General features: G+C 36.4%; 1 protein-coding gene across 2 annotated transcripts; it reads left to right on the top strand.

Annotated features, from left to right (window-relative positions):
- The first annotated feature begins 54,749 nt into the window (after window positions 1-54,749).
- Window positions 54,750-200,745, top strand: DPH6 (diphthamine biosynthesis 6). Of its 2 annotated transcripts, none has more exons than XM_084895428.1 (9): window positions 54,750-54,844; window positions 59,709-59,803; window positions 67,724-67,917; window positions 139,109-139,182; window positions 141,938-142,056; window positions 177,130-177,191; window positions 191,971-192,065; window positions 195,986-196,073; window positions 197,443-200,745. In XM_084895428.1, the coding sequence occupies exons 1-9, from the start codon at window positions 54,822-54,824 to the stop codon at window positions 197,494-197,496; spliced, it is 804 nt and encodes a 267-aa protein (XP_084751554.1). In that variant the 5' UTR covers window positions 54,750-54,821; the 3' UTR covers window positions 197,497-200,745. The 2 variants fall into 2 exon arrangements, with proteins under 2 accessions (XP_084751554.1, XP_084751555.1); XM_084895429.1 differs by having other exon boundaries at window positions 54,833-55,046.
- The last annotated feature ends 87,613 nt before the right edge of the window (window positions 200,746-288,358 follow it).

A 288,358-nucleotide genomic window follows, 5' to 3' on the forward strand; every position in this document is an offset into this window, starting at 1 on the left:
AAACTGAGAATTTCATTATACCACAGCGATGGCCTCCATATAGGTGACCTTTGCCTATTTTTCTCATATATAAAATATGTATTTTCTAAAAGAAAGAAGGAAATTAGACCCAGAAAAGACAAGGTTAAGGGATTGATTAATATTGTCCTGTAAGTGCATAAGTGCTCTCTATGCAGTGATCTGGGCACAGCTGCAGAAAAAAATTAAGAACTGAATAAAATAGGAGAAATAAGGCTAAAGATAAAAACTAATTTGTGATATTCAGCTTCCAAATAAGTTTTTAGAATCTTCTCAATGTTGATTAGGATAGGTCAGCACACTTAGGAGGTAAAATGATCCTAACCAGAGAGGAAACTTTAGGGAACTTAAATTCTCTCCTAGGGGATTAGACCACTCTGAGAAGCTGACAATAGGGACATCAAAGTCCACTTTCCAAGAAGTGCCCATTTATGAGCTGTGTGTCAAGAAAATCCCTACACAAACCAATGCATATACTTTTGTCCCCTAGCTTAGTTGTACTATGTTAATGTAATAGAGAAACCCCAATGCTATCATTTCCTCTTTGTCAGTCTACCTATAAGCAAAGAGTGGTGAGTAAGAAGGAAGGTGAGGAAATATTTTTAAACTGTTTGAATTTATGTGTTTCAGAAACAAGACTCCTCTAGGTCCTAAGAGTAGTGTTCCATGTCTGTCTATTCTATGTCTGAATAGTGGGTTTCAGACATAGGGTAAAATCTAGATAATCGTCATCTCCAGAAACCAGTGTAATAGCAAGAATGAAATACTAGCTGAAGGTTTGTTTATATTGTATATTATGATTTCCCCCAACGGAATGTTGGAAATCAGGATGCATGCATCTGAAAAACTATAACAAATCAGATTTTTAAAAAGGACTATTTTATTTTTCAACATTAATTCATGCTCATTTCAGAAAATATAGTTAAACACACAAAAAGAAAATAAAAATGATTCATAGTTCTACCACCCAGAGGTAATTACAATGAATAGTAGGGTATCAACCATCTATTCACTAGCACATATATACATCAAAATGAAAGCAAGCAGTACATATTTTGGGATCTTGAGAAGGACATTCTTTTGTTACTATTTGAATGTATCTGCTATTCCAGCTATTATGTAAGATGAGATTCAGCAAGCCTTAATTAAACATGTGGTCCCAAAGAAATATTCCCAGCCAAAAAAGAGTTCACTTCTACCAAATGTTTCTGGTGAGCACTTGGTAATCTGATTTACCTAATTGCAACAACCACAATGGAATTGTGCCTCCTCTGGTTTGCCACCTTGTATTCACGGGGACACCATTTTTAATGGAAATGTCTTACTTTTGCTTTATCCCCAATTCTCTTGATTAGAAACCACAATTTCCCATTTAGTTGCAAAACCGATAGTATCAGCAGAGATCAAGAAATTAAAATTAACAGGCCTTACAGAAATTATTCAGATCCTTTTACTACTTTTTCATACGTTTTGTCCCTAAACTGTAGCAATAATAACATTCTTGTATTTTTTAAAAAAATACTATACAAACAGGAACTATTATTGTTGCTCATTCTTGCTGTCCTTTTTCCATGACCACAGGGAGCCAAATTGCTAATTATTGGATTTGTCATTGGAAATGTTGCCAACGTGGAATTGGAAGGAGAAAACAATCAAGCTTCCTAAGTAGAAGATGGAGCACAAATCCTGAAATTAGCTCTAATAATTAAGGCATCTTGTAAAGGGCTCAATGACAGGATAAACTCATCTGTCCCTAGCACAGGACACATATCAATTACTGTGGGCATGTGGAGACTGGTGCACAACAAAGGGAATAGAAATACCCTTGCTGATAGTCCACACAAAGCATCCCTCTGGTCAAAGACAGCCTCTCCGAGTTTTATGTATAAGCCAAGTGGTTTTGAATAAGTTTAAATGCCCATAGGGGGTTAATTGAAGACTGATTTAACTTTTTTTTCTGAATTAATGCTTTTAAAATCTGCTTTTATAATTTCTGCTTATCAAGGATTGCCCTTCTGGTATAAAAACAGAGCCAAGACTCAGTTATCAAATACTATGAAGGGTTCTGTTAATTAGATAGTTTATCTGTGATGAGTTGTTGACATTGAGTTGATGTGTGTTAAATAATTTTAAAATATTCTGTGGGGCACTAACGTGGTGGCTCAAAGCATTGTTCTTCCATGTTTTCTCAGATCCTGCTTTGAGTCCAACTGGAAGCTCTTCGTAAAAATTAATCTGATGGTTGTAACACACTTGTTAAATATAGAATTATTCATCTCTCAAATTGTGCATATAAGTGGGTAAATCTTCTGGCACTCTTTATTAGGCTGCTCTAGACCATTCTAACGAATTCAGCCTCCTTCACATGCTGGTTAGTCTTTAGCTGCTTAGTATAGATTGCCAGGAAATTCATCATAGCTGTTATTAAACACAATTCTCAGGATTTGCTCTTTTTATAGTATTTCTTTTAAAAGGTTTTTTTGGTGACTTTTCCTCTGGCTTCTCTTTCTAGCTCCAAATCGGCAACCAAGGAGAAATCTCAGAAACTGAAATGTTTTCCCCCATGTAGGTAAATTAAAGCTCTAGCTACTAAGGGTGTTTCTTTCTGTCTGTCAATTTTCTTTTTCTAGTTATAGTCTGTGACAGCAGAGGCCAAGAAAAGTCCACAGGGAATGGCTTGGAGTCTTAGAACAAGCTGGTATCTTTGTATTTTCTAGACGAAAAAATATTGGACACCAGTCTTTAACATCAGGAAAGCTACTAATTAATTGACCCATAAATGTTAAAAGCACAAATCATTCTTTATTATCCCTGGTGTTTTATCTTAATCTCACTTTTAAATATTGATTTTATTTACAACTTGTTTCTTTTGATTTTTGCTATTTTCTTTCCTAACTTAGTCTATAAGACACATGGTATACTATAACAACTGTATCTCAAGGAATTCAGAGTCCTAAGTTTTTCTATTTTAAAATTTTAATTAGCAGCCATAATGTGTTTGATCAGAATATAGATGACTTGGAAAAGGAGATGGCTCTTCCAAGGTAGTGAAGTCTCTACAAGTCACTAAACTCAGGAACCTGGAGTTCACATCCCAGTGTGGCCTCAGACAAATTGATTCCCCAGGCCTTGGTTTTTATGTTTATAAAATAAGGAACTTATAATCCACCAGTATGCTTTCCACTTCTAATAATCTATTTTTTTTTATATAATCAGAGAAACTTACTGTTGTAAAAGAATTAAAAAAATGGATTTTAAGTGAGGAAATACTTGGCAAGCAGTCATTCTAAATTGGTTTTGTTCTGTTTCTTCAAAGGAGGTTTCAAAGAAAATTATCAACAAAGAAAGGGTAACATTGGGTATCGGGTAAAAGAAAGGACACTGGATAGGAAAAAATGGGGACCCTGTTCTCAGGACAGTTGTGCTAATAACAACTTATTGAGTTACCTAATTGACACTTCTGAGACTAAAGATTCAACTCAAAATTGAAGAAGATTTTATAATCTCTTAGTTCCTCCCAGTACAAAAAAAATCTATGTGTCTATAAAATGGTCCAAAAGCTATGAAGGGTACCTGGAAATGTTCTAACAATTATTGACACTGAGCTCTGCTCTCTTCTTCTGGCTGGAGAATATCATTCAAAAACATGCTGTTCTTTCCCTTGGCCATCACAGTTCAGTGGTTAGAGCATCAGCCCTCAGACCAAAGGGTCACAGGTTCTATTCCCCATCAAGGGCATGTACCTCGGCCAGGCCTCAGTCAGGGTAAGTGTGGGGGCAACCAATCTACTCTCTCACATCAATATTTCTCTCCTCCCTCAGTTTCCCTCCTTTCCACTCTATCTAAAAATAAATGGAAAAAATATCCTCGGTGAGCATAACAACAACAACATGCTGCCCCAGACCATCAACACAGAAGCAAAACTTTCCCTTCAGGCCCCTAAACAAATACTACAACTAAGGGTAACTTCCTGAATCTGCAGCATCTTAGTTATCATGATGACAATCTCCCTCAAGGATTATAAAGGAAGTTGTTCAATGTATTTCTGTTATTCTACTTCCTGATTTCTCCTGTCCACTTTCTTACCTAGAATATAGCTGAACCTAAAGGACTGGCCAGAATTTAAAATGCAAAGATAGCTATAAGAAGAAGACTAGCAGGGAAGAAGAGAGGACACTTCCAGACAGGCAAGAAAGGGCAGTAAAAATCTAGGTCATGTTCAGAGACCAGTTGACTACCCTATTTGTAGTCATAGGATAGGGGAAAGTAGTCAGGGGAAAAACACTATCGGTCCCCCTGTAGTTTGAAAAAGCAAGCTCTGCTCTCTCTTCCTAAAGGGCACATTTCCTCTTGGTGGTAAACAGTAAGGAGCACATTCTTTGCAACAGGTCTGAAATGCAGATCTTTGAAATGATTCCCACAGTCAATATCTAAATTTAAAGTTATTTCTATGCCTTTCCTACCCATATTCCTTTTTTCATCTTGAGTACAAACAAACAAAATAAAAACAACCACTTAATTATGAAAAGCTCTTGATGCAGTGAAGAAACAAGGGGTTTGTCTGCCTCCACAGGTCCTTTGCTGGGTATAAAATTTGTAAACATTGGCAAGCAGCATGATCCTCCTTATTGGAGCTTTGTTAGTTTCAAAACCCAAAACAGCTACAAGTTACCAGAGTGATTATTCTCCTTTCTATTATTTCACAATGTAAATAGGCCATGGTAATTTAACTTACTTCATATATGTAAGACACGCTGGAGGACATAGACACCTTAGGTAACATAAAACATTGTGAAGGGAATATAAAGTATGCAGGTTTATGAGATGCAAGGGTAGAAATTTGGCTCCTGCTTAGAACATATTTCATCAGCGTACATGGAACACATCAAGTTGAATGTTGCCAGAGAAGGTCTTTAACCTTAAGCTGCTCTTTCTCCCTTACAGCCCTTACACCAACCTCTGACACTTGACCCTGCATCTCATGATCTTCATCATCATTACAGCCATTGTTACTACATAGCTATGAAAAATATATGTATAGACTGACTTGCACCTTGAATTTATATGAACAGCATTATAACCTTTATGGCAGACAGACTTTAGCTGGCCCTCAGTGCTCCCTGCCTTCTGGTATTCTCATCTTTGTGTAATCTCCCCTAGAGTGCGAACTTCCTTCTGACCAATGGGATATGGCAAAAGTGATGGGATATGCATGATTATATTATGTGATTACATACTAGAAAAGCACCCAATCTGCTGGCATCTCTCTGTTATTGGCTTTAAAGAAATAAGCTGTCATGAATTCTACAGCTGATAGGAAATTAATCCACCAGCAACCAAGGGATCATGAAAATAGATCCTTCCCCATATGACCCTCCAGTGAGAACCCAGCCCTATACACCTGATTACAGCCTCATAGAATCTGAACAGAAGGCCCTGATAAACCATGTTCAGACTCTCACCCCATAGAAACTGAGGGAGATAATATGTGTTGCTTAAAACTACTAAGTTTGTGGTGATTTATTATGTAGTAATCAAAAAAATAATATAACCTCCTAGAAGTACATTGTTTAAGACAGAAAAGGAAAAATATACAGTTATATCAACTACAAAAATATGAATTAAATAAGAATGGCTGTGGACTTTTTTACTTTCTCTGCAGGGAAAAAGAAATAGCATAAAACTTGTTTTATTACCAATTAGAAAGGGAAGGCACAGAAATTTCTATGAATTCTCAATGTTAGGGAGCCAAATTAGAGGACTGTCACATCATGACATCCAACCAGGTAATTTAAGTAGTGTTAGGAAAGTTCCCATGTCCCTAATTCTCCTCAACCCAATAACAGAACTATGCCCTTCAGCATTTTAGCCTAAGACTTTTGGGTTCTAGGCATATGTATATGTTCCTTGTAAGAAAGACATTTTAAATTATCATCAATCATTTTCATATATTGAGAATAAAATTGTATATGGGAAAGAGCATGAGAAACCTATAGCTCAAGCTTGCTCTGTCTTCTGGAGCATGAAATGGATATCTGAAGCATGAAATGGAGATTTGTTCTAACTTAAATGAACCCCTCTCTATGAGGTAATCCTCATTAGAGACCTCATCTATAATTCTGGACTGGAAGGCACGTATCTATAAAAAACAAGAATGAGAAATCTTGTAGGATGTTCTAGTCTTCTCTCTGCCCTGCCTACTCTTCTGAGTGTTTATATTCTGGAAAGTAGTTGGAAACTTTTATACTGGTTAATATCCTGATTCATGGGAGTCTGATTTGGCTCTCTGATCCTTAGAGTTAGCTCAGTCTTCATGGTGGAGGTGGAATTTGAAATGAGTTTTGAGAATTGTTTAAGATGTTAAAAGGCAGAAATGAGGCAGCTTATATTCCAAGCAGATTAAAAACAGATACAGGGATAAAAAAAATAAAAAAGAAAGGTGAAAAGGTAGAAATATAAAAGGTAAAATATTCAGACCATAATACACAGCCTAGTTTGGCTAAAACATGTAATATGTCAAAGGGAACAATTATGGACAATAGAAAGGTTAAAAAGTAAGTTGAGAGTTTTTAATTTTGGCATGAGTATTTTGTACTTAATTCTTTGGGATATGAGGAGTAATGAGAGGGTCTATATAAAGAGAACTATAGAATCACAGCAGAACCTTAGAGATTATTCCAGCAACTCTGTGCATGTTGTTTTGGAGCTGAAAGGAAGTATCCAAATTGAATCGTGAAATGACTCAGCTCAGTGATTATCAGACAAAGGTCCATGAACTTGGGTGGATCTACTGGGGCTCTTTTTGAGGCTTTTGTTATTGTCATTTGCCTGTTGCATTCTTTTTATTTAAAAGTAGCATATATTAAATTTGATGATAAACTTTAAATACAACTCAGGATCAGCTACATGACCACATTTTAACTGAATATTGCCACAAATGTCAGTGCTTATGTTTTCCTTCTGAGTATCATGTTGGCACTACATGTAATTACAATTTAAATGGTCATGGACTAATAAGAAAAATATAATGAGGACTTCAAATGTAAGTTAGTAATCACTCCAAGGGAAAGGCAAAAGTTTTTTTTTCCACTCATTTTAATTTAAAAAAAAAAAACTTATGGGAGAACTATGTTATCACAAAGTACCTGATAGTATACATTGAACTCCAAGACTTTGAATGGATGTTCCCCTTTGCCTCTCCAGACTACTCTCTGTGCCCTTTTCCACTCTGTTCTATGCCCATAACCTTCATCCAGGGGCTTCCTTGCCCTCTGGCTTTTCTGATTGAGTTCAGCAATTGGGAGCTGATAGCAGGAGGTTGAAGAGGGAGAAGAGTAAGGTCGGTCATTTATTATGATGGCTTCACCTCAGCTGGGTTTCTACAAGTTGACTGCATCCCTCTAACAAAAACCTTTATTGTTCAGTAACTGCAGCCACACGATCAAGGCTCCATTACTCCTTCATTGGCCTCCACAGTGTCATGGCTAATAATGGCTCTTTACTATTGCTATATTCAAACCTCTTTAGTTTCTTCGAAGCCTGTCTACATATATGCATATTTGCATATATGGAATAGGCAAAAGTAGGCTTCCAGTTATACAAATAAATGCAATAATCAATAAATAATGATACAGTAATAAATACTGTTTTTCAAGTATTCACAATTGGAAATCTATTTTTGCCCAACCCTGAATTTTGTGTATTAAACCCTCTTCAAATACTTCTGATTATAAATGCCTTTTATTTTCTAGCTTGATCCATCTGACACAGTGAATTTCAATGGCCATGGCTCTGTTTATATTTTATGCATCAATTTGGTTCCAGCAAAGTAACATCATCTGTCACATTAAAATAAATGTGTTACTCTGATTTGTATTGGCTTTATAGTTTCATTTGTAGTAACTTTATTAATTTGTTTTTGTTTATAGTTATTTCTGAGCTCTAATGATAAGAAGTATATACTTGCTTTATGTTTTCACATATTTTAGTAAGTTAATAAATAATAATAATCATGTCAATCAACATTAAGGATGTTCTTAAACTCTTTTCTCCTTCAAAAGAAGGCCATGTGCCATTCAAATTTGAGTATCATTAACCTAGCTTGTTTCTTCCAACTCAGCTTCCAAAACACCTCTGAAAAGCATCATAAAAATTGCCAGAGTGTGAAATAGACAATTGATAGTGAATGCATAGTGAAAGCTAAGAACGTCATAAAATTCATTATGACTACAGAAACCATGGCTAAAAGCAATTGTACATTCTCCCACCTCAACAGGGTCTGAGAAGGCCTACATGAACAATTATGCCAATTTTAAACTCTAGGTTGAAGAATTATGCTCCAAAAATCTTCTTAATTAAGCTTGTGAAGTAAGTTCATGATTTTACATACTCCTCTACTCCAAACATAGAGTATGAAAGGGAAAAAGATGCAAGGCCATATCTAAATATAATTCTGTGGACCGGAAATATATATCCCTGTGGACCAGAATTCATAGTGGTAAGTGAGATTGAAGGGCCTGCCTTGCTGGGCATTAGACTGAGAAGCAGACTGGTAGCAGGCAGCTCAGCGTCAGAAGACTCAAGTGCTCCAGATGAAGAACCAGAGTCAGCAGGGCAGTGGTTAGGGGTGATCAGGCTGGCAGGCAGAAGAGGTTAGGGGCAATCAGGAAGGCAGGCAGGTGAGCAGTTTGAAGCCAGCAGTCCTGGATTGTGAGAGGATTTATGCCTGACCCCAGTTGGACACCCTCCGAGGGGTCCCAGATTGGAGAGGGTGCAGGATGTGCTGAGGGACACCCCCAACCCCATGCACAAATTTCATGCACTGGGCCTCTAGTATGTGCTATAAAATGTGTGAGGATAAAAACCAAGAAGATTTTGGTAAAGAAAAATAACTTGGTAATAGAAAAGTAACAATAACTAATAATATATTTAAAAGGCAAAAATAAAATTGTTAAATGCCATTACAAATGTGAGAGAACAAGTGTTTAAAAGTAGTTGTAGGATGCTAAGATCTTTGTCTTGGTTGCCTTGTATTGCTTGGTATTTCAATAGAAAATATTAGAAGAGGGAAAAGGCTCAGGGGTGATATATTCATGCCTATCTCCAAATAGGTAGCTGTGGTTGATTTTGATAAAATACAATTTTTCATGTGTTGGCATATTATCTACCTCCCATTAATTTTAAAGGTTGAAAAAAACAAAGGTCTGATCTGGTTTCCAATATTAGATCTTTTAAAATGTTTCCTATTAGTCCAGGTGAGTTATTGTATCTTAACTATTCACAGAAGTGCCAAAACCGGTTTGGCTCAGTGGATAGAGCGTCAGTCTGCGGACTGAAAGGTCCCAGGTTTGATTCCCGTCAAGGGCATGTACATTGGTTGCAGGTTCCCAGGTTCTTTTTCTCTGGCTGAACAGTTGGTTTTGCTGAGAAAAAAAAAAAAAAAAAAAAAAAAGAGTGAAAACTTCAAGGGAATCTATCTAATATGGAGAGAATATGCTAATTGACTGCCATGACCTCAAAGATGGTGGCGCCAAGTCCCATCAGCCCCGCTGGGGTGGCAGGTGCATGGCAGAGCCAGGCCTGCCTCCGGGCAGGTCAGACCACTCTGCGTGCCTGCCTCTGGGGTCCCCCAATTCCCTCAGCCCCCAAGCTGCCCAAGGCAGGCCCCAAGGTATAGACAAGCCTCAGATGGCAGCTGCCTAGCTGTCCAGGGCTACCCTAGGCTCAGGTGACCAGGGCTGGCCGAGGCTTGTGCTGCCAGCAGTGGCAGCAGCAGAGGTGTGATGAGGTATCACCTTCCCCTGATCGCCTGTTCACCTCTTGCCCCTGAGGGCTCCTAGACTGTGAAAGAGGGCAGGCTGGGCTGAGGGATCCTCCCCCCGCTTCCAGTGCATGAATTTTTGTGCACTGGGCCTCTAGTTTATATATATAAAAGCCTACGCAACTGTTACGATGACCAGAATGACCAGAATGAGTGGTTGCTATGACACGCACTGACTACCAGGGGGCAGACACTCAACCCAAGAGCTGCCCCGTAGTGGTCAGTGCACTCCCACAGCCAACCTCCCTGGGTTGGCCAACCTCTCGTGGTCCCTCACCCCAGCTGGCAGGCCCTGATTGCCCGATAGGGACCTGGCCCTAAGCTGGGATGGAAAACTGGGGGACAGGTGGCAGCAGATGCAACCCCTTTCCCAGGGGAGGGCCGAGGGCTGGCTTCCTCCTTGGGGCTTGCAGACAACCTCCCAACCCCCCACCCCCGCCTGGCTGACAGGCCCCCATCAGCCCTGATCGCTGGCCAGTCCTAGGGACTCCACCCATGCATGAATTTTGTGCACTGGGCCTCTAGTTAATGCATAATTGGTGTTTGGTCATGGAATAAAGCATGTAATTAATTCAGGTATATATCATTATTATAAGCAGCAAATAAGTCTGTTATTTAGTAATAGTGATTACAAGACAGAGACAAGCAGAATTTTATTGCAGAAATAGTATTCATTATATACAAGTTGTTATAACAAGAGCATTGCTTTATAGAGAAGCTCACTAATGAAATAAGCTTTGTTATACAGAACACCTTGTATAATGTACTTGGATACAGTGACTATTTTTACTTTTTTTTTTATCATATCTTAAACCTAACTCATATGAAATGGTCAGTTTCTTATAGCTCTCATCTGTGTCACAAGAAAAATGCAGAAAGTAATAAATTATTAAGAACATTAAAGGAACAGAGAATTCATGCAGTGACAATGTAAAACATATGGAAAATGTGGTTTCAAAAACCACAACTCACAAAAGTTTGAAAATTTTGGACTGATTTCTTGACGTAGAAAAAAATTACAAACTGGATTTTTTAGAACCTATATAATTAATCATTGTTCTCTGATACATAGATGTGGCTTCCATTAGTTCTCACTATTTAAATTCAATACTTTCTGAAAACCAACATTCCTAACCAAGAAGGAAATGGGAAAATATCCTATTTTATTTACCATGAATTAACTCTAATCATTTAGGCAAAATAGAGCTACTTGTAGCCTTTGGCCTCCTGACTCCCAGTAAAAGAAGCACGAGGGAGAATATCAGTGTTTGTCCCTAATCAATAACCTACTAATTTGTTATTTATTTCCCCAAGGTATAAGGTGAACAAAAGAATACAAGTGAGACTGAAACTGGGAGAGGAGCCATGTCTGAGTACCAGAAGGCTATCAAAGTTGGAATAAGATATCACAAGTTTGCAGGAAGGAAAAGTCAGGAATCTAAATATTGTGCCAAGTACAAGGTACAACACAAATAAGCAGAACAATACAAGGAGAGATAGGTCATCTAGTTTAGGGTGTTGTCTTCCATGTTCTTTATCTTCCAGATATAAAAAATTGATCACAGGGTACAAAAAGAAAAGAAATATACAATTTTACACACATATAAAGTTAGAAAACAAGACTGTAGCTAAATGAATGGTGATAACATACTAGTATATTATGTATTTGTTCACATGCCCCATGTGAAGCTTAAGTTGAATTATGCTGTTAGGCTATTGTTTCTTGAGAGATAGGCATCATGTAGAATAGACCAAAATTACAGTCAACAGACTACTTAGCTCTTGTATTTCCAGAGTTAATTTATGATTATAGCTACTATAGATTTGTCTACAACATAATCTTTTTTATATTTTACTGAGTCTATTATATTCAATTATATGTTATTTTAAAGATAGTCTAGTAAAACTGAGCAAATATTTCAAAATAAAAGAAAATCATCATTAGCAGCTTTCACTGCAGAATGTAAGAATAATGGAGAAGCATGCTGATAATACAGAACAATTTCACCTCTGAGACAGAGATTTTCTGTATGTGATCAAAAGCAAAACAAGCTTACTGAAATTAATATAGGCCATTTTTTCCCAACTCTGCCTTAAGCTATTTCAACCTCAAGCTTCCCATTTTCAAAGTCATTGGGTCTTAAGGGACATGTATTTTAGACTACTATGTCAATTGATCAAATTTAAAATATCCACAATATACATCTTAAGCAAAATCTATACCAAAAAATGGATAGTGTTTGTTGGACCTAGATAAATAACCCCACTAAAATAATATTTTGGGTTAAATTAAAAAATTTAAAAGCATCCCAAACATTTAGGTTTAGATGAAAATTTTCTAACTTGTAAAAGTTCATTAATAAACAATAAAAGAATCCCTCTCCCTCCTCCCACATCAACTCTAATTGTTATATCCAATTTTTAGCAATGAAAAATTGACTGATATGAAGTCTTCTAATTCAAGGAATGACTCAAAATACTAGTTATTTATTGTTAGGCCATACTTGGGCATTTTACTGACAAGATAGAGGTTTTGTGACCTCGGACCCTTTAATTGATTATGAGTTCATAAGTACTCATAAAATGGATATGAAAAAGAAACACAAGCCGAAACCGGTTTGGCTCAGTGGTGGAGCGTCGGTCTGCGGACTGAAAGGTCCCGGGTTCGATTCCCGTCAAGGGCATGTACCTTGGTTGCGAGCACATCCCCAGTGGGGGGTGTGCAAGAGGCAGCTGGTCGATGTTTCTCTCTCATCGACGTTTCTAGCTCTCTGTCTCTATACCTTCCTCTCTGTAGAGAATCAATAAAATACATTTTTAAAAAAAAAAAAGAAAGAAAGAAAGAAAGAAAGAAAGAAAGAAAGAAAGAAAGAAAGAAAGAAAGAAAGAAAGAAAGAAAGAAAGAAAAAGAAACACAAAATTCCTGATTATCATGGGAGTGAGTGCTAACTCAGGTAAAATGTAGTGTGTGTAACGTTTGCTTTGGAACTCCTATCCCCCCATTGGTTCTATCACTCCTGTTCTCTTCCCCTCAACCTCCCTTCTCTGCCCATATTAGTCACAATTTCAACCCAGGGAGAAGAAGATGTGCACAACATAAGTATTTTTTGGGGGGGAAAAGGATTTCCAACACAAAGGACTTAATAGTAGTAGCTCTAAAAATAAAACATCTATGTAACCTTAAAGGTGCTTTCTAAAACATTTTGAATTGTCCTGATTTTTTTCAAAAAACAAATGTCAACAACACCAAATCTATTTAGTATCTTGTTTATTTCTGTTTCTATAAATTAATTACACTTAAAATATCAATTAACAATAATTCTGTTTTTAAAAGGCGTTAGATGCTGAGAGTCAGAACTGGCATCTAAATATTCCACATTCTAAGTTCAAAGAAATGCCAGTATACTCATGCTCTGCTTACCAACATTTCAGTCAATGGCTCACCTCATACATGAGGGTGGTTCCATCTATCTATATAATAGAGGAATATGCAAATTAGTTGGGACAACATAACATCATGACCAAACAGCAGGGACCTGAGGCTGCATGGCATCTGGTCAGGGTGAGAAACCTCAGACAGCACCCCCTCCCAGCATAGCTTGACAGGGACCTCAGGCCGCCCACCTGCTTGGTGGCGCTTGATGGGGACTCAGGCCGTGCCACCACCTGGTGGGGCTTGATGGGGGACCTCAGACTGTGCCCCCCACCCAGCACTATGCTGGGGAACCAGAGGCTGCACCCCCACACACCCTGAGGGGCTTGACAGGGGTGGGACCAACCAAGTCTGGATCTCATCTAATGGGGATAGGGCCAGCCAGGTCTGGGTGGCCTGCATTTTCAAAGTGCGAGTGGGAGGTGGGTGGGGACTTGATTCTAGATCCCAAGGCACATCACAGACTCTGACAGGAGGAAGATTTTCATATAAATTTTATTAGTTTTCTTTCATCTCTGACACTTCTATTATAGAGGAAGGGCAAATAGCAATATTATAATATTTCCTCTAATTTCCCTTTTAATGTGCACGAATTTCATGCACCAGGCCACTAGTATATATTAGAAAAGTCCTGCAGCTGTAATGACTAACACTTGGATAGGGAAACCACAGGGAACCAGGTGGGTGGCCGCAGTGGCCAAAGTGAAGCAGCCCAGGTTCCGAGTGGCTGGTGGCAGTGTCTGAAGCAAAGCAGCCCCAGTTTTGGGTGCCAGAGGGAAGCTGGTGCCAGCAGCTGGGGGAAGGAAGGCCTACTCTTGTGCAAATCTTTGTGCATTGGGCCTCTAGAAAGATTATAATAGAGTTGAATTTTCTGTAAGAAATGGAGAGATATCTGATTCAGAAGAAAAGTTGGTTTTCTCTGACAGGAACAATATCTTTGGTGTATTGCCTGAAGACATATTTCTTAGAGCATATTCTTGTTGTTAAGTGAGGCATGACTGTAATTGGAGACAGCATCTTTCCTCTAGGCTTATAAGAGACATTATTTCAACATAAACACAAAGACCACCACCAACCCGATCAATATAAGAGAAAGACTGGGTATGACAAATAGGGGGGGGGGGTGTCATTTTTTTTTTTTTTTTGAGAGTGCAAAGCTTATAAAGCTGAAAATTTAGGCTGCTGCTTTACAAGAAGAAGAGCAACAACAACTGAGATGGCATACTTCTCGCCAAAATAGAGGAAAGCTCTGGAATTATGATCAATGACTATCTAAACAGCCTGGTCTCCCACTAATTTGGCAACTGCTGATAATTTATTTAAAAGTTTCCAGGCTATTACACCAGCAGAATGTCTGATGCTGAGTATAGATAAAGGACTAGAGGAAGATGTTATGAGAGAGGTCAGGGAAAGCCTGCATTCCATTGTTGACCATGATCCTTAATTTTCTACCTAGGTCTTGAGTAGGATGGCTGGGCTTGAGCTGTCTTGCTGGTATCAACCCATCCCGCAAAAGACTATCTACTAAGAGTTCCCCAGCAGTAAAATGCTGTAAGGTGGGTGGCTTGTGGAAAGGTTGAAGCTAGAAGGAACAGATTAAAGCCAACCTGGATCTTGGGAAGCAGGGTGCATTCCAGGGCCTACATGAAACCAAAGGAGGATAATTGGCAGTCAACATCAGGAGGAGGATAGCCACGTTGGAGGGAAACATGTAAGAAAAGAAGCCATGACCATCAGAGTACATATTCCTGCTTTACTCTGCATGTCTTGGACTCCTCCCGAAGTGAACATGTTCTTTTTTTACTGGTCTTTACTGTCTCCCACATAAGTTGTCTCTTCATAACCTTTGTCCATTGTTCTATCTGGGATCTTAAAAGATTCTATGTTTTTAAATGAGGTTTTTATAGGTCAAAAATATCAACTCTGCTCCTCTTTAAAGCTAGTTAAATCTCTCTAATTCTAATTCCCCCTCACAGCTCCACGGGCATGCGCACAGACACCAATGTCCCCCAACACTAAGGAGGGTCCTCTTGTATTGAATTGCCTTTGCCTTCTAAATTATTCAAGAGCTCATGCTGTTTTGGAAGAGAGGTCCATCATCGAGTATACAATTTCCACGCAAGTAATTATATTCTGCTAATTGGGGCTATTTTTATGGCATTCCTGAGGGACAGGTTTGTCTGAGATTGAGAGGGTTATTGTGGACTGTCAGGAACAATGGGCTCCATTTGTGAGCATAGACCTTTTTCTCTAACATTTCTTATCCCTTTATAATTCTTTAAAATAATTTATGTATTCTACACATCCACATCCCCCACTCCTGTCTGGGAGCAAAGTTGGGGGATGTTATATAGTCCAGAAGCAAGAAAGGTCTTATACAGCCTTATAAGAAGGCCTGAATGGGAGATAGTAGGATGAGTGGGTATTCTAGAACAAGTAACAGTAGAAACAGTGCCCCTTCAGATATATCTTGTCCAGATATGCTTAGAGCCCAGGTTCTAATTCTCTTAAGGCAGGATCTTCAAGCAATGTGAGTAAAGGGGGAGGGGGTGCATTTCAGTGAAACCTAAGAAGGAGAGTTTCTGCTCATATTATTGAGGTATAAGGGTCCCTCAGAGCCCTTGTAAAACCAAGGAAGTTGTTCTGGGGTCTGTAGCTCTACTCTTTGAGCCTGGTTCTCATGCAGAAACAAAATTGCTTCAGTGAGAAGTCACTGAATATTTCCCATAAGCCTTCTTCTTTGCCAAGAATGTTAAGCCTGCAGGCAGAGAAGGAAAATTATAGGAGCAAGTGAGGTGGTAAGCAGTAAGTACACGATAAAGCTGTGTAGTTTCTGAGTGAAGACAAATTGTCTGAAGACTATAAAAACGTTCTCAGTGCACATACAACGTTTCATGAACACCTACAACAACAGTCTCCATTGTTTTATTCATGAACAATCTATTCCATCCTCCTTTTCTGGCTTTTTTTTTAAGTTTACAAAGGGTCAGTTTACATTATACCTTTCGGCCAAACGTCTCTACATTATGTTAGTGAAAGGTTTGTTCTGATGAAAAAATACTGAACATAAGGAAAGGGCCAGAACATTATTAAAGATTTGAGTGCTTCCAACTCCTATTATTAAATTGTTTATATTTTTGTCAACAAAGAACCATGGAATTAGATGAATCACAGAGGTCAGCTGCTAAACGAATCATCATTTCATTGGCACATTGTCAAGTATTAAAGATAGGATTATTCTTACTTTTATACCATTCTTGGTAAATAAAAACAAGGTCCCACACTTAGATAAGACAAAAATCCACATGAGTGATTACATAACTCAAGTTAAGATTACCCTATTCAAAAATCTCCCCCTTGGGCACCATTTCAGTGATTTCTAAAATAAGAGATTGATTTGGGGCAATTATCCCATTAACTTCAAATAGCCTTCATATGGAACATAAAACAATACTGTCAACCGTTCACATTTTGCTACAAACATCTTTATGACACTCCTTCTCAGAGAGCTGTTTAGAGAAAGTGGTTTTGAAAAGAGAAATAAGAAAGAAGTAGCCAGAAAAGAGAAGACCCAAGTTCAGGGCATTACAAAGGCAATAATGTGGTAGGGTTGGAGTTTTTTTGTTTTGTTTTGTTTTTCCCTAAGCCACTAGCGCAGGATGAAAATGCAGGATACAAATCCTGCATTTGTGGCTTAGGAAAAAAAATCCATCCGTGGGTAAAATCAGAGGAGACCTGTTCAGATTCTATGTGCTGACAAGTGAACTAATTTCTCACTTCACCTCTGGGGCAGAGATGACTGGTTGCCTTCCCAACATCCTTTCTCACTTCCCTTTGTCATTAAGATCAACTTCTTAGAGATATGGCAAACTGTCCAACTAAAAACACTTGTCTTCCCACATTCTACGACCCCTTAAATCATGTCACATAGCCCTTCTCTCTGGAATGTACACAGAAAGGTGTCACTTTTCTGATGCAGTCACCACCCATTCCTAACTACCTCCTCGCTCCTTTATCATTCTTTTATCTAGTAAAATATTGGCTTAAGATATGTCAGCAATCAACCTTTTTTGCAATCATGAGATGCCAGGTTTGAGGCCAAATGTCTGCAAATTATATCTGGCAGAGAGAATGGAGGTACCTAGTGGTATTTTTGAGCTGCCACACCTACGCAATACTACCTATTCCCAGAGTTCTTGCTGCAGGAGAAAGAATGCTGTCAGGTAGGGCCACTAGCAGTTTTCTGTTATGTGCAGCCAAAAACATCCCCAACAGCCCCCCTTTGACCTGTTCTGACCATACACAGCATCAGATTAGATAGCAGCATATCCTTCGTTAAAACTTGCCTCAAGATTTCTCCTCTGGATTTCTGAGCATACACACAGAGAAATAACCTCCACTGTGATAAACAGATCACCTTTCCAGAACTGTGTTCTATTTCTGACATGTCACAAAGCATTAATTTATTTTCCCCATTCAACAGATATGTATTGAATGCCTACTATAGTCTGGACACTAGTGATCCATGTTGAACAAAATATTATATATCAAATCTGTCTGTTATTAGAGCTTAAGTCTAGTTTTTATTAAAAAAAAATATATATATATATATATATATATATTGTTCTCTCAGAAACATATTCATTGATTGAAGTGGCATTGACTGAATATTTAAATTTTCAACTGGTTAGCCTAGTATCATATAGAACTCAAAATATCCATTCTACATAGGTTCAAAAATATAGTTTCTGAAGTGGAAAATATCACTAAAATTATACTGAAGTTTAAAACTGAAATTTAAAAGCAGGGAATCCAGCCCTAGCCAGGTTGACTCAGTGGCTAGGCTAGAGGTTTGGCCTGTGAACTGAAGTGTCCCCCACCTTTGATTTCCAGCCAGGGCTCATGCCCAGGTTGCAGGCTTAATCCCCATTAGGAAGCATGGAGGAGGCAGCCAATCAACAATTCTCTCTCATCATTGATGTTTCTATCTTTCTCTCCCTCTCCCTTCCTCTCTGAAATAAACACACACACACACACACACAAACACACACACACACACACACGCTGGGACCCAGCGCACAAAATCACGTGAGACCCAGGACCCAGAGTCCTGTGGCTTGGCAGGACCCATAAAGAGTCCCATGGCCACCACCGCCACTGTGACAGGAGGCATGACCCAGAAACCCACCCACGCCTCCAGTCAAGTTCCCACTTATCCCCAAGCACCTTGCAGCGCACGCAGCCCCACCCACCCCACACAAGTAGCATCTTGCTGATGGTCATTATGGCATGATGGAATGACGACCACAGGCTTTTACACACACACACACACACACACACACACACACACACACTAGAGGCAGGGTGCATTCATGCACAGTGGGGTCCCTCAGCCTGATGGTAATCAAGGCCTATTGAGGGACTGGCTTGCCAGAGGCAAGGACCATGGAAGGTTGGCCCACCGGCTCCCCAATCAAGGCCTATTGGGGAGCTTGCCAGCAGGGTGGAGGGACTGCAGGAGTTTGGGCAGCTGGTCAGGGGGAGGGGCTACAGGTGGTTGGCTGGCTGCTCTTCCTCCACCCTCCATCAGGGACAATGGGGGGGCTGGTTGGCCAGGGGCAGGGGCTGTGGGAGGTTGGCTGGCTGCAAGAGGTTGGCTGTGGGGATGCACTGAGTACCTGCCACCTGGTGGTTAGTGCGTGTCATAGCAACTGGTCGGCTGGTCTGTCCATTTGTTTAGGAAGTTTAGTTGTAAAGGTTGCTTAGGCTTATATATATATATGTCTTATTAAAAAAATAAAAATAAAAGGAGGAAATCCACAAAGGTCTGCAAAATCTTTTTTTTTAAATCTTGTCTGAGTAAAGGGTTTTAATATTTTACTTTTCATTTGCTTTATTTCTTATATTTTTCTGAATAACATAGTGGGGGTGGGCAGAAGACAGGCCTTCCTGATGACCAATAAAGTGTCAGTATTGTAAGGAGTGTTTGGAGAAGCAGCAAACCTACAAAGATTTAACCAGCCAGGCTTCTCAGCTTCCTGACAGCTTATACCTATTCCAAATAGTCAGTCACATACTTTTTAAAACCAGCCATTACACATTTCATAGGTGGGGTTTGAGGAGCCTCTGATGTTTAGGGACCAGCACTTTTTGTGCATTTAGGTAGACCCTGATTCTTACTTTGCTTTTTTCCCATGGACGCAGAATTCTCAGACTGGTCCCAAGTGCTCCATGGGCTCCATAATGCATGAGCCTCTTATGGAGAGAGCTGATTTGGGAAGAAGCAGAACATACAAATCCCTGTATAAATTATGAGGAACTAGAGTGGAACCAGACATACAATAAGTCATTCATGAGTACAACTGACAATGCTCAAAGCTGGATGCACTGTATTTTCCACTAGCTTGACTCCTGCTATGATTCAGATCTAATAGGATACACATGCTATTTGTTTGTCTTTGTATTGGCAATATGCTTATATTGAATTGTATGGCTTCCATACACATGCTAAGGACTGAGTGTATTAATTTTTTTGTTTGGTAACACCAGCTTGTCCTATTTGAATGCAAAGTGTCAATGATGTCAGAATTGTGTTTGAACACAAAATATTAATATGGGCACTTACGTTTGAATACAGGCTTACGGATTCTTTTATACTATTCTATTAAACATGTGTATACCCATATGCCTATCCTATCTAATAAAAAGGAAATATACTAATTGACCCTCATGCCATTGCAAAGATGGTGGTGCCTACAGCCAATAAGGAGAGAATATGCTAATTGAATGCCATGCCCTCAAAGATGGTGGCACCCACAGCCACAAGATGGTGGTACCAAGTCCCTTTAGCCCCACCAGGCACTCTATGCACCTGCTTCTGGAGTCCCCCAGTCCCTTCAGTTCCCAGCTGCCTAGGGCCAGCCCAAGTTGCAGGCAAGCCTCAGATGGTGGCTGCCAGCCACTCAAGGCTGGCCCAAGGCTCCAGGTAACCAGGGCTGGCCGAAGCTTACGCTGCCATCAGTGGAAGCAGCAGAGGTGTGATGGGGGCATAACCTCCCCCCTTAAGGGCTCCCAAACTGAGAGGGGGCAGAGTGGGCTGAGGGACTCCCACTCCAGTGCATGAATGTTCATGTACCAGGCCTCTAGTACATAAATATATAATTTGTTCTTAGAGTGTACCCTTCAAATTCTGCACATTAATGTAGTCTATATGTTTTTCTATTTTCCAAGAAGGACACATTGCTTACAAGAAAAATCAATTTAGTGGTGAACTACGTGTTCATTCTCTATAACTTCTCTAAAAGTCTAGAAGAAAAAAAAAAAAGAAAAAAAAAAAACATCCTGCATGACATGGTCAGGAAACCACACCTGAATAATCATCCCTGACCTGTGTTCTTGAGGTATAGCATAAAGTCATACGTATCCTACTGTTCTAGTTTTGAACCAATTCTAAAAAAAAAAAGAAAAATCATTTTTTTAAATTTTGTTGACATGAGTAAAACAATGTTTTGTCCTTTAAAGGATTTTACAGGAAGTTTAAAAGCAGGAGAGGTGTTAAGGCTATGAGTGCCTCTTTTCTTCACCCTTCATACATCAGGTACCTGGACACCCACTGTTACTGGCAAGGTATCTTTAAAAAGTACAGGACTAGGAAGAGGGGGAAAGAATTTAGAAATAATTTTCAAAGCAAAAAAGTTAAGAAAAATATTTTTCAAGTCAATTCAGCTGGTAGTAGATTAAATATATGGTCTTATTGTCTTAAAAGAGAAAAATACTAAGTTTTGCTTTATGGCATTCAAGTCTTTTGCCAAAATGTACCTGGCTGTACTTATGACCTTTTCTTCCAATACTACCAAACAAACACACACACACACACACACACACACACACACACAGTCAAACTAAACCTGAAGATAGGTACATACATTCATAGTGCAAATTAATCACTTTAATATAGATTATCTTGTCACAAATGATGCATACAAATGGGAAAGAGGTAAAATCCCTTTCTGTCTTCTCTAACAAATAAAGAGAATCACAACATGAGCAATTAATAATTTCAACTCAGAAGAGATCAAAGGATGGGACACTCTCGTGAGCCATGGAATATCAAACCCTAATTGGAGGTGGGGAGTATGTTCTTTCTCTAGGAAATAGACATTTTTTTAATATATTTTTATTGGTTTCAGAAAGGAAGAGAGAGGGAGAGAGGGATCGAAACATCAATGATGAAAGAGAATCATTGATTGGCATGCCCCCCACTGGGAACAAGCCTGAAGCCCAGACATGTGCCCTTGACCAGAATCGAACCCAGGACCCTCCAGTCTGCAGGCCGTCACTCTATCCACTGAACCAAACTGGTTAGGGCAGAAATAGACATTTCTATGATATTATAATTGTCATTGATGAGTCTGTCCACATTACTTCAACAATGCCTGTCATTGATTGACATGAAGTTGTTTGTCAAGTTCCTTCTTGTGAATCTATGTTCAAAATAAATAGAATATCTAGAACTATTGATAAGGCCTGACACAACTTGAACAAATGAACTTTTTAAATATATGTTCTTGATTCTGAGCAAATGAGCATGACGAGCTCCCAGAGTCAGTTCCTCAGTTTCCTTAGATTCTCTTTACTTAATGTCAACACGCCTGAACAACAGGTGTGATGTAACTCACTATAACATTCAAGGTGAAATATGCAAGTAAACAACATTTTTAAGACAAATTCCATAAAGAGAATAATAAAAGATAATGCAATCCTATGTAATAAAAGGCTAATATGCAAATCAACAGAATGACCAAAGGCTGGTCGCTATGACACACACTGACCACCAGAGGGAAGATGCTCGTCTCAGGAGCTGTCCCCTGGTGGTCAGTGCACTCCCACAGGGGGAACACTGGTCAGCCAGAAGCCGGGCTCATGGCTGGCGAGTACAACACTAAGGATGTCCAACTGCCGGTTTAGGCCCATCAGTCAGAAATCCCCCGAGGCTCCCAGATTGCTAGAGGGTGCATGCTGGGCTGAGGGACCCCCATAGTGCACGAATTTCACACACCTGGCCTCTAGTTTAAAAATAATAGACCTTGCCCATTTGATTCAGTGGATAGAGCTTCAGCCAGTGGACTGAAGGGCACATGCCTGGGTTGCTGGCTGAATCCTCATTAGGGAGTGTATAGGATGCAGCCAAGCAATGATTCTCTCTCATCACTGATGTTTCAACCTCCCTCTCCCTGACCCTCTCTGAAATCAATAAAAATAAAAAATAAAAAAAAATAATAGCAACAATAACAGGGTTGTTTTTTTTTACATTTGACAGATAATTTATATATTAATAATTTCATGACTGAGTTTTCAGACAATATCTCCATTTATTATACATGTTTGTTTATTAATTTACAATAGAACTGGCTTCAAAAGTTAGTTCAAAGATGGTCAAAACCAAGCCTTTACTATGGATTTTAAGTGTACTACCCTGCATGGACTTTAAACTTTTATAGAGTTATTTCCCTCAGTTTTTTAAATATTCTTTTTAAAATTTCATCTCATGAAAACCCTCCAAATGTGACTGTATTTTTTTGCTGGGAGTGTGGCAAGTCAAACAGCAGCTCTGACATTAAAACTGTTGCTTGTGTTTTATCTTCGTTATCAGTTACCCCAAGCAGGCCTCAGAGCTACTTGCCTGGAGCTAGGTCAGGGCAGAAGCCTCTAAGCCAGCCCACTGAGAGTGCCGCCAGCCAGATTCAGACCTTCCTTCTCCAGCAGTATGTGGGCTTCCTCTGTCCATTTCCACACTTGTAAATATTTCCGTCAGTAGGATCCCACAGGGGCAGAGAAAAAAAGTCTGACTCTTACCCTTTCCTTCTCACATCTTTTCTTCCTCCAAGTAGGGAGGAGGGGAGAGCTTTTTTGTAGGCTTTGATGCTGAGAAAGGCAAGTGAGGCTTTAAAAACTTGGTACTTTTCAACAGATAATCCTTTTAGAAAGTTCAGCCTCAACCCTGTTAGTGATAACGGCAATGCGAATGATAAAAATAAAAACTATTTATTAGCTGGTACTATAGGTCAGTGATTTCTAGACTTTCAAATTTTATGAACCCGAAAATTAAACACAATAAAAAAGTTGACAAATTGATATAGATTTGCTAACTTTTCATTTTCCCCATGCAAGGTAATTTGAATAAACAATTACTATCTTTTATCACCTTCATATCAATTTGATACTGAAATAATAGGAAGAATCCCTGAATAGGATATAGTTTCTTACTGAATTGGGTAAATTTGGCTTAATAAAATGCTCACTACTTTTTGTTTTTACCAGCTCAATAATATTACCAGTAAGCACCAACTGATATATATCAAAGATATAAGAATATACCCAATGAGTGGAGAGATGCTGTCTTTTCAGTTAGTGGTGAGTTTTCTATTATTCTTTCTGTATTCAATACTATACCAGTATCTCAGGGCCTAGAAAGAATTTGATTAGAATCATTCACCAGGATCTTGCTTCTCAGAAATAGAAACCATTAAAATTTCAGTGACCCTCCAAATCCACTTGTTCAAGGCCTACATTTTGTGCATAAGAAAACCAAGGCCCAGTGGGACCCAATTTTTAAATATCTCATAACTTTCCTCAACTTACCGGTGTCAGCTTCCATCTGTCTATAGCCATATGGCCACCTTTCAAATTTATAGTCAACATCGGGGTGTCTAATAAAGGTCAGATATATTTACATGTTATTTCAGTTATGCTTGTGGTTTGATTAACCTTTTGTTGTTAACAAGCTAGATGTTACATTACACAGATAAGGAAACTAAGATTAATATATAACTAGCCAATGCTCACATTGCTGAGAAGTTGTGGAGTGGCCATTTAGTGAGAGCTTCTGTAAATTTAAGTTATTTTTATGCTTTACCATAAAAATAGCAGGAAGTCATTGAGTAGATCCAGGGGCCCAGTACCCTGATTAATGCTACAGCAGTTGTCAGGTGGGTTGAGGCTCTTAGGAATGTCATGGGAAGGAAAGGGGTCCCTTGAGCTTCAGCTGCTCTCTTCTATTTATTAAAATAGAGTGAAATAACTATTTTCATAAGAGAAAGCCAGTATGGTACATGTCTAGGAATACAGACAGGACAAGTCAGATGGAGATGTCACCATACCCCAGAACCCTGGCTCAGAACGTCTTGATTCCAGGCCATAATGATAACTCCCACAATCAAATTTTGTGTCATTTCCTATCCTTGGTTAATTCTTTTGGTACTACTTCATGATGTTTACTGTATTGAAGGAAATTATTATTTATTTTGTCACTCCTTACATTTGCATATGCTTAGATGACATATCTCATTCTCCTCACCCTAGTGCCAGCCTGTGTTTAAGTCTCATTTCCTCTTGAGGATAAAGATCGAGAACTATATTTTGTATAACACATTTCTTTAGAGGCTCAGAAATTAGGTAGTATTAATTGCTCTTGTTTTGCTTGAAAGTGCCAGGATTAGGCAAATTGTACAATAGATAATGTTTGTCTCTAGCTGTATTTTCTTCCCTCTTTCAACTTTTTTCTTTGTTAACCCTTTTCTATGCCTAAACAGCCCCAAAGGAACTAGGCTCTTGCTACTATTAAATAGATAAATTTTATAGTCCTTGCTAGAAAATGAGACTTCCCTCAGATTAAAACTCAAATTTCTTCTTCAACCTGACTTCAGCTGTAAGTCACCTGTCACAGAAGTTGAGCTGATGAACTCATTAGCACAAGATTATGACTAGAAGCTGTTGATTCATTAATCTGTTAATGGAAGCATCTATATAATAAAAGCCTAAGCAACTATTACAGCGGAACAACTGGAACAACCTGTTACTATGATGCACACTGACCACCAGGGGGCAGACACTCAACACAAGAGCTGTCCTCTGGTGGTCTGTGTGCCCCTACAGGAGGAGCACTGCTCAGCCAGAAGCCAGGCTCAAGGCTGGCGAGCACAGCAGCAGTGGAGGGAGCCTCTCCCACCTCTATAGCAGTGCTAAGGAGCAGAGAGCCCAGTGGTAAGGAGCCAGCAAGTGGGTAGTAAGAGCAAGGGGTCCCAGACTGCGAGAGGATGTCTGACTGCTGGTCTGCTAATTAACAAGAGAAAACCAGCCAGCAGTCAAACATCCCCCCAAAGGGTCCCAGATTGCAAGAGGGTGCAGGCCAGGCTGAGAGACCCACTCCACCCCAGTGCATAATTTTGTGCACCAGGCCTCTAGTTAGGTTATAACTGGGTATATTTGGAAAAACAAGACTTGAATATATTCATTCAACTTTTAATAACCTCTTGAGTACACATAGAAGTTCTCAACTTTTTTACCATTATGTAAAGCTTTTATAATTCATTATACTCCCAGGCCACCATGTTTGAAATACTCTGTATATCAAACAAAATTTATTTTAAGCAATACTTGGTTTCTTATTTTATTGTACATACACGTCTATATCTATTAATCAAAATTTCCAGTTTATCATGAAGTAACCAGTATGTACTTTTACTAAACTGGTGTATTTCCAGCCAAAAAAAAAATTTATCTTTTTAAACAGACTGTGCAGCCTTATCACTGTAGATGGATAATTTCCTTTGACATTTTGAAATATTGACTGAAAACAGAGTAAGCCCAGGTTTGGAATCAGTGGTCAAACACTCACTATTCACTGAGCTCAGTGCTTAGTGCTCAAAATATGAAACTAAGTAAATCATCGGCTCGGGTTGTCTTTTCTTATATGGATAACCTTGCCTTTTGAATATACAGCACCTGCCTGGGTTTCTCACCTCCCCAAAGTTTATCTTTCTATTGCCCTTTCTATAGCTCTTCCTCTCTCCTTTTCTGGCAGTAGTCACATGCCCCTGTTCCCCCACCCTTAGGGAGGGTGAGATAGGAGTGGTTTTCCTCTTGTTGATTAGCAGACTCAGCACCTGACCCTGTGGGCTTGGGTATAGGAGCCAGGGAATCCCCTAGGGCTGTGGTAAGCAACTTCGGCTCCAGTGTCACATATGGCTCTTTGGCCTCTTGAGTATGGCTCTTCCCCAAAATACCACGGCCTGGGAGAGTCTATTTTGAAGAAGTGGCATTAGAAGAAGTTTAAAAAAATGTGGCTCTCAAAAGAAATTTCAGTCATTGTACTGTTGATATTTGGCTCAGTTAACTAATGAGTATGCCGTCCACTGCCCTTGGGGTTGCTAGTGAAGGGAAAGGTAGTTCCCTCAGCTGTCTGGTATCAGGGTCACAGCAGTGAAAGAAACCTCAGCATTACAACAGCATTTTTGTGATAGCCAGGAGCCCACTGCCCTTCCCTCTCCCCCTCAGCCGTACTCCCATTCCACCCTCATATTGTTTCTGAATTCTGTTCTGACCAAATCATGATGATGAGTATTTGGGGTGGTTGGGTAAGGAGAGAAGAGGGAAGGAATAGAACCAACTTTTCTGTATTTCATATTGTGTTTTCTTCAACATGTAACCAACCTGTATCTTGTCAGTATAGTCAGGTTACAGCTGTTATCGTCTCCTTTCCTAAGCACTGAGCATAATTCAGGTACTTTCCACCTAGAAGGCGGCCTAGCAGCTGCTCTAGGGAGAACAAGAAGGAAGCAGAGTGTTGTGTTAAGGTCATATCCCTGTGACTACACTGGGCCCACCTGGATAACGCATGACACTCTTGCCCAACCTGAGTGACCCCTTTACTACTTACAAAGAACACTTCACTTCTGAAACTTTTGGTCACCACATGTGTGGAGGTTTCCCTTTACATCAACCAATTCTCTGCGACACTAACTGGGTGTCACATAATTAAACTCAATGTTGACACTATCTACCTGGAGATAGGGTCACATACCTCATAAGTTAGGGGCTCAGATTCACAAGACTGCCCCTTTTACACCACTCCTCTTGTCCCCTCCCCACAACACACACTTCAGAAGCCTGTCACAAGTCCAGGTTATCATGTGTGCTTCTGACCAACCAGCTGTAGATGGGAGGTTCCAAGAAACCAATCCTTGGGCTTGACTAATTTGCTAGATCCAATTACAGAACTCAGGAAAACACTTCCTTAAATTTACAGCTTATTAAAATATGAAAAAAGGTACAGATGAACACAAAGAGATACATAGAGTGAAGTCTGGGGAGGGTCCTGAGTGCAGGAGCTCCTGTTCCTGCTGAGTTGGGGTCCACCACCTTCCCTATGTCAATGTGTTTACCAACCTAGAAGGTTTCCATACCCCAGACTATTGGGATTTTTTTCAGGCATCTTCAAGAAGCATGATTAATTATTAACTCCACTTCCAGCTCCTCTTCCCTCCCTGCAAGATGAGGGGTAAAGCTGAAAATTCCTCATCATGGCTTGGTTTTTCTGTTGACCAGCCCCCAACCAGGAGCCATCCAGGAGCCCACCCAAGGGCACCTCTTTAGAATTAAAGGTGCTTTCAGTGCTCTTATCATTTAAGAAATTACAGAGGTTTTAAAAGCTTTACCCGGGGACCAGGGCAGAGACTAATACATATATTTATAGTATCCCTCACAGGGTTAAAAATCAAGGTCTCAGCGGGGACTAGGGGGAAATCCATTCACTTACCTTTCTCAGCTTGTGGAGACTATATGCATTTCTTGGCGCCTGGTTCCTTTCAAAGCCAGTAATAGACAGTCAAGTCCACCTCACATTGTATCTCTCTAACACCGATTCTTCTGCAGACCTTCTTCATATTTTAAGGATCCCTGTGGTTACATTGGGCTCACTTGGATAAACCATGATACTCTTGCCCCAGATCAAGGTCAGCTGATTAGCAACCATAATTCCATTTGCAACCTTAATTCCCCTTTGCCTTGTAACCTAACCTATTTCAGAGGTTTCAGGGACTAGGATATGGTAATTTTTGGAGGGCCACTATTCTGCCCACCACAAGAGTATACTGATTACATTCTGCTTTAGCTCTTCATGCTTATAGAACTCAAACAGAAGAAATCCAAATTTTATATCTTCATATATAGTAATTAATTAGCACCATTTAGGGATTACTTCTCAAGTCCAGTTAGAAATCGCACTCACTTTTCAGCAGCTGCTAACCATTTGGGAACTTGATTTACCTTTCTGTGTAACCATCTCCACTTTGAGAATCATAATATATACCTCATATTGTTGCAAGAATTAAATGAGTTAATTCATAGAAAAAATTTAGGATGACACATAATGAGCTGTCCATAAATTAGTTATTATTATTTGGTAGCTTTATGATCTATCAAATCTGTTAAATTTACATGTATTTTTATATAGTCACCAGTCGTTATCAATTCATCCATTTTTTCAGTCCATCCATTGATATACCAATAGTTATTGAACAAGTATTTGAGAATGAACAGCATTTACACATATTAGGAATAACTAAAATACCTTATAATTGTATAGCAATTCATTTTTACATATTTATCTTATCTAAACCCATTTAGAAGAAATGGTCTCTGCCCTTTGGAACTTAAAGTCTCTTTGAGAAACCAACAGTTTGCATCTCAAAGTCTCTTTGAGAAACAACATTGAGAATGGACACTCAGGCCTGACACTCATTAAGGGTGGGCCCATGGAGAGGGGAGTAACACACCAGGGAATGGCCCACCATTTCAGCCAAGATGGGGTTCTTCTTTCATACAGGGCTGTGAAGACTAGACTCAGCAAGTGAACAAGGGCCCAATAGTCTAAGAGAAAAAGTAGCCAGAGGAGAAAACCATCTACGTAAGGTGTAGCTGTAATACTTCCATGAGTTCCTCCATCAAAGAGTTAAATCCACTATGCAAATTTCCAGATTTATGCTCTTTCAAATACGGAGTGGTGGAAAAACACAAAACAAAATTATTTCCTCAAAATTTCTCAGGTTGTAAATGAGTACATGTTATAGGCCAAGCGCGGTGCCTCTTTCCCCAGAGTTGGTATTTTAATATACCCACTTGCTGCCCCATATGTTAATCATTAGTTTTATAGTGGCTTCATACCTTAGAGGATATGGTGAGGGGGGTATAGGTAGTATTCCCCAAGACAGAGAAAAGATCAAAATGAACTAGGTGGAATGAGGTACCCTAAAAAGAAAGAGGAAGTGAGGGCACAAGGCGTGTTCCATTTCTTCCCCTAATCTCTTGAATCTGGTAGCCCTTTGGGAGCTTGACACATAAGTGGATTTCTGGGAAGAAAAGGCCACCATTTGCTCACTTTACCCTGGGGCCTCCCAGCTGCCACCTGTCAGCTGAACAGAGGTGCATCAGAGGACTGTAGTCAAAAGGCAGCAGGATGGCCAATTGCCATGAATTTCTGCAGCAAGTCTGGCATCTTGGCATCTTGCTGCTCTGCCCCTCCCCCGGGTTAATTGCTTGAGAACCTCTGCCTTGGAAGCTGCTTAGTCTACCAGCTTCAGCTGCTGCCCTCCTTTCCCTGCGCACTCTGTGCCTTACCTCTTCACACCTGGAAAGGAAGGGCAGTTTCTCAGAGACCTGGCCCTGCTTGTGGGACCACCCATGCTCTAATGTAAATGTTTCTCTCCCCCTTTATGCAGCCCCACGGGTAAAGGCAGAATTTCCATGTCCCCCTTAGACTAGATTGCTAGGCAACACTCAGCCATGTGAATTTGTCACTTCTGTTTGGCGCAAATTTCAATTTCACCTCCAACTGTAACAACACTGCTTGATATATTTTAGATGCCACTGTAGGTTGGATGGCATCCCAGGAAAGATGTGAAATGCTACTGCCAGGAATGAATGATTGGCACTGGGTAAAGCAATTCTCTGAACTCAGCCTTGGCATACCATTAATTGTTAAGTCTGTGCTGCTACTCCCAACCTCTTGTCAGAATCATGTCTATTGTAAGCCTCTGCGACAAGACTCCAAATGGTAGAACTCTCTCCCTAAGAATCATGTTGATAATGAAGTAGTGGATTTCTCAGCTCACAACATTTTACTTCTTCCTACTTCCATTTATTGGCAGCACTTTCATGTTCAAAGAAAAATAGTTCCTCATTTGAATATTACTGAGCTAAGTGTGGCTGTGCCAATTCCTGTTCTGGCCTTAAATAAGAGATTTACCTTCCCTTTGGTTTCCTCATCACTATTTGCCTTCATTAATACTACTAGTAGTAGCAATTAAATGTTGCTATGAGGAAATAAGTTATTTAAAAAAAGATCAGATTAATGCTAGATACCCTCTGCTGACAATAAACATATAATATTCAACACGTAAAATTTACATACTGACAATAAGTAAGAAAACACACCATGATAATTTTTGAATAAGCACATACCATCACTGGCAAAATATGATGTTATAAGCCCCAAAGCTTCCATCTAATGAAGTCTATTCAATGTGTGTGTATATATATATATATATATATATATATATATATATATATATATATAATATTTGTCCTTAAAGACATTCAATTGCCTAGCCACCTACATTGAATGTCCTTAAATACTACACAATAGCTCAATCAACTCTAAAGATGCTATACGTAGTCTGGAGCATTTTCCTTTCTGTGCTCTGTGGTAAATAATGGTGAAAATAGTAAATCTGCTTTGATTCCCCTTCAGCTCCTCCATCCAGGAACTTTTCAGTCAATTGATTATATTTACTCTCAAATCCAAACATCTTCAGAAAGCTTGAAAATATTTTCCTGGAATGAGTCTAATTAAATAGAAGGTGTCAGTCAGCTCTGAGTAAGAACAGTGTTTCAGACTTTACGTGCCTCCCCTGGTTCATTGGAAACAAAAGAAGTTTCTGTCACAGTGTGACTGAACCATGAAGTGTGCATGTTCTTTTAAGAAAGGCCAAGGGTGCAGTTCTATTTTCTTAGCTCTGCTTTCATATTTATGTGTCTCATTTCCAGCTCATTGCTGATGCCTCAGTTGCGCTATCCATCACCACTTTTATCCTCCTTGTTCCTCAAAAAGAACATAAAATCCTTTTTTATGTGGTGGTAATATTATTGCAAATAAAAGCAAATACCAAAATCTTTATTAGTCTGCCAAAATAATAAACTATTTAATAAAAGCATGCTGTAAAAATAAGGTCATTTGCATCACTCAAGTTACTTGCAGGAAATATAGAAAATTATTGGTCAAAAAAGTACAAACTGACAGCAGTTATTTCTGTTGTTCATTTGATGTACCATGCAATAGGGTTAAAATTTTTTGATATTTTGCATATTTTCTGGGTTTAAATGCTTTTAATATTGTTCAGAACTGGTTGCATGTTATAAAATAAAGAAAGGTCTAATTTTCACAAAATACTAATTTCCACTTTGTAAAAAAGATTTTTGGTGAGGAAAAAGGACTATCTACACGGGTCTCTTTTTTATATTTATTTCAAAAATGTGAAAGTTGACCTACTAATAACCTTGATATTCTAAGATTTATTGCCTAAATGTTTACCATTTTAATATCCCGTATTAATTTTATTTGCTTTGGATTTGTGTCCATGCTTCGGTAGTGTAATGTCTCTCCTCTTTGTATTCACCTTTTGTCATTTCTGCATGAACACCAGTATAAAATGTTTTATTTGAGGTTAGTTTAACAGTGGAAGATAACAATGAATGTATTATTTCTAAATAAATGTCTAATGTTTGATCTTTTAGCCTACTGTAATATAAACCCACCTAATCTTTTCCCCTTGCAATTTCCATTCTTAGAGGGCAGATTTGCAAATATATTATTGATATGTTTGTGACATAGCAAAATCAGTAGCATGGTGAGGATTAAGATATCATTTGTTTGATGGTCCTTATATTACCAAGAACAAGCTGTGTACCAGTTCTTCCACTGTTGACAATTAAGCAAATATTAGAAATCTTTCCAAAATTACATATTAAGAATATACATTACATGTTCCACAATGACATTTAAAATGAAAAAAAGCTCTTCAAACTCCAGTTATTACTACAATACTTTTACTTTACAAAGCCTTTTGCCTACAGTTGTTTGCTTTGAGCCACAAATTAACTATTGCCAGTTTTATTAGCCTCAGGTTAACCTAAGAAAATGAGTTGCAATTTCTATTCTATGTAATTAACCTGAGGGGTAATTCAACTATGAAAATTTGAACATATGAAAGAATACCTTTAGCAGTAAATAAAGGCAATTAAATTCAGACCTGAATTGTGACACACCCCCAAAATAAATTCATATGTTGAAGCCCTAGTGCCCTAGTACCTCAATACATAACTGTATTTGGAAATAAGACCTTTATGCAATCATTGAGGTTATATAAGGTCATATAATTCACTCTGACTGGTGTCCTTCTAAGAGGAGAAAATTGGAGATATGAAGAGAAACCAGAGGTGCACACCAACTAGGGACAGCATATGAAGAAGTAACAAGAGGGGAAATGTCTGCAAACCAAGGAAAGAGACCTTGAGGGAACTAACTCAACCAGCACCTTGATGGACCTCTAGCCTCCAGAAATATAAGAAAACTAAAGTCTGTTTCTTAAGTCATCCAGTCTGTAATATTTTCTTATGGCAGCTCTAGCAAACTAATACACTATGCATTATAATAGGAATGTTTTAAAAATCTACTTGTGACACCAATTCAAATATGATATTAATTTTGGCCAACTCTACCACCCAATGCATAAAAAATACACAATCCAACTGACTGTTAGCAACTTAGTTTCCCTGTAGGACAAGAATCCAACCTGACCAGTAAATTCTGCATTGTTATACAGATATAGTCTGAAATTTTTGCTTCATATTTGAAATTCTGTATTTCATGAGCTCTTAACTTAGCATCCACAGACCACAGAAGCCTCTTGATATTTATTATAGACCACATTTTGTGAGCTTTGCATATATTCATTGTAATGGGGAGAAGTGTACTATCACAAAAGTTAAGAACCACTTAAATCTTGGGATAATGTTTCTATTTGACCAATTAGTTGGCAATACATATTGTTGTTCCCTGATAGAAATAAAATCTAATGGTATGTATTTTATTATTTTGTATTTATTTGTTTTCTGAAATACATTTTTACTAGTTTTAGAGATAGAGGAAGGAGGGGAAAAAGGGAGGGAGAAAGAAACATGGATGAGAGAAACTTCCCGTACTGGGGATGAAGCCTGAAACTCAGGCATATACTTTGAAACAGAACTGGTGAGCTCTCAGAGCCTTACCAGCCAGGTCGAATACTAGGTATTTTAATGAATAGATTAAATAGACAATAGGATAATAATAAATGAATGAGCTAGCTAGCCCATAGTGAGGTGTTTGACTAGTGAAGAAAGTCATAAGACTTGAAAATTTTGTCAGAGGACCAGAGAAGTCTTTTTTTTTCCTGGTAACCAAATATTTTCTAAAACAGTTTACTGGCTTGTAGCTTCCACACTCATAGGATCAAATAAATTCTGAAGAATTTGAAATATGGTAAGTTCTAAGGAAAATATCTGCACATTTAGTAAATTCTGTTCTATGCAGAGAAGACCCTGAGATTCAATGTCTAACCTGGGCCAAGTGCTGTGTCTAAATGTGGGCTAGTTCCTAGAAGGTCACAGTTCTTTCTTGACATCACCAGATTAAAAAGTTCTCCTAAACAAAGCTAACATCTCCCAAGTAATGGTTGTTGAATTTGTTGACTGTGGGTTTATATAAATTCTTCTTGCCACTATCCTTCTGTGTAAACCAGAGAATCATACTTTTCCATATCCATTTCCCTCCCTAATACATGCTGAATAACTACAAGTAATTAATTAATTGAAGAAAAGATGGCACAATATTTTATTAGTTTATTGGCACTACTGTAAAAATTACCCCAAACTTAGTGGCTTAAAACAACACAAATGTGTTATTTTATCATTTTAGAGAGCAGATGTCCAAAATCACTGTCATCTGACCAAAATCAAGGTGTCAGGAGGGAGGCACTCCCTCCAGGGCTCTAGGGGGCACCTGTTTCCTTGCCCTGACCCCTTCCAGAGGAGCATTCCTTGCTTTCCTTAGCTCATGGCTCCTTCCCTCCTCTTCAGTGTCAGCAAAGTATCATCTTGCTCTAGTCATCACATGTCTCCTGTACCTCTCATCCTCTCTCTTATAAGGACCCTTGTGATTATAAAGCTCACCCAATAATTCAGGAAAATCTCATTATCTCAAGATGCTTGATCTAATCACATCTGCAGAGATCCTTTTGGCATTTAAAGTAATATTCACAGGCCGGGGGTGAGGACCTACCAGGATATTTTGGGGGGCTAGAAGTCAGCCAAGTACAGGCATCCATATATAAATTTTATTTATTGAGATATACTAGAGAATTAAAGATCATATTTAGGTATTTTAAGCTAACTTCCATATTTTATGAAGGGTGTGGTAATAATATTTATCGAGTGCTTCCTTTGTGCCAGGCACAGCTCTAGATATTTTACAGGTTAATAGCAACAAAACAAATGATCAGATGGGTTGTGGCTTTTTTTATTCCTATTTTAAGGATGGGGAAACTGAGGCATGTAAAGTGAGATTACCAAACATCATGCCCAAGGTCACAACTACTTCTTTAAATTATCCATATTATTTGCATTTATAAACAAGCTTCTTAAAATGTCCTCTCCTATTGCCCATGCAGTTATTCAAGTACATTGCATAGTACTTTATAGACTTACAGCTACAAATGTGTCCTTTGTATCGAAGTTTTTTTCAGATGAACTTTCATTTCCTTGCTTTGGTATTCTACTTGGAATAACGTCTAAACAATAAACCTGCTAATCTCTTATTCTTCTACCAGTACTGATAATCCTAATTTTATTTCCTGAGCACCTCTCTTTCCTCCAAAGGTCACATAGTTTAGGATAAGGTTACGTAGTAAAAGAAAACAATTTCTCTCACAAAAGAGGCATGTGATAATAGCAGGCCTTGGCAGGTCTTGGCTCAGCCTCCATTTCTCTTTTTTGAAAGTCTTCTCTGGATGTGTTTCTCATAACTTTATACCCTTGTTTTCAATGGCCCCTTACGGGCTTACACATGGAAATATGTTTCTCTTATCCTTATAAGTCACCCATGTTCTTATTTTTCTTTGTTGCAGGGGAGGGGAGATTAACAACAACAAAAAACAAACAAAAAAACAACAACAACAACAATAAAACACACACAAAAAAAGATCACTTAAGATCTTTACACCCATTCCTTAACCTTTGAAGCTTTCTTTAAATCTCAGCTATATGATTCTATGTGGGGACAAAGAAGAGTCTTCTTTTTTTTTTTTTAACTTCTTTCTGGATTTTCAAAGATGACATATTAAATAGTAGAAAGTTGAGAATTTGGAGACACTGAAAGTTGCTTGGCCCTAAACTCATTGAAAACAATTATTGAGCTGTTTTGTTTAGGCTTTGAGTTACAAGATTTGCTATGTTATTGGATTATTTCCCTTGTAACATTGTCAGATTATATAACTTCCTGGTCTCTTCAACTTAATTAAGTGGAGTAACCCTGATGGTGAGAGTTTCATACACTACACCATGGAGGAGGGAGATTGGTTTTCAGCAGACTCTGGCCTTTTAACACCTCTTAGCCCATGACATAACTAGTGATGTCTCTCTATCCCGAACAAAGACATAAATATACCATGGTAATATTATACATAAAGAAGTGGCATCTTAATGAAATGGTGTCTAATTGGCTGCAGTGATTGGTCAAGCTGTGTTGAAATGAAACCTATAGGAAAAGGTTGATTTAATTTTTCTAACCATGAACAGTACTGAGAGCAGATGATACTGAGAAAATGCCCTATACAGTCAAGAGCCATGAAGTTAGAAGCTAATTAATACAGTGGTGGGAATGCATGAGCTAATTAAAAAGCTAAGACAGAGATCATACTTGTAGCTTTATATCAGTCTCAACACTTATTTTAGTAGATCTAGAGAAAATCTGAAGGCATTGTTCTTTTGACTAAGTTTAGGGTGAACTGTAAAAGTTTGTATTTTTTTTTATTGAAGAAGAAACATCTGAAATAAAATAGGAAGTAGGTTCCTCAAATGACTTAGCAGTTTTCAGTAGCATCAACTGTTGGAGTGAAAGCAAAGATTTCTAATCTTAGAACTTGGCAGGTGAGTAACAGATTTTTCAATATGGTATTTTGATTTTTGAGAAATAGATGGATTTGTGACTTTTTCCTTTTGCCTGCTCCATATTCAGCATGTATTTTATTACTCAGTTGGGAGGTTGATCACAAATATTTTTCATTAAAAAAATTCTTGGTTCTCTGTTAACTGAACAGTTTCCTACACCTTTGCCTTTTGGGGGGACCTGAAAATAGTTCAAATCTGGGAAAGTGAATATATTCCTGAATATGCTGATAGTATGATAGATGTAGGCTTGGGTATGTGTGTGTTTGAATGGAAGAGAGGGCCTAATTAAAAAGTTGAGGTTTTTAGTGTTAGAATTTCTTTTTGAATATCATTGTTTTCTGTCACTTTATTAATTTCTTTCTCAACTTTTTTATTTTACTAATTTCAAATGTTGGCAAGAAGGTGCAGAGTTGTTTGAGATATTTTTACACCCTGCAGCACACCATCTTAGGTTTCTTTAAGTGCCACGAATGTTGTATTAATGAGGGCTGTTGTCAACACTATGCCAATAAAACCGCCAATTAAGACAAGAAAAGGTACTCCTAGAGATTTTTTAAACATAAATTTGCTAGGTAATTGGGTTATATAAAAAAAAACAAACCCAACATTTAAAAGAGTAAATTCCCTGCTAATAAAATGCTTTTGAGTCAACTGCATTCTACCTATAAATTTTGCTCTTCCTTGTAGTCTCTCTACCAGCCTTGCAAATAACCCCTTATTCACTTGTCCACTGCAAGTAACCATGTGGGTCTCAGGAGTAATAAAGACCATGAGTGTGATGTTCACGTAGATGTCTCCTGAGGTGAGGGCAGGTGGGTAAAACATAGAGGAAACCAAATTTTGAAAATTATTTTCAAGGCTGATATAACACACTTTACAGATGAAAACAGAAGGTCTTTAGCATTTGCATTATATGATAGGGAACACTAAAGCCATTTTTTTTTTTTTTTTTTTTTTTTTTTTTTTTTTTTTGCTATGGTGGCAAAAAGAGACAAGCCAGCCTCTCAGAGAATATGGTACTTTTCCCTGACAAAGTAAATTGTGAAAATGCCAGATTGACATACCATTCTATCTTACAAAATGAAATCATCTAGCATAGTAAATCCTTTTAGTTGTCTTTCTTCAGTAGGTCATTCCTCACTTGTTGTACATTAATATTTCACACACAGTATGGTTTGTTGTAAAGTATTGTAAGTCTAAAATTTTTAAATACTTTCAAACAGCTAAATTGTCCTTGGTTATTAACATAAGTTTAAAAATTATCAGTGCATTATTTTCATGACCCACATGTTTAAAATCATCATAATTATTTAGGAATGATATAAAAATAACCATACCCTTTGGTTATGGTTAATTAACATTAAGCCAATTCAGTATGTATTTTGCTCCCATAAACTTGGTAATACTCTGAAAAACTCCCCTTACAATACTGGTAGCTCGATGTAAGCTTTTTTTTTTTTTTTTTTTTTTTTTTTTTTTTTTTTTTTCCCTTCTCTATTAGAAGAAAAAAATAACAATAAGAGGCCTAATATCTCTGTGTTAGTAAGAATTTTCATACAATTTAAAATATTTTACCTTCCCTTTCTTTCATATTACTCAAACTAAGTTCACCCATCCACTTAATCATTCAATACTGAGTAAATGCCTACTGGATTAGGCACTAGGACAAATATAAATGTACTAGAGGCCCGATGCATGAAATTAGTGCAAGAGTAGGCCTTCCTTCTCCCAGCTGCTGGCACCAGCTTCCCTCTGGCACCCCGTGCCCAGGCTTCCCTCACAGCCGCAGCTTTGTCCCGAAGGACATCTGGAAGGATGGATGTCCTGTCTAATTAGCATATTACGCTTTCATTATTATATTCGTAGATGTAATCTCTTCTCTTGAGTGTATCATTTAAAGTGATAGCAGGGAAGCAAAATAATTTAATCAAAGGAGCATGTATAGACGTGTGTGCAGAATTGAAAAATCCAAAAGGGATGTTGAGGTAGCCAGAGACCAGCAACTGTGGGAAGACTAAACTATTCCTAGTCCTGAAAGGGGCAGGTGAGGAAATTGTGTTACTAGTACTTGTCCAGAGCTACAGCTAGGGAAGCAGGGCCATGAGGCAGAAGAGTTTGGCCATGCCATAAACCCAGCAGGAAGGCAGAAAGAACGCAGAGAAAGAAATACTCCAAATAGTCTTTTTTATTCTCCTGTGCGGGCCTCCCATTGGCCGAACCCAACAGAATGCCAAAAAGCCAAAAGTCTGAGTGATGCAATCCAACTGGATCCACATTGGGGCAGAATAGGACAGAGATTAAATTGGGGGTCTGAGAAGCAGCCTCTAAGGTGGCTCTCAATGAGCCCTCTCTCCTGGTATTCATTCGCTTGTGTAATATCCTCCTTTTGAAGGTGGGATGGACATAGTCACACACTTCTGATGAACAGAATATGATAGCAGTGTTGGAATGTAATTTCCGTGGCATGGCTTCATTCTGGCTTCCATCTGGGGTTTCCACATTGAGTACTCTCTCTTGCCCTCACACTTGCCCACTCTGTGGGAAGCCATCTGCCATGTTATGAACTGCCCTATGATTCCCCTGGCAGGAAAAAGAGAAGAGTCTCTAGCCTAGCAAGAACCCATGGGGAAGTGAATCCTGCCAATATTCATGTGAATGAGCTTGGAAGTAGATCCTTCACTAATAAAACCTTTGGGTGAGGAAAATGAGGAGCCCCAGATAGCCAAAGGACTGTCTCAGCTTCTAATTGAATGGAGCAATTACTGTTTCCTGGAGGGAAAAATTTGTCCTACCTTGAGAATTAGAACTCTAAAACTTCTATACCCTTAAGTGAAATACAAGATATAATAATGAGAGTAGTAACTCCCACCTGAATGTCTATATTCTGGCCATAGGGAAATGGCACTATATTACCTACTGCTAGTTTAAGGCATAGTACATTCAATAGCATAGCGACAGGAATTCACCAGCTATTGTATCAGCCTCAGATGATAAAAATGTATGTGGTTGTTTTTTTAAAAAATATATTTAGAAGCTGTAGAATAGCCACAGGATGGGTCTATTGACTTATTGTAGCTGCTGTCAGAATTAAATCAAGACTTTACTCATCACCTGAACTTCACAAGTCCCTATCTGACCACTGACCGTGGTAGTGTTTTGCATCCTAAGGACTAGCATTATCTGAGTCAGTGTCTAATAACTTCCAGTACTAGGGATTTCCCTTCCCCAGTAAAAATCATCCTGGTGATTGACCACAGGTTCATGGAGAAGAGCCACGGAGGCCATTTGTGGCCATATTGCAGGGCACATTCCTCCTCAAAGGGCTCTGGCCTGCTCCTTAATTAAAGGGTTTTAGGTCTGTGAATGGGCTTATATCTGGAAACTGGGTATGAGGCTAAGAATTCTCATTACAACTTAAGTCAGTTTTTATTTTGTATAAATTAAGAAACATCCTAGGAGGCTTCCCATCTATTTAATTCCCAGTGAAGTTATGATTATTTAGTCACTGGCACATATCCATGCTGGTCACAACACTTTGATTACCACCCTGAAAATATGTCTTATTAGGATAATTGTGCTCACCTTTTCTCTGATACTTGACTCTAATACTCTGTGATCTTTTATAATGTGTTCTATTCAAGTCAGAGAGTTCATTTTCATGGCAAGATCTCCCATGACTTCATCAGCTATTAGGAACAGCCACCACAGAAGTTCTAAAGAATGCTGCTATTCCCCTCACCAATGCATTTTAGTAGGTTCTGATGAAGAAGGTGTCCTCCAGGACGATCTTGAGTAAGGAAGGTAAAAGAATGATGGAGCAAATTGCACATTTAAATCTGTTTTAACATTGTCATTTCTCTATGCCATCAAGCTTCTACATTTCTACATTATATCAAGAAAATTATGAAGTCACAATCTCATTGACCACAGCCAACTATTGAATCTAGGCTTCTAGTAATCAACCATTAGACTCATCTCAACTGATCTAAGTAAAATACTAACTCTCAAATCCAAGTAGAGGTATATATGTACATATATCTAATCCTACCTAATAAAAGAGTAATATGCAAATTAACCATCATTCTGCCACCAGCCACGCCCACCAGCCAATCAGAGTGTGTATGCAAATAAACCCAACCAAGATGGCTACAGCCACAGAGAGCAGGAGGGAGGCTTGGGTTTCCCCAGCAATGGAGGAAACCAAGCTTTCTGCTTGCCCTTGCCGGCCTAAGCCTCCACTCAAGGCTACAAAGTTTCAATTGTAGAAGGTAAATAAATTCCAGATAACAGAGCCTCCACTTGGGTTGCCAGGGGGTGTGGCTGGCCTGAAAATCACCACAGGCCCCTCACTCAGGCTGCCCCATGCCCCAAGGGAACCCCCACCCTGATCCAGGACACTCTTCAGGGCAAACCAGCTGGCCCCCACCTGTGTACCAGGCCTCTATCCTATCTAATAAAAGAGTAATATGCAGATTGACCATCACTCCTACACACAATAGCTGCTCCTATTGGTCAAAGATGGCTGCCCTCATGTGGACACAAGATGGCCACCACAAGATGGCCAGCAGAGGAGGGCAGGTGCGAGGCACCAGGCCTGCAAGGGAGAGCAGTTGAGAAGGACCAGGCCTATAAGCAAGGGCAGTGGAGGTGATCAACCTTGCAGGGGAGGGCAGTTAGGGGTGACCAGGCCGGCAGAGGAGGGAAGTTGGGGGCAAACAGGCTGGCAGGGGAGCAATTAGACATCAATCAGGGAGTGGTTAGGGGGTGATCAGGCTGGCAGGTAGAAGCAGCTAGGGGCAATTAGGAAGGCAGGCAGGCAAGCAGTTGGGAGCCAGCAGGATTGTGAGAGGGATCAGGCCTAAACTGGCAATCAGACATCCCATGATGGGTTCCAGATTGGAGAGTGTTCAGGCTGGGCTGAGGAGGGACACATATATACCTGCGTGTGTGTGTGTGTGTGTGTGTGTGTGTGTGTGTGTGTGTGTGTGTATTAAGGCTATATATATATATATATATATATATATATATATATATATATACATACACTTACTTTTGCCTTTATATATATATAAAGGCAAAAGTAAGTATACAGTTGTAAGTACACAAAACAGTTTACTCTGCCGAAACCGGTTTGGCTCAGTGGATGGAGCATCAGCCTGTGGACTGAAAGGTCCCAGGTTTGATTCTGGTCAAGGGCATATGCCTTGGTTGCAGGCACATCCCTGGTGTGGAGTGTGCAGGAGGTGGCTGATCGATGTTTCTCTCTGATCGATGTTTCTAACTCTCTATCTCTCTTCCTTCCTTTCTGTAAAAAATCAATAAAAAGCCCTTTTATCCTTGTATTACTTATTAATTATTGTATTGTTTTCTATATAAACAATTGTAAACCTACCTTTGCCCCACTGTGTGTGTGTGTGTGTATGTGTGTGTGTGTGTGTGTGTGTGTGTAATATACAGAGGTTCCCAAACTTTAACATGCACCAGAATTACCTGGTGGATTTGTTAAAACAGATTTTCAGGCCCCTGTCCTAGAACTTCTCACTCATAACAGGAAGGGTCTTGGGAATTTGCATTTCTAACAGATTCTCTGGTGATGTTGATACTGGCTGATTCAATGACCACACTTTGAGAAGCACTAGTTTAATTCAATCTTACAGTTCATTTGCCTTGACCCAGTCTCTTTAGAATTCAATCTAATTCATGCATGCCAGATTTTTGCTTTTACAAATTAGCAAGAGGATTTCCTTCCAGAGCAGACCTTCCAATTTTCTCTCAGTGTGTTGCTGATACATAATTCTCATTATGGCCCTGGGGTGTGATGAATGGGGCAGGTATATCTTGAGAACAGATACCACCTTGAGAGACAACTGTCCCAAGTGAAATTATTGAACAGTTTCTCTGCAAGGAAGACGTCCTTAGACAATGGGAGAGAACTGCTTCATCTCTTAAGAGAGATTCAAGATGATTTGGAGATTCTAAGTGCTCATTCTCATTTATGCCTGCCCAAATGTCCCCATCCCAAATCTTAGTGTTCACTTTTTCCCAACAAGTGCCTCTATGTTAGCATAAAAAAATATATGAATTCAAAATGTGGACTATAGGTTAGAAAAATCTTGCTTAAACTTCCACAAAACTTCCTTGATATTCCCTTCATGCTTTGGTGTAAAAGTTCAAGCACTAAACTTATCACTTTCCATTTATAAGCTTTACATTGTAGAGCTAGTCAACCCATCCCACAATCTTTTAATCATCACTGTCACCATAGTGATCAAATGCCACAGCCACATGTGATCTAGTGCCTTGCCCAGCTGATACTCCACCCAATATCAATATCAGTTATAATCTAAGTAATTGTGTTGTAACTGCATGTCACGAATTACAATTTATGACTCATTTTCTTCACTTAATTATCTTCTCGATAAACTTGTTCAAATTGAGTAACCTCATTTTTACATACCAATGTAAAAATCTCTCTCACAATCCCTCCCCCAAATACTTTACATCTTGGTGTTCTTCATATGAGTTCAAAATGTAGTTCAGAAGTATTTGATATAGACAGCTAAAAGTCTCCTATAACAATATTCAGTGACAATACAACTTTGAAATAAAATAATTTTCTAAGAAAATAAATGCAGCTGGAATTTACTTTGCATTTAGTGCCTGTTATTCTTTCTTCCGCCCAATGAATAAATACCTTTAAGCAATTCCTATGCACAAACAAACAAACTATATGAATTCAAAATGTGGACCATAGAAATACAGTACAGCAATAAGGTGGGTAGGTTCTTCTGTTTTCCCTCCCAAGACCCATGCTTCATCCTTCTCTGCCTTTTTCTGTGCCTCAAGATACTAATCCCTGTGAAATGCATGGACAGGCTTACTTATTCTCTTTCTGTGAGATTCAGCCAGTGGGAGGCATTGGTAGGGAATGGCAGGGCAGATGGAGGAGATAAGGCCATTTCTTCCTCTGTGATTTCCCTTTCTTGGTCCACTATTGTGATAGTGTCTGTATCCCTCTAGTACTATGCTCCTATTGAGTGATTTATCTTCAATTGCTCTAGCCTTTAAAAAGGTACAATGACACCATTTTCTTCCTTTTGCTTTCAGAATTAGAGGTACTATTATCTTCCTGATGCTGCTAGTTTTTGCTTAATTTTGCCCACAACCCTAAATTTTTTTCATTCAACTTCTTTCAAATCCCAGATTCCTGCCATTAGCTTGTCTGGTACAATAGTATAGGACATTCTTTGCCTTCATGAAACTGACAATACAGACATTTAATATATTATGACTGGAAAGCACAAAGTGCTATGGGACCAAATAGAGGAGTATCTTGCCTAGCCTGAGATATCCAGAAAGGTTTGTCTTGTGAAATCATTTAACTAAGACTAGAGAGGCAAGTGCATGTGTATTTATGTTTTGGCAAACAGAGCCCTTTGTTTTTGTATCAGAGGTCTGTGAACTAAAACTGAGAATCTTGAAAATTGACTCTACAGAAAACATTTTTCTGGATTTATATTTGTTAGAATAAGGTAAATTTTGCTTAATTCAATTTCACAGTTCATTTTCTTTTACCTAAAACCCTTAGAAGCCTTCCTACAAATGCTTGCCATGTCACTGTCCATGCAAATTGGGGAAATTATCTCCTCCCTGAGATAGTCCAGAGGCCTCTAAATTCCAGTGACCTTTAAAATCTCAGTGGTTCGCACTAACAAAGGCTTATCTCTCAGCTGGGGGTTCTGTTTTAGGTCATATGATGGTAGAGTTATGGTTGAATGATTGCCAGTCTCTTGGCAGAGGGGGAAGAGAACCTGTGAGCCATGTGCTGGCTCTTAAAGGTTCTTCTTCAAAGTGTCTTCTGTTATCACTGTTCATTTCATTGGCCAAAACAAATAACATGATCAGAAGGCAGAGAAGGATGATCTCTCAGCAAGGGAATCATCCATAGGGAGAGAAAAGAGAAAATTTGGCCCAGTTGGTGTGGTTCAGTAGTTGAGCTCAACCCATGAACCAGGAGGTCACCATCAGGTTTCTAGTCAGTGCACATGTCCAGTTTGCAGGCTCTTTCCTCAGTAGAGGATGTGCAGTAGGCAGCTGATCAATTATCTCCTCTCATCATTGATGTTTATATCTCTCTCTCCCAATCACTTCCTCTCTAAAATCAATTAAAATATTTTTAAAAATTGGTGAATAGTAACAAAAGCTACTACATCTACCAGATCAGATCTTGCCAATACATAAAAATCATGTAGTCTTGAAAAGTCTTGGGAAGCAAATCTTTTTCATGAGATACAAATTTAATGTTGAGTTTTTAACTAGGTCTAACTGATAAGACCAAATGTTCCTTTCCATCCACATATTAGTATTCTGCACTTACAGTATTAAAATATTTCAACTGAATGACAATTATTCTGCATTTCAAAAGAGAGCAAAATTAAAGGACATATAAATTAAATTTAATTTTGCCTGAGAGGGAAAAGGAGTCAGTGGTGAAGAAGAAAGAAAATCCTATAAACAAATCTGGTAGGTTAATTTATTTGTGCTTTATTAACATATCTCCACCTTTTATTTTTTGAAAATATTTGAGGGGATTTAAAAGAACAATCCTTTCTAATTATTTTCAGTATCAATATCTTGAAATATCAAGTCAAATTAATATCCACTACAATTTTCAAAAGAATTACTTATCTGTAAAAAGTGTTCACTTTTCCAAGTCAGAATATAAAATTACATGCACTAAAAATAAAAATGTTAAAATTTTGTGTATATATAGGTACTAACAAAAATTAAATGTGGGAAAATTAAAATCAATGTTTGTAAGGAAATACAGAAGATTGTTCTTTTGGTAAATTCTGAAACAATTATGGGGTGAATAATATTAAGCATTTATTGTCTACTAGAGGCCGGGTGCATGGATTCAATGCACCAGTGGGGTCCCTCAGCTTGGGATAGGGCTGAAACTAGCTCTTTGACATCCCCTAAGAGTCCTAGATTGCAAGAGGATGGTTCTTGAGTGACGCACCCTAGAATCATTCTCCCTCCTCTCTGGTTCCGTGTGAATCACCTGAGAACCACAGCTGCCAAGTCACCACAGCTCAGAAGCTCCTGTGTTGAGTGTCTGTCCCCTGATGGTCATTGTACATCACAGCTACCAGTCAGACGGTCAAATGGTCAGTCACTTAGGCTTTTATATATAGAGATTATTTATCAAATATATCAAATACCCCCCATTATTATTACTAAAAATAGTAAATTTTGCTTGCTTAAAAACCTTGCTATTTCATTTCTGTCATGTTTTTTATTGTGGATAAATTAAATCATATCAAATATATGTTCTCCCTAATCATACCTTAATGGTTTTCAAACATCAGTGATTCTCTTTGTATTTGTACATGCTCAGACACATAGATGAGCAATGAAAAACATTAGAATTATGTATTCACATAATCCAAGATACAGAATTGCTAATCACAGTTACATTTTCATCTATTGGGTTCTACAAAAAGAGCAAAGTCAATGTATAGAAGTCTTATTGGTAAAATGAAAGCTCAAATTTAAAATAAACATAATTAAAAATGTTATTCAGCGCTGACCAGTTTGGTTCAGTGGATAGAATGTCAGCCTACGGACTCAGGGATCCCAGGTTTGATTCCAGTTAAGAGCATCAGTTGTGGGCACATACCCAATAGGGAGTGTGCAGGAGGCAACTTATAGATGTTTCTAACTCTCTATTCCTCTCCTTCCTCTCTGTAAAAAATCAATAAAATATATATTTTAAAATGTTATTCAATCTAAATTCTAATATATTATTATAATTTCAATGAGAAAATTTTCCAGCTTTAAATTCTCTTTTTGTAGGCTAGTTTTTCCAGTTCATCTAGCAAGTTGCTCTACTTCAGAGAAATATATTTTCCATTTAAATAAACTAGTTTACTTAAATATTGCTATTGCTATTGAGTCAGCATTTCAAATTTAGTTTGTTGGACTTTTGCATTCATCTAATTACTCAGAAACACACAGCTAGTCATAAAAGGTTATTCATATGCTTTTACCAGAGCCATTGGATAATACTGGTATTTTGAATGATTACAGGCTATGCATGGTTCATGAGGAAAAAGAAATGACAGATGGGAATACCATTTATGATGTGCCCAATATTTTCAACGCTGTAGTAGGCTACTTTTAAATGATTATTTAGAATCTAGGGCATTTATGTATATGAACAACATTTTTTAGGGGGGGAATAGATGTAACATTAAGGCTGTTGTCATCAGTTTTTAAGCTCATTTTACAGAGAAGTTCTCAATGAAGAGAATTGGTGGTTAAACATGCATTCTCTACATTTCTTGAGAAATGTTCTTTTCCAATTAGATTCTTAAAGACTTTTTTCTTCTATAATGGATTATTATTATAGCACTAGAAATTCAGAATGTATATGTACCATTACACTTCAAAATTGCAAACAGTTTTATGATTCTGGAATTTATAATCTGGCTTGAAAATCAAAACACCTGGGTTCTTGTCCCAGGTTCTGTCACCAACATACTGTATCCAAGCACTAATTAGCTGGTATATCTGTGTTTCTGTTCTTTTGGTTGTAAATTAAAAAGGAAATATTTTCTTCAACCTATTTCACAGGGATTTTATTAGAATACTGGAGGCCCAGTGCATGAAATTCGTGCACGGGTAGGGTCCCTAGGCCTGGCTGGTGATCAGGGCCTTCTGGCTGCCAACTGGGGCCTCCCTTCCTCAGGCTGCCAGCCACCGGCTGGGGCCTTCCTTCATTCTGCGCCACCCCGTGGTGGTCAGCGCATATCATAGCAAGCAGTTGAACTTCCAGTCAGCAGAACTTTTGAGGGGACAATTGGCATAATAGCCTTTTATTATATAGGATATGAAACAGAACTTGTTAAAGTACCCGGAGCTTGTCAAAAGAAAGATGATCTATAAATACATTTAATAATTATGCAACACTATACATCTCACCAGACCAGAAATATCTTCTTAAATAAGTATAATGAATAAATTTATTAAGAAAAAAAAAAAACTGGGAATAAACTTTTTGAAGAAGAATATTAAATATATCGATTTACCAGTTTAAAAACCTCTAAAGTTCTATGGTGTAATTTTATAAACAAAACATTTGGCAATAGAGATGGAATTGAGTGCAAATATTGGTCTTACTTCCAATGCATTGAATAGGTAACAATAAACTTCAAAAAGGAATATCAACAACGGTTTCCAACTTGCTGAGACAGCTTGAGAGTAGAATTTAAAAGACTTGCTTACTAATTGGGGAAAGAAAAGGGAGAGGGGAAGTTAAAAATTACATTGGAGCCCTGACTGATTTGACTCAGTGGATAGAGTGTTGGGCCGTGGACTAAAAGGTCCCGGGTTTGATTCTGGTCTAGGGCATGTATCTTGGTTGCAGGCTCAATTCCCAGTAGGGGGCGTGCAGGAGGCAGCTGATCGATGTTTCTCATCAATGTTTCTCTCTATCACTCTCCCTTCTTCTCTGTAAAAAGTCAATAAAAATATTTTTTAAAAGAGTTATATTGGAGACTAAATAGTGGATCATATCCCCAAAAAACAATAAGTTGTGAGTTGGAGTAATGGGAGTAGGAGTGTGGCATATCAAGATACTAACCTTAGTATTCAATGTGTTGGAGATGCAGATGCCCAGCATTCTTTAAAGTAATTACATAACTATTACAATATGTTTTGCAGAGGTTTCACCTAGTCATGTGTACTAGAATTTGAAGACTCTGGTGTTCTTGATAGAAATCTTTAAAAATATCTTTATTCTTTAATATACAGTAGTTAAAAAGAGCAAGATAAATCTATATGCACTGATATAGAATAATGTCGTAGATGTACTTGAAAAAACAAAGTACACAGCAGTGAATATAGTATGTTCCCCTTGGTGAAAAATAAAAGTGATATATGCTTATGTATTCATAAACTCATTCTGGAAAGATATGGAAAAATTGGTAATTTGTTGTCTCACAGGAAGAGATCTGGGGGACTGGAAATCTGAGAAGAGAGAAAGAATAATTTTATGCTGGGTCTGAAATTTACATTTTGTGACATGTAAATAGTCACTCCAGCTTTTTTTTGAATAGTGTTCATGTAGTTTATTTTTTATCCATATCTTTTACTTCTAACCTGTCTGTGCATTCATATTTAAAGTGAATTTCTTGTAGACAGGGTATAGCTAAATCTCTCTTGACTGTTCCTTCAATGTACATTTTAGGCGTTTAGACAACAGCATTTAATATGTTATTAATATATTTTTATTTAAATCTATCATTTTGATATTTGTATTCTGTCTCATCTTTTCTTCTTCCTTTTCCCTTTTTTTCTGCCTTCTTTTGGACTAAATGAACATTCCTATATTATTCCATATAAACTCCATTTTGGCTTATTAGCTATAAATCTTTGATCCATAAATTTTAGCATTTGTTTCAGGGTTTACATATTGCAGATACTGTGACAAGTGCATTTATATATTTTTTCAATCTCTACCTCATAATGTAAGTATAAATATTCCTGTTTACAAGTGAAGGAAAAATATCTTCCTGAAATTACAAATAAATGTCTCAGAACCAGAATTCAAACCCATGTTTACTTCACATACTTTGTAATATTAGGAAAATAATGGAATAGCTTTTCAACCTTTAATATAGCCAGAAGTCCATAAAAGGACATTTAGCTACCTTTTGAATTTGTTGTTCTCCATGATGGAGTACAGAAAAAGCCTACCTAAAAGAGACAGAATGAATCTCAAACATACAATTTTTAACAATGATTTCATACAATTAATATGACACAACAATTTGTGTCTTTCAGAAAAAAGGTTTGATCCGTGCTGAAGCATAGACAAAGGAGATTCAGGAGATAAATGATGGCAATGTCCTTTCAGATATATATTGGGAATAGGATATTTTAGTCAAAATAATCACCTAGCCATTTCAGTGGCAGACATGGTATAGAGGTTAAGAGCATCAGAAACTTAGAACTAGACTGCCTGGGTTTGAATCCTGACTCTGCCACTTTTTAGTTCTAGGACTTTGGAAGATGCTATGGATTGAATGTTTGTGTCACTTGAAATTCATAATTTGAAGCTCTATTCTATAATATGATGTTATTTGGAGTTGGAACCATGGAGAAGTAATCAGGTCAGGAGGTTGTACCCTTGTGAATGAGACTAGTGCTTTTATAAGAAGAAACTCTCCCTGCCATGTGAGGATATAGCAAGAAGGTGTCTACCTGCAAGCCAGGAAGAGAACTCTCACTAGAAAATGATGATGCTGGCATTGTGATCTTTGACATCCCAGCCTCCAGAACTGTAAAAAAAAAAAAAAAAAAAAAAAAGTTTTTTGTTTACACCACCCCAGACTATTGCATTTTGTTAAAGCAGCTCAAACTAAGACATTAAGATTATTTGACTTCCTTGTGCTCTGTGCCTTCATCTACAAATTGGAATAACAATATATCCTACTTCACATGTTTGCAGCAATGTTTAAAAAAGACACTATACCTAAAACCTTTCAAGAAAAGCAATAATAAGTGTTGGAGAGACAAGTACAACCACTATGGAAAGCAGTCTGGTGATTCCTCAAAAAATTAAGAAAAGAGCTACCATACAACCCACAAATCCCTCTCCTGGGTATGCCCCAAAAATTCGAAATCATGTATTCCCAAAGATATATGCACCCCTATGTTCACTGCAGCATTAGTCACAGTGGCCAAGTCATGGAAACAACCAAAGTGTCCTGCGATAGAGGACTGGATAAAGATGCTGTACATACACAATGGAATACTACTCGGCCATGAGAAAGGATGAAATAAGGCCATTTGCAACAACATGGATGGACCTTGAGAACATTATGCTAAGTGAAATAAATCAGCCAGGAAAAAGCTAAGAACCATGATTTCACTCATGTGTGGGATATAAAACTGAAACTCATGGACACAAACAGCAGTGTGGTGGTTGCCAGAGGGAAAGGGGTGGGACTAGAAGGGGGTCCTAATATATGATGACAGTAGAAGATTTGACTTTGGATGATGGGCACATGGTGCAATATACAGATCTTATAACATAGAAACCCACACCTAAAACCTATATTATTATGTTGACCAATGTCGTCCCGATAAATTTAATTAAAAAATAAAATATTACCTTTGCCTGAATGGATTAAAAAAATTCAAAAGTGCCTGCCCTATATGAACTGCAATTATTATTACTATAGATGCATCAGACACTCATACTATAATGTCCTTACATTTATGCTCCAGATAATTATTTCATTCCTTTTTTCCTAAATCCTCACCAGGCAACCCTCTGATGGTTTCCTGTATGCCATGGCATCAGGGATGTGCCCTGACTTAAGATTTAAATTCTTTCAATATCTGCCAATGTTTTATTTGGTTATCCGAGTCTTTATCAATCAGTACCTCATTGAAATGTGCTGCCAAGGGAGTGGAATCAGTGACAGCCTGCAGTTTTTTTATTACCAACAGCAGAGTTTGGCTATGGAGAGTTCCCTTTAAGTAAACTGGCAAGGGATTGATATATTTTTGAGGCTGATTTTCTAGTCACCTATTTTGTTGGCTCTACAAACTAATACATAGTCATTTATATGTAAGTTTGAAACTTTAGGATGTGATCTCATAAAGGCCTTTGAAAGATGAATCTTGGGCAACCATTTTGCAATCCTATCAGAGGAATTACTTTATAAACTCTACTTGTTGACAGTGATTGAGCTGCAGTTACCTCTACACTATCCATGCAGAACACTATGCATGCAGGGGTCTTGCTAAGCCATGTTTTCTTGAAAATTACTCATAGGCAAATGGACATTACTAAATAAAAATCCGTTTTCCCCATTAACATTAGTCTTCTTAAAAACACCTTGCCAGGAGTCAATATTAGTATGTTACTATGATTATATATATATATATATATATATATATATATATATATATATAATATTTTATTGATATAAGAGAGGAAAAGAGAGAGAGAGATAGAAACATCAATGATGAGAGAGAATCATTGATTGATTGGCTGCCTCCTGCATACCCCACACTGGGAATTGAGACCCCACCCCTGGCATGTGCCCTGACCTGGAATAGAATTGTGACCTTCTGATCAATGCTCAACTGCTGAGTCATGCTGGCTGGGCAGGATTAGTATATTTGTTTGAAAGTAAATTAAACTATTTCCTTAAAAAATACTGTTGTTTATAACTTAGACTTTCATAAATACAGATAGACTTTCCTTCAAATACTATTAGTTTGAATGAACTCTTTATTCATGGGCCTATTTCTTTATACATTACATACTTCTTAGCTTCAAAATATGCTGTCAGGTATTGTAAAGTTTTATTAAATATATTTGTCTTATCTTCCCAAGTAGACTTCAAACTCTTTAAATACTTGACTCACTTGGTAAATATCCATAATTGCATTTTAAAATTGCATCATTTTAGATGCTGAAACTGATATGCAAACTGTCAGTCTCTGCTCTAGTCACCCCATACCAAAAGTATTGAAATTAATAAGAACATTAGAATACTAGAGGCCCAGTGCACATTGTGCAGTAGTATAAGGTGACCAGATGTCCTGCTTTTGGCGGGACAGTCCCAATTTTTAACAATTTAAAAATCAGGACTTTTTTAAAACACCATGGGGCATGGGACAAATTGTTAAAAATCGGGATTGTCCTGCCAAAAGAGGGACGTCTGGTCACCTTACACTAGTAGGGTCCCTAGTCCCTTCCCCCAGCTGGGCCCTGGTTATCCTGGTTGAGGGGCCAATTTGCATACTATGCTTTTATTATATAGGACTAGAGGCCCAGTGCATGAAATTCATGAAAGGGGGGGGGGGGAGGGGAGGGATGTCTCTCAGTTCAGCCTGCATCCTCTCCAATCTGGGACCCCTCTCATAATCCAAGACTGCTGGCTCCCAACTGTTCACCTGCCTGCCTTCCTGACTTCCCCTAACCGCTTCTGCCTGCCAGTCTGATTACCCCCTAATCATTCCTCTGCCAGCCTGATTGATGCTTAACTGCTCCTCTCCCAGACTGATTGCCCTCCCCTGCAGGCCTAGACCCCCCCAACTTCTCTCCCCTGCAGGCCTGAGTCCCCCCCCCCTCCCCCCAACTGCATTTCCCGGCAGGCCTTGTCACCCCCAACTGCCCTCCCTTGCAGGCATGGTCACCCCTAACTGCCCTCCTCTGCTAGCCATATTGTGGCAGCCATCTTGTGTCCACATGGGGGCAGCTATCTTGTGTGTGGGAGTGACAGTCAATTTATATATTATTCTTTTATTGGATAGGATAGAGGCCTGGTGCACGGGTGGGGGCCAGCTGGTTTGCTTTGAAGGGTGTCCTGGATCAGGGTGGGGATTCCCTTGGGGTGTGAGGCAGCCGGGGTGAGGGGCCTGTGGTGCATTGCAGGCCAACCACCACCCTCCCACCCCCTCCCCAGTGACCCAAGCAGAGGCCCTGGTATCTGGGATTTATTTATCTTCTATAATTGAAACTTTGTAGTCCTGAGCAGAGGCCAGGTTGGGTGGGAAGCCTGACTTCTTCCATCACCAGAGAAACCCAAGACTCCTACTTGCTCTGTGGCCACAGTCACTTTTGTTGAGATTTATTCATCTTCTATAATTTAAACTTTGTAGCCTTCAGCAGAGGCCTGGGCTGGGCAGGGTATGCAGGAAGCTTGACTTCTTCCATTGCTGGGGAAACCCCAAGCCTACTGTTCACTCCTTGGCCACAGCCATCTTGGTTGATTTAATTTGCATACTCGATCCTGATTGGCTGGTAGGCATGGCTTATGGGTGTAGTGGAGGTACAGTCAATTCGTATATTATTCTTTTATTAGATAGGATAATAAAATGGAATGCTTACTATATACTAGGCTCAATTCTAAGTTCTTTACATATATTAATTTATTTAATTCATGGCATTTGTATCAAACTTTATGGCTTTCTTTTTCTCAGGTCCCTTATCTAATCCATCTAATTTTATTGGCTCTAATTTCATAATAGAGCTGAAATCCTCCCACCAAATTCACTAGTATCTTTCTAGTTCCAGGTCTCATTTCTGACCTGGATTATTGGAATAGCCTCTTATTGTTATACTCTCAAGACAGCACAGTATAATCCTTTTAGTTTTAACCCTGAAAAAAACTGAGCGTAAAGTTTCTTTCTTCCTCACAGTATTTAGGGTCTGGGCTCCCGTTTTTTTCTTCTGTGTAGAGCACATCCCATTTTACACAGATAACTCTCCTCCTTTTAGTTGATTCAACTCTTACCTTATTAAGTCCCACCTTGATGCTTTATTTAATTCTGCAACTTGCCCTTCCTTCTCCTTCCTGATCCCTCATAATCTCTCTTTTTTTAAAAATATATTTTATTGATTTTTTTTTTTTACAGAGAGGAAGAGAGGAGAGAAAGTTGGAAACATCAATGAAAGAGAAACATCCATCAGCTGCCTCCTGCACGCCCCCCACTGAGAACATGCCCACAACCAAGGCACATGCCCTTGACCGGAATCGAACCCAGGACCATCCAGTCCTCCGGCTGATGCTCTATCCACTGAGCCAAACTGGTTTTGATAATAATCTCTATCTTTTTTTTTTTTTTAAGAGCTCTAACCATTTTGTTTTAAACACACTATATAATTTTCAGCTGTATATTGTCTGCTCTCCATCTCCATATAAACTCCATGAGGGAAGTGAGCCTTGTGTTATTCACGAATGTGTCCCAAGAAACTAAAACAGTGGCTGGTACCTGAAGAGCAATACAAAAGTACTTGGTGAATGAACTTAGAATTGAACCTAGCATTTTCTTTCTGCAAGGCCACTGTGCTTTGGTGATGAGCCTTAATTGGCTTCTCACCTAGTTTTTACATTACTGAAATGTCAAAACCACAGGGAGCCTGGAGGTCTCTGGGCTAGTTATAGATTTACGTTTGGAGGACAGAGGAAATATAAACAAAAACCTGAAGGGTGCAGTTGTTTCTTGGGGTGGCTGAGGAAGCAAAGGCAAACTTGCTCTCCCTTTGCACATCCAGAAGTGCTTCAACTTACAGCATGTGACATTGAACAAATCCAGAGGCAAGGTGCTTGGACCCTGCTACCAGACTTTGCCCTTTTCCTGGCAACTTCAGTGCCCTCACTTAGGTGGTCAGGCCGTGCCTAAACCCACGTTTCCTGGATCTGCGCGATGTCCCTCCCCCAGGGACAAGGTGCCAATATGGGCCTATGCTCCCTGGTGAGGCAACCCGCGGCAGCTGCAGGGACAGGCGGACAGGCGGACAGGCGGACAGGCAGACAGGCAGCGGAGTGAACACCGTGGTGAGGCCCCGCCGCGCTTCCACGCGGGCGCGGCTGAGATGACGTCACGGCCCCGCCCGCCGCACGCACGCGCACTGCGACCAGCATGAGGGTCGCGGCTCTGATCAGGTAACGTGGCGCTGGTGCCACCTTCTTCCTCCCCGTGCAGCCCGCAGTCCCTTTTTGTGGATGGGCGTGAAGTGCTGCCGCCCGACGCCGTGAAAGAGGCTGTCGGTGGGGGAGCGCGCGGTGGTTCAGATGGCCCCTCCGGCCACAGGAAGAGGCGGAGCCTTCGGGCTGGCGCCCCGCCCGGCGGGTCCCGCGGTCTCGGGTTCGCGCCCCTCCTCTCCGCCTTTTTCAGCCTCCTTGTTTATGTCCCTCAAACTTGGATTTATCTTGGGAATATAGGATTTACCTATAGAAACTACTGATGCTTAGATCTCATGGCCAGAGCGCTGGTTTAATTAGCCGGACATGGCCCAGGGTCGGATTCCTAAAAGTTGTAATGGATGGGAAGTTGGAGAGCCACAGCTTGGCTCTCCTTGTAGGCACCTCGGCCCCTTTCTTCCGGCTTTCTTCATCCTCTTCTGTATTAATCTTCAGGCTTTAAATCCCGTCTTCTGGGTCCAGCTATCCACCCGAGGCTGTGTGTCTCTCAGACCCTTCCTATATACACCCACCTTCCCTCACCTGTCCTCTAGGCGTGTCTGGATTGCTTCTGACGTGGATGTATTTTACCTTGGCGCTCAAGGACAGAGATGGAATTGTACTTTTTTTTTTTTTTTTTTTTTTTTTGAGTAATGTTAACAGTATTACAGTTATCCCCCATTTCCTTCCCTTTGCCCCCTCCACCCAGTCCCGCCCCAGTCCAGGACTTCACGCGATTGTCTGTGTCCATGGGTTATGCATATATTCATAATAAGTTCTTTTCCATTCCCCCATACCCTAGATCTGGTTGCTGTTGCTTCAGATACACATTGGTTGCTTTTAGAATAACCTTATGGTAATACTTCATATTCCGAAAGGAGTTTGAGATTTATGGTAACCCATAATATTTAGACCTACAACCACCGAAGACAGGCCAGTTAAAATCGTTCCATACTCAATCTGAAAATGTAAGCAAAGGGGAACACAATAACAACATTAAAAGGGGGGATTTAGTCTACTTGAATTTTGTTTGATGAGATTTGGATCTCTATAGAATGTCTGATCTCCATTGCAACCATGCATTTTCTTTGTAAACCCATTGGAAATGTCATATTATTGTTCAATGCCCTAGGTAGTTGCTACTGACTTTTTAAGGTCTTGGCATTGAAGCATCCATCTTGTATGAAAACTGCTATTTGAAATTTTAACCCTGCTATTTGGCTTTTGTGGATTTAGCCTTCCCAGACAAGATCATCAGTGCTGGCACCAGGCCAGGCCTCTGGTTGAGGTCTCAAGGCCCAGCACACACTGGCTCTTTAAGAACTTGCAAAAGGGGCTGAAATACTCCATATTTGGGAGATAAAGAAGGTAAAATCATATAAATAGGGAGAATTCCTGCATGTTGGGGCCCAGAATTTGAGATACATTTCCCTCTGGACTCACATAATAAATGTAACTCCATCTCTCTAAGCATTGCTTTGTTCTTCTTCAGTTTTCTGTAACAGCATAACACTAACTCCTTTTGGAATACTCCAGTTTCTTTTATTTCATTACCATTTTTAGGAGACTAGTGTCAAGAAGTATTGTTATTCAATGTATTTATTTTATAAAGTGAATGATTAAGCTTTGACCATTGTGGTCTTCATTTGATATAGATAAGAATAAAAAGTAGTCCAGGAAATGAGTAATTTACATTTATATGCACTTGGCCAGAAATTTAACCATTAAAGATTCACCAACTAAAGACTGAAATCTGGGAGGAAGGAGAAAACATTGGTATAATCCATTACACTAAATATTAGGTAATGTGCATACATTACTTTTATAATAAAACAATTACAAAATGCATTGTTGGAAAATTCTTGATAAACTGTAAGATCTGTATAAATGTTAGGAGACATACTGTAGGGTATGAATACTAACAACATAAATATAAGTATGAATACATATATAGTATCCATATAATATACATTTATGTGCATATACTAGAATGCTTGATTTTTGTATGGAGTTAATTAAATACAATCAATCTACTCTATTTTCAATGTATCCTGTGTGTGTGTGTGTGGTGTGTGTGTGTGTGCACTAAAATGAGAGTGAAAGATATGTATGTGTTTTAGAGAGTTAAGTGAAATCAAGATCCTTACAGACCTTTAGACAGGGGAGGGGAACCTTTTCTCTGCCAAGGGCCACTTAGATGTTTATAACAATTCATGGGCCATACAAAATTATCAACTTAAAAATTAACGTGCTATATCTTGTCAAACATTTAATGAACTCACCTCTAATGCCTTGGCAGGGCCAGACCAAATGCTTCACAGGCCTTATATGACCCTCAGGCCCTAGAGCAGGACATTTCCCACTCCTGCCTTGGACCATAATCCATAATGTATTACATCATTTTCCTAATATACAAAAGATAGAATCATTGAATTTTACAATTGAGTGACACTTTAAGGATCAGCTAGGTCATTCTCTAATTTTATAATAAAGTATATGAACACAAGCACATTGAGTACTGTAGCTTAGTATCCAAAAATTGGAAACTAAAATTCTGATCTTTTCTGTGCAACTTCTTACATAACGTATTCTAATGTATTTTGTGACTTTCCAGGGGATAAGATGATCTGTATTTCCCAAACTTATTTGACCTTGAAAACCATTGTCCTTAGAGTACTTGTTGGATAGTACTGTTCCATAGAACACAATTTAGGAAATACTATTTTTTGATACATTTTTATTGATTTTACATAGAGAGGTGACAGGGAGAGAGAAACATCAATCAGCTGCCTTTTACACACCCCCTAGTGGAGATTGAACCTGCAACCCAGGCACGTGTCCTGACCAGGAATTGAACCTCTTGGTGCATGGGGCAGTTCTCAATCCTCTGGGCCACACCAGCTGGTCAGGAAATACTATTTTAAAACCATATTTGAAAGCTTAGCATTTTAAAATAAATTATAAAGCTAAGTTCTGATTGCAGATGTATATCTTTTAATCTTTAATATTGTAAGGAATTAGAATTGTGGAAATAAAACTTTCTACACTAGAGATCCAGTGCATGAAATTTGTGCATGGCTAGGGTCCCTAGGCCTGGCCAGCGATCAGGGCCGATCAAGCCTTTTGGCTGCCATCCGGGGTCTCCCTTCCCTGGCTGCTGGCCAGGGCCTTCCTTTGTTCCATGCTGCACCCTGGTGGTCACTGCATGTCATAGCAAGAGATTGGTCTCTCGGTTGAACTGAGGGGACAATTTACATAGTAGGCTTTTACATATATAGTCTGAAGAACTATATCATTTTGTCCTATGGAAATAGAGCAGTGAAGTACAGTAGGGGAAGTTGTGGAATACGGATTTATGGGAATATCAGAATCTGAGGAAAGGGAGTGTGATGTATAACTTCGTTTTGTCCCTTACAATCTCTCCCCTTGAGAAGTTCTGGAATTATAGTTGTTACTGATCAGAATATGGTAGAGGCAGACAAATGCCGGGAACTAAAAAGGTAAAAAGTCCAGCTTGTAGAATAAAAAGTCTCTTAGTTTTTTGGGGGCTATGGATAGGTCTAAACATTGCCTGGGGGTACATTTGCAGATCTTAAGCAAAAATTGGAAAGAAGGGAAACAGGAGGAGCAAGAAAAGGGAAGAGAGGAAAAAGCCTGTATAGTGAGAAGCAGTACAGTATGAAACCCAAATGCATAGAGTTTGCCATTCAACCTAGTTACAGAGAAAGTACCACTTCTCTTGACTAAGTGATTTGCCTCTACCTTAGGTAAATTTGGTACCAGATTTAGCTCTTTTTAATCTGTTGATAAGATTTGTGCTCAAGCCTTATTCTGCCATCATATAGTGATGGCTGAAAGTTGAAGTACTGCCTGTCTGTCGTAGCAGTTGTTGAGTGTTGACCTACAAACCAGAAGCTTACACTTCGATTCCCAGTCAAGACACATACCCGGGTGGCGGGCTTGATCCCCAGTGGGGAGGCTTGCAGTAGGCAGTCTATCAATGATTCTCTCTAATCATTGATGTTTCTATCTCTCCCTCTCCTTTTCTCTCTGAAATCAATAAAAGATAATATTAAAAAAAAAAAAAGGTTGAAGTACTGACAATACTGATGTTTAACTTTATTGGTGTAATTTGGCATTTCGCTTTCTATCTCTACAGAATTTGAACCCACATAGTATGTCATACTTTCTCATTGGAATGGATCTCAGATTTTTAAAAAACATATTAAGAGAGAAAGAGAGAGAAACATAGGTGATCAAAGAAAATCCTTGATCAGATGCCTCCTGAATGCTCCACTGGGAATCAAGTCCGCGATCTGGGCATGTGCCCTGACCAGGAATCAAAGTATGACCTCCTGGTTCACAGGTCAACACTCAGCCACTGAGCCATGCCAGCCAGGTGGATCTCAGTTTTTAATTTGATCCTTTAATTGGTGATGGAGGCCAGTTGTTCGATTTCTTACAGTGGAACAGGTGTTTTTCTACTTTTTCATAGAGAATTTCATCTAACATATATGTAATAAGTATTTAGCTAGAATGTAAACTTATTTAAATATATTTTTTATTGATTTCAGAGAGGAATGGAGATGGAGTTGTCATATCTTGTTAAAAATGGTCTTTGTTATAGTGGCATATAATTTCATAAGCTCTTGTGAATATCTACTTTAGATATTCAGATTCGTTCACTCAATTTGCTTATGGTACAGAAATTACATGTGGTGTTTTGCATTCTACATTAAGGTAGGCTCCCAAATTTTGAACAGCGAAATAAATGTGTTCTATTTGATACCTAATGATTCTATGTTGAATAATGATCAGTAACCTTATATATCTCTTTATGTTTTAGTGGTGGGAAGGACAGCTGTTACAATATGATGCAGTGCATTGCTGCTGGGCATCAGATTGTTGCTTTAGCAAACCTAAGACCACCTGAAAACCAAGGTCAGTGTATACTTTTATTGAAAATTTTCTAAGTGACTGAAACTCCAACTTTATTATAGTCTGTTGTATATAGTCTACAAAAACATAAAAGGAATTAGGATATCTTTAGCACCTTTTAGATGCTAAGTTCAATGCTCAGTGTTTTCAACTACTTATTCTTTAATCCTCATAACAACTCCTAGAGAGTCTTATTTAACAGAATAATGAGGCTCAGTTTTATAACTTTGTCCAAGGTAAAATAGCTAGACAAACTTGAAGAACTGAGCCTTGAACCCTCTTACTTCACACTGTCTTTCTACCACAACACATTTCCAAGTGTTGCAGGTACTATACAGGTAAATAAGATAGAGCCACTAGGAGCTTGGGAAATAAGACATGTATTGATAGATGATAATGTATGAATTTTATTATAAAAAATTTAGTTTAGCTATCTTAGATGTAAGCTAAATATGTGAGACTTGATAGACGTATAAAGTTATACATTTTCACTTTTTGTCTGTGGTAACAGGACATCCATAAATAATCTGCAGACCTTATTTTAGCTACTTTTTTCAGATTACTCAACAATGACTTTTTCCCAATTATAACTTTTCCTCCTCTGTGCCCATGTGTGCCTGAATTTCCTCTTTTAATGCACCAGTTATATTGGATTAAGGGTGTACCCTAATGACCTCATCTTAACTAATTACATTGCAAGGACACTATATCCAAATATGGTCACTATTTTGAGGTAATGGATGTTAGAACTTCAAAATAAGAATTTGGGAGGGATATAGTCAACCCTTAATAATATATCTTTTGTTAACTGGGATATAATTGATGTATTACATTGTAGTAGTTTAAGGTGAACAGCATAATGATCTGGCATATGTACATATTGTGAAGTGATTACCACAAGTTTAGTTTACGTCCATCACCACATGGTTATAATTATTTTTCCCAATTAGACCTTTAAAAAAACGAAAATATTCACTGATTTTTATACTCTTGTGTTATACCCATATAATTATAAATATTAACTGCTAAAGTACCATAGAGAGAGATTAACACTTGTCTAAGTTTGTTAATAATTTTTCTCATACTTCTAGTAAAATATTTTTATCATTCACTTTACTTATATTCTTTCAAGACTCTATGCTTGTGCTCTACTGTTATTTTAGGATGAATTAAATGAGTGAGTAGTATATATGAAATCACTAATCATTATTTCTGGCATGAAATAGACATCCAGTAAATGTAGTTAAATCTGAAGCTAGCTCCAAATCATTCAATCAGTTCTTCCTTCTTTCCTTCCTTCATTTCTCCCTTCCATCCTTCCTTCTTCAAAATTGTCAGTTTATTCAATTTTTAGTTTTAGATCGTTTTACTATTTCTGTTTATTTTGTCTTTGCTTTTTATCCCCAAATAGATGGCTTGTAAGCTTCTTCAGAGTAAAGGTCATATCTTCTGTTTTCCTTTCATAGTTCCTTAGCACTAGGGACAACTCTGTGCATCTGGTAGGCATTCACTCAGTTTATTGGTGGACAGATGAATAATGAACTAACTAGGATTAGCCGTAGAATAGCCAGCAGTTATTTGTCAGATGTTCTTTCCTCCTGTGATTAAGACCCAATTAAAGCTGAAAGTGAAGTGGGAAGAGGGAGATTAAAGATATTTTACAGGAAGAAATAGAACAAGTTCTGAAGAAGGTTGGAGTAAACATATACTCTAGGATTTTGTACTGGGGGTTTGATGCTGGATAATAACAGCTTTTTAGAAGTGAGCTGTTTTGAAAACCTCCTATTTCTGTATTTTAAATAATAAGACAACTTTTGACTGAGAATGAGTGGGAGCTGTATAGTAACTTCTGTATTATAAAGAAGAAGCAGAATCTATTTTTAAGGCTGTTCTGTTACCAAAGGAAAGAGACTTCTTTATCATTGGTTAGTTAGGCATGTGGGTTTTTTAAAACTTTCTATCTTGAGAGGTCTTCATATTTATTTATTTACTTATTTATTTATTTTAAAATATATTTTATTGATTTTGTACAGAGAGGAAGGGAGAGAGATAGAGAGTTAGAAACATCGATGAGAGAGAGTCATCGATCAGCCGTCTCTTGCACACCCCCCACTGGGGATTTGCCCATAACCAAGGTACATGCCCTTGACTGGAATCAAACCTAGGACCTTTCAGTCCCCAAGCTGACGTTCTATCCATTGAGCCAAACCAGTTTCGGTGAGAGGCCTTCGTATTTAAAAAGCATATATTTATATAACATATAATACATACTTGACATAATCTATCTAAGTAAAAACCTAAGCAACCATTACGAGTGGTCGACCAAATGACTGGTTGACTGGTTGCTATGACACATGCTCCCACAGCCAACCTCCCGCAGTAAGCCAACCTCTTGCAGCTGGCCAACCTCCTGCAGTCCCTCTCCCTGGTTGGCTGGAAAGGTCAGTGCACTCCCACAGCCAACCTCCTGCTACTGGCCAACCTCCCATGGGCCCTCCTCCAGCTGGCTGGCCCCAATCGGCCCCTATTGGGACTGGGCAAAATGGTGAGGGACCCCATCCATGCACGAATTTGTATACTGGGCCTCTAGTCTCTATCAATAAAAGGGTAATATGCTAATTAGACCGGACATCCTTCCTGACAAAGCCACAGTGGCAAGGGCCAAGGCAGAAGCAGTTAGGGGCGACCAGGCTAGCAGGGGGGCAGTGAGGGGGCAATCAGGCTGGCAGGCAGAGGCAGTTAGGGGCAACCATGCCAGCAGGCAAAGGTGGTTAGGGGCGGTCTGGCAGGCAGGGGAGCAGTTCAGGGCATCAGGCCAGCAGGCAGAAGTGGTTAGGGGTGATCAGGCAGGCAGGCGAGCAGTTAGGAGCCAGCAATCCCAGATTGTGAAAGGGACTTCCAACTGCCAGTTTAGGCCTGATCCTGCAGTCAGACAGTCTGACATTCCCTGAGGGCTCCCATACTGCAAGAGGGTGCAGGCTGGGGTGCGGGACCCTCACCCCCTGAGTGCATGAATTTTGTGTACCATGTCTCTTGTTACTATATAATTTTCCATGTTTTAGTGGTACACTGGCAAGGTGGGTAAGATTACAAGCAAAGTACATCCTTATAGTTCACAGTGGAATGAAGACATTCGTTTATGATATTGTTAGTGAGAAAAAATTCATTAGTAAATAGAATATTATGAAGTAAAAACTCATTATTAGTAAATTGGAATATTATGAAGTAAAAGTTGGAGACAGCTGAAACTATAGTAATTGTAGTGGAGGAGAATAGATGACTGTGGGTTGGGAGATGGAGAGGGTTTAGCTAATCTTTACTTAAAGTTAGCAGGAAGTTGGTGATTATTGAATTATTCATTGATTGACTTCTTTTCCGCCCAAACATGTTGCAAAGGAACCTTAATGAAGAATGACTGGTGGAGATGACTCCAATGTAAAGTTGGTTAGAGTGAATTCATAGTACTGGGTTTTAATAGGCTGTCTGGAAAGAAATTTATCCTCACCAGTGAAAGAATTTGAAGTTGTCATAGAATTCATAAAACCATCTCTTTAAATTTGTAGTAGGAACTTCTGTGGCATGTTAATTGAGGTGCTTTAGGCAACAGCGGAGCCTTTTGGTTTTATTTGATTTTATACCATTGTTACTATGTAGCTTGCATTAATAAAAGTTACAGTGTGGTTAGGACTGAATGGAGCCTTAAAGGAAAATAGTCTTCTAGGTTTTTGGTCATTGTGCTAACATTTTAGTCATTGTGCTAACATTCGGAAGTTTCTTGCTAAGTAACTCAAAGTTCTTTAAATATATTAATTTTACTGTATCAGTATTTTTTTAAACTAATACATTTAAAGTAAGTTTGAGATGAAGGTAGGTTGAAGATTTTTTAGGTAACTTTGACTGTATCTCTTATTCCTAATGTGACTGGGAGTAGACAGATTTATAATAATGTAAGTGTGGGTCCCAGTCTAATGTGTGGGCTCAGAAGATTGGATAGCCAAAATGTGATAGCAGATGGTTGATGGTTTTGATTACTGAAGGGGCCATTCCTTACAATATAATTTTCATGCCTTTTGATGGTATACTTTCACATTCAGTGGAAAGCCTGTACCTGCGTGACATATATGCATACACACACACATGTACACACACAAACATGTATGCTGAACAAATTGTTTTGTAATTTTTTTTAACTTAACATCTTCTATGTCATTAAGTATTATTTTACCATAGCATTTTCTAGATATCCTCTTTGGAATACAAGTACCATATGAACCATATGAAATCTAAGTGTTCTATGAATAGATACATTTGAAAAAGAGGAAAGTTCATAGTTTGTCTCTTCAGTGGAGCAACTTGAACACAGTAGCCTAGGAAGAATTGCAGCAAAGATGCTTATTTAACAGAGTTTAGCTTCATTTAAAAAAATTTATTTGACTAGGGAATCCTTTTTTCATCAATACCTATTAATTTCTATGATACTTCTGTTCTGCAGAATATACCTTAGAGAAAGCTCTTCAGATTCAGTTAATGGCTGCATAGTATTTCATGGATATAGTATAGTTTTTAATCCTATATGATATATAGCTAATATGCTAATTAGACCAAACAGCAGAAGACCTCTGACGAAATTGGGGCTGCAAGGGCCAGCTGAGGCCGTGAGGGGCTGTGAGGGCCAAGCCCATTGCATGAATTTTGTGCATCGGGCCTCTAGTTTATTATAAATAACTAGAGGCCCAGTGAACAGATTCGCAATTCAGGACTCCTAGGGGGATATCGGAGAGCAGGTTTTGACCCAATCCCTGTGGGCCAGGCAGAGGGGACCCTACCAGTGCACTAATCTGTGCACTGGGCTGGTTTTGGCCTGATCCTCTCAGGCCAGGTCGAAGGAGTCCACTGCACCGGGCTTCCAGTATGCCTATAAGATCTTTGGTTAATCTCTTCCTGCCCTCCTCCCCCCTTCCCTCTGAGATTCATCAGCCTGTTCCGTGTTTTCATGCTGTGGTTTCCGTTCCTACATTGAACATATGCCCCCTGGTGGTCAGTGCCTGTCATAGCTACCAGCCAGTTGGCTGGTCACTTAGGCTTTTATATATATAGACTAGTGGCCCGGTGCACAAAATTTGTGCACGGGGTTGGGGGTTTTCCTCAGCCTGGCCTGTACCCTCTCCAATCTGGGACACCTTGGGGGATGTCAGACAGGGATCAGGCCTAAACAGTCAGACATTACCCTCACAATCCAGGACCGATGGCTCCTAACTGCTTACCTGCCTGCCTGCCTGATCACCCCTAACCACTCTGCCTGCTGGACTTCTTGCCCCCAACTGTCCCCTTGCCAGCCTGATCACCCCCAACTGCCCCCCATGCCGGCCTGCTTGCCTCCAACTGCCTCCCCACACTCCTCCCCCGTCAAGCTTGCCTCCAAATGCCCTCCTCTCCTGGCTTGATCACCCCTAACTGCCTCTGCCTTGGCCCCACCACCATGGCTTTGTCTAGAAGGATGTCCGGAAGGCCTCCTGGTCTAATTAGCATATTGCTCTTTTATTAGTATAGATGCTGTGATACATATCTTTGTAAATAATCTTTGTGTATATTCATAATTCTTCTTTTTCTGAAAAGTAAAATTATGAGATCACAGTCTATTGAAATATATTTTTTTAAGTTTGTTTGCATCACCAAAGATTTTGATGTGACTCAGCTGTTTTAAATATTTTACCCATATACCCTAGTAGATGTTTACCCTAGTAGATTTTTGTGAAATCTTGTTACAACTTGTGATTGTTAACTTAATTAGCTTAAGTTATGTTTCTATACACCTTTGTAACTGCTTTAAAAATATTGAACTTATATACTAGTATATTTACATTGGAGGCCTGATGCACGGATTCATGCACCGGTGGGGCCCCTCACCTGGCCTGCGGGGATCGGGCCAAAACCGACTCTTCGACATCTTCCGAGGGGTCCTGAATTGCAAGAGGGCACAGGCCAGGCCAAGGGACCCTATTGGTGCATGATTAGGGCCGGAGAGGGACTGCAGGAGGTTCCAGGACGTATCTTGCCCAGTCCTGATCAGCTGGATCCCAGCAGCAAGCTAACCTACCGGTGGGAGCCTCTGCCCCTGGGTGGTCAGAGCATATCATAGTGACTGGTCAAACAGTCTAACGAACGGTCGGACACTTAACATATTAGGCTTTTTTTATATAAGACTAGAGGCCTAATGCACAAAATTTGTTCAGAGTAGGCCTTCCTTTCCCCAGCTGCTGGCTCCAGCTTCCCTCTGGCACCCAAGACCTGGACTTCCCCCCAGCTGCTGGCAGGTACCTAGGACTTGGACTTCCCTCGCAGCCCCGGTTTTGACTGGAATGTCTTCCGAAAGGATGTCCAGTCTAATTAGCATATTACGCTGTTATTATTATAGATGGTTTGTTGAGGCACTGCATATAAAACATAACAAGAGCATCTAAGTTTTTCTCTATTTGTTGCTTATTAACTAAGTAGATATTTAATTAAGAAAGGTTTTCTGGTATAACTCAATGACTTTGTGAATAACCTTGAATTAATTTAAAAAACATTTATGTAGCCAAAACTGGTTTGGCTCAGTGGATAGAGCATCAGCCTGTGAACTGAAGGGTCCCAGGTTTGATTCTGGTCAAAGGCATGTACCTTGGTTGCTGGCACATCCCCGGTGGGGGGTATGCAGGAGGCAGCTGGTCGATGTTTCTCTCTCATAGACGTTTCTGACTCTCTATCCCTCTCCCTTCCTCTCTGTAAAAAATCAATAAACTATGTTAAAAAAATATTTATGTAATAAAAATTTAAATTAAATAAAATTTATTGGATAGATTTCTTTTTAAACATTCAATGTGATACTGTTATAATCTAACCTACTTATTAATAACAGTAAAGGAGCAAAGGGAAGGCCAAATATTACATCATTTTTGCAGTGTTGCCAGGAACCTGCAGTTTAACACTCCCCAGGAAACCACCAGTCTGTTCCCCTCAGATCCCTCGGGGAAGGGCCTGGACACGGGGGGAACAGACTTACTCCCTGTAAAGTCTGGGTGAAATAGGGAAGGTACTGGTCTGTCAATCACACCTGGGAACAGGTCATTGGGTAGAACAGGCATGGCCACTACAAGTGCTGGAAGGTGTGAGGTATTTAATCGCCTAAACAAACAAGTTCACTCTCTTACACTCTTGGCTCCTTGCTCTCTTGTTGCAGGGGATGTGCATGGTCCACAGCTATGTGCACCCCACACAGTGGACTAATGGATTGCAACTAGTGTGTTGCTGTACCAGACCCAATTCCAACATGGAATGGAAGCTCTGGATACTGGCTTTGCTTATAGATCTATTGAATTGCCAGCTGTACATTTTCTAGGACCAGATTAAAGGAAGTGTGACTTTTGAATCCCAGGGATATAATTTCATGGAAATAAACCTTTTACCATATCTCTTCCTCCCAGGGGGGCTTCTGGAAATGCTTATCCCATCAGTACCCCACGAATACTATTCCCATTAGCAACAGAGAAAGACCACACTTATTTTCTGTTAATAGAATTACATAGTTTTAAAAATTTATATATAACTAGATGCCTGATGCACAAAATGCATGCAAGAGTAGGCCTTTGCAGTCACCTGGACTGTGGCCCCGCCCCCCACCCACTGCTTGTTCCAGAAGGTCATTCCACCCTCCAGTCTAATTAGCATATTGGCTATTTGTTATATAGGATTGCATTGTTAATTGGATGCAACTAAGGAAAAATGTGCAACTTATTTTATTTCACTTCAGAATACAGATAGATATAGTATAGTAAACTTTCAAGTTATGTGTTAACTGTTCTCTAAGCAGTAAAACTAGATAGACTTTCAAATCCACTTTTTTTTTCCCATCCTCTTTTATTGATTATTTCTCCTTTGTTACAGTGGGGTCAGATGAACTGGATAGCTACATGTATCAGACAGTGGGCCATCATGCCATTGACTTGTATGCAGAAGCCATGGGTCTTCCCCTCTATCGCAGAACCATAAGAGGAAGGAGTGTGGATACAGGACAAGTGTACACCAAATGTGAAGGTGATGAGGTTGAAGATCTCTATGAGCTTTTGAAACTTGTTAAGGTATGCAGAGTGGCCAATTACATTTACTGAATTTAATATATAATTTTCAAAATTACATTTATTGACTTATTTAGTAATAAATAATTTGTAACTGCTAGTAGCTGAACTGTTCTATGGAATGTGTTTTTTTTCCTTTTTCTTTTTGAGTAGAAAAGAAAATTGTTACTATGCCTTTCTATTAATAATATTAAAAAAAATTTTTAGTATAGTTTGAAACCCAGGATTGTCAGATGATATTTAGCTAAGTTTTTTTTCCTTAGGATTTTGAAAATGATGACCTTTCAATCACTTTTTTTTTTTTTTTTGTAACAAATACTTTTATAAATACGTACTGTGTGCTTGACATATAGTTCTAGAAACTGGGGAATGGGGCATTGCACGAATCAGATAAAATCCTCTTCTGCTGGAGCTTACTTTCCTCTAGAAGGAGACAGACAATAAACAGACAAACAAATGAACAATATGTTTGGTGGCGAAGGGTGCTATGAAGAAGAATAAAAGAGTCAGGGTGATGAGAGTGACAGCAGGGAGTGGCCAAGCAAGGTCTTTCTGATAGGGTGAAATTTAACTAGACCCACAGAAAGTGAGAAACTGAGCCTAGTTTAAACCTAGTAGAAGAGGTATGAATTAAATAATTAAGTCCCTATATATAAGAGTTTGGCAGCTGTTGCATATTCATTATTAATTTCTCTAGACAGAACATTTAGGAGGGAAAGTGGGGGTGGGAGGTTATTTATCTAGAAGACAATGGAGATTATCTTTTCATTCTCATCACTAGTCAAGTATTTGAATTCAGTTCTGTAGACTTCTTAAATATGAATTCTCTCCGGTCAACAAGAGTCAATTCATATACAAACATATCGAATGAAACGGGGAATTAAAACCAGTATTTCCTGGATGACTTAGCTATTTTACTTAGGAAAGGAAGAAAGATTTCTGTCTCTTCTTCTACAAAAGGATATTGCATTTCATTTTCTTAATCTTCAGAGTTCAGCTTTTAGAAGTTAGTCATGAACCCATGTCATGTAAATTTGCTAGTCCCAAATAACTACTTCAGTCTAAACTTTTAATTTGATACCGATCAAAGCTTAATATCAATTAAGGATTTTGATTAAAAATAAATATATAATGTATTTAAATTCCTTTAAAGTTTGCTTGACTAAAGTATTTATTTTGTATATCACATCATTTTCATTTATTCTTTAAAAAAGAAACTGATAAGAGAAACTCTTAGAATAATTTCATAATTTACTGTTTAGTTCTAGATAGCCTAAATAAATACTTTTCAAAGGAAATCACAGGGACCCGGTTTCTTCCTTTAGGGAAGATACATGCTAATGAACACTATTTTGATTATCAAACAAGAAGGAAAGCATAAGAGTTCCACTTTTAAGTCTTCTCTCCATAAGGGCAACTAGGATCTTGACAGTATGAGATATTGAGTGCAAATTTTGCATTTTCAAAATTTCTTTCTCAGCATATAAAGAAATTGAATATTAAGTTACAGCATAAGCCAGAATTACAAATTGGTGGGGCTCACACAAGAAGTAATTGGATTGCTTAAAAATCACTGATATCTGATAACTTTGGAGAAGCTCAGTGATAATAACAGCCTTCTAAGAAAGGGAAAGATAATAAATTACTAATCAATTTAATTAAAAATGGTCAGATTAGTAATAATTAAGGAGAAATTTATCTTTCTATCCATGCTGTCTTTGGAGAAATGGATGCTTTCCCATTATCTTTTATAACCATCAGTTATGACATATATTAATGCTAATGTTAGATCTTGACAACTTCTGCTTTGAAAGTTTGTACATGATAATTATAACTATAGTTGAAAGAGATGTTATCAAGTTGTCTGGGACCAAATAGTTTCTTCTTTTTCTGTGTAGAAATATTAATTTTACTTTGGGATAGTTTAAGGACATCGATATCAGAAATATATTGTTTTATATAAGAGATTGTATAACCAGACTTTAATAGTCATATCCATTTATGAGCCACTGGTACAAAGATTCTAGTAGAGGTCTTACATATTCTAATGAATAATTAAATAATTATGGAAAAAATGAATCTAGAAGACTTGTAATTTGTCAAGTTAGTCTTCACTTGTAAGAAAAATATGGAACTGCAATGGAGCATTAAAAGCATTTAGATTCCCTTTAATTTTAAACATGTATTTATAACAAATTGTAATTTTGTGATTTTCACATGTAAGTCCTTTTTGTTTTTGTAGTTCTTTTTCCTCCGAAATATTAGAGCTAATTGAAAAGAAGTAGGAAAGATTTGACTAATTTACAGAGTTAACATTTTCTTAAGTTTTGTAGAAGTCATGAAAACTATTAGAATTATAATAATCCTTTATATATCATGCCTCAGATGATTATGACATATATATATATACATATAAATACACGCGCACACACACACTCTAGAGGCCCAATGCATGAACTTCGTGCAAGAGTAGTTCTTGCCGAAACCGGTTTGACTCAGTGGATAGAGGGTTAGCCTGCGGACTCAAAGGTCCCAGGTTCGATTCCGGTCAAGGGCATGTACCTTGGTTGCGGGCACATCCCTAGTAGGGCGTGTGCAAGAGGCAGCTGATCGATGATTCTCTCTCATCGATGTTTCTAACTCTCTATCCCTCTCTCTCTTCCTCTCTGTAAAAAGTCAATAATATATATATGATATATAGTGAAGACTAACTTGACAAATTACAAGTCTAATATATATATAGTAGTTCTTCCTTCCCCTGGCTGCCAGCACTGGCTTCCCTCTGGCATCTGGGACCCAAGCTTCCCTCTTAGGCCTATCTTCTAACGGAAGGACAACCAGTCTAATTAGCATATTATGCTTTTATTATAGATATTCCAAGCTGATTTTCACATAGCTAATCTTTTATTCTTTAGAATTTCTTTAATATTAAAATGTCACTTTAGTTCTCATCTGGAGTAATTTGGCATTTATAATTTTCTGAAAATGTAGTATTTTTAAAATTCTGTGTAAATGTTTGAGTTACATAAGCAATGTAGTTACTGAAAGATATCTATAAACATATCTCTTATAGAAATATATTATTTCTTTCTCCACTGGTCCAGAGTCACTACTTACTGGATCTTCTATCTTTCTCTTGATTTATTCTCTTACTTAAATGGAGTCCATCTTTAAGAAATTTCCTTAGAGAAGGTACTTTCAAATTTCAAATCCTTACATTTTGAAAATGTTCCTTTTCTGTCCTCACGTTTGATTGATACATTGGTTGAATTTAAAATTTTAGATTGAAAGTCATTCTTCTGCAAATCACGGAAAGCATTGCTTCATGGTACTCTACCATTTTGCTGATGAGAAGTTTGATGCTGATGTGATTTTTGTTCCTTTTTTGGTGACTTGTTTGTTTTTTTCTCTGTTAACCTTTATGATTGTGTCAGCTTGGTGTACTGACATGTCACAAAAACGTATTGGGCATTGAAGGTTGCTTCCCCTGCATCTCTTCCGCATCTTCCTATTGAGTAGCAGCATATCCCTGTCCTTTCCCCCTTAATGTTAGTTCAGGAACGGCATTAATCTAAGTGAAAGCCAGACACATATTGCATTCTCCGAGGCGTAGTTCTATTCCTGGTTGTCAGGGCACATGCCCAGTTGCGGGATCAATCCAGTGTGGGGCATGCAGGAGGCAGCTGATCAGTGATTCTCATCATTGATGTTTTCCTATCTCTCCCTTCCTTTTTGAAATTAATACGCACACACACACACAAACACACACACACACTCTAGAGGCCCAGTGCACAATTGAAATTGTATGAGGAGGTACCCCACAGGGTGCCAGGACCTGGGCCTGACCCCCTTGGTGCTGCATTGTGTTGGCCTGGGTGGGGACGGGCGCTCCTGTGTGCTGTGTCTCCACTCTGGTCTACCCCCAGTCCCAGCCTCCCCACGGCCAGCCGCTGGGACTGGGGGCAGCACACAGTCCCCTCCCGCCCATCTGCATGTGTGGCTCCTCTTGAGGGGTCATGATACAGCCTCCTCCTGAGTGGTCATTACGCCAGGCTAAATAGCATATTCCCTGTGTATGTGTGTGTGTGTGTGTGTGTGTGTGTGTGTGTGTGTGTATATATATATATATATATATACATATATATATATATATATATATATTTTTTTTTTTTTTTTAAGAAAAAAAAAGTCATCCTTGCAATCTTACAAAAGCTTCTGGGTTCAAGTTATACTGAACTACCTCTATTTCTAGGAGATTGTTCTTCACATCTGAGTTTCTGCCTATGCTTTTCTGTATCCTTATCTTTTTGTTTTTCTAAAGAACCCCATCTTCTTTTATACCCTTCTATGAAACCAGCTTTAATTTAGGATCTCTTGTCTCTTCCATGGCAGCTTGTCTATACCTTGCTGTGCTTCTCAGGACATCGCTAGGATTGTTTATATGGCTATCTCTTGCTGGATTGTGAGACCCTCATAGATATGCTCAGTATTCTTCATTTTAAATCTCTATTGTCAAGCAGGATTCCTGGCGTATGGCTGGCTTTTAAAGCATTGTTGAACAGATTGTTTTAAAATTTATCAATTTTTTAAATGTAATAATTTATCTAATGAAGAGGAGCCATAACATTGTTACAACATAAGATATAAAATTATTCATAATTTCATTTTATTTTTGTTTTTTCATTTAGAAGCTTAAATGGAATGGGCATTATAGTGAAACGTTTCAAAATAAGGTATCCAGTTAGATTTGGCAGTGTAACCACTTAGTGTACCAAGAAAATTTTCTAGCTGCAGAATCCTATATAATAAAAAGGTAATATGCAAGTTAACCATCACACCCTCACACAGGATGGCCACCCCCATATGGTCACAAGATGTCCACCACAAGGTGACCGGCAGGGGGAGGGCAGTTGGGGCGATCAGGCCAGCAGGGGAGGGCAGTTAGGGGCTAGCAGGCCAGCAAGGAGGGAGTTGGGGACAACCTGACTGGAAGGGGAGGAGAGTTGGAGGCAACTGGGCCTGCAGGAGAGGGAGGGCAGTTGGGGGAGACCAGGCCTGCAGTCGGAGGCAGTTAGCGCTGACTGGATCAGCAGGGGAGGGCAGTTGGGGGCGAATGGGCCAGCAGGGAAGGACAGATGGGAGTGACCTGGTCGGCAAGAGAGGGCAGTTGGGGGCGATTGGGTCAGCAGGGGAGGGCAATTGAGGGCCATCATGCTAGCAGGGGGCAGTTAGGTGTGGATCAGGCTGGCAGGGGAGTGATTAAGGGGTCATGAGGCAGGCAGGCAGGCAGAAGCAGTTAGGGACAATCAGGCAGGCAGGCAAGCGAGCAGTTGGGAGCCAACAGTTCCAGATTGTGAGATTGATGTCCAACTGCCTGTTTAGGCCCGATCTCTGTTGGACATCCTCTGAGGGGTCCCAGATTGGAGAGGGTCAGGCTGAGCTGAGGGACAACCTCCCTCTCCTTCCCCCCTCCCTACCCCAGTGCACGGCTTTTGTGTACTGGGCCTCTAGTATTTTATAAAAGTGCTGATCAGATACTTTTCAAATCATTTTTGGTATTGGCATGTTAGAAAACCTACTTATTATGTTGGAAATTACTTTGTTGATATTTTTTCACTTTGGATCTTGGGGGAGGGGAGAAAACTCTTAAGTCATTGGGTGGCTTCAGGCATATCCAAAAGATTTGGAGTGGGAGGAACATATAAGATAGCCTTAATATTTGCAGAAAGTACCCAGATATAGTGCGAAATAAACAGGTACATAGCCCGGCACAGATTGCTCCTGGCTCTTCAGAATTGCACAGCTTGCCTCAAGCCCTGTCTGTTCCCAAGATTTTGGACATTAGACCTGGTCCCTTGGCACAAGAAATGCTTTGCTGGTATTGATTCTGGGAGCTCTAAACAGAAGAGTTGGAATTAGTGCAGACCAGCATCATTTTGACTCCCCAGTGTAGTTTTATTAAGGCTGTGCCATGCCTGGTCCTTGCAGAAGATAAAGCCAGGCATGCATGAGAAAATACACAAGGAAGATATTTCTGTAGGTAAAAATGTTGTCATTTATTACAATTTTCAAACTTATCATAGGTTTAGAATCTTAATATATAGATTCCCCGCCCCCCTCCCCCTTCCCTAAAGTGTAGAAAATGTGATTCCCTCATTCTAGCAAAATTGTCATTCTGTTTCCTCAACCTTGAATTTTTTCCACTTGGTATCAATGAATGTGAGTGTATATTACACATACACATATACACTCTTTCTTTTTATCTTTTGCTTGATTCAGTGCGCCTATAAATTAAACAACTGACTTATGTTTACGTCCTTGTATTCCTTTCTTCTACAAAATATGGATTTCTTTCCATTTTATCATCTACTCTATATATTTTAAAGTGTTCTCTGTATGTTTAACTTGTCTTTCAAATGACTTTCTTTATGCTTTTTAGTCTTTGGTGCCTGTGTCCTATTAAGTTTTTTGTTTCTTTCCCTGACTATGCTACCATGTATTTTTAAAGAAATTTTTTGTAGAATAAAATAGAAAATATCATAATACATTGTATGTAGTAAGGTTAATTATGTTGTGAAACATGTATATCCATATGTTATGTGTATGCTAGGCTGTTACATATATTTCTTACTGGTAAAATAAATTTGAAAGGATTTTGCAAAAGGAATTATATAGAATTGTATGCTTGAAGGGAACTTCAAAATCATTAGGTTGAACAATGATAGTGCAAAAGTCTCCTTTGTCAGATATTGGGTATAATAGCTTAGTTTGATTTCTGGGTTCTCTGTTCTGTTCCATTGATCTATATGTCTGTTCTTTGCCAGGCTGTTTTGATTACAGTAGTTTTGTAGTATAGATTGATATCCAGTATTGTGATCCCTCCAACTTTGTTCTTTCACAGTTTACTGTGACTATTCGGGGTCTTTTTTGGTTCCATATACATTTCTGGAGTATTCTAGATCTGTGAAATATGCCATTAGTATTTTAATAGGGATTATATTGAATCTATAGATTGCTTTAGACAGTATGGACATTTTAATGATGTTAATTCTACCAATCCATGAACATGTTATATTCTTCCACTTATTTATATCTTCTTCAGTCTTTTTTTAGTGTCCTATAATTTTCTGAGTACAGGTCTTTTACTTCTTGGTTAAGTTTATTCCTAAATATCTTACTTTTTTGTTGTTGTTACAATGGCATTGTTTCGTTTCTTACTGAGAGTTCATTATTGGTGTATAAAAATGCCATACATTTCTATATGTTAATTTTGTATCCTGCTACATTGCTGAATCATTTATTAAAACTTGATTTTTTAAATGCAGTCTTTAGTGTTTCTTTGTGTGTACAATATACATGTCATCTGCGAATAATGACAGTTTCCTCCTCCCTTCCAATTTGGATTCTTTTATTTTTTCTTCTTGTTTGATCGCTGTGGCTAGAATTTCCATTACTATGTTGAATGAAAGTGGTGAAGTGGACATTTCTGTCTTGTTCCTGTTCTTAAAGGAAATGGTTTTAGTTTTTGCCCGTTGAGTATGATATTGGCTGTAGCTTTGTCATATATGGACTTTATTATGTTGAAGTATGATCCCTCTATTCCCACATCGCTAAGAATAGATGTTTGATTTTGTCCAATGCTTTTCCTGGACATAAGACTGATTTTGTCCAATGTTTTTTCTGCATCTATTGATATGATCATGTGATTTGTATCTTTCAGTTGGTTTATGTGATGTATCACACTTATTGATTTGGGAATATTGTACCAGCCTAGCATCCATGGAATAAATCCCACTTGGTCCTGGTGTATGATCTTTTTAATATATTGTTGGATCCAATTTGCTAATATTTTATTGAGGATTTTAACATGTGTTCATCAGGAATATTGGCTAAGACTAAAACAACAATACAAAAGATTAATGAAACCAAGAGCTGGTTCTTTGAAAAGATAAATAAGATTGATGAACTGCTAGCCAGACTCATCAAGAAACAAATAGAGAAGACCCAAATAAATAAAATCAGAAGTGAGAGAGGGAAAGTAGCAACTGATACCACAGAAATACAAAGGATTGTAAGAAAATACTATGAACAACTATATGCCAACAAACTGGACTAATTCCTAGAAAAATACAGTCTTCCAAAACTGAGGAAGAATCAGAAAACCTGAATAGGCCTATAATAATTGATGTTTTAGCCCTGGTCTGTAGAGCTTCGCAGGGTAGTTTTACCAAATGTTTGAAGAACTTGCACCTATCCTCCTCAAACTACTCCAAAAAAATCCAAGAAGGAACAAGTCCAGGCTCTTTTTATGAGGCTAGCATTACACTGATTTCAAAATCAGATAAAGATACTCCAAAGAAAGAGAATTACATAATATAGAGTCTTAATAGATTGTGTAGGTTTTGGGCACCATGTCAGATTAAATATGGCTTAATTAATTGACTATAAATTAATTGACTTCTTGTATTCTTATTAGGATCTTTCTCCAGTCTTATCCGGCAAACTCCTATCTACAATTTCCCGAAAGTGTAGATTTAGTCACATTATTCTTTTCATCATAAATTTTTGTTGCTTACCATCAATCCCTAGATGCTCTGCAATATGACTTGAACTTATATTTTATCTCTTCCCATCCAGTATTTCTCTACAAAGAATCTATGTGCCACCTTAAATTAAACTGGTATTCCCCGACATAGTTTCTGTCTTTCCTGCATAGTGTTATATTTTAGTGAGAATTAGATTTCCTCTCCAACTCCTTCTTTTGCATGGCATCTCCTTTTTTATATCTTCCTTGATGTGCCCCTAATGAATATAGTATCTTCTTCCCTGGAACCTTTTTAAAACATTGTACCTCTTTTGTGTACTTAATCTATCTTTACATACAGGACTACTGGTTTTTTGTTTATGTTTTATTTTATATTGTGGGATTTTCTTTAAAGATTATAAGTACCTTGAGGGACAGATATTGTATTTCATTCTTTTTTATTTCTTATGGGACTCCATACAGCTCTTGGATTCTAAAGACATTGTGTTCTGCTGAAACCGGTTTAGCTCAGTGGATAGAGCGTCAGTCTGAGGACTAAAAGGTCCCAGGTTCGATTCCGGTCAAGGGCATGTACACTGGTTGTGGGCACATCCCCTGTAGGGGGTGTGAAGGAGGCAGCTAGTTGATGTTTCTCTCTCATTGATGTTTCTAGCTCTCTATCCCTTTCCCTTCCTCTCTGTAAAAATCAATGAAATTATATATATATATATATATATATATATATATATATATATATATATGACATTGTGTTCTACCATTCTCCTCTGGAATTCAGTTATTCCACTTGTAAAATGTGGATTTATCTTCCTTGTTTCATTTCTCTGTTCTGAGGATAAATGAGAAAATATTAGAGCCTCTTTAGGTTTCTAGAAATATTGATGCTGTTTAAGATAGTTTTTTCCTTTTTTCTTTGCCTACCAATTTCATGCTAGCTTTAGGTGTCCTCTACCCCTTCTCCCCCATTTTTTTTTAGTTCCTTGCTTTCAAAATAACACAGTATAACTGAATAAAGTTTTTTTTTTCATGTCATACCAACTTCCATTAATATATTATTATTAAATAGTAGCTGATAGTTGGCATTGAGATGAATGTAATTCCTCTTGACTTTATTAGTATGTTAATGCAGAGAAGAAAAAGAATGGTAATTGTTCAAATTGTAAAAGAGATTTTAATGGGGGCAAATTTATATTATATAGTGGATTGAATGTATCCTTTGACATTTGTTGCCTATAATTTTTGTCCCTCCTGAGTCTTTTTTTAGACTCTTTCAGTCAAATAACTCAGTCTTCCTAGATAATTAATGTTTCCTATCTAGTTCCCTACATGAATAAACTGAAGCATAGTTTGTTTTGAAAGAAGATAAATAAGTGATCTCAGAGATCACAAAGGTTCTTATTAATAGATGCTTTCTTTCTATTAAAAGTTATTTTGGTGTGTTCTTTTAGGATCTAGCTTGTTTTTAAAATTGAAGCAGCCTGTTTTCTATTAACTGTTTTGTAAAAAGTCTCAATCAGAAAATTCCATTGAATGTTATATGTTTAGAGAATTTAGAATTTTGAAGGAGTTTATGAAAAATTAATAGATTCTAAAAAATGGCTTTTTGAATGTACAGAGGTAATGGATTGGGCTATTATGTGTACTACTGTATGTAAGAACAGTTACTTCTCAATGCCAGCAGAATTGTACCACACTTATTCATAGAATTTACAGTGTTGGTCTTTGTGGGTACTTTGTGTACTTACTTGCATACACTGGGTATTTAGTGAGCTGTTGTTAAATTTACTGAACAAAATTAAGCCTATCTAACCTTGATAAAATTCAGCTAATATTGTTGTATATTTCTGTAAAAAAAAGTTGACAAATTTGAAGAGGCAACAACTATCAGACATTCATTATTTCCACTGTACAGAATTCTTTGCTACCTACTGTAAGATTGGTTCTAGAGCCATACAAAGAATTTATTAGACTGGTCCTCTTATGGATTCTTTTTTATATAGTAACTAGAGGCCTGGTCTGCACCCTTTCGCAATCCGGGGCCCCTTGGGGGATGTCAGAGAGCCGATTTTGGCGCGTTCCCTACAGGCCAGGCCGAGGGACCCCACCAGTGCATGAATCTGTACACTGGGATATTTTCGGCCCAATTCCTGCAGGCCAGGCCGAGGGACCCCACCAGTGCATGAATCTGTACACTGGGATATTTTCGGCCCAATTCCTGCAGGCCAGGCCGAGGGACCCCACCAGTGCATGAATCTGTACACTGGGATATTTTTGGCCCAATTCCTGCAAGCCAGGCCAAGGGACCCCCCCCCAGTGCATGAATCCATGCACTAGGCCTTTAGTATGCATATAAGATCTTTGGTTATCTCTTCCTGCCCTCCCTGCTTCCCTCTAAGATTCATCAGACTACTCCATGTTTCTATGCGTGTGGTTTCTGCTCCTGTATTGATAATCTGCCCCATTGTGGTCAGTGCACGTCATAGCTACTGGCTGTTCAGCTGATCACTTAGGCTTTTATATATATATGTATATGTATATGTATATGTATATATATATATATATATATATATATATATATATATATATATGTAGATTTTGCAGGAAGATGATGATGAGGAGAATCATTATCATTTGGTAAATAACTCCTGGTCTTTCCTTTTGAGCCTTTCACAATTTGACTCCTTTAATAATATTTATTGGTCTCATAGTTATTTTTCTATCTTAATTCTCACCTACTGATTTGAGTGGTCAGATAACCCAGACTTGATCACCCAATGCTAATAAGAATCAATCTAGTGGGCTTCAATGCAGGATAATGTGATACTTTAAGATAGTAGTTCTTAACTAGAGAGGAAAGGTGTTTTGAACTCTAAAATTTTATTTAAATTTTCTGGAGAGATCCTTTTTTTTTTTTTTTATCATAATCTTACAGTGGTCTGTTCTCATCAGAAGTTTAATAACTACTGTTTTAACCATCTTGCAGAAAACTTTGTAGCCTGAGGGTATTCATGACTACTCAAGTCACAAATCAGTTGTCCTCTGAGCCTGTAATACATGCTGTGCTGTGCACTGTGAGGTCCGTGGGATTCTGGGATTTCCAAAGAGTGAAGAAGACAGTAGCATGGAGGTGGCACTTGAGTACAGCCCAGCATGCTATGCATCTCATAAGGACATGAAGATCTCACAGATAATAAAGTGCAAAATAGCATCTTAAAATTTCAAGTAAGAAGTGATGGGGACTCTTATGTATTCTAGCAGATTCTTAATAGGCCTTTGGATTTTATGTTGAAGGAGAGAATGATAAGGATAGAAAAGGCATTGTTCCTGATTTCCTCAAGTGTAGCTTTCTTATTTTGAATTTCTCTAGCATGTAGTTACTCTTTTGGGTAGTAATTACATTATGTCTTGTTTTATACACTTTTTTGCATATGTGTAATAATAAAAGTGTAATATACTAATTAGACTGGACAGCTGAACAACCTTCCGACGTCCTTCTGGGTGACTTTCCGGATGAAGCCAGGGCTGCAAGGACTGAGGCAAGCCACCGAAGCTGCAAGGGCTGAACCTCTTGCACGAATTTTGTGCATCGGGCCTCTAGTCCTATATAATAAAACCCTAATATGCAAATTGACTGACCGGCAGAACGATAGGTTGCTATGATGTGTACTGACCATCAGGGGCAGATGGTCAACACAGGAGGAGCACCGCTCAGCCAGAAGCTCAAGGCAGGTGAGTGCAGTGGTGGTGACTGGAACCTCTCCTGCCTCCGTGGCAGCACTAAGGAGCAGCAAGCTGAGCGGTAAGAAGCAGCTTGTAGGTGGGTGGTAAGGAGTGAGGGGTCTTGGACTGCAAGTGGGATCCTGGACTGGGAGAGGGATGTCTGACTGCTGGCTTAGGTCCGAGGGGATCATCCCCTGAGGGGACTCAGACTGCGAGAGGGCACAGGCCAGGCTGAGGAGACACCCCCCTCAATGCATAGATTTTGTGCACTGGGCTTCTAGTATAATATATCTTCCTTGTTAGTTTATAATAGGGGTGTCGAACTCAATCAGAGAAGGGGCCAAAATCTAAAATCCAGCCTAAATCGCGGGCCGAATGGTTTACTGAACAGTCATAAACTGACAATGTCATAAACTGACAGCGGAGTGCAGTGATGACAGCGCGGTGCGGGCCACATTGCAAGGCCTGGCGGGCTGGATTTGGCCCGCGGGCCTTGTGTTTGACACATGTGGTTTATAACCTCTTGAAAGCAGAGACTATGTTTTTTTTAACTTTGGATACTCTGCAATGACCTTCATGGTGCCTTATCCATATGAGGTGCTTAAAATTTTTTGTTGTATGTTGTTTTATGGAAGCTGTTCACCATATTACATATTCAACTTTATGGTGATCCAAGGGTGAAATTTCTCTCAGGACTTAGTTTTTATAATAGTTTGCTTTACTATAAATATTGGACAGTTTTTATTGTATGGAGCTGTATTTTTACTGTAAATCATACAGCTCATTTGGTTTCCTCTTTATATTGATTGTTAGTAAGCCCAGAGCCATATGAATTTTTCAATTATTTTTGTCTCATTATAATAACTAGGGGCCCAGAGCATTAAAATTCATGCACTGGAGGGGAGGTCTCTCAGCCTGGCCTGACCACTCTCACAGTTCAGGAGCCCTATGGTGTGGGAGGCTACCTGGTAAGGGGAAGGCGATGCTCCAATCACACCTCTGCTGCTGCCACTGCTGTCAGCGCAAGCCTTGGCCAGCCCTGATTACCTGAGCATTGGGCAGCCCAGGGCGGCTGGAGAGCTGAGGGACCTGGGGGACTCTAGAGGCAGGTGTACAGTGGGGCTGAGGGGACTAGGCGCTGCCATCTTGTGGCTGTGGGTGTTGCCATCTTTGAGGGCGTGGCAGTTACCATATTCGCTCCTTATTGGCTGTGGGTGCCACCATCTTTGAGATGGCATGAGGGTATATGAGCATATTCCCTCTTTAGTAGCCAGGATAATTGCTCCTGTTTATGTAGGATTACTTGCCAGGCACTATTATATGCTCTATACATTGTATTCTAATTTATCCTTATATCAACCCTGGTTTATTATCCCTTTTTGCAGATAAGTAAACTGAGATCAGAGAAGTTATGTAACTTGTACAAGGTTACACAGCTCAAAAGTGGTAGAACATGTACTTTTAATCACAGTGCTCTGCTGCCTCCCAGCATCAATTTATATTAATTCATTCAGATATTACCATATTACAATACATATGTAGTACACAAATAAACCAGTAAGGCATGTGTGACTTAACAGTGTGACAGAAGGGCAGGCATGTGGTTTGATAAAGGGGAGGGGTCATTAAGATCAAAGTGATGTATCAGTGTTGATCTCATCTCATTTCAGAGCTCACAGTAAGTTTAGATCATTGCTACTCAAAGTGCAGTCAGGGGCTGGTGTTAGTCCATGAAGTGTTTGTCATTGGTCCAAGGTCAGCTATGTATAAAAATTTAAACTAAGCATTGATTTTGTTTTGTTTCTCAATAAGCATTGAGAAACTTTTATAATCATTTGAGAGTAATTTTATATTTTTGACTTTAATAATTAAAATTTGGCCTTGTATTTTATATCCTCTTAAAATTTAATTTTTGGTAACTCATTTTAATTGTACTTTATAGAAATTTCAGTCTTTAAACGTTTATAAATTTTTTTAAAAAGTGGTTCTTAACATAGTTTGAGAAGCACTTTGTAGAAACAGCTTTTCAAGTTTTTAAACTATTGTTTGTCTAAAAAAGTGAAGACATTATCTGCAGCTTGAAATTACATTCTATTTTGTACCTGTTTTTGAATATGAATTATGAATTCATATATTTTATTACTTTGTCAGTTTCTTGGTTCCCTGAGAAGAAGTCCTAAATTGAATGGACTTTTTGGGGTCAAGGGAATTTTTTATTTTTTTCTTATACTTGGTATTTTTCTCCAGAATGACACATTTTAATTAAGTTCTTGATCCAAGATAATAGTGTGAGGAACTTGTCAATCATCCATAGTTACAATTTCTTTTCTTGACTTAAAAAAAAGAGCTAATAAGGCAATTTAAATTTTTTGAATATTCATACTGTTCCCTCGAATAATATGAAAGTAAAAAAGATAACAGCAACAACAAAACATTGCTGATGATGCCAAATTTTTCTGTTTAAGGAAAGCAAAGGTAGCTTCAGTTGATATTTGCAAAATTAAAATTAGTTTTTAATTTTGATTTTTCTTTTTGGGTGGGTTGTGACATCCCCTTCTCTAATATAATATGCTTTAAAATAGTTTTATCCAAAGTTACAGACCTTAACAGGATTATTCAATATCATACAATCACTATCTCCTCTTTAAAATAATCTTTCTGGTGATTCTCTAAGCCAGTGGTCGCCAAACTAATTAGTCAAGAGAGCCAAATATCAACAATGATTTAAATTTCTTTTGAGAGCCAAATTTTTTAAACTTAAAGTTCTTCTAACGCCACTTCTTCAAAATAGACTTTCCTAGGCCTTCGTATTTTGTGGAGGAGTAATACTCAAGGGGCCAAAGAGCTGCGTGGGGCTGGCGAGCCACAGTTTGCCGACCACAGCTCTAATGTATTGCTTGATAAGAAATCCCTAGATATTTTTTATATTTTTAAAAGCTGGCTTCCAAATAAAGAAATGGGATAAGGATATGAACAGGCATTTCAAAGAGAAAGAAATTTAAAAGTCCAAAAATGTTCAACCTCACTAACTCAAAATTGCAGATAGCATTTTCACAGGGTCTAGAGATTCCATTGGATTGGGAAATGGGTCCCCTTATGTGCTGCTAGGAGCCCTGTAAATTGGTTAAGCCTTTCTGATGGTAATTTTACAGAACTCATCAGACACAGAGTCTCTTTTCTAAGCCATTCCACTTTGGGGAATTTATTCTAAGGAAAAAACAAAGGATACACTCTTAGATTTAGAAAGCAGTGGCATACTGTATAGCATCAAAAAGGAAGTTGCAGAAATATATGTGTATATATTAAGCGAAGGAAATAGATTACCAAAACTCTATATGGTATAATTACATTTTTGTAACTATATTTGTCCAAATATATGTGTGGGGAATAGAAAGTGTCTGAAAGTGTGTGTGTGTGTGTGTGTGTGTGTGTATATATATATATATATATATATATATATATATATATATATATATATATATGGCACTTTCTTAAAGTACTAAAAGTGTTTATATACTTTTTGCACATTTGGATTTTTAAATTTCTTTCTTATAGCAAGCATGCTTTCAGACCTCTTTGTTGAATGTTTGGACTCCATTTTAAAATGTACAGAATGGCACAGGAAGAAAGGAAACCCAGTAATCAACAGGATGTCGCCATTCTTCAGGTCCTTTTCTGAAGGTTCACCAGGAGCTTGTTTTTCTTTCAGAGCTGGTTCTTGAAAGCTGTGTTTGAGTTTTTCTTCTTCTTCTTCTTCTTCTTCTGTTTTTTTTTTTTTTTTCTGTGACAAATGCCTATCATTTTCTAAACAAGAAAGCCTATGTCCCAGTTAGGTGTATGGAGTTCTTTTCATTCACTTGCAGTCCTGTTGTGTTAATACTGAATAAGCAGAGACAGCCTGACTGGTGGTGAAAGATGGTAAGCCAGCCTCAGGGCTTTTTCTGGTCAGCCCTAAACCTCTGATTGCCACGTTTTCCTAATTTCCCATTTCCAGGGCATCACTAGAGTGACCTTGTTTGCTGAATGTGATGCTCTGACTCTCCAAGATTTTCACATGCATTTGGAAATGGGCAGTCAGGCGATTGTTTACAGGACTCCAAATGAACTGTGCACTCACAGCAAGTTTGATAAACACACATTTCCTCCTTTTATCAGTGAGATTGCAGAATGTGAAGTATGAGTTTCCAGTTTTACTCATTCCCCTCAACCCTTTTCCTGTTTAAAAACTTCTACATACTAATTGGATTCTGATCTGCCCCTGTTTTTTATTCTGCTTAGTGGTAGTTGACGGCTTATTCTAATACCTACCTAGCAAGGTTTGGCAGTCCTTCAAAAATAAACTTTCCATGTACTCAACTTAAAGGAGATTCATCCCAAGGAACATAATGTGAGCACTAATTAACAGTAATGACTGCTAATCACTTTGCTTTTTATACTCCTTTAGGAGCACTGCTATTATCCAATGTAGTTAAGTAAAATGCTTGTATATGAATCAACAATGCTGAATCCTTTTAGCAGATATTGCTTACAATCAAGCTTTGCATAAATTAGAGTTAACTAAAATTGATTTTAATATGCTATTTCTTTCTATAATAGTAAACTAAAATATCTAGTTAAATATACCAAATATTAAAAAGATATAACCTGATTTTTGTTTTTTGGGTTTTTGTTTTTTTTTCAAACATCTTATGGAAGATGAAAAGCAGTATTGCAAATAAATTTTCTCACAGTTCAAGACATTTTCTTTTAGATCTCTTTGAAATTGCACGTGACATACTCTTCATAGTCACTGCAGCACTATGATTCTGCTGTAAGCATTTTATCAGATCAGTGAAAAACAATAGGCTTACGTTTAATTTTTCTGAATTTGTGCCTTTATTTCCTAGAGAATCTTACAGTTCCTTTAAGTTATATAGCCCGTTTATATAAACTTGGTTCATAAGATTGTGTATTCAATGTTCATTGAACATAGTTGTTTTGTTAAGTTTGGTGTATATTAGACTATAATAGTCTAATAATAAAAGCTTTCTGTTTATTTACATGTATTCAACATACCTACAAACTGCCTTGCCGCAGGAGGAGACTAAGCAAAACTCATAAATTAATAATTTAAAGAACTGATACTCAAGTAGCATTTTGGTTAAGTAAATAAGTGAAAGCCTTAGAGTCAGTGATGGCCACTTTAACAATGCTTTACTTTTGCCTTTTATTGGTTGAGAATATCTTGTTAAACTGGGGCTTTTATAATAAAATGAAATCTACATGCCATCTGAAGCCCCTTCTCCTTTTTGATTTATGAGTAGGCTGATGTATTATTGAAGAATTTTTTTTAACACTTTCACAATTCTGCACTTTAATTTCAGAGAAGGTGTTAATCTCTCTGGAAGTTTGAGAGTGACAAAATGAGTAGTATATAGTTTTCTTAGGGAATTTGGGATTCTTTATTGGAGGTCTTAGTTTTCTGATGATAACCTGTATTGATGGTGATTTATCTAACATGTGATGTCGTATTATGGTTTGATGTTCATTGATGGCATATAATGCTTTCTCATTTTACATGTTATCTCTAGTTGCCTAGTCATGATGTTGTAATTTTTATGGGGAATATTAGTGTTTCTACAGAAGTTCAGCAGTTTTGGACATTATTTTTAAATTACCAAAATAATTGGTAATTTATTTTTAAATTACCAAAATAGTTTTGTATTATTTGTAGTGTCAGAAATTTTAAATTTTGGCGATAAATAAATGGAAAAAGTTAAATGGTAGTCTAAAAAATCAATAAAATATATTTTAAAAAAAGAAACCTTATATTTTATATACTAGTCTTATTATAATACATTGCAAGCGTATTAAAAACTATTTGGCTCTACTTTATTGAATTTAGTTTCAAAGAATTGTAACCGGAATTCTGTGAGAGAACAGAAAATATATGGAAGCTTAATTGAATGCAATTCATATGTACTTATAAGATTTGTGAGTATTGTTGTTAAGTACCTTATTTGTTTTCTATCTCAGTACTATTGCACAATATCACAAAATGCATGCTTAAGAGGGAGAACTCCCTTTTCTATTTTGCTTTGAATTTGAGTTTTTATATGTAATAAAACTAAATTTAAAAAGGTGAAGATTTCAGTTTTGATCCTTTTTTGCGTTTTTGTGTTTTGTTTTGTTTTTATGTAGCATGTTTACTTTCATGTGAGAATGATTGATCTGTAGCTGTTATTTTACCCAAACAGGGGACAAATGGAATTGGCCTTTTAGACAAAAGTATGCAAACAGACTGCATTCTTTCAGCTGATAGAATTATGGAAGGACTGCATGAGGTGCCACATTCATTTTGCTATTGATTGTGAAGACGATTCTGCACTGGGGTGCTGTTTCTATTGGATAAGGAGGTGCTATGATTAGTTACCTTTCTCATGAAAGCACTACAAAGGGAAATGCAAAATGTGTGCAGTGCAGTGTTCTCAATTTGACAGTTGTTTTGTTAAGTCTTTCTTTCCCCCACCCCCATTGAGGTCCAGCCTATTTTAGAAAAACATACATTTTGTTTTTTCCCCTTATATTAGACTAGTAGATTTCCATGCATTTTTGATCCTTTAAAGAAATTACACATTAACAACAGTTTTTCTATCTTCTATTGTAAAGCTTCAAAGCTGATGCAACAGTGCCCTCTATAGTCTTTTAGAGAACAGTAGTTTAAGATAGAGGATTTGGAATATTCAGGTAAGAAACAGGATGTTTAAATTTAATTTTTGCCCAGACAAGAGACTCCTTTTTCCTAAGTAGACATTCTTGTTTTTCACTAGCGGCTTTACTTTAAACAAAGGGAACAAAAGACCATTCTGAGTTTTCATTTAGAATTATTGGCTACCTCTTGTTGTTACCCAGTGGTAAATCTCAAGTTTTATCAGACATTCATCAGAGTAATTTGAGATAGAAGAATCTTGCAAGCTGTACTGTCTCTTCATGAAATATCTTTTTGAAGTTGAGTTCCAACAGGAGTATTTTTAAAAAAATAATTTAGTTCTTTTGTACTCCTTCCTTCTATTTAATTAGAGACTGAGTGGGCTGCCTAGAACTTAGCTTTTACTTGTTCCTGAATTGTGTAGCCCAGGCTTCATACATGACATTATTTAAATTCAAACCAAGGGAGTCACACAATGACTAGCATGTTTGCCATTCATTACCATTGATTTAAATTTTAGATTTTCCTTCCTCCCTGTTTTGGTTACCTTTTTACCTTTTTTATTGTATATGTTGATAGCTAAATTTTTTGTTGTAAAACACAACTTTATATGAAGATATTAGGTGATAATAAAAACAGACATCATATTTAGCTATGATTAGAAGAGAAAATTGCTTGAGCTAAGTTTATTTTGCTTCTAAAAATATTTTAGTAAAAAGAGCATGGACTGAAATCTTAGCTTCTCCTTGTACTCATTATGTAATATTGAACGCATTTCTTAATCTCCAAGCCTGCTTTCTCATCCTCAAAATGGGAGCTAAAAATAGCTGATCTTTTGAGGTTTTGGTGAGGGATTACAAATAATGTATATAAATTGGCCAAGTCATTATACATGCTCAGATGGCAATTTTATGCCAAAAGTCACAATGTGAAGGTAAGTGGAGGGTTTTTTGTTGTTGTTGTTTTTGGTGTGTGTGTATTGTTTTTTTATGGGAAACTTTCAATATAAATCTAGAACACATTAATGTATTTTAGATTCTTAAAAATGACTATATCATAACTTTTGATGATGTATTTGAATCTGAAAGCCAGCATGGCATTTCTTGGTGATGTGGACTGACAAAGTGAGATGTACATTAACTTTCAATTCCTTACTGACCTCATTCCCAAACTTCTGAAATAGGCCATGTTTATAAACTTAACTTTGGTAGACAGACATTTACCCACAAACCAATATTTGGCAACATGTGAAAACTGATAATAAATGAAACTCAAAAATAAAGGAGTCTTTTATTTATTTTTTTCTCGTTGTATATCTGGGAACACTTAGGATGCTTTTCATTTACTAGTGTTCTTAATAGTTATTTAGAAGCCTTATTTTTCACCCAGCTACAAAAAGACTGATAGTTAAAAATATACCAAAGTGGAGCTTTTCTGGTAGAAGTGGAGGTGGGGGTCTAATGTCCCTCCCCTTCAAAGGAACAAGCTTAAAAACCTGTTAATATTACACCATATATGTGTGTGTGCAAAGGCTTTGTTCTTCTTTGGTTTGAATTCAAAGCACCTAATTCTATGCCTGACACATAAATGCTCAATTAATGTGTGCTGAAATAAAATATTTTTGAACATTAGTCTTTCTCTTATGACATATTATATTTGAGATCCTATATGTATTAAAATGTACAGTTAATGTGACAGTAGAATCTTACAGTAATTGTTTCTTTGTGAACCATTTAAAACAAGCACACTTCCAGTTTAATTCATCAATTTATTATTTAAGTCAACCAGATTGTTACAACAACAAATAATAATGGGAAATTAATAAAAAAAAATTAGAACTTGTTTTCAAGATAATTAAAAAATATTGTATTATATAATAATGGGTTTAGGTAAAGATTCAGACACTTCAGATGACCTGATGATAAAAATAATCTTGAACTTGCCAAAACTGGTTTGGCTCAGTGGGTGGAGTGTTGGCCTGTGGACTGAAGGGTCCCAGGTTCAATTCCGGTCAAGGGCATGTACCTGGGTTGCGGACACATCCCCAGTGGGAGGTGTGCAGGAGGCAGCTGATCGATGATACTCTCTCTCATCGATGTTTCTGGCTCTCTATCCCTCTCCTTTCCTCTCTGTGAAAACTCAATAAAATATATTTAAAAAATAATAATAATCTTGCACAGAGAATTTGTGGATTGAATTTTCTCAACATTCAGTAAAGCACTGTTTTTCTCACAGAGTTCTTATTTGTGCTTCATATTGATTTTGAATAACCTTGAATTTAATATTATAATAAACCACATATTGTTTTTTAGTATATCACTTGGGTTAAAATTGAGAACTGCAAAATGTCGTTTTTTATCGTTATAAAGAAGGAACCAATGTTTGAAGCTGATAAATGAATAGGCTTTTAGTAGTAAACTAAATGTGGCAGTTCTTTTTAAAATAAGGACCAGTTGCAGTAAGCAACATATTTAAAGTTAAATTTTGGTTTCAAGACTAACAAGATGCTGTCTACCAAAACAAAAAAATAATCTATTTTTTCTTTGCAGTGAAAGTACCAAATTAAGAATCTGCTTAATTAAAATAATGATAAATGTAGATTACATTACTGAAGATAGTGAAATACAGCTGCTCTGTCTAGTGAGAGCCTGCATAATTTACCAAGACTGTACAAAGAAGCAATGAAGCAGCCACTGCAGACTGTTAGAGGAAATGTTCTGTTTATTCTACATACATTTCTTTTTTTAATTAAAATGTCAATGATAGTTTTATAGCAGTCCTCAAAAAAATCCTTTAAACTTCTTCAAGGTAGTAGAATATAAGATGAGTTCATTACTACTGCTGAATGAAACAGATTAAACATGAGGAAAAAAATAGTATAATTTTTTATTAATTCAGTTTTCTTTATTATAAGTTGATATTTAAATATGTGATGATATTTAATTTTTACATGAGTTTTGCATGAAAGAAATGGGGCAAAAATCTTTGAATTTACATTTTATTTAAAAATCTTTTGGAGTCACAAATCTTTTGGGTAGAGCTTTAAGTAGTATTGCATACAAATAAAGATGTAGATATGCATCCTGTGGAATTCTCAAGGTGGGACAGGCAGCTCTGGGTATATTAAGATTATCTGGGTGGTATTTTCTCCTCAGCTGCATCACTGGGCTGTGATGAGGTCTAATATGTTACCAGTGTCTGTGTCTAGAGACCCAAAAGATGTTGAGGAACCAGTTATACTGTATATTTTAATTTTGTACTTTAATGAAGACTAATGATATCTTCATAATTATGTATATTTAAGAAAAACAATATTGTGTGTGGCAAGATATGTTGGTGGTTGTTTGTTTGTTTGTTTGTTTGTTTTGCCTCCGAAGGATAAGTGTGGACTCTGGAGTGAGACTTGTCTGCATTCCAGGCTCTGCCACATGATAGCTATATGATCTTGCTTTAGTCAACTTCTCTACACTTTAGCTTTCACAATTGTACATTGGGCTAGTGGTAATCCTATCTAATAATCCTATCTAATAAGGAGGGAATATGTTAGTTGACCCTCATGCCATTGTAAAGACAGCAGAACCCACAGCCAATAAGGAGGGAATATGCTAATTGACTGCCCCGCCATCAAAGATGGCAGCGCCCACAACCATAAGATGGCAGCACCCAGTCCCCTCAGCCCAGCCAGAGCAGCAGGCACGTGGCATGGCCAGGCTCGCCCCCAGGCCCTCAGGTGGTGGCTGCCTAGCTGTCCAGGGCTGGCTTGAGTCAGGCAAGCCTTGGATGGAGTATGCTGAGCCATGGAGGGCTGCCCTAGGCTTAGGTAACCAGGGCTGGCCACGGCTTGCTTTGCTGGCAGGGGCAGCAGCAGAGGTGTGATGGGGGCTCACCTTCCCCTGATCACTGGGTCGCCTCCTGCCCCTGAGAGCTCCCAGACTGTGAAAAGGGGGCAGGCTGGGCTGAGGGACCTCCCTGACAGTGCATAAATTTTTATGCACTGGGCCTCTAGTACCTATATAATAGGGCAGTCTTGAGCATTTAAGAACAAAATCCATATGAGATAGATAATAAAAGAAGCCTTAATAAATGTTAAATATTATTTTATTGTCATTGTTATTATTTGGGTCTAGATATAACATTTCTCTTGCATTGGAGCAATAGGGCATTGTTCATAACTAAGTTAATAAGATCAGTGCTTTCTGTCATGATTTATCCGATGACCTAGTTCTAGAGAAGTTAATCATGCCCTCTGTGTCTTATGGCTTAGTGTGGTAGAAATTCTACTGCGCCTTATTTTGTCTTTGATTGTCTTTTCTGATAGTGCTTCAAGTGCTAGTTTCTTTGGCATTTTGGTGAATATGATGTCAAAGTTTGTGCATTTCAATATATATGTTTTGGACTACCCTCACTTGATACCAGATTTAATTGAATATTTTCCAGGGTTCAGTTTTCTGTAGGGTCTTTCAAGTACCCATTTATTAAAAACTTCTCAACTATGAAAGCTTTATAGGCAGAAAATGTACACATCATTAAGAATTTGAAGAATTTATATGTGAAAGTAATATGAAGAGAAACTTCTTCAGATGATTTTATCCTATATGCTTTTTTAGAGCTTCAATGAAATGATAAATGCAAGAGGCACAAAGATAAGTCACACACTATGTAACCATTATTCATAAAGTTTACATATGCAGTGTGAGTTGTAGAATGTTAACATAACATTTTATTTCCTCATAATTTGCTTCAGGCTTTTTGTTGTTGTTGTAAATGTAAATAATTGAGGCACAGTGCCTGTCTCAAGGACTTAGTTAGCATTTGACTTTTAAGGGACTGATTTACTGCTATGTATTCATCAAAATGATTATTTTTGATAAACGCTTAGCTCTTGTAAAAATATTTCATTTTTTTTTAGTGTGCCTCTTTGTTCTGACTTGGCATTTATCCTTCCTTGTCTGACCTTTATCACTGAATTTTCCCTAAGAATCCTGTGGTCTTTAAAGGTTCAGTATTACTCTAGCTGTGCCTGTTTGAGAATTACACTTATGATTCTTGAGTTAGCTTATAATTTTGATTAATACGTTTAAATAAATAATTTATCAGTTATTTTTAACCACTTTAGTCTTAGAGTTTGTATGTTTCTTCCCTATCCTGGTCCTCTTCAATAAAGAGCCATTAATTTTATATTTATTTAATTTTTAATGTTTTACCACAGTACTACTACAAGGTGTTGGACAAAGTAAAACTTGGTTTTTTCTGCTTGCTATTATATACAGTTTCATATATTAGGTAAAACTAATGTAGTTTATGAAGATTTTACAAGTTTTATGACGCAAACTTAAGTTGATAATTTCTCCTTTATGATTAATTGATAACTAATTTTCTACTGCATGTAAATTACTACATTCACTGAATTCCTGATTTTGTATGTCAGATTTAGTGTGACTACTCTTTGCCCCATGTTTTTATTGACTTGGAATCAATTGATCAGTTAAGCAATCTGAAATGGAAATGATTATGAAGCATTTACAATAAAGCAAAGTTAAGGGGAAATATAGTTAAGTTACAACTTACGATTACTAATTACTTTGTTTTATAAAAGACATAGCTTGTGAATTATACAAATACTATAGGCCTGATGCAGGAAGATTCGTGCAAAAATGGGCCTTCCTTCCCCTAACTGCCTGCAGCGCCTTCGCTCTGGTCGGAGCAGCTGCCTTCCCACCCTCCCATGCTGCCCAGTGGCCCTGAGTGGCTGGGGTGGTGTGGAACACCTGTGTTGTCGCCATGACGATGATGTAGGTGTCTCGCCCGGCCCCCAGCTGCTCAATGCCTGTATATGCAGATTAACCCACCATCATTGTTGGGTTAATTTGCATACTTCTGATTGGCTGGTGGGTGTTGTGAAGATATGGTCAATTAGCATGTTACTCTTTTATTAGGTAGATTTAAGTACATAGTGGCCGAAACGGGTTTGGCTCAATGGATAGAGCGTCGGCTTGGGGACTGAAAGGTCCCGGGTTCGATTCCGGTCAAGGGCATGTACCTTGGTTGCGGGCATATCCCCAGTAGGGGGTGTGCAAGAGGCAGCTGATCGATGACTCTCTCATCGATGTTTCTAGCTCTCTATCTCTCTCTCTTCCTCTCTGTACAAAATCAATAAAATATATTTTTAATAAAAAAAAAAGTACATAGTGTTCATTATCTGAACAGTTTAAAATGTGTTTTAACTAGGTTTAACAAAAGCAAAGAAAAAAGCAGTCATTTTAGCTATCAATTTTGTAGAAAACAAAATAAGGATCTTTAAATTTTGTGCTGTTATGATTTGATAGTAACTACTTTCTTTATATTTAACCTAAGACTTGGAATAGCTATCTTCAAACTAAGTGTTCTTATAATTTCTTTTCTTTTAAATAAATATATTTTATTGATTTTATTTTTTACAGAGAGGAAGGGAGAGGGATAGAGAGTTAGAAACATTAATGAGAAGAAACTTCAATCAACTGCCTCCCACACACCCCCTACCGGGGATGTGCCCACAACCAAGGTACATGACCTTGACCAGAATTGAACCTGGGACCTTTGAGTCCGTATGCTGATGCTCTATCTACTGAGCCAAACTGGTTAGGGCTATAATTTATTTTCATAACTTATTTGCTGCAATTATTTGGTACTTTTGCATAGTACAAATAACATTGTCATTGCTTTCTTTATCTAGCTATTAAATTCTAATAGACCTGATTTTTCTGCATTTTTATTTCATTTTTTGTTTTTATGCTTAACTCCGTGATTTTTTAAAGCTGCCTGATATCTCTTATGTAGTCCTAAGAAAGAGTTTTGTGTTTGTTTTTTCTGAGACTAAGTTCCTCATACTCCTCTTGTAGACACACACAATTTCTTTATTTCGTGAAGTACTTTTACCATAAACTTGAAGGGTTTTTATATTGTTCTTCTTGTCTTATTTTTATCTAAATTATTATTTAATTTTCTTTGATATTTATAACAATTGTGTTTTTAACTTAAAGAAAATATATAAAAGTATAAAATATATGAAGATCTTACTTAAAATTCAATCATTCAGAGTTAACATTTTGACATTTTTCACATATATATTTAACACACATGCATAGACATGCAAGTGTATGAGTCTGTGTGTAATCATTTGTGTGTATAACTTTGTATACTGCTTTTTTAGCTTTAAATATCAGGAGCATTTTCTCATGCCATGAAAACCTCATTATGAACATAATTTAATGGCTACTTAATATTCCATCATGTGGCTGTATGATGATTTCCTTGATGATTTCTTACTTTTGTAAATTAGGTTGAATCTAATTTTTACTGTAAATAATAGCACTTTTATACGGGAACATCAATTATTGTCTACATTTGGAAAATTAATTCCTTAGGATAGGTTTGTAGACTTAGAAGTAGTGGATCAAAGTACATAGTTATTTTTCAGGCCATTGATACATATTACCTAATCGATTTCCATAAATAACACCTGTTCAAACATGCATTATTTGTATTGTGAAACTCAGTCTTTGTTTAATGTATATGAAACTCAAGTTGGAATTCTGTTTTTATAGTTCCTGGCATTTGCTGGGAGTAGCATTCTGCCCATCTTTGACTGCATTTCACTCTTGGAAAAATGCCTAAGAGATATCTATTAGGGCAGTTTAGACATGTAACTCAAAACATAGGGTGATTTTCCCCCCTATTATTGTGAGAAGTCAATTTCCAGTGATTTAATGGGGCTACCTGTAATAGATAGCCAGCTGCAGAGAGGGCAGAATTTTAATATACTATATGCTAATGTGCCATGTGTATGAACACAGATGCAGTTATATATACATATGTTTGTTTGTTTTTAACAGCTATAGAAGTAATGTTATTTGCAATTCATTTTTTCAGATAGGTTCTATTTTCTGAATAGCCATACCGTGTTCTCCTCCTGGATATCAACTAGTGTATTTTATATTGGCATTATTAAGTTTAGCAGTATTAAAAATTTTTTTCCAATTTTCTGTCATCAAATAAATGATGATGAAGATCATAGTAGAGTCATTATTTGGGATATATATATATATATATATATATATATATATATATAATATATTTTCATTGATTTCAGAGAGGAAGGGAAAGGGAGAGAGAGATAGAAACATCAATGATAAGAGAGAATCATTGATCACTGCCTCCTGCATGCCCCCTACTGGGAATCGAGCCAGCAACCTGGGCATGTGCCCTTGATCTAAATCAAACCTGGGACCCTTCAGTCCACAGGCTGATGCTCTATTCGTTGAATCAAATCAGGAAGGGCTGGGGCTTATATTTTAAATATCAAATGTAATATTTTAGACTCTACAAATAATACTCTAGGTTTAAGCTGCAATTTTATGTCTACTAACTACCTCATAGAAAATACCTTATGCTTTTCTCTCTCTCTCTCTTTTTTTCTTTTTTTACATATTACCTTATATTGTAATTACCTTGTATTATTAGTGTTGGCTATTTTTACTATGCCATTAGAAAACAACTGCTGTTTTGAATTCAGTGAACTATTTAGTAAAATAATAATACTACTAATATTACTATAATAATAGTAAGTTCATTTGTAAGAATAAAACAAGTAATATTTATTTTATGGTAATTTTTACTAAATTGTTATTTAGAATTTGGAAAAAAATAATAGATTACCTTTTTAATATTATAACTACCTTTTGTTTTTTATTTCCTTACTTTCTCCAAACTAATTAGAAAACCATGGTTTCTGTAATATATTTTTAATCCTCTTTTTAATCTTTGGGAGTCCTGGATTATGAGAGTGTTTAGGCCAGACCAAGGAACCCCACCAATGCATAATCAGGGCTGGGGAGGGACGTGGGAGGTTGGCCAGCAGGGGAGAGATGGCAGCAGGGCCCCAGGGCATGTCTGGCCCATCTCGCTCAGTCCTGATTGGCTGGACCCCAGCAGCAAGCTAACATACCAGTTGGAGCGTCTGCCCCCTTGGTGCTCAGTGCACATCATAGAGACCTGTTGACAGTCTGCTGCCGGGTGGTCAGAGCACATGATAGCGACCAGTTGCGTGGCCTTAGCATTTCATTAGTATACTAGAAGCCCGGTGCACGAAATTCGTGCATGTGGGGGGGTGTCCCTCAGCTCAGCCTGCACCCACCCTTTCTAATCTGGGATCCCTCGAGAGATGTCCAACTGCCCATTTAGACCCAATCCTGGTAGGATAGGGCCTCAACGGGCATTCAGACAGCCCTCTCACAATCCAGGACTGCTGGCTCCCAACCACTTGCCTGCCAGCCTGATCACCCCCTAACCACTTCCCTGTCAGCCTGATCGACGCCTAATTGCTTCCCTGCCAGACCAATTGCCCCTAACTATCCTCCTCTGCAAGCAGGTCACTCTTAACTGTCCTCTCCTACAGGCCTGGTCATCCCCAACTTCCCTCCCCTGCAGGCCTGGTTGCCCCTAACTGCTCTCCCCTGCCAGCCTGGTTGCCCCCAGCTGCCCTCCCCTGCAGGCCCTGTCCCTTCCAACTGCCCTCCCCTGCAGGCTTGGTAACCCCCAACTGTCCTCCCCTGTAGGCCTGGTCACCCCAACACCCTCCTCTGCAGGCCTGGTTCACCCCAACTGCCCTCCCTTGCAGGCCTGGTTCTTCCCAACTGTCATGCCCTGCTGGCCTGATTGCCCACAACTGCCCCCCCCCCCCCCCCCCCCCCTGCTGGCCTGATTGCCCACAATTGCCCTTCCTTGCCGGCCATCTTGTGTCCACATGGGGGCAGCCATTTTGTGTGTTGGAGTAAAAGATTATGCTTTGATTGGTTGAGCGAATGACTGGACAACTGGACACTTAGCATTAGGCTTTTATGATATAGGATTCAAGGTCTGATTCAGTTGTTCTGGGTGGAGCCTGCGATTTTTTTAAACATGTGCCTAGGTGAAGCCAGTGCTGTTGGTCTGAGGCCACACTTGGAAGTAGTGAGTTTTTAGATTCTGATTGCTTACCAAGAGCATCATTTATTTTAGAATAGGGATGTGTTAATTTAAAACCAGTTTCCTTGCAAATTAGCTATAAAGAATCTAATATCTATAGGGGTGAGGGGGTTACATTTTCTTTTAAAACATAATTTACCATGTTTCTACAGTTGTTCTCAATTTTAGGAAATGGTATGCATTTTGATTTAAAAGAAACGAGTCTTAGATCTTCTGTGATGGTTCCATGTACAGCTACCCAAATCTGGTTTGCTACTAGTATAGATTAATGATGACGTACATCAACATTTATTTTTGGTGATTTGATTTTATTGTATATCATTTCCCATTAATAGTTGAAAAACTTTTCTGCTGGGAGTTTTGAAGGATGAGGGGCAGGGAATTGGGAGCAGGAATAAATGAGAATTAGGTTACTGCAGAGAAATGCTTTTACTCTTTCTCATCATAGGCAACTGGATTGAAATGCTTTACCTGTTGAAAGTGAGAAAATCACCCAATACATATGCAGGAATTGTTCCCATTATGTCTTTAATAAGATGTATTTTTTATGTACCTTAAATAAAGAGAGCCACATGGTTTGATGTACAAAAATAGGCAGCTTCTAGCCATAAGAATGTATCAGAACCTGCAGCAGTTATTAGAAGATGAGCTGGTTTTAGAAAAGAGATGGTATTGCCAAGTTCTGCAGGTTGGCCTATTACCTGCAGTGCAACAGTCAAATGTGACCATCATCAAAATGCCTGAATCTTTAAACATGTCATTGTAAAGTATATTGGTTAACAACATTGTTGAGGAAAAATAATCAAATTATCTAATAGTAGGGGTCCGATGCACGAAATTTGTGCAAGAGTAGACCTTCCTTCCCCTGGCTGCCAGCACCGTCTTCCCTCTGGCACCTGGGACCCAGGCTTCCCTCCAGCCGCTGGCATGCCCTGGAACATGGGCTTCTCTCACAACACTGGCTTCGTCCAGAAGGTCGTCTGGAAGGATGTCCAGAGTACGTCCGGTCTAGTTAGCATGGTGTAAAATGGGGCCCACAGCCCAGCCCAGCCCTGAAACAGTGGCTGTGGGTGCCGGGTAATGTCCTCATGTAGCAGCGCCTGGCTTCCTCTCCCTAGTGACAGGCCACTTAACAATAAATGGCACCATGGACCTGGTGCCCACAAAGCAACACTCAGCTTCCCCCAAATGGGACCCAGGTGCTGTCAACCCCCCTGAGTGATACCCCATCAAATTGTATCTGATGCTGCCAAGATCCCATGGCACAAAATGTGGCCCACAAGCCTAGCCCAGCCCAGAAACAGTGGCTGTGTGTGCTGGTAATGACATCACATGGCAACACCTGACTTTCTCTCCCTAGCGAGAGTTTTTTTAGCCCAGGAACATGACTTGGAGTTTTTTAGCCCAGGAACATGACTTGCTTTACTGCCAGGTGGAAACATTTTACACTTTAACCAAATGTCTGTGAAGCATTTTCCCGTGCCTCATCTCATTTGATCCTCACAGAAGTCCTGGAATATTTAGGTAGGAGATTTGATGGAATCCTATTTTATTTTCATTATCCAGAAAATGGAGATTTAGAAAGCTTAGAAACTTGACCTGACTGAAAAGCAGTAAGAAATGATGGACCTTGAAAATGACTTCAGGTTTTCTCACTGTGAAAAATATACTCAAATACTGCTGAAGCTGGTTTGGCTCAGTGGTAGAGCATCAGTCTGCAGACTGAAAGGTCCCAGGTTCGATTCTAGTCAAGTGCATGTACATTGGTTGCGGGCACATCCCCGGTAGGGGGTGTGCAAGAAGCAGCTGGTCGATGTTTCTCTCTAATCGATGTTTCTAGCTCTCTATCTCTCTCCCTCCTCTCTGTAAAAAAAATCAATAAAATATATTAATATATATATATATATATATATATATATATATATATACTCAAATACTGCTGCAGTTAAATATTTTATCTTTTGTTCTCCAGGTGTGATCTACAGTAATAATCTGCTTTATGTTGATATTTACTGCTGTGTTGCTGACAGTTACCTGAAAGAGAAGTTGGGGTGCTTCACTGGGCTGGAAAAAAGTTTAGCTAAATCAAAAAGCAGGTCAAATTAAACAAGTTTATCTATATATATAAAAGGCTAAATTGACTTGCACATGCTCAATACATATAAAGCTCTTGCTAGTGCCAATCACACGCATGTGTTTCGATCTGTCATTATCGATTGTGAATTTGGATGACACTTCCATTATAAAGGAGATATTAAAATATTTCTTCTAATTAATCTCCTTTCTATGTGCATGAATTCATGCACTGGGCCATTGGTTATTTTATAACTAGGTACCACATTTAAGTTATATTCGGAGTCTTATTTGTCTGTGTACTACTTTCAATGAATATAGATTGTCCTTTCTTTAGTAAGCCCACATTTTAAAAGCTTATGTTTTGCCATAATACAGTAGAATTATTTGTGGTAATGTTACAAGTCTCTAAACTGCATGAACATTATCCTGCTGTTTTATTGTTTTATAATGTAAAAGTAAATGCAAGCATTAAGAAATGTGCAGTGCTGTCAGGCTCCTTCAGGATTTAAGAAAATTGTCCCAACTATCGAAGAACTGAAAAATTAATCTTTCAGGTCGCAAAGAGCAGTTGTTATAATAACGCCTAGCATTTTGCTTTCTCTTTTCTCTAACTATGATGGTGATTTGAGTCAATGCTGAAGAAACTGAGATTTTATTTGATTTCATCAAACTGCTATTGCCTTCTAAGAATTACATATAAAACATATTGGTTAAAAAAAAAAGGAAGAAATAGAGGACTCATTTTAACTCTGCATACGCCTGAATCATAAATCTGTTTTTGTAATAGTACACATTTTGCAGCCCAACTTCTTGATCCAATTTGTGAATTTGGTAAAATAGGTACAAATTGTATCTGTGAAAATAATTATGTTACGCTGTAAACTCTTAAGAAAACTGACACAAACATACAGATAAAATCTTAAAACCATACTTTCTAGGAAAGTTCTCATGAAGCATTTTGGATTTTTAAAATGTAAGAAAGGAGGTATTCCTTATGATTTTAGCCTTTTGTCCTGTTTTAAAATATTTCCATTTAAATGCACATTTTGATTTTCCATCTGGGACTAGGTAGAAACCATTTTATTACACTACTAAAAGAATAATCCACTTTAACACAACATTTCTCCCTTAACGGGATAGTCTTTTCTAGTCATAAGGTATTATTTATCTCAGAATGATATTAACATTCATGATGTAGCGATTTTATCTTGATTTGAAAGATGTTTTGTTCTGTCAGTAAAAAGGATTGGGAAAATGTGCTTTGTATCCTGTTGCTAAAAAAAAAAAAAAAAAAAAAATGCCTTACCTTGCTAAAGATTAGGTATTAGTAATTTTCAAAGTGTTTTGAGGTGGGCATATGATTTATATTTTTATAACATAAAATCTTTAAGCCTAGTGAAATGGATTGCCAGACTCATTTCATTGAATTCTTAAACATTGGGTTATACAAATATGTTTTTTTAATAGATCAAGTAGCATGTTTGAAAATATCTGAACATCTTAATATATTTTTGTGTGTGTGTTCATTTTCTTTATGCCTTGTAAAGAAGCCTTTCAGATTCGTAAGGAAAGTGTTAGAGCAGCTAGTTACTGCATCAGTGGCATAAATGTGTTGATTTTGCCTCACTTTCTAAATTTATTAAAACTTTAAGATAAAGAGAGATTACATTAATTAAATGGAATGTCTGAGACAGAAGAATAAAAGCTCTGAAGGCCTTTCTGCTATTTGTTGGGTAAAGTCTTGGCGTGAAGAATGTAGCTATCCAAGGCTATAAGCACATTGGGACCCTGTGTGGGATGCCAGCGCCATGCCCCTAGGCGCACTGTCATTCAGCCGACAGATTAATTAACCAGAGGCTGCAGAACCTCCTGCTTTCCCTCAACCCATTCTTGAGGCAGAAAATATAAGGTTTTAAAAACCTGGAACATTAAAAAAAGTGTGTATCTTTTTTAAAAACAAAAATCAGTGTGTGTTGTGACACTTTTTCTGAAACAGTTTTGTGTATGCACATAAATATGTATATATATTTTTATGTATATATATATATATATATATGTACTTTAAAAAGTATATACACACCTATATAGACACTATATAGACACTTTAAAGAAACCTTTAAAATCCAAACAGAGTACAACGTGTATAGCCCCCAAAGAGAGAGTTTTTCTAATGTCAGGGTATGTCCTAAAAACGTCCTAATTAATGATTTATTAAATCACATGAGTAGCAAGGTCTTAATTATGATTGACTTAAGAGGTTTCAACAGAATCAACTAAAAACAAACAAACCAATTTTATGTATCTGACTGATCACAAACTATGTTCATTAAAAAAATTTTTTTTTAAGATTTCTTTTTATCTTCAGCAAGGGCATTTTTATTCATACATCCATTGAGGTGAATAAAGATTTTTACACTCTAGTGTTTAAACAACAGTTTTAATAAATAACTTTTAACATGTCTTTTATAAATGAGAGAAAAATTGTTTTTTCTTTATGATTTAGCTTATTTTATAATTACATTAAGCATTATTATGTATAAAATATTAATCCTGAAAATTTCTATATAGAGAGCAAAGTCTATGTTTATAAAATAATGTATTATTTGGGCCTTCAAAGTAGGAAAGCACAAAGAGATAGCTGCATGCAAAAAGAAACATGATTTCGTTTTAATTTTTTTAGCTGTATGTAATGCAACTTCCTCCTCCATCCGCTACTCCCCCTCCCCCGCCTGGACCTTCCCCCCACACACACACACACTGTCAGTTTTTTAGCAATCTCACTGGAATTTATTTTGTTGTAGTAAATAAAAGACAAGTCATTATTAAATAGATTTTGCTGTTAATCCAATGTCTGATTTCCCTTTGCCATAGGTTCTTTTAAGGGCTTTTATCCAAAATAAAAATTCATTAAAAATGCAATTTAAAAAATCTATTGTTAATGACTGCTTGAGTGACTGGCTGTAATTGGCTCATTATAATAAAAAAAAGCAACTGTTTAAAAATCTTGACAGTGCAATACGGTATAGAGTGAACACTGTGGTAAGGCCCTATGCGAATACAGGTCTCTGAAGGTGGAGAAGCGTGCAAATATGAGACTCCTGCACAGCTTTCTCTTTTCCACCAGTACAGTGAGAGTGAGTTCAGGTCATGACCTAGCATGGGCTGTGGAAGTAAGAGCTCCTCTTATTTATAGTGCCCCTCACTGAAGAGTAAACTTAGGGAGTGTAGTCCACTTAAATGCTAGCACTCAGACTCCTCTTTGTTTCCCTTCCGCAGAAATCTTTTCAGTTGACTTAGATTACAAAGTTGTAATCAGGAAATCTTTAGTTCTGTTGGGGCTAACCTAACAAAGACAATATTGTCATACAAGCCATCATTATTACCTGCCCTTTGTTAATGCAGGAAAGCATGTAAGTATCTATTTTTCAAGCTCCAGAATTTTTGTTTAAGCATTCCTAGAGGTTTGTTTTTATTCTAGTACTTCAGTGATTTAGTATTTGTATTGAATTATTTTTAATTAATTTTATTGTTATGCCATATGTCCTAAGGAAGATAAAAATTTAAATTTGGTGATGCAGGAAGAAAAGTAAACCATACATGATAAGGTTTTCCTTAACAAATACAAGTTCTATTTCTCTTTTTGTGAATTGAATTTGATATATTGTCATTTTAATGATGAACTTTGTGATGCCAAACATCAGCTGTTCTCTGTAGAGTATAAAATTTTAAAATACTGACCAATGTAAATAAGAATGGTCATTAAATCTTTGCCTAGAGTTCCACCTATGAGGCAAAAATCCTAAGTTCCAACAGTAGTTTAAAGGGCTTCTTTAATGAGCCCTGTATTTCCAAAATGCTTTTCCTGTTTGAGGCTAGAAAAACAGTAAAAGTTTTAAAGACTGACGACAACTCCTGCTTTTGTTTAGTCTACAACAGCAATATTAATGTTGCTTTTTTGTTCTGGTGAGTGAGTTAGGTGTAAGTTTTCATTATATATATTAAAAGTTGAATTATTTTGAACTCTGAACTTTAGACCAGCCCATGTGTGAACCTTAGCATATAAAAACAAGACAGTAACTTCAGAATCAGAATCACCAAAGACCACTTACAGTATTAAATAGAATCAAACATTGTTGATATTTGAATTTATATAAATTAAGAAAAAAGCTCTCACTGAGATACTCAACAGTTTTTAAAGAAATAAGCCACATTTAATTGACTTCATTGTAATTTAAGTAACCAAACTGCTTGGGTATTTTATCATTACTCTGTTCTGTTTGTGCTACTTGCATTTCTATCATCACCTTATTTTATAACCTTTACATTTTTATTTTCTCAATAGAATTAAGAGGAAATGACTGCAGAGGAAACAACCATTTAAAACATACTGGAAATCACATTGCTTTTTGGTTGAATTTTTTTAAGATCTGCTTAATGCAATTTACCTTTTCTGTTATAGCAAAACTGAGCAGTGCAGTTTCCCACACTTGTGGCTCAGTGAGACAGCTTCAATCCACTTCACACTCATATTCATTTGTACATGTGAGCTGATGCCTTTGTGATTTATAAATGTAACTTAATGAACCATTTGGTAAATGCCATGGCTGTGTCATAGTAGTGTAGTATGCTAAAATATTTTATATGCCTAGGAATTCGTGTAGTAGGAAAAACTATTCAGCCTAACACTTCAGTGTTTGTTTCATGGGGACTGTTTGATAATATTTATAATTTGATGGCTATTTATGATCAAGTCTTGTGGCTTGGATACAGGCTTTACATTTATGACTCCTTTCTGTCTTAATGTATTTTATTATTTACTCAAAGGTTACTTGTGTAGATGCTAGAGTTCTTTGTTTACTGGCACTTCAAGAAAGAGAGTCTAAACTTGTATTAATTACTGGCACTTCAAGAAAGTCTATACTTGTAAAAATATCCTCTGTGTGTTACTAAGTTTTTAGTCATTTCGTGGGCAAATAATGATTAATTAAGATTATATCTTCTATGATTATTAATTTATCTTCCTATGTCCAGGGCACATTGATGAATATTAACGAAGAGCTGTATCTATTCATTCATCAAATGTGTTCTCAGTGACTGCTTTGCTCTGGGTACTGAATACAAATATCAATAAAAGAATGTCCCAGCTCTCTCAGAGCTCATCCTCTAGATCAGTGGTTGGCAAACTCAGTCAACAGCGCCAAATCTCAATAGTACGACAATTGAAATTTCTTTTGAGAGCCAAATTTTTTAAACTTAAACTTCTTCTAAGGCCACTTCTTCAAAATAGACTCTCCCAAGCCGTGGTGTTTTGTGGAAGAGCCACACTCAAGGGGCCAAAGAGCTGCATGTGGCTCTCGATCCACAGTTTGCTGACCACGGCTCTAGATTACTAATGATAGTCTTATATGATATTGTGATGATAGTTATCTTATTCTTTTAAACAAATGTATGGATATAGAAATGTTGGGAATATACAAATTAGGAATGTCTTATCAAGAGGAGAAGATAAGAGTGACTTCCCAGAGAAATTCTGTGTGGAGCAAGGGCTATGACAAAGTGTAACATACTTTTCAAAGTTTAGTGATTAGATAATATGTATGAGTAAGTAATGGCAGGCGTAAGACTGAGAAGGTAATTTGGACCAGGTTGTGAAGAGTCTTGTTTGCCTAGCTGAAGACTGGTGATCTTATTCTATAGGTAATGAAGAGTTGTTGAAGATTTGAAGTGAGAAGCAAAATGGATAGATTTGTATTTTGTAGTTAGTATAGTGGCAGCAAATGGAGAGGGGAGGTGGAGGCTAGGTCTTTCGAATATATTGTACCTCAAAATAGAAAGAAGTGATACTAAATACAGAGAAATCAAGTCTGGATAAATTGATGATAATGATTATCATCATATAATTAATAATCAAAATCATGTGTGTAAATATGCTCACCCAGGGGATGAAGAGTTGCATAGTGGGAAGAACTTGGGCTCTGGTACCTGGTTTTCCACTTACTATGTGACTTTGGGCAAGTTACTTTACCTCTCTGTGCCTCAGTTCCTTCTTCTATAACACAGAGATAAAAACTGCTTACCTTAGCAGAGTTTCTGTGAGGATTGAATGGGTTAATGTAGTGTTTATTATTGTTATGCTATTATTTGGAGTTAAGAGCAGGTTGTTGTTTTTCCCCTATGCAGTGTTTTGATATTGACTAAGAAATAGCTAATTAATAGAAGGAAAGAGTTTTTGAAATGAGAGAGATTGGTATGTATTTATAAATTAAGAAAATGTAGCCAATAGAAAAGAAGTTACTGAAGGTACAAGTGATTGAATAAGATTCAGGAAGATATCGATGTGATGGTGTGAAACGCACCAGTTGCTGGGTTAACTCTCTACAGAAAAATAAAGATATATTTAGAAATGAGACAGCTGCTATTTTTCTCTGAAATCTTAGAGACAAGACCATGTACCTCAAATGGGTGGAGAAGATGGAAGTAATTAAAGGATCTGAGAACAATTTTAAATATTTGGAATGATTTATTAGAAGAAAGGAAAGGAAAGGGGGATTGGGGATTGCCGAGCTGCCTAGAGCCCGTGTCTGGTTGGAAATCAGAAATTTGAAAAGAAGATATTTTTAAAATTTAACTGCAGTTAAATTGAAAAGAAAATTAAGAGTGTTTGGTAGTTTTGAAAGTAACTTAGTTACATCAAAGGTAAGTAGTAAATATGTTTTATTATGGAATATATAAACAAAGCATTCCAAAAATCGTTGCAGACAATTGCTAAATAAAATTTCTATGAGATTAACCTTTAATACTTCAGAAGAGAAAATACAACATTAATATGAATTTATTAAATGAATACAGCTGCTCAAAGTCTACCTTTCTGGGCAACAAACAAAATATAATGAAGTCACTTTATGATGGTCACTTAATTATATCACTGATGAAAGAATCGCATGCCGAAAGCATAGGATCAAACAAATAGCACTCCCGCTCTACAATCAGTAATGACGCCAACTAGAAAATAGATGCCTACATGCGTACTTAAATGAATTAAAAACAAAATGAGATATCCATGGATAAGTTTAACAAATGTATGCGTAACAACATATTGTTACATTTTTTTTCTTTTTATGTAATTTACTGTTGGAGTTATTTCAGTTAGCTTTTTAAATTTTCAAATATTCCTTTTAAAATTTTATCCTATATTTAATTTTTAAAACAATGGTTTTGTGTGTTTTTTTAGAATTGAGAATACTTTTAAAATACTATCATTTTGTTTAAGTTAATTTATATTACAAAGGATTAATAAATATGTCACCTACTTACTTTAACTGTTGAAAACTATAGGGCTTGTAATTTTGGATTCATCAATAGAAAACTACACTCTGAATGTGAGATTATTTGTTGGTAGGACAACAGTGATTGAAAATAATAATGTAGAGGTTCTGTTGGTATTTGTTTTATTTTCTACCCAGAGTCTCATTTACCAGTTTATACCCCCACCAGCAATGTGTCCATGGAGAGTTCCAGTTGCTCTACATTCTTATCAGCACTTAGCATTGATAGTTTGCTTGTTTGTTTTTAACTATAATATTTAACCTTGTTATGCAGTTTTGCCTTGTTAACTTCTGAATATGGATTTGGTTATTAAAAAAAACTTAGGAGTACCCTCTCTAGTGCAAGGAAAATTGCTGTATGAGAAAAGAACACTTTTTAGAGAACAGAGTTGATTCCAACTATATCTTCATGATTTCCAAAATGTGTAAATAGCTGGAAATTTACTTTTGAACAACAACAAAAATTAAAATTTCAGTATTAAGGAAAACTCATCAATTTCTTGTTTTCATGATATTATTTTATAGTTTTATTTTCTTATGTCTCTTTAGTTTCATTTATATAACAAATATTCATTGAGAATTTATTGTGTGACAGGCCCTATGCTCTCTGCTGGGAGTATAATGATGAGCATCTGCTTAGAGTTTAGTAATTAATGTCTATGTTAATTACTAATTAATTACATAATTAGTTATTAGTGTCTACAGACATTAATCAAATAAACCATCTAAAACATAAAACTGTAGCTATGACAGATACTACAGAGAAAAGTACAGTAGGCCATGAGAAGGAATTTAATCTGCTCAAAGATTAGAAAAGGCTCTTTGAGGCTTAAAGTGTAAGAGTTTCTCCATTCAGATAGTATCTGAATAAGTGCTAGAAAGGAAGAGTGTTGCCATCCCAGAGACAGCAAAGGCCCCTAGCAGGCAGGAGAGCAGCCTAGTGAATAGTATTAGGCAGAGAGAAAGCCAGTGTGGCTACAGTGCCCAGAATGAATTAAGAATGAATGTGAAGAGACTGGAGAAGTAGGTAAATTTGGACACCAGTTACATAGGTTGTTTTATTTGTAAGCATTCATCAAATCATCTCATTTGATATATATTAATTTCAATTAATATATATCAAATATATTAATTTCAATTATTATTATTAATATATATTATATTAATTTCAATTAATAAAATATATATTAATTTCAATTAAAAATATATTAATTTCAATTAATATTATATTAATTTCAATTAAAAAAATACTTAAAAATATTTGCATGCACATCAATGAACTAGAGGCCCAGTGCACGAAATTCATGCACAGCTGTGGGGTTGTCCTTCAACCTAGCCTGCTCCCTCTCCAATCCAGGACCCCTTGGGGGATGTCTACCTGCCGGCTTAGGCCCACTTCCCACAGACATCCCCTGAGGGGTCCTTAGCGCTGCCATGGAAGCGGGAGAGGCTCCCATCACTGCCACTGCACTTGCTAGCCGCGAGCCCGGCTTCTGGATGAGCAGCACTCCCCCTGTGGGGATGCACTGACTACCAGGGGGGCAGCTCCTGCATTGAGCATCTTCCCCCTTGTGATCAGTGCATGTCATAGCGACTGGTTGTTCTGCCATTTGGTCGATTTACATATTAGGGTTTTATTATATAGGATAGTATTCTAGTACATGAATATGCCACATTTTATTTATTCATTCTACTATTTGGGTTATTTTCAGTTGAGACTTTACAGAAAGTGCTGCTATGAATTCTTCTGTATATATATTTTGGAATACATATATACCCATTTCTTTTAGAATGTTTGTAGAAGTCAAATTGCTAGGTTATAGGATATGCATATGTTCAGCTTTAGTAGGTTTTTCAAAATGGTTTTACCAATTTATACCCCCACCAGCAAAGTATGAGAGTTCCAGTTGCTCTACATTCTTGTCAGCATTGGCATTGACAAACAAGTGTTAGTCATTCTGGCAGTATACAATGTTCTGCATTATAGTTTTAAATTCCATTTCTCTACTGAAATTGAACATTTTTCATGATTTTTTGCCATTTTGATTTTTTTTTTTGGGGGGGGGGGCGCGCGTAGTGCCTATTCAAGTTTTTTTCTTCTGTCCGTTTTAATATTTGATTCTCTGTGTTCCATATTGATTTATTTTTGATACAAGTCCTTTGTGAGGTAGATGTATTATATTACAGATACTTTTTATTCTGTGGTAGAACAATATCTTCTACTCTTTTGATTAAAAATAATTATAATGATCACTTTTTTCTTTTAATGAGATAAGACATTTTTATACCTTGTTTAAGGAATCTTCCCCCATCCCAAAGTCATGAAGACTGTTGTCTCCTCTAGAAGCTATTGTTTACTTCTTAAATTATTGTGGCTTAATAATAAGTTTGCTATCTGGTAGTGTAATTTCTCCAACTTTGTTCTTTAAGAGTACCATGGCTATTTTCAGCTATTTTAGAATCAAGTTGCCAGTTAAAACAAAAATAATCTGTTGGAATTTTTATTAGGATTACACTGAAGCTATAGATTAATTTGAGGACAATTCATGTCATTTTATTACTAAGTCTTTAATTCATTAGTGCAGTACACCCCTCCATTTTTTGGAGGGTGGAGGTCTTCTTTAATTCCTCTCATTAATGTTTTGAACTTTTCTGTGTAGATGTCATGCACATATTTACTTAGACTTATGTCTGGGTGTTTTGCGATGCTAGTGCCAATATATATTATTTTGCCAGAACTGCCATTACAAAGAAACAACAGAAATATATTTATCACAGTTCTGGAGGTTAGAAGTCCAAGATTAAGGTGTCAGTACAGTTGGTTTCATTCTGAGGTCTCTCTCTTAGGCAAATGGGTGGCCCTCTTCAACCTGTGTATTTATAAGATCTTCCTTCTGTTGTCTGTATATATGCCATTATTCTAATTTCCTCTTCTTATAAAGACATCAGTTATGTTGGATTAGGGCTTACCCATATTGGGTTAGATTTAGTTTTACTTCCATTACCTCTTTAAAGACCCTATTTCCAAATACAGTCACATTATGAGGTACTGGGGGTTAAGATTTCACTGTAAGAATTTTGGAGAGACACAATTCAGCCTATATCAATGCTATCGAATTATTTATTGCTGCAATATAAAAATGCAATTTTAATTTTGAGTATTGACCTTATATTTAGTGACCTTGCTAAATTTATTTATTCTAATGGTGTTTCTTTTAATAATCTTGAATTTTCTACATACAGTATTTTACTTAACAGTCAAATACAGCATTTAATATTTGTTAAGTAAAATATTGCCTTGGGCTCTTTGTTGATGTTTTATCAAATTATCTCTATTGCTCATTTGTTAAAATGTATTTAAAATCGTGAACTAACTTTGAAGCTCATTTTAATCGTAGACTCAGAAATACAGCAAGAGAAACAAAAATGTTATTAAAATACTCCCATTTGAAATACAAGAGTTCTCTACATTATCACTTCACTATTTGCCCCTGTACATGTGTTAAGTACATAGTTCTTCTTCCTCCTGTTATTCCTAAACCACTCAGTCTAACCCTTGTCCCAACACTCCCCTTTCTACCAACTCACTTCATATGCTCTTGATAGCAAAATAGCTGTCCTGAAGTGAAATTAGATAGAATGAAGAGTTATGATCCTTGGTTTCCATATGAATAAATCAGAGTTGAATTATTTAATCTCTAAAATTCTGCAATTGCTAAACCTAATCTTCAAGATTCTTAAAAATGCCTGTAATGAACAGGTATTTACCCATGTGGGTCTGTACTTATAAAGTTCTGTCTGGTGTCTTGTTTTAGAGTAGTAGTTATAAGCCCAGACTCTGGAGCCACCTGTCCTGGTTTAGATCCTGGTGCCATACATAGGGCATTAGTAGTTGTATGTTCTTGAGCAAGTTACTTAATCCTCTGTACTTCAGTTTTGTTATTTATAAAATCAAAAGTAAAGAAACACACATGCCTTATGAAGTTTTACTGAACATTAAATAAAATAACACATGTAAACTTCTAAGCAGAGAGTGTGCGCTTAAATTTAGCAAGTCAGTGATTTGTTTGCAGTGCTCTCATACTTGAAAATCTCAGTCACTGGTGGCCAGTGGAAATAATCTTTTGTGAAAGTAAAATGTTGTCCAATCTTAGGAAATCTTATTTAGATAGATTACTATTACTAATAAAAAGGCAGGGAAATAATTTTCATTTGTTAGCTGTCAAGATGTCTGAATAAAAAAGCTTGAATAACATGATAGGTGAATTAATTATCTTGCTTCATTTGCTTCATGTTTGATGTTGACCGTGACAGGTCAGATGACTAATTTCAGGAACAGTCTACTTTGCAGGAAAAATTTTCTTTATCTACAAATGCAGTCACTTCACTATTAGCCAAGCCAGATAGTCAGTTAAACTTATGGTGTTCTTGTTTACTCTTTGCCAAACACTAGGTAGATATCCATTATTTTGCTCTTCTGTGATATTGTACAGCTTTTTATCTGTCTTCATTCTTCCATTCTTTAAATATATATTTATCATAAAATTCCCAAAGCAAACTTAAATGGTATAGTGTGTTTAGCAATGTGGATTGTGTCAGACATTACTTTCTTCCAGATATATTTTTTCAAATGGAAAGATGGCTCAACATTTTATATTATTATTTTAGATGAAATGTTGTGCAATATGTTCTTGACATTGTACTGAAGTAAATACTGTATGCTCAAGTCTCTCAGGGACCTTCATGAAAATGAGACGCATGTCTCAGGAGGCTATCTCAGAAAAGACAAATTCTAAATAAAGTAGCATGAATGAAGAGGCACACAAGAATTTATTATGAGAAAATATTACTTTGTATAATACTGGACCTAAAAAAAAAATGAGGATGTGGCTCTATGTGGTTTCACACACACACAATAATTAATATTTTTCCTTTTTGGTTTTTATATTTAACATTTTATTATGTAGACAAAAACGATTTTATTCTATGCACTCTGTTGTATACTTCAAGATTTTCTTTATCGCATAAGAAGATATTTTTAAATATTTGCTTTTGAGTAGATATTTTTGCTGACTATTCAAAGAAATGCAAACATTAGAATGATAAAGGTCCTTTTCAGTAAGAGTTTAGAGAATAAGTTTTGGTTTTAATTCTAGTTAATTTTTATTAATATGCATAACATTGTTTTTATGTAATGTATTAGTTAGGTCCCTGATTATAAATGACAGAAACCAAGTTAAGCTCGTATAAGAAAGAAAAAACATTTTAAAGGACAAAAATGAATATCATAAAACCAGGACTAGAGATTATAGCAGATTCAGACTCTTAGTTCTCATTTCTGCTTCTCTTTGCTCATCCACTCTATTTTCTCTGAGTAGACTGATTTTCTCAGATGTGGTAGACAACACAGCTGCTCATAGTTTTCAAGATTGTAATTCTTTTTAAGAGTTCATCTTAGCCCTATGGTCAGCAAACTGCTGTTCGAGAGCCACATTCAGCTCTTTGGCCCCTTGAATGTGGCTCTTCCACAAAATACCATGGCCCGGGCCAGTCTATTTTGAAGAAGTGGCGTTAGAAGTTTAAGTTAAAAAAATTTGGCTCTCAAAAGAAATTTCAGTTGTTGTACTGTTGATATCTGGCTCTATTGACTAATGAGTTTGCCAACCACTGTCTTAGCCTAAGACTGAAATCTTTTAGTTCCAATTTCAAATTTCTGAAAAATAAACTATTGCCCAGCTTGGAGTTTCCACTATTGAACCAATTAGTTATTGTTGTGGTGATGAAAAAAAAAAAAATATATATATATATATATATATATATATATATATATATATATATATCTGATATGCTAAGTGGCCAACTGTCCGATCGGTTGTTATGATGCACACTGACCACCAGGGGGACAGATGCTCAACACAGGAGCTGCCGTGACATACACTGGCTATTTACAGAGAAATGGCACTGCGGACTGCTCACAAAACAACACTTGGATTCCCCCAAATGGGACACAGGCCTTTCTACCACCCCAGAGTAACAGCCCTCCAAATCGCAGGTGACACTGCTGAGACCCCCTGGTGCAAAATGTGGCCCACAGCCCAGCCCAGAAACAGTGGCTGTGGGTGCTGGGTGATGACATCATGTGGCAACGCCCAGCTTTCTCTCCCTAGCAACTAGCTTCCTTGGAATTTCTTCAGCCCAGGACGATGGCTTGCTTTATAATCAGGTGTGAACATTTCAGATCTTAACCAAATGTCTGTGAAGCTCTTTCCCTTGCCTCATCTCATTTGCTCCTCACCGAAGTCTTGGAGTAAATAAATATATGACTTGGTGAAATCCTATTTTCTTTTCATTAGCCAGAATGGAGATTTAGAAAGTTTAGAAATTTGACCCGATTGAAAAGAAGTAAGAAATGGTGGACCTTGAAAATGACTCCAGGTTTTCTCACTGCACAGAATATAGTCAAACACTGCTGCAGTTAAATATTTTACCTTTTGTTCTCCCTGTGTTATCTACAATAATAATCTGCTTCCTGTTGATATTTACTGCTGTGTTGATGATTACTGAAAGAGAAGCTGGGTTGCTTCAATGGGCTGGAAAAAGTTTAGCTTCATCAGAAAGGTCAAATTAAGCAAGTTTATATATATATGTATATATATATAAAAGGCTAACTTGACTTGTGCATGTGTGATACATATAAAGCTCTTGTTGGCGCCAATCGCACACGTGTGTTTTGATCTATCATTGTCAATCGTGAATTTGGTTGACATTTCCATTGTAGAGAAAGGACAAATAATGATATTAAAATATTTCTTCTAATAATTTATTTTCTATGTGCATGAATTCATGCACTGGGCCACTTGTAATCTTATAAAAAATAGCTATAGTTGCCACATATATGGTGGGTGGGCATTTTTCAGAAAAATATATGCTGGACAGATAGCTAAGAATGTATTTACTACATTCAATAACTGACATTGCAAGCTTCTAGGTGATTTTATAGATTGCTATGCACAAAGTTGCAATATCAATTTTGTACTTTTAGGCAATTTAGTAAAATCCAAGTCTCATTATTTCTGAAATACAGGGTTAGTGATCCTCAACCAGATTTTTTAATTCCATTTTTCTGATTATAATTTTCTTTTCCATTTTTTTCTTTTCCTTTATTTTTATTTTCTTTTTTGTTTTTCCTTTTTTTGTCCCCCCCCCCATTATTTTTTATTCTCTTTTATAGCTCCATAGAGCTTTTATTTTACATAATGTCCAATTTATTCCTTCTTTTTTCTTTTCAAATAGATTTTTAATTACTTAACCAAGCAAACAGTTTATGCTCTCCTAAACTCCAGAACCATTTGGAGAAGAACAGTGCTAAATGGGAAGGTTTCTGAATTATGAAGCAGGCGTCTGGGGGTTAGTTTTGAATTCATCACCTACTCATCATTTCACTATATCTACATATAGCAATACTACAGTAAACTGTTAAATTTGTCATAGGTGAGAAGGATTAAGTAAGATAATGTATATGAAATTACTTCATAAATTCAGAAGTATTTTATTCAAGCAAGTTATTAGTTTGACATTATTATTATTAGACATTTGACTTTGACAGAGAGAATGAATCATGGGAAAAGGAAGCCTTTCCTTGTCAATTGATCAGATTGATGAATGCATATGATTTGGTGGAAGAGCAAAAAGTACTTAAAAAGAGCTGGCCATATTTATATCTATAAATGAACATTTATATTGGCTGTGAAAGATTGCTTATATCTGAAGATAATCCATGATGTTTTCAGCAGAGAGTGAACCACAAAATAAACTTGTGTTTGTAATGACCTGATCTTATAATTGGTTTGACAAAGGAGATTAGGACCTCTTAGTTAACATAACAGCATACCCAGACACAAGAATTGTGTAGTAATGATTTAAATATTAATAGGATAACAAATGACACAAATAACTTCAATCTTTTTTACCAAGATTTCCTAATTCTAAACTTTTTATATTCCCCATGTGCCATCCTATCCTATCCCCCCTTTCTTCCACTACCCATTGAAATTTTTGGCTCTACTACTTACTAGTTATGTGACCTCGGAAAAGTTATTTAACCCTTCTGTGCCTCAGTTTTCTCATCTGTAAAATTGGAATAATATTAACACCTACCTCAGGGGATTGTTGTGAAAATTAAATTATATTAATACATGTTAAGTCTTTAGAACAGTCTCTTGTATATGGTCAATACATTTTAACATTATCATTTCATTGTTTTTTCATTTAATGACATTTTTTTTATTATTTTGTTACTTTGTAGAAACAGGACATTTTGTTAAATGTAAGAAATGCTTCCATTTATATCTGCAAATAGTATTTTCTCTCTTTTTTGAATTTTTATTATGAATAATTTTAAATATATATGAAAGTAGAAAGAATAGTGTAAACCGGGTACCTACTCCTTATTGCATTTAGCAACCTCTAAGATGGCCTCCAAATATCTCTGCTTCCTAGGGTTCATGGCCTTTTATAATCTTCTCCCCTTGCTTATGGGCTGGACCTACTAACTTCTAACTAACAGAATACAGCAAAAATGATGGACTGTCATTTCAGGATTAGGTTACAAAGTGACTGTTTTTTATCTAGTGTTCTTTCTTTTCTGCTGTCCTGCTCAAGTAACACAACATTAGTCAGCTGCTATGTTGTGAACTGCCCCATGTGGCAAGGAACTGAGGAAGGCCTCTGACTAACAGAGAGTGAGCAACTGACACCATCAGTCCAAAGGTTCACAAGGAATTCAATTCCTCCAACAACCATGTAAATGATCTTGCCCCAATTGGGTCTTCAGATGAAATCACAACTTCATGAGACACCTTACACCAGAGGTATCAAGCTAAGCTGCACTTGGACTCCTAAAGCACAAAATCTGTGAAATAATTTTTGTTGTTGTTGTTTTAAGCCAATATGTTTTGGGATAATAAGTTTTAAGTCAGTAAGTTTTTCTTAAACAGTAATACATAATCCATTCATCTTTGAAAACTCACGGTATTGCCCAACTTGTTTCATCTATTGGGTCGGCAGCTAAGTAATTGCGGATTTTTTAAAGAAAATCAAAGACAATTTTTTCATGGAACTAAATAACTTTATTCTGTAATGTATTGCCCATTTTGATCAATGACCTTTTGCCATCTTCCAGGCAGCATCATAATCCCACGTTCAAAAAACTTCTGGTTTTTATTAGCAAAAAACTGAATCAGGTACGATTTGACATCATCATCATTATTGAAATTTTTACCATTCAAGGAGTTTTGTAAAGATCGAAACAAAAAGTAATCAGATGGTGCAAGGTCAGGACTATATGGTGGATGTGGCAAAACATCCCAACCAAGCTCCATTAATTTTTGCCGAGTGACCAAAGATGTGTGTGGCCTTGCATTGTCATGATGGAATACAACACCTTTTCGATTTGTCAATTCGGGCCGCTTTTCTTCAACTGCATTGTTTAATTTCGTTAGTTGTTCAATGTAGACATCAGAATTGATCGTTCGGTTGGGTGGTAAGAGTTCAAAGTAGACAATTCCTTTGTAATCCCACCAAACTGATAACAAAACCTTCTTTTGATGAATATCAGCTTTTGATGTTGTTTGAGTTGGTTCACCTGGCCTGCTCCATGATCTTTTCCGCTTGATATTGTTGTAAACAACCCATTTTTCATCGCCAGTTATCAGTCGTTTTAAAAATGGATCATTTTCATTACGTTTCTTTAGCAAATCGCAGCTGCTAATGCGTTGCGTTAACTGTGATTCTTTAATTTCGTGAGGAACCCATGTATCGAGTTTTTAAACATAGCCAAGTTGTTTTAAGTGATTTTCAATGCATGTATGTGATACATGAAGCTTCTCTGCAATCTCACGTGTTGTACTGTGACAGTCCGAATTGATTATTGCTTTGATTAGGGCGTCATCAACTTCAACTGGACGACCAGAGCGTTTTTCATCTTTGAGTGAAAAATCACCAGAACGAAATTTGGCAAACCAATTTTGACACTGCCGTTCTTTTAAGGCTTCGTCACCGTAAACAGCACATAACTTTTTATGAGCTTGTGATGCGTTTTTCCCTTTGAGGAAATAAAAAAGCAAAATATGACGAAAATGTTCCTTTTGATTTTCCATTTTTTAACGAACGCCAAACGAAAACTACAAAACAGATCAAAAAACTTTTTTTACTGATTAACAGCTGAATAGCCAACTATCAAATAACAAAATGTGTTTTACATTTGTACTATGTCTGCAAACCTAAAAATTCAACTGAAGCCATATGTGTGAAACCCGCAATTACTTAGTTGCCGACCCAATATATCTCCCTGCCCCTTATTTCTTGTTGATTGTTGTTTTTTTGTAGCTTTATTGAGGCAAAATTTGCAACATGCTATAAAATTAATCTATTGTTAGTGTTAACTCACTGATTTTAGTACATTTACAGAGTGGTACAATTGTTGCTACAATCCAGCTTTAGAAAATTTCAACCACAATTAGTTTCCCTGTACCATTTGCAATCATTCCTTGTGCCCAAACCACAGCCCCAGGCCACCATTTTCTGTCTCTATGCATTTGCCTCTTCTGAACTTTTCTTATAAATAAAATCATCTAATATGTAATCTAATATATAATCTTCTATATCTGGTTTCTTCCACTTAGCATAATGTTTTTTAGGTTTATCAATTTTGTATATATATCAGTAATTCATTCCTTTTTGTTGCTAATAGTATTATTGCATTATATAGATATGTCACATTTTATTTATCAATTTACCAATCAATAGAAAATTGATGTTTCCTAGTATGTGTGTGTGTGTGTGTGTGTGTGTGTGTGTGTGTAGTTATCTCCTAGATATAATTTGCTATGAATATTCACATATAAATGTGCATATGTATGGTTTTATTTCTCATGCATAAACACCAGGAATGAACTTATTGGGTCATGTAGAAAATTGATACTTAACTTAATAAGAAACTGCCTACTGTTTTCAAATATGACCACACCATTTTAAATTTCCACCAGCAAAGAATGAGGATTTTATTTTCTCCACATTCTTGCCACCATTTGTAATTGCCCATCTTTCTTATTGTAGACATGCTAGTGAGTGTGCATTGGATTCTCATTGTGTTTTAATTTGCATTTCCCTAATGACTAAAGATGCTGATAATCTTTTTATATGCTTATTTCCCATTTATATGTTTTATTTGGTAGAGTATTTAAATATTTCGCTTTAAAATGTTTACATTTAAATTGTTTACATTCTTATTTAGTTGTAAGAATTCTTTATATACGGTATTCTGTATATAATATGTCTTTTATCAGATATATGATTAGCAAATTTTTCTCAGTCCAGGGCTGGTCTTTTTATCTTCTAATGCAGTTTCTTGAAGTGTGAAATTTTTTAAAGGAAAAAAGTCTAATTTGTAAAGTTTTTTTTCTATTATGAATTATGCTTCTGGTGTTATTTTTAAGCTAAGACCATTCATATTTTCTCCTTTGTTTTTTTTCTAAGTGTTTTATAGTCTTGCTCATAACTTTAAGTTGGTGATATAATATATTGTGTGTGTGTATATGTTGTGAGGTAAGGGTCTAAATTAATAATTTTGCATATAGATATCCAGTTGTCTCAGTACTATTTGTTGAAAAACCATCCTTTCCCCCCATTGAATAGCCTTGGAAAGTTTGACAAAAATCAATTGGCTATAAATATAAAGGTTTATTTTCATACTCTCACTTCTGTTTCATTGACCTGTACTTGTTGTTATTCCAGTACTATTATCTTGATTATTATGGTTTTATAGTACATTTAGAATGTTTCATAATCAGATAGTGCTCTCTCTTGTGTCTGTCTGCATAGCCTTACCATCAACCAGGAATGTATAGCTGGCTTGGGCCCTCTCTCGTGTCTACTGCATGTATGTGTGCAGAGCTTATCAATTAGTTCTATGCTGTCTCATTTTGGGGTCTCCTTGTTAAATATCTGGTTAGTCTGAAACTCCATTGTTTAACCCAGCTAGGACTGTAGCCTCAGGCTATCTGAGGCACTGGTCTTCTCACTTCATTTGCCAGGGAGATCACAGTTGTTACTGACAATGCTGCTGGGTGTGGGGGATTTTCTATGTCCCACTCCAAATCTAGTCAGCTTCCTCTGTCAATAAAACTGCCATTTTTCACAGCTTGCCCTGCCTTGGTATGGGAGCAGCCCCCGGCAAGAATGGCACAGACTCTCGAAGTTCAGTACTTTTTCGTATATAACCACTTCTTAATTGGATGTATACCTTTGTTCAATTTTCAGAACTATAAGATAGTTGTTTTTTGACAGTTTGTCCAGGGTTTATCATTTCTTTGGTGGGGAGGATATTTGTTAATAATCTACCATACTGGAAGTCCTGCCTTTCTCTTTTTAACCTTTTATGGACAACAGTGTGGTGATGAGGGAGGGAGGAAGGGAGGGAGGGTTGGAAAAGAGGTGGAAGAGGGCCTAGAAGAAATAAATGGTGATGGAAAAAATACAATATATTTTCCCTTTTAAAAAATGTTAAAATAAGGTAAAGTAGTGTAACGACTCCCTGTACTTGTTAAACAACTTCAGGGACAAGTAAGCCATATCCCATCTTATTTCATTTAATACTAGATACTATATATTATTTATAAGTATTTTACTATCTTTAAGAGATACAGTTTCTTTTTAAATATAACGGAAATGCAATAAATACACATTAAAACAATTCACAATTTTTTCTTAACTTGTTATTTAGCCAGTCTCCAAATTTCTAGTTGTTCTTTAAATGTCTCACATCTTTTGTTTTGTTTTTACAGTTGTTTTGTTTAAATCAGGATAAAAAGTTTTATGTATTGTAGTTGGTTGATATGACTTTTAAGTCTCTTGTAATCTATATGTTTTCTTTTTTTTGACTTTGCTGAATAAACTACGTTACTTATAAAATCGCCACAGTGTAGTGTACTGTACTGTTTCTTTGTTATTTGTGATTTCCTATAAATTGATAGTTGGATCTAAAATTGCCCTGTCAAAATGATAGCTTTTAGCCACATGTCATTATATACCTTTAAGTTTTAATTAATTAAAAATAAGTAAAATTTAAAGATTACTCTCTCAGTCTCACTAGCCATATTTTTTTCTTTTTTAATTTATTGTGGTGACATTGGTTAATAAGGTTATATAGGTTTCAGGTGTACATTTCTATGATACATGATCTGTATATTGCATAGTGTGCCAATCATCCAAAGTCAAATCATCTTCTGTTACTGTATATATTTGACACCCTTTACTTTTTACGATCCCAACCCCCCTTCCCTCTGGTAACCATAATATTGTTGTCTGTCTATGAGTTTTTGTGTGTTTGTTTTCTTGTTTGTTCATTTGTTGCTTTCACTTTTATATGCCACATATTAATGAAATCATATACTTCTTAACTTTTGTTCTCTGACTTATTTTGCTTAGCATGATATTTTCAAGGTTCATCTATGTTGTCCAAAATTTCCAATTTTATTTTATCTTATGGGTGAGTAGTATTCCATTGTATACATTTCATTGTATATATGTACCACATTTTCTTTACCAATCATCTATTGAACGACATTTCAGTTGTTTCCATGTCTTGGCCACCATGAATAATGCTGCAGTGAACAAAGGGGTGCATAGATCTTTGGGGATAAATGTGGTTGCTGGTGATATGTTAACTCTATTCTTGATTTTTTGAGGAACCCCCATGCTGTTTTCCACAGTGGCCATGCCAGTTTATATTCCCACCAGCATTGAATGACTTTTGAGGTGGTATCTCATTGTTGTTTTGGTTTTCATTTCCCTAATAGCTAGTGAAAGTAGCCATCTTTTCATATATTTATTGGCCATTCATATGTCTTCTTTGGAGAGGTGTTGGTTCAGATCCTCTGCCCATTTTTATTATTTTATTTATGTATTTATTTATTTTTGTTAATCCTCATGGGTGAATATATTTTCCATTGATTTTTAGAGAGAATGGAAGGGCTCTGGGAAGAGGAAGAGAGAGAAACATGGACGTGAGAGAGACACATCAACTGGTTGCCTCCTACACGTGCCCCAACTGGGGCTGGGGGATTGAACCTGCAATTCAGGTACCTACCCTTGACCAGAAATTGAACCTGCTGTCCTTCACTGTGCGGATTGACACCCTAATCACTGAACAACACCGGCCAGAGCAGCCTCTGCCCATTTTTTAATTGGATTATTTGTTTGGTATTGAGTTGTATGAGTTCTTTATATATTTTGGATATTAACCCCTTGTCAGAGCTGTTTGCAAATATCTTCTCCCATTCAGTTGGTTGCTTTTTTTGGTTTTCGGTTTCTTTTGCTGTCCAGATGCTTTTTAATTTGATACAGTCACATTCATTTATTTTTGCCTTTACTTCTCTTGTATTTGGTATAAAATCATCTCTGAAACCAAGGTCCATAGATTTTCTTTTTGTAATTTATTATTTCAGGTCTTCTATTTAAATATTTGATTCATTTTGAGTTAATTTTTTAGTAGCAACATGGGGCTAGTAATTGCTATATTGGACAGTACAGATTTCTATCATGCTAAAAGCTCTGTTGGAAAGTGTTACTCTAGAAGTTTTATCAAATTCGGGTTTGATTTTTTATTTTTATTTTTAAAATTAACTCACAAATGGTTTCATGTTATTCAATGGGGAGGCATATAATGTCTAATCTTATTTGTAATGTTAGCAGATATTAATGATTGTTACTTAAATGTATTATTTAGAAGGATGTTACAAAATGATGACATTAATTATTCTCTCATTCTTGTTTCATTTATTAACTGGAATATTCTATAAAGAGAGACTTTCCATTACCTATTATTTTTATTACCCAGTGATATCTTTCATATAGGAAAACCAGGACAAATTCTTAATTCTTAACCTATTTGAAAATATTTTCTTAAAGATAATGCACTATCTTAAATATAAGGTAGTTTAAATTCTCTTGTTAGATTATTTTAATGAAATTCTTAAGTTGGCTATTAGCATGCTATATGTAAAATATGACAGTGCTTTTTTAAAACAAACATTTCATTTAAGGATAAAAATATTAAACTACTATAGGTTTTACAGGCATCCTATGTAAAAATCCCACAAACATACAGGGTGTCCCCAAAAAAAATGTATATATACTTTATAAAATGTATGTTAATAAACATTGCCTTTATAATTATTCGAAGTGTGTTGTATACATTTTTTGGGATACCCTATATTTACTAGTTTATATGGGACACAAACTTATATAGCCTTTAGATTTAATTGTTTATATGGGATAGAAACCAAATAGCCTTTAGATTTAATTATTGTGGTTGGTCATTGGCACTTCATCATTGCAGAATAACATTAGATTATTAACTCTTGGGAAGCTTCTCCATGCCTAATTTAGTTTCAAATATGTCATCATCAGGTCTCATCTATACATAGGACTCCCTGAAGGAATTGCCTAAAGGCAAGTGCTCCATAAATATTTGAGCTTTTGAAGTGAGAAGGAGAAAAAAAAAAAAAAAGAAGAAGAAAAAAAAAGTTTAAAAAAATAAAGTGAGAAAGCAGAATATGTATGTATGTTTGGGTGCAAATAATCCTCTATCTGACATTAGATTTTTTTAGCTAATGTAATATAAGGTTTTCTTGTTTACTTGAACTCACCCCAGGAGCAAAATCTTATTATTACTGTAAAATCATAAAATTATTCAAGATTGATTTTATTTTATTTTCTTCAAAGTTTAATATAGTTTACATCAATCATCACATACCAAAATAAGTTGTACCATTAAAGTACTTTTTAAAATAGTAGCATATTCACTACTTAGGAAAATACATTTTAAAATGTACTAAATTGCATTTATAATCCAGTAACAAATTATTTCCATAAATAACATTATTCTTATTTGCTGTTTACTTTCTTTTAAAGGAAGGACCTAGTACTGTAATTATAGAGTCCAACTAAAATGGTAATTTTCTTTTCAGTTAGAATTTTAAGCCTTAAAATGGTTATGCTTTATGATTAAACAAGTTGTTACCACTCTTGCATAGATTTGAAGTTGTGGAGCTTTCCAACGGACAGTGTGTGACCATTAATGTGAGCCATGCAGAGGTCAAAAGGAGCATGCATTAAGGAACCCTGTAGTATGAGGCAGAGCAGAAAGCCCTGGGGAATGCTGGAAACAGCTAAATTAAGTCACCTCTTGATGGTGACCAGTTTGAATTTCATCTTGAAACCCTATGATAATTTTTTAGCTGCTCTTTGGTGAACTCTGAAATGTGTAGAAGTCTTAGAGAAGCATTAACCTAAGATTCAACACAGTATTTTAAGCACTGTTAGTCCCTGATCAACTCCCATTGTCAAAGGGTCTCTTGAAAGGTATACATTGCTGCCTGTTCGGAAGGCAAAACCACTTCCTCTGCATTTCAGATAATTCTTAACTAGAGCAGTGACTTCCAAGGTTCTGAATTAAGCTTTTCAATGTATTGAGAATGAAAACTTTAAGATATAATGATTTATATCCTTCTGTGGGTAGTAAATTTGAAATTCTATTGGAAACTTTAATTTGTGATTAAAGTTTGTGAGCGTTTCTGATATTTAGCAGCTTATATATGTATAGAATTGGTCCAGTTTTCCTCTTGTCACAGGTGTACTTACTGAAAAGTTGCAGTTGATAAATAGGAATGAGAATCTTGCCGCAGTTGAATACATTATCTGATCATAGTACTTGAAGGGAAGAATAAAGATGACAGGGTATTAATTTGAAATTTTCTTTGTCAGAGGGTTTGGGATTCCTGTTCTGCTATATAAATGGATTTTTCATAGCTACTGCCCATTATATATTTCAAAGATAATTTTCTATTCTTTTCAGATGTGGTTTCTTTCTTACAGTTGTTACTGATACACCAGTTTATAATATAGCCTTCTTCTGTAGTTAAAGCAATCTTAATTAGGAATCAAAGAATGCTTTAAAAATTATAATATGCTGTAAAAAGTTTAAGAGGTTTCCATCCTCTCTCATATAGTGGTAGGAGCTTTTAAATTCTCTTACTAAAATAACCAGGCCCTCATACTATGTATTATTTTAATAGTAATATTACAAATGACTATTGGTGCTCAGTGTCACAGGTTAAAAATGATCTTTTTAATTAATTTAGGATCTTGCTATTGTTTTAGGCTATCCCAAATTTTTAAAATTGATGAAATTGAATCATTTTAGGCACTAGATAGAACTGTGTAGACAACTAATCTCGAATTTATATTCACCATCCTTTATCAAACTATTAAAAACTTGGCTTATTTGTGGTAATTTTTAGGTATCCTAAATGTAGTGTTATGATAATTAGCTCTTTTTCAATATAATTTCTCTAAGTATGTAGTTTTATGAATGCCACTTCTCTAATCCACTGCCTATTTTTATTATCTTCATGTAGGTTTGTTTATATATGCATGTGCATATCCATATGAATGTATGGGTAAAATATCCCTAGATTTTTCTCTAAATAACATTTTTTTTCTTTAGAATTTTAGAGTAATTTGAATGTTGAATACACTATTTCTTTCTAGACAGACATTGTAATAGTGGTAAGCAGTTCTATTTAGTTATAGGCTTATCAGTAACCTTTACACATAATGTGATATTGTCTGAATGTCTTATTTTGTTCAGCTTTCCCTGGCACTGATGAAGCCTAAGGCTGCTGTTTCTTAGAGTTACTGATAATTTTTTATCTGATTAACTGACACATTTAGTTGAAATCAGACACAGCCCTTAGGCTGGGCATGGATTTAATTTAAAAAGTATCAAAGGTTTGCTCTGTGTGCTATTTAATCATCATGTTTATCAGGCAAAGAAAAATTACCGGAAGGACCATAGGGAGAGGGTTATCTTAAGGAGCAGTAGCTTGGGAAATTGATAATAGCTACAAGGTAATTTACTGCTAACTTTTAGATTCATTAATATAACATTTCCCACTAATAATTACAGTACATGTAATATACTAATTAAATTGAAAACATTATCACTACTTTTCTTTTTGCTGAATCCTAAGATGGCTAGATAAGAAGTGAGAATGTGAAATTGAAGAAAACCTATGTAGTCACACCAATTTAAACAATCGGTTAGTTGGCCAGTTAAAACATTTTAGAAATAGAAAATGAAACGACTATGCATGTTCGGAAAAACTCATTTTAGGCTGTGACAAGGAAATGAAAGTTCTAAATGAATGAAATCACTATGTACTGTAATTTTGTAAAATATTACACTGGTCTGACCTGTAAAAGTAATACATCTACAGGAACTAATGTATCACTACCATCCATGTGTATGATGGCACCACTCTAATGAATGAATATGCTGGGTTGATGGAGTACATTGAGCTATAGGCCCTTTCCAGTACCTTGTGTTTATTATATATCTCTTAACATTTTCATAATGTGATTCTTTTTTTTCTTGGAAAAATATTTCATGCTCTGTAACAAAGCACAATAACTCCAGGTTAATATTTAAGAGAAAACCTACTCCCAACCCGCCATGATCTTTTAACAACAAAAGTCTTAAAAAGGATTTATTTAAATTTTTATGTAATTCAGACAATAAATGTTATACTTTGATATATAGTTATTATATAATTGTATATTTTAATCTAGCAGTAAGCCTCTGGGGTTTTTTCTTACCTTCATTAATGATATGCATAGGGTGTAATAAAAGCTAAAATAAGATAATCATTTCAGCTTACATAAGAAACAAACCTATAATTAAGAAGTCTTATGTTTGTAGTTATAATAAACTATTATGCCACTTAAATGTCTTTTGTCATAATTCACAATGTATTTTTTTTTATTTTGTTTGTTTTTGAAAGTCTTAGGTTGTATTCATTCTTAGAACACAGTTTAGTAGTTTTCATAGAAGGGAAAATATTAAAAAATTGAAAAGCTTTCATAACTTGAAATGTTATGAAATGCAACCTATATTTCATAGATTATGTTTCTTAACACTTAGTGTTCTCTAATGAATTTTTTGAACACTAAGTAAATGCATTGAGATTTCTCTGTAATCCACATTGTTACTGGCAAGTGTAATTCAATCTGAAGTCAGTTTCTCTTGTACCTGATTAATCATAGCACCTTATTTTAAAGATGTTTTACAGCTTTAAGTAATACCATAAGATGGATCTTGAAGACTTTGTAATTGCAAAGTTTAATGTAGTTTATTTTTTTTCTGTACAGTGAATATAGTGTAGTAACAATAAGTTAAAATAATCAAATTGAAAAAGCAGGATCTTGTGTTGTGTGGACTTTCAGGGAAAAAAAAGATTTTTAGATTGTGTCTGAATGATATTGTTACAATTTTCTGTTATTTCAGAATTAAAGATGATTCCTAGTTTCTTTTATGTACTAATTTTTTTGATAATCTCCTTTAGAAAAAGTGAGGCTGTATTTCATTTATTTGATTTAACCCAGCAGGACTTAATCACAGTGCACCATTGCTCACTTTAGATATAACCATATTTATTAATCTCAACAGCTCAGTATCAGAACAATAGACTCAAGAAGAAGTCTAATCTCTTATTTACCAATGAGGGAACTGAGATCCAGAGAAGTTAGAAATCTTGGCTAGCGACCCATACTAGTGATTATCAGAAATATAGACCCTATAAGATACTATTTCTATCATGGGAACTCAGTCACTTAGGAATATTTACTCCTTTATAAATAATTTAATAGTTTTTATCATTTAAAAGAGCTATATATTTTTAAGCTTAAAAAAAATATATTAATAAGCATTCTCTTGTCCCAAATCTTTGCTTTTCATTTCCTCTAGGTATCGTCTGTAGCCACTTACAGGAATGTTTTCTTTTATAAAAATTTATTTTGTTTTTTTTTATTTACTGTTTTGTATTATTTATTCTCTATTCATATATCTTTTATCCAGCGACATGAAAGCCTCTTTAATATAGAGGCTGTGGCTTATATTGCTTTTTAATATTCTTCACATTTTTTTGTTTTTGTTTATGTTATTACTGTTTATGTTATTATTATTTTTGCTCTGCCACTTTCAGCCTCTTCTTAACTGTTTTTTATCCAGTACTTTTTTACATTAACTTCAGGATACTCTGTGCTTTATGTCTAGAAAATAATGATGTTAAAAAGTTAATAGTCTTCAGTTAAAAAATGTTTTAAAAGAAAAAAGGAAAATAAGTAAAATGTTAAAAATACAACTCTAGCAAAATACAAATTTCTTTAAAGCAACATTGCAATTCTGTTTTTCTTTAGCAACTGCATCAATAAAGTTTGCTTTTCTGTATTTGACCAAAAAATATCAAAGACTTCACCTAAGAAATATATAATTCAACTTAATCAATGTGTCCCCAATAGCATTGCTGTCTCTTTAATTGCAGCCATCCGGATGTTAGTCAATGCTTAGTCTGGAAAGACCTTGGCAAGTTTGGAATGCTAGCTCTGATTCGTTTCTCCAGTTTTATGATTTCTGAAGGTCTTCCATTACAGAAAGAGTTCAGAGAAACTAAATAAACATTCATGTCTGTAGCTTCTGAAATCTTTACTAATTTTGGGGGTTTATTTCTAGGTCTGCCCTAGAGCTGATATGTGGCCCTGAAACTACAGAATCACACCTGCGATCCCTTGGATGTGTGTGCAGTTTAATATATGGAAATAAGACTTACAAAAGACTATCTCCATGTTTTTTGCAACTCTCACTCTATCCTATCTCTATTCTACACAATATTTAACATCTCAGCTGGAACCTGGATAACTGTGCATTTAGATTAAATAAATTTTACTATTTCTGATGATTCTGTGCTTCATTATTCAGATGTGGTGATAAAGCCTGAAGGAGAGATAAAATCAAGGATGGTGGTAGCTGTTTAAGGTTTTTTTTTTGTTTGTTTGTTTGTTTGTTTGTTTGTTTTTTTCAATTCTTCTACATGTAGTTTGCAGGTAGCACAAGGCGCAGTATTCTAATTAGCACCTTCATAGACCTGGGCCTTTATGTCACAACTTTTGATTTCCAAGATCTGAATGAAGACATTTCATGCATTTACTACTTTTCAATGCAAGTATGGAATTGATATTCTTAGATAATGCTGGCTTATTGATGACTAATATTAAAATTTTCTTTATTTTAATTTTGTACATTTACATAGTATTCCAATATGGTTTGAAACAAGCACTATTTGGCTGGTGATAAGCATTCTTTTTGTCTCAGGAATGCTAAAATGAATAACTAAAAGATGATCTACGAAGAAAAATTGGCAGATAGATTTGTGTTTTGACTTAATTAGCTTAACCATGTGCAGGCCATCAGTAGGTTTACCTTAAAAGAATCCTCTGCCTTGAAACTTTGATTTTATGGCTTTGGTTATATTTTAATTTTATTTTTAGTTTATGGAGAGCAAAGAAGAATTAAGAATGTAATTGTTATTAAGTATTTGCTTCTCCTTGTGCAATTCCATATGTTTATGTGGTAACATTTGCCTGAGTTTTAAACCTAGTTGTAACATCACTTCAGGCGATAAAATATAGATCAGGACTAATTGGAATTTTACCCTTGAATTTTTCTCTCTTAGAGAGGGAAAAAGTTAACGTGGTTTATAAATCAGTTTCCTGCCAAATTTATTAAGGGCAAAGGTTTAGAGGAGTTTGCTAATGATGTTGCTGTTAATTTTATCTACTGATTGAATAGTCAATGCATTTACCTGCTTTAAAATTTTAAATGTTCTAAATATTCATGAGGACTTCTTATTTTTAGCAACAAGTTGGAGTGACTTGTGGACCTACTACTTACAATAGACAGTCTTATGGGACTGAGCCATTAACCTGTGGGATCTGATGCTATCTCCAGGTAGATAGTGTCAAAATTAAATTGTAGGACACTAGCTGATGTTGCAGTATTGGTTGATATGGGCAAACCCCTCAAAGGTTTGGTGTCAAGAGTGTTGTGAGTGTGGTAGTAGTGTGAGAGTGAAGGTGAAACACAGGAGGAGCTGGGTTTTTCCTAACACAATGATTAAGTTATTTCTGAATTAGGCTTTTCTTTTCATTTCCTTAATGAAAGGAATACATAACTGGATGTTGAGAGACCTGAGTCCTTGTCCTGATAATGATACCTCTTATTTATTTGGTGAACTTATAAAAATCACAGCCCTTGCTTCTTCATTAAAAATGGCACCATGGTTTTTTCATAACCAGGATTATTACCAGAATTCATGTAAAAATGAGACACCTATTTGTTTAGTAATCTATGTGGCATTTACGAATTAGTGTACATAGATTGAAACCAAAACATCTTAAAGACTGCTCCTTTAAAAAAAAAAAAATATCAAGAACATTTTTGGGAAACTTGGGAAAAAAGCAACTTTCAATTAGACATTTGTGTGTGTTTTTTTAATTTATAGGTGTGACATTGGTTAATAAAATTAGAGAGGTTTCAGGTGTACCATACTAAGGCATCATCTGTATATTGTGTTGTGTGTTCACCACCCCATGTCAAGTCTTCTTCCATCACCATTTATCCACCCTTTATCCTCTTTTACCTCCCCCCCATCCCCTTTCCCTCTGATAATCTATATACTGTTATCTATGTCTATGACTTTTTCTTCCTTTTTTTTTTTTTTTTTTTTGCTTCATCCCTTCACTTTTATACCCAGTCCCCCAACTCCCCTCCCCTCTGACAGCTGTCAGTCTGTTCTCTTTATCTATTAGTCGGTTTCTAAATTGTTTGTTAGTTTGTTTTGTTCATTAGATTCTACATATAAGTGAAATTGTATAATACTTGTCTTTCTCTGACTGGCTATTTCACTTAGCATAATACTCTCCATGTCAAATTTGATCTAGGATGACTAGCAATTTTTAAATTTCTCCATTGCGGTTGGAACACACTGTAGCAAACAGCTGATTTATTCAAAACTGGGAGTGTCATACTATGGCCACTAAGATGGAGACTCAAAATAATACCTCCTTAGTTTTAAATGGAAAAAAATAACAAATGATTATGATTCTTTGCAATTTATTTGTCATTTAATTTTTAGCCTTAACAACTTTTTCTCTATTTAACTGAGAGAGCTCACAAAGGAAGAAAATAATGCTACAAATTACTAAAACTCTGTCTTGAGTTCACAATTTAATGAAAGAACTCCAAATGATGATCATTTTCCATTTTAAAATGTTTTATATTTAGTGATGTTAGAAAAAACAAAAGCCTTTTTAACAAATCAAAAAATTTTCATCAGAGGCCTGAATATGTGGAAATTCTAATGTCATTTTCATATTATTATTTCATATAAAATAGTATTCATTTCTGTTATTTCTGTGAACCTGGATTTGTATAACTCTGCTGAAGTGAAAAATGTCTTCGAGTAATGTTGTTGCAAATAAAAGGGTTTTCTCCTTATTTTAAAAGGGGGGGGGGGGGGGGGAATTAGTGTTTTACTGGCCAAATAAATTTCATGGGGTTTTTTTTGTTTTGTTTTTTTTAATACAGGCCCTAGCATATTGTAGGCATTCACAAATGTTTCTTATTTAATAATGTCATGTTGCCAGAAGTCCAAATATTGCCAGAACTTTATAATGCAAGTGTGCTTCTTTAATGAATGGTTCACATTATAAATGTTAGAATGCCTTTCAGATGAAAAACACTTTAAATTCAGTAGATCATTTTTTTTCTTAATAGGCAAGAACTCTTTAATGGAATAATACTGGTAACTGAAGCATTTTTCAAAGAAAATAATATCCCCAATAAATGCAAGCTGCATATCTTCTCATCTTTAGAATAAGTAGGCCTAGACTTCATTTGTAAAAAAGGACAGCTTCTTTTTAATTTATCTTGTTGGCTTTGTGAACAAATAAATATTGAATGTACAAATCTAATTTGGGTCTATATTTCTACCTTTAAACCCTCCTTCTAAACTTATAATGATTACTATTATCATATGGTTGAATGCTTTCATCATCCCAATCTCTGTGTTGGGAGCATTTTAACTGTGATATGGTAGAGCTTTGCATCTGAATGAGAATGATAAATCAGGTACATTTCATAGTAGAAATCCATTTCTATCCTCTTGTATCTATGTTCCTGGTACTTTCAGGTACTGATTTTAAGAGTAGTCATTATGCAGGCTTTAGGACTAGGTTATAAACTCAGACAGACAGTTCTAGTTCATACTTCTTTTAGGGATAAGAATAGGACTAATAGCCCTTAATTTATTAGTTGTTTAATATGGAAGGTTCAATTATACAATCAAATACCAAAGGGAGATAGATGATTAGGATTGTGTGGACTTGTTAGCTAATAAATTATATGTACTTTTTTCCCCCTAATGCCTGAGATGGAAACAAGCTTAAATGTTTGAGGAACAACAAGAAGACCAATGTTGATTATTATTGGAGTGAACTGAGAGGAGAATAGCAGGTGGTAGTGTCAGAGAAGTTGGCAGGATCCAGGTCATATAGAAACTTTTATATTATCTGCAAGGAGCTTGGATATTACTCAGAAGTAGTATGCAAAAACACTGGAGGATTTTCAGTTAGGGAGCTGGTTTGTATTTTGAAAGAGCAGTGGTTAATCTGTGGAGATAAACTGTAGTAAAGAAGAGTGAACTCAGGAGGCCAGTTAGGAAACTATTGCAGTAGTCCATTTGACAGGTGATGGTGGGTAAGGCTACAGTGGTGGTGGTGAGGGAGATGAGAAGTTTTTAGATTATGGATATTCTTGGAAGATGGGGCTAAAGAACAATTACTTAATAGATGTTAAATTATAAGGGAAAGAGAAATCATGGATGATTATAAGATTTGGGGCATAAACAATAATATATTTGCAGTGTCATTTCCTAAGATGAAGAGCCATATGGAAGGATCGCGGGATGGATGGATGGGAGTATGTGCCTAAATCAAGAGTTTGTTTTGAATCTGTTCAAGTTTGAGATATTTGGTAGAAACTCACATGATCATTAGAGCTGATATTTGGATTCTGGCTCTCAGAGAGAAGCAGGAGTTATTAACTTATGGATAATATTTAGAACCATGATGAAACACTGTATTATTGTAGCCAGAGAAAGGAAGAGAGTGAAGACTGAACTCTGGGCACTTCAAACATGGGTTCAGAAGAGAATAGGTTATGAGGAAATGGAGAAAAATATATAAACTCTTTTGAAGTGTTCTACTTTAATAGGTAGAAATAGTGGTTCCTGGAAGAGCACATAAGTTTTCAGCAGCTATGACAGCTATTCTATAATGATGAACATGAAGCAGGAGTAAAAATCGATGGTGCAGGGGAAACAAGATCTAGTCCTTAAACTGTCCAGATGGAAAGAGACACTCAGGCATGGTCAGTTTACCAATTTTCATAGCAAGGAGCAAAAATCTAGGGATAAAGATGTTGATTGACTGAGAGTTGAGAGACATAGTGAAATCTTTAAGGCTTTTGTTTTTTCTAAATGTTTATAATGGTTTTCCCAAAAGGAAAAATTCTCCTTTGTATTCTGGATGATTATGCTTTTTTTTACTTACTAGAGGCCCAATGTGGGCTTTCCTTCCCCTTGCTGCCGGCACTGCCTTAGCTCCAGCAGGAGCTGCCTTTCCGCCTTCCCATGCTGCCCAAAAGCCCAGAGTGGCTTGTGTGGTGCAGAACGCCCCCAGCCACTCAGTGTCTGTGTGTGCATATTAACATGCCAACTTTGTTGTATTAATTTGAATACTCACTCCTGATTGGCTGGTAGGCATCATAAAGGAATGCTCAATTTGCATCTTTCTCTTTTATTAGTGTAGAATTTGTACACAGGTGGGGTCCAACCGACCTGCCCCAAAGGTATGCAGGAGGTTGGCCAGCCAGCCCCGCCCCTGATCTGGGTGGAGTGACTGATCAGGGGTGGGGCTGGTTGTGGGGAGGGGCCACAGGCAATTGGCAGACCTGCCCCGCCCCCTGGTTGAACTTCCAATCGAACTTCCAGTTGAGGGGACAATTTCCATTTGTTATATAGGATTTTTGTATTAAAAACCTAGAAGTAAAGATAAAAACTTTCTGTCATTCTAAATAGTTAGCAAGTTGTTCAATATCATTTTTTATAGAGAATCCTTTCCCACCAGTTTTCACTGTCAACTTTATCATGTACCACATTCCTATATATACTTGTGTTTCTGTGTACATTCTGTTCTATTTCATTGATTTGACTATTCCTGGGTCAGCACCACACTGTTTTAACTATAGCATTTTCAAAATATGTTTAAATACCTGCTAGTTCATGTCTAATCCTTGTCTTTTCAAGTTGGGAGATAATAGTGAGCTTCTTAGAATGTTCTGCATTTGTATGTTACAAATCTACACTGGGCTCTTCAGGTAGAGAGGATTGTGGTTTAACTCAACATGTCTTTCTTTTGATGCAAACTATATTGTGTCTTGGCAACTCTTCTTTATAATTTGTAGGATATGCTTCTCCCTAACCTCATTGTAAATAAAAATTTATTCTTTTAAAATATTTTTATTGTTTAAATTATTACAGATATGCTAATTCCTCCTACCACACCCTCTTTTCTCTGGACATCACCACATTGTTGTCTGTGTCTATGGGTTGGCATATATGTCTGTTGTAAATCCTTTTACCTTCTTTCTTTGTAGGTTTTTTATTTCTTTCCTTCATGCCCCTGGTTTCAGAAAAGGAAGATTTGTGAACATAGATATCTACATTTCCTAGGGTTAGTTTTTATTTATCTGTAAAATGCAACCTTTGGCAGGAATTGGTCCTTCTCTGTTTATTTTGCTAGTTCTCCATAAGATTCAAGTATGTCTCCTTCTAGCAACATTTTCTCCTAGGATAGCTTCATTATTTATGGCATTCATTTGTTCTTTGTTCTTTAACAATATTAATTGCAGTTATTGGGTTTATGCTATCTATCCCTTATCCTTTATTTTATCTGTCTACAAAATTTCATCTTTTTTATTATTTCTTCTGTTATCTGAGCAAGTGTCTTCAATGTATCTGCCACCTTGCAATTTTGTTCTTCTGTGTTATAGATTCTGGATCTTTACTTCTTTTCATGCCAACATTATTTTTTTTTAATTGTGTTTTCTTTACAATTTTTTAAATTCTTTTTGAAGGTATTACAACTAGTAGTACATATGTCTCCTTTTTCCCCCCATTAACCTCTACCCCTCGGTGCTTGCCCTCACTCCCCACCCCAGTGTCTTGTGTCTATTGGTTGTGCTTATATACATGCATACAAGTCCTTCGGTTGATCACTTAACCTTCCAACCCTCCCCTACCTTGCCCCTGTAGTTAGACAGTCTTTTCGATGCTTCTTTACCTCTGTCTACTTTTGTTCAGTAGTTTATAATGTTCTTTATATTCCATAAATGAGTGAAATCATGTGGTATTTATCTTTCTCTGACTGCCTAATTTCACTTACCTTTTTTAAAAGTTCTCTTGTTATTTTTACTTGCCTTTTCGGATAATTTTCTTTTCACCTTTATTTTATTTTTTTTAAATATATTTTATTGATTTTGTACAGAGAGGAAGGGAGAGAGATAGAAAGCTAGAAACATCGATGAGAGAGAGTCATTGATCAGCTGCCTCTTGCACACCCCCTACTGGGGATATGCCCGCAACCAAGGTACATGCCCTTGACCGGAATCTAACCCGGGTCCCTTCAGTCCCCAAGCCGACGCTCTATCCATTGAGCCAAACCGGTCTCGGCAATTTTCTTTTCACCTTTAATTTTATTTGTTTCTTAAATTCTATTTTGTACACACAATTGTTTCTAAAACTTCACTTTTTTTCTTGTGACAATTTCCCCCCAAAATTATTTTCCCTGTATGATCAGTCCTCTGTTCTCCCCCATCTCCCTGCCAACACAGCAGCTTTTGGGAGGTAAATGGGTGGGGCTTTTTTCTGCTTACCCAAATTGGTATAGTGGAGCTGTGCATAAATTTTGGTTTTAACAGGCACTAGCATCTGTCCAGGGAGAGATATAGGTACTTTTCATGGCTATTATCAAGCTTCTAGGCCTGAAATTTCTTTATAGCCCCTGCCCTCTTCTCCAGAAACATATTAACTAAAGTTTTTTATATCTTTGTTTTTCTCTGTAAACTAACTTAGAATTCAAAAGTGTTTTATCTAGGGTATTCAAATGCTGGAATCTTGTGGAAGAAATAAAGCTATGTAGAACTGAATAATTTCTTCAAGAATATTATGTTCCTTTTTTAATGTAAATTTTTAGAAATATCTTGTTGTATATTCTTGGTTAAAAAAAAAAAAAAATCAAGAAAAATAAGGTTATCTTAAGTAAAAAGTATAAGTGCCTTTTCCTGTTTCTCATTTTTCACTCAGTCCAGCTTTGTAAGGCAAGTCATTGCTTAATGCACCATGCATTATTTCAGGAAGAAGAGTTGATCTTTCTTTCCCTAAGAAAGAAAAAGTTCATGAGAGCTGAATTCCTTGCATTGTCTTTAAAAGGCCAAAGGTTTTGCTTTGTTTATAAATGTTTAGCATGTGCATACATGTGCCTGTCTATCAACATTACCAGTTTTGAATAAATCAGCTGTTTTCTACCTAATGCATCCTAATCTCAATGGAGAAATTTATAGATTGCTGAGATTCTGCCACATTAACAATTAAAATGTATTCTAATAAGCATGGTTGACTATCGGTATTCAGCCCTTGGATTCTTAAGCAGAGTGTTGATATATATTGGCTCTTTCTGAATAAATCCTTGGCATAACTGTCATTTTGCATATAAGTAGGTGTAGAAGTAGTGGCAGTAATGAAGTTGTGATTGTGCCAATTTGTGAGTATGTGTTTACTTTTGCAAGTACCTTCTCTATTGTTAGGTTTAGCCACATAAATCAGGTAGCTGCTGGGACTACCATCTCATCAGACTTGCAGGTGTGTTTTACATTGACAGAGATTGGGGATGAAGTTAATTTATGTAAATTGTACCTCAGTATAGCTTTTGTTTTGTTTTGTTTTGTTTTTTAACAAATCCCATAGGGAGAGGTCCTCAGTTGTCTTCAGGTTGCAGAGCATGCTTCAGAATAGTTTGATCTCAACTTTTCTAGCCTTTGTCTCTTCTGCATATGCTTTTCAGCTACACTAAACTGCTGACCATTGCTGTACTCTAAGCCCCTTATTTTGTTGCTTTGTCATATATTCTTCACTCTTATTGAACTGTATTAGGGTTCTCTAGAGAAACCGAACTGATAGGGCAAAAAATATATTAAAAGAGAGTTCTTATAAAGGATTAACACCTCTGATTACAGAGACTATATCCCATCACCTGCCATTTGCAAGCTGAGCTGAAGGCAAGAATACTGATAGTGAAAGAATACTTCACTGGCTCCCCTGTATCTCAACCCAAAAGACTGAGATACAGGGGAGCCAATGAAGTAAATCCAAGTCCAAGACCAAAAGCCTAAGAACCAAGAGTGCCAATGTCAGAAGTCAGGAGGAGATGGGTTTTCCAGCTCAAGCAGAGAGCATATTCGACCTTCTGCCTTTTTGTTCTATTCAGGCCTCAACAATTTGGATGATAATGCCCCACACTGATTAGAGCTATCATTTTTAAAATTTTTTATTGATTTCAGAGAGGAAGGGAGACAGAGAGAGAGATAGAAACATCAATGAGGAGAGAGAATCATTGATTGGCTACCTCCTGCATGCCCCACACTGGGGATCGAGCCCTTAGGCTAATGCATTCACTATCCACTGAACCAAACCAGCTAGGGCTGATTAGGGCTATCTTTATTCAGTTTACTAATTCATATCCTAATCTGTGTCACCAAACATTCTCACAGAAATAATATTTCACCAAATATCTGAGCATCACTTAGTCCAGTCATGTTGACCTGTAAAATTAACCATCACAGCCGAAACCGGTTTGGCTCAATGGATAGAGCATCGGCTTGGGGACTGAAGGGTCCTGGGTTTGATTCTGGTCAAGGGCATGTACCTTGGTTCGGGCATATCCCCATTAGGGGGTGTGCAAGAGGCAGCTGATCAATGACTCTCTCTCATCGATGTTTCTAACTATCTCTCTCCCTTACTCTCTGTACAAAATCAAAAAATATATTATAAAAAAAATTAACCATCACAGATTAGTAGGCTAGTGTTGAGAAGTGATCATGAGCAAGCCTATCAAGTTAGGCCTTTAATCCATAATGCTAGTGGTGGTGGTACTCAATAGTAGTTAGCAGTAGAAGTAATAACATAATTATAGAAGTAGTTATAATAATGAAGGTTATGATAGTGATAGAAGAAAATATTTACTGATTGCTTACTAGGTACTGGACACTTATTTATCTGAATTATTTTACTCAATCATCACAATAACCCTAGAAAAAGGGAACTATTATCCTCACTTTATGGATAAGGAAAAATGAAACACATAGAAATTACATAACTTATTACATAACTTATTTAAAATCACAGTGCTTATTGGTAGGATTGGATTTCTAATGGGTTGTAGTAACCAATATTGGTGAACAAGTCATTAGTAAAACCTATATTTAAATTATGGGCCTCTCCATAAACTCTTGGCTGCCCTAACATCAGTTCTGCCTTACACCATGGTTATTAAGTATCTGCAGATCAAGATTAGATAGGAAGAGTACAAGGCTCACAACATTTGATATTAACTAGCTTTTCTAAGTTACTTTGTACATTTTTCAGTACCAAAACCAAACGAAACCATTAGCTTTATCCCTGTATTTCTGCAGTGTCCCACAGGGAAGAGGACTAGTGTATCTAAGGGATAAACAATTGGACACATTTTGGTTTTTCCTCATTGAGAATTTTAACTCTCTTTTATATTATTGTTACAATATTTTGTAAACATTTATTTTTAGTTGCTTTATTTAACTTTTCAGGTCAGAATTTTTTTTATACTGCTCTTATTTTTCAAAGATGTTCACATTCAAAAAAATAATGATCTCTATTTAAACCTACTTTTGAAAAACAGTCAGAATTCAGCTGGGTATATAATTCTAGAGCTGATTTGTTAAGTATTATCAAATAGAAAATTAAAAAAAAGATGCAAGTGGAAGAGGATTTCAGAGAATGCACATAAACTAAGAAGAATTAAATAATTATTACTTTAGTATTGTAGTAAGCATTAAATGAGAACCATAGAACATTAGCAGATTTTAAATGGATAATAAATGCCAATTATTATTTTTAAAGTGATTTGACTTAGTTAAAAACACAGTGGCTCTTATCTATGTTTGCATGATCTATAGAGATACACACACACACACACACAATACTTAGTACTTTATATTTTTTGTGGCAAAACTGAAATTTAGATCTCTCAATAACACTGTTCACTACTCTGTGATCAATGCCATATTTACATTTAATGAGGAGCAGTATACCTTGAATTTTTCTAATGAATACAATGACTTTTATAAAAAGAAAATGGCTAGGAAGGTTAGAGAAAGGTTATAAGCAAATGTTCTCACAAAGTTGCTGAAATAAGAAAGTAGGAAAGGAAATAGCTCTTTTCCTGGACACGTTATCTAATAGAGTCATTTTATTTTGGGGAGGATTGACAGATATTTCTCAATCATTTTGGAGGGGAAATTTTAAATTGGCTTTATCTCCAAAGACATGAGAGATTCTTGTTGTGCATTTTTGTTTATTTATTATAGCACCCTTTTAGACACATTGGGTTGTTTCAGTATGTCTCGAAATACTACATTTGTTTTTATGGGAAACACTATTATTTTTCTTTGTAGGTTTCCCAGGTTAGGAAAGACGAGAGTATTAATAATGAAATCATGTCTCTGAAGTAATTTCTTCTGTACCTCATATGCTAGGATGGATTTTATTTTATGCCTATTCAGAGAATTTCTATTTAGTTTGTTACTAGTAATTACCCCCCAGTCACTTTCTCCAAATCTATTTTCTAGATAATAGTTCCCTAGTTTATACCTGTATTGTGTATTATTCTTCCCTAAGTGTATTGTGTTATACTTTCTTATATTAAATCTCATCTTAGACCTCTCCTTCCAAATTCCCAAGTTGTCCATATCCATCCATGTACTTGATTGATCTTCCTTTCTTTTCTTTTTCATCCATTCTAGGTTTGTATCATCTGCAAACTTGATCATATTAAATTTACATTCTCCTCCAGGTCATTAATAAGCATGTTGGATAGACTAGTCCTCTTCCCTGTGGGTTGTGGCTGGATATACTATTGGATATCCTTAGTTGTAACTCTGTTGATCATAATTCATTGCTTCCTTCCCATCATATATATATTTTTTATCCTCTGTTCTATTCTGTTCTCCAGGCAATAGCTGCACCACCTCTTCTTCCCAGGTGCTCCGCTTTTTTATCAGTCATCTTTTTCTAAGATACAAATCATTGTATTCTCTTATCTACTTATGCCATTGTTTGCTTGTTTTTTAAGATAATCTGGGAAAATATTTTCCTTAAGTAGAAATTTCTCAAAAAACTTCATCAAACATCAGTGAGTCTTTACAAGTATGTTAAATGAGAAAATGTTTTGGAAGTCTTTTGCATATTTAAGCTGCCTTAGTCTTTACCTTTTCCATGGAAAATGGTGTGTAGTTATTTGGGTTATAAGTAAAAAGAATAATTAATTTCTCCCCAGCTGAAAGGATGACTTAAATGTATGTATTGTTCTTCCTGAATATGGATTGCATTTTTAGTAAATTATTCTCCTTCAAGATGGTTTTCCAAATGAGACAACTTCATTTATAATTTTCAGATCATGATGCAGAATCACATGTTTGTTTATTTTTCATGTTATATATTTTTTCTTTATTTTTAGGAAAAAGAAGAAGTGGAAGGGATATCAGTAGGCGCTATACTTTCTGACTATCAGCGTGTTCGAGTAGAAAATGTGTAAGAACATTAGTTGTTCTATATTTATATATGCATGTATTTTAAGAATGTGAATAAATGAAACATATAATTGTATCCAGATAATAAATAAATATGATATCCTATATGCCCATGGAGCTATCTGTTTACCTGATTAACAAAAGTTGCACTTTTATTTTTGTTCTATTCTTATATCACACGTGGATAAAACTCTAACTTACTTACCATAAGGAAAAAAATACATTATTTATAATTAAAAAATTAAGGCAAAGCTTTTTAAAGTAAAAAGTATTATTTTTCAATTTTTTTCTCATTTGAATCAGTACACTCTTTTACTCTCTATTAACTCCTTATCATTTGTAATAACATTCAGGAGCTTATAGAAGAAATGCAGTAATTTCTTAAAGACAAAAAAATAAAGTCCTTATTAAGGACTCTCCCCTTCTTTGGTCCTTAGGATTCAGTTCTTAGCCAAAAGTACTCATGATTAAAATACTTCTATATAAAGTCACTCAACTTTCAAGGAATTTTTAGGTTGTTGCTCCCCACTCTTTCCCACTTCTAAGGAATGTAGCACTAGTAAATCACTGTCTGTATGTATAAATACCAAAACAGTTCATTTCATTAATCTATTTTAAAAAAATATAAGGTCAAATGATAATATGGATTATTTAATGTTTGGCAAAATAATACAAATGAATTTATTTTTCATTTTTAATTTATTTGGATAATCAAAATATCATATAGAGGCTTTATGTGTAATTATATTAGCAAAAAAGAAAATGTGGACTCCAGTATCTTGGGCAAAATTTAACCTCTAATATCAAACCAACAGTCAAGAATTTTGTAATAAGAACAGAAAGGAATGAATTGTATTCAATTAAAAAAATCTCAGCTAAAAATGGTAGAGACTAGTTTGACTAACAGGCATTAAATATTGGTGAGGACAGCAAGAAATGAAATGCTTATGTTACATCATTAGTTGCAGTTTCATCATATCTGTATTAACTGCCTCAGCATAGCACTATATACTCTGGGACATTTTACAAAGGAAAATTATATAAAAGTCTCTACAGTAAAGAATGATTTTTTTTTGTTGTTTTTTTCTTTGAATGTCAGGGTATATGTACATGAAAAAAGTAGTGATATATTTTTTAAAATCTATTTTTATTGACTTCAGAGAGGAAGGGAGAGAGATAGAGAAATAGAAACATCAATGATGAGGAGCCTCCTGCATGTGCCTAACTGGGGACTGAGCCCGCGACCGGAATCAAACCTGGGACCCTTCAGTCCGCAGGCTGATGCACAACCCAGTGAGCCAAACCAGCTGGGGCTAAAGTAGCAATAATTTTAAAGCCATACTTGAGTAAATGACCAAACATGTGGTGCATTTACTAAGTTCAGAATTTTCGGAGAGAAAGAGATCAGTGTGGGCTAGAGTAGTCAACCAAGTAACCTTACAGACATTAGAGATGGTGGGTTTTAGAGCTAAATTTCTTGTTTGAAATCTAATCTCAGCCACTCATTGCTTGGCTTTGACTACCATTTGTTGAATACCTATTTTATCTAAGCATTGTACTACATTCATTATATTACTTTTAATCCATTATAGTCCTTGAGAAAGTGATATTTACACAGATGTATTAAGCAAGAGAAGACGTAGGGAGCCTAGTTAGTATTAGGCAAGAGTGAGCAGGGTAGTGGTGGCAGCTGGAGTGAGGGGAGAGTAGTAGGAATAAGGTGTGAAAGCTAACCAGGCTGAAGTCCATGTAGGTCAGTGCAAGAACTTTTACTGAGTGATGAAGAGGGTTTTGAGTAGAGGAATCTCGTGATCCATTATGTTATAAAAGGATCACACTGGCTGCTGTATGGAAAACTGATTTTAATAGGCAAGGGTAGAAACAGGGAATGCGGTTAGGAAGGTACTATATTGGCATGAGATGTAATGGTGCCCCAGTCCGGGTATTAGTGGTCGCATTGGTGAGAAGTGATCATTTTCTGCATTGTGGTAGACTGCATGAGGAATGTGAAGAAGAGAAGAGTAAAGGATGACTATACTTTCTAATCTCTTAATTGTATCAAGAACTTTGAAAGAAAATGTCTTTGTTCCTATTTCTGAACTAGGAAACTAAAGACCTACAGCTTAGTTTTGACTTGCTGAAGTCACATAGTTGGTGAGTACAGAAGTAGATTTCAAACCCAGATTTGTCCTGACCCCAAAACCATATTCTTTTTACTGCACCAAAATGTAAAATATGTAGTACAATAATTCAGTATATTGTACCATTTGTTCTTTTTATTTTATTCTCACGGAGTCAAATTCTTTTAAAAATTTCAGTTAGTAGATAAAAATAGTTCATGTAACCATAGGTATTGTAAATTTAATCAACATATGATTATTTTATTAGGCTAAATTTATTTACCTATGTTGCATATGCTTTACAGTTTTTATACTCAAGAAGTTCTAAAAACAAAGATAATTATCCATTGACATTTGGAAGCTCTTTTGCATAGATTATTAAACTTACATAGAGTCTTAATAAAGCTAATACTTCTAATCTGCCTGGAGATTTTATTTTTAACTGTTTATGCATAGTCTGTGGAAATTAAATAATATTTTGTTGTATATATAAACTCCATTATACAAAACATGTTTTTAAAAACATTTTAAATGCTGAAATCCTTGGGAGACTCATTATATTTAAACTCAAAGAAGTGGATACAAGTACGGAACATTAAAATATCACCTGATTTTTTAAACTTTTTTATTTTATAGGTGTAAGAGGCTTAATCTTCAGCCTTTAGCTTACCTTTGGCAGAGAAAACAGGAAGATTTGCTCCGAGAAATGATAGCATCTAACATTCAGGCGATCATCATCAAAGTAGCAGCTTTGGGTATGTAGCCAGACTCAAAAGAGAGCTATCTGTTACCACACAGATAATGAGTTCACTAATAAGCAGTAACAACAAACAAAGAAGAATGATTTAGAATATCAAAAGTTGAGTAAGATGGGCTTTTGACCATTTACCAAAGTAGTAATTAATAGTGGGCCTCATCATTTTATTTTTAAATAGATAACTGCCTCTAAAACTGGTATTGCATTATAGACTTCTAAGTTCTTTCTATAGGATTTGGAATTCAGGTTCATAGGGTACAGGAAATACATTTTGAATTTTTAACCTTTCAAAAACTATTTGGCACCACACATGATATTTTCCTTGTATTTTGTTAACATTTTGAATAATATTAAAATAGAATTATTGGCTTTATTTGTGATATCAGAAATAAGCAGAGTAGTGGGTTTTTGTTGAGGTTGGTGAAAAAATGATATTTGTGAGGATGTCATTTGATCAGTTACCATAGACACAATGTAGTAGGCAGGTGGTAATCTGAATCAAATATGGATATTAGACATGAACACATTAATTTGTTTTGCATTTTTATAATTCATTTTCAAGAAACCAGAGGGTTTGAGCCCAATACATTTATTTCATGAACCTATTATAAGAAATGCCCTGGAGCCTTGGGCTTCTCAAAGCCTAAATCATTTGTGTTTACTTTTGTGATCTCTGAAATAACAAGGTCTCAAGCTGTGGAATATTTTACAAATAAATTCACATTTTAAACAGCATTAAAAGAAAGATTTTATAATATTTCTCCTTGGCATATACCAAGCTACTCTCTTCTTGTTGAAGTCAAGGTCTCATTTTTAGTAGAAAGCCTTATTTAAAGAATCTGCAGTTGATAAAAAGAGAAAGATTGAAATGTGTTCTGTTCTTATTTTTGAGAAAAGGTTGCTAAGCAACTCTTATGATTGGAGTTCTCACTATAGGTATATCTGTAATTAATTTTCTATATGAATCTAAAGTATGGTCTCTCTCTTGGATTGCTTAATTCTGTAATGGTTTTTATGTGACAGCTCACTGGACAGTACACACTCAATCACTTTTGCTATTAGAGAATGGATAGGATTAGAACCCATAGAGAACCTGCCTTATTAGAAAGACAGAGCCAAAGAATATGACCTTGCTTCTTTGATTATAGTATATAACTGATAGTGTATGTCTTTTCAGTTGTATATGTGGGTGTGTGAGTACCTTTAGTTTGGGGTCAGAGATGGTGATAAATTGTATAAAACTAAGCCAATGTTTTCGTGGCCTCTCAGTGACAAAAGTATAGATTTAAATTTTTCCCCCTATTAATCCTCACCTAAGGATATTTTCCCCTTGATTTTTAGAAAAGGTGGAAGGAAGGGAGAAAGACAGAAGAAAACATAGAGAGACACAAATTCAAAAAATTGAACAAATCATTAGTAAATAACTAAGAATTGATGAATTAGATTAAATTCGATGCTTTTTCACAAAGTGAAAATAACTATGTAATCAACACCCAAATCCAGATATGTGTGGCATTTTTTATATCCTCCTAGTCAGTATTTACCAAAGGTAAAAGCCCTCCTGACAAAGCTATAGGTTAGTTTTTTTCCTGTTGTTTAATTTAATATGATTGAATCATACACAATTGTGTCTGGCTTCTTTGTCTCAACATTATGTTTGTAGATTAATCCACATTATTGAATAAAGCAATCATTTGCCTACTTCTCATTACGGTATGGAGGTCCATTGTAGGAATGTACCACAATTTAATTGTCCATTTTACCACTGTTGATATGTAGGTAGTTTCTAGTTTAGTGCTATTACAGTGGTGCCCTGTGTCACATTTTGGTCAACAATGGGCCACATATGCAATGAGGGGCCTAAAAGATTGTAACGGAGCTGAGAAATTACTATTGCCTAGTAGCGCATAGCCATCATAATGTAGCACAATGCATTATTCATGTGTGTGAGATATGGGTGTAAACAAACCCACTATTTTGAAAATCATATAAAAGTATAGCACATATAATGATGTACAGTACATAATACTTGATAACAATAATAAATGACTATGTTACTATATTTATTATACTGTGTTTATTATACTACTAGAGGCCCGGTGCACAAAATTCATGCATGGGGTGTGGGGGTGTCCCTCAGCCCAGCCTGCACCCTTTCCAATCTGGAACCCCTCGAGGGATGTCCAACTGCCCGTTTAGACTGGTGAGATTGGGTCTAAGTGCAGTTGAACATCCCTCTCACAATCCAGGACTACTGGCTCCCAACTGCTTGCCTGCCTGCCTTCCTGATTGCCCCTAACCACTTTTGCCATCCAGTCTGTTCACCCCCTAACCACTCCCATGCTAGCCTGATTGATGTTTAACTGCTCCCCTGCCAGCTTGTTTGTCCCCACTTTCCCTCCTCTGCCGGCCTGGTCACCCCTAACTGCCCTCTCCTACAGGGTTGATTGCCTCCAACTGCCCTCCCTTGCAGACCTGGTCCCTCTCAACTGCCCTCCCTTACAGGCCTGGTGCCTCCAAACTGCCTTCCCTACTTGCCTGATCGCCCACAACTGCCCTCCCTTGCAAGCCTGGTCCCTCCCAACTGCCCTCCCCTGCTGGCCATCTTGTGATGGCCATTTTGTGTTCACATGGGGGCATGATCTTTAACCACATGGGGGCAGCCATCTTGTGTGCTGGAGTGATGGTCAATCTGCATATTACTCTTTTATTATTTAGGATAGAGGAATGGTGCATGAGTGGGGGCCAGCTGATTAGCCCTAAGGGTGTCCCAGATCAGGGTGGGGGTTCCCTTCCCTTGGGGCGTGAGGCAGCCTGAGTGAGGGGCCTATGGTGGTTTGCAGGCCAGCCACACCCCCTGGTGACCCAAGCCAAGGCCCTGGTATCTGGAATTTATTTATCTTCTTCAATTGAAACTTTGTAGCCTACACCAGAGCCAAGTCCCCCTGCTTGCTCGGTGGCCAGCAGCCATTTCTGTTTGGATTTGTTTACCTTCTATAATTGAAACTTTGTAGCCTAGAATGGAGTCCTAGGCCTGTGAGGGCTGCAGAAGCTTGGCTTTCTTTGTTGCCCGGGAAACCCAAGCCTTCCTCCTGCTCTCTGTGGCTGCAGTCATCTTTGTTGGAGTTAATTCGCATACTTGCTCTGATTGGCTGGTGGGCATAGCAAAATGATGGTTAATTTGCATATTACTCTTTTATTAGGTAGGATTTATATATTTATCATATTATGCTTTTTATTGTTATTTTAGAGTGTACTCTTTCTATTAATAAAAGTTTGTTTTTAGCAGTAGCCTTGTACATCTCATGCTTACTACATCTCTTGATTGCAAATTTTCTATTTTGCTTGAATTAATCTGGTGTTGTTTTATATAGTAACAGGCTGTACAGGCTTGTAGCCTAGGAACAGTAGTCTGTACCATGTAGCCTAAGTGTGTATAAGCTGTGCCATTTAGGTTTGTGTAATGTTTATACAATGATGAAATCACCTAATGATGCATTTCTCAGAACATATCCATGTCATTAAGTGGCACATGAGTGTATAAATAGTGCTATGAACACATGAGGTCATCTTGTACATTTTGTGCCCAAGATCTAGATTTCTAGTTTTTGTTTCTTCAGAGTACACAGATTTCTTTTAATGGGAAAAAAAAAAAATTTATATATATATATCTCCTCATAAGTTTATAATATTTTGAAATCAAATTTAGGGCTATGTATGAACAATAATAATTCTGTATTCCATCTGTACTTTCACGGTGAAAAATTTCTGACTCAAGGACACAGAATATATTACTTATTAGAAAGTCCCATAATTATTGGCAACAAAAAACAAAACAAAAACAAATAGCATATATATAATATATTCTTTATAGTAACTAGTATAAATTCCCTGAAAAGAAAGGAAGAATACATCATATAATTTTATAAGCATCAACTATAGACCTTATGGCAAAAACAAACAAAAAGTCATTAATGGTATTTTCTATCTGGGAAGAGTCCTTATCTTTGAATTGCTTTTGGCAGGATGTATCTGGTTACTGTGATTAATTTTGGTAAACAAACCTGGAATCTTTGGGTTTGGGACATGGTTTCCTGGAACATGTCATGTAAGGTATATAACTATCTGAATATGGAATAGAGATGGTTTATGACTGAAGTAGCTACCTCTTGCATAAATGATGCAAACTACATGCATTTCTTAGAGAGCTTACATTTTAACCTAGGTCAGAGCAGGTTCAATGTGTTTAGAAAATACCAATAGTTTTCTCCCTTCTTTGCTTCATCTGGCCCTTTGATTGCCTGTATCCTTGAAATTATTAGTAAACCTTTACACTAGGTAAGGTCTCTGGTTTGTTAGTATGTTATTGTAAATTGGCCTATCAATTACCATATTTTCTGGCATATAAGACGACCGGACGTATAAGACGACCCTCTAATTTTACAGTTAAAACATAGGTTTAGGCCTATATTCGCTGTATAAGACTACCCCCCCACTTCCGAGGTAACACCAGTTCTTTTTTTAATAGACTGCCTCTCTGACTGGCCAATCTGAGCAGGCTTTTTACTAGAACACAGTGTACATGTTCTGTATCCAAAGCTACACTGTAAAGCTACACTATCTCTGGGAAACCTGCTTCTTGAATGTCATATTTGCTTACAAAATAACTAAATTGATCACTGCAAAAACCATATAGGTAGTTGGAGCTGAAGGTTGGGTGACTACTGAATGCTAAGAGTATTCTATTTAACAATTAGGACTCTGTAGAAAATAACAACATCTTGGGGAATAATTATTGTCATGAATTATTAGAATTAACAATCAGGAGGCCATATCACTATTCTGGACATTGTTGAGTGTAAAGGATTATTTGGGTTGAGCAGATGAATGGTGTGACAGTTTTGTCTGTGCTTCTGACCTGCCATAGGGGGCAAAGTCTTTGATTTGGTGCTTATACCCTGAGAGGAGTAAGTTCCTTACTCCTTCCCCAGACTACAAATGAAGTTTATAAAAATAAGAATAGGAATGATCCAAGTGCAAGTAACCCCTATACGGAGAGAGACATAATTTAATGTTGCTGGAACAAAAGATGATGTGATGGGAGTAGGTCATGAGAACCTTGCTCTTGTGAAGGTACAAGAATACTCAGGGGCAGTGATAGATCTGCTGTCTTAGTCATGTGCATAAGGCTGATTGGTGGGAAAAGTTCTGAACCATCCAAAAGAAAGGAGGCACAAAGGAGAGAAATAAAAAGTGGAAGGAAAGCAGATAACTTGCTCAACTGGATCTTGTTTAGATGGCTTCTTAGAAAAATGGAAAGAAAAATAGGAAATTGATGTTTTAGGAGATGGGAGGGGCATTCTTGAACCACTTTTTAAAACTTTTTTAGCAAATTCTATCTTTTCTAATCTGGAGGAGTTCAGCCTAATTGTGAGGGTCATGATTGAGAATGGAAAATAATTAAACATTGGTCTGAATTTATTCTCTCAGTTAAGCCAAAGAATCTGAAAACTCACCCACCTACACAAACACACACACACACACACACACACAACTTTTTTGGTTGATTTCTTTCCTTACCCCCACCCTCCTCTACCTTCCCACTGAGGTTTGACAGTCTGATTGATGTTCTCTGTCTCTGGATCTATTTTTGCTCATCAGTTTATGTTGTTCATTATATTACACAAATGAGTAAGATGTGATATTTATCTTGACTGGCTTCTTTCACTTTGCATAATGTTCTCCAGTTCTATTCATGCTGTTGCAAATGGTAAGAACTCCTTTTTACCACAGCACAGTATTCCATTGTGTAGATGTACCACAGTTTTTTAATCCACTCATCTACTGATGGGCACTTAGGCTATTTCCAAATCTTAGCTATGGTGAATTGTGCTGCCATGAACATAGGGGTACATATATCCTTTCTAAATGGTGTTTCTAGTTTATTGGGATATATTCCTAGAAGTGGGATTACTGGGTCAAAGGAGAGTTCCATTTTTAGTTTTTTGAGGAAACTCCATACTGTTCTCCACAGTGGCTGCACCAGTCTGTATTCCCACCAGCAGTGCACAAGGGTTCCTTTTTCTCTGCATCCTCGCCAGCACTTGTCATTTGTTGATTTGTTGATAATAGTCATTCTGACAGGTGTGAGATGGTACCACATTGTTGTTTTGATTTGCATCTCTCGAATGATTAGTGACTGAGCATGTTTTTATATGTCTCTTGGCCTTCCTTCTGTCTTCTTTCGAAAAGTATCTATTTAGGTCAGTTGCCCATTTTTTTATTAGGTTGTTTATCTTCCTTTTGTTAAATTGTATGAGTTCCCTGTAAATGTTGGGGATTAAACTCTTATTGATGATAACATTGGCAAATACGTTTTCCTGTGCAGTGTGCTTTCTTGCTGTTTTGTTGATGGTTTCTTTTGCTGTACAAAAGCTTTTTATTTTGATGTAGTCCCATTTGTTTATTTTCTCTTAAGTTTCCATTGCCCTAGAAGCAGTATCAGTGAAGAAATTTTTTCGGCATATGTCTGATATTTTGCTGCCTGTGGATTCCTCTAGTATTTTTATGGTTTCCCATCTTATATTTAAGTCCTTTATCCATTTTGAGTTTGTTTTTGTGTTTGGTATAAATTGGTGATCTAGTTTCATTTTTTTGCATGTAGTAAATGATAATTCTTCAGAAACCAAACTCAAAGTCATAAAAGATTGTGATTTTTTTGTGATAGATAGTTCAAAAATACCTGTCATAAAGAAACTCAATAAATTAAAAGAAAACTCAGAAAGGCAGTTTGATGAACTCATTAAAGTGAATGAACAGGCCCTGGCCAGGTGGGCTCAATAAGTTGAATTGTCATCCCAGACAACAAAAGGTTGCAGGTTTGATTCCAAGTCAAGACACATACTACTTAGGTTGCAGTAAGGTGTTTAGGGGAGGCAACCAATCAATGTTTGTCTCTCACATCAATGTTTCTCTCCCTCTGACTCTGTATGTCTCTTTCTCTTCCTCTTCCTCCTCCTCCTCCTCGTCCTCCTCCTCTTTTTCCTTCTCTTCCCTTCTCTTCCTCCTTCTGCTCCCTTCCTATCTCTGGAATCAATTTTTTTTAAATGCCATATCCTTGGGTGAGGATTGAAAAAAATGAATAGAAGAGATTGAAACTATAAAGAAGAACAAATAAATTCTGAATCAGAATTACTGAGTAAATGAGATGATGAATGCATTAGAAATCATCGGAAATAGAGTAGATACGGAAAGAGAATCAGCAAGCTCAAAGACAGAAATCTAGAAGTGATTCAGGTATCACACTCTCGGATTTCAAACTCTAGTGCAAAGCCATAGTTATCGAAACAGTATGGTAGTGACCGAAAAACAGACATGCAGACCAGTGGAACAGAATTAAGATCCCAGAAATAACTCCATATATTGACAACTAAAGGTCACACAAGCCAAGCTTAGAAAATGGGAAAAAGGGCAGTCTCTTCAGAATTAAATTAGACCACTATTTTACACCATCTATAAAAACTAATTCAAAATGGATTAAAGACTTGAATGTAAGACCTGAAATAATAAAATACATGAAACAAAACTTAGGCACTAATCTTCTGGCCATCAGACTTATTGTGAATTTGACTCCAAAGGCAAGGGAAACAATAACAAAAATAGAAAAATGGGATTTCATCAAACTAAAAACCATTTTAACAGCAAAGGAAACCATCAACAAAACAAACAGACAACCAACCAAATGAGAAAATATATTTACAAATGATATTTTTGATAAGTGGTTAATATCTAAATTATATAAAGAACTCATTCAACTAAAAAAAAACCAATTAAATGATTGACATAGAATCTGAATAATTTTCTAAGAAATATATAGATGGCCAACAGACATGACAATATGTTCAGTAGCACTCATTATTAGGGAAGTGTAAACCAAACCATAATGGCTGTTATCTAAAAAGCTAGAAAAATAACAAGTATTGGAGAGGATGTGGAGAAAAGGGAACCCTCGGATGTTGTTGGTAGGAATGCATATTTGTGCAGCCACTATGGAAAACAATAAAAATAAAACACTAATTAAATAGATATATGTACCTACAGCATTATTTACAGTAGCCAAGATATGGAAACAACTTGTGTCCATTAGTGGGTGAATGGGTTAAGAATTGATACACACACACACACACACACACACACACACACTGGAATGCTACTCTGCCATAAAAAAGATGAAATATTGTCATTTGTTATACCATGGATAGATCTAGAGGGTATTATGTTAAATGAAATAAGCCAGATGGAAAAGGACAAAAACCATATGATTTTGCTCATGTGGAATATAAAACAAAAAAGTTAACAAATGAACAAAAGAAAAGCAAAGTCATAGATATAGACAACAGATCAGTGGTTTACCAGAGGGCAGTGGGGGTGGGGAAAAGAATAGATGTCAAATAGTGAAGAAGGTCAAGTGAATAGAAACTAGACTTTTGGTGGTGAGTGCATCATAGAGTGAACAGATATTCAATGATAATGTTGTACACCTGAAATTTCTATAATGTTATTAATCTACATATAATGGAAAATATATCTGCTGCCTACCATTGCTTGATTTAGTTTTTCAAATACAGAATATGTTAATGTAAATAGAATTCATTTCAAGAATTTGAAACACCATCTTTGAAGGAGATGTATTTGGGAAAGGTATAATGAATCAACATTACTGATAGTTCCTCTCTGGAATTATTTATGGAAAACCTATGACACCAGGCATAGCTCTATTTGGTGTATTAATTGACACTCTCATATGACTATATTATTTTAGTGCAAAACAATTTTCCTAAATTGCACAAATATTGTAAAATTGTACCATGGTAATAATCCATGTTCTGGCTTGATTATTATTGCCTGTTTTTTTGTTGTTGTTGTTTTGTTTTTGTTTTGTTTTTTGTTTTTTTTTTAGTTCTGTAGGGGTTTTGGTGCTGGTCTTGGAGTATTACATCAGACCAAAATATTCCTGAAAGCTCATTATGATGAAAAGGACTTGCTAGTCTAAATAGAGACGCTAGAGGGAGCTCACTTTTAGTAGACTGGCTGCATCTGGAGATGGCCCAGAAGGAACAACAGAGCTTTAAAAACCTGTTAACCAAGCGGGACATATAAATACGTCAAATGTAAACAATATCGGATACGGGTAGGACATATGAATACGTCCTTGAAATATATGTTGTGCCCTGAAACGGGCGGGACGTATATTTCCGAACAACAAAGGTATTAGTCATCCATACATGTCTCCACATGAATTTGAGACACGGAGGGAATCAGTATAATTTCGCTATTGAGAGTAGTGGACGTGTTCTGGGTGAGCAGTGATGGGTAAGTACTTACACTTACCTACCTATTTTCGTATTATATTTATTTACTTATATTTTTTATATCTCCAACCTTTATATAATAAAAAAAACATATAAAATCGATCCAATCATCAATTGATTTGTCAGAAAAGTTTAAAAGTTTTTATGTATGAGAACGAGAAATATGCGTAGATGAATCTCTTTTATTATGGAAAGGGAATTTATCTTGGAAACAATATATATCTACAAAAAGAGCTAGATTTGGAATGAAGTTGTTTATTTTGAGTGAAAGCCAATCTGAATACATACAAAATATAATTTTATACACAGGCAAGGACACAAATTATGGTTCGAACTACCCACAAGAAAAACAATCAACAAGAATTGTTTTGGAGTTAACACATGACTTACTGAATAAAGGGTATAGGATTTACTTAGATAATTTCTATACGTCAATTCATTTGGCTGAACTCTTGTGTCAAAACAATACAGACATTGTTGGAACAATGAGGATAAACAGAGTCGGAATCCCCAGTGAAATAAAAACAAAAAAATTACAGAAAAATGAACATATGTAAGAATCAAAGACAAACTTACGGTTTTAAAATGGGAGGATAAAAAAGACGTATTGATGCTCAGTTCTATTCGTAATGACGAAAAGACAATGATTGAAAAGCGAGGAAGAAGGCAAGAAAAACTAAATGTTGTCCTGGATTATAACAAGAATATGGGCGGCGTAGATTTGGGAGATGGAGTTATGGTGGCCTACACGGCTGCCCGTAATAGGGTAAAAAAAATTTTATAAAAAAACTTTTCTACGATTAATTGATATGTGCTGCTTCAATGCATATATCGATATTATATACAAAAAAGATAAAGATCATTTGGATCGATTACACTGTTTGATAGAGTGTGTAGAGAAATTGGTAGATAACAACATAGTGAAAACCCACCCAAAGACATCAACAAGCAGCTTCTACATCTAAACCATCACACTTAGTTGAAAGGCATTTTCCAGAACAAATGAAAAGTGGCATAGGAAAAACTAAATCCAGGAAATGCCGAGTTTGCTACAAAAAAGGTGTTAGGAAAGAATCTACATACTGGTGTCTGGATTGTAAGGTAGCACTATGTATCAACAATTGTTTTAAAATATATCACACGGAAGTTGAGTTTTGAATTTTTACATCTATATTTCAATTTTTTAAACTCAATATTTCTATTTTATTTGTGTGCTTTTGTTTATTGTTCTGTAATTGTTAACTTTTTTATATTTTTTATTGTGTATAGAAATAAAAATATATATTTTTTATAATCTTTATAATTGTTTATAAAATTTATAATTTTTTAATTCAATGTTTTCATTTTTTTGTAGGTATTCTTTTCTATTTGTTTGTAATTTTGTATTTTCCTTTGTGCTTTATAAATAAACAAAAAATATATATATTATTTATTTTAATTAAGTATAAATAAAAAAATAATAATATGAAATTATGTCCACTGGGCGTAATGTACTGACACGTCCTAGTGAAAGAGTATGCGCCCGTTGCACGTTGCGTAATTAAAAAGGGAACTCCCCGGTTAACAGGTTAAAGACAGGACTAATAAGGTATTTCTTCTAATAGAACATCCTATCAGACAACAGTGCAGGAAGAGTGCCTGTATCTTTACCCAAGAAAGACTACTGAATGTTATAATCATTATGGAAGTTGTTGTTTTTAAAGATGAATGACCAGGAGTGTTTGTCGCAAGTCAAGCTAAGGATGCCAATTTATGGGGATACTATGGTTAGCCTAGATTATGATAAACCATTACTAGACAGTGAGGCCTTTATATTTGTTTGCTAATGGACCAGGAATCACAGATACAAAGAGGATTTATCTTTCCCATGGTGCAATGGTTTGGATTAGACTGATAAAGGAGCAACGCTGTGTTGTCCTGAAGAGGATAAGTTGCATAATGACATCTGGAAGCAATGACTATTAAAACCTGTACTGTGATATCTGGGATATAGTTATATCTTCAAACCAACCCAGAATTTACTGACAAATCTCTGGTCACTATTCCAGTTACTATAAATATGAATGTGCAATAAGTAAAGTTATTTTTGTCGGGCAAGAAATGGAGAATGGTACCGTAATAATAATAATTCCAATTGACCTCCTATGCTAACCTGAACTGAAATCTAGCCAATGTGACTAGGAAGGACCTGAAAGGCTATTCTGATGGTCCTGGACCTCTCCCTGATTTGTTGACCTGTTTGATTACTTCTATCCTTTAATGATCAGTTAAGATTGATACTGGAAAAAGTCTCAGATTTGTGAGTTTGGTTTGACAATCTAATCTTTTGGTTTAACTCACTTTCTCATCTGTCTTGAATCACATTACATGTTCAGAGTTGTGAAGAAAATACGTGTATGTTTCTGCAAAGTTAAGGCTTCCTGAGCAAATTTTGCAGAAACTTGGGACCTAGGCTACTAGTAAAAGGCACATATTAGGATTTACTGTATGACTAGATAGACAGTGAGAACTCCAGGGATATTTACTTCTCTGGGGGTATGCGTTTATATTTCTAGGGTGGGAAAATGAGACCAGGACCTTGGATATACCTTCTGGGTTGTCAAACTGGAGATACTAGTTTTATCCCTCCTCCCAAGATTTTTTATTTATTTATTTTTACATTCCAAAGTATGAAGACACAAATCCTTTACTTTTCCAAGGACATTCAGAATGGGAGGGGGAATAACTGTTATTTTCCCTAAGTAAACATTCAGGTTTATTTTTTCAGGATTCCTTACATATAGTAGATGCAATAACTTGAAAGATCATATTTCATTCTCATTACATTGCTCTTGAAGAAAGAGAAGAACCATAATGTAATTACCTACTTACTGTACTATTATGCTCTGCTCCAGGAAACTCATTTTAGCATTCAACATATCAATAGATATTAAAATTTTAACAATATATGGAACAGTCTCAGAATAGCAATGCTAACACCACCACACTGATATGATTGTTTACAAGAATTAAAAATAATTTTTACATATGCCTTCCCAAATTTCACCTCCTATTTTTAAGAGTTCCATATCTGTTTTGTTTGAGCATTTAATTATTATATGCTATATGCTATTTTTAAACAATTTTATAGAGTTATAATTAACAATGTGCAATTCACCCATCTAAAACGTTTAGTTCATCACTAAATTTTAGAACAAATTTGTAGCCCCAGAGAGAAACCTGTATTCATTAGCAGTCATTTTCCATTTCCCCTTAATCTTCTCCTACCCCCAGTTCTTTGCCCAAGAAACTGCTTTGCATCTTTTTATCTTCATTGATTTCCATATTCTGGACATTTCAAATGAATAGAATTCTACAATATGTAGTATTTTGTGACTGGCTGCTTTCACTTGGAAAAATAGTTTTAAGATTCTTCTATATTATAGCATGGGTCAGTATTTGGTTTATTTTATCACCATATAATATCCCATTATGAATTGTCATATATATATATCACACATATATATATGACAATTCATAATTAAATCAATATATATATTGCTTGATTTAATTTGCTAGAACTCTGTTTTGTTAGAATTCACATTTATGTTCACAACAGGGATTAACCTATAATTTTCTTTTTTATTAATTGTAGATATGGGTAATAAGTTTACCTGGGTCTCATAAAACTTTGCAGTTTTACTTTTTTTTTCTCTCCAATGTCTGAAAGATTTTCTCTAAGATGGTATTTTTTCTTTAGTGTGCTGAAGTACTTCCTGCTTATGCCATCTGAATGTGGAGATTTCTTTTGGGGAAAGTTTTTAATTAGAAATTCAATTGCTTTGTTAGATTAAGGCTGTTCAGAATTTCATTATTTCAATTAAATAAGTTGTATTTTTCTCTGAAGGTATTAATTCATTCTAAATTTTGAATATATAGATCTGAGGTTCCTAATGTCTTCTTATTGTCTTTTTGTCATCTGTGGAATTGGTTGTGATGGCATCATCTTCATTCCAGTTGGAGATTGTTTTCTCCTTGCCTTTATTGGACTTGTACAGACCTATTGATTTTACCTTTGGGTTTTATTGATTTTCTATATTATATGTTGATATTCTATTTTATTAATTTCTGCTTCTGTCTTTGTCATTCTTTATACTTTCTCTTTTAGAAAAACTCAGATGAATCTTACTGAGTAGGGAAAATCCCTTCTTTCCTACTCTTTGTTTCTTTCCTGTGTCTTCTTTATTCTCATACAAAACATATCATGTCTGGTCACCAGATGTGTGGAGGTTTTTCCCAACACCAAACAATCCTCCATGACACCAGCCTGGTGACCTATAATTCAACTCAATTCTGACACTGTCTATCTGAAGATAGCATTAGACTCCGGTAAAGGGCTCAGTCCCATAAAACCATGATCTACTTCAGAAGCCAATCACAAGCTCAGGTTAACACCTCTACTCCTGACCAACAGGTTTCAAGGGCACTTCAAATACCAGTCCGAAGTCCAGGTTGTTACCTGTACCTCTGACTGACTGGCTAAGACAACCTCTCCCTTTGGATTCAATTAATTAGACTGTCACAGAATTCAGGGAGGCATTCACTTGCATTTACCAGTTTATTATAAAAAGATATGAGAAAAGATATAGATGAACATTACAAAGTTGATTCTTCTGGCAACCAGCCCCATCCTTAAGCAGGATCCAAAAGTTACCTCATTAACATAACAAAAGACACATTTATAGCTCTCATTACTAAGAAATTCCAAGGGTTTTAGGTGCTCTTTGCCAGAAATGGACAAAGAACAACTATTTCTTACTATAAACCACAATATCACAACGCCTGACATCAAAATGCTTATCCTCATTATATTCCATTGTTTTGGATATTTGTAACAAAATTGTTGTTCCAAAAAGATATGCCCTGTTAATTGGGCTTTTGTAGCCTATGGCACATTATTGTTTTTGCACCTTAGTTTAAGGATCACCTTTTGTGTAATTGTGGTTTAATTTGGTTTTTAAGAAAGAGTACTAGACTCAAAATTAAACATGTCATTTCAATACCGGTTTTATCACTTCTTAGCCTTGTGACCCAGATAATTCACCTTGAAGCAGACCTTCATTTTCCCAGCCTCCACTGAACAAGTTTTTAGCATTTATTCTACTAAACATTTACTACTAAAATGGGACACTGTGTGAAAGTTTCTGAATATTTTAGCATCTTATACACATTATTATTACTGCTAGATAGGAACAGGAGTAATTATGAGCAACGTTTGGTATTCTGTAATATATGTGAACAAGTAAAATTAGTGTGTATGTTTTTTTCTTCAATTTTATTTGCTATTTTATTTTCCTGTTTGGCAAAAAAAGGAACTTTTTTTTTGTACTGCAACTATACTGCAACATAAATCCAGTACACCTCTCCTTCTTGTCTTCACCTTTGAAAATCTTTGGAAAGTTCCCATGCCACAGAAGGAATATAGACAAGACAATTAAGCCTGTGATTTTCAATAGAATGGGAGCTAAGATGTCTTTTTCTTTTTGACAAGTTCAGAAAAGTCGGTGTTTACACTGTAGTTAAATCTTGAGGCTTTTAGGCTTCCTATGCTATATTTGTTATCTCGCATATTTATTTCCTTTGTTAAAGATATTTCAGATCAGATATAGTTATATTTTGAGAGACTAGAATAGTATTTTTAAATAAGTTTTTTTAAATGACCATACAATGTTTAATATGAAAGATAGGAAATGAATATTGACATTGGTGATGACTTACACTAATTTTTTAGGAGGGAATCTTTGTATTGAGCAGTTAAAAAAAAAACATAATTATAATTATGCACAATGTTTTTGCACAAAGTCCAGATTTTTAAGAGCTTAAAGAGCAAATACTGAAAGTACTGTTAGATAGTAATTAGATTCAGATTTTACTTCATTTTATTGATTTTATTTTTTGGCTACTAGATAAAGAATGATCATATAAGAATAAATTTCTCACCTGCCTCAAGCAGGAGTAATTAGACATAATGGAGCCTGTTTGCTCTGGGGCCATTAAACTGTGCTTCAGTAATTGCACATTTTCTAAAGTATGACGGTTGCTTAACATATCAGATGACAAAGCAGTTGAAGTACAAGTTATCTTGTTTGTCTTTTAGTTAAAGAACTATATGTACATTATAAGCCAAGTGGTATTGAATGCTTTAACAAATGGACTCTAGTCAGAAGTGAATGCAGCTGATAGGATGGAATTATTATATCTGTGTTTAATTCATTAGCCTTACCATTTCTTCAAACCACTTATGTTCTTTGCTTCCCTTTATTCTATTTTCTTTCACTGAAAAAGTTCAAGTTTCATTTAATATATATATTTGAACAAGTACGTATTATATTATGATCATTTCTTTTTAAAATTTAATCTTCACAAATTTACAAGGTCGACTTTGTCCCATCCCCTAGATTCACATTAACGAATTAATTTTTTCCTGTAAGTGTATCTTCTTTTCCCCAAAAACTGGTTCTAATTGTCCTGTTCATAGTCTCCTAGGATTTAGTTTGATATTACCAAAATATTGTCCATATTAGGGATGGAATTTTTTTCATTGCAGATAATCTTTTCAATAGTGAATTCTGTTCATATTTAAAATGTGATTTAATTTATTTGTAGTTTTTCAAAGGCACATCTCTTATATAAAAGCAACAGATCTTGTGTGTACATGAGAATGCGTATATGTGATATAAGATAAAGTCTACAAAAAAGAAATTCATATGGGGAAAAAAAACTACAAATAAAAATGACAATGGAGTGGCAGCAGATATCTCCGGAAAGTGTTAATATGAAAATTTTAAGTGTTCTCTTTTATGTTTTCTCTATATCCTACAATGAATAGAAATTGCTTTTTTAAACAGGGGAAAAGATGGAGTGAAAATGGGACACAGAAATAACTATAATTCAGTGAGCAGAAAGTGACCAGAACAAAGACAAGAAATAGTGCCAAGGAGGACTATTTAAAGGAACTATATATTTAGCCTGAAGTGAAGGTAGCAGGTTACTGGACCAAGGAGAACAGGGGTTTTTATAGCAATCTACACTCTTTCAAAGGCTGCTGGTTCTTCCTGTGGCTTTAGAACACAGTTGTAAGAGCTAGTGGAAGTTATATAGTGTAACAGGCCTTGATTTGGCATTGGAACTTTCTAACATTTGGATCGCTAAAATAGTGGCATAAGTTACCCCAGGCCCTTGTGTGAATTTCTTCAAGCTTCTACTGCACTTTTGGTGACCACTTTGAAGGCAACAGCCCTTATTTGAACACATAAAAGTCAATCTTATTACTTTATTACTTGTTAGTTTTCATTAAAATCTGATGCTTACACAAAGCACAATAATAAGAAACTTAAATTCAGTTATGGCTTTCAGATTCCATTTGATAAGCTAAGTTTTGTTTTGTGCTTATCTTGCAATTCCCCTTTATTCTCTTGTTTTCATCTTGTTTTAGGAGCTCATCTTCCTCCCTACTGTTAACTCTGCATCTTGTCTATAGTGAAATTTGTTTGATTGGTTTTAATTTGAAGAAGCTCTTTACCTCTGGAAGAGGTAATCCAATATTAGGAAAGAAAAGAAAAATTGTCCCTGAAACTTTATTTTCATTCCTTAGCAAGTTTTACAATTAATGACAGAAGTTTCTCTGGTGGCCTCTCCGCCTAAAGACTGTGCTTATTTATTTTCCCCAGTAGTCTCATGTGACCTTGTTAAAAGCCTCATTTACTGGTTTACTTCTATCTGGTATTTTATTGACATTTCCAGATAAGTTTAATAGGATGGAGAGAAACAGTGTTCTCTTTATAGACTCTGTGGTGATTTGACCTTAGCAGGTTAACCTTATCCTGATGTTCAGGGAAGCTCTTCTTAATTAGACTCTATCACTTTCTCCATTATCACCAGGAGAGCCACTGCTCTGTAATTCTATAAATCTTAATTTGTTTTTCTTTCCTTCAGAAAAGATTCCATATTAGTAAAATCGCAATATTTGGAAACAGTTGCTAGTTTTCAGGATACATTGCATATCCTCATCTGTAGCTCAGCCATTTCACACTTTATTTCCTTCAGAAACTCTCAGTTGAATACCATCTGGTCATGGTGATTTATTGCTGTGGAATCTTTCAAGTTGCTCTCTTATTTCCTCCTAGGAGATTGCTCTCCGCTAGTGCCCCACTGATTTTCTCAGAAAGTGACCTTGGAATAGTCGTTTCCTGGGTATCCTCTACAGCAAAGGTCAACACCAAGTAAAACTGCATTAAACTCTGTGCTGTTTCTCATTCTCCAACTTGCTATCCTTCCTGCAAGTCCTCTATGTTGGGAGGAACTCATGTTACCTTTTGTCTTTTTATTTTTCAAATTTATCCTTTCCTTGACAATATATTTTTGATGTTTAATTCAGAAAAAAAATGTGTTAAAAAATGTTCTAAATACTTTCAACATGTTCATTAATGTCTGGGTGGAATTGTTTGCATGTGATTTTTTGTTTGTTTGTTTATTTGTGTGTTTTTTAAAGACCATCCACAGATTTCTCTTTTGACCTTTCAAATAATGGCACATATGTCTCTCATAGTCAACGTCCTTATCTGTCTTCCAAGCACCATGGGTAGTATTTTAGAGTCCCTAATTGTCTCTTAAAGGGCTGCTAGCCATTTTTATTTTTCTTCAGATTTTTAACATATATTTTTAAAGCCTTACTCTTTGGATTAACACTAAGAGATGCCCATGCTAATTAGAACATAAGCTTTAATTGTGCAGCCTTCCCAGGAGCTGAGTTCACTCCTACACACGCTCACCTGTGGTAATGCCTATGTTCCATTAATAAAAGGTTACTTAATGTGCATTCAAGTATAGTTAACTGCTGTGAGAAATATGTTTCTACCTTTATACAAAGTACATTAATATAGGATTTTTAAACTTAAAACTCAAGTATTGAAGCATCAAGAGTTGGGCTTTTAACATTTCCAAATGTGTTGTAAATTACCTGCTATCTTAAATTAAGGGGGAAGGGGAATTAAGATTTAAATATCAAATTCCGAGTGTGTGATATAATCTTTTCCTCAGATTTAAATACAAATACTACGAGCCCCACAGAGACCCAACTCTGAGTGCAGTGCCTTTTGCTCAGGCTGTGAAGGGGGAGTAACAGATTTTAACAGCAGAGGAAATAAGTACTGATTCTGTTCATTTTATTGCTAACATATCTTTTCCTTTACTAGGTAAGTCAGGCTCTTAAAAAATAAGTTATACCTATAACTATTTGGTGCTGGTATGGATATGTGCTTAGAATTTTTAAATAGATAAAGAGTGTGTATTTCAAAGGTATTTGTGTGGGTGTGTGTCTATGTGTGTATAAAATATTATATACTGCCTTCCAAGAAATAAATACTATATTGTTATTCTAGAACCTGTCTTTCTACCTTCATGTCAACTAAATAGCTCCCATTGCCTCTATTTAAAAAGAATTAAAAATACACAAAATGCAGCATTCACTAATAAAGATCTTATTTTAATACACATATTGTTATAAAAGTCCTCTGTAGTAACATCCATGGCTGTGTCAGCTTACACTAAGGTAACTTTCCAATGATATATAACAATTTAACTGAAAACTCCTCTGGAAAGATAGCTCCACCAGTCTTTTTTTCTATTTGTCTATTTAGTAGTAAGAATGTTTATACTCTCCAAATAAATATTTGTTTAGTGCTTTACTACCAATGTATCTTCATATTTGCCATGGTTGGAAAGTGAGACTTCTTATCTTAGCTGAGGGCTAACAGTTATTTATTAAAACTCCTTAGAGCAAGGATACTGTATGTTATAAAGTTTGTAGGGTTTGTGCACTAATGAATTATCTTTCAGATAGATACTATTGTGTTGGGTGATGTTTCAATTTTTTGATATGTGTATAGGTCACAGTCAGTGTAAACATACATAAGAATTAGGTGAGCAATTGCATCTCACAGTGCAAGATCTTGTGGTATGTGTTATAATCAGGATTCTCCAGAGTCTCCTGACTCCTTTTTCTAGGAAGGTATTGTTTTACTGGAAAAGTCTTAAGACAGACTTTCTTCTGAATTTGATTTTATCTTTACTCAAGCATACTTTAGTTCAAGTTTTGGGTAGTTTCATTCCTGATATCTTCTTCCTTTATTCAGCAATCTTTTCAGTGGAGTTTGGAAAGGAGGGGGAAATGTATTAACCAGGGACCCTGAGAGAAACACAACCATTAGGATACAAAAGAGATGTATTTTTGAGGAATTGACTCACATGATTATAACAGCTGAGGAGTCCCACAATCTGCTGTTTGCAATTTGGTGACTCGGGAAAGTCAGTGGTATAATTTGGTCCAAGTTTGAAGGCCTGAGAACCAAGGGAGCAAATGATGTAAATCCCAGTCTGAACACAGGAGAAGATGAGCTGAGATGTTCCATTTTAAGTACTGAGGCAGAAAGAAAGGGGGGAAGCAATTTCTTTTTCCTCTGTTATTGTTCTATTCAGATCCTTACTGGATTGGATGATGCTCATCCACATTGCAGGGGGAAGGGATAATCAGAGACCACCGATTAAGATGCCAGTCTCATCAAGAAACACCCTCACAGACACACACAGAAGCAATGTTTAATCTGGGCACTCCATGGCCCACTCTAGTGATACATATAATTAACCATCACAGGATGAAAAGAGTTAGATGCCCATGCTCTTGTAACTCTCTTGTCCAGTGACCCAATCAAATTTGCATTTTAGGCAGCTCTCTAACTACAGTGTGCATTAAAGTTTGGTATTCATCCAAGTTATTTCCTGTGCTTTCTCTTCTCCCTTCACATACTCTTCTTGAGTAATTTCATCTCATGTCTTCTACTTCAGTATTAGTATCTCCAGCCAGAACCTGTATGCTGGGCTCTAACTCCATATACCTAATTGTCCATTAGATATATCTGCTCAGGTTACTCACTGGTACCTCAAACATGTCTAAAATTGAATCTGCCCTTCACTTTCCTTCCCACATTTTCTTCTGTTCTATTTTGTCTATATCTGGAATAAGTAGTGTTTGGTTCCACCATCTTTTCATTTGATCAAAATCAGAAACCTGAGAATCATCCTTACCTTTTCTCTTTCCTGTATTCCCCATGCCCAGTTCATCAGCAAGTACAATATATCCTACCTACTATAGGTTGCTCTCAAATCCGTTCTCTTCCTTCCATACCTATTGCCTTGTCTATTACATCCTCTCTTGCTAACTACTATAGCAGCCCCTTTATTTGCCTTCTTACCTTCAGTCTTGTTTACTGGCAAGGAATGATTTTTCCAAAAGTCAAATTGGATTGTCATTCATCTGCTTTCAATTTCTGTCTTCTCTGTTACCTTACATTCAGGTAAAAACTCTTTAAAATGAAACAAAGGGTTATGTAGGATCTGTTTTTGTAACTTTTTTAACATCAACTTTCACCTCTGTAGACACTCCAGACTCATGTTGAGGTCCTTTCAATTTTCAGTACTTACAATGTTGAAAAAACTAATAAGAAGGATTAGGAAGGTATTTTTAAAATAAATATATCAAATTCCCCTTTAATTTTTTTTGTTTGAAACATCTTTTTATTCATTTTTTAGATGTTAAACTATATGGTATTTTTAAAGGTTAAATAAAAGGGCCCTTTGGGTGATCACCAGCAAGTATTGGTAATCATTCACTGCATAATTATACTTAATATGATTTATTGGTCATTCATGTCATGGATGCTATCATTTTAAAAGTGAATCCATGAAGTACCGGTGTCTCTTTTATTACTTACATTGAAGCGAAATGCTTATTCATAGATTTCAGAAATCAATTACATGTTGAGATGAATCCTAACACAACCTATAAGATAGATAAGCATTTAGTATTCTAATTGTAGAAATGAAAAATCTGGAAACTGAAATAAAAAATTTCCCCCAATAGTCAAATTTTAAAATGTGAGCTCATTTTTACTTTAAAGATTACATAATATTTCTTATATGTTCTTTTAAGCACAAATTTAGTCATTGTATTTCTTAAATGCTCAATTATAATATAGTAGTGTGTTCAAATAGAGACTGGGAACAAATAAAAAGTTATATTTACCAACAAAACCACTAGAACTTTTTAAAGTGAATCTATTTGTTCTGGTAGCCAGTGAGCCTGGAAGAAAGAAGAAGGGATCATTAAGAGCGAGAGCGAAAGCAAGAGAGAGAGAGAGAAAGAGAGAGAGAGAGAGAGAGAGAGAGAGAGAGAGAGAGAGAGAGAGAGAGAGAGAGAGAGAGAAAACTTCAAAATGCATGAGATATTCCATTTCTGTCTCCATTGAATTTATCAGGAAATATAGGCAGACTGAAAATTACTTCTCAGAGTGATTATACATTTTCTAATATCACCTACTGATTTTACAGTAAAAGTCTAGGCTACAAAAGTTGAGATGTGAACACAATTCATTTTACTTGACTGTTAAAAATAGGATTATCAAACATTTTGTGATGTTTCTCTCATATCATATATTCGGCTGTCCTGAAGAAATAAACCTCCACTTGGTTTCATGACAGTAGATAATAAATTAACTGATATAATTCAGCTGAGAAGTTGAAAAATGTATTGAAAATAATGGGGCATAACATCGTAGGGCTAACATTTATTCATAGATGATGCAATTAAATAAAACAGGCATTAACTTCAAGGTCAGTCAGTAAAGTAATAAAATTGAATATTTTAATTGAATTGTAATTGCTTCCCATTGATACATGCAAGTAAAGTAAAATAGATGTCAACTCTGCAAATTATGGTTCTTCCTTTTAATTAATTTCTTAATTCTACACAGAGTTATCCTAGGTCTTGTTCTGGGTTTATTCACCCACCCCATTTTCATCAAAGAATGTCTATAAGATATGATTAAATGGTTAGGTGTCAGGATTTACAGTAAAATTTTTCTGCACTTTTTGGAAAATTTTGTTGATAACTTAAAATAACTTTTTTTATTTATTTGAATTAAAATATACTCTGAATATAACATCATCCTGGATCCTATGGATTGTAATTATCTTTATTAATATTTATATTTCTTTATATGTAACAATATTTATGTCAATATTAGTAAATATTATATAATTATCTCAATAATTATAAAGATTTTCATAAGAAAGATAGATACATTGAGACTCACATTCTATAGCTGACTCATTCAGGGGGTAAAGTGAACAAGCTATTGATGAAGCCCAGTTTATGTCTATTCATGACCCAAGCTTCATTAGAAAGGAGGCACCTAAATTGAGTGAATCTAAAAATGGACCATTTTTTTCAAGCACAGGAATAAATTGAAGTTGAGATGCATTGGAAAAGGCCATGGACCATTATGGCTTTTTCATAAACTTTGTGGTCTCTCAAAGGATTTTAATATAAACACAATCTTATCCTATCTAATAAATAGGGAATATGCAAATTGACCATTATAAATATAACTTTTTTTGTCACAAAGATGGCAGCGCCCATAGCCACAAGATGGTGGCACCCAGTCCCCTCAGCCCCACTGGCATTCCCCAGTCCTTTCAGCCCTGCCAGGGGAGAGGGCGTGGCAGACTTGAAGTGTGGCTGGACCCACCCTCAGCAGGTCCAGCCGCTCCTTGCACCTGCCACTGGAGCCCCACAGTCCTTTCAGCCCAGCTGGGGGACGGGGGGGTGGCAGGTGCACAGTACGGCCAAACCCACCCTCAGCTCTCCAGCCACCCAGGGCTGGCCCGAGGTGCAGGCAAACCTAGGATACAGCTGCCCAGCTGATGCCTGAGACACAGGCAAGTCTCAGATAGTGGCTGCCCAGCCGACACTTGAGGTGCAGGAAAGCCTCGGATGGCAGCTGCCCAGCCACATAGGGCCGCCTGAGGCTCATGTAACCAGGGCCAGCTGAGGTTTGTGCTGCCAGCAGTGGCAGCAGCAGAGGTCTGATAGGGGCATCACCTTCCCTTAGAGCCGGGTCACCTACTGCCCCTGAGGGCTCCTTGCCTGTGAGAGGGAGCAGGCCGGGCTGAGGGACCCCCCCTCCAGTGCATGAATTTTTATGCACCGTGCCTCTAGTCTATATAACAAAAGCCCAGTGATCCTTAAGGCAGAACGATCAGAACAACCAGTCGCTATGACACGCACTGACCACCAAAGGGCATACGCTCAATGCAGGAACTGCCCCCTGGTGGTTAGTGTTCTCCCACAGCTGGAGCACTGCTCAACTAGAAGCCAGGCTCACAGCAGCACTAAGGAGCACTGAGCCAAGTGGTAAGGAGCAAGCAGGAGGGCGGTTAGGAGTGTGGGGTTCCAGATTGTGAGAGAGATGTCCGACTACTGGTTTAGACCCCAGGGGTCCCCAGATTGTGAGAGGGTGCAGATCAGGCTGAGGGACCCTCCTCCCCCTGCATGAATTTCATGCATCGGGCCTCTAGTATATAATAAAAATGTTCATACCACATCCCTAACTAAAATCACCCCATAATCATACCATGTATGATATTTTCAACTGATTTGGAAGAGATCTCAGATCAGGGTGGCTTCAGGCCATTGATTTTTCAAGGACAATAGCTTGAATTGCTAGGTATCTCCATCTGAAATGCATGTCGTTTGGGCAGTGATCATGAGGTCTCCAATGACTTGTCATTTTTACAAAGGTGTACATGTATGATGGTCACAGATTCATGTGGAAAAACTGTGCCCAGTGTGGCTTAAGTTTACATATTTTATTGACTCCCTTATCTAAAGGCAAGCCGAATTACTTTATCCATAATGGAATGCAGCTGTGTCTGAAATGAGATGTAACAGCTATTTCTTATCTTAATAGTTCAGAACCGTGATTTGATGACTCTATGATGAATTAAAAGACTGCGAGAAAAATTGTAAGATCATCAGTTTGATCTTCCACTGCCCACCTGTAGACAGTTTATGCTCTAAAATTCTCTTTCATGCTTCTTAGACAGCCATTTATTTACTCCTTGATCCTTGTAGAGAATGCAAACCATAAATTCTTAGATTCAATCATGAAAGACTTTTAAAATGATTTTAATGATGTGTAACCTAGAGCCTGAAAGCTCAGTGTTATATATGTGGGTTGTGTGACCCATATGTATATGGGAATCAAGAAATTAAATGGAAGGGAGGCTAAAAAATGACATCTAGTTATACTGGCCTTGTATAGTCATGCTTTGAGTTTTCCAAATTCTTACTCTAAACCTATGACAGTAATAGATGAATATCTGAAGGAAGAGTATAAAAGACATAATTAAGGTGGAAAACATAAACAATTCTGTGAACTAGAAATGAAAAGACACATTCAGTTGTAAGCAGGATTGGAGCCGTGGGATGTAATACAAAGCTTCAGGAAGCAAACAAGTGGGAGATCATAATCCTGTAGGGAAACAGACTGAAAGTGCCCCATATGTGGAAGAACCTCAAATTGATTAAAAAAAAAAAAAACCCTAACACCTATTAAAGAAAAAGCAATCAATTAGAAAAATAAATCACCCAGAAAGAAACAGCAACCATATGATGTTCAAATAACTAACTAAAAATTTGGGAAATGAAACATTTAAAAATCTCAGTGGGAAGAATAAACTCTAGAGTAGCTAAGTCAGAGTGAATGAGTGAAGCAGAAAAAAGTAATTCACCCAGATGGAAGAGGGACAGAGGGGGACAAAATGAAAGAGCAGTTTAAAAATATGGAGGATATTGGGAAATTACAATATTTGTGTATTAGATTTTTCAGAAAAAAATAATTGAAGTATGTGAAAGCCGCAACCTACACAGCTAGGTTTCAGGACCTGGAGAAGAGCCGCACACAAATGAAGAGACTAGACAAAAAATGTGAATTTGGAAATCATGGGGGACAAGGCGGAGAACCTCACTCTAGTGGAAGGGCCTCTCTGGTGCCCAGGACCTGTTAGCTTTTTATTCAATTTTAGATACACATCTTGCCTGTAGGCAGGCAATCCAGTAGCAGACAGACCAACTTAAAGGTCAGTAAATATTAGTAAAGATTTACTTTGAGATTATTAGGTCAGGAAATTGCTTGAGCTACCATTGTAGACAGAACAATTGGTGTAGAGCTTTAGCCTTTTTTTTTTTTAAATATATTTTATTGATTTTATTTTTTGCCCCCCTCCCTCCCTCCCTCCCATACCCTCCCTCCCCAGAGTTTTATATCCATTGGTTGTACTTATATGCATGTATACAAGTCCTTCGGTTGATCTATTATCTCCCCCAGATCTCCCTCCCCTCCCCACTGTAAGTTGACAGTCTGCTTGTTGCTTTACTGTCTCTATATCTATCTTTTGGTTCATCAGTTTATGTGGTGTTTCTCTTTCATTGATTGGCTTATTTCACAAAGTGTAGGGCTTTAGCCTTTGACAAAGCTCAAGGTCCATCAGCCTTCTGGATTCCCTGTTTGCACTTTCATGGTAGTGTAGACCAGTGGTTGGCAAACTCATTAGTCTACAGAGCCAAATAACAATACAACGATTGAAATTTCTTTTGAGAGCCAAACTTATTAAATTTCTTCTAACATCACTTCTTCAAAATAGACTCGCCCAGGCTATGATATTTTGTGGAAGAGCCACACTCAAGGGGCCAAAGAGCCACATGTGGCTTGCAAGCCGCAGTTTGCCAACCACTGGTGTAGACAATGGATAGCTTCCAGCATCAGAAGAAAGAGAAAAAAAAATAATAATAATAGCATTTGCAGATATAATAGTTGAAAATATTCTACGCTTAAAGAAAGAAGTTTTTGATTGAAAGTGCATATCAGGTACTGTGCAATAAAAATAGCATAAATCTCATTAGGAACAACTAATGCTTAAAAGTGTATTATTTTACAACTAAACTATTATATAATGGTGAGGGTGAAATAGGACTTTATCAGACATGACAAAACTAGGAGAGTTTATCACTCACAGATTTTCAGAGAAAACTAAAGAGCAGGCTTCAGATGAGAAATAGACTCAATTCCAGGAGAAATTAATAAAAATGGAGAGCATAGACATTGTAAAATATGTTGGTAACCTTGATTTTTCTTGCACAAAATGATGGAACTAAAATTTAACATAATAATAGCTAAAATTGAGGAGCTTATTTAGTATCTAGTAAAATCATAATCATTTCTCTTGGTCAAAGGGATGCTAAACATAGATTCTTAGATTTATATTCTAAGAGCCATAAATTTTTAGATAGTACATCTAGACTAAAATACTAGCTTTGAATGTATGTTAAAAATTACAAGTGCTTACTGAAGGAGGGGAAATATAATATATGCTTCCTAATCAGTAGAGAAAATAGTCAAAAATCCTTTTTAATCCAATATGAGGCAAAAATTAGCAAAGAAAAAAAATACAAAACTTAATGTAACAAAATCTATAATAAGATGATAGAAACAGGTCCAGACCTATAATGTAAAATAGTTCATTTCAGTTCCTTAGAGTAGTGTTTATAATAGGACACATTTTTTAAAATCCAATTATATGTAGTTTGTAAAAATCTAAAACAAATACAAATTTGAGAATAAATAATGTGAAAATATTAACAAAGGAAAGCTGTTGTTGTAATCTTGACAAATAGAAACTCTATATATAAAAGCCTAAGCTACTGCTCAACTGTTAGACCATTTGACTGGTAACTATGATGCGCACTGACTACCAGGGAACAGACGCATGGAACAGACTGATGAATCTCAGTGGGAAGAGGAGAGGGAGGAAGGCAGGAAGAGATTAACCAAAGATCTTATATGCATACTAGAGGCCCGGTGCTTGGATTTGTGCACCAGTGGGGTCCCTTGGCCTGGCCTGCAGGGATGGAGCCGAAACTGTCAGTCCGACATCCCCTAAGGGGTCCCAGATTGCAAGAGGGAACATGCCAGGCTGAGAGACCCCATCAGTACACAAATCTGTGCACCAAGCCTCTAGTATAAGATACAAATCACACATGAAAGGTCAGTCACTCCTTCTTGATAAAAGGAATAGTCCCAACAAGAGTATTAGAAATTATGAATTTGTATACCCATATCAATATAGCTGTCAATTAAATAAAGCAAAACTGATAGAATTATAAGAGATTATAAAACCAAAATCATAATGGAAGATTTACAAGCTTTTATTAGAAACCAATGACTTATGGAAACCAAATTATAATAAGGCCATGGAAGGTTTGAAATGCAGAATTAAAAATTGTGATTATGGTTTTATATGCTTGGGTATGAATCTTGCTTTCAACAGATAACACATTTTTCAAGCACAAACGGAACATTCATAAAATTCAACTATGTTCTGAATTACAAAGGAACTTTACTGAATTTTGTAAAATTGTCACAATAAAGACTATAGTCTTAATCATAATGCAGTCAAATTAGGAAACAACACAAAATAGTGAAAATAAACATATTTTGTCACAAGAGTAATCCTACGTGACTCAGTAATAATGACAAAATATTGAAAACTGAATGGTAATAAATGTGCCACTTTTCACATCTTCTGGGCTGCAGCTAAATTGGGATTTAAATTCTTCTATTTTAAAAATAAGAAATGTATAAATATAAATGATTCAAGAAATAAAGGAGCTATTGAGTGAATACAAAACAGGAGAGGAAATGATAAAAGTAAGAATAGTTTTTTTTTTTTAATTAAAATGGGGAAAACATTGAAAACAATACAAAGAGCTGGCATTTTGATGAGATGCTGAAACTGTTAAATACCTGACAAGATCTATCAATAAAAGAGCAATCACCAATAAAGTATTCTGCAGTAAGAAAATTCATAAAACAAATGAGAAACCCTATCGGGGGAAAAACAAAAACACTGTTAAGAACATGACTAATGGCCTTGGTTTAGAAGTGTTTCAATATTATTAAACAAGGATGGATAGTCAATTAGAAAATGGTCAAAGAATATGAGCAATAAATTTACAGTAAAAAAAAAAGATTATAAATCTGGCCAAAAATGTCTGAAAAACATGTTCAACCTCAACCATACAAAAGTAAAGATATGCAAATAAAAATACTGATGAGGATAAATACCAATATTTTTATCAGAATGGCAAAAGTTTTAAATCTAATAAGATTTGATATTGATGAAAATGTTGGAGAATGCATCTCAGTAGATATGGACAAATTATTTATAAAATTTGTTCATGTTCTAATAAGCATATTTAACAAATATAATCATAAAAACAATAAATCTTAACAAGTGAATTACAGATGGAAATATCCTTAACCCAGCATAAAAAAACAGCATAGTATGGTATTAAAAGCTGGGACTCCACAGCCAGACTGCCTGGACTTGAATCCTGATTTTACTTCTTGGTAGTGGATAACTTCAGAGAGTCACTGAAATTCTCCATGCCTCAGTTTTCTCCTATGTTAAATGAGGACCATAATAGTACCTACATATTGGGTTGTTTTGAGAATTCAATTAGTTAATATTTATAGAGCACTTAAAACAGAGCCTTGTACATAGTAAGTACTATACAATTTGTTTTCTTAAATAAATAAATTTCATAAGGAAAAGTAATTTCTAACAGCCTTTAGGTTAATTAGTAAACTTTATGTTGCCTATTCTATATAATAAAAGGGTAATATGCAAATTGACCCTAATGGTGGAATGACCAGAACGACCACTTGACCAGTCACTATAAGGTGCACTGATCACCTCTCAGTTCTTTTCCCTGGCCTGCAGGCTCCCATTGCCCGATGGTTAAGAGGGAACCAGGGCTGGGTGGTGGGGGATATGGGTGGCACCAGGCCAAGGTCCCCATCCCACTGGCCGCCCCACACTAGAGGGAAACCTGTGGCAGGGATGGGGCCGGTGAGCAGGCAGGAATAGCTGAACTCTCAGTTCCTCCACGTACCCCCCAGCCAGCAGGCTCTGATCGCCCCATGGTGAATGGGAAACCAGGGGTGGGTGACAGTGAGGGGTGGGCTAGCTGTCAGCATCCGGGGAAGATGGTCCTGATCTCAGGCCAGGCCTAGGGACCATACCGCACATGAATTTTGTGCACTGGACCTCTATTCTAAGATAAAGATAACTAGAAGTTGTAGCCTCCAGAATTATGGGTTGTTAAAAAAGTCTGTTACTGGCTAATTAACCATGTCTCGTAGATTAAACAGACACTTGTGTATTGCACTGGTAATACTGAAATAGTGTAAAGTAAATTGTAGATGACATGACATAGACTTACATATGAATGCCAACTCTGTGTTTGGCAGAGGCGGCATGTACATCAGTACCTCAGTAGGGAATAACATAAACTGTAGCTATTATCCATAAACAGTAGTTATTATCTTTAAACAAGAGAAACAGTTGTAATACTCCATATATGATAGTTAAAAGTAAATTCGACCTGGATTAAAGATTGAAATGGGTATAGCAACATTAAAGCTGAAAAGGAAATATAAAAGACTAATATGACCTTGAGCAGGTAAAGGATAACATATTATTTATGTGATGTTTTAATAAAGATCAAGAAAACTTGAACATTGGTCCCAGGCTGAATCTGATTATTCAAATTCATTGATTCAACTGTAAAGAACTATTTAAACGTGAAGTTTATTACGACTTGAAGCAAAATGGGAAGGAAAACGATGTAGTAGTCTTTTTGTTGCAGAAAACAACCCATGAGCAGGTGTGTTTGAAACTAAATTATTTCAAAGAGCCATAATTTCTTCCTGTGTTTATAGATTTAGTGAAATTTTGACTGTCTCCCAAAACATATTCAACCTTCCTTTCTTGTAGTTGGATTTACTGATTGGGGTTTACTGGATGAATCCTTTATATCAGGGTCTGGGGACAAATAGCCTTTTGCCACTTTCTTCTGTTGCCTGGTTGGCTTATCTTTCATTTCATTTCATTTCCCTAATATCTGATTAGCAAAGGCACTCACTACTACCTAGAAATGGCTTTAGTTTAAAATCAAGTATTACACGGTATCTAGTTTTTTGACATGTAATATTGACTGTTCCACCAAGCTCCTGTGTCACTGTGCATAAATAATTCCTTTACAGAGAGCATATGGCATTATTATTTTATAATCTTCACCTCTATTCAAGAAAGTTAATTGTACTTCTGCATCTAATATTGCAGTACTAACATAAAAGGCAGGTGGGACACCTGTTCAGCAGTATAAAATGTTTTGCTGTTTGTTCTGAATGAATCCACAAATGACTGAAAATCTCACCAAGTGTATTATTGTAAGGTTTCTTCAGTCCTTTTGGCCTTTTATAGAATCCTGACAAATACCATTTCACTACTTTCTTCAAACAGAAATAAGGATTTTCTTCCAGATCAGCCTCAGTAGGAAATCTGCATGACAGTAGTTATACGAAAGTTTATTCAGAAAGAAATGTAGGACAAAATAAATGTAGGACAGGTTCATGCCAGGACGGACTTATCTCAGCAGTGCCCAGATAAGGCTTTGGTTTTCTTCAGACACAGTTGCTATTTGAGAGACCTCCTTTGCCCTCCAAGTCTCTCATGGCTCCGCTCAGTGTAGGTGGTCTCTTTAAAAGGCTCAAGAGGCTCAAGTTCGATATATGTGTCATCTTGCCTTCTGATGTGTCATTTCTTCACTTTTCCCCATCACCTCATTGTCAGGCTCATCATGCTCTTGGTCATTTTCTTTATTGGATTTATCAGAATACATATCTTGGTTCTCAAAATGCTGCTGTTCAGCCCTAATCAATTTGTCTCATTGGATAAAGCATAGGCCTGCAGACTGAAAGGTCCCAGGTTCAATTCCGATCAAGGGCATGTACCTTGGTTGCAGGTGCATCTCCAGTAAGGGGTGTGCTGGAGGCAGCTGACCGATGTTTCCCATCTATGTTTCTAACTCTTTATCCCTCTCCCTTCTCTGTAAAATATGAATAAAATATATTTAAAAATAATGCTGTTGTTCAATTTCATTATCATTTAACTAGAAGTTGTCGCAACTGTGGAGGATGTTATCATGTAATTAGTGATACAAAGTCACATGTGTGTTCTCTGATAAAATGCTCAATTCATGTTCCTTTCCTTAACGGTCAATGGATGTTTAAGAAGACTAGGACATTTCAAAGCCAACTCCAAAGTAGCTCAGATGATTCTGCTAGGTAAGGGCTGAGTTATGGATCCAACTCCTTCACCCTTTGGACCCTTTATCACCCAAATAGACTGCTCCAAAGGATGAAAAAAATTGAAACAAAAGCCATCCTTTTTTTTAATCGATGCTCAAAGATTTCACAGGCTTTCAGAAGGACTGTTCCTACCTATTGACCATTTTGAGGGGGCTTTATAAACCAGTAGCACCCAGATTTCAACACACACCAAACTTGGTCCAGCTCTTTAAAGGACCACGAATCTTCAGCCAATCAGGCATAACAGTAATCTAAGGGTCTGTGACTATACTGAGTGACTTCTTCATGGCTCTTTTCTTCTTGGGAACTTTTTTTCCCACCTTGAGATATTCTTGCTCAGTGAGCTTGCTTGAAGCTGAACTGCCCTTCTGTAAGTCATTTTGAAGTTTAGATTCAGACTTGCTTTTAACATAGAAAGAGAAGAAGCATTTTTATTTTGAGAAATGTCTTTCTTTTCTCTTTCAAAATCCTGGCTATGAGGACTTGATGGACTTAAAAAATTACTCATACAAACCTTTGGTTGGGTTGGATAAATTTCTTTCCCCTGGCACTGACTCATCTGGTGTCAGAAGTTGAGATTCTTCACAGTTGAGGCCCAACGACATCTTTCCTATCACCAAGAAGCATCTCTTTCAGCAACTCATGAATGTGGCAATGTCAAAGTTCGGTCAGCTTCTCCATCTGCCAAACCTACCCCCATAGAGAAAGAAGATAAGATTATACTTCTCTTTCCATAATGTTAGCCATCCTGTGAATCTGGAAATTGGTGTGGAGCCTTTGGATTGGCTGGGCATTGGGAGTTCATTCTTCTGGTGCCCTGCATGCATCTGGTTAGAGCCCAGGCCCAGGGCTCAGTATCACCGCTGTGGAGGGACTGCAGGCTCCAACCTCCAGTGGGGGCTGGATGGGGCCGGAACTCCAGCCTTCACCTCCCTTCTGTTTATCCTGTATTAGTGGGGGCTGCTACTGCTGCAAAAGTCACTGGTTAAACATCTTTAGGAGACTATGCACATGCTATTGATACATAATGATTTTTCAGAGTTGTCTCTGTCTTTACTTGTAAAATACATTGTCACAGAAGTGGTCATCAAAGTGAAATATTAATTTGATGGTACAACTATTTGTGTTTTATGCTACTAGTGGTCTGGTGCATGGATTCATGCACATTGAAAAGAAAGTAAATTAGAAGAAATATTTTAATATCATTATTCACCCTTTCTATATAACAGAAGTGTCAGATGAAAGAAAATTAGTAAACTGTATATGAAAATAATATATAAATTGATTAATATATAAAAAATAACATATGACAACAAAAACTTGATATAAAAATAACAACATGACATAAAGGCAACAAAAACATGATTTAAAAACAATAGTGATAAAAACAATGACTGATAAATTGATTAAACTTATTCTAATATCTCCCTGTATACTACATTAAGAGTAAAAACACAGAGTGCTTGAATAATTTCCCTTGTGATGAAGTATTTACAACTTTATATTGTATGCTCTTCAAACTCTAGCTAAAGCAACATATAACTGACCATGTCCAAAACAGGTTTGGGTAGGAATACGAATTCCTACTCTGTCTAGAGTTTGTCCTTGTGATTTGTTAATAGTCATTGTAAATGCTGGCATCACAGGAAACTGTTTTCAAATTAATTTAAATGGGAGGCCAGTGTCAGATGAGGACAAATCAGTTCTTGGAATCAGAACAACCTCTCCTTCCGCAGATACTGTTAATACTTCAGTTTTGAGAAACACATGCATGCCATTGTTGCCAGCAAGAGCTTTATATGTATTCTGCATGTGTGAGTCAACATTTATTTGTTTGTTTGTTTGTTTGTTTGTTTTTAAATATATTTTATTGATTTTTCATAGAGAGGAAGGGAGAGGGACAGAGAGCCAGAAACATTGATGAGAGAGAAGCATCGATCAGCTGCCTCCTGCAACCCCCACTAGAGATATACCTGCAACCAAGGCATGTGCCCTTGACCGGAATCGAACCTGGGACCCTTGAGTCCGCAGGCTGACTATCCACTGAGCCAAACCGGTTTCGGCTCAACATTTATTTTTAAATTGCCAGTGTGTGTCATATGTACCAGCCGGTCAGGCAGACATATGGTCACTTAGCCTTTTAATATATGTGATGTGTGTGTGTGTGTGTGTGTGTGTATTTAAGTGAATTAACTAGATAAGCCTACCAGTTTACCACTCTTCTATTTTCTATTTATTCTCTAAGTAAGGTGTTTGAAGTTCAGATAAAATAGGTATGAATCAGAAAATTCTCAGTTGTCCATGAGTTAAAAAAAAAAAAAATTAAAAATGTATAGACAACTTGTAAAACTTAACACCAAACAAACAATCCAATTAAAAGTGGACAGAGGACCTGAAAATACACCTCTTCCAAAAAGATATACAAATAGCCAATATATATATGAAAAAAAATATTCAACCTCACTAGCAATTAGGGGAATGCAAGTCAAAGTTACAATGAGAGTAATCTTACACCTGTTAGAGTGGCCAGGATCAACAAAACATGCAATAGCAAGTGTTGGAGAGGTTGTGAAAAAAGGAAAATGTATACTGGTACAACCACTATGGAAAGCAGTCTGGCAATTTCTTAAAAAAATTAAGGATAGAGCTACCATATCACTCAGCAATCCCTCTCCTGGGTAGATACCCAAAAACTCAAAATCATGTATTTGCAAAGCTATATGCACCCCTATATTCATTGTAGCATTATTCACAGTGGTCAAAACATGGAAATAACCAAAGTGTCCTGTGATAGAGGACTGGATAAAGAGGATGTGGTACATATACACATGGGATACTACTCAGCCATAAGAAAGGATGAAACAGCACCATTTGCAACAACTTGGATGGATCTTGAGAACATTCTGCTAAGTAAAATAAGTCAGTCAGGAAAAGCTAAGAACCATGTTTTCATTCCTGTGGGATATAAAACTGAAACCCCTGAACAAAAACTGCAGTGTGGTGGTTGTCAGAGAGGAGGGGGTGGGGAGAGTAAGGGGTCCTAATATGAGGTGACAAGAGAAGATTTGACTCTGAGTGGTGGGCACCTGGTGCAAAGTACAGATCTTGTAACAGAAACCCACACATGAAACATATGTTCATGTTGACCAATGTCACCCCAATGTAATAAATACAATTTAAAATATAAATAATAGTAAAAAAGAGAAATAAAATTTTAAATATCAAGGATTTAAATTTTATATCTTTGAAATGATACTTGTTTTTGTCTGTCATAATTACATACAATTCCTTTAAAAATTGAAAAATTGAAACTGCATCTGGTAGTTGACACAATGCAATTGAAATAAATTGGAAGAAAACATTTTTCAGGAACAAGAAAAACAATTATCAAAAGAGAATAAGAAAGTAAATATTAGCAAAGTACATTTTATTTTTGGGTCAATTTAAAATATACACATACTGGTTTCTAAGTGAGGAGGGGTTGAGGGAAGGGGATGTGTCTTTAAACTTTTACTCAGACATTTATTTTTAAAATTTAAACTTCCTTGGCAGGTTTAAGTCCAGATAAGCACCTTGGAAAAACTCTGGATCAAATGGAGCCTCATCTCTTAGAGGTAAGAATTTATACTATATGTTTCTCAAAATGTAGACATCTAAAGGATGGAGAAATGGTGCTATTATAATTATGAAATCAAATTTAATCTAGAAAAACTCAGATATATTCATGATTCATTTTTATGAAAACATTAAAGTTCTAATGGGTATGAAAATGTCTAAAATTATAGAAATTATTACCAGCTTGTTGGCCTAAGTAAAAAAGTAAGCTGTATATAAAAAGAAATTGTTCTATCAGAAAGTTTACTTTTATTGAAATGGACATGTTAGGCTATACAAAAAGTCCTACACTTCTAAAGTATCTGATAATCTTCGTGATTAGATGTTTTTTTCATCAGAAATGTAAGTAGAAACTTCCTTTAAAGAATATCTAATTTAACCTCTTCTCTTTTACCAATGAGAAAATTAATTTACAGAGTGGTAAAGAAGTTTCCCAAGATTTCAAGTTACAGTTGCTTAGCCCTTATTGTTGTCAAATCCTAAATGTGTTCTAAACATTAAAAAGTATTCAGTTATTTTCACTCTTTTCTATTTACTGTGTTATACAGAGATGAGTAAAGGTAGGTTTTTAGTTGTGACTATGCAAAACACAGAATTTATTTTTGTATTATTATTTATTAATTATTGTATTATTTATTTGTGCTACAACTATAAAACCACTTTCCCCATCGTGTATTTTACTAGAATTGTGGGACAAATGTTATGAATAGTAAGGTGGTGTTTCGTGAACTAGTATAGTATAATTATTAGAGTTTTTTATTCCACAATCATGATGGAAAAAAGAAAATCAACCTATTTTTATGAAAGAACTTTTATGATCTCCTTTAATGTTATCATTTTCCCTCCCATACTCTTAATTCATCAGCATTGTTAATACCATTGCTGTGATGTGAACTGTCGGCAGTTACACTCTTCATTAACTTTATGGCTTTCACATTTTCTTTGTTATTTATATTTGATTATTATGTAGTTTATCAATATGTACCAAGTGCTTAGAAATTCCTAAGATGTTAATTCATTCTTTCTTTCATTAAGCATTATTAAGGACCTAATATGTTCTAGGCAAATAGTAAAGATTAAAATAAAAATGAAATTAATATATAATTATGTCAAATTATATTTGATTTCTAGACAAATTCAGTTCATTTATTTAAGTCTACCTAATGGACATGGTTACTTTCCATGCCCCTCTGATTTGACTCTTCCTAAGGCAATTTGCTTTATGGCCAGCATTGTATCTATATTCACATCACTAAACAAGCAGTAGGAAATTCTAAAACAGTGATCAAGTATATCATATTCTGATTCCTCAATATCAACAACACACTTGAGGCCTTGTCTTTCTAGACTTCTCTGAAAGAGAGTATGCCTTCTTGAAACTGTCATCCATTGGCTTCTGTGATGCCATTCACTCCTAAAACCTTGAGTAATTCCTTAGCTTATTTTGGGGGCTTACCATATATACTTCACTTCTTATATGTTGTGGTTCCATCTAAAGCCTTCCTCCTGTGGTGATATTAAATATCCCCTGGACTTCAACTGCCAATTTTATTCTTATGCCAATTAAGTCTGTTCTTCCATTTCTTCATATGCTCCAGGCATATGTTAGCACCTTCCTGTCTTAGATATCCTCACGCACCTCAACATTGACTGTAAAACTGAACATTTTTTTCCTAGCAGTGAGGGGTCCCGTTGTCTATGCAGTTGTCTAAGCCAAAAAAAGTGAATTATAATAAATGATTTCACACATTCCATTATTTATGAACTAAAGGCCTGGTGCACGAATTCATGCATTGGTGGGGTCCCTCAGCCTGGTCGGTGATTGGTCCTGATCAGGGCTGTCTCTCCCAATCCTGATTGGGGCAACTGAAGTCGGATAGTGGGAGGGGGGGTCCGAGGGGAGGTTGGCTGTGGGAGCACACTGACCCCCCAGGGGACAGCTCCTGCATTGAGTGTCTACCCCCTGCTGCCAGTGCATCGTCATAGAGACTAGTCGTAATGGTCGCTTAGGCTTTACACGTGTGTGTGTATATATATATGTATATGAAATACAAATCTGATCATATTACTTTCCTTATAAACTGTGAGTCATTCCCCATTGCCTCAAAACAAAATGTAAACTCCTTAACATGGCACAGTCTGTCTTTGGGGAAAATGAAACTTGCAAGACAGCCAGTCTCCTACATCCACCCTATCCTCCATCAATTTAGAGCTATTGATGGTTTCCCTAGAGTTTGTATCCCCATCACCTTCCATGGCCCACTTCCCTTCTCTGCATAATTTATCTCCCTTTCACTTCACTAAATCCAGCTATTAATACTGTGAGGTTTTTCTTGCTTAAGTAAGCCTCCTTTGAACTGCCATTTTTTCTTTGTTAGTATGTAGCACTTCTCTTGTATTTTATTTTTCTCTTAAATCATGTTTATTATAAAATTCAGGCATGTAATATGTAAAAAATGAATCCAACCACTCTAAAATAATGAAAAATCTTCAACTTAAAGACCCCAGTTTTCTGTTCTTATCCAGATCAGCCACTCTTTTGTATTCTAATATATTTCTTCAAAAACATATATAAACACACACACACACACACACACACACACACACACACACACACATATATATATATATATATATATATATATATATATATATATACATGTGTTTATCCATTTTTAGGTAAATTGGAATATAATATGCACATTATTTTTCATCTTCATTTTAACACATTAAAAATCCAGGTCATTTGTTTCCACAACACCATTGTGTTTTATTATGGGGATAATATATTGAATCTGTTTTTAATTGATGGTCTTTATTCTTTTCTGGTATCTTTTAAGTCTTTTGCTATTACAAATAATGTTAGATGAATATTATTATACGTTTGCTTGGGGGGCATGTATGAGCTTTTCTGTAGAATAAGATCCTAGAATGGAAATGCTGGGTCAGAGGGTATATATGTTTTAATGATATTTTCAGCTTTGATGGGATAACTTGCATCAGACAAACTCAATACAAACAACTAGAAAAGTTATATGAAATTTTTAAAAAAGTAATATGGGAAGGCATTAAGGAATGATAAAAACTGAGATAATTTGAATTATCAGAATTCCAGAGAGGATGAAAGCTCGGACTATTATTTCCCATTAAGGCACTTTCTGATTAAAAAATAATACAGGGATGCCAAGAAGTTGAGGAGAAAACTTCAGCTGAGAAGCTGAGTAGGGCTTTCATTAGCTTAATATCCTGTGGAGACAAAAATTGGAATTCAGGGCAAACCGAAGCAGAGTGGACCTGACTAACTCTGCACTTTTTCAGTTGGACTCTAAAATAGACAGTACCCTAAAAATTAAAGCAAACTAGAAACAGTCCAGTTCTTGCAAATACTTACATTCAACTTTGAATTGTATCAATCCTAGATTGAATTAAAAAAATCTGATCCTACTCTTACTGCCTATTTCTTTTCTGAGAACACCAAGGTGATTCAAAGCATCAGATTATCTCTAAAAGATTTCACATACAGTTTCTAAAGGCAGTCAAAAATTACCGAGCCAGTAAATTTATTCTTTTTAAATTACCAACCATATCAGGAGACCCGATGAGATAACCAAAACAGAAAGACACTCAATAAAAAGAGTCTCAGAGGATATTCATTTAAACTAATTATCAGATTTAGACTTTAAAGTGCCTATGAACTATTTTAGGGATGATTTTGAATTTATATAAAAGAATCTAATTGAATTCTAGAACTTAAAATAGAATGCCTAAAGTTAAGAATACAATACATGATTTATCAGTATAGTTAATACAGTTGTATAGACAGTTGAGAACTGAAAGAATAGGTGATATAAAATATTCAGACTGAAGCACAGAGAATATAGGATGGAAAATCAAGACAAGATTATAGAAGACGTAAGGGAGAGAAGTTTATCACACATATAATTGGAACTGCAGGAGTGGAGAAGAGAGAAAAGTGGAAATAATATTTGGAAAAAAAAATTACTTAGAACTTAGCTGAGCTTATTTTTGCTTATTTTTCCAAATATCTTTTCAGGATGGTAAAATTTTCTCTAAAAAGATGAATAAATATTGATGGGTAATTTATATTTTAAACAGGATTCCCCCACCCCCACACCAAAAATAGTTATCTAAGTGTCTTTTTCTCTGGCCTCTGTATAGTCTAATCTGTGTGTCCAGGAGCTCACCATAAAGTGAGTGCTTAATACATTTTTCATTAACAATTTGTTTCTCACCTCTTTCATAACAATTATCTTACACAACCAAGATTTTCATTCAAGTTTTTTGTCCTCTTTTTTTTCCCCTTCATTTTTGCACATACTCAGAAAAGAAACTCAATCAATTGCTTGATATACCAAGAGCAAATGAATTATCAGTCAAACACTATCTTTTTTCTGCAAATAGAGGGTATTTTCTTAACTTGTTGTCTTAGATTCTGTCTTTTGTATTATTGCCTAAGATAAATCAGATTTTAAGAAATGCCTACATCTCCTTGTCTTTGTGGATAATGGTATTAACCTCATTAAGTGACATAAAAGATCAAATCCATATTTATTTTTCAATTTGTTGATTTAACACTCCTAAAAAGGTCAAGGAATCTAAAAGAAGGTCAGGAGAAAACAGACAACCTATAGACTTGTACAGGATGGCAGAGAAAGAGCTTAGTGAGGGACCAATTTTGTTCACCTACCTCAGATCTCCTGAGCCACTTCTCATGTATGTCTTGTATAACGTGGGTCAACCTGACTTTTAATATAGTAAATCAAGTTAGCTAATATATTACCCCTTTGCTCTAGTGTGAATAAGAGTTAATGTTTTTGTTTAAGAGGATTTTGTATAGTATAATGATTTTTCTTGCAAAAATTAATATATTTTTAATTCTTTATTGTTTATAGTATTACATTTATCTCTCTCCTTTTCATCTGTCTAAAAAATAAAATAAAATTATAAAACTTGCATCAAATTTTAAAGGTTAAGAACTGTGTCTTTAACTGTTTAAGAATATTGCTATTTTTGTGAGATTTTACAATGTTTGTCAAAGTTTGTACTCTAAAATAGTTCTTCAGATTTTGGTCAGAAAACCTCCCTAGTCTTTTCCTCCTACCATTAAGCCATCAGACTTTTTTATCTTAAAGTTGATCATTTTATATTTACCTCCATATCTCTAAATTACATGTTTATATTAATGCTTCATGATTCCCCTCAGCCCTCCCCCCGCCCCCAACTTTAGCCATATTTGTTGACTTCCCACTCTACAATAAGCAGATTTAGCTGTCTGAACTCCCTTTGCCTCATCACATATGTGCGCTCATTCTCTTTTTCCATCTTCCCATATGGTTATGTTGCAATTCTAGTTGGGTCAATAGTCAGTGTTTACATTACTATAATTATGAAAGCCCATTTACAGCTGAGTTAGGTAATAAACTAATAATAATAATAAATCTTTCCTATACAACTTTTTATTTTTCCCCTTGAACTAATTATTGTCTTGTTTTCTTCATTTATTTAATAGTCTATATACTTGTCACTAATTCAACAGTATATTCATTGCCAGTTTTCTGGTTTCTTATCCAGATGTTCAAATATATTAAGTATTTTGTCAGTTTCCTCCTCTTGTAGAAGCCTTTCCAGGGCCTTCTGACTTGGTGTGATCTAGACCGGTTTCCTTCTATACTTGCCATCCTAGGATTTTGCCATAGTTCTGGAGGTCCCTTTACCTTCCTTCTGTGTAGGAGCTCTTGTTTCCTGGATCTAATGTATTTCTTTTCTTTGTTTATTCTTATTTTTGTAAAGCACATTCTCGAGAAAACTTTAAAGAAAGGGTCCATAGGAGGTATATATTTTTGAAACACTGAGCAATTATATAAATGTCTATATGCTTTTCTCACATTTGATTGATTCTTTAGCAGGCCATAAAATTCCATTTTTGAATATTTTCCTCTGGATCTTGATAGTATTATTGTACTTATGACAGATTGGTAGGCTGTTGAGAAGCTCAAAGTTATTATCATTGCTGACTGTTTGTATGTGACCTTAATTATTTCTCTTTCCATCTCCTCTATGTGAGTGTGTAAGCTATTTCTTTGTTCCTAGAATTCTAAAGTCTTATGCACTGTGACTTGGGTGCTTACATTTTTAGCCATTGTGCGTGGATAGGTAGAATATTCAGTTTGAAAACCTAAGTTCTGGGAAATTTTCTTAAATTGATTCAGTGGTATTTATCGCCCCTCTGTTTTGCTTCATGTTATTCCTATTAGTTAGATGTCTCTTTTTCTCTCCTACTTCTATCTAATTTATTTTTGCCCTTTCTGGGAGAGTTTCTTAATTTTATCTTCAAACTTTTCAATTAAGTTTTTTCATATCATACCTTTAATTTCTAAAAGCTCAGTTTTTGTTCTCTGAATTTTTTAAAATCTATAACACTCTATCCTTACTATAATGAAATCCCCTCTTTTGTTCCAGGGAGGATTTTTGTTTTGTTTTTTAGTTTCCTTCTCCCCAGCGTAGTCTGTTTTTTACATTATTTTGGTCCTTAGATTCCAATTTAGAGATTCTTTCCTAATTTTTGGTGTTCTGCTCATATTTAAGAGTAGGGCCTAACATTTGTATATCAAGCACAAAATGTGTTGATGGGGCTTTGTGACTTGATTTTCACTGTAGGGAAGTAATGTTGGTTAGGTTCCCCAAAAAAAGGTTCCCTAGTCTCTGGTCTTGAAGTGAAGGCATGTTGCTACTTGTTGTTGTTTTGTTTGTTTGTTTGTTTGTTTTTGTTTTTTGTTTTGTTTTGTTTTTAGTTGAGCAGGGAAAGTGGGTAGAGTTCTCAGAATCTTGTGTGCATAAATTAACTGAATCCCACTATTTTTTGTATATGGTGGTACCTCTGCCCTCAGCTGTCTCATTTTTCTCAGGCCAATTCCTCTATAGAGAAGAAACCTCCAGTGTTCTGCTAGGTGGACAAGAGGCAGTTGCCATTCAAGAGGGAAAGGATCTAGGGATCTCTGTTTGTTAAACAGATTGCCAATCAACCCTTCTTATTTTGGTGCCCTTTTCATTTTTCTTCACCTCTACAGGTGTCCAGTGTCCACAGTGCCTCACCCTGTTGTTTCAGAGGAAGGAGTTATTTTGCTTGTCAGTTGGGTTGATCCTCTGCATTCCCCACTGTTGGCCTAGGACTCAGTTTACCTTGTTCTGCTAAACTAGTTGATTCTATCTTTTCTCTCCTCTCTTCTCCATCTTTGTGAGTTATGCCTTTTTTAAGACATTTTCCAGTGAGGCTTTAGAAGGTAGAGAGAGTAGATACATGGATTCAGTCAAACATCTTTACCAGCAGCCGCTGCTCTTTTTAAAAAAAAAAAAAAATTATTAATTTTAGAGAGGAAGGGAGAGAGAGAGAGAGAGAGAGAGAGAGAGAGAGAGAGAGAGAGAGAGAGAGAGAGAGAGAGAGAGGAGAGAGAAACATCAATGATGAGAGAGAATCATCGATTGGCTGCTCCTGCACACTCCCTACTGGGGATCAAGCCCACAACCCTGATCATGTGCCCTTGACCGGAATCGAACCCGGGACCCCTTAATCCACAGTCTAGTACTCTACCCATTGAACCAAACCAGCTAGGACAGCAGCTGCTCTTTATTCAAAAACTTTCTTAAGATTATCTAACTAATAGTTGTCTGCTAGATGAAGAGTGAAACCATATTACATTTAAAAATTATGAATATATAGATTTGGTTGCTTTTCCAGGATTGTTCCCATAGAATTGGGAAATCTGACTTCCAGCCTGAGTCATTGGTTAGCTGATGTGTACTGACTACTTAAGGAATATATACCACTCTTTTGGGTGCTAGAAGCACTAAATAGAATAAGTGCAAAGCAGATTTCAAGTGTAAAGCTTTGTTTCAAGCTCTATTCTATATATCAACTTGTCTTCCTTATGATTTGACAAAAACACAATTTGCAATCCCAGCTACCTATCACTTAAACAAAAAGCAAAAGAGAATTTCAGCAAAGTTGATTTGATGTTATGGATAAGAGATAAAGCATTTTAAGCCTTTTTCTCTACAGTACTGACTTTATGGAAAGGAATCCTCTTAACCTTGAGAGTTAAGAAGAGGCAGAATATCTTTGACAGAATATTTTGAATTTTTAACATAACTGAGTTGGAAGGATATATGAAACTTTATGGTTGAGATGTCCAATAACTATTATAAATATAAATTACAAGGTATATTAGAATGTGCACTAAGAAAGTTATATATATATATATATATATATATATATATATATATGCCATAGAATTTCAGAGGAAAAGCTCACATGTTGTTGAGAGAATGCTGAGTAATTTTAGAGATAAGTTAACAGCCATTCTGGACTTAAAAGATATGTAGATTTTTAACTGGCTTGATTGTAAGATATTTTGAGAACTGTCAGAGGAAGCTGAAAAAGAAGTTAAACCTGAATGGTGAATAATTTTGACTATGAAGAGAGGATTTGATTATTTAAACAATGAAAAAAATGGAAGGTTTTAGAGGAAAGGAGTACAATTCTTATAGGTGTACTTTAAGGAATTTGACCTTTAGTAGTGTCCATTGATTGTAGCTGTGAAAGACTTGGAGGTCCTCCATAGTTAGTGGCTGCTCCAGTATATAACTTTGAACATGTCCCTCACATTTTCCTTAGTGTGTGTTGTGATGAACCCTTAATTGCCAATGTCATGTGGTACAAACTGAATTGAATTATAAGTATTTGTAAGGACTTCTTATGTGCCCAGTTCTATCGTAATTTCTATAAGGAGTAAAAAATAAGCCAAATATTTTTAATTTTTTATGGAATGTAGAGTCTAACAAGTAGGGAGAAGGTGTAAGATGGCCTTATGACCTGGAGTAGCAAAGGGTGATGTCATGGAAAGTTTAGCACCTAGACTGGTTTGAAGGATTGGGTGAAATTCACATGAATGGTGGCAACAAAGTGAATCAATATGATGAATGAAGGTACCTTGGCAAGAAGACATGCAGGGACAATGAGGGATTCGGTTTAAATGAAATTAAGAACTGGTGATGTTAGATTAATAAGAAACAAGGTGGGGATTTAGGGCCCAACCATAACTAGCCTTCAGAGATGGACCAGCCTATTTGGCATAAGAAATAACAAGATATTGCCGAAGCCAGTTTGGCTCAGTGGTAGAGCTTCGGTCTGCGGATTGAAAGGTCCCAGGTCCGATTCCGGGCAAGGGCATGTATCTTGGTTGCGGGCACATCCCCGGTAGGGGGTGTGCAAGAGAAGAGGCAGCTGGTTGATGTTTCTCTCTCATCAACGTTTCTAGCTTTCTATCTCTCTCCCTTCCTCTCTGTAAAAAATCAATTATATATATATATATATATATATATATATATATATATATATATATATATAAAGAAATAACAAGATATAGAAGGCTTATCAGCAATGATTCATATTAAAATATGTCTCAGGAAATTTAGTCTGGCAACAATATTTATGGATTTGGGAGAAGAAGAAGTTGGAAATGAAAAAGTATAAGATGCTGATTTAGGAAACAGGTGTGAGGGCTTAAAAGGTGGAGTCCCTGATAGTAGGGATGGAGAGCACAACTGAAAGAAAGATTTTGACAGAGGAATGAAAAAGAAATTAGCACCAAATTTCCATAGCTGGGTAATGAAGAGTCAAATATTACTCCATGCATAATGACTGGGGAGATTAAAAGCACATATTTTTGTAGAGAAGAGGAGGATGAGAAAGAACATGATAAGCTTGGTTTTTAACATACTGAGTTTTAAATGGTAATATAAACCAAAGGAATATTTTTTTAATATATTTTATTGATTTTTTACAGAGAGGAAGAGAGAGGGATAGAGAATTAGAAACATCGATGAGAGAGAATCATCTATCAGCTCCCTCTTGCACACCCCCTACTGGGGATGTGCCTGCAACTAAGGTACATGCCCTTGACCGGAATCGAACCTGGGACCCTTGAGTCCGCAGGCCAATGCTCTATCCACTGAGCCAAACCGGTTTCGGCTAAATGAGTATGTTTTGAAACTATGAGCTTGAAGCACAATTGAGATGTTCAGGGTCAGACTTAAGGTTGGTTATTTACCATCATTTTATAAGAGTTAGGACATAACTTTAGATTCTGCTTTTGTTCAGTTCTAAGCTACATAATCTTTGCAAAACAATGTAGTTCTCTGCTCTGGAAAAGGGAAAATATAATTAGTAGATATTTGGTTATTTTTTTTATGCTCTGAGCAGTACATTAAGCTTTTCTATGGGGTAGGTCCTGTGTCATCTCTGTTTCACAGATCAGCATCTGACATGCAGATAGATTGTATGACCTGAAATTGCATAGCTAGAAAGAGACAGAGCTAAGATCTGAACCAGCGACTGTTTCCAAAGGTCCTGCTTTCACCCAGTTATGCAATGCTGTTTTCACTGTGCCTCACTACAGATGTACCTTACCTGTTTTTATAGTTGTGTATTTATGAAGTGCTTACTAAGCGCCATATTCAATGCTAAGTGCATTTTATGCATTATTTTTGCTTATAATCTAACAAATCTATAAGGTTGCTGTAATTTTTTATTTAATGTATTGGGGTAACATTAGTTTACAAATTCATACAGGTTTCAATTGTACAACTCAACAAAACATCATCTGCACACTGCATCGTGCACCCATCATCCCAAGCAAAGTCTTTCTGTTCCCATTTCCCCCCACTTTGCCAGCTCCACCTAGCCCCCATCTGCTTTCCCTTTGGCTATCACCACACTGTTGTCTGTGTATATGTGTTTTATATGTATACTATATAAATAAATATATGTGTGTGTGTTGCTTAATACCTTCACATTCTTTCATCTAGTGCCCCAACTTCCCAACCCCCCTCCTCTCTGACACCTGTCAGTGTTCATCAGCTTATTTTGTTAATTAGATTCCACATATAAGTGGGATCATATGGTAGTTACTTTTCTCTGACTGACTTATTTCACTTAGCATAATAATCTTTAAGTCCATCCATGCTGTGGCAAATAGGTAAGATTTTATTTTTTCTCATGACTGATCAGTATTCCATTGTGTTAATGTACCACAGCTTTGTTATCCACTCATCTTCTGATGGGCACTTCGACTATTTCCGGATCTTAGCTACTGTAAATAATGCTGCTATAAACATAGGGGTGCATATATTCTTCAGAAATCATGTTTCAGTGTTTCAGGTTGCTGGGTCAAAAGGCAGTCTGTTTTTAATTTTTGAGGAAAATTCATACTGTTTCTAACAGTGCCTGCACCAATATGTGTTCCCAATAACAGTGCATGAGGGTTTCCTTTTCTCCACATCCTCGCCAGCACTTTTTATTTGTTGATATATTGATGTTTACATTTTATAGATGAGAAATCACACTAGAGGATTAGTTACTTTTCCAAAGTCACATAGCTGGGAAGTAGCAGAACTGGAATTTATTCTTTAAATCTATCTGATTTCAGAACCTATATGCTTATTTATTTTTACTGTTACAAATCATTTTGAGGCCTGGCCAGCATGGCTCAGTGGTTGAGTGTTGACCTACGAACCAAGAGGTCACAATTCTATTCCCAGACAGAGCACATGCCTGGGTTGCGGGCTTGATTCCCAGTGCCAGAGGCAGCTGATCAATGATTCTCTCATCATTGATGTTTCTGTCTCTCTCTCCCTCTCCTTTCCTCTCTGAAATTAATAATAATTATATATATATTTATATATATATATATATATATATATATATATATTTATATATATATAAAGTCATTTTGAGGATTATTTTCTTAACTTTAATGTATAAAGCAAATAGTCTTTAATTTGTAGTGATAGTGTTAGTATTGACAGCAGCAAAGTAGTGTAAGGGTGATGCTTGAAGCCATGGAATGCACAAACCATCTGAGGGACTGAAGTAAGAGAGAGGAACATCTTATAGAGAGAATTATGAGAGTTATTTATAATTTAGGAGCAGAAGAAGAGAAAGGAGTCGGAGGAGCATAACAATGTCTTAGAAAATTTGGTATCATGGAAGCCTGAGAAGAGTAATCGCAGAGATTAGAGACATCCGTGGTATCACATGCCACATAAAATTTGGAAAGGGTAAGGTCATTGGACTCTCCCAGCAAACTGCTTCTCGTGCTGAGATACCAGTAAGCAGAGCCACCATCCATCCAGTTTCCCAGTGCAGAAAGATGGGAATTGTCCTTATTTATTTTTAGCTTTTTTTCACTCCTCTATTCAATTAATCATTTTTTAGATCTCCTAAAAGTCTTTGAAAATATCTGCCCTCTTCTCCAAAATATCTATGCTCACTGTTAATTCCCAGGGTCAGGAAATCTTACCCTCCTGCCATGATTCCTCCAGCAGCTTCTCATTTCTCTCTGCTTCTTGACTTACTTGCCGCCAGTCCATCTCCATTGTGCAAACAGAATCTTTCTCAAGACAATGGCAATCAGGTTAGTTTTCTGCTGAAAACCTATCATGGCTTCTTATTGACCTTAAGATAATGACTCATCATGGCTTGTGAAGCCCCATAAGATCGGTCTTCTTTCTAGCTTTACTCTTCTAGTTATGCTCCAGCTTTGCCAAACTTTGTGCTCTGGACCTTAACACTCACTGTTCCTTCTGGAACCATTTTCCTTCTCTCCTGTGTTCTCTCTTTTTCCCTCTTTCCCTCCCTCACCCCCTCTGATATTTCTTGGTTCCTTATCCTTCAGCTTAAGTTTTACTTACTTTGAAAAACCCTTTGAGTTCCTTTTAGTTAGGTCCCCTGCTGTGCACTCCACAGCACTTATGCATCCATCAAAGCTGCCACTACCTTCTATTGTAATTGCTTGTTTAACATTCTTTCTATACCTCCAGAAGGTAAGCTGTTATATGTATAATTATGTCTGCTCCCATTGTTATCCCCAGCACTTAAAACGACGACAAACCTATAGATATTCAATAAGTGCCTCTTCAATAAGTGCTAAGGATGAGTATATGAAGCATGAAATTATTTTGTAAAGCATATTATTTGCAAAATGAAATTGTAATGGATTTTATGAACCTCATAGGTTTCTTTAGATGGTTGCGGGGACAAGATGAGGATGAAGTACAATTTCATTTGCCTTTTTTTTCTCCAACTTTAAAATGACTAACAGATAAATCAGTCTGGTTTAAAAGGAAAAAAAAATAATGATGTAATTAGAAATTCTCACAGGATTATTACTATCTTTTAAAGTGATAGAAAATTAAACAAGGAAAGTATGATGCCCGTAACATTTCAGTTCAATAATCAGTAGCACTCAAATTGAGTTATTATAGATAGGAATATTTATCTATATAAATAAGTATGTCAGAATAAAATAGACTCACATAAGTAATTCTCATTTATTAGGAATTTACTTTTTACATGTTCAGACTCCCAAACGTTCTTATAAACCATGCAGTGACCCACGTCATTCACATCTGTTCAAAATGTTTTTTAAAAAAGTTTAGAACCACCCTCCATAATTCTGCCTGCTGATTCTCTGCTTTATGGTGAAATCTATCTACTTTGCTCCTGTGAGTTCTTCTACAGAAGTTTCCTTTCCCTCTCTTGGCTTGCCTTTGGCTTTACAGTGTCATTCACATTACTGCAGATTTTTGGAGGGAACAGTAGAATTCGTAGATTCATGGGTGAAGTCCCTGAAGACACATATCAGTAGTTGAAATGTGATGGATTCAGAATGATAGCACAACTACAAGAATAACCAAATAAATAAGTGCATAAGTATGCAGGTAAAACTAAAGCTAGGCCTTGATCCCAATGCTGGCAGTCACAGAGAATATCTGTGTTGTCACTCTTCCTTTGGGCTAGGAGAGGCAATAAGCAGGGAGAGCTCTGAAATTCAGAATGAAGGAGATGAAATCTTAGTAATGAAGCCTTTACACAAGAACAGGGAGATTCTGACACAGCTAGTGAGCATGCCCCAGCTCTGATTCCAGCCGTGGACAGACAAGCAGATTATTTTATTGTCAGTATCAGGATCATTTGAATAATATAGCTTATATTTAATACAAATCATGGGTGTGTTTTTTCTTTGTTTACTTGTTTATGTTTTTAATTTCGGTTTTAATTAGGTGACATTGTAAGGTATCCCAACCTTTCTTGGAGATGGATCTTCCTAAAGTTTGTGTGCAGCTTGAGAACTTCTTAGCTCTCAGTACTCTTGGAACTTTATTGCTACCAATAACCTTAAGCATAATAACCATGTTTGTGACTTGTATTCACAAGGAAAAGCCTTAGATTGCTTCTCTGTGTCTGTCACTAAAAATGCTCTAAGCACAACATATTTTTCCCTTCCATGTATAGGTTAAAGGACAGGGGGAAAGCACCAGTTTGGCTGCATATATTCTCATTTACTGCATAATGACATAGTGCCTGTCTTTCTGAGCCTCCCTTTTGATCTAAAGCAAGTGTATCCCTAAAATGTATAGGATTCTTTTCGTTTTCTCATTATACATAAAAATGTAGATTGCTTTCACCTTTTGTAGGGGTTTGGGGATTATTAAAAATCTTATGCTTATGATAACATTTTTCAAATGGCTTTAAATACATGTTTTAAGCAGAAATATAAAATAATTTTTCTGTAGCTTACAGTCTATTTTGGAATTAAAGTTTATTACGTGGATTTTTTTAGGATAAAATAATATGTTAATTGAGCATTTTTGCTATCTCGTTTTAAGTTTACTGCTTCTTTTTCTTATGTTTATTTTCAGCTTTCTAAGAAATATGGAGTCCATGTTTGTGGAGAAGGTGGAGAGTATGAAACGTTCACTTTGGATTGCCCTCTATTTAAGAAGAAAATAATTGTGTAAGATATCATTTCAGCATTTTCTTCCCTTTCCTTAAATTTAAGTGATGGGAGAACTTAACATTAAGCCCAAGACAACTTTTGTTGGGAGAAATAGAACATGTCCTTTAAGTTCACAAACACTCAATTTGTTTAATACCAGTGAAATCGTGTGAATACCTAAATCAATACTGACAAGACGAGGCCTTCATAGAAGGCTATAAACTTTTTAGACACCACACTTTCGTTTACTTGCTGATTATGGCCTGCAGTAAAACTGGTACCTACACACTGACACTTTTATCCTTTCATGAAGTGTGAATTGCCTGTATTATTTATCTTTCATTACAGCTACATTTGATAAACTGCCACATCAGTAGCCTGTGGGTTCCATTAACTGCATCCTCTTTCTCCTTTTTTCTGACTTTAACAACATAAAATGATAACACTAAACATCTCTCTTCAATTATTTGGGGTTATTTTTACAAATAAACTTTGTTTTTAAGTGGATTCGGTTTATGGTAAGTAGTATGATTTCTTTGCCATAAATTATTAAAATTAGTCTTACGAAAAACAGGAACTTTCTCCAGTTTGTTACATTATTATCCATACTCTAATTTATGTCGCTCTTCTCATGTGCTGAGAGAGCACTTTATCTGCTTCTCCTAAAGCTCCTCTGCTTCTTGGAAAAGATTGTCAGAATTATGCTTGATTTCAGAAACCTCATCTGATGAAAGATTAGAATTCTATATAGAATGGACAGCTTCAATATTTTCTGCAGTAAGAGGTGACTTCTTTGTACATACTAATAATGAGGGAAGGAGTGATCTAAGAAAATCATGACAACTTTAGGTGAAGTTTCTAAAAAATACACTTACCTCGTGAAACATGGCCAAGACACTTTTATTACTATATGCAATAGTCACCCACTCTTGCTGCTTTCATGTTCTCCTAACTTTTTTCCATTAATAATTATTAACATAATAATTTCTTTGGCAAATATTTATCAAGTACCTATTATGTCCAAAACTTCCTTCTGGGCACTATTGATGTTCAAACAGTCCTGAAAAGGCAGGAAGAGAACACATCTATATATATAAAAGCCTAAACAATCATTTCTGTTTAGGCTTTTATACACACACACACACACACACACACACACACACACACACACACATACACACTTCGACCAGTAGCTATGAAGTGTACTAATCATCAGGGGGCAGATACTCAATGCACAGGCATGGAAACATGGAAGAGACTGATGAATATTAGAGGGAATGGGGGAAGAGATTAACCAAATATATACATACTAGAGACCCTATGCTCTGATTCGTGCACCAGTGGGGTCCCTTGGCCTGGCCTGCGGAGATCGGGCCAAAACCAGCTCTCTGACATTCCCTGAGGGGTCCTGGATTGGGAGAGGGCACAGGCCAGGCTGAGGGACCCCACCAGTGCACAAATCCATGCACCAGGCCGATAGCCTGTATGTGTGTGTGTGTGTGTGTGTGTGTGTGTGTGTATATATATATATATATATATATATATATATATATATATTATGATACAAGATGGTAAAGGATACAAGTAATGAGAGTAAGTTCATAAATAGAAGATATTTCTCAGACTATGATGGTCACAAAACAATTCATGAATGAACTGTGCATTAGATGTTATTTCTATGAAATAATACTCTGGTTATTCAAGAAAAGAATTTGCATGCTAGGGTGAAATCCTATCTAATAAAAGAGTAATGTGCAAATTGACCATCACTCTAACACACAAAAAGGCTGCCCCCATGTGGAGACAAGAAGGCCACCACAAGATGGCCTGCAAGGAAAGGATCAGTCCAACATGGGAGGGAATTTGGGAGGGACCAGGCCAGCAAGGAAGGGCAGTTGGGAGTGATCAAACCTACAGGGGAGGGCAGTTAGGGGTGACCAGGCTTGCAGAGGAGGGAAGTTGGGAGCAACTGGGCCTGCAGGGAAGGGCAGTTGTGGGGGACCCAGGCCTAAAAGGGAGGGCAGTTAGGGGCAATCAGGCTGGCAGGGGAGCAGTTAGGTATTAATCAAGCTAGCAGGGGAGTGGTTAGGAGGTGATCAGGCTGGCAGACAGAAGTGGTTAGAAGCAATCAGGAAGGCAGGCAGGCGAGCAGTTGGGAGCCAACAGTCCTGGATTGTGAGAGGGATATCCGACTGCTCGGGGATCTGGCCTAAATTGGCAGTCAGACATCCCTCGAGGGGTCCCAGATTGGAGAGTGTGCAGAATGGGCTGAGGGACACGTACCCCTCCCCCCATGCACGAATTTTGTGCACCAGGCCTCTAGTTATAGTATAATTGGAAACTTGCAATATATTTACTTATTATTATGGTCCTAACCAAATTAGAAAAGACAAAGAAAAAAACATGATAGAAGAAAAATTGCCAAAGCATAGTGCTTTTCCTGTTTACTTGGCAAATTCAGGTCCTATATAGCACCCAGAAGATTTTATGATCAACCTAGACTTATAAGACATGTGCTTCTGTGTACTACATCAGCAGAAGTTACATTTGGCATAGAGCTTTAGGCCTGACAGATGCATCTTTTTCTCAGCCTCCTTTTGTAAACAAGGAAACCTGAGCCTGGTTGGCACACTGGCATGAGGGGACTTAGTCATGCTGTTAAAGAGAGAGATGACAGGGGAGGTGTCTTAGAAAACTAGTGCCAGAATGAGGCCTTCTCTTTATTTTCTTCTTCTCCTACTGCACATCATACCTGGAGGCAAGTTCTGGTTGATGGAGACCGTGAAGTCCTGGTAGTAGTCTGTCTCTGAACTGATTCTATTTCTATTAGACGTTACTTTTTAATATCATAGAAGTCCTTTTCATTTTTACTTTCTTAAACACCAACCAGATGCATATTTGATAATAAAGATTTTTGAATGGTAGTTGACTTTTGTATTTTCATAAAACATTTTTTTTCTCTAACTCTGATCTTTCAAGGGGAAAGTTAACAGATTTGCCCACGAAAATTTAGTATTTGAGAGCCAAATATTTTGAGGTTTCTTCTATTGCCACTAGATAACTTTGCATTTCACAAGTTAATTCAAAAATATCTTACATTAATTACAGAGTCAAATAAAATAACTTATTTTGCTTTACTACAATTGGTAAAATGCTAACAATGTACTAATATAAACAGTGGAACTAATGCCTGAGGCATTTAGGAAATGAGGAATTTCTATTTTTAAATTTTAGCTAAAATGCAAAACTCTATTTCTTTATTAATAAATAACAATAAAAATAATTAGTTATTAGAACTTCTCGCATAATCTTAGTTATTCATATGTGCTTCACAGGGTATCTTTGATGAAAGTTGGGTTAATTTACATGTATCCATATGGTGCCAGCAAGCAGTTCATACCATTTTACCTGAATGTGGTAATTACTATGTCAGGCAATCAATTTTAATAGCAATGATATTGCAGTGTGAAGAGTTCATCTAGAGCTTAAAATCATCACCAGTGCTTCTTTTGTGAAGGATAATTGAGATATTGTGTGAAACACTGAATGTATTACTTCATGATAATGAAAAGAATAATGAATTTAAAGCACTATTATTTGATGGTTAGCCCATACCAAGCAAATTTTTTTAAATAAAATTGAATAAGAGTTTTAAGTCTCAAAATTGTTCAGAGAGCATTGAGTGAACCTGAAAGTTGAATTGTGTGTCCTCATAAAGATAAAAAGCTTTTTTTTATTTTTCTTGAAAGTTTAGTATTCTTGACCCTTTTCTCAATTAAATACTGGGTTATTAAAAATAGATGTTCATTACTAAGTATTGTATACTAGTGGAAATAAATGCAAAATTTGGATTTTTTTTATCTCTTCTAGTCATTAGCAGGAGTGAATTGATACAATTTATATAGTAAATAAATGCATTATAAAATTTTGTGTTTCAGAGATTCATCAGAAGTAGTTATGCATTCAGCTGATGCATTTGCACCTGTGGCTTACCTACGCTTTTTAGAATTGCACTTGGAGGACAAGGCAAGTAAACCTGAGATTCCCAGTGATTTCAAGAGACAATTATGATATTGCATTGCCTCGACATATATGTGTGTGTGTGTGTGTGTGTGTGTGTGTTTGTGTGTGTGTATGTATATGTATATATGTATATATATGATACTATAACAACAGATGAAAAAATATAAAATGATTTTATCATTCGTGACTTTTTTTAGACCTGCCAATAACTAAGAATTTTGCAAATGTTCATAGTTTTAAGAGCTCTATATTAAGCACAATTAAGGCCTAGATGTAAGATATTACATTTCTGAAGAGTTTGAAAAGAGAATCACATATATATTAATCAAGGAGAAGACAAGACAGTGCATCACCAAATATTAAATTTTCTAGAAAAATAAGAATAAGGTAGTTGTGTATAATGCTTAGGGGAAAGGTTTCAAGATGAATTGTATTTTTATCATGCAAAGTTTAATAAAGAAGAAAGGGAGAAATAAAAACTTTCCAAAAACATCCAAGGGAACAGAAATACAAGCAAAAGATGGAAAGTGAGTTGTCTCCACACATGTCTGGATCAAACCCACAACCTGGACATGTACCTTGACCTGGAATTGAACCCGTCACCTTTTGATACACGGGATGACACTCTAACCAACTGAGCCACACCAGCCAAGGCAGGAGTTTTATTTTAAATACATTGTTTGTCAAGATACAGAAGGATGACAATTTAAAGAAATAGAAAGAGTAAAGACCTGGATTAGATCCTTTGTAAAAGTTTTGCTTCTTGAGATGTAAAGGATTGGAAAAGGCCTTCTGCATCTTCAGCATTCTATCACCAAGCCTTGAGGTATGCCCACAATTATCTATATAATAAGGAATATGAAGAATCAGAAGGGGTAATGGGAATTGGCAAAAGATGGGGGAAATGGTAACCCCAGAAATCTCAGCATGAGAGAGTTTACAAAAGTAGAGAATAGTTATTGGTGCCATTTTTCCAAAAAGTTAGGATAAACAGGTTTTGAAATAGATCATTGAATTGGGCCAGAAGATGACTATTGGTGACCTTTTACTAAAAAGCCAGTAACCCTCAAGAGAATGAAGCTATACTATCAAAACATCCTTCAGACCCACTGAAAGAAGCACCTCACTTTGTCTCTATTACATTGGCTGCCATGTGCTCACCCAGAAAATCAAAACCACTGAATTCTTGCTTAGACATGCTGGCTTTTATATGTTCTGTTCTACCTGAGTAGCTAGTTATTCACCTTGTGTTGGTATTTCATTGGCTTTCACAGTCCCATTTTCCCTCTTGCATAAAAGAATGTTACTTCTTTAATGTGGGATTTTCACTGACACTGAATAAATATGGTGCATTTCCCTTTTTTTCTTTTAGGTGTCCCCAGTGCCTGACAACCACAGACCATCTAATTATATACACAATTCTTAAAAAGCACTTTTGAATACTGTTTACTAAGCTGCCATTCCATATGTAAAAAAAAAAAATTACATAGCATTTTCTCAATTACTATGTCCTGCTTTTCCTCATTGCATTTTTATCATCAGAAAAAGTTAATGGAACCATTGATTAATTGGGGAAATGTGGGTGCCGTGTTCATTATATTGTCAAGTTACTCAGGATTCACCCTGACATTTTGTTACATCCTATTCATGTCCACTATACTCTACATATGCCTTTCTTTTCTTTTTTTTTTTTTCAACCTTTGCTTTATATACTACCCTCACTTTTGTGACATTTTTTACTTTTATCACAATGGTTTGTTTTCCTCTTTGTCTTTTTCCTGCTCTTATGCCTGCCAATAATATCATGGTGCAGAAGCATTTGAAAAAGAATGAAAAGGCAATCACTTAGCCAATCAGATTTAACCTATTGGATGTCTCCAAAGTGCTGTATCATTTTTGCTCTAAGTATATTCATTGTTTCAACATTATTTGACAGTTAGGAAGACTATCATTAACTCTTATTGGTTATTTTATAACTGATTTTTAAAAAGCAATTTTTCAGTATTACCCGTGCTGATTTTAGGCAGCTTTCTAAAAAATAGACTTAATTTTGAGAGCAGTTTCGAATACACAGCAAAATTGAGCAGAATGAACAGTTCCCATATACACCCTGCCCCCACACAAACATAGTCTCCCCATAATCACCGTCCCCCACAAGAGCAGTACATTTGTTACAGTTGATGAATCTATGTTAACACATCATAATTATCCAAAGTCCAGTGCCGTCCTTATTTTCCTTTCTGCATAAAAATCTATAACAGTCTTACGTTGTTTTCTAAATAAAGAAGATGCTTACCATGAATGAAGAACCATCTGATACGTTGCCATAACATTTTTTTTTTTTTATCAATCTTGCTCTCAAGACTCGCACCTACATGTGTCATTTTTTCCAATAATATAGAACCACTGGATACTCTCTTACAATGCCTTCTGCTTCCCTCCTGCCTTGCCTTAGCATATTCTTTCTTCTTAGTCTTCCTTTCTGCTTCCATTTTTAAACTGTTTACATCCTGCCCAGGATGCCGGATTGAATTCAAATATTCTTATACATGTAGCCATACCAGCAGGCCTGCCCTAACATTCAGATAGCTTACTCAGCTTTATGTTATAGTTGTTTAAGGACTTACTGTGTCTACTAGGTTATAAATTTATTGAGGGTTATTCTTTTTTCATCTTCATACTCTTTGTAATAGCTATTCATTCTGCAATAAGAATTTTTGAATTTAACTGATTATTATTTTCATACTTCCTTTCTCCTTCCTACAGAATTTTATAGACATGTGCTTTCATTTCATGTTGCATACCATTTAATGAAAGTCATTTTTTTCTTTATTTTTCTTTTATCTTTGTTGTTGGATAAAAATGTCCTGAACACTCTGAAATGTAAATACAACCTTTAGAGGGGTTTTTAGTGTAAATTTGTTATAATTAAGATTTTCACTTTGTATATGATGACTCTTAAATTTTTAACCTATTTAAATTTTTCCATAACTTAATCTCTTAAATTATTTATGTGAGTGTGTCAAGATTATCAACTAAACATGATATCCCAAACAAAATAACTGTAAAATGGTAAGCTTCAGGTTAAAAATGGGGAGATATATTAAAATTTCTTTTGAGGCCCTAACTTTATTGCTCATGGCAAACTTGATGTTAAAATATACCATACATCACTACAATGACAGGCTTGAGAAAATGAAAAATACAAAGCTTTACATAAATCAGCCAAAAGATCATATTAAAATGCATGACCTTTACAGAAGAATCAAGACTTACTTTTAACTATTCAGAAGCTATTTCTTCTTTTATAGTAGTTGTTTTAGATTTTTCAAACAGCTTTATGGGAAACAATATTTCAAATTAATTATTGGCATAGCCATTGCATTTATAGAGACAAGGTTCACAGAAATTTAGCCCCAATTTTACTAATGTATCCTATTATCACTTAGCACTTAATTTTGTTTTTAACTGAAATAATCATATGGGACAATTACATATGTTATCTATCTATATAAAGAGGAAATATGCAAATTAGGCAGGGACTCCATAACGGGTCTCAACCAGACAGGAGGAGGTTGGGCACCCAAGTGAGGCCTAGAGTGGAGACTGAGACAGATACAGGGGGGCCGGCGAGTCGCGGTGTCCAACTTGGGCTGGGCCCCCGAAGCCAGAGCGGACACAGACAGGGACAGGGAGCTGGCCCACAGCCTCCATGGCCGAGCGCGTTCCCAGAGAAGAGACAGCCGGCCCTCCTCCCGCGGAAGCAGCACAGATCCCTCTCATCTCCCACAGAATTGACACGGTTCCCTCCTGGCTCCCTTGGGCACCAGCAGCTCGCTTCTGCCTCCTACAGAAGCCACATGGCTCCCATGGAAGCACCAGCAGCGCACTGACTGCGGAAGCGACAGGTGTCCTACTGCACGCAATATCGCATGCACTGGGCTGCTAGTATACTTATAAAAGCTCACATTCTTAGAAGTTATAACGTAAAAGCACCATATTCTCATAGCCCATTCTTGGCTCTTTTATTTTATTTTGCTTTGTTTCAGAAATACCAAATATACTGAAATTATAATATTAAACCATGTCTGTGCTTTTATTTTTCTTGTCAACAAATACCTGTGAGCAACTACTCTGTTTAAAAGAACTGTTAGGCCTCCATGTAATTCACTATAAATATGGGCAAATTACAGTGTAACTATAATTAAAGTTATTGCAGGTAATCCTTATTCTTAGCATTGTGATTACAGTGACACATATCACTGGCTTGGCTACTCTGGACTGAAGTTATGGCCATAATATTGATTCATTGTGAAAAGTGATGTGTACGATATTGTCCTGTTTTTCTAAAAAATTCTGGTGGAGGCAGGGAGCTTATATATTTAGTTATACTTGAAAGATCATAGTAAGAGATGGGCATATAATAATGAGACTGATAACATTGGTTTCTCTGGGGGAAGTGGGCATGAAGGGGGAAATACAGAAAAGTTTAAGTCTTTATAAATTTTGACTTCATACAATGGGCATATATTTTTGAATTTTAAAATATTTGATTAAGAAAACTAGGTGAGGGGGTGGTGTAGTGAGTTCCAGTGATAACTATTTAAATGTTATTCTACAACATTTTAGCAGTCTAGGTAGGAGACATACTAGGGACCTTTAGAAGTAAGTGAAATATATATATATAGTGACTAAAAGTATTTGAATGGTATGTCTCAAATATGTTGTACACAGGAATTTGCTCTCACCACTCTTAGCAAATTGTTTAAATTTGAAGATACCCTCCATGGGGATACACTGTCATTGTTTTCATGCCACCTCAGAAATACAGGGGTGGGCGAAAGTAGGTTTAAGGCATTTGTACATAAAGCACAGAGTTTATTCTTGTATTATGATTTATTAATACTTATATTATTTTCCATATGAATAATTATAAACCTACTTGTGTCCACCTCAGTATTTTCTTACAGAAGAGACAAAGAAGAAGATACAGGATGATTTATTTACCGAAACTTGGTTCAGCACAATTTCCTAACCCCACCCACCTGTTCCCCATGTTTGCCCTCAGGCTAAAGAGAGAACACTGGTTTGGTAAGAGAGAGCAAGCATTTAGCAGGCTTTACAACCTAATTCCATAAACCTCAATGATATTCCTTGGGGTACAGGTGGATTTTGGCCTTCGGTAGCACTAAATCACTGCTGCTACAAATGGTCAGTGGAGCAGATTAATAAACCAAGCATCAGATTCACCTAAATTTAAATAACTTCTTATTTAATTCCTATCCCAAATGCATGGATTCGGTAATAGCAACAACGTACCACTGTGTCAGCAAGTCAGGAATCAAACCGGATAGTGGAAGAGTTTTTGAACTCAAAATATGTGACAGACTTACTAGTTTGGGAGAAGGTAATAAAATGGCCCAGTTAACTGATTTCCTTCTCTGCTTTCAAACTCTAATATCTACCCTTTTTTTCTTTAATTTTTATTTTATTTCATTTTATTTTGGTTGTTATGCTTCCTCATGCAGCCTATTGTTGTTGTCATTGTTGTTGTTTTAAAAAAAAAAAAAAAAAAACTTAAGTTTCTGATTGGTGTTTTTATAAACTTCTGCTTTGGTGATTTTTTTATAAAAGAGAAGTGGCATACTACTTATTCATGTAATTTATTTGTTGAGTGTTTACATCTATCTGCCTGACACTGTTCACACAATGGGAATTCAATGGTAAATTAAACATCCAAAAATTATTTCTTTCATAAGGCTTTTATTTTATGAATGAGACAAAGAAATTAGTCAAATATATAAAATTAAGGAGAAGGTGGGAAAGTTGCCTCCCTGGCCATAGAAATGGGTTTGTATTTTATGGAGTAAGGATGGACTGCGAATCCTGGGTTTTAATGGTGATAGATATAAGCCCAGATTGAGAGTAATAAGAGTAGTCCTTTTGTTCATATGGCCGATAGTGTGGTGAACTGTGGTGTTTGGAATAAGGTTGCCAGAAACCTATAGATTGTTATTCAGTAAATTGGAAGAGAGGCCAAAAGAAAATATTCAGAGTGAAACATGGAAAAAAAACAAAGATAGAAAATATACATTAGAAGTAAAGGAAATAGAAACAGTGGAAAAGGCTTTCTAATAAAATACATGTAAATAGAGTATCAAAAAGAGAGGAGAGGGATAATGGGATATTTAGTGCAACATTTGAAAAGATTTTGGCTGAGAACTTTACAAAATTGATGAAACACACCAAGATACAGAAGTCTTATAAACCACAAAATAAAAGGATAACCATATTTAGGCATATGCTGATAAAACTGCTGGAAACAAAAGGCAAAGATAACCCAAAACAGCCAAAGTGTGTTAGAAAGAGACTATTTTCAAAGAAGCAACAATTAGAATGAAACTAATTTTTCAAGAGAAAAAAAAAAATAAGAACAACAGAAACACATCTTTGGTAGTGCTTTATGGAAATAACTGTCATCCTAGAATTCTGTACCTAAAAAAAATATCCTTCTAAAGTAAAAATGGGGAAACTTTTAGGATGATAATAATGTACTTGTCAAATCTCATTGTTGGTGTATTTCTTCTGGTTTGTCCATTTCACTGTATTATTTATTCTCAAGAAATAAGTAATTATTTAACTCTAGTTAATAGTGTTCATGTTAAGACTTAATATCCTTTTATTATCTTTTGATGTGGGTCTGCTAGTATTATTTTTTTCACTATTTGAAAAATATTTTTTTATCATTTTTGTTTTATACAAGCATTTTATTTATATAAATTGTAAGCATGCAAAAGGTAAAGGAAGGAGGAATGAAGACCTTCTCAAAATATAAGCAAACAGAACTCAACAATACATTAAAAGAATTATACACTAGGACCAAGTGTGATTTATTCATGGAATGCAATGATGGTTCAGCATATGAAAATTAACATGGCTCACTACATAACAGAATGAAGAACAAAAACGACATGATTTTTCTCATTGATGTAGAAAATGTATTTGACAAAATTCAACATGCTTACACAGTGAAAACATTCAACAAACTAAGAATAGAAGGAAATGAACTTGACATAATAAAAACCATAGGTGAAATCCCATAGTTATTATTATACCCAATGATGAAAAACTGACAGCTTTCCCCCTAAGATTAGGAACAATTGAAAGATGCCCTATTTCACTGCTTCTATTTAACACAGTACTATAAGTCCTAGTCAAAGCAGTTAGACAAGAAGAAGAAATTAAAGGCATTTAAGTATGTAATGAAGAGGTACGTAAATTTTTTATTGGACATGACATGATCTTATATGCCAAAAACTTTAAGGCTTATACACACACACACTCACAATATTAGAACGAATGAACAAATTAACCAGAGTTTCAAGATACAAAAAGAATGCACAAAATTGAGCTGCATTTCTGTACACTTAAAAAAACTATTTGAAAAGGAAATTAAGAAAATAGTCCCATTTACAATAGCCTTGAAAAAAGTCAAATATTTAGGAATAAACTTAACCAAGGAAATACAAGACTTAATCACTGAGAACGACAAAACATTGCTGAAAAAATTAAAGACACGAATGACAAAACAGTCCATGTTCATAGTTTAGAAGATTTGATATTAAATGACAATGAGATATCACCTCACACCTGTCACAATGGCTACCATGAACAAATGACAAATGTTGGCGAGGCTGTGAGGAAAAGGGAACCCTCGTGCACTGCTGGTGGGAATGCAGACTGGTGCAGCTCTGTAGAAAACTATGGATTTTCTTCAAGAAATTAAAAATGGAATTTCCATTTGACCTAGTCATCCCACTTCTAGAACCATATCCTAAGAAACCTGAAACACTCATCAGATTAATATATGCACCCCTATCTTCATAGCAGCACAATTTACAATAGCTAAAATTTGGAAACAGTCTAAGTGCCCATCAGCAGATGAGTTAATTAAAAATTATGGTGCATTTACACAATGGAATACTATTCAGCAATAAAAAAGGAAGAACTCTTACCATTTGCAACAGCATGGATGGATCTGGAGAGTATTATGCTGAGCAAAATAAGCCAATCAGATAAAGGTAAGTATCACATGATCTCACTCATATGTGGAATCTAATGAGCCGAATAAACTGATTATCAAAAATAGACCCAGAGTCATAGGAGCATGAACAGACTGTTGAACCTCAGAGGGAAGGCAGAGGAGGGTAGTTGGGAAGAGGTCAACCAATGAACTTGTATGCATATATGCATGACCCATGGACACTAACAATTTGGTGGTGAGGGCCTGGGAAAGAGAAAGGATGGGAGCAGGCTGGAAGAGGTTAATGGGTGAAGGAGGACCTATGTAGTACTTTCAACAATAAAATGTTTTTAGAACAATAAAAAAATAAATAAAAATTTTAAAATAAAACCACAAATTTGATAGTTCATTAGGATTAATATATGAAAATTGTTCTTTACGATAACCTTAGACAATTTTCATCTTTTAAAAAACAGCATCTCAAATAAGTATCCTCCATTCCACTTTTAAGTTCAAAATTAGAGAACTTTAAGAAATTAAAAAGGGGCATCTGTGGTCTATTTGATGCTCATTAGATTCCTGCAGTAATTTAGGTCCACTACACTAATATGCAATAACAAATATAACCCAGATTGAACACATATTTGGTTTCCTACAGATATTCCTAGTGCTTTAAGTTCATTAATTCACTAGAGGCCTGATATATGAAATTTGTGCAAGAGTAGGCCTTCCTTCCCCTGGCTCCCAGCACTGGCTTCCCTCTGGCCCCGGCTTAGTCCAGAAGGACGTCCTTAATGAAGTTCAGTCTAATTAGCATATTACCCTTTTATTATTATAAATATACTTTGTCCTTCATCAGGTAATTTTATGAGTTTTATTGTAGTATTATAGTATTATTATATTTTTAATGGAGCTAATATATGACTTTCTATGCTACTACATAACCGGTATATTTTCCTATAGGAATTTTTAATTTAAAAAAAAATTTTAATTGATGCTTTTTTACTTTGTCCCTTCTGCATTTAATAGCTATATGATATTTTTTTCCTTTTCTTTGATCAATTCAAAACCTAACTCTTTGCTATTACAGTGTAACACTTTTGGTCATTGATCACATTGGGCCACCAGTATCATCTTGTTTGCCTTTCTCAGATACTGAGTTTTCCTATTGATGGATAAACTTTGTGCATTTCCTTTTAGTATTATCTTGAGTAAAAGCAAATTGCCCTTATTATCCAATTTCAGCTGGGGATTTTTCTTTTCTTTCTTTCTTTTTTTTTTTTTTTATAGCTTCCTGATTCATCATTTTTAATTCTGCTCACTAATCTTTCTTCTTAGCATTTGGCATCCTCAGACAAGCTGTTTATGGGTAGCTGCTCATGTGAGGTGAACTGTAATAAAAATAACATTCGTGGAACAGAGGAGCAACACCAAAATAAAACTTCACCTCCCATCTGGAAACCCCTTGTACAAAACTGAAATTTTATTTTATTCAGTTATGTACTCTTTTTCTCCTTCATTGCTTTGCTGCATTATTACATATGAGTACACACACATATTTACAAAGTTGCTATTATGACTTTTTAACCTAATTTTTATAGGATGTTAACAACATTAATAATGATCACTAATGTTACCTAACAGTTATGAGGTTGATACTTCTCTGAGGGCTTCATATATATTACATAATTTGAGCTAAAGTAACAATTACTGAATAAGTAAGTACTGTCATTTTCGCCATTTTGCACCTCTGAGAAGTTTTAGCGTGGGAATTCAAACAGGCATCTGACCCCAAGGCCTGAGCAATTGTAACCACAATGATATATGGCCTTTTTAAAAATACAATTAAGACAATGTGTTTGTTCATGATGACAAAATAACCAGTTGAAAAATGTGAAATTAATACAAACCAGATTGTTCTTTATTCAGAAAAAAAATAATAAAACAGATCAAATTATATTATTTTTTTATTTAAATAATGTATAATGTAGTGCAGAAACAGTGTGAGAATTAGTTGTCATGAATACTTTTTTAGATGATAGTTTTTCTTTCTCTTATCATTGACTGCTTCTCTTTTTTCTTTATACTTTAAATTTATTTGTTTTCCTAACCTAAACATTAATTTCTTCTGAAAGGACACACATACTTACATATCAAAAAAATGTTAATTGGAAAGAAAATTGGATTGGTTATGTGAACACATTATTTTTATAAATTAGATTGCTTTCAGGAATTTTTTTTTAACTTAGGAGTAATAATGTATTTTAAAATGTAAAAACTTCAGATTTATGAAGAGTCTAACTAGCACTACTAGTAATTTCCATGCTGTGAACTGATTCCAAGTAACGTAGGGGCAATGTTTGTAGTGGCCTGGCATCTGAGGCACAAGGTTTCCGTGCGCTCATCCCCCACAGTTGTCCCACCTCCGATCCCAGCTGCACCAGTGCCTGCCGAACCGTTCTGGGCTCACTGACAAAGTTCTAACAAACTCAGCTGTGCATTGCTCCTTTCTTCTGCCTCGGGGCTTTCTCTGAAGCCAAGGAAGCTTTCTCGGCCTTGTGCCAGGGAAGCCTGCAAGGGTGAGGGCGTTACTGCCACCTGCAGCAACCCTCAACTAATGGGAGACGGGATACTGTGAATAAGTGCACCATCCTGACATCCTTCAGATGAGCAATTCTGAGGCCCATTCTACAGAGATCCTTGGAGAATCCCCAGTAGAATTGATCCATGGTTGCCCAGACCATTAACCAACTCAGTAGCATAACTGGCTTTTGCTTCCTGTCTCACTCCCCGTGGCTCCTCACTCTGCATCCTGGGATTCTCCTCCCAGATAAATGAACTACATCCAAATTCTTATTCTAGACCCTTTTTTTGGGGGGGAGGGGGTGTTAACCTAAATTAAACTAAGATGGGAATTTAGAATTGAATGATCAGATAACGGCAAGAACCTAGTATTCTTTTTAATCCTGCATTTTAATTTCAAAATATTTTTAGTCTTGTTACTTGTTACAAATTTGCATTATTTACCTACTGCACGGATTCTATATTTCCATATACCTGCAATGTACACTTTAGTGTTTCAAATCTATACTTAAGAGCAAAAGCTTTTGAAATCATTTGAAAAGCATTTGTTGCTCTATCTTGACCTCCTCTAGCTGTGCATAGTTCACTTGTTAAAAATCCAATAAGAAAGGAAATAATGTGTTTCTTTTACTTGACAGGATGTTATTCTTTCCAGAAACTCTGTTTTATGGGACTATTTAAGGAAAGTGTTGATTTGGCATCTGTCATTATAGGTTTCATGTACTGTTTTCTTTCTTTCTTTCTTTCTTTCTTTCTTTCTTTCTTTCTTTTTTTTTTTTTTTTTTGCCTTCCAAACTTTTTTTTTCTTTATTGATTAAGATATTATGTATGTGTCCTTCTCTACCCCCCCATTGTCCCCCCCACACACACTTTCTTCCTTTCTTTTAAGGTTAAAACTCAGTGTGCTCAGAAAACTCTCCAAGTGGTTACCAGTGGATTAGTGGCATCCTAGTTCCTTTCACTCATTCAGAGAAGAAAGTGTTATAAGTGCAGCTCCTCAAGCCTTTTTTCTCTCCGAGGCGCTAATGTAGTTAGTACTTAGTAAGGACACTGATTTAAATGTCATAAAATGAACTAGCATGTTTATTTAGTTCTTTATTCTAAGTCTCCCCCAAACCCAAATCTCTGAATATCTGGTGTTAAATGACCATGAGTGATGGAAATCAACTTCTGAGGATAGGAGTTTATTTAGAAATTCATAAACTTCAAGGTGGTAGGGAGAAACAGTAAAACCTGTAGATGTGAATGGTCTCTTAAATGCCTTCTAAGCTTTATGCAGATAGCCACAGCTCCTGTCTGCAGCCATGGCTCTCAGCTGCCTGTGTGCATGTGCGCTGGGGGTCTTATCTGCTTCCTAAAGTGCTTTTGTTAACACCATAATTTTAAATTAAGTTTTTCAGAAAGCTGTTCCTGCTGTACGTTTTGGCATCTAAGATTAGGTCAGTGGCCATAAATCTCATTTATGTACTTAATGCAAAGGAGATACTGCTGCCTTGGGAATCGTGGGAGCCAGATTCCTTACTTTGCCACTCTTACAAGATATTGACATATAAAACAAAATGCCCCCATTTTGTTTTGCAGCTTCCTTCATTTAAAACTTTAAATAAAGAATGTATATGCAAGGCTCCTTTTCATTCATAAAAATGGAAATGTGTCTTTGTGTCTGCATGAGGAGACTTGTATTCCTGTTCACGGATCCCAGTGATAGATGGCCCCATAAAATCTTGACGTTTGGCTTGTGCAGCTGAGTTCATGACTGAATACAGAATGATAAAGAAGCTTTAGCATTTTGTGAAAAGAAAAGACATCATGCCTTCTAGATGGCCCTTAAGCTAGCTTTTAACTGCCTGGAAATCAGCTAGAAATGTGTAATCAAACTCGCCATTAAAGGGACAGGGTTCAGTGTAAATCTTTGGGAGCGTAATCTGTAAATTAATGCAAAGGGATTCTTTAACATTATTTGGTTTTCATTGTACTTGCATGGATGTATGCCAATCCAAATATATTTTTTTATTTTATTTTTTACCTTTCACTCCATTAGAAGTTAAAAGAGAAATGATGGATTGTGTCACTGGCCAGTCCAGCAGCCTATTTCTTTCAACACATCACATGTATTTACTGTTTTAGCTATATTGTTTTCAATTTCTGGCAAAAGAGTCAGTTTGTGATCCTGGGTAGAAAATGTCAGTGCTCACATTTCCTGTGGGGTTTTGGCCTTTTTGTGAAAAGGTAGGGGAGAGCTCAATGAATTATGATGCTGTCATCTGAACAAACCACAGTGTATTTCTTTGCCAAATTTTAGCAAGAGCCGAGCTGATCATCTGCTAGCGCGAGCCTTTCCTGAACCCTCCCAGCAGTGCGCTCGGCTGCTGCCTGTTCTCTCTCTGCTGTGAGATTGCAGTCTACAGAAGTCCTTTACCCTTCCCTTTGCAAGATTAATTGATTTAATAACACCCCCTCCCCCCCAAGCAAGATAAATTTTGCCTGAGGAATTTAGAAATCTAACTTTAGGAATTTAAACTTTTGCAACTCAGTTTAAATAATATTAAGTCTGAGCCACTTCTTAATGTAGTAAGTCATTTTCGGAGACTGCCTATGCCTTGTATTAATTTTTGAATTTGAACCTCCTGACATTCTTCACAACTCTATTCCTTTATATTTTATAAAGTAACAAATATTACCAGATAGCATTTGTGCATTATAATCTTTGAAATCAATACATTATGAATGTGAATATAGCCATTGTACATTGTCATCATCTGATGCTGTATCTGCTATGTGTTAAGTGCTCCTCCATAACCATTAGTTTATATTTTCTAATGCCTTTTACTGACTCTGAAAGAAGTATGCTTGCTTGAACCAATGGCATTTTGTTCCTACCTATTTGGAACGATTCCTAGATAAAACAACAACAACAAAATAAAATAATATAAAACAAAAAACACACACAACAATGCTGAGGATTATGACCCATGTGGATTCTTCAGTTTAATTTTTTTTTCTTTTTTTCACCCAAAGTCTTGCTATTGTGGGTGTTTGTGTGTGTGTGTGTGTGTGTGTGTGTGTGTGTGTGTTTAAGTATATTTTATTGATTTTTTTTTTACAGAGAGGAAAAGAGGGATAGAGAGTTAGAAACATCGATCAGCTGCCTCTTGCACACCTCCTTCTGGGGATGTGCCTGCAACCAAGGTACATACCCTTGGCTGGAATTGAACCTGAGACCTTCAGTCCACAGGCTGACGCTCTATCCACTGAGCCAAACCAGTTTCAGCTTCAGTTTCATTTTTCAGCAATTATTTTGTAACTAGTTTCAAGTTATTTTTTAAAGATGTTTTTATCTTTCTTGAAAAATGCTGTTGAGTCTTTGTTACCCTTATCACTTCTTTGCCAGCTTTCCTCTCTGGCCAGCTGCATCTGAGGATTTCTTCTTTCTATTACATGGATTTAGCAAACACACTCTAGTACCTATTCTGTGTCAAGGCTGTTCTGGATTCTGGGTTTCCTGCAAGGAATGGAATAGGCTTATTTTCTCCACTCACAAGATTTAGACTTTAGTGGAAATAATGACCATAATTATGCAATACAGATTTAAGAGAAAGAGGAGTGCACCCAACCTAGAGTGTTTTTTTTGTTGTTGTTGTTTTTTTTTTTTTTTGGGGGGGGGGGGGGTTCCAGGTGTCTACGGAGTTACCAGGTGGAGATATGAGAAAGGAGAAAATTACTGCCTTTTGGAGGCAATAAATATCACTTTGAGATCTAAAAGCAAGAGAGGGTATGATGCCACAGAGGACTTAAAAATAGTGGCAGAAAAAATTATTATCGTAAGTCAACCTACAAGCATGTGTTGAGTGTGTATTATGTATGTGGTATTGTCATTGAGATACAAAGACAACTAAGGAATAGGTCCTACCTTCTAAAAGCTTACATATAATCTACTGGCAACATGTATTCAATTTGTATTAAAGAATTAAGATGGAGAGTTTGGGTTTTGTTGTTGTTGCTGTTGTTGTTTCGCAGGAAAAATAAGCCCTGTAGACTGTTCAAGGAATTAGGCTTTTATTCCATGAAGACTCTTCCAAACAACTTACCTGTCTTAGTTACATAAAAGGCAGCTGCTTGCAAAGTGTCCTGGTACATTTCTGTCGAGATATGACAGTCTTTACCTTTCCACAAGGAGGAAATATGGAGCTCATTATTATTTTTTACGTGTATGTTTCCCTATTTTCATCCCAGTGAGTGGAAATTTTGATGGTTCATTTTACAGCAAAGATGAATGAATGAGGGCAATCTTATAAGTTGTGAGAGAGTTTGAATAAATAGGGCAGAGTCTCTGCATCATGCCCCGATTGCTGGGAGGCTCCTTAAAAGTCGTTTGGTCAGGAGCCATGCAGATAACTTAGAAAGGTATAAGGTAGTAAGTTTTTGTATTAACTGTGGCAAAATGGAGTTAACCTAGAGAGAGCATCCACCTCAGTCTAAAGTTATTCAAAATACCTTATTAACCTAACAAAACATGGACTTACAATCTCCAAATGGACTCACCTGTCTCATTTCATGAATAAGGAAACTAAGGTCTGTCTGAAAAAGATAGAGACCAAAGTCTCGCACCAAGTGGCATAAGAGATGGGACCAGAGCCTACGTCTCCTGACTTTCAGACTTTCAGTTCTGAATGATTAAGGCAGCTTTCTTATGCAGAAATAAAGGACATTTTTCGGCCTTTGCAACTTGGGATTTAGTCTGCCTAGAACATTCTTCTCCCAGATATTGGCCTGTTTCTGGGGCCATGTCACCTTCTCAGGGAGGCCTGCTGTGGCCACTCATCTATAAATGCCACGCAGCCAATGTATCACTCCGTCTATTGCTGACTTGTCTTAAATGTCTTGTTAACACTCATCCCTATCTAACATGGGTATATTTTACTTCTTTTGCTTTGCTCACTCTCTGTCCTCAGCTAGAATGTAAGCTAGAGAGGGAGTGGTAAAGATTCTGGCACTTTGAATGTACTTAATAAGTATTTATTGAATGCAGAAAAAATTTTATAAGATCATTTCCTCCTTTAAAAGCAATTAAAAGTAAAGCACGATTTAGAAATTGTGTGTAAAGTTTAGTATTACCATGCACATAATTTCTGGACGCTTTATTGTTAGCTGCAACAGATGGTTATTCTTTGTATTTGAATCAGTTTTTTTTTTTTGCCTGTTTTCAAGAATAAGGATGAAATGTTTAAGCTATTAAATATCTGAATTAAATGCCTAAAACATAATGTTACATTTTTATACATAGATATGAAAAAAATCAGTGTTTACAGAGGACACACAATAAAAAAGTAAAGTGATAGGTAGAGTAACTTTATACATTTTAAACTTAGAAGATACCGACAGTTGTCTACAGCTGTGTTGGTTTCCACTTCCACCAGCAATGTATTGTTTTTGCTCCACATTCTTGCCAACACTTGGTATTGTCAGTCTTTTCCATTTTGTCTATACTAGTGGGTATGTTGTGGTGGTTTTAATTTACATTTCTCTAATTGCTAATGAGATTGAATGTCTTCTTGTCTTTTATTGGCCATATTGCTAATCATTTTTTATAAAATGCCTGTTGAAGTGTCTTGTCTGGTTTTGTATTGAGCTATCTGTTCTTTCTATTGATTTATATAAGTTTTTTATTGATTTACTTGAGACCTTTGTCAAATATATCTACTGAAAATATCTTCTCTCATTCTGTACCTTGCCTTATCACTCCCTTAATGGTGGCTTTCTTGAACAGATTTGCTAAATTTTTTTTTATTGATTTTTTACAGAGAGGACAAAAGAGGGACAGAGAGCTAGAAATGTTGATGAGAGAGAAATATCGACCAGCTGCCTCTTGCACACCCCCCACCAGGAATGTGCCCGCAACCAATGTACATGCCCTTGACCGGAATCAAACCTGGGACCTTTCAGTCTGCAGACCGACGCTCTACCACTAAGCCAAACCATTTTCAGCAGATTTGCTAATTTAGTGCCATTCAACTTACCATTTTTTCCTTTATGGTTAATACATTCAAAGTCCTATTTAAGAGAGCATTCTCATAAAATAATTTTTTGTTATGTTCTAGAAGCTTTATTGTTTGCCTTTAACATTTAGACCTACAGTCTTCCCAGAATTGATTTGTAACCTGAAGATTAGGGGCAGTGACAAACTGGAAAAGATGGACTCTGGCTGGCTGGGAGTTATTTAATTCCAGGTGGTAGAAGAATTCCATCAGCACCTTGCTCTCAAAGCAGCCTAATCTGCTGTCTAAACCCAGGAGACACCACAAATTTGGGGCTCTCAGTCTGATGGAGAGATTCTCAGAGGAGGATCTGATGCCAGAGAAGTGAGCTTGGGTGGCCTTACAGGAGGAGTGAGTGCATCCAAAAGATCAGTGACCTACATGAACTGGCCTGGGGACAGGCAGAGCTCAATCAGAGCCTCTTCTCAAACCAAGAAGGAAAAGGTTGTCACTTGCACTGAGGACATACAGAATAGCTAGCAATAACTAGGAATCTATATTCTTATCCACCAATATAAACTGATAACCAAGAATTTTAGGAAAATCAACATAGGCTCAGGAGACAGGTATCACATTCAATACACAAAAATTTAACCTTTTGGGAATGTGAGTTCATATGAGAAGCAAAAGAAATCTATTATCATTAGTCTTTGATAAATGAGGGAAGATGTAGCTTACAGGCTGCTGGGAAAGTAACTCAATTATCAAGTTAAATAAAACAAAATCTTAGTATTGGGATAAATAATAGAAAGAACAGGTCTAAGTATCAGCTTAGTGAACTGGAAGTTGAAGCTGAGGAATTTTTATATAACCCAATGCAAATTTACACCAATATGAAAAATATAGGAATTTGTTTCATCTGGTGCCCTTTATGTTTCTTTTGGGGGTTTAGAGATTCTTCAGCTTCATGTGATGGTGTGTGTATGTTCAGTCTTTGAAAGACAGGACATAGGAACTGTTTGAATTCATAAAGGGAACTACTAGAGTGCAATGAGAATACAGAATGGTTCTATATTTAACTAATGTATGCACCTATCTTTATTATATTCTTTACCTATTTTTATTGGGTTTAAAGAAAAATAGGGATGTATTTTTCCCTCCTATTCTCTTTGCTGCTATGACTAGCAATTTCTACTTATAATTCTTTTGGAAAATGACATAACTTTATGTGATACACTTATAGCTCTACTAATGTAACATCTTCAAACATTCTCTATTACCTCCTCACTATTAAGAGTAAGGAGTTATTAAATTTTATTTAATATATGGCAGTCTCTGTATTAACTCATTTATCTCCATAAGCCTGTGAGTTAGGTACTGTTGTCATTCTCATTTTGCACATAATGAAACTGAGGCTCCTTGAAATGAACTAGGCCAAGATTACAGGAGTAGGCAGTTGGTAGGGTGCCCATAAGCACACTGGATCTTAAGTTTCTGGTTTTAACCTCTATGCTATATGGCCTCTCTACAAATCAGTGATTCGCCTATATTGTAAGTCTGTCACTGAAGGATTAGATAAAATAAACATACTTTTCTCTAGCTATTTAGCTATGAAATTTTAAGTGAGAAGCATATGTGTGAAATTTTGTCAGGTTATAAAATAAATCATTTCTTCCTTGGCCGGGTTAGTTGGTTGGAGCATCACTCCATGCACCAAAATGTTGCCAGGTTAACGGTTAGATTCCTGATCTGGGCACATACCTAGATTGCTGGTTTTATGCCGCCCAGGGGGCAGTGCATATGTGGGAGACAACCAATTGATGCTTTCTCCCTCTCTCTCTCTCTCTCTCTCTCTCTCTCTCTCTCTCTCTCTCTCTCTCTCTCTCTCTCTCTTTCTCTCTTTCTCTCAAAAAATCAGTAAGAACATATCCTCAGAGGTGAGGATTGAAATAAATTCTTTCCAATGGCATTCTCACAACAATGGTTCTGCAGTGCTGAAGCAAAGCAAATAAATACAGTGATTCTGGTGCTGCATTTTGTTTTTAATCAATGGCTGTGATAATAATTTCTTTGTTGTTAAAGAGCTCTACAGAAAACTAACTTTACACCATTAATCCTTACTTATAAATAAACTCACCTTGGGCGAATAATACATTAAAATGAAGTGACACAGCTTAAGGCTTTTGTTAAAGTGTCTAAATGTACTAGTAACTAAAGAGGTCATGTGGCAATTGCACTGTTTTGGAAAGTTACTGACTTTAGGAACAAAGTAATGCTGACAAAGTCACCTCCACTGTTCAGATTTGGAAGTTTGATGGCAACCTACATTTCTTTTGTAAACAGAAATATTCCAAGAAAAAAAGGAAACAAAATGTTTTTTCCTCCTTCTCAAATGGCACATTTTTTTTGGCTGTTTTCCCATAAATATGTTCATTGAAACAAAACGCAAAAAAATGTTTAAAGCCAGGCGTTAAAAAAAAATCCTCTTTAAGAAAGCTGATTTAAAGGAATTCATTTGAAAATGACACATCTAAAGCATGTTAAACCCTAATAACATCATCCTTAAATAAAATATCATAGTCAGAACTTGACCTTAACTTTTTAAAAATCCAATTTTATTACTTTATGTGTGTACTATGTAAGATTTGAAGAAGAGTTTAAAGTTTTTCTGTATTTAGAGCATTGTCTAAATTATTTTTCTTTATTTTTTCACTATGTTTAAATACTATTTGAGTGAAAAAAAATTTTAAAATTTAGTGAAAATACAGATGTTTCAAAGACATTGATAAATCCATTCAGAAAAGTATTTGGATTCCTTTGATCAACTCTATGTCATCTGAGATTAACATGATGTTTAGAGGTATATAATACAGTTCAAAACAAAGGAACAAGTTAATAATAATGATCATTTCCTACCAGTCCAGGGTATGTCCCAGAATATGTGACAGTTTGGAAAATATGTGAGAAAAAATTGAAAGACATGGAAGAAAATTCTGGAGGTTTCTTTTTCAAGTAAACAGAACAGAAATACTGTAGGTGTTGGAAGAAAGATAAATTTTGAAAATAGAAGAAATTATCCTTGGTTTAAAAAGACAAATTATGCAGATTAAAACTCCCATGCAAAATGATGCGTTGATGCTCTCAGAGTTATATTCCACCACTCCAAGGAAAAAAAGAAGTTCAGAATGCAGAAATGGTAGTGAGAGAACATCTTAAATAACACAGGAGTGACATAACCAAATTTACTAGGAGATGGTAGCAGTGCACATCAAGAAGCAGGAAGAAGTGTCACTTCTGGGTGAATACAATTATATTGAGAGAATCTCTTTCAGGAACTTCATTGCTATTGGCATGGATACTTTCCCTTTTTCTTACCTTCATGTTGAAGAATTAGCACATAGGAAAAAGCACGAATAGAATATATAGACTGATGAATTTTTACCAAGTGTTCTCACCTGTGTAACTGCTGTCTAGGTCCAGACGGAAGCATTGGAAAGACTGCAGAAGTCCTCCCTCAGCTTTGTGCCCTTCCCAACCACCTTTCCCTCCCGCTTTCCTAAGGCAACCTCCCTTCACCCAGTTAGCTCTCTCTCTATAAAAATATTTGGAATTTGTTCTTATGTATTCTGTATTGCCTGATTTCTTTCACTCTACTTCATGCAACAATAAGGATCTTTGGTTCAAATATGTATGCATTTTTATTGTGTGGAATTGTATTTTTAAAGCAGTTGAAACAATATGTACTCGCACCAGCATTATTTTTTAGAGTTCCAAGTGCCTCCTAGCCTCATCAACACTTTGTGTTATCAGTCTTTTTAACATTTGCCATTCTACTGAGTGTACAGTGGTATCTCTTTGTATTTCAGTTTTCTGGGCACGTTTTCTAGCTGTTTGGAGATCCTCTTTTGTAAAGTGCCTGTTTGTCTTGTACGTCCTCCTATAGGATTACCCGTCAAAGTTTTTAACTAATTGGTCAGAGTTCTTTTGCTATTCCAGATGTGAGCACTTTATCAGATATGTGTGTTGCAATATTATCTTTTATACTATAGCTTCCCTTTTCACTCTCTTAATGCTGTACTTTGGTGAACAATTTGTTCCTTTTCTTGTCTTTTAATATTAATTTTTCTGTGTCTCATTTAAAAAAAAATCTTCCGGATTTCAAGGTCATGAAGACCATGTTAGCTTCCAAAAGCTGTATTATTTTATCTTTCACATTTCAAATATGGACATCTTGTTAAATTACTATTTTAAAAGTTTGAACCAATTTAGAGACCTTCTAAAGTGTGCATAAGCATTCTGGCGTCCTAATACATTTGCCAAAGCTTGCTCAAACTGGCTACTATTAATGTCTTATTTTTAACAACATAGAGAGGTATAGCTTTTTATTGTTATTGAAATTTATGAATATTCAAGACATAAAAATGAAAAAATAGTAAAAAGCACACCCAAATACCCATCCATATTTTTCTTTTTAAGTATAGGTTGAAATAGAGTCTTCTAAACTGTTTGAGAATAATGGTCAATTATCTCTTGTTTATAAAGTTAATATGATTCTAACAAAGTTACTGGCAAGGTAAATGTTCACAAGTGGTTGTCTTGAATCATTTTGGGGATGAGAGGTTTTCATATGCATGAGTAAATGAAAACTATGTTGTTAGGTGGAAATCCCTCACTTTAAAACTTTTGGCATTAAAGTATCATGAACCTAGATGATCCAATAAGTTAATCTCCAAAGAATGAAAAAACAGTACAGTATATCTTCATGCTCCCAGAGCACACTAACCCAGTATGGGCTTGCTTGGAGGAAAAAATAAATAAAAGATTGCCTACACAACTGTTTATTTTAGGGGCTACTGAATTCGCTCTTTCAACATTCATTGTTGAAAGACCTTCAACTTCTGAGAAGTTATAGATGGACTAGAGGTCCGATGCATGAAATTCGTGCACTGGGAGTGGGTGGGTGGACCTCAGCCCAGATTGCTAAAGGGCACAGGCCATGCCAAGGGACTCCACCAGTGCATGATCGGGGCTGGGGAGGGACCTCTGGAGGGCTCCAGGGCATCTCACTCAGTCCCGGTCAGCTAGACCCCAGCAGCAAGCTAACCTACTGGTCAGAGTATCTGCCCCTTGGTAGTCAGTGCACATCATAGCGGGCAGTTGAGCGGCCTTAGCACTTTGATTGGTTGAATGGCCAACCAGGCAACTGGACACTTAGTATAGTAGGCTTTTATTATATAGGATAGTGGAGCTTTCAGGTCATTTCTTATCTACTACCATTTGGAAGTAGCTGCAGGTAAGCAAGTTGCAATATCCCCGTATGGCAGTGCAAAGACATAGCCCCAGAGCATCAGGAGTGGAAGCAGCTTTACCCTAAGTGTTTGCTGGTAGCAGAGAAACCAGCCAGGCATTGCCTGCAAGTAGGAGAGAAACCCTTATAACCTTCCCATTCTCTTCAGGGAGTAAATAGCTCTGGGTTGAGAACCCCAAGTTTCAAAAGTAGATACATTTTGTAAAACACATGAATTCCAATTCAAGATCTCTCTTAAGCTGTCAGACACTATTTAAACCATAGATGTGATAAAAGATTATAATTCCTTTTATTACTTTTAGACAAAGAGATATTGTTACAAGGATTTTAACATGGAAAATTTAAACACCTTGCCTCTTAGCAGTAACCTCCATCTTTTAGTGTAAATGCTATTGAGTGTCATATTTATCAAAGAATCGCCAAACAGAAAGGAATGGCAAGAGCTCCTCTGGGTAAATCTATAATCTTCAGCAGAATTTTACTTGAATTCAGAAAAATAACAGTCTGTTTTTCTTTGAAATATACACAAAAAAAGAAACTCAAAATCTTTCTAATAGCCAAATGTTTCATAATTCTTGAAGCAAGAAGTTATTTATAAATGGATTTTTAAAATATTTTAATACTAAATCTTTAAATTTGCTTAGGGATTTCACTTTAACCTTTTATCTTTGGTTATCTTTCAAGTATTAACTTTCATGTCAAGCTGTATCACTTCAGAAAAATTTAAATTTTTTTTTTTTTTTTTTTTAGTACTTTAAGAAAGTTGAAAAAGTAAATTCAGTGGCCCCCAAAAGAAATGAATCTGGCATTGCAAGAATGGTTTTGGTGGAACTAGGCAAATTGGTTATTTTATCAATATGTAAGAATAAAATAATATTAATTTTATTAATAATAATAATAATATTGATTTGAGAGAGGGGGGACATTGATTTTTTTTGTTCCACTCATTTGTACATATTTTTTATTTCTTTTATCTTCTATATTCATAATTAGCTTAGTTATCTTCTAGGCATTCTTTGTCTGAAATTATTAATTCTATTTTGAACACCCTTTAGTGGGAGATACTTTTTTCAAGTTTTCTAACAATTAAGATCTATGAAGTCAATAATCATCCCAGGATTAAGTATAAGAATTTTACTGCCCTTTTTTATTTGTTTGTTTTTTATTTTAAGTTCTGGCTTCTTATTTTTCTTATTTTCATTTCAACTACATTTTCTAAATAAAACTTTTCATGATGACATGTTTGATGATTTTGTTTTTTTATTTTTAATCTTCATTGTTGAAAGTATTATAATGTTATATCCTCTTTGTTTCTTGGTTTCATGAAGATTTATCTCATTATTTTCTAGAGTTTGGAGAAAGCAAAGGTCTGAGAAGTAAAGGGATTCTGGGACCTAAAGGGAAAATTAATATTGGAGAGTGGCTCTGGCAGTGAGGTGAAGAAGGAATCTTCATGGAACAACAGCATTCTTTGTCTTACTCCTTCAGCTCACCTCTGTACCTCCAGTGTGTGGTCTTTTTCACATGGTCTAATTTGACCTTGTTTTCCTTATCCTTAAACTAATAGTTTCACACATAATCTAACTTAACCAAATACCAGATATATAAAGTTTTGTTTATACAAGACTAATCAAGAATACTTGCTAGGCTTTAATTATCCCTTTTCCAATTAATGTGAAATATATAATCTTCAAATTAAAAACTAAAAGAAGATAATAATAATAAAGATCAGAGTGGAAATAAATGACATAGAAACAACAACAAAAAATCAATAGAAACAAGAGCTGGTTGTTTGAAAGGATAAACAAGATTGATGAGCTTCTAGAGAGGCTTACCAAGAAGCAAAGACACAGGACCCAAGTAAACAAATTCAGAAATGAAAGAAGTGAAGTAACAACCGACCCCACAGGACTACAAAGGATTGTAATAAAGTACTATGAACAACTCTATTCCAACAAACCGGACAACCTAGATGAAGTGGACATACTATTATAGTATTCCTAGAAAAATACAATCTTCCAAAACTCAATCAGCAAAAATAAAATAATCTGAATAGGCTGATAACTACTGAGGAAATTGAAGCAGTAATCAAAAAACTTTTAGCAAACAAAAGCCCTGGGCCGACGGCTTTAGAGGGGAGTTTTACCAAACATTCAAAGAAAAACTAAAACCTAGCCTCCTTAGACTATTCCAAAATATTTAAGAGGAAGGATCACTTCCAAGCTCTTTCTATGAAGCCACCATTACCCTAAAACTAAAACCAGATAAAGACAAGACAATCAAAGAGAATTATAGGCCAATATCCCTGATAAACATAGATGCTAAAATCCTCAACAAAATTCTAGCAAATCAGATCCAACAGTACATCCCATGACCTTGTGGAATTTATTCCGGAGATGCAACACCCTTTCTTGATAAAAACTCTCGGCAAAGTGGAATTAGAGAGGTCACACCTCAACATAATAGACACACCTACAGCCAATATGATACTCGATGGGCAAAAACTAAAGCCATTTCCCCTAAGAGCAGGAATGAGACAGGGATGCCCATTTTCACCACTCCCACCAGACAGTGGTGGGAGGGGGTGAAGGTCAGGGCTTGGGGCTGGGAGCAGGCTGGGAGGCAACAATGGGGACAAAAAGGGCATACATAATTCTTTCAACAATAAAGAATTTAAAAAAAAAGAGTGAAAGAACAGAAAAACGGTTTTATTTGCTTAAAGAACATTTCAGTAGAACAGAAAGATTTAATAGGAAGTTTTCTAGAAATAGATATTTAATTTTAATGCAGAACGCTATACTAGGGAAATAATGATTTTAAAAAGATACAAAGCAAAAATACATTTTCTTGACTCATATTAATATAAAAATAATTCTATAAAACAGCCCAAGGCCCATCACAAGCAGACAGCAGAAACTGATTTAGTAATAAGAAATGCTTTGATACTTAACAGGCATTAGATAAAGGGGTGGTCAGGATACGGTGGCACCAACCGGGGAAATTGGTGCTTTTTCCAAGATCTCTGCCTTGCCCTAGTCCAGGTGGCAGTGAGCAGCCCCCAGCCATAAGCCGCCTGCCCCATCTGCCTACGGAACTAATGGACGACAGTGACCCAGCTCATGAGAAGCGCTTTTCCCGTTAGGATCCGAAATGCTCTTCCAGTGCTGTACACTTAAGGGTACATCTGCCAGCCATTCCATTCCCCCACAGACCAGTGCCTCTCAAACCCAGCATTGTTGCTGCCTTCTTCCCCAGTGACTAGCTAGCTCCACTTTTCACTTTGTATTGCTTTCAGCCAGTTTTCTCAGATCTGCTCTTGTTTTCCATCTTTTCTTCCAAGTTCTGGTGAATTTCAATAAACTTTTAAAAAAAATCTTTGATCCTGGAGAGACGGGGGAGGAGTTTGGATTGCTTCCCTGTGCCCACCCCCTGTGTGCAATTGTCTTTCCCACTCTTATTCTTATTTTAATACCAACTGCTATGTTTCCAAACAATCTTTGTAGGGAGTATGTGCGTAGCTGTGGCAGGCTCTGGTTGGAGATGGTACAGTTTTATTGCACAGGTGCTAAAACAATAACAACAAAAGAATGAAATGGAAAGAAAAGAGAAAAAAAAAAGACCAAATAACAAGGCAGTTTGAGGATGAGGACAATCTGTTCTCTGCAGACTCCTGCCCCATCTGGGAGCACTGGTAGTTCCTTTTTGCATTGTGTTTGTTCTGTGTTCCCAAGGAGAGGTTCTTAGCCCTTTATTGTAGGACTGCTTCCCACTCCTACCATACCGCCCAGTTGGTTTAGACAAGTTGTTCTCTATTTTAAAACAAAACTATATATAGCTTTGATACCCTTACAAATTATGCTCTTATTTTAAAATTCTCTCCCATTATATGATTCCCTCAGACTAGGAAGGAATCAGCCAAATCGTATGAAAAGGACAAAGTTCAAATGGGACCATGGAATTCTAGGGCAAATACCTTCAAAGTGTGAATCACGGTTCAGTAATATTCGTTGCTGCAGATGAAGACTAAGAAAAGAACATACACTGAGTGGCCAGATTATTATGATCTCTGAATGTATAATAATCTGGCCACTCAGTGTATATTCTATATATAATAATAAAAGGCTAATATGCAAATTGTCCCCTCTACCAGGAGTTCGACCAGCAGGCAGGCCGGCCAAGCACCCATGTCCCCTCCCCCTGGCCAGGCTGGCCAGACCCACCCGTGCATGAATTCATGCACCAGACCTCTAAAAATATATATATATATATATACATACACACACACACACACACACACACACACACACACACACACACACTGAGTGGCCAGATTATTATGCGTTCAGAGATCATAATAATCTGGCCACTCAATGTAAGTTTTGACTTGGGAAGACCCAGGCATTGTTTTCCATTCCTTTTTATCTTTGGCATTAGTATTCCTCACTCTACTGTCTCACTACCTCCAGATGGAAGAGCTGTGCACAGTAGCATCATGGAACTCTAAGGAAGGCTTCCTTAGAAGAGACTGTTTGGCAATGTTAATTGCTATCTAGGAATAGGAGTTAATAAAATGGCTGTGAAGGGTAGGAGGGAGGTGAAATGGAGGAGATATGTTGGAGATAGAGATGATTTATTAGCTGTTGTAGGAGAATAGAAGATCCCACAGGACCAAGATTGGAGAAGAATAAGGGAAAGAGTAGGGGAGAGGCACTTCTTATGCTGAAGCAAAGTTAAAGCATAACCTGAATGAATTCAATAAAACATTACTGGAGAGTTAGATTTAAGATGGATGGTTCCCATTTCAGTAAACTAGGAGGTGCTATCAGTTTACATTTGTTTAGTTACTCAGATAATTCCAATGAAATTATATAGAACTTTATATACTGGTTCAAGAGAGCTAACTGAATATATTGGCAGATTTTATCTTTCCTTCTACCAAAATTCCATTGAAATGACAGAAGAGCTATAAGATAGTAGTAAACAATAAATCCATAGCAGCTTTAGAAAGCAGGGAAGAATGCCATCAAAAGTGCAAATTTCTGGAAGCTACAAAGCAAACAGGTGAAGATTGATGACATATCCCAAACAGGCCTGCAGTGCCACAGAGATGGAAAAGATTCTCCAACACAAAGGAACCTATAGCTAAGCCCAAGATTAAAGGCTGCAGAGAATTGAGAGGAATAGACTATGTGTGTCTGGATGGCTAGTTAATTACAGGATGGTAGAACAACCACACCAGTGCCCTGCTCTCCAAGTAGCTGACTCTACCACAAATTTGGAAAACCAAATATAATCTGGGAGGATCTTCAAGGAGATTTTGACGACATATGGTATCCCTGATTAATAAGCCAAAAGACAAGGATGTGTGCCCACCCAAAAACCATGCTGTGTAACAGCCAGCCTGACACTGTGGCGAGAATCATAAAATCGTCCCACTCAGAGCCAGGTGAACACTGTCACTTGGAATACACTCCAGTAACTATACTCAGTAATCAAGATACTTGCTTATATATAAAAATAGGTAACAAATAACCAAACAATCTAGAATAACCAACACAAGTACAAAGAGGCATCAAACTCAATAATAAAACAATTATATTATTTAATAGTAGAGGCCCGGTGCATGAAAATGCATACACTGGAAGGAAGGTCTCTCAGCCTGGCCTGCCCCCTCTCATAGTCCAAGAGCCTTCAGGGGCAGGAGGCATGATGGGGGCCACCTGGCAATTAGGGGAAGGTGATGCCCCATCACACGTCTGCTGCAGACACTGCTGGCAGTGCAAGCCTTGGCCAGCCCTGGTTACCTGTGCCTTGGGAAGCCCTGGGTGGCTAGGCAGCTGCTATCTGAGGCTTGCCTGTGCCTGAGGTGGGCCCTAGGCAGGTAGGGGGTTGAGGGAACTGGGGGACTCTGGAGGCAGGTACATGGAGTTGCTGGGCCCACCTGGGGGTGGGTCTGGCCTTGCCATGCGCCTGCCACCCCAGTGGGGCTGAGGGGACTGGGTGCCGCCATCTTGTGGCTGTGGGCACCACCATCTTTGAGGGTGTGACATTCAATTAGCATATTCCCTCCTTATTAGCTATGGGCACTGTCATCTTTGTGATGGCGTGAGGGTCAATTAGCATATTCACTCTTTATTTGATAGTCTCTTTAGTGACATTCAAGTGGATAATAACTTTTTTTTAAAATTGCTGTGAAAATGATAAGATTAGTGATTTTTTTTTTAAATCACTCAGGCTGAATAGTAGAGGCATCAGGCTAAAGATCAGTTTAGTGACCTGGAAGGTTAAATAGAGTAATTTTCACATAACACCATGTAAAATGCAAAGAAGTAAAAAGTATAAAGAAAATTTTACATGCAATGACCTTTTCCTTTTTGGGCTTGTAAATTCTAAACTTTGTTGCAATTCTTTCTCATTTTTTCTTTCTCAATCTTGCTTTATACCCTTCAGAAATTCTTATTTTTGTATGCTGATAGCACCCCTCTAACTTTGCAGCATGACTACAGATATAATTATAGATTTATATTTCTGCTGTCACCCTGGAGGACAAGAAATGATGGTTTAGGTTCCCTCAGTTATCTTGAACCATAGTAATGATTACCCTGTTTTGGTGGTTGCTGGGTGGGGAGGGGGGTGGGGAGGGTTGGTTTGTTTGTTTTGCCTTGTAACTTTCAACTGGCTTATTTGTATGTGAAGAGACTATATTGCCAGAAGGAATGTTTTTCTCCATATATTGCCTTGTCCACCACAGTGACATAAAGGTTGGTGATGGATTCTCTCATCCCAAAGAGATTTTGCATGTTCCCAGAATTTCTCATTGGGCATCTGCTAGCACTGGATTTTATAGTCAGTCTATTAAGATTTGTAGATTTCAACTTTTTTGTTTTATACATTATTTCACATTAAAAACTTAATTTAAAAAACATGCTATGCAGATTTTTGGTAATTAACTGAGAATAAATGTAAATTTATTTTATAGTACATTTTTAAATGTTTAAAAATAATTTCTCAGTCAGTTTCTTTAGTGAAAACCTCTAATGATTCTTGTTATAGTCTTAGTTTAGGATATGAAATAATGATATTTGTTACCTTTTAGTTATTGGTTTCTAGCTTAATTAAATAGTGGTCAAAGAATATACTTTCGATGATTTTAGTTTCTTGCAATTTGTTGAGGATTGCTTCATGGCCCAACACATAATCTTTTGGGTAAATGATCCATATATACTTATAAAGAATGTGTATTTTATTGAGTTGAGTGAAGTGTTGTATATATGGCAATTAAGGAAGGTTTGTTAAAAATAGTCTTTAAAACTTGTGTCTTACCTGATTTTTTCTTTTCTTTATCAGTATAATTCAGAGAGGTGGTTATACAGATTTGTCCTGTCCTTTAAGTTTTTCAAATTTTTCTCTAGACATTGGGAGATATGTGAAAGCAAAATAAGAATTATTTTATCTTTCTGATGGATTTTCTTTTATTATACAACTACTTTATTTTTTGGTATTTCTTTTTTTGTAACTTCTTTATTAAGGTATCACATATTTGTCCTCATCCCCCCCATTCCCATCCCCCATCCCTCCCCACGCATGCCCCTAACCCCCTGTTGTCCCTGACCACTGGTTAGGCTCATATGCATATACACAAGTCCTTTGGTTGATCTCTCCCTTTAATCCCCAACCTCCCCTACACTCCCTCTGAGGTCCAACAGTCTGATAATACATGCCTTCTTGTCTCTGGGTCTGTTCTTCTTCATCAAGGAAAATTGTTATTTCTTTTTTTCTTAATTTATTGTTGAAAATATTACAGATGTCCCTTTTTTCTTCACTGACCCTCCCAGCCTCATCCCCACCCCCTCCAAACCTTCCCTACACTATTGCCTGTATCCATGAGTTATGGATATATGCATATAAATTATTTGATTAATCTCTTCCCATCCCCAACCCCTGTCTTCCCTCTGAGATTCATTAATTTGTTCCATGCTTCTGTATCTCTTTATCTATTTTGTATTTCAGTTTATTTTGTTCATTAGATTCCACATATGAGTGAGTGTATGTGATACTTGTCTTTCTCTGACTGGCTTATTTCGCTTAGCATAATACTATCCAGTTCCCTCCATGCTATCTCAAAGGATAAGAGATTCTTCTTTATTACAACACATAGTATTCTGTTATGTATATGTACTATAGCATTTTTTATCCACTCTTCTACTGATGGGCAACATTTGTCCTTTGTTGATTTATTGATAATAGCCATTCTGACAGGTGTGAGATCACCTCATTGTCATTTTGATTTGCATCTCTCAGGTAATTAGTGACTTTGAGTATTTTTTCATATATTTCTTGGCCTTCCATATGTCCACTTTCAGAAAATATCTATTTAGGTCTTTTGCCCATGATTTGAATGGATTATCTTCCTTTTGTTAAGTTATATGAATTCCCTATAAATTTTGGAGATTAAACCCTTATTTGATTTCTCATTGACAAATATGTTCTCCCATGCAGTAGGCTGTCTTGTTTTGCTGATGGTTTCTTTTGCTGTGTAGGAACTTTTTATTTTGTTGTAGTCCCATTTGTTTATTTTCTCCTTAGTTTCCATTGCTCTAGGAACTGTGTCGGTAAAGATATTGCTACGACAAATGTCTGATATTTTACTGCCTATGGATTCTTCTAAGATTTTAGCCCTGAAAAAGAAGAACAAACTTGGAGTGATCACAATACCAGATATCTAACTATATTACAAAGCCACTGTTCTCAAAACTGCCTGATATTGGCACAAGAACAGACATAAAGACCAATGGAACAGAACAGACAATCCAGAAATCAACCCAATCTATTATGCTCAATTAATATTTGACAAAGGAGGCAAGAGCATACAATGGAGTCAAAACAGTCTTTTTAATAAATTATGTTTGGAAAATTGGACATACACATGAAACAAAGTGAAACTAGATCACTAATTTACACTATACACAAAAACACACTCAAAATCAATAAAGGAGTTAAACATAAGACAGGAAACCATAAAGCCAATATTTCGTTATTGTTTTTTGTTTGGCTGATCTGTCTAGAGCTGTCAATGGGGTGTTAAGGTCCCCAACCACTATTATGTTTTGTCTGTTTCTCCCTTAGTTCTGTGAGTAGTTGTTTTATATATTTCAGTGTTCCTTGGTTGGGTGCCTATATATTAAGAAGTGTTATGTTCTCTTGATGTAGTGGCCGTCTATCATTATAAAGTGTCCAACTTTGTCACTTGTTATCTTGAAACACTTTGTCAGATATAAGTGTGACTACACCTGCTTTTCTGTGGATCTTATTTGCTTGGAGAATCATTTTTCACCCTTTTTATTTAAATCACCTTTGTCTTTGCAGCTTATATGTGTCTCTGTAGGCAGCATATGGCTGGGTTTTATTTTTTTTTTATCTATTCTGCTACTCTGGATCTCTTTACTGGTGAATTCAGACTACTTACATTTAGAGTAATTATTGATGTATAAAGATTTCCGATAGCCATTTTATCTGTTGTTTTCTGGTAGCTCTGTGCCTCCATTGGTTCTTTTCCTTTATGTTTCTGTCTATTGTTTTTGTTTGGATATTCCATACTTTTTTCTTTGTTTCTTATTTTTTTAAGCTATTTGTCCTGGTTTGGGGATTATTATGTGTATCCTTGCACTTAGAGAATATATATATATATATATATATATATATATATATATATATATATATATATATATATAACAAATGACCAGAACAATTGGAATGACCCAATAGGGATTAGGGCTGGACAGCCATCCTCCCATGGCCCCTCCCCTAGGCCTGGCCTGATTGAACCATCAATGCACAAATTTGTGCACCAGGCCTCTAGTATCAATTATAAATAGTGTTTGGTTGTATTTTAAATTCAGTTTAAAAATATTACCTTTTACTTGGAACAATTACTTTTAATGTAATTACTCATGTATTTGTGATTCTACTTATCTATTTCCTGCTTATCTCTTTTCATGTACCTTTTTTCTTCATATTATTTAATGTTAATCAAACTTCCTTCATTTATCTATTTCCCCCTTTATTAGCTTGCTAGTTGTACATTCTTTTTGCTACATTTTAGTACATAGCCCTATGAATATACAATACAGCCTGGGCTGATTATAATTTAATATAATTTTATACATTTAAAACTTTTTATAAAATTAATGCTGGGACTTTAGACTATTTAAGTCCATATCTCACCATTATTTGTTATTGTTATCATTTTAGTACCACATATGTTTTATTCCCCCAGAAGATATTATACTCTTCTGTATAGTCATTATTTATTTGTATCTGTACACACTTTTACTCTTCCTATTGAATTTGTGTTTCCTTTTAGAAGCATTTTATTTTTGCCCACAGAACTCACTTGTATATTTATTTTAGTTAGGATACGCTAGCAACAATTTCACTTGCTTTATTTTTCTGCTAATATCTTTATTTATTCTTCACTTTTAGAAAATAATTTATGTAGGTATAAAATCCTAGGATAGCCGAGACCAGTTTGGCTCAATGGATAGAGGGTCGGCTTGGGGACTGAAGAGTCCTAGGTTCGATTTCAGTCAAGGGCATGTACCTTGGTTGCGGGCATATCCCCAGTAGGGGGTGTGCAAGAGGCAGCTGATCGATGACTCTCATTGATGTTTCTAACTCTCTATCTCTCTCCCTTCCTCTTTTACAAAATCAATAAAATACATTTAATAAATAAATAAATAAATAAATAAATAAATAAATAAATCAAATCCTAGGATGACAGTTTTCTTTCAGCAATTATCATTCATCTCAGCAATTATCAACCAGTGTGCTGTGGCAGGCATACTGGTGTGCTGCAAGAATTTTTATAAGATGCAATACCTGACTATTTAGTCAGGGGCACTTACCTCTTTTCCTTAAATTGTCAAATAAAAAAATGATAATAGCCAGCATAACACTAGCCATCTGATGTGAATGAATCAAAATTATACCTATTTTTTGGTCATATCATCAAAAAATATAACATATTTTTGGTATTCCACAGAATTTTAGTAATTAGTTTATGTGTGCTATGAGATGAAAAAGGTTGAAAATCACTGCATTATCTTTCTTTCATTATTTCCATTGAGAAGTCAGCTATCATTCTTATTTCTGTACCTTTGGCTATTTTCAAGGTTATCTTTTCTTCTCTCCTTTGTCTTTAGTTTTCAGCAGCTTTACAGTGATGTAATTTTGTTGTTGTTTTTTACCTTGATGTCTTTCACTTTGGAAATTTTTTTGCCTTTATTTATTTTTTTTTTCCTGTACTATTTTTTTTTTTCTCTTCTCCAGCTTTTGGGATACCAACTAAGTATACTTTTTTTAAAAAAATCGATTTCATATTACAGCTACAACGTTTTATTCTTTTCATCTCTTTTACTGCTCAAATTTCCTGTTTTTTTCTTTCAGATCACTTATTCTCTCTTTAGCTTCTAATATTCTATTTAACCTACTTATTGCATTCTTAATTTCAATTATTATTTTTTTACTCCAAGAATTTATATTTGATTTTTTATTATATATTTTTGCTGTCTAGAACCAATAAATTCTTCGTTTAATGTTTTTTTATCCTATTAATTATAGCTCATTTTGTCCAACCTGATAATTTCAATAAATAGGTCACATGTTGACCTGGTTTTCTCTCTTGTTCTGTTTTGTGTCAGACCTATGCATTTTTTTATTAATGCCAAATATTATATTTGCTAAACTGTAGTGATTAGATAATGTTATCTGTCTCTGTGGCTCTTGTTGGCCAACAGAGTATTTATAGATTACTTTATTCTAATTCTAGGACTCACTTGGCAGATTGGATAATTCTCAATCTACCTCACTTTCTCCTCTTTTCTAGAATGTGGACACCTGGGTTCCTAATTATGATATTGGTGCTTTATCTTTCTCTCTCTCTCTCTCTCTCTCTCTCTCTCTCTCTCTCTCTCTCTCTCTCTCTCTCTCTCTCTCTGAAGTTTCTAAACTCGAGTTTTTGTTTCTATAGGGCTGTGAGACTGATGAAAACCATGCTCAGTTCTTTATTAGCTTTCTACTTAGCTTCTTATCCTCCCATTTTGTGTAATTTAGTAATTCAGAAAATGATTTCTTATTCTCTAGTTCATTTATCTTTTAGAAATTCATGCTTTATTGTTTATACTAAATTTCATAAAATAATTGCATGCATCGTAAAGCATATACTTTTAGAATGTTGTAACTTTCCTTATCTTAGCATTCAAAATAAAATGTCTTTATATAGTCTGCTTTCCCTAGAAACCAAGTAAAATGAGTTTGTCGTTGTTGTTTTCCTTCTTTTTCATTTTCTTACCAAGGCCTCAGAATTTGTATCATTAAAGTAGTTAGTCATCTTTGGAATCATCATAAGATTATAAAACTTAGTGCTGGAAGGAACCTAAGACATCATCTTCTGTTGGCTAACCTCCCACACAGTGCAGAAATGTTTCCTGCAGCATCCTTTGCATATGCTCATCCGGTCCCAATTTGGATATCTTTAGCAAAGGAGCTCATCATTTCCTAAAACAATCCATTCTGTTGGACAACTCTATTTTAAAAATCCTTATGTTGAGCTAAAATATGCCTCTTTGTAACTTATACTAATTTACTCATTGTTTCAAGTTTTCCTTCTGGAATAAGTCAAAACAAGAGAACATTTCAGATAGCTGTACTTAAAGCAGATCTAAATGCCATTTCTGCCTTTTTTAATTTTGCTTTCTTGTCCCAAAGCATTGAACATAAATTGCTAAGCTTGGATAATCACCAGGAAGAAGGCTCTCTATTTGGTAATGATTTTAAAACTATCTTTACATTATAAAAATCCCTCTGATACTTTGAAGACAAAAAATTTTTTTAATTATCTTGAATTATATTTTTGTGGATTGTTTCTAAAGAGTAGAAAGATTGCTATTTTCATAGGTGGCACTATAGAACCAATTGTGGGATGTAAGGTAAACCTCTAAGAAACAATGTTCACACAACTATTTTTTCATTACGAGTAATATTGGATGATGACCACATTAAAGCACCTCCTCTTTTTCTGTTATCTCTCTAATTTATGGATTGCTACAACCAGTCAGACTTTCCATGCTTGGTCTAGCCTATGTTGAGCAAAATACGGTTTTCACTTTAGTATCAAATACTCTTTTTCTTAATTACTTTACATCATCATGTTCTTCGCCCTATTTTTTTTTTATCTGTGTAAGATTTTCTTTCATGCGTATTATGTCCAAAATAGATAGTTGCCAACCCATGATCTTGATCCACTGATTAGATATTTCTGACTCTACCTACAAGAATGAAATGAATCTCACGTGAGCCAGTAGCTCAGCTCTCATACCAAACACTGGTTCATTGCACTGCCAGAAGGCTGACTGCAATCAAATGTCAGTTTTGAGAGTTAATAGTTTCCTCACGCTCCTCCCTCTGTCAAGTATATTTAGTTGAGCTTGTGCATATGACTGCAGTTCATAAAAAGTTTACAAGTGCAGCTGGAATGCTTAGCATTTGATTGTTACATAAATAAGTATTGGAGAACATATGTAAACTTGACAGTGTTAGTACCAGATGTTCCAGTAACACAATAATGTACTTTGAATGTCCATTCTCACTTTCAGCTTGTTTATTTTGGCAGTATCTCTTTATGTGTTAAATTTCAGATAAGCACACATTAACTCCATCCATAGTGCTGATCCTCTTATTGTTATATTCAGGTTACATTTATTACATTTAGAATACATAAATACAAATAAGATAGACATTAATACACAACGTCGTTTTTTACACATCTCCATGAAATGCAAATATTTCAACTCCTAAATGTTTATGGTCTTCTCTGGACACATGTATGTATTCTCATTTCTAGAGGAATTGCCTTTCCAATTATGGATTATCCAAGTATATTCTTTCCCTTTCTAACCACGAGACACTTAAATTAAGAGATTTCTGTGTACTGCACAAATTCTCCTGCCTGTCTCAAGTCTTCCTCACCCACATGCCCACTGTAATGGCCTATATTCTGACATGGTAGAAGCTTTTGACATTCTAAAGCACAATTTTTGTTACTTTATAGTTTTATTTTATATTATTTAAAACTTACAGAAAAATTGCAAAAATAAGGATAATATGGCCCAGCCAGCATGGCTCAGTGATTGAGCATTGATCTATGAACCAAGAGGTCCAGTTCGATTCCCAGTTAGGATATATGCCCAGATTGTGGGCTTGATCCCCAGTGTGGGCATGTAGGAGGCAGTCGATCAATGATTCTCTCTCATCATTGATGTGTCTATCTCTTTCTCCCTCTCCCTTCCTCTCTGAAATAAACAAAAATCTTTTTTAAAAAAAGAACAAGAATAGTACATAGAACACTCATGTATCTTCTACCAAGATTCACCTGTTGTTGACATTTTGCCCCATTTACTTTATCAGATGTGAGTGTGCTCACTTGCTCTCTCTCCCTGTTTCTCTTTGCATTTGTGTGTGTTTGTATATATATTCAATGTCTATATTATACATATGTTTATGTGTGTGTATACATGGCCTTTTACTCATTAACTTCAGTGTGTATTTTTTGCTAGAATAAGACTATCTTATATACAAGTAAATTTGAAGATAACATGTATTTCTAATCTTTTTTTATGTGTTCTGATTTTGTTAGTTGACCCATGGTATTCTTTAGAGGATATCCAGGTCTTGCTTCTAAAGCTGGATCTTACTTTTACAGTCAGTTGGACATGTTGGATGTGCTCCCTACAGGGGGCTGTGCTGAGGTGGTTACAAGGTTCTGGGAACCATAGTGGCCTGGCAGATTACTGAAGTGGGTAAAGGAAATTCTAAATATGATCAAGAATGAAAGCAAAAGGTTGAAGCCAGAAACAGGCCTAAGTCTCATAATGAGTGGTTATGTAAGGCCCACAGAGTGTAATCAATCATGGGATTGATGGGAAACATGATACAATATGTTTTAAGGCAAGAGGTTTAGAACTGATAGCCTGAGGTTGATGGACATCTGCCTTTATGTGAAAACGTCTCCACAGCAAGGAATCAGCTTGACAGCCTGCAAGGGCCAGCCTCCGCCTGGCTTGGGCTCTGACTGATAGAAGACTGACTCGGAGTTCCCATCTGTGATCCTCTGGAGCAGAATCTGAAATGGCCTTCAGATATAGGAGAGCCAGGAATGCTTGCCTCTCAGCAGGAGGGAAGAGCTAGAGCAGCATCCAAACAAGAATGCATAGCAAAGAATAGTAGGAGAGCAGGAGCAAAAGGCAAGTGGCTAACTGCTGCCTCATTTTCAGTGGGCTCAAGAATCATGTTGCAGGTGTGCAGAATGGATGGACACATGGCTCATTTCTGGAGGGAAGAGAGTCAACTGAGTTCACTGCATGTTTTGTTTCTTTTGGTGAAAATATGTTTTATTTAGATGTAATATAGTAAAAAAAAATTATTTTAGAAACATGCTGTGTTATAATCTTCAAGCTCAACCCCAAAAAGTCACAGGAAAACAAGAAAAATGCATGAAGCTAAGTAAGAGTAGATCAAATTAGCATTCTTATAGAATGAGCTGTAGATTTACTGAGGACTTACTAAAAGGAAAAATACCAGAGCACCAGATAGTACATCAATCACTTAAAATTCTCTGACAGTCTTGAAGAGGATATCCTGGCTGCAGAGAGCACAGAGCTGTCTTAAGGCTAGGGGCCCAGGTCAGAACATAGTAAGAACAAAAGATGAACGATTTTGAGAGGAACCAGCTGGCTTAAGGTGATCCAAAGTGCACAGATGTTAAAGGCTTACTGTTCCAACAATACCATTACCTAACTCAAGAATAACCATTTTAAAAATTACAAAACTTGTTTACCATGTTGACCCTTGAGGTCAGACTATATGTGTGTTTCTTTTTCATCATGCTAATTTTCTATTTCTATTTTAATGCTACTTGTCTTCTGGTTGATGGCTGCAAGAAAGAATAGAATTTTTAAATAAAAATTGAAAAATAAAATGTAGCTGAGAGTTCTTAGAACTATGTATAGGATTCAATTGATGTGTGTCTTGAGTATGTTTTTTTTTTTAATGATCTAAACATAATAACAAAGAATCTATCATTTTCTTTATGTCCGCATCAAAATTCCTCAAGCTGTAACACAGGTGGTTTTGTGACAAGTAGATCTCAAGTCAGTTACGAACCTTCTGATGTGGTAATTGAATGTACAATAAAAAGGACTCATCTAAAATTTAAAACCTAGGTGGCTTGAATCATGTGAGTAACCAGAAACTGAAAACAAAAGAGGTTTGGCAAATAATATTGTTGCAGAATATTTGCTATTCAAGTCATGAAAAATAGCTCTATGTTCTTTAGGGCCATTGTTTCCCTATTCCATCATATTAAATACTTGTGAGTTTAAGAAATGCTACTGATAATTATTTGTAGACATGACATACCCTAGGAAAGGGTCACTGTGTACCCTTTAAAAATATTTAGAATGCAGTACCCACCATAGATATTGGAATCATACTACCTGGCTCAGAGGCACCCAAGTTTGTTTATTCAACAAGTATTATTAATGCTTAATATAAACCCTTAGCACATCGTTGCTGCATTACTAGGTGCATGGGTTGGCCATGTGAAAATTCCTTATGCAATCACCAGGCATACAAGGCGACTTCGCTTTTGTTCTCATATGAAGATGTGAACACAATATTAAAAGTGCTCCTCTGTGACCAGTAGCCTCAATCCTAGGACACAGTAGCTGCATAAATAAGCAGAATTTCACATTTGATTATCAGACTCTCTAAGTACATCACTTCCACTTGTTATTTGTATTCAGAGAATGTGAGAGTGAAACTGTCTAATTTAGCTGCAGCTTGCTTCCGCTTTTAAAAACCATCAAAATAGCTTCATGGAGATGAGCCTTGAAGAATGGCTTTAACATACTTGTTTTTTTCTTTCTTTCTTCTCTGGCTAGCGTCACTTCAAAAAAATAAAAATAAAAATAGACACTCTTATTGGAACTTGAGAAGTAATGCTGGGTATGAACAGGCTTAGAGTATACTTAACTGTAGTAATCCTTCCGACACGCACAGAGATGAATTGATAACCAGATTTGGCATTTCAAATATTTTTTACCCAAGGCAAGGGCTTTAAGGTATTTTCTGGGTATTAGAGAGTTTAGAGTTGAAAAAGCTGCCATTTATTATTTTCTCTTTCTGTCAACTTAGGACTTCTCTTTGCAAGCATGTTTATAAAACTGGGCCTTTCTGTTCTTAAACGTTTTACCTGGTGAAGAATGTTCCATCAGAGGATGTGCTAAAGTCTTAAGTTGTGTGCACCCAAGGTTTTGACTGAACAATAGTTTGATAAAATCAGATAAAGTAACGTTATTAGAAGAGGATCTTGGACTTGGAATCAAAAGTAATGAGTTCTAATCAGGAATCATAATATGTGTATGATCTTGAGCAAATGACTAGTGTCTCTGGATTCTCTGTTTCCTCGTTTGAAATGTGAGAGGTTTTTGGTTAGCCTATTAAGTTTCCTCCGGTGTGAAATACATCCATCAGTTAGGCATCAAATAAATAAGTCATTTAATCATGTTAACCACATCAACTAATCAGTCCTGCTAAAATACTTAAACCATTTTTAATAAGGCTTTGGACAATCAGAAAACAACATTGTGATAGCTTGAGAACGTCAATATCTACTTTCTTAATACTGATACTACTTTGCTAGGTAATGGGAATTTAGAAGATCTTTCTCTCAAATGTGGTGGTAGTTTACCATTTTGTTCTAGTTTTATCTTCCAGAATAAAATCTCAGCTTATCTATTGCCAGAACCATGGACAATAAATGAAAAAAAAATGCAAAAAGATTATCTTTCACAATCCTACTCTCTCATGGGATTCGAGGAAGAAAAATCAGACTTTCTCAGGGGACTGCTTTAAAAATAAATGACTATTTTTTTGTTCCTCCAGAAAGCAAAATAGCCAAATGAAAAATAAAGTCCCAACCCTCCCATCCTTTTTTTTACTTCAGAGCTGACTGACTTGAATATTTTTTTTCTTCACCAAAGCTGATGGAATACTTTATTATAGCAACAAGTTTTTATGATTAAAAACACGTAATGAAAAAGTGTAGGAATTATATAATTCCTATTAATGTGCTTTCTAACCCTATATAGGAGACAGGACCTTGCATGGTATCACCTCAGTCAGAAAAGGGAATTTGCTATCTGTCTGGTGCTAGAAATTGTGGAACAAAGAACAGTCACTCAAATATGCAGAAAGTCTAGGTTTCTGCCCACCACCTCACTCCTGTACCATTTCTCTAAAATTTAATTTTTTAATATCAACCATTTATAAGTATATAGCTCACAAGTCAGATGCCTGTGGCTGCACATGAAGCTGTGAACCGAATTGTGTATCAGAAGACTGCTATTCAGGTTGGAATCCAGGTAGATTTTTAGCTGAAATGCCAAGAGGTAAAGAAAATGAGAAAAGAAAAACCTTCTTCATTATGAATACGAGATAATTACTTTTCAAAAATCATTGCAGCCCCAATCCAAGAAAAGTCCACAAGGTTTAATTGTGGGTGTGCTATTTTCAGATTAATTAGGACATTTAACTTCATTTTTTATACCCCAGAATTAATCCCATAAAAATTAGTGATCTCGAAGGAGTCAGTTGTCAACTCTGACAGGATCTCTTTGCCATAATCTATTAAAATGCTGCTTTTATCTTGTCTTGCCTGTGTCATATTTTATGGATTTTTTCATAAACACTGCCTATACTTCATAAATGTCTCAATTTTCTAGTCTATTAACATTACTTCAAAAGCAATTGATAAAAGAGTAGGGCATGCATGAAATAATACACCAATAATGTGAAGTGCTGGAGGCAAGAGCAGTGGTAGGATCTGCACAGCTTGTGAGCTGAAACAATGAAAGGATGTTTTATCTACCACAATAAAGAAACAAATGATCATTTTTGATAGTAGAAAAATATTGCTAGTAATTGGGCAGGTGAAAAATGGGCTAACCAGAAAATACAGCATATTTTGAAAATGAACATGAAATGAGAAAATAAACATCCCCAAGTATATATTTACATTATAGGGAAGCTTTTCCCTTTGGTTATTGAAGATTTGATATTCAGCTTGATTTAGCTTAGACATGATAGTCTTATTCTACATGCAAACAATATTTCTATGTATACATATATAGGGTGCCCAAAAAAGTGTGTACACACTTTGACAGCTGATAGCTCAATTTTGAAAATAAAATGTATTTTAATAAACATTGCCTTTCTAATTATTCAAAGTGTGTGTGTACATTTTAGGGAGACACTCGATATTTAACAAACCTATTCATGTATGTATTCTCTGTATTCACTACTATAGATGTTGGAATTTATTTTTAATCTTTATATATAATTTTAAATCAGTTTAATTTTTTTTTAAGATGTAGTATCCTTTTATATTTTGAAGCACTATATATGACCCAGGTTGATATCATGAAATAAGAATCTTATCTGGATTTGTACCACAAATTTAATTCACAGATATGGAAACATACTGACTTTAGAGCTTAGTCAGTTATTATGTATTTAAATCAAATAAATAAAAAACAAAGAAGAGAAAGGAAATTAAGTAGATGCAGAATTCTTTCTTTTCCTTTCATTTATTCTTCATATTTTACCACTTGATTTAGCTAAATGAAACCAGATACTGTCCTGGACTGTCATTCAGATACCTCTTTTAAAAAAATGAGAGATCATAGCTCCCTAAATGCTTGGACAGTCCCAGTAATAGTCAATAACTCCTTTCACTCTAAAAAAAATGTACTGGCTTGGATGATGAAGTGTATGAACATATGATCACCTATTAAATATGTGGCCAATGAATATTGGAAGGAAGTTTTAGTAATACTTTTAATTTAAAATTTCTTTAGAGCTACATGGTACTATCTGAAAGGATTCATATGACTTAAGTTTTTAATTTAGAAAAGTCCTTAGTTCCTGACATATTCTTATTTAAAAAAAAAAATAGAAACAAGATCATTTAGTTGTGACTCAGGTCAAGAAATTATCTTGATTAATCCCATTGTGATTACTTAATTCTAACACTTTGGAAAGTGGATGGTTTTTCTCATACCCTGATGGACAGTGATAGAATAAGTTGTTGAATTATCCTAGTAGTACTCCATGAAGCAGATAATGTCATTGAATAAAGTACAGGATCTAACCTTTAACCTTATAGGACACAGGAGATCATGCTCAAGGACATTGTTTAGTCCCCAAATGGAATCAGTCACCAGAATTATGTGAATAATATCTAGATATACCATATGAGGTGAAATAAACAGCTGTTTATTAACTTGACCTCATTTCTACCCCATCTCCCAAACTCATTTCTTCTTCAATCTTCCATATCACAAGAAAAATCATATTCACCCAGTTGCTTAACCCCCAACCTGGGGATTATCCATGTTCCCTCTTTTGTCTACTATATGTATCAATAAATTCTGCCATGTCCAAGCTACCTCCATCCTTCTCCAGGGTTTTTCAATAGTCATGATACAACCTCCCCACTTCTCTTGCCTTCTCCTCTTCGTGCTGTACTTCCTTACTAGGTAATCTCATCAGTACATATGATTTCAGTCACCACCTAGGTATATATAAATGACTCATAAATTTATACTCTTGGTGTAGCTAATTCCTCAGAGGTCCAGACTTTTAGATCTAACTGCCATTTTGTCATCTCTTCATAAATGTGTCCAGAAAAATCAAACTTGACATGCTCATACCGCAATTCAGGATTTGTCCTTTAAACCTTGGCCTCTCCCACTGTCCCTAAGTCAGTGATTTAAGAACACAAAACCTGGGTGACATCCTTCAAATCTCCCTTTCTCTTACCCTCATTTTTCATATCCAATTATCACTATCCACACTGTTGTAGTAGCTTTCTCACTGGTTTAGTATCAGCTCTGCCTTTCCAGCCAATGCAGTATTTTTTTTTTCATTGTTTAAAGTATTACATATGTCTCCTCTTACCCAACTGACCCCCCACTACCATTCCCGCCCCCCAGGACAAGCCCCCACCACTCCAGTGTCCTTGTCCATTGGTCATGCTAATAAGCATGCAAACAAGCCCTTTGGTTGATCTCTCACTCACCCCCTCGCCTTCTCTCTGTGGATGGACGGTCTGTTCAGTGTTTCTTTGTCTCTAGATCTATTTTTGTTCATCAGTTTATGTTGTTCATTATATCCCACATATGAGTGAAATCATGTGATATATGATATTTTCTTAAAGAAGCATATTTTATCATACTGACTTCTTTATTGCTTCTCCACAACTACCCTTTCCACTTTGACATAAATTTTAGCTTCTATTCATTCATTTAACCTCATTCTAGGCACTGAACATAACACCCTGCCCTTATAGAGTTTATATTTCAGTGAAGAAGTAGACACTAAATAGCAAACAAATAGAGTAATTTAAGATTCTGCTATGTACTATGTGGAAAATAAATTAAGACACAGAAATAGAGACTAATTAGAAGAGGTATCAACTTTTAGATTAGAGAGTCTTTCTTTCCCCCAAGGATTAGCTATGTGAAGATCTGGGGAAAGAAAAGTACTAGAGTTGGAGGAGCATATTAAGAAAGAAAATAACGACAAGGTTTCAGAGATAATAGGTAGTGATAGGAAACAAAGAAAAGGCAATGATTTGACACATTCTAGAAATGGAGCTAACAGAAATTGCTAATGGTGGGTTAAAAAAAAGTAGGAATTAAGAATGAAGCCTAAATATTTGGCTTAACCATAAAATGAATGGTAGTCACATAAATTGAGATGGGGAAGAGTAGAGAAAAAGAAGGTTTGGTGGTGGTTGGGATGTAGATGGGGGAAATTCATTTTTATGTTCGCTGGAGCAGGTTAAATTTACCGTGTATGGTAGACATCAAGTGGCTATAGCAAGCAATCAGGTGATTATATGAGATTGAGACTCAAGGGAGAGGTTAGAAATGCAGATATAAAATTGAAAGTCATAGCTCATAGATGGGGATTCAAATCTAGGAACTAAATAAAGTCACCTATAGAGAAAATATAGACAAGTGAAAAGGCGAGGGATAGAGTCCTGCAACACTCTTAAAAGACTCAGTTAATCTCCTTTTGTGAATCTCTATCTGTTAGAGATAAAAACAAAACCAAGAAAGGGTTCTATATCTGAAGTGAAGAAAGAACATAAAAAATGAGGGAGTGGGGGATAAAATAAAAGAAGGAAAAAAAATAAAGGAATTTAAAATAATTTTTCATGAAATAATGTTTACCATACTTAATGTGATAAACTGATATTTTAAAATCTACTCTATGTTACTAAAAATAAAAAACCTGGTTATAACTCATAATGCAAATCAAAACTCGGTGATTTTTATGATGACTAAAAGACCAAAATTTGCAGTTTGAAAACACAGCTCTAATGATCAAAGGAATGGACAAATGTTGCTCACAATAGAATAAGAGGACAGGGAACTGACATCTGGATTTGGCAAATGGGAGGTTGTTGAGAACTTAGACAAGACCAAGCCTAACAGAAGATAAAAATCTGTTACCTGTTGGTACACATGGGAGAAGAGACTGTGTGTACAGACTACACTTATGAGGAATTTTGCTATACAGGTGGAAAGAGGTAGGGCAGTTGCAAATTGGGGTGAAGAGATTCTTGTTTTTTAGGTAAAAGTTACTAGAGCATATTTTTATGTTAGTGGGTATAATCCACATAAAGGATAAAACTGAGCACAGAGGACAGCGAAATAGTAAATTCAAGTTTCTGAGTTGGCAAGAAGGATGGGGACTTTTAATGGAGTGTAACCTTAAATAGGAGTAGGGATGTCCTATTGTGATTCAAGGGAAGGTCCAGTGTATGCACTCCTCTGTTTGTAGATTTGGTACTGGGGAAGTGGAATAAAAAGCTAGGTCACCAGGCTGGGGAAGATGAGATGCAAAAAGGCTGCCAGGAAAATGAGAAAATTAAAATAGTAGGGTAATGCAGTAGGTTTGCGCAGCATTGAAAACCTGCTTGAATTTTGTGATCATAAATTTAATGTGATAATCTGTTTGCACAGTTGTGTTTTTCTCTGGTGACATTGAGTAGCTTGAACAGTTGCACAGAGTCATTGGGGAGTCAGGTGTAGCTTTGACAAGAAAATAAAACAGAGTAACAAGTAGCAACAAAGTTTAAGGTCTGATTAAAGCAATAGAACCTGGAAGCAGAGCCAGCTCAGGAGGGATGTGAGACGAGGCAGGCTCTGCTACAGCAAGCAGGGGCAGGGGAGGTGAAGGAGAGTAAAGGGCAGTGGAGTTAATGATTTCAAGTCTAAATGAGGTTAAAAATTTTATAGGGAAAAGACTTACAAGTAGACTCTAAAATTAGAAGGTGGTAGTTAGCAAACGGGATGGTTAAAATCCAGATTTTGGAAGTAACGTGGTTATTGATGATGACAAAGTTGGCTCATGTTTCTCACATTTTTTTGGACAGTAATATGATTTTCAAAACAATTTGATATGCCCATTCGTATCTGATACGTAACTGAAATATAATATGAAACAATGTTTATCTTACTTCATATCATAAACTGATATTTTAAAATCTATTCTAGTTACTAAAAAAACAAGCCTGTTTATAACTTATTGAATCAAATAAAACCTCAGTGATTTTTATGATTACAAAAAGACCAAAATTTGCAGTTTTAAAACACTGCTCTCATGACTATGGGAGGGAATCGCTGAGGTAGATTCAGACACCTGTGAGTCCACAGGGTTAGATGGATTGTCCATGTCAATGTGGAGGTTGCCAAGGCTGACAAGAGCAATGGAATGTGACATGGATGCTGATTTGGTCCATGAATGAATGCAGTGCCATGGTGATAGGTACTTGACAATCAGGTAGGGAAGTGTTGGAACATTTTGGTGGTGGTCTGTGCTTCTAAGAGGCCATGATTTTAAGGAACTAGAGATGACCTACCAGCCCCATGTCCTGCCTAGTAAGTGCACAGCAATGATCACTTGAATGATTTGATGAAATCAGAGCTAGCAGATGCTGATGACTCCTTTGGCGGGGTGCAAAGGGGGCTAAAGAGAACTAACAAGGGAGAGTATTGAATTTGCAAGGAGGACATCTTGCTATAATTAGTGATACTCGATCCTTCATGGACACAACCCAGCTATCCTTGAGAGCACAATACTGTGAACCTGGTATCGGAAAACAAAGATCTATTAAAGGTGTATTAAGATGGAATTTAGGGGGAACAATGGGAGTCTGGAGGCGACTTCAAGGGTAGCTCCTGTAAGAACCCAGTCCTGACTAAGGAAATAACAACAAGTTGAAGAGCCATGTCTAGGAGAGATTTCATTCTGTTTCCATTTTAATTTTGTATGGGTTGGGAGCAGCATTCCTTTTCTTTCACACCCACTCCCTCCGTTGCATTTGCAATGCATCCTCTTCATTTGTCTTGCTAAGACCTACATGTGAGAAGTGATCTCCCCCCCTGGCTGGATCATCATTCAGTGGCAGAGAAGGACACCTCTGAGCAGTCACCAAGTTTCTTCTTTTGGCCACAAAGGAAATCAGTGACTCACCTCTTGCAACTGCGCTCACTGAGTCCTTCAGGCCAAGAGCCACAGGCCAGCGTTTTGGAGGAAGTAATTTACTAAATGGTGCCCTTAAGGCCAGAAAGGCTTAACACACATAAAAGAGAAAAAACATGGATTCCATTTCTCCTCTTCAGAATGTTGGAAACAATTAGGATTAATTATGTGTTTTTGTGTGGAAGTGATGATATGAATTTCAATGGTAGGAAAAGGAGATAAGCCTATTTTTTAAGGAAAATAGTTCCGGTTTAAGTCCATTATAGCTACACAATGTCATTATGAGATATGAGAAGGAGATAACTAAATTATTCATATTATAATTTTATTTGTATTCTCTTCTTTATTCTTCCTGTAAAATGTCCCTATTTGTTATTAAAACTAGCATGTTTTGTAAGAGATTTATGTTAATTACACAGAAAGATGCCTGAGTCAGAATAGCAAATTCTATAGTGAATTTCAGTGTTTTTTTAATGTGTGATCTCTATGGTGTAGAATATTTCTTGCTAATGGTTTCTGCCAACTATATATCTAGCGATCTTTGAACCCATGTTCATTATTATGGTTATAGCTGTACCCAAATGGCAACATATTATTAAAATATGAGGCGCTGATTGAAGAATCCAGATATAATTATGCTCATGAAGGAAAACAAACCTTCTAGTAATTTTTAGAAGACAAAATAATATCTTTAAAATGTTATACTTAGAGTAAACACATTATGACAGATGACAAATGCCAGGTTTTCAAACAAAGAAGGAAAGAGACTGGTCACAGTTCCAAAGGCTATCCCCCAAAGTTGCTTACTTCAAACACTACTTTTTGTTTAATTGGAAGATTCCCAGCATTTCCTTTTGATAGATTTGAATTTTTTTATTGTTCAAATAAGTAAATATGAAATAATTTTTATACCAATTGTAGTATAACTACAATTAATCACTAACTTTGTGCTATTGATGTTTAGCCCAGTAGATCTATTTCTGAAGGCTAGAAGCATAAGAAAAATAATAAAAACCAGTCCCATCACCAGCTGACCCAGTTCCATTATCATATTAGCCCTTGACAGTTCAGAGGGAAAAACAGGTGTCAACCCCTCTCCTATCAACATGCAGGAAAATCATGTCTCACAACAGAGACCCAGACTTGGAGGGCTGTTCTTAAGCTAAATATCTTAAGACTGACCAAGAGTTGATCATTGGTCCATTGAACTTCTCTCTAGAAGGGGATATATTCACTATCAGTTAGGACCAGGTAGACAATTTGCCTTTATAGTATATTTCCAATGTAATAGTAGCTTAATAACATGCCAGGTATTTATGAAAATGAGTTTTTGGATTGCATGAAAATTTAGATGTTTGTATTGGTAATTATGTTAACACTAGTACTCATTTTAGGGCTCAGTTCTGAAAACTTTCCTGAGAAAGAAAAAAACCATGCTTCTAGGAAGAAGCAAAAAGGCTGATAATGAATCAAGTATCCGGGAAAAGGAGTGTAATAGCTAAGGTGGGAGGTGGAGATGGGGGGGAGGATTTTTTTTTTTTTTTTTTTTTTTTTTTCTTTAGAAAGAGAAAACAGTGGTATATGAGATAGGAAATAAAGGAGTGAAAACTATCTCAGAAGAGAAGGAAAAATAAGATACCACCCTGACAACATGATTCGCATTAATCTCTATCCAAACACCTTTCTTCACATCTGTCTTGTCATTCCTAAGCAGACAAGGCTGAGCTCTCTGCCTTAAGCCCTAAGGTATCATAACATCATCTTTTGTACTGAGATGCTGGAAGTAAATCCTGGAAAATAGGGAAGGGGTGTAAACGTTAAGAGATTATAAGAAAATGTATGCCCTTTACCTCTAAGTTTGTTTTCCCTTCATAGAATATCTTACCCAAATAAGCAAAAAACATAAAAGAAGAGCCAAATATTAACAAATTACAAGGTTTATGCATTTAAAACCATTTAAGAGTGTTATACTATGGAATTTTATCCTAACATAAAAATCTATAGGCTGAACTGTGTTAAAATACCTTGTTTATTGTTTACCTGACTTGCTAACCAGTGTTTAACATATTTTTCCTACTTATTATCGGTTGTCAGGTTATGGCATGTAGGGTTTTACTCTAAATTACTATCAAATTGTAAAAGCAAACAAAAAATGTCAGTGAGGTGATTTTCTGTACTGATTCTTTGAGAATTAGGTTCATTTTCTTCTCAAGGTTTTGGAGTCTTGGTAAGCAACTTCCCTTATTGCCTCCGAGTAACTGGCATGGTGGACAACGTCTCTTTCAGAGAAATACCACTGAGGACTTGTGCTGGGAGCTTTCATGGTAATTAAGTACATGAGAGTGGGGTGATTTTATTTATTTTGCCTTCTAAAATCCGTTGTGAAATGAATGAGAGAGAGAGAGAGAGAGAGAGAGAGAGAGAGAAGAAAGGAAGGGAGGAAGAAAAGGTATCACATAAAACAAAAGTGAAAAAGCCCTAACCTTCTAGTGACAAACACGATGGCATGCACAAAGGGTGGATGCATTAAGTGGAGGAGGGAGGAACGGAAGTGGATAATTATTTGTAGCGATGCTTTTACTGCTATTCGAATGAGACAGACTCACAGTGGCAGCAGTCATTTTGCTGAATCAAAGTCCATGTTAGTCACATTATACACTGCCACAAAAGGTTGTTAAGGCTGGTATTAGCATGTACCACTGAGGACATTGGAAGGACTCGATCTGTCACACTAAATCGCCTTCTTGCCCTTAACCATTGAAGTCTCCAGCTCCTCTGACATGTTCTTTCATTAATGGCCTGGCCTTGACAACTGATCCTAATTGCCTCTGAACCACACTTCATGTATTATTGGTGTCTGCCTGCCCTGGTTCATGTCAACAAGCCACAGCACGCACGGGGTGTGCCCAGTGCCTTTGCTGAAGCCACGCTCACACTCTTATTCCTCAGAGGGCCTGGGTCTTGCGGGGAGGAAAGTAGAAAGCTAAAGATCTTCCTGTCTCTTCTTGGCAATATTTAATGTTAATTTGTGCTGTGTACTTATGAAGCTTATATAAGGACTCACTAAAACAGTAAGTCAATTATGCAGCATTCTGTTAAAGCACAGATGATGTAAATGCTGACTTAAATTTGCCCAAAAAAATGTGTGTGTAGTGTCAAATCCTTTTGCAACTTCAGATAGTATGGTTTACATTCTTTTTTTTTTTCTTGATTATGCATCACAATTTCATTTTGTTGTACAATAATAGACCAAACAAGGTCTATAATATGTAGTTTTCAGGTAGAAGTCCAGATTACACAAGAATTCCCCAAAGGTAAATTATTAAAGGTTTAAATAGTATTTTTAACTCCTAATAGATATCAACAGGTTAATATTTACTGCATTTTTTTTTTTAGAATTACCGGTAGTTAAAATAACCAGTCTTAATGCATTGCATGTATTTAAAAGTATTTCTGACAATTTTAATAGACATACAGGACAAAAAAATTAGATATATTTTAAGTTTTATAGCTTGAGATGAGTTGTTGGCTTACAGCAAAATATTTTACAATCTAAAACATGACATTAGGAATGCTCCAAATATTTACCTTTTTTTTTTTTTAGGAGGAGGGGAGTGTCTCTGAGATTGAAAATTTACCTCATTCCTGTGACAACTTTTTACAATCACATCTCCAAACAATATTACGAGGTTCTCTCAATCTTTTCATCCTTTTTTATTTATTGAAGGCAGTTTTCTGGTGAGCCTTTTAAGCATGCAAGTTCTATCCATGATCATAAAAAATAAATCATAGAGGCTCTTCGGTGCTTGGTATCATTTAGCCTAATCTAGACAGTGACATTTGGGCCACTAACAGCATAATCATGGTTATTGCTACAAATTGCTCCATGTTTGAGTTTTAATGTTATAAGTAAATTATGCCACCGGATAAAATATATGTTTCTTTGGGAATTAAACATATTTATTTCAGCAATGTGGCTGTGGACTAGCAAGGAGACTTCAGCCTTCTTTCATGTAGTAATACTGCCACCTTCTGAGCCACAGAGGGATTGTCCTCCAGGCTAGCTGTCTCGCCCACAAGGCTTCTCAGGTGTCCACTCGCAGTGATCCAGCAGCTAAAGTACTTCCCATTGAGAGCACTGAAGTCTAGAAACGGTCTGGTTTTATCATACACATGATACATTTGATCTTAACTCTTCCTTTTATAGAATTTGGTTGTTTTTTAAAAAATATATTTTATTGATTTTCTACAAAGAGGAAGGGAGAGAGATAGAGAGTTAGAAACATCGATGAGAGAGAGTCATCGATCAGCTGCCTCTTGCACACCCCTACTGGGGATATGCCCGCAACCAAAGTACATGCCCTTGACCGGAATCGAACCCGGGACCCTTGAGTCCGCAGGTCAACACTCTATCCACTGAGCCAAACCGGTTTTGGCAACTCTTCCTTTTAAATAACTGAGAAAGCATTCGGATATCTAACAGTCAGTAAAAATAGTATGTCCTTGTTTCATGTTACCACCACATTGCCATTTATTTTCTGGACTTGAAAACTACCTTGACTGGTGGTGTGTATCTTCCTGGCAGACAGCTCAGTTGGTGTAAAGATAATCTGGTCTGGAAGCCACACAGCAAGAGCAGTTGCCTGGCAGCAGTGGGACTGGGTGGCCACAGCTGGATGGGGAGAAGGGGATGATGGCAAATGTTGTTTTCCTGTCCTTCAATCAGCCAGCATGCCCTTCAGCAGCACAGCAAGCCCTTCTGATTCTTCAGAATTAGTGAGATTAGCATGGAGCACATAATGCAGGATGATGGAATTTGTCATAATTTGCATTGTCCTAGAAAAATGCGGGTTGATAGAGCGACACGTCTTGGAGCATGTCATGTCCCACGGGCAGGTCACAGAGGAAGCTTGGCAGAAATAATTTTGTGATATGTGCATCAGTTGCAAATGCTTCATAAATAATTTGTCTAAAGGAAAGAAAATAAATGGGAATAGGTTAGAAAGGTATAGAAAGTAGGGGCCCAGAAGCATCTCAAAGAATCACATATGCCCACCCTTGAGTATCGCATTTGAGAAAATGAAAATACTTAGTGGATGACTTGCTTCTCCTTTTGGTTGACTTGCTTCTCCTTTTGGTTCTAAATTCCCAAAGCCTTTTGGTAAATCTTTCGTTTTCCCATGGTCTAAGAGCCAACTCTTGGGAAATACATGTCTGTCTCTGCAAAGTTTATTTATAGGAGCCCCTTACAGAAATGATCAAATGCAGCTTACGTTAGAAAGGGTTCTCTGAGAGATTGCTTCTGACCTTGATAATGTTCCCATCTGGGAGGCAGGAAAGGATAATCGGCATGTGGTTGACAAAACGAACATGACAGTGTTACTTATCTGCAGCAGCATTTCTGGAAATGGGCATGGAGCATGTCTGTCTGAACAGGCGAGAAGGGCGTGCTCAGTTAGCATGGCATTGCAGGAATGAGAGGCCCAGTGTCCGGAAGGGGCCAGGCTTTATTTTTGCAGCACCTGGCAGCGGTGCCATTGTCTTCAGTTTAGGGCATTTCTTTACCCAAGAGCATCATGACTAGTGTTTGCAGGTTATGTTATTTATCATTTCAATATGTGCTTCTACTTCACAAAGACATTTGCAGCGTCTCCTTCATTTGTCTTTCCATATACATTTCAAACCAAAGATTAATGCTGGCAGTTCAGTAACACTGATCTTTCATGACAGTTGAACATTTGTGGGTTGAGGGTCTAATAAGAAAAAAATTTTAAGTACGTAGTTTAAGGAAAATGAAAAAAATCATTTGTGAGGATCCAGCTTACAATAAAAATGTGTCTTCTTCCTACAGGGTTAGATAGGAAGAATACTCATTTTCTCAGATGATTATAATTGTGGAATTAGGTTTAATGAAAACTAAAATTACCTTAGGGCACAGCTCAACGTGAATAAATCTTTCAACACCCAGTATCTGGAAACTTGATACACATGAAACTAATAATGGCCCGACAATTACAAGTAGATCAGGAAAAACTGTGTGAAGTTTTTAAAAAGTATTATTTATTGAGTTCCATAACATGAAAGTGACTCCAAATAATTGTTAGTTCAGACTGTTTTAAATCATTTGTTGTTTGTAAAATAATAGCCCTCTATATAAACCTCATATGTTTTTAAACTTGCCCTCCTGTCTGTATTCTTCAAAACTGATTGCTTTAAAACAAACTGTTTTACTAATCAGAGATAATAACTGCTTTATGGTGCCAATTGTCAAAAACTACGTTTTTTATAAACATTATTTTCCTAATATATCATTTCTTGACTCATAAAAAGAGTGAGGTTGTAACACTTCAGCCCAATTTTAGCATTGTGGCTGCTAGTGGGTACCCGGTGTGATATTTGTTGCACAGAGAGCTGGGATTGTAGACTCTATTTTTATTGTCTTTTAACTATTTCTTCAAAATTGTCTTTTTTTTTTTTAATGAATACTATCGTGGGGGGAAAAAAATAACAGGCACCTGTTGCTTCTGTGAAATTTTAATCCTCACAGAAAATGTGCTTGTAGTGCCAGATAATTTGCCTTCATTAAAACTTTATTAGCATTTTCTCCTGGATGGCAAAGTCACTTCATGGCAGAAACTAACCAGCCAACAAACAAAAATTATATTAGCTTTCTTTGCAGAAAATTATGATTGATGATAAGAAAACTTTTTAAAATACATCTCACCACCCACCTCCCAAAATATATTTAAGAAAATAAAAGCTAAAATTGTACTCTTTGTACTAAGTTTTATAAATTGAGTAAACAGAGTAATGTCGGAAATGAGTTTCCCCAGTGCTTTAAGCTTTACTATTCTATTACTCTACGAACCAAACAATCCAGTTTAACTCTTGATGTCTCATGAACTGATTCTTTAGTCATTTGTTCACTCAGTTATTATATCTCCTCCTGTTTATGGTGCCATTTCTGCCCTCTGAAGGGTACTGTGTGAGAGGTTAGTTCCCATAGGGACAAATGAAGTGAGCAGAGAAGGCCCAATCAGCAGATTTAATCAAGAATTATTTATTGGGCAAAGCACCTCATCCACAATTAATGGCATTGCCACTCTACGAATGAACCTTAGAAAATGAAGAAGCAACTAAAGGAATTAGCTTATTAACGTGCTATCATCACATCTGGACCAGATGCATTTCTTGGTGCTTGCCTGGAAAATTCATTGCATTGTCAGAGTACTTGGTACTCTCTGTTAACAGAAGGTTATCTAATTTGTGTGTTTTTTGTCTACCGACACTGTGATGAAACTGAAATTGCCAATTTATTTAAGAATAAAGTGATATTTTTTTTTTCTCAGTGCAGGTGACTTGGAAGCAAACTATACTTATTTTCCATTGTTTTTTATTAGCCTGCTTTCTTTAACAAACTTGCTGCCTCAAGGATTATTAACACTGTTGGGATGCTTTTTCCATTTTGCCCATAGCTGCCCCAATTAATTCCTTTATTGTAGTTGTTCTTTAGGATTCTCTATGGCAATGAAAAGTAGTCTCAAGAAAGAAAAGATCAAATGATGATTGAGTCAACCAAGAATGCCAATATGGTTTTAACAAAAATGTGAACTAAAGAAATCTATTATAGGAGGTAAGATGGCGGAAGAATAGATGGGCGGATTCTGAGCCCGCTCCCGAAGCAGAAAGAGAGAGAAGCTGATGGTCTTGTGCTGTGAGTGTTTATTAGCAAGCTGGGAGACAGCGAACACCAGAAGAAACTGCTGGGGGGCTGCTGACGGAGGTGCCCCTCACAGGGAAGCACCCACGCGGGCTGTGTCCCTGCCCGGAGCTACCTACCGGCTTGCACGGGGAAACCTCACCATCTTGAGAGGAAGATAGGATCGTGTCAGAGGCCTGAATATCCACAGCCGCAGCGACCACCAAGCAGCGGTGCCCCTCAGAACGCGGATCCCAGGCGGTGCGAACACCTGACTGCATTGGAATACCCCACTGCTCGGCGAAAAGGTCAGATTTCGCGGGGAGAGGGTGGAGAGTGCTCGCGGCGAAGATAAAAAGCCTGCGCGCCCGCGCTCGCGGAAGCTGGAGGACAAAGGCAGTGATTACAAGTAGAAGCCCCCGCTGTTGGGCGGGTGTCACCCGTGAGAGTGGACGGGGCTCCTAACAGGGGAGATATCTAAAGAGCAACACATTTGGATCTGGCTCGGAGGGATATCGGAGAGTTGCGGGAGATTGCAGTTGCTCGGGCCTGCCCCCTCCCCACTCCATAGTTCCTGCTGCAGAGAGGGCGGAGAGAAAAAAAAAAAAAAAAGCTGGAGAGGCTCTAGACTAGAGTCTGGAAACTCAACCTAGAAACGCTGCCCCCAGAGGCTAATTCACAAATTGATTCTAGTGTAATAAAAACAAAGCAAAACCTGCCTAAAAATCAGGACTGGATCATAACAATAGAGGAAGCGAATGACCTTCATTACTGCAAATTTTACTTAAATTTTTTAAATTTTATTATTATTTTTTTAATTTTTAAATTTTTGTTTTTTATTTTTGTTTTCATTATTTGCAACGTTTACTCAAGAAACTATTTTTTTTTCTTTTTCCTCACTTGATTTTATCTTTATAATTATTACATTGTATATGTAATCAACATTATTACTACTATTAATTTACCTTTTTCATCTTATTTTCTTTTATTTCTTTTTATTATTTTTATTTCATTTGATTATATAGATTTTTTTTTTATCTCAGGATTACTGTTCTACAGTCTTTATCTATCTTTCCTTCTCCAACGCTTTATTCTATCTCAACCCTACCTTTATGCCTTCACCCTCTTTCCGATCTTTTCCTTTGGTACCCCGTTTATCTTAACCCTTTCCTGCTCTAGATTTTCCCCATTCCTTCTGTCTACCCCCTCCTAAAATTTCACCCTACTTGTATATATCTAATTTCCAACTACCTGCTCCAAGCCCATTCACACCTCCCTCGTAGTTGTCCTAACAACAAAACAAAACAAAACAAAACAAAAAAACAGTCTATCTCTCTAACTCTTTGAAGTTGTATGTTGAATGTTAACTATACTGAAGTTGTATGCTTTTTTTTTTATATAAGATTGATTTGCCTATGCTTTTTGTTTGATTGTATGTTTTTGTTAGCCGGGTTCTAGTCACCATTATTGGTGGTTATTAATATTGCAAACACATTTCTATTCAGTGCCTGTGTGTAGTACCTGGTTGTGTTGTATTTTGTGCCCTTAAATCAAAGCAGGAGAGAGAGAGAACTACACAACCAGACATCCTAGATAATGGGCAGACCAAAAAACAGTCCGCAAATGAAAGAAAAGCAGGCTTCACCAGAAAAGGAAGTAAACGAGATAGACTCAAGCAACCTACCAGAGCAAGAATTCAGAGTAATGATCATAAGATGGCTAAAAAGAATGGAAGACAAATTTGACAATATGAGTAAGACCCAAGAGGAAATGAAGAAGAACCAAGAAGAAATGAAAAATGACATTGCTACTGTAAAGAACTCAATAGAAAGCATCAAGAGTAGATTAGAAGAAGCAGAGGACCGCATCAGTGAGCTAGAAGACAAGATGGAAAAAAATACCCAATTAGAACAGCTTCTGGAAAAAAAAATTAAAAAACAGGAGGAAAGTCTAAGGGAACTTTGGGACAATACAAAACAAAACAATATTAGAATAATAGGGGTTCCAGAAGGAAAGGGAATTGAGGAAGACATGGAAAACGTATTTCAAGAAATAATGACAGAAAACTTTCCTGAGATAGAGAAGAAAAAACCCACACAAATCCAAGATGCTCGCAGAGTCCCAAGCAAAATGAACCCCAGAAAATCCACCCCTAGGCACATTATAATTAAGCTGGCAAATACCAACGACAAAAAAAGAATTTTAAAAGCAGCCAGAGAGAGACAGACAGTTACATATAAAGGAGCCCCCATCAGACTAGCAACTGATTTCTCCACAGAAACTTATCAGGCCAGAAGGGAATGGGATGAAATATACAACGTCATGCAAAGGAAGGGTCTGAATCCAAGAATACTGTACCCAGCAAGGCTATCAATCAAAAGTGAAGGTGAAATCAGGAGCTTCACAGACAAAAACAGACTAAGGGAATTTATCTCCACCAAACCAGCAATGCAAGAAATGCTAAAGGGTCTACTGTAAAATTAAAGAAATTGAAAGCAAAGAAGGAACACAGGGGTATAGAATAAAAATGGCGTCAAATCAGTATCTATCAATAATAACTTTAAATGTAAATGGACTAAATGCTCCAATCAAAAGACATAGGGTAACGGATTGGATAAGAAAACAAGACCCATATATCTGTTGTCTACAAGAAACCCACCTCAGAAAAAAGGATGCACACAGACTGAGGGTGAAGGGATGGAAAAAGGTTTTCCAGGCGAATGGAAATGAAAAAAAAGCTGGGGTAGCAATACTTATATCTGACAAATTAGATCTCAGAGTGAAGGACATAACAAGAGATAATGAAGGCCACTTCATAATACTAAAGGGAGCAATCCAACAAGAAGAAATAACCCTGGTAAATATATATGCACCCAATACGGGAGCACCCCAATATATAAAAAAATTGCTGGAGGACATTAAGGGAGAGATTAATAGCAATACAATCATAGTAGGAGATTTTAATACCCCACTGTCACCCTTTGACAAATCATCTAAACAAAAAATCAGCAAAGAAATATCAATCCTAAATGACTCGCTAGACCAGATGGAATTAATCGACATTTTCAGAACATTCCACCCCAAAGCCACAGAATATACATTCTTCTCAAGCGCACATGGGACATTCTCAAAGATAGACCACATTTTGGGACATAGGCAAAGTCTCTTCAAATTCAAAAAGATAGAAATCATATCAAGCATCTTCTCAGATCATAGTGCCATAAAACTGGAAATTAACTACAATGAAAAAAATCCAAAGAAATCAAACACATGGAGACTAAACAGCATGCTATTAAACAAGGACTGGGTTACCAAAGAAATCAAGGAAGAAATTAAAAACATCCTAGAAACAAATGACAATGAAAACACAACTATCCAAAATCTATGGGACACAGCAAAGGCAGTTTTGAGAGGGAAGTTCATATCCCTACAAGCCTATTGCAAAAAACTGGAAAAAAGGGTAACAAATGATCTAACTCTACAACTCAAAGAGTTAGAAAAAGAGCAACAAGAAAAGCCCAGAGTAAGCAGAAGGAAGGAAATAACAAAAATCAGAGCACAGATAAACGACATAGAGACCAAAGAAACAATACATAAGATCAACAAAACCAAGAGCTGGTTCTTTGAAAGAATAAACAAGATAGATGGACCTCTAGCCAGACTAACCAAGAAACAAAGAGAGAGGACTCAAATAAACAAAATCAGAAACGAAAGAGGTGAAATAACAACACACCCCGCCGAAATACAAAGGAATGTTACAAAATACTACGAACAACTCTATTCCAACAAACTGGACAACCTGGAGGAAATGGACATATTCCTAGAAAAATACAACCTTCCAAAACTCAATCAGGAAGAATCTAAAAATCTCAATAGAGCAGTGACTTGGGAAGAAATTGAAACAGTCATCAAAAAGCTTCCAGCAAACAAAAGCCCAGGGCCAGATGGCTTCACAGGAGAGTTTTATCAAACATTCAAGGAAGAACTAAAACCTATCCTCCTCAGACTATTCCAAAAAATTCAAGAGGAAGGAACACTTCCAAACTCCTTCTATGAAGCCAGCATCACCCTAATACCAAAACCAGATAAAGACAACTCAATGAAAGAGAATTACAGGCCAATATCCCTAATGAACATAGATGCCAAAATCCTCAACAAAATTCTAGCAAATCGGCTCCAGCAGAGCATCACAAAGATCATACACCATGACCAAGTAGGATTTATTCCAGGAATGCAAGGTTGGTACAACATCCGCAAATCAATAAACGTGATTCATCACATAAACAAGTTGAAAGATAAAAATCATATAGTCATATCAATGGATGCAGAAAAAGCATTTGATAAAATCCAACACCCTTTCCTGATAAAAACTCTCAACAAGGTGGGAGTACAAGGATCATATCTCAACATAATAAAAGCTATATATGATAAACCCACAGCCAACATCATACTCAATGGCCAAAAACTAAAACCATTCCCTCTAAGATCAGGAACAAGACAGGGATGCCCACTATCGCCACTCCTCTTTGACATAGTACTGGAAGTACTAGCCATTGCAATTAGACAAGAGGAGGAAATAAAAGGCATCCAAATTGGAAAAGAAGAAGTAAAGTTATCCTTATTTGCAGACGACATGATATTGTATATAAAAAACCCAAAAGACTCCATTAAAAAACTAATTGGCTTAATAAATGAATTTGGCAATGTAGCAGGATACAAAATTAACGCCAAGAAATCTATGGCATTTCTATACACCAACAGCGAATTTATAGAAACAGAGACTAAAAAAGCAATTCCATTTACCATCGCACCAAAAAAATTAAGATACCTGGGAATAAACTTAACTAAGGAAGTAAAGGACCTATATGCGGAAAACTACACGACACTGAAAAAAGAGATAGAGGATGATGTAAACAGATGGAAGAACATACCATGTTCATGGATTGGTAGAATCAACATCATCAAAATGTCCATACTTCCTAAAGCAATCTATAGGTTCAATGCACTCCCCATTAAAATACCAATGGCATATTTCACTGACCTAGAAAGAACTCTCCAAAAGTTCATTTGGAACAATAAAAGACCCCGAATAGCCACAGCAATCCTGAGAAAGAAGAGTAAAGTAGGAGGGATCTCAATACCAGACTTCAAACTGTATTACAAAGCCACTGTTCTCAAAACAGCCTGGTACTGGCACAAAAACAGACATATAGATCAATGGAATCGAATCGAGAACCCAGATATCAACCCAAATCACTATGCTCAATTAATATTTGACAAAGGAGGCACAAATATACAATGGAGTCAAGACAGTCTCTTCAATAAATGGTGTTGGGAAAATTGGACAGATACATGCAAAAGAATGAAACTAGATCACCAACTTACACCATACACAAAAATAAACTCAAAATGGATACAGGACTTAAACGTCAGACGGGAAACCATAAAAATACTAGAAGCATCCACAGGCAACAAAATCTCAGACATATGCCTAAAGAACTTCTTCATTGATACTGCCCCTAGGGCAATGGAAGCTAAAGAGAAAATAAACAAATGGGACTACATCAAAATAAAAAGCTTTTTTACAGCAAAAGAAACCATCAACAAAACAACAAGAAAGCCCACTGTGTGGGAGAACATATTTGCAAATGTTACCACTGATAAAGGTTTAATCTCCAACATCTACAAACAGCTTATACAACTAAATAAAAGGAAGATTAATGATCCAATTAAAAAATGGGCAATGGACCTAAATAGAATATTTTCAAAAGAAGACAGAAGGAAGGCCAAAAGGCACATGAAAACATGCTCAAAGTCACTAATTATCCGAGAGATGCAAATCAAAACAACAATGCGGTACCATCTCACACCTGTCAGAATGGCCAACATCAACAAATCAACAAACGACAAGTGTTGGCGAGGTTGCGGAGAAAAAGGAACCCTTGTGCACTGCTGGTGGGAATGTAGACTGGTGCAACCACTGTGGAGAACAGTATGGAGTTTCCTCAAAAAACTGAAAATGGAACTCCCATTTGACCCAGTAATCCCACTCCTAGGAATATATCCCAAGAAACTAGAAACACCAATCAGAAAGGATATATGCACCCCTATGTTCATAGCAGCACAGTCTACAATAGCTAGAATCTGGAAACAGCCTAGGTGCCCGTCAGCAGATGATTGGATCAAAAAACTTTGGTACATCTACACAATGGAATACTATGCTGCCATAAAAAAGAAGGAATTCTCATCATTTGCAGCAACCTGGATAGAACTAGAGAACATCATGCTGAGTGAAATAAGCCTGTCAATGAAAGAGAAATACCACATGGCCTCACTCATTTATGGATATTAAAAAACATTATAAACTGACAAACCAAAAGATAGATATAGAGACAGTAAAGCAAAAAGTAGACTGTAAAATTACAGCGGGGAGAGTAGGGAGATCTGGGGGAGATAAGAGACCAACCAAAGGACTTGTATACATGCATATAAGTACAACCAATGGACACAAAACTCTGGGGAGGGAGGGTATGTATGGGGGGGGGGGGCAATGTTAAAATATGTACACAGATAATAATTTAATAAAAAAAAAATTAAAAAAAAAAAAAAAAGAAATCTATTATAGACATTTCTGGGCAGAAAAGTAACTTCCTTGAATAAATGTTAATGTTAGTTAAATCTCTACTCAAGGACTTTAATGCTAAGAATTTATTTCTAAATATAAAGGAAGCAGATTAAGTAATCACTTAATATTCATTGAAATTTTTCATCTTAAAGTTATTGTTTTAAAGAAAAAGTATTTGGTTACTATAAATTCTTTGAAAAGTTGTTGATAATAGAAAAAAAAACTCAAAAGAAATCAAGGCAAGGAATACAATATACCTATTTTAAATGCAGTTTTCTTTTCCCCCACTAATGTAGATGTCTCTAATACTCTTCAGTATACATAAATTTTGGAGGTTCACCCATTAAATTTTCTTTTATATCTCTCAATATACCCATTTTAAATACAATTTTCTTTTTCCCCACCAGTGTAGATGTCTCTAATACTCTTCAGTATATATAAATTTTGGAGGTTCACCCATTAAATTTTCTTTTATATCTCTCATAGCTTTGAATCTTTTAATACAGCAGTCATGTACTTATTTCTAGTTCAAACTTGCATGTAAGCCCTGAATTTCTTTTACTAGGACTATGGGAGAAAGGTGTTTCTTCTCTCATTCATTCTTACTTTTCCAAAATCATCATCACCACCACCTCGACAAAAGTAGGGGTCCATTGGCCTGTCATATAATTATGTGTTATAATCATTATTTATACTATAAAATATTTCTGATGTTATAAATTAAATAAGTAAAATGAGTTCTCTCACTTTTTTCCTCATCATTAATTTTTAAACTGTCATTTTTATTGCCAAGGAAAGTTTGGAAGTCCATAACTCCATGATGTAGACAAAGTTCCTTGGAGAATTTCAGTATTAGAAATTAGCCAAGTAATAGTCATTTTACCTTAGGGGGGAAAAGGCATCACTTCATTTCCTTCACACACATAGTAATTTTATTGCTCACAGGTGATTCCGGGGAATTCTTCATGCATATATTATATGGGAACTGTATTCTTTATAAATATGTGATAAGATTATACTGCACACTTATTGAAATGGGATGTCATTTAAAGCTCTCAATGTTTCTGAAAATGTAGGGCACTTTATGAGTGAGAATAGATGACAAAAGAGAAAAAAGCCACTAGTATGACTATGGAAGATGATGAAGTCACACTCAAAATGGAAAGCTTCCCTGTTGATAGAACAGAACGTTGTCAGAAGAGAAATAGTGTCCCTGTGTCCTATTGGACCCTTGCAATTTGATTAAAATGAGTAGATTTTAAAACTTATGCTTGATGAAGAATAAAACATCTTAAATTACCAAGAGAATCTGTAGAGAGCCAAAGAATCACTGATGGAACAGTTCTTACCTCCATGAATTTATATTGCTATGGCATATATCTTAAACTAGAGTCCTGGTGCATGAATTCGTGCACTGATGGTGTCCAGCCAGCCCACCCTAATGGGTGCCATCAGAGGCAGGGCCGCTGTGGGTGGTTTAGCTGCCGACCTCCCCCCCATCCCCCCGCAATCTGGGTGAGGGAGCCCACAGGAGGGCAGGGCCTGGCGGGGCAAGGGGCTACTATTTGCATATTATCTTTTTATTATATAGGATTAGGATGTTACAACTAGTTTTCCAAGGCACTTAAAACTCATCTTAGACTCTGTGTGTATGTGTACACTATCTGTCCAATGAATAAAGATTGATCATCAGTCTTGGTGTCATTGTTTGTATTTAAGTTGAGAGTGCTTTGGTATTGATAATGGGATTTTATAGAATCTTTCCCTGGAGTTGGAGAGGATGGAAGAATCATATGAGTAATGAGTCACTTAGTAGCACCAAGAAAAGAGAGGAGACCTGATAACAAGAAGACACATAAAGCTTGCTTCTGGCCAGGCAAGGGAGCTAATGTGATAGAGTCGAGGGCCAGGAAAAAGATGATATACCCTTCCAAGGCCATGTGACTACTAAGAGAGAACACCCAGAATGCAAGTGAGAATAGTAAGTGAAGATGCTTGGCTCTATTGAAAACCAGACGATTCTTAACTGCAAGTGAGTTCAGACCTAATAGAAAAACTGGTTGGGGGCCAGGGGCAAAGCCATGGAGACTTAGTGCATTCCTCACACTAAGCTAAGCATGTATTAAATCCTCTGTCATTCTTTAGATAATAGTCTGACCATTTTTAGGTATGGAAGCTGAGCTTCAGAGAGGTGTAACTTGTCTGGAAACACACAGCTATCATCTGGAAGATGAGGGTATGAACCTTAGTTCTATCTGACTTCAAGCCTAGGTTCTAATCAGACATTATTTATCAAGTTTGGGAAAGAAAAAATACAATAAAAAAAAGTAAAGGCTAAGGTCCTTTAAAATCTATTTGCAGAAACTGAATCCTGCCTTGGAGTAACAAAAGCAAGTATGGATCTGGAATATTGTGTGTGTTTTTTTATGAGGAGAGAACAGAAAACTTTGAGATTGTCTTAGATGAGTTGAATATTATTATATTCTTGAATATTGTTATGTTGTCTAAATCGTAAAGTATCTTCATGAGAATAATGCCAATGTTGTTGTTTTATTAATTGAAGACATTGTACAAGGGAATGAACTTAAGTAAAAAGAAGCAAACAAACAATAAAAAACCAATTTGTTGCATGTGAGAAAATGTTGATCAGAGGGGATTGAAATGCTGACAGGTCACCTGAGATATCTACACTGGATGTCTCCACAGTACATTCTTCCTGTATTGGCTCTGAGATTCTTTGCCTGAACACATATAAGACAGTCAATATATCCTTTAGAAATAAACAAATGAATGAATGTTTTTCCTACACAGACTGGGAATTCATAAATACATTGCTAAATGGGATGACACCTAACAGTAGGGTAAGTTTTTGGAAAAAGGAATGAATATTGAGAGGTCATAACTTTGTTAAAAGCCATAGGAAAGGAAAATGAATTCTCTGCCTTCCAGCCCCCTGCTCAGGTCAAAGGCATGTCTCCTCTCAGGCATTTTAAGTAACATTAAAACATGTATTATTAGCACATGTTTTCTGAATTAAAAAAGATTATTTTGGGTCAAAATATGTCAATGAATATTTAAATGACAATATTTTAATCAGTCTTCAGGCAATGTCTTTCTTGGGTCTTTAATTTCACAAGCTACTTGAGGGAATATACCTGATAATTTTGTTTTATTTTATTTATTTTTTAATATTTTTATATATTTTTAATTGATTTTTTACAGAGAGAAAGAGAGAGGGATAGAGAGTTAGAAACATCGATGAAAGAGAATCATCGACCAGCTGCCTCTTGCACACCTCCCACTGGGGATGTGCCCACAACTAATGTACATGCCCTTGACCGGAATCAAACCCGGGACCTCCCAGTCCGCAGGCCGATGCTCTATTCACTGAGCCAAACCGGTTTCGGCGATAATTTTGTTTTAGAATGTGTTGATTATCTTTACAATTTTAGAAGGATGTAGGGATGAAATTCACCCTTTAAATCTGGTGAACAATGGTTTGCTTAAAAGAGCATCACTTTAGATGTCCTTTGATTTTTATAGGATAATTCACTCAGAATTGTAAATGAAGTAGTACTACAAGGTAGGTAGGCAATTATGTGTCTATTTTAATATTACACTTGATAAAACATTTATCAGTAGAAGTCATAGAATTATTTGTCCAACAGAGACATAGAAGAGCCAACAAATTTGCTATGTCTGAGAGAACTTGAACTTTTAGAAACCGATTCCTTGTTATGAGCATTATGAATAAAATTTAGAGAATTCATAGGATTTGCATCCTCACTGTACATAATAAAGAGATAAAAAATATTTTTGCCCTACCTTTGTAGCAGTGCTTTAGGTTTTATTTAAATTTAATAAAGCATGTAGATATTTAAATTTGAATGTTGTACCTTCATTTAATATCTTTAAGCTACATTGATAGTCTCAATAGTTATGCAAAGTTAATACAGAGTAACCCTAATTTCATATTTCCATTATTGCCATTGAGCCTATGTGTATATTTGTGATATGCACCACACACACAGCTCTATGCTATGGTCTCAGTTATCAGGGCATTTTTCTCTCTACCTTTTAAAAGTCTTGTCTTTTTAAGTTCCAGGTTAAATCCCATCTCTTGCATGATACTTTCATCCTAGGCAAGAGCTACAAGTGACTTTTGTCAATTCCAACCCCCATGTTACTTATTGATAAGACTCTTTGGCTATCTATTACAAAAGCCTACTTTAGTTATTTAAGCAAACAGTAGGAAATATAGGATGATGCTGCACCATGTCCTAGACTTTCCAGGTAGGAATTGACCAGCCCTTAGAAAGTTTCTAGGAACTAGAATTAGAAACAGGAACTAAAGTCAGAATAATCATGATGGCAAAGATTTATGTGTATTTGTCTGCTCAGACTGCTATAATAAAATTCCAGAGACTGATGGCTTAAACAGCAGAAATTTATGTCTCACAGTTCTGGAGGCTGGGAAGTCCAAGATCATGTGCCAGCCGATGTGGTTTCTGGTGAGGTTTCTCTTACTGGCTTGCAGACAGCTGCTTTCCTACTATGTTCTCACATGGCCTTTCCTCAGAGCTGTGGTCGGCAAACTGCGGCTTGCGAGCCATATGCAGTTCTTTGGCCCCTTGAGTGTGGCTCTTCCACAAAAAAACCATGGCCTGGGTGAGTCTATTTTGAAGAAGTGGCATTAAAAGAAGTTTAAGTTTAGAAAATTTGGCTCTCAAAAGAAATTTCAATTGTACTGTTGATATTTGGCTCTATTGACTAATGAGTTTGCCGGCCACTGTCTCAGGGCATGCACTTGAAGAGAGACCTTTCTCTTCCTGTAAGGCCACCAGTCCTATCAGACTAGCACTCCACCCAGATGACCTCATTTTTTTTAATTTAATAAATCTTTATTGCTCAGATTATTACAATTGTTTCTCCTCTCCCCCTCCCCCCCACCATAGCTCCCTTCCACCCGGTTCCCACCCCACCCTTGCTCTTACCTCCCCCCCACCTCCCACATTGTCCTCATCCATAGAAGTACAATTTTAATCCAGCATCCCCACACCCTTTTCCTGCTGATAATTATCAATCCACTCCTTTCTTTGCCCCTGATTCTATTATATTCACCAGTTTATTCTGTTCCTCAGATTTTTAATTCACTTGATTTTTAGATTCACTTGTTGATATATATGTATTTGTTGATTATAATTTTTATCTTTTTTCTTCTTCTTCCTCTTCTTAAAGAATACCTTTCAGCATTTCATATAATACTGGTTTGGTGGTGATGGACTCCTTTAGGTTTTTCTTATTTGTGAAGCTCTTTATCTGCCCTTCAAGTCTGAATGATCACTTTGCTGGATATAGTAATCTTGGTTCTAGGTTCTCACTATTCATCACTTTGAATATTCCTTGCCACTTCCATCTGGTCTGCATAGTTTCTGTTGAGAAATCAGCTGATAATCATATGGGTGCTCCCTTATAGGTAACTAACCGTTTATCTCTTGCTGCTTTTAATATTGTCTCTTTGTCTTTTGCTCTTGCCATTTTAATTATGATGTGTCTTGGTGTGGTCCTCTTTGGATTCCTTTTGTTTAGTGTTCTGTGTGCTTCTTGGACTTGTAAGTCTATTTCTTTCACCAGGTGGGGTAAGTTTTCTGTAACATTTCTTCCAATAGGTTTTCAGTATCTTGCTCTCTCTCTTCTTCTGGGCCACCCATAATTCTGATGTTGATACACTTAAAGTTGTCCCAGAGGCTCCTTACACTATCTTCAACTTTCTGGATTCTCTTCTCTTCCTGCCTCTGTGGAGGAGTGTCCTTTGCCTCTTTGTATTTCAAATCTTTGACTTGATTCTTGAGTTCCTCTAGTCTGCTGTTGGGTCTCTGTGTAATATTTTTTTTTTATTTCACTCAGTGTATGTTTAATTTCTAGTTGGTCCTTTTTCATATCCTAGAGGGTCTCATTAAATTTATCGACCTTTTCTAGAAAATTCTTGGAAAACCTTATAACCGTGGTTGTGAACTCTATATCCAGTCTTTTGTTGTCCTCCATTTCTTTCATTTGAGATGTTTCCTTGTCTCAGAATTTTCACTGCTTCCCTGAGTTAGTAGGGTGGCTTTGTGTGCTTGGTGTCCTATATGGACCAGTGGGTCAGCCTCCCCAGTTACCTGAGGTAGACACTATTACCCTTTGTGGACTGCGTGTATAGCCTTGTTGTAGTTAAGTCTTGATTGTTGTTGGCATCACTGGGAGGAATTGAACTCCTTGAGTGCATAAATTGTGTCTTTCTTTTCTTTCAAGCAATACTCCTAATATAGTACCTATTACATTGTAGAAACATAGAGCCTGAAAGGACAACAGAGAACCATTATCAAGGATTATTAGTTGATGAAATAGTATCTTTTTGATTCTAAGTTATATGTATATGCCACTGTTAAATAAAATCATAATGAAAGTATGTATCCTGGTCTGTCACCTTTAGATATTTGATACCAACAAAGAATAATATTCAAAATATTTAGCAGCCATTATTGAGCAGGCACTGACCAATCAGAATGGATTCTGAATGGTACAGTATCAAATTAATATTAATTGATCAAAAGTGCAAATTCCAACTAGTTCAGTATAAAATACAAGTTAATCCCTGCTTTGCCAAAAAATAACAGTTGATTTGTAGCCATATCTCATATTTTTACTATATTTTGTTAGGTCTACATACAAAGCCAATAAAATTCAATCAAGCTGATTTAATATGTAATCTGGCCAGGCTTTTGTTTCCCCTCCCACTGCCATAGCTCTCTTATCTGTGAACTGTGTACTAGTATGATTGCCTATTCCACACACTGTCTATTTCAAACTTTTGTTGACCTGTAAGCATCCTATTTGGAATGTCAGCAACCACAGAATATAATAAGCATCTCTATTGGCTACTCCCATATTTATGATGGTGGTGCAGTTGCCAAGCACCACTAAATAGCATCCCATGCCTTCCATGATATATTGAAGTCCTTTCAAATTACTTCTTATGTAGAACTTACCTTGGGACTAGATCTTTCTATATTACACATATTTTTGTGTAATTATATATTATACAAGAATATATAAGAATTATATATTCTTTACATGTGTCCTGAAGTATTCAGAGTCAACCATTTGAAATTATAAGTAAAATTGTTTGACAATAGAAGTAGGCATCTACACTCTTCACATTAACAAGGTAATTAGGTATTTTGTCGGATCAAGTCAGTCACACTTTTTTTTTTTTAATATTTTATTGATTTTACACAGAGAGGAATTGAGAGGGATAGAGAGTTAGAAACGTCGATGAGAGAGAAACATTGACTAGCTGCCTCCTGCACACCCCCCACTGGGGATGTGCCCGCAACTAATGTACATGCCCTTGACCGGAATCGAACCCAGGACCCTTCAGTCCCCAGGCCGACGCTCTTCCACTGAGCCAAACCGGCTTCGGCAAGTCAGTCACACTTTAATGTTACTACAAAATCTGATGATGCCACAACCGCCATATAACTGTGATATAAAAGAGAAACTATGTTGCTGTTGTTTTAACTCGTTAATTAACTTTTTTGTTGTTATTTTTGGATTGGTTCCATATTTTACCTGTCAAGTAGTGAAAATTAGTATTTCCGAACTGAACTCTAGCGTATTATGGGGATAAGTGTATGTGTTTTTAATGATAACAGATGAGTCTCAATCCAAAAATAAGAGCTATGTAATTGTTTTACAAGACAGAGATAGAGTCTTGCTGGGTACTAACAACTTCAGAAGCTATTGTCACCTATGTAACACAGGGACTATATTACAGATGGAGAAAGTAATGTTAAGATTCCCACCAGACCTTGTCTTTCTATGCCTTCTCCTCCATCCTCTCCCCCACCCATGCAAAGGCATCTGTCATCTCTTACTCCTCTCTTTGAAGAAATGCGTAGATAATGTCACTTTAGTCTGGCTACACTCAGGCATCATGTGGAAGATTGTAGATGCTTCAAGGAAAATAGACATATTCTGAAAAGTGTAATTTAATTTAAGAATTATCTAAAGGAAGTTTTTTTGTTGTTTTTTTTTTGTTTTGTTTTGTTATTTTTTTGCTTACTATGACTGGGTTGAAAGTTTTCTCCTTTTTTATAATAATGGTTTCTTATATTTGTATAGTACTTTAGTACTTTTTCCTTCACTTGATTCTCATTGAAGTTTACATTTAAACTTATCTTACTATGTAGTAAAAACAAAACAAAACAAAACAAAAAACTCTTATTTTGTGTTTTCTGATCACTAGGTCTGAAGTTTATGTTTGGGTATTTTTCTAGTAGCCATGATCACTTATTATTCACTGTGTGGACTATAGACAACATGACCCAATCCAAAAGGGCATAATTATTTATCTCAGTGATAATTATGAACATTGGAGTATAATATACTTTCATTTAATTATTTCTGAATGTCTAGGAGGATTCTCCAAGTTCTGTTTGTTTTTATTTTGTGCTCATAATCAGCCTATAGAGGTCAAATGTCTCATCAAGGAAATCTTCCCTGACCCCCAACAGAGTTAGGCACTCTGCCTTTTGCTCCCAGAACAACTTGAATGCACGCTGTATTGGCCTGGTAGTGGGTATTTCATTAGTCTTGTCCATGTCCTATTTTTCTCTGTGTTCTCAGTGAATGCACAAGTGAATATACGTATTGTGCTTTGGTTTCACTGAAAGGCTATTCTACATGGCTACTACTCAGTTCCCACCCTCTGAGTCTGAGGGTAAGTTTAGCAACATGATTGGGAAATGGAGAAGCTACCCGTTTTTCAAACAATAAGAATAGAGTGTTAATGGAAAGGAAATGTCTTCATCTTCCCTGGTTGCTAGTGGGAATGGATTTCTTGTGATATCCCAAGAAAAATAATTTTCTGAGATTCACATGATAGGATACAACATTGTAGAAAGCTTTATTTCTTTAGATTTTCATCCCTGAGTTTCCAAAGTCCAGTTTCCTTTTGTCCATTCAGAGACGAAGTATAGCTGGGGCTTCAGTAGAGCTAAAACCAAGTTAAGTGTGCAGTTTCTTTTCCACCTTGGAGCAGTGTCCAATCCAGCATCAGGCCAGCTTAGTTTGTGTTCCCTGATGCAGTCCATTAGATATGGGGTCTACAGGGCCACATGGCTAAAGAGGAAACATGAACAAATGCAAGGAAGCCAAGAGCTAACTGAGAGCAAAGCATAACAAGAGTCGAGCACAAAAAGAGAGAGAATTCCTTTGTTTACTGGATTAAGTGTTCACAATTTTTTGTGGGCTTACAGTGGCCCCACCCATTTGGCCAATGATCTTAGATTCCTATGTCACCCCAACTTTACTAGGCATGCATCTATCTTCCCTTTATTGGATCTTTTCCCCCAGTGTTTTGCAGAAAATAGGGTGGTGGTTCTTGGAGAGTGCAGAGTTGCAGCTTCTTGGTGAAGCTGCCCAAACAACATGCCTATAATGTTAGGCTTCCCTCTTTGCTCCTATTTTTAAAAAATATATATTTTATTGATTTTTTTTACAGAGAGAAAGAGAGAGAGACAGAGAGTTAGAAACATCAGTGAGAGAGAAACATTGATCAGCTGCCTCTTGCACACCCCCTACTGGGGATGTGCCCACAACCAGGGTACATGCCCTTGACTGAAATCGAACCTGGGACCTTTCAGTCCACAGGCCGATGCTCTATCCACTGAGCCAAACTGGTTTTGGCAGTTTGCTCCTATTATTAATAACCAGCTAATTAGAATGGTATTAAGAGGTTTAAGTATCAAAGACAGTATGTTATGGTTTATATATGGCCACAGGAAAACATAGAAGAGATACTAAAGTGTTGGGTCAGGTTAAAAAAGAAAGTTTAAATGCTATTTTGAGCAAAGCTTTGAAAACAACTAAGGAAAAATATGGCATTGCTTATAGTAGAAAAAAAGAAAATTGTAGATGAAATGAGTGTCAAATGGAATCTAATTTTCAATGAACATATAGTATAAAGAAAACAAACAAAACTTTGTTCTTTGTTTTGGATAAAGCATTTGAAAAGACATTGCATAAATTCTTGAAATACATTGTGTTCCTTGTTCTAGAGAAAGAAAACTATGATATTTAAGAAATACTTATTTTTAGTATTTATGTCCTTCCTTTTATCCTGAATTTAAAAATGAAGTTTGAGACATATGTGTGAGAAGTCAGCATGGACTAGAAAAAAGGATTATTAAATTGTTGTGTCACATTTAGAATATTTTCTTGTTATTATTCTCATGAATTTAGAGGCAATATGGAAGGATCATTCTTGAGTTAATTTATAGCTGTTATATTCCCAGGTACCATAGTCCTCCTGGGGGTTTGTGAAGATTAATGAGATGTTTATAAAATGTCTGAGATCTCTAAATGAAATGTGATATGTAGATAGAGTATTATTATCATTTGGTGTGACAAACTAGTGAATAAAATATCTCTCTTAGTCATCAAAAGTAATAATTCCAAATCCATTGAGATGTCTCTCTTCATTAGAAAGTTTTCATGTGTTTGTTTGTTTTTTATCATATCCAAATAGAAATCTTACTTTAGGCACTTAATTATTCACATCAAGGAAAAATTACCTGACTCAAATATTTTAAAGGCATATTCCTTATATGAGGGTAAAATTTTGATTTCTTAATTACTTATAAACAAGGGGAAATTTTTCCATGGTTCTCTTAATTTTCCTATTTTTTAAATTGATTTTTTTTTTTTTTTTTTTTTTTTTAGAGAGAGAGAGAGAGAGGAGGGGGAGAAAGAATAGAGAGAAGCATCGATTGGTTGCCTCCCAGCAACTTTGGCATGTGTCCTGACCGGGAATCAAACCTACAACCTTTCAGTGTGCAGAACAATGCTCCAACTAATTAAGTCACTCGGGCCAGGGCTTATGTAATTTTCCACTTTATGACATGTAAGCATGAGAATAATCTAGAGCCAGATTTCTGTATCTTGCTAAATATCTCTCTACAAGTCTGACAAGAAAACAAAGATATTTATACAATTAGGAAGTAAAGAAAATCTTGCATAAAAGCTATGCATTGCCCTAGCTAGTTTGGCTCTGGTATAGAGCATCAACCTGTGGACTGAAAGGTTCCGGGTTCGATTCCAGTCAAGGGCATATTCCCCGATTGCAGGCTCCATCCCAGTGGGTTGTGTGAAAGGCCAGCTGATCAATGATCTCTCTCACCACTAATGTTTCTATCTCTCTCCCTCTCCCTTCCTTTCTAAAATCAATAAAAAAGATATATATATATCTAAAGCTATGCATTAATATTTCTTAAAAATCACTTATATGTTTTTTTAATTTTATAAATATGGAATAAATGTATTCTGAGTCATTATTAGAATTATAATTTTTTATGAAATATGTTCTTTTTGAAGCACTTTGGAGATTACATGAAAAATTTTCCTATCACTTCTCAAACTGGAAATTTTAAGGAGCTCTAATATATCTAAATCTTTAATAAAACAGAAAAAATCATACAAGTGTATATAAACTTACTAGTGGCCTGGTGTACAAAATTCAACCACAGGGGGCAGGTTCCCTCAGCCCAACCTGCACTCTCTTCAATCAGGGACCCCTTGGGGAATGTCCAACTGCCACAGGGATAGGGCCTAAACTGGCAGTCAGACATCCCTCTGGCAATCTGGAACCTCTGGCTCCTAACTGCTCACCTGCCTGCCTGCCTAATCACCTCTAACTTCTTCTGACTGCCTGCCTGATTGCTCCTAACCCCTCTGTCTGCCTGTCTGATCACCCCTAACCTCTCTGCCTGCCTGCCTGATCACCCTTAACTGCTTCTGCCTGCCTGATCGCCCCTAACTGCCCTCCCATGCCAGCCTGATCTCACCCCCAACAGCCCTCCCCTGTCGACCTAATCTTGCTCCTAACTGTCTCTGCCTTGGTCCTTACCACCATTGTTTGTCCAGAAGGAAATCAGACATCTGGAAGATGGCTGGTTGACCTGGTCTAATTAGCATGTTACCTTTTTATTAGTATAAATAAATTAGATAGGATATGATTGCTTAAATGGGGGAGGAGGGATTTTTTCAGCAAGAGGAGATGCTCTTGACAGACAAAAATACATAATCCCTATATTTGGACTGATAGCCAGCCATATGCACTATACTGCCAAACCCGATATTAAAAAATTGAACCACTTTCTTACACCTTACACCAAACAGCTGTTGCCCTTAAAACCCCTCCTCAGCCCCCACCTTAGGTTCTGCCTTCACAGTTCACCCAGATTTGGTTGTGATTGGTTGGTTTCTATCCCAGTCAGCATCTCTAGGCCTATCAATGGGCCTGTTCAGAGAGGCGGGGCTGATCAATAGCCACCCCAGGCTGCTGGCAAATGGGCTGAACTGCTGATTTCTCAGAGAGAGAGAGGCGCAGCTGCTGGCAAGGCCCAGAGAGAGAGAAAAGCAGGGTCTTTTCCGCAGATGTCTGACTGCCAGTAGCTGCTGATCAGCCCCACCTCTCTCTCTCCTCGACAAGTCAGCAGTTCAGACAGCTCACCAGTCCTCACCTGCTGGAGCCTGCTGCTAGCACAGCCTGGCATTTTGGTTGGGCTTTCAGTCATTACAGACCATGGGTTTTTATATATTATGATCGACTATTATAGAATCTTCAGTTATTACTTAGAATCTTTGTAATACATTCATTAGTTGTATTACACAAAACTCCCAATATAGTGAACACAGAGAAAAGTGCAAGGGCCCTACCCAGTAGTTCTCATAATGCAACCCTATATCACTTTGTAAGTGTACATACTATTCACTTTTCTTTCACTGGTATAAATTCAGTTAAACCTATTTTAATCCATGTTCTGGGTCACTTTAACTTAAAATTTCCTCTTTTCTTTTTTCTCAGTAATTTGAAGACATTTTCTTTTCCCACTAATTTCCCAGATTGACATGTCTACTCATCCTGAGACATCAGTCTACCTAAGCACTTCCGATGTCTAATAATTTGGAGAAATCAAACCTATATTTGTGAATATATTAGTGATGAAGACGGCACTGTGAAATACAGAGAATTAAGATAGTCAACATGAGAAACAATTGTCATGAAGAGAATTAAGTTCAACTTGAACTAAAATATCAAGAGAAAGAGAAGAAAAAAAAAAAAAAACCCTTAAAACCAACAAAGACCTCTAGATAATATTGGATTTCAGATGAGCTGGATGTTTCCAGTTCTGCATGAGAGCAAAGAGAGCAGTGTGATTATGTGCACTGTGCTTGGAGGCATGCCGTGTGGCTGTGCTGCATTGGGAGGGAAACAATCTCTATAAAAATGTAGTGAAACTGCATACGAAATGTATTTGGGGCATCCGATTGAAGGAAAAAAAATAACTAAGTCATCTGGATAAGAGATAGGGCAAGAAGGACTGAAATATGCAGAAATGATTTCCAATAGGAAATGATTTAATATATTGTGGGTTTTGACTTCTGGGAATTTCTTTTCATAAATCAATAATCAAGACATGAATAACTATACGGATGAGTAGGTGTTAAAATGTTACATAGAAAATACATAAAATGAAAGGAATGACTTAAGGTTCTTCCAGAAAAATTAATGAATATCACTAAGTAACAATCTTGCTGGAATCCTCTGCAGATCATATTGATGTCCTTAGGCCCAGGGCACCGGAAACAAAGAAATTGGTCCTCAGAAGAAATTGAAAGCCTTTCTGAAATGGATTGCCTGAGGTCAGAGGCTAAAAAATAAGAACCAGAAGATAATGCAGTCATTGTAAAAGAACTCTCCCCTTGAGATAGGGAAGAGAAAAAGAAGAAACAAGGTAAAGTAAGTGAAAATTAATATCTGAATTTCATAACAACTAGTGAATTTTAAGGAACCATTGTACAAAATACTTCATTTATTCTAAATTTACACACAAAAAAATACTCTATAAGTAAAATATTCAAATTATTTATGTCATTTAAATCTTTTGAATGAAATTTTTCTAAAATATATTTTAGTTTTACCCTTCAAGTTAAAAAGATTATACTGAAGATTTTACTTGTTCTTAAAGCACATTAATTATTTTATTCTAAAATAGTAATTCTCTCAAAGGCTATTGAGGTTAAGCAGTTATCCCTGCTTGGATTTCTGAGTGTTCAGAATTGGTCCTTATGTCTCTTCCCTGTGGCCTAGTTGACTTGCTGTCCCTTCTTGGTGTTATCCATGAATCTGAGTGTGGTGACTTCCTCTCTGCCTTTTTCCATTTATTGCATCTAACTTACGGGCAGAAAAAAAAAGTCAGACAAGAAGGTTGGTGTAATCACAACTAAAGTAAAGTGAGTTTCAATAAACTGTGCTAAGATTGTGTCAACTTAAACATGTGGCTCTTTTAGGAATGAGGTTGGCTGCTCAGTAGCTTTATTTTGGAGAAGGAAGGTGGGAAGGGGCCTGCATTGAGGCTCTGGGCTGCATTCAGGATAATAAACACTGTGAGTGATGTGCTTCTGAATGTCGGCTAATTTACATGAAATTATTCATGTCTTCCTGGTAGCAAAGGCAAAAGGGCACTGTAGAGCGTATTCCAGAAGCCAGTCCTGTGAAGCTGAGCTTTATAAATGAAACCTTATTGTCTGTTCCATTTTACTTGTGAATAAATATTATCACTAATTACAGGGATATAGCTTTCCTCTATATGATAGGTTATGTGTCAAAGATTCATTCTCCTCATGGGACATGTAGTGTACATGCATGGTCATCGTTATATTTATAGCAAAATCTTCACTTTGAATAATTCACATTTAAGACAATAATTGTCTTCTTTAAGTTCCATATGGTTTTTTCTTTTGTTTTAAAAATATTTTTATTCCAGAGAGGAAGGGAGAGGGAGAAAGAGATAGAAACATCAATGATGAGAGAATCATTGACTGACTGCTTCCTGCATACCCCCATCAGGGATGAGCCTGCCACCTGGACATGTGCCCTTACCAAGAATTAAACCATGACCTCCTGGTTCATAGGTCGATGCTCAATCACTGAGCCATGCTGGCCAGACCCATATGGGTTTTAGAGAAGTGAAGCAAAAATGTCAGCTTAAATTTGCCTTTACAAAAATATGATAGGAATTAGAATACACCTAACAGAATTAAAGAGTAGAAAGGGAGGGAGGGATAATCATATAGGAGGGAACTTAAGGAGAAGAATATAGCATCAGTAAACATATAAGGGAAGGAGAAAGGAATTAGAAGCTAAAGAAAGGATAAGTGTGTATATCACCAACTACTGAAAACAAATAATCCTTATGAGACCATGTAGAAGATAAATGGCTGAGTATTGGTGAGGGGAGGAATGAGGGGAAGAAGAGTAAGCATGTCTTAAAGAAAACAGTTTTTATCTTGGTGAAGGTTTAGAGCTACATTAGCTTACCTTTTAGCTTCCTGAACAGCACAATGAAGAAGAAAAGAGACTGAACTCTAAGTCTATCTCTATTCTAAAGAGCCTTCTAATCTTTAATTAACCCAGATTTAAGTTTTCTCTCTAAAACTATGAAGTGAAATTTATATAATGAAAAATTTCATATTATATAATTATGGACTTCATTATATATTTGCATAATGAAAAATTATCAAATGAAAAATTTAAACCAGAAGATTGCTAACATTGTTTTTAATTCCAAAATTCTATGATTTTCTAAAGAGCAAATTGAAGAGTATTGGTTTAGAATCTATATGGCCAACAAATATCACAAAGTGTCTTCTTTTTTCATGTCTTATACTGGTCTTGACCATTTGGGAGGCTGCCATGTCCAGCATTCCTTTCTGATATAATTGTCCTGCCCATCTTCTTAGAGGAAAACAGTTCGAGGCTGCTCCTAGGTGCAGGGTATGCCCACCACTCCCATCTCTCACACCATCAATGACTTTTGTCCAAGAAAGGCTCAAGGGCATCCTTCCATCAGTATACAGTGGCCTTATCAAATGGCTTGGCACAAACTAAAATGCAACAAGAATAACATCCTTCCCAAAAATGTATGGTTTAGGCTAGTATCAGGCTGATAAGGTGAAAAGGATGCACAGAAAGGTGTCATAAAGTAGGAGGGACCATCATGTTCCATAGGACAGGTGAAGTATAGTTCATGAGAAAACCAGAACCTAACAGGTAGACAAGTTCTAGGGAATGATGGATTAAGTAGTTATTTGATGGGGTTCCCTTTATTGCTTGCATTTATGTTCTAAGGATATATCACATTGAAATTGTTTATCACCAATCAGTAGATGCATTATAATTATAGAAGTGAGAAAGCACATGTCCCTAAAAAAGTTGAGACCAAAATCTTACCATTATATTGTTTGAATGCTAGTGGAGAGATTGCTGAACAATGTTCCTGAGATCCTTATAACCAACTTCAATACAAAACAAGAATTTAGTTCTAGTACTCAGAAGCATTTTTCTGAACTTCCGTTTCCTACAAAGCCCTGTGTTTTTTACATAAGTACTCATTTCTTCAATCTGAGATGTATATAACCTAAAGAGACTACTTAAGAAGGTGTTCTACTTTCTGAATCACTTCCCCATCTACAAAGTCTTGCAACAACCCTTTGAAGTATTGTAGATTGAATCCCATTTCATATTTATGGAAACTCAGAAAATGTTACAGACCTTACAGGGCCTTTTTGCTTTAACATGTTTTTCAGGTATAAATAAGCAACTGTCTAATGTGATACATCTCTGACTAGATCCTTTACCCTCTCAGAAAAATCCAACCCTATCATCTTTTTCTCAAAGTGTTACATGTTCCTAAGAAATAACTTATATACACATGAAAAAGTAGTCATGGCTATTTATGGAACTTCTATTTATCTTCTCCTTCCCTAGTTTGCTATACTTACGTCATCTTCAGGGAGTGATAGCTACCTATGTCATTACTGACACTAACTAAGGGCACTAAATTTTACACTAATGGTACTCAGTCTTTCCCCAAGTTTCTGACACTCCCGTATCACTGCCAAACCACTGACATTCTAATTAGTGCCAAAGTAGCTGGCATTTTGGCTTCTAATGTCTATGAACAGATTCTTTTTAATTTTCTTTTATGCTCTCTTAGCATATTTTTGCCCTAAAATTTAGAAATGATGAGGTCAAAATCACCACTATCCCCATTTGTCCCCTTCCCCAACACACACACATACAACACACACACATACAACACAGACACATACAGATAAGCTGGCCCATTTGCCCTAAACCAAAGTTGTAAACTTCTCTCTTTTCTCTTAGGGCAGGACATACGTGCTTCTGCTCCCATCTATAGCCTCCTGACACCCCTCTCTTGTAAATGAATCTGTGGTGATCCCAGAATATCAGCCCTGCAGATATGTCCAGATATGGCTAAATCCTACAGTTAATATGAATATGGACATCTACACGACTAATTAGGAATGGAACATCTTTCTGTATATCCACACACACAGTCTCTCTTTAGTAGATTAGTACTGATTATTTAAATAACTTACCTTTTATCTTAGAGGCCCATTGCATGAAATTCATGCACAGTGGGGGGATCCCTCAGCCCATCCTGCACCCTCTCCAATCTTGGACTCTTTTGAGGGATGTCTGACTGGCCCATTTAGACTTGATCCTATTGGACCTAAACGGGCAGTCAGACATCCCTCTCACAATCTAGGACTGCTGGCTCCCAACTGCTCACCTGCCTATCTTCCTGATTGCCCCTAACCGCTTCTTCCTGCCAGCCTGATCATCCCCTAATCCAGGGATCTTCAAACTATGGCCCGCGGGCCACATGCGGCCCGCAGAGGAGTCTGATCCCGCCCGCCAGGTTTTTTGGGCAGTGAGCGCAGCCGAGGTGTTACAGTAGGAATTAGTAGTTCATATAGTCCGGCCCTCCAGCTCTCTGAGGGACTGTGATCTGGCCCCCACTTTAAAAAGTTTGAGGACCCCTGCAACATCCTGATCAATGCCTAACTGCTCCCCAGCCAGCCCAATTGCCCCTAACTCCCCTCCTCTGTGGGCCTGGTCACCCCTAATTGCACTCCTCTGCAGTCCTGCCTACCCCCCAACTGCTCTCCCCTGAAGGCCTGGGTCCCTCCCTCAACTGTCCTCCCCTGCTGGCCTGATCTCCCCCAACTGCCCTCCTCTGCTGGCCTGGTTATCCCTAACTGCCCACAACTGTCCTTCCCTGCAGGCCATCTTATGGCAGCCATCTTGTGTCCACATGGGGGCAGCCATCTTGTGTGTTAGAGTGATAGTCAATTTGCATATTACTCTTTTATTAGATAGGATAATAAAAGCATAATATGCTAATTAGAATGGACAGCCAAATGGCCTTCAGGATGTCATTCCAGACATCCTTCCCAAAGCCACAGCAGCAGCAGGGGCTGAGGCAGAGGCAGTTAGGAGTGATCAGGCAGGCAGGCAAGTGATTAGGGGCAATTAAGCAGGCAGGTGAGCAGTTATGGATGATCAGGCAGGCAGGTGAGTGGTTAGGGATGATCAGGCAGGCAGGTGAATGGTTAGGGGCAATCAGGCAGGCAGGTTTAAGAGTCAGCGGTCCTGGATTGCAAGAGGGATGTCCAACTACCAGTTTAGGTCCGATCCTGCAGACCTAAACTGGCAGTCAGACATCCTAAATTATAAGAGGGTGCAAGCCTGGCTGAGGGCCTCCCCCCCAACTCTATGCATGAATTTCTAGTTTTTAAATAAATAAAATATTGTAATTTAAGAACATTGAGTGTCCTGAGAAGCTTCAAAGATAAAAATATATTACTTATGAGAATAGCACTTCTGTGGCCTTCCTCCCAAAATTCCATGACCCCAGCCTAACATCAGACAAACCAAAACCAAAGAATAATTTATAAACTACCTGATGAGTACTACTCAAAACTGTCACGATCATCAAAAACAAGGAAAGTCTGAGAAACTGTCACAATCAGAGGAGCCTAAGATGTGATGACTAAATGCAAAATGGGGCCTGATGGCATCCTGCAACCCAGAAAGGACACTAGGGAAAACTAAGGAAATATTAATAAAATATGGACTTTATTTAACAACAATATATCATCAGTATTGGTCCACTGGTTGTGACAAATGTTCCCTGATAATATGTTAACAATATGAAAAATTGAAGGCGGGTTACATGAGAACTCTGAACTCTCTGTGCAACTTTTCTGTAAACCTAAAATTATTGTAAAATAAAAAGCTTATTAAATATATATTACATGTGTGTGTATATATACATGAATATTTATTTATATTATATGCATCTATATGTACAAATACAATATATTAATTTAAATATACATTATATGTTTTATATACAATATATAAATGTACTTGTATGTGTGACATATCTCTTGTGTATGTGTATTATATTCTTTCATATGGTATATATTATTGCTTAGATGGATGAAGATTTTTTTTTAAGGATAACAATAAAATTATTTAGGAATACCTCCAGTGAATGAATACACTCATTTGACTAGTTATTTAACAGTAGGCAATGATTTGAAAAACCAACAAAAAATTTAATACAATTTTTACTGAAGCTAATGAGAGTAAATTGGCACATTCAAAATCTTGAGGACACATTCAAATTCTCCAGGATTGCTCCACGAAGTTGAGCAGCTTCTAGCGGCTAGAAAGTGATGCCTAGATAATGATCACAGAAAAATATCTGAGACAAAAGTAACATTTACTTGTGGGGGTGAAAAACTTTCTTTAAAAAAAAATCAGTATGATTTCTTTAAGAGGTCATAAGAAGCATTTAAAAGGAATCTTTCTATGTTCAAAATTATTGAATTTCAGATCATTTCTCATGAAGCCTTCTGTTGGGCATAATCTTTAACCCTCATTTATTCATTTATCTTCACTTTTACTCTATTGATTCCCAAAGTGATGGATGATTGAAGATTCTGAAGTATGGTTTTCAGAAAAGCAGCTCTGCTTAAGTAGATTTTGAGCAAGCTCCAGTGCAGCACTAATACGTAACCTTCTTTTCATTATGTTAATGTTTATTTGCTAAATATCTTGTCATAATGCATCATTTATTTGGCTGTCACCTAAGGAAGTAGGATACCATCTTGTTTCATATTTCTGTTTTAAGTAAGGCACGAGCATGTTTGTGTCACCTTCTGTACCTCATATTTTCTAGACCATTGATGCATCTAGAGTGCAACTGTAAACCATAGTTGCAAATTGAGCTGCAAATATGTTTTGCTTAAGGCACAAACCATAAAGCAAAGTAATGATCACTTCAAGTTGAAACTTTGTGTCTTTAAAAATCAAAATGAAAGTAGGTCAATGAAATTTAGGATATTTTAGAGTATGTACAGTATTGTATTGTTTGCCAGTACCTAATTTACAATTACAGAGCTCCATGAATATTGAAATGATTCAGCTTCCCATTATAAATGTATGTGGCAGTTTGGTTGTTGATCAGTTTATGAAGTTAATGCAAATGGAACTGTCTTCCTGTCAGCATTTGAAATCTATAATGCAGTCATGTTGTATATTCAGGGACAGGCCATTGACAGTCAATTAACAAGTTTGATTGGTATGTCAACTCATTCTTTTGAATTGTTAATAGTATGTTAATAGCATTCATTTCTTTGTGCAAGTCCCATTTGCAGCTTCACGGCTACAGCTATTTTTTATAATTCTGAGTAACCTAAAATAGTGCCTTAATAATAGATTATTAAACACCTGTCTAGTGTAGCTTAGGGAGGTTTTTCTAGACTGGGAGTTTGTGGTGGATCCCTTTGATATTCAAATCAACAAATGATAGCCTTTTTATTCACCACGTAAGTTCTTTTGATGGTTAGCTTGTTAAGAAATATTCAGCTCTAGTCTGACCCGATCTGGTTTCCCATGGAAAAGATCTGATGCCGTTTGAAGGTTCATAAATGGAATACCAATGACAATTTGTTGTTGACGGTCTGCCGCCCCAGCCCTCAGATGCTGCCGGTTGATGTGCCGCTTTAGCTTCACCAAATAATCCTTGCAGGTAAATGATCTACGGGTTGTTCAGATGGTTTCAAAGCAAAGAGGGCTCTTCTGTGGTCTGGATTTTTAGGCTTGGAGGGGTACTTAAAAAGATACATCACAGTTGACAGATGAATCTTAAGGCATAGCACGATGGGGAGAAAGCAGAAATGTGGGAATATTTTTAAGTGACTAGCATATTACCTAGAGTTTTGAAAACCTTCAAATGTGGACCAAATCTATTCCCGATAGCAGAGTTATTGCTACCTTGGTTTTCGTTGAGGTTGTTTTGTTTGTGTGCACAGGTTTGCTCTCTCTTTTCTGGGGAAGTTGATGAGACATTAAACGTATTATTCCCGGATGGTGCTTTGGAAGAAGGTTGCTAGTTCATTTGCACAGCCATGTTTTATTCATATGGTTCCTGTACACCAGCATATAAGAATCTGCCATTTCTCCAGCCTAAAAAATTGTCTTTACCAAGGAAGCAGTAAAAATTTTATTCCTTTTACCTCCTGTTTTTCACTTCTCTTGATGATGCTTTCCACGACCTACTATTTCTGTTTAATTTCATTGGCAGAGTTTCTTTATAATACGGAAAATAAAAACCACAAAAACAAACAAACAAAAAACTCCCACCAGAGTAGTCTAGGGATTTAGTTAATTTTTTTTTTTTTTTTTTTTTTTCCTGTTCTATGCTTTGGTGAATTTGGAGGAGCAATTTGAACGTATTTGAATTTTAGAATTAAATGGTACTTGAGAGATTGCTATGCAAACATCCTTAATATACAGATAAGGAAACTGAGGTATATAGTAAACCCTCACAGCTAGTTGGCTCAGACCCAGGTCTCATGATGCCTAGCTGTACACATTCCACTGCTGTCTTTAGAATCACAGGGAGGCTCAATTGAAGGTTGATACAATTGTAATGTATATCTCTCATCTAGACATATAAAGTTGGTGAAGTCTTCTAGCTATAACATAAAAACCTTTATATTATAGTTTACAATTAAGAACTATATACAACCAGCAAAAATGATAAAGAGCATTTTTAATATGTAATTAAAATAACTGTAAATCCAAAGAGGAGAAGGAAAACAGGAAGTTAACTCCTTCTTTTGACAGTTTGTTTCCCTCTGCCCTTAGGCAGGACCACTGAACTGAGGGCTCATCTCAGGCCTGGGGAGGAGAGGGAAACAAATAGGCTGTAAGTATTAACTGATAACAGATTTTGTTGTGTCACCTTAAGTAACCTTCCAGTAGTGTTTTTCAAAGTGTTTCATGGATCCTTAGTTCCACACGATGCTTGGCCACCAAAAAGGATCTGTGTCTAGAGAATCAGGACATGGGTGCCCTTTGCGGAGTTTCATGTGTTGCAATACTTGTTGGCAGAGGCAAGACCCAGAAAAGTACTGCAATAATGAAATTTTTATGTCTGTTTAACCCAGGATTTCAAAAAACAATTTAAACACAAAACCTTTGTTTATTTGTTTATATGTATAGTTCTTTAAAAACAATTGGACATCTTTCATAGAAATTTGGAGGATGCTTGAACAGCCTTGGGCAAATTATTTGATTTCTCTATAGTTTAATTTCCTCTTTTATAAATGTTATAATAGTACCTATTGGCTTGAGAATTAAATGAGCTACTGTATGGAAAATATTTAGAACAGTGTCAGTCACATTGTATTATGTAAGTGTTTGCTTTTGGTATTATTTTTAATAGTAATATTGTTTGTGCTATAACTGAGTGAAAGGAGTATCATGGTTTTACTTGCTTTGGATACTGGATGTACATATGTAGTAAACTGTGTGCAAAACTTTATGAGTCAATAGAAAAAGGTAGAAATAAAGGGAAGCAGACATGTAAGATGATACATTACAAAGCAAATGGGCAGTTACAGAGATAAGAACTAACCCACTCTGGGAGTGCTGGCAGCAAAGAGTCCAATGCCAACTTAAGGAGCCCTGGAGGTTCTACCTGCTTAGGAGCTGGCTAACAACTGGATGACTGGGGAACTACCTGCGGAAGAATATGGAAATTCCAGAGCAATCAGTTTTTGTGTGTTTTTTGTTGTTGTTGTTGTTGTTGTTGTTTTTCTGTAAGAGGGACTTGATTTCTGGGGAATAAAGGTACAGTAGTCTTATCAAATGGCAAGGGCATGTGGCACCCTGGTGGGGTAGATTGAGCTAAAGTACAGAAGACCTTGCTTTTGAGTTTTATCCTGCAGACAACTAAGAAGCAAATAATTTCTATGCATGAGAGTAAGAGGATCAGCCTTGTCATTTAGAAAGAGAAACTTGATAACTGGAGCTGGAAGGACAAGAGAGAAGGAGGCATAGAAACATGGTAAGGGTGTGGACTGAGGCAGTGGCGATAGGATTTATAAGAATCCATTGACTGATTAGATGGAGGAGAAGGAATAGAAAAATGAAGAAATCAAGACTGTTATGAGTAGTTTGGGAAGTTGTGTAAATGATTATTCAATTTAGTTTTATAAATAGAGACACTGAGCTTTTCAAAAAGAAACTTCCACAGCCTGACATCAGTTTTATCACAATGACCTTCTTCTCAAGGGAGACTAATTGAACATATGTGTAGATTGCTTGGTACAACTCATGAAAACTATGGGTAACACACATCAAAAGTGACTAACTCACTAAGTAATCACTGGAAGTATATAGGAATGTACATTTAAAAATTAAATATAAAATTACATGTACAAAATTTAAAATCATAGTGAAGAATCAGCACCATATCTGCCTGCTCACAAAGTTTTACACACAGATCTGCTAAAGCACTTTTAATATATTCATTGTATTTATTACTTCAATACTTTCCTCCACTTTCCTCTTCTCCTTTCTCATTTTTTCTTGGTTACTATATCTTGTTTGTCTCTGTCTTTCCAAAGCCAAGCACAGATGATACATAGTGGGTACTTAGGTATATAATACTTGAAACACAATTTCTCTAATATAATTCTAAAAGTAGAAATTCAAAACATATTCAGCAATAGTAGGTATAAAATATCACATAAAAGATTTTATATAATGTGTTTCTTGTACCTTCAAAACCTTAAGGTTATATTGGCCTGCAACATAAATTTGAATTGTCATGTTACATGAATTCAGTGGAGGGAGGGAAAGCCCAAGTTCTTAGTTTGATTTTATTAAACAGCAATTTCTCTGGTTTATATAGCACCTCACACTGTGGTGAGGACATGAGTTATCTGTTTTAGCAGTAAACCTCTCTTCTCCAGTGGAGCTCCTTGTAGGCATGGCCTGCTGTGTGAAGACACACAAGGTTAAGCCAGTGGGTTATATCTTATATAATTTTATCAGATGTTGGTTGACTGCCCTTCCTATTACCTCATGCTGTGCTGGTAAGTATTTTAATCTACTTTTATGTTGTGCCAGTTTTCCCCATTCCCTAACACATCACACAAACTTAAATGATAGCAGAAAAGACATTATCAGCTCCAAATTCAGAACTAATAGGCTATTTTTAACGTTTTTAACGCCCACATTGGAGCAGCATATTCCTTTCTATTCTCTATTTAAGCAGCACCAAGATCATAACATAAATCTGTCTTGCAAAGAGACAAGAAGTAAAAAAATAATCAATATAAAGACTATGGAGGCCATGGCCAAGTAGCTCAGTTGGTTAGAGAGTTGTCCTGATACAGCAAGGTTGCAGATTCCATCCCAGGTCAGGACACATACAAGAATCAACCAATGAGTGCATAAAAAAGTGGAGCAACAAACTGATGTTTTTCTTCCTTTCCTCCTTCCTTCCTTCCTTCCTTCCTTCCTTCCTTCCTTCCTTCCTTCCTTTCCTACTTCCTCTCTCTTTCTCTAAAAAAATCAATAAATAAAAAATTTTAGAAAGACTATGGGAGGCTTTTTTAAAGTTTTAAGCATTATTAATTCCACCATAAACACTTTTACATGAAATAATTTATCTATGCCTTTGTTACTCCCAGGAATTTAGATTAATACAGTGTAGCTCTTTGAATATTTAATTTTGGGGGGATGGGAAGATAGGAAATTATGCTTTGAAAAGGGAATGTAACCATGAAAAGTTATCTCATTCCCAAACCTATTTTAATCTAAACACTCAATATTTTCACTGTAGTCATTTTTATCTAATCACAAATCTTCCCTAATTCCTTGTAATATGCCAAGTTTTCTCCAAGTTGTGGAATAATTACATCCATAGGAATAAATATGTTTCCTAAGATGATGCTTTCTTAGGAGACAAGTGCAGGGACACCAGCCCCTGAAAGTACATGAGCCATCATGTTGTTCAGTAAAAGATTCACATTTTTAATTTGTTCAGCAAGATAGACCAGTTCTTCATTGTGAGTAATTACAAAATATTTCAAAGATCTGGAATTTTGTAATGTAATTCTATAGTTTCCTCAGTCCTGTAAGCTCTCCATTTTTAGTCATCATTAATTCTGATGCTTTAGATTGTTTCCATTAGAGATATTATTAGAACAAGGAAGAAAAACTGTAATGCGTAAAAATTTTAAGTATCTCTTGCCCTTTAATTATATAATCATTATTGGGTATTAGATTGAGTAAAATTCTAATTTTCTTGGTATATATTGTTTGTGCTACAAAACTCTTGCCAATTAAGTAAGTTCAAGATAGTTTGTCACTTGTATAGCATATACCTTTGATTACACAGGGATTCCTAATGTGATTATGGGTATGCCCTTTGTGGTGTTTGCCATTGATTTTATAATGTCATTCACACATTTCCCCTTTAAAATCAGCAAAATGTCACTGTTGGATGGTCAATCTGGTTTTCGGCCTTAGCTCTTTGAATGTGTGAAGACAGAATCAAATGGTGTATGCAGCGATGAAATCTGGCCACTTTTGCATTTTACCTGATTTCTAGTATTTCTTGTCTTGATGTACATTTTTTTACTTTTATTTTTACTGTTTTTAAACTAGCACAGTAAAACCAGTTGGAAGAATCAAAAACAGTATGTTAAGTGGGCAAAGAGATACAGTAAACATTAGAAATTGTATGCATGTTACTATATCTTTGTCATGGGAATAATTGCAAACCAGAGAAATAATAACAGATCTGTATTCAGGCATTTCCCCTCCTCTCCCAATCGAAGCGGGTCTTCCACAGTCTTGAAGTTCCTGTTCATTACTCAGGGCTAAAGAGATTCCTATTCAGGAAGTTAAGAAATCCAGTTTTGCTCTAACCTGTTTGGCTCAGTGGATAGAGCGTCGGCCTGTGGACTGAAAGGTCCCAGGTTTGATTCCGGTCAAGGGAAAGTACCTTGGTTGTGGGCACATCCCCAGTAGGAGGTTTGCAGGAGGCAGCTGATCAATGTTTCTAACTTTCTATCCCTCTCCCTTCCTCTCTGTAAAGAATCAATATATATATATATATATATATATATATATATATATATATATATATATATATATATAATGAAATATATATATATATATATATATATATATATATATATATTTTTTTTTTTTTTTTTTTTAAGAAATCCGGTTTTATTTTGTGACTTGGTAGAAGTTACTTGGTGGCAGAAAAGTGAGCTCCAGTAACAAAAGCTGGCAGGCCAGGATTTGCGCTCCACCCTGTTGGTGTATGAAGTTACATCCTTTAAACAAAATCAGTAATCCAACTTTTATGTCGGTTGCTAGGTACAGTGAAAATGTCATTATTCTGTGATCATTTTATTCTTCCTGGGTTGGGTCCTGTGCTGTGGCAGTAAGAAGCAGTTCAAGTACATAGACTATGCCAGTTCAAACATTGTGTTTTTATCCACATACCAAAAGATCATAAAATATTCCAGGAAAGATGTTAGAAAAGTCAGACTCTTATTTCCTGAACGCCTTCCTGTAATGTCCTGAATGATATTTAGAGGCTCAATTTACCTAAAGGAAGGCATGCCTCCCCTTGGTGTGGAATGAGGTTGATAAGCTGTGGTGTTCCTTAAATTGCGGCAATAGAACAGCAAGGGAGAGTTTGTTGATCCTCAGATGTGCTCTGCATAAACAAGGAGAGAAAATCTGATCATATTCTTGCTCTTTTGATTGAGCTTTTTCTGCGTCACTCTTTTCTACGGAACAAGAGTATTTTTCGTAGGAAAGACAGATTGTTCGTAAGGTCGGCCTATACAGCCATAAAAGCCAGGTAATAAATTTACTTTAAAGCATCAGGTCCTAAAGTATGTTTGCAGAGTAAAGTATGGACCAGGCCAAAATCCAGGCTTGAACATTTTCTCCTTGTTATCACCTCGTTAAGCTCCCCATGTCTGAGCCATGCCTCCTACAGTCACAGGTATGGTGCCACTAATTAAGAAGAAGGGGCTCATTACCAATTCTCATTAACATCAATTGGAGTTTTAAAGCCAAATCCCTGGGCTGAAAATTTACCCTCTTAATGTTCAACACAGGTGAACGAATAAAATTATTTAAATGCCCGTATCATGGGGTAGTGCAAATGGGCTCTCCAAGGATGAACAAATTGCCGACTGCAGTCTGGCACTAATCCCAATGCTCGGTAAAAGGCAGGCAGAGCTCTCAAGAAAAATACTATTAAAAAGGGAGACCCGGGCAGGGAGACGGATGGGGTGTGATAACTGATATGACAATATACACATTATCATCCAGATATCCTCCAGTAAGGATATATGGATAAAAAGAAATTAACAGAGATTGTGCCTGACAATCAAGTACTCCACAAATATTATCTGAATATAATGAATGAAGGAATAAATGTTCCTCAGTATGTTTTAACAAGCTAACGAAACTTGCCTCTCAGACTCAGTATTTGCTTCAGAATGTCCTGGACCCTGTCCCTTAAAACTTCTTCTGTGTTTTCGTTTTCTTTGCTTTGCTTTTCTTTTTTTACAGATAACACTGTAAATTATTTTATTGTGGGAAGTTGTTAAGACATTTCAAATGCACAATTTTCATGAAAAGTTAAAAATGTGTTGATTTGGTTGATTTGGAAGTGCTCTTCTGCAGTTCATTGAAGTGAGGAACAGCATGGAAATCAGTCTTCCTGGAAGATAAAAGCAAGTCTTCCCTGTCATCAGACAAGGCTTTCTCTCTTTGTAAAACCAAAGGCAGCCCCATTCTTTTTTCTTTTCTTTTTTAAAATATATTTTATTGGTTTTTTTACAGAGAGCAAGGAAGAGGGTTGGAGAGTTAGAAACATCAATTAGAGAGAAACATCAATCAGCTGCCTCCTGCACACCCCTACTGGGGATGTGCCCGCAACGAAGGTACATGCCCTTTACTGGAATCGAACCCAGGACCCTTCAGTCCGCAGGCCGAAGCTCTATCCACTGAGCCAAACTGGTTTTGGTGGCAGCCCCATTCTTACACTAAGTTTCTCATTTCCCTCCTAATTTCCCTTTCTTACCCCACTGTAAACAATGACCCAGAAATATTGATAAGATTAATGTTTGCTCCTAAACTTTATATGAATCAGAGAATTTTTTTTCTGGTTTTATAGAACCTTGGCATATGATAGATTCTTTTAATTTTTAAATTGCCCATATTTTTCCTGAGCGAGCAAATTTTTCATATTTAATTTATGCTAATAATGTGTACCGTGATTAGCATACCCCAAAAGTGACTTTGTTCTGAACTTCTGCTGAGTGTCAGATTTCTTCAAGGTGTTCCGACCTGTCAGTGGCAGTTAGGGAATCACAGACCCTGTAGCTAGTAGGAGCATTCAAAGCCATGTGCTTCAGCCCTCAGGTTTTACAGATAGGGAAGCTGAAGTCCAAGAAGTTTGTCTTTCTCAAACTCGCAAGTAAGGGTAGAACCCTAACTAGAATTTTGGTCTCCTTAATCCCCAGATTAGCCCACGTGTTCATAGCTGAGAGATGTCGGTAGGCTTACTCCATGCTATCTTCTTTCACACTTCCAAAGTTTTCAATATGTAATTGATCAGAGTAAAAGAAATCTTCTGCATAGTTGGGATGTTCGGTTATTTTACTTAAGATAGGCCTGCCTTATAAGCCTTAATACCTTATAAGTGTTAAGTTTTCATCTTTTCACCTGCTTAAAAATTGAAAGATAGTGATAATGGATGCATAAATGCATCATGGGATGAATAAATTGTGTGAGTTAGAGAAGAGAAAATGAATGTGTTCGTGAGAGAGCGAGCACATCAATCAGCAGTTGCATGGTGTTTGCACCAGTGTGTCCAGGGGCCACCTCACCAATCAATCATTTGGGAAGCTCCCTCCAGCTTTCAGAAGGAGAAAAAGATTTCACACCAATGTGCTGTAGAGAAAGCACAGCATTTAATGAGGTCATTCCAGGGACTCTTCCAGTTCCTGGAAAAGAGGAAAAAATGGGAAGGGGGCAAAGTACCATTGGAGCCTCTAGTTTGGAATTTTTTTTTAAATGTGGATTGCATTATGAACCATTCTTATTTTATATTGATCCAAACATTATTAAACATTATTTGGATATCTGAGCATTAAAAATTGCCATTTGTATATAGCTTCTGCCTTCAAAGGACCTTGAAAGCTAAAAAGCCTTTATTCTTCAAAGCTTTCATTATCATATTGAATTATAACCTAATACTGCCATTTTTCTTGAGCATTAAACATATAAACATTCCCTGGAAATATTTCAGTTTTATGAATCATTCATACAATTATTATTGCTCATGTGCAAGATACTACTTCAGCTGCTGCCTTAACCTAGCTTATCCATTGGTAAGGCAAATAAAATTAGTTTATAAATAACTAGAGGCCTGGTGCATGAAATTTGTGCACTCGGGGGGTCCCTCCACCTGGCTTGCACCCTCTCACAGTTTGGGAGCCCTTAGAAGATGTCTGACTGACGCATCCTTAACACTGCCTCGGAGATGGGAGAGGCTCCTGTCACTGCTGCTGTGCTCACCAGCCATGAGCCTGGCTTCTGGCTGGAAGAGCACTGACCACCAGGGGGAAGCTCCTACATTGAGCGTTTGCCCCCTGGTGGTCAGTGTGCCTCATAGCTACCGGTCATTCCACCGTTCAGTCAATTTGCATATTAGCCTTTTATCATATAGGATTATGATGCAAAATAGAAAGTGATTAAATGACAAAATTGTTTAGGCAACATTATTCATTTCTGAATTTCTAAGGGGTTCAAGAAATACTAAAAAGTTTGCCTAAGACAATTTCATTACTGAGGTGCAGATCTGGGCATTCACTCCCCAAATTGCTTAGTTCTCAGTAACATTTGCTCCTGAAGGCGGTGTACCATTTATGTAGTTAATTAAAGTAAGAAACATAATGAAATATCATAAAATATTGCCCACTAGCAAGGAAAGGCAGCTACTGCCAATAACATGATTTTGTAAGCAGGCAGTAATTCCTGCCTCAGCTCTGACAACATAACTTCATTTGCCGCTTATGGTCGCTTTTCCTGCACCAGCTTTTCATATCGAGAAACTAGTAAAAATTCTATGGAAGGATTACCATCAAATGGAATTGTAAACAAAAACTCAAGCAGTCAAATAATAATTACCAGTAAGTGTATCTGTTCTAATCCAAGAAAACAAGTATTAGTCATTACATAAATATAAAAACCACTGGGGCCCAGTGCACGAATTTGTGCACCTTGAAAGGAACTATGGGCCACAAGGCTACAGTAGGCACAAAGGCAGGTCTTGGCCCATCCTCTGCATCCCCACCCTGCCCCTCCAACCGTAATCCCTAGTCCCCTGTCTGCCAGCAGCCCTGCTCCCACCACCACTCCCACACACTGATGGCACCAGCCCTGCTTGCATTCCCTGACAGTACGGTGTGATTGGGGCCAGCAGCAGCAGTGGGAGCAAGCAGTAGCTACTACCCCAATCGCCCTCAGGAGCATGGGGAGATAAAGAAGCCCTCCGGGGCAATCAGGGCCAGTAGCCACAGCTCCCACCCACTGACAGTGCCAGGCAATCGGGACCAGTGCCTGGTGCTGTGCCAGCAGTAGGTGTGAGCAGGGCCAGCACTGGCAGCAGGTATGAGCAGCAGCTCTGGCACCAGCAGTGGGTGTGAACGGGGCCAGCAGTAGGTGCAAGTGCTGGGCAAGACCTTGGCAGGCAAGAAAAAATAATTTTCAGTAACCACCAGAGGCTGGACCCAATGACAGGGACCAGCACCCTGCCTTGGTCTGGCACCCACGCTCACCTGCTCCACCAGCCCGCCATGGCTGATGCCCATGTTCTGAGCTCTACAGCTGGCTGGTGATGCTCACCATGTACTGTGCACTCCCCCTGGTGGTCAACACATGTCATAGCGACCAATTGTTCGGTTGTTCAGCCATTTGATCTATTTGCATATCAGCATTTTATTATATAGGATAGCATCTAAGATAGTGTATGGTGTTTAGTGTAGAAGTTGAAAGCATCAATTTGGGGCTT

This window comes from Pipistrellus hanaki, assembly GCF_964339955.1.
Source record: "Pipistrellus hanaki genome assembly, chromosome: 1".
Lineage (NCBI taxonomy): Eukaryota > Metazoa > Chordata > Mammalia > Chiroptera > Vespertilionidae > Pipistrellus > Pipistrellus hanaki.

What these genes read in the sequence shown, in the direction of transcription:
- DPH6 (XM_084895428.1), top strand. Translation starts at nt 54,822, where the DNA reads ATGAGGGTCGCGGCTCTGATCAG. An exon ending in AAGACCACCTGAAAACCAAG is followed by an intron (nt 59,804 to 67,723) that starts GTCAGTGTATAC and finishes CCTTTGTTACAG; the next exon opens with TGGGGTCAGATGAACTGGAT. An exon ending in CGTGTTCGAGTAGAAAATGT is followed by an intron (nt 139,183 to 141,937) that starts GTAAGAACATTA and finishes TTTATTTTATAG; the next exon opens with GTGTAAGAGGCTTAATCTTC.